The 288,358-nt window shown below is 35.2% G+C and overlaps 1 protein-coding gene, 2 long non-coding RNA genes and 1 pseudogene across 3 annotated transcripts; 2 read left to right on the top strand and 2 right to left on the bottom strand.

Annotated features, from left to right (window-relative positions):
• Positions 1–113,867: 113,867 nt before the first annotated feature.
• LOC123549855 (cleavage and polyadenylation specificity factor subunit 1-like) lies at positions 113,868–265,602 on the top strand (annotated as a pseudogene).
• LOC123549856 (uncharacterized) lies at positions 126,592–127,576 on the bottom strand. Its single transcript, XR_006686125.2, has 3 exons — positions 127,347–127,576; positions 127,042–127,123; positions 126,592–126,773 (listed from the first exon to the last, which is right to left on the bottom strand). It is a non-coding gene; the product is annotated as an uncharacterized LOC123549856 (long non-coding RNA).
• LOC123549851 (uncharacterized) lies at positions 214,279–221,624 on the bottom strand. The gene is made up of 2 exons (XM_045338291.2): positions 220,916–221,624; positions 214,279–215,915 (listed from the first exon to the last, which is right to left on the bottom strand). The coding sequence occupies exons 1-2, from the start codon at positions 221,257–221,259 to the stop codon at positions 214,493–214,495; spliced, it is 1,767 nt and encodes a 588-aa protein (XP_045194226.2). The 5' UTR covers positions 221,260–221,624; the 3' UTR covers positions 214,279–214,492.
• A 12,358-nt stretch (positions 265,603–277,960) lies between the features above and the next one.
• Positions 277,961–281,951, top strand: LOC123545341 (uncharacterized). Its single transcript, XR_006685325.2, has 3 exons — positions 277,961–280,856; positions 281,079–281,158; positions 281,427–281,951. It is a non-coding gene; the product is annotated as an uncharacterized LOC123545341 (long non-coding RNA).
• The last annotated feature ends 6,407 nt before the right edge of the window (positions 281,952–288,358 follow it).

Below are 288,358 nucleotides of genomic sequence, written 5' to 3'. Positions count from 1 at the left end.
TGATTTATCACAGATAGATAAAGGTTAAAATATGTTATATTATTTATTTTCATTATAATTTGATAAATATTAAAGAACCGACTGTTTCTGAGCGGCATAATTGGTTACAACGTTAGGACCGTTACAAAAACGAACGATAAGGCTTTTCTTTGCCCAAATTTTCTTACTGCAAACATTTGCATAAATAAGATAAACTGGTTTTATAAAGGTTATCCTTATGAAAAAACAAATAGTGTATTGCATAAAAACATTGCACGAATGAATATGCTTAAATCAACATGTCATTAAAATATTGTTGACAGAAATGAGTGAATTATATTTTAGTATGAATCTGTGACCATGCAGTAATAAAAGGGTTATGAAGCAAAAATACTTACGTTGTTAAATATACATAGAATGTCCGTTTATGTTTTTATTCCGAAACTAAATAAAAATTAAAATCAACACTATCTTTGTATCATTTGTATCCAAACAGTATATAATTCTCCAACATTAATACAAAGCACTTTATGCACACTACACATTATTAATCCTTCTATTTATTACTTTTGCTACCCAACACACTGATGACAAAGAAAACGGTGGTCAAGTTTACTTCATGGTCCAACGACAATATGTCTATCCTGTGTTTGGTTCAACTAACAAAGGGTATTAACAGATAAAAATGTATCCGCATGATAAATGACACTACAAAATGTAGTAACAGTTTGTTTGAAGTACATTTACGGCGATTATAATAATTAGTGCCAGTGCGTACCGCAATATTTTGAATGTTTCTAAATCCATCCAAACAACACCCTGTTCATCAAGAACAATTTTAATCTAATAAAACAGTTTGACTACTCAATATCTTGACGGGATTAATGAATATACTTGGTAATAGGATCTTTGATTTAAGAAACATTTTTAAACCTAGTAAACATAAGCAAATGCGTTGATTTAATTTCTCTTGTTTTCTTGAATTGGTATTTGAATTAATTGAAAATTAATCGATGTTTACTTTTTTAGAGTAATTATAGGAATCAAAAATGTACACTAACTAGAACCTTTAATTTGATTTTAGCACAAAGGAAATTAGTGGTATTAAAATATTTATCACTGGGATATTTTTCTTTTCATTTCAATTTTTAGAATAAGTTAAATGTTTCACTATCGGGCAAACAATTCTTTTTGCGGGTGATTCTTTACTTTTTAAATTATTAATTAAATGTTCAAATAAGCAAATATTTACAAAATAACATCTAACTTATTCTAAAGTTTACTAGGTTTAAAAATGTTGCTTGTTTTGCTTTGCTTTGTTTTGTTTTGCTTTTGTTTTGTCTTATTTTTTTGTTTATCAGAAGACATGTTGGTGGCATGTAATGCAATAATTACATGAAAGCTTATTTGGTTTCAATGCGTCTCACTCACAACCCCTAGCACTGGCTAAAGCGAATCTCCACTAGAATTTTTGTATTGACTACGTGAGCCCAAAACTCCAAAGATTATGGTAGCAAGTAATCGTTGATTATTCGGCCGCTTCACGTCGCAGTGACATTGTGGAGTCTAATCAAATCTATAAAATGACCCTTTTGAGGCAAATCATATAACTTTATGTGCATTACATTAAGTAAAACATTTTTTATGTACATGTCACGATATATTTGCGATTTCTATTTTGTAACACAGATTTCTGTCTACCTCTATTTTGTGTATGCCTTACTTATAAACCATGTCACTTATTTGAAACAAAAAAAAAACTTATGCATTATCGTATATTGATTTAAATGCGATAATTTGTAAGTAGAAAATTAGCAAAGTTGAGAGTAAATTGTCATAACAATTGATTGTAGTTATATGGGTAGGATAGGTGGCCTATTCCTTGACATTTATTCATAATAAAGTTGTTTTAAAATAAAATATTACATTCTCAGTGCCACCGCACTGACATATGTCATCAATTTGACAATCTTTGGTTGTACACTTGCCTGAAAGACAAATTTCACTCTTACGTAATTATTATGTTACTTCAAATAAATAAATTATTGAATAGATTATAGTTGTTTATTTTAAGTAGTAAAACAGAAACATTAGAAATTGATGGACGATTTACTTTGTTTGAATTGATTAGTTTATTATGCAGTATGTCATATTTATATTTCATATTGTGTTAAACCACGCTTCTAAGTAAAAATGATAAAACATTATACAAATTAATAGATAAAACGTTTAAGGCAGATTTAGAGTAATATTGCTCACTGATATTAATTTGTTGGTTATATACTAGTAATAAGCCTTAGTATGATTAATTGATCTTTTAGATATTAAGATTTAATTCAAACGTAATATAATTCCATAAAAATGATTAATAATTTTTTATCATACCGCAATGACACAAATTGCGCGGTTGCGTTATATAGTTGGTACTGAACTGATTAGTTTTTAACTAAACACAGTGTATTCGACTTCTTCTTTGTGTCATTCATAGGCTTTGCCATTCAAAGGGAAAAGGGTGGTTTCCTTTACTTATATAATGCTAATTATAAGAACACAGAAATGATGATAGATAAAGTCTTCCTCTGACATGCATCTTATTCACATAAGACAATGCCTACACATGTCTGTTGGGTTGAATCTATAGTGTTCAATCCTTTTACAATTGGAGGCTATGCTGTCCTGTTTGGTTGTGTCTGACAAAACAAGCGTTTTTTGTGTTTTTGTTTGTTTGTTTGTTTGTTTTTTTTTTTTTGTTTTTTTTTTTTGGGGGGGTGTTTTTTTTTTTTTTTGTTCGTAAGGATTGCTACTTATATAAATTTACAAGAACAATTTTACGTTTTACAAAACATGCTTTCTGTTGCTATTTTATTTTAGGGATTCGTATGGCGGAGATAACTTACATTTACACTGCCCTTTGTCTTTGGAACATGGAGGGGTGAGTGTGAGGTTATGGGCACCATAAATCGGTTTTAGCTCCGCGTTCTATGGCGGTGCTTCACTGTGTGTATGCTTGTGTCTTTGCGTACGTGCCTGCGAGTGTGCGTGCGTGCGTGTGTGTGGTGTCTGCCTGTGTGTGTGAGCGCGTGAAGCCTCTGCACGTCGGCGTGCTTGGTTTCGGTTTGGGAAGGTTGCGGTTTTGAAAGTAACCCTGCATCTTCTCCTCTAAATAACACAAAATATAGACCAGTACCCAAAAACCAAGTAGCCAGAAATACCAAAACTATGGGAAAGAAACAAAAATGTGTTCTCAACTCAACCCAATATGTGTTACTATAAAATACCACAACATAACTTTCAATAAAAGCCCACAATATTGGTAACTACCCAAACTACCTACAACCTACTGTTAACTACAAAAATACCCTAAACTTGTCTAAGTACAAAAATGTAAAACGAAACTATGGGTAAGTGTAACTTAACTGAACACACCACATCCAATTTCTAGTATAATTCAGCATGTGTTACCCATAAAAAACAAAATATAAGTAAGCACATCAAAGGTAAGTGACTGCATATGTCAACAAAATTAATTTTATAAATATTACCTTACAATAAATAAAATACGGTTAAGCACCCAAAATACATAATAGATGAACGTGTGCCTAGAAATACCCAAACCATGAAAAAGTTTCAAATATCCAAAATGTATTACTCAACTAACAACAGTGTAAGTTAACATAAATACAACCCAGCATCTGTTACCAAAAATACACAATATATCGGTAAGCATTCCAAACTTTTGGTACAAATATATGAAATGATTGGTAAGTGCCAAAAATAAATCGCAAAAAAAATACTTAAACTGACTAAACCCAGCATGCGTTACCCCAAAATACAACTAAGCGTATGATACCTATAGAAACCCAGAATATATGCTAGTGCATATCAATATCCAAAATATGAATGAGTGTGACTAAACCCTGAATACTATCTAGAATGTATCAAATGCGGACAAATACCTAAAATAACAAAAGACAATAGTAAAACTCAAATATATCCAAACTACGTGCCGGTACGACTAAACTCAACACAATATGCGTTACCCAAATATATAAACCAAAATGTATTGCCCAAAATACCTCAAAATGTAGAAGTACAACAAGATAACCTGAAAAGCGTAAGTTTCCAAATATACCAAATGTTTGAATAAGTGTATCATAACTAGACAGAGCATATATAACTCAAAATATATCCAAGTATGTATACAAATACATAATCAAAATATAGATATATTCCTAAAACTAACAAAAATATGAGTAAGGATGACATTACTCAGTCAGCATGTATAAACATAAATATAATACTGAGTCTATTGCGGAGCTTAAATATATACAAAATGTGATTAAATACCGAGTTGCTATAAATACACCCCAACATATCTTATCCATAAAAACCCACAATATTGGTAACTACTCAAACTACCTACAATATAAATACCCAAAATATTTAACATATAGATAGGCGTAATTTTACTCATCCTATTTGGCTCTACATAAAACGTAGTATGTATTACCTATAAACGATTCATTTGCGGTAAACTACAAAACTAACTAAGACTTGGTTAAGTACAAAAATGTAAAATAAACTATGGGTAAGTATAACTTGATTGAACACACCATATACTATACATAGTACAATCCAGCAAGCATTACCCATTAAAAATATAAGTAAGCACATCAAAGGTACCGACTGCATAAGTCAACAAAATATAAAGTTATAAATGTTACTTGAAAATAAATAAAGTACGGTGAAGCACCCAAAATACATAATAAATGAACGTTTACCTAGAAATACCCAAACCATGAAAAAAGTTTCAAATAACTAAATGTATTACTCAACTAACAACAGTGTAAGTTAACAAATTACAACCCAGCATCTGTTACCAAAAATACAAAATATATGGGTAAGCACTCCAACCTTCTGGTACAAATATATAAAATCATTGGTAAGTACCAAAAATAAATCGCAAAAAATTACTTAACTTGACTTAACCCAGCATGTGTTACCCCAAAATACAACTGGCTTATGATACCTTTAAAAACCCAGAATATATGCTAGTGCATATCAACATCCAAAATATGAAAGAATATGACTAAACCCTGAATACTATCTAGAATGTATAAAATGTGGACAAATACCTAAAATAACAAAACACAATAATAAAACTCAATTATATTCAAACTATGTGCAAATACTACTAAATTCAACACAATATGCGTAACCAAAAATATACAATCCAATATGTATTGCCCAAAACAGCTCAAAATACAGAAGTACAACAAAATACCCTTAAACGCATAACTTTCCAACGTTATCAAATGTTTGAATAAGTGTAACATAATTAGACAGAGCATATATAACTCAAAATATACCCAAGTATGTTTTACAAATACATAATCAAAATATAAATATATTCCTAAAACTACCAAAAATATGAGTAAGTATGACATTACTAAGTCAGCATGTATAAACATAAATATAATACTAAGTCTATTACGGAGCTTATCTATATTCAAAATATGGTTAAACACAGAGTTGCTATAAATACACCACAACATAACTTATCCATAAAAACCCACAATATAGGTAACTACCCAAACTACCTACAATATAAATACCCACAATATTTAACATATAGATAGGCGTTAGTTTACTCAACCCATTTCCCTCTAAATGAAACGTAATATGTGCCACATATAAATGATTAATTTGCGGTAAACTACAAAAATACCTTAGACTTGGTTAAATAACAAAATGTGGGTAAGTGTAACATAATTGAACACACCATATCCTATACATAGTACAACCCAGCAAGCATTACCAATAAGCACCCAAAATACATAATTAATGAACGTTTACCTAAAAATACCCAAACCTGATAAAAAGTTTCAAATACCCAAAATGTATTTCCTGACTAAACACAGCGTGAGTTAATATAAATACAACCCGGCATCTGTTGCCAAAAATACACAATATATTGGTAAGCACACCAAACCTTTGGTACAAATATATAAAATTATTGGTAAGTACAAAAAAATAAATGCAAAAAAATACTTAACGTGACTTAACCCGGCATGTGTTACCCAAAATGTGATACCTATGTGATACCTATAGAAACCAAGACTATATGCTAGTGCATATCAATATCCAAAATATGAATGGGTATGACTAAACCCTGAAGACTATCTAGAATGTATAAAATGCGGACAAATACCTAAAATAACAAAAGACAATAGTAAAACTCAAATATATTCAAACTATGTGCAAATACGACTAAACTCAACACAATATGCGTTACCCAAAATGTATTGCCCAACATAGCTCAAAATGCAGAAGCACAACAAAATACATCAAAAAGCGTAAGTTTCCAAATATACCAAATGTTTGAATAAGTGTAAAAATATACCCAAGCATGTATTACAAATACATAATCAAAATATAAATATGTTCCTAAAACTACCAAAAATATGAGTAACTATGACATTTCTGTCAGTATGTATAAACATAACTATAATACTAATTCTATTACGAAGTTTAAATATATACAAAATATTATTAAATACCGAGTAACTATAAATATACCACGACATAACCTACCCATAAAAGCACACAATACTGGTAAATATCCAAACTACCTACAATATAAATACCAAAAACAAATAACAAATAGGCGTGATTTTACTCAGCATATTTCCCTCTAAATGAAACAAAATATATGTTACCTATAAATGATTAATTTGCGGTAAACTACAAAAATACCCTAGACTTGGTTAAATACAAACATGTAAAAATAAATTATGGGTAAGTGTAACTTAATTGAAAACACCATATCCTATACATAGTACAACCCAGCATGCCCCGAAATGTGGCAAAGTTACAAAAACACCCGGAATAATGGGTGAGTACAGTTGAGTCAGAGTGACATAATTTAAAAGAACATTAGTTAACAATATTGGTACCAACATCTGCTAACCCAAAATACATGTAAGTGCCCCAAAACATGCGAAAGCTCAAACAAAATCTAAAATAGGTGTTAGTACTGAATATACCAAAACTATGTGAAAGTTCGGATTTGTTTGGAACGTTGCCCCCGCTGTTGGATTTATTCTTGTTTTATTCCCTGCAAGTGGAACCATACATACCAAAAACATTGGTCAGTAACCTTAATTCCAAAATTAGTGATGAATGTTACTTAAAACAGCATACATTCTCCCTCGTATGTCTGACCAGCACGTGTTTCTTGTCAATACCCAAAAGGCGGTTATGAACATAAAATCCCAAATATATGTGTTACTGTACGTGTATGTACCCAAAATGTTGGTAATTGTAATGTAACTCAACACCTCATATGTTCATAAAATATAATTCAGCATGTGAAACCAAAACACACATCAAATAAAGGTAGGTATCAGATATAAGTATGAGAATTCGTGATTTAGTATGTGTTTTTGAAAATATTACCCATTATATTTTAACTACAAATAAAAATAAAAATACCCAAATTATGTATAGGAACCCCAAAATAACCAATCTAATGGTAATAATCTCAGAATACACAAAATTAAGCCGGTGCTAGGAGGTGTGAGAGGTGTTGCACATTTCATTACCTCTCATGAACAGACTAAATCAAAACGAGTCGTTATTATTTTTCTTGGTTGCATTTTTTTGCTTCCAAAGGATCTTTTTACAGATTTTATTAACTCAAATCAGAATTGACACAAAATTTTAAACCCAAAATTTGTTTCCCACAAACAAAAGTATTTGTTGAATTAGTCTATTAGTAATTGAAAATAATTCAGGTATCCATAGATTTGTGAATGCTTGCAAGAATAAGACAAATGATATATTAAGTGGCTCTGGTTGGATAACAACCCATGGCTTGAAAATATGTACAAATTACTTTTCCAAAAGCACAGAGGCTGATTGTATCTAGGTGTCGTTTTATAGTTATATACTTATGATCGGAACTGTTAATGAGATTTTTTATGGTCAGAATAGGTAAAATCATTATTAATAAAATTCATATATATTTTAGATTGTTCTCAGCGGATGCAGACCTATAAACATTCATCTAAAACTTTATACTATAATGTTAGAAATGCTTTCGATTATGTCATGGAGAAGCTTTTTTTATGTCAATTGAGTATCAGTGTTATTTATTTTGCAGAGGTGTTTAATATTTGTTTCAAAATCATTTTAAATTGGCTTGTTAATTTTCTAATTTTTGCTCATTATGAGCTATATTTATGTTAAAAATTACATAAATCGGGCAGCTGGACAATTTTTATTTTGATAAAATGCGATTTTAATAGTTTACACATGTTTCACATATTAAAGAAATGTTTAGTTTTAATGTGTTTAATTTATTTTCTGTTTCAAGGTTTTCCTTTTTTCATTTTAATGTTTATGCGGAAAAAATAATCTGCATTTATGTAAACATGATTTTTGTATCCGTAAAAAATGTAACATTGTGTAAATTTTATTTTGATTTCTGTATAAAATCCCTGCGTTGTTAAACATTCATACTTTAACCTTTCGACCTTGATACATATTGAGATATAGAAACATAATTGACTTGTAGATGAAAAATTTAATCAGCTATATATTTCCCCTTTATGAAAGCATAAGATAAAATCACTTGAATATGGACACTAATGTACGTTTATTTTATTTTTCGTGTTTCGACTTTTTCAATTAGCTTAATGCATTCTTGTACTATATCACTTAATCAAAAAGCATCAGTAACAACCAGTTATAACGTATTTTATATACGGCGAAATAAAGTATTGACAAAGATACATTTGGAGAGTGTCTGTAGTATGTACTATGTATTTCAATATAATACATTAATGGTTTAGATCGACAGATATTTACAAAAGTAGCGATCCTTACATGTGATATGAAATGAAAGATTATACTGATAAATAAAAAATAATAAGATCACTTTTTTCGTTTAATAAAGAAAGAACGTTAGTTTCTTTCGGCCCTTTTCACGGCCGACGAAAACTGACGTTCGGAAGGCAAATAAGATTAATCTGTAGATTCTTAGGCAGCACAAGAAAAACAAATAATATTTAGATGCCCGGAAAAATGAGTTTTCTAAGCGGAATAATAACACCAAAGATACTAATGTCTACAAAACAAGAACAAAATTATAAAATTACCATAAAACCATGGAAAATACACATTTGTACAGAACAACAAACGTTATAAACAAACACGGATTATATAATTTCCAGGACACAACACAAAACAAGTATTTTTACCGTTTTTCTATTAGCTTAAATATGCTCGATTATGCATGTTTCCCTTAAATACGATACAGTTGCTATAATTTCTTATTTAGGTTGTATGTTACGTTTTGCGTTTTCCCCCTACATTGCTTATCATTACCGTCACGGAAGTACCTGATTTAGTTTATTTTATATACATTTGATAGGGTATGTCATGTCCTCGCCTGTCGGCAAGATCTTAAACAAATAGGGAGTAGCTTATTTAGTTTAATTTATATACATGTACATTTGATGGAGAATGTCACACTAGTAAACCTCTTTTCAGTACATGAAAGAGTAACCAAGAGATAACGTATTAGCTTTTAGAGTCGACTAGATGGAATTCCACATGGTAAATTGTTGCGTTATTACAATAAAGGAATAACCTTACTTTTTTAAGGAAACCTAGCTTCTTATAATCCTGCACGGACAGGAAAGCCCAAGCTCATAAAGTAAATAGATATGTGTAGGCCTGTTAGCAACTTTAGGGACCTGTATTTCAATTTTCAGTCTGTGTGCCTTTTCCCTTTTTGATTGTTTGGTCTACACTGGGTGCTTGAGAGATAAATTTGATTATTTTTGATATGGCCAAATAGATGATTTTATTAGTCTACACATAACACTTATTCCATAACATGTTTTTGCCGTTATGTATGAAAATTATTATTGATATTTCAAATAAAACATACTCACCAGTATTTTTGTCGTATTTTTCATCTCTTAATATTCCCAGTTATACTTAAATTTTAACCAATTTTAATATAGATTCTAAGACAAAGTCACTTCTTTGCGAAATCAAAACAATTAATGAAATCCGTAAAGCTATTGCTGTCAACTTGTCGAATAGTCATTGGTTACAACTGTCATCTGTATTGATTCTTAGCACGTGCGTTTGGTAGTTAAAGATTGGGCAAGGGGCTTTAATGAAATTTTATTTCCATATATAAATACGAATGAATACTATATAGCAGAAAAACATTTTAATTTGAAGCAATAATACGAAGAGGTTATCCTAGCGAAAAAGTTTCATTTTGGCGTGAATTATACACACGGCGAATAACCGATTCAAATTGTTAAGATATAGTTTGTATTATAATACGAAAGAGAGAGAGAGAGAGAGAGAGAGAGAGAGAGAGAGAGAGAGACCGTAAAGTCATGTCCAACAGCATTTGTTTAATGCAGAACAACGTAAGACATGCCATTAAGAGTCGTATGAACCAAAACAAAAGATCAACATTACTGCGGATTAATTGCAGAGAGCTTTTAAAACTTCCTTTTATAGTTTTCAACCAGTTCCATTAGACAAATCAAAGAGGAAAGCATTTCTTAAAGTAAAACTATATAAGGTAAGTATTCATTTCAAATCTTATGTCGTCATTTTTTTCTGTTTCTGTATATAGTACCAAAGCACTAAATATGTAAACAAACATTTAGTTAATAATATTGGTAAGAAGAAAACTTTTAATTTTCCTCACTTAAAGTTTCATTTATATGGGTTTTCTTGTAGTCTAGGGGGTCATTCATTATGGATCTTAATTGGACAGTCTGGTAACATTTCATGTAATTTTAAACAAAACGGTCAGTAATTCAGGACTCAGAAGTAATTATTGTTATGTTATATGGAATGTATAGCAAATTCATTTACTACTTTCCTAGCTCAACGTAAACAATAGCCTGCTACTTAGAAGACAAACAAGTATCAGCATAAAAATTCCATTTCTATTCTGAAAGGACCACCTCGAAACTTCATGATTATATTTAGTACTGCATTTTATGAGCAAAACAACGCCACATTGCTGAAAAATTATTGTCGTCTTACTGGTTGGTCTCAGATGCCTAAACATACAAAGACATTACGATATTGCATTGGATACTGTCTAGAACCGGAAATCTAAAATATTAAGTTATCTCAAGGAGGGGTTTGGGTGCGGAAAGAAGTTTTGGACCCAGAAATGTTTCTTGTTAGTGATGCTAGAACAGTACGAAATTCCCAAGCACAAACAGACATTTTGATATTACAACAGAAACCAACAAGAATCAGACACTCACAATTTGTCAGTTTTCTCTACGACCAGCTTCAGGAGTAATGGATGTTTCTGGGCAAAATGTAGAGCCAAGATTTGACTTGTATATGACACTAGGATGAACCTGATGCTGAAGAATAAATAGTCTCTTTCCGAAGTGAAAATGTGTCATCGCCTCATGCAGTGTTGCCATGGAAAGCTTTTAAAAAGCATTAATTTAATGATCAGTAAATATGCCAACGTAAAAAAAAACCTGAATGGTCAGTATGCCTGCAACAGGAATTTTGAACATCAGGAATAAACAAAGTTTAGTTTATTAGACCAGACACGATACAGACATGTTTAAAATATTTTGAGATGGCATAGCTGTGACCAGTACATTAGGAAGAAGAAAACGACTGTAAATGAAATATGGTTCAATATTTCACTGGGCATCTAATATCCAACAATGATTGTATTCCATGTGCCAAATTGGAACAAACATTAGATACTCACAAGTGGTCTTGTTGAAAATGCATAGTGTTACTCCAATATTCAAGCAAAATAATAATCTGACACTATGCATATTCTACACAGCATGCATACTCTTTGTATACTTATTTTTACTGCTATCCTAACAAGAAAAAGGAAAAGAAAAAAGAGTTGAAATAATATGATTTTCAATGAATGGACATTTTCCGTCAAATCATTATAAAAAAGAAATAATACCTTTTAAAAGATGTATTACTTGGCAGATATGCTGAACAAATATACATTTCCATGCAAAATTATCTACATTGTTCAAAAAATTAGAAGGTAAGGGTAGATATCCTGGAAGGAAAGAGCACCCAAACACAAATACATGCTATATTTACAAACAATAAACTAACAGAAAAATATCAATGACATGAAATGTCACGGGTGTTTTATAGATACAGAATGACTCTGTATCTTGATATGTATAACAGAAAAGAAAACAATTGAAAAAACGTGAAAGCAGTAAAAATTGACATATTTCTACTAATAAAGTGTGCAAAGATAAAAAAACAATACGATGAAGAAAAACGACGATGTATCACCAGGCAATAGTGGCATCAGGTATAGGAAAAACAAATTGATAAGGATCTATTACTTTGGAAATACTTATTGCACGTCACGTATGTCTAATGTCTTACAAATTTCTTTTCAAACAAACTACTTGTACTTGCTTCATTCACATCTGTGCTTATTGCATGCATCTACAAAGCAAAAATCTGACATGAATTTTCATTACCAGTGTTGGGGTCTACTGTTGTAGACACCTTTATGAAGATTAACATTTAAAATTGTAAACAGACTTAAAATGTCAAAAGTTAGCAAGATTCACATCAGAAACGTTGACTATGGTTCGGATTACAAGGATAGATTTTAATGTAATTAGATAAAAAATCTCAAAAAATTGTTAGGTTCTCGGAGTAGAGAGGTTTCGGATTACAAGGGTACTTTTGCAATGGCGAATGAATAAGAAAAAATGGGACCAAATGATTTGTTCAGTTTAGAAAGATATTCGGATAAGAGGGAATCGGATTAGGGAGGTTACACTGTATTACAATACAGTGTAAACTGTCTCTGCAACAGGTGAATCCCTTATACACTGAAATGTAACTGCGGAAAGCAGGACAGGGTACAATTACCAATCTAGTCCGTCACTACAGTATGATTTAAGAGCTAGCTTCCAGCGAGTTTATACCTGTTGCACAAGAAGAAAGCGTAGTAACGGACTGTTAACCAACTGAACATGAAACATACTAGTATACAAGTACAATAAATAATTTCTATTCTTTTACTGTATTTACGTACGGGGCGCTTATTATGAAATGCCACACGGCGGCAAATTATTAACACTGCTATTTTCTAAGATATAGATGTATAAGAATTCTGCTCAAAGCATTGACATCATCCAAGCTAAATATTCCTATAAGAACCTCACAGTTCTAGCACGGGCCACATGATGTTGCCAAAGTTTATTGCAGCTATAAGAGTACTTAACAGAGCAAAATATAAGTAATATATGTATGACTTGGTATAGAGTACATGGAAGGTCATGAAATGTGCAACACCTCTCAAGCGGAACCCCATTTTTATTGCTATTGCTTATTTTAAACAAGACGAACGTTCGAAGTAATGAAATCATAATACTACCCTGGTTTTAGTTTTATTTTAGTTATATGTAAGTACCATCTAGCTTTCCGTATTATATTAAACAAATAGTTTGATCCGCCCGCCTTAGTTATAGGGTTTAAAATAGTTTTACAACAACTTTTTTGTTCATTACAAACAGCAGTCAGTTAGCTTACTGATTCAGAATCGCCTATAAGAACTTTAGTTGAAGCACGTTATTAGGACCAAAGGAAACTGGTTCATATCCATACATGACGAATATCTCATAATTGTAAAACACGATCGCAAATTAATTGAACAAATGCTTTTATTTTATATATTAAGCTAATCAGTGTATGAAGTCCTTGCGGTCAGTCATCTAATACTTTTTTGAGCTGTATTTATCTAACTTTGTAACATTGATTCATAGAAATGACAAGTCCTTTTAAGAACCTCTAACATTTCATGAGTTCATATATTATTTTAAAGCAGTTACATAAATTCTTTAAACCATCTTTTCACATGCATTCTTTTTAAAAATTAATGTAAAAGAGAATTAGAATGACTTGTTCAAACTAAATGCTGCAGCTAATGCAGACATGAAGCAAAATTTAATTGTCCGAACAGTGAAGTAAAAGCAAATTACTGACAGCACTGATTGTCTTATTTCAACAAGACTTCACGTAACCTTTAAGTTCATTAAATTCCGAAAACCATAAGTATTTATGCCTAACTACATACGCAAAGGCAAAAGGTTTGGTGTTTCAAATATTAAGCGTGTAATATTTATTATATGCAAAAAACTTATTGGTTTCAAAGTAACAAATTCATACCATAAATAGGATTATATTATGTATTGTTTGTTTGTTTTTGGGTTTAACGCCGTTTTTCAACAGTATTTCAGTCGTATAACGGCGGGCAGTTAACCTAACCAGTATTCCTGGATTCTATTGTATTATGTAGTAACATTAATATGAACAAAAGAAAAGCAACATAAACTCAAAAAGGCGACATGTCTCTACTGAATGTATTTAAGGAGCAAAGTCAAGCATAAGATATTTGAATAGTAAATGAAAATAAAACAACAAATCATGAAATTAAATTAAGGAAAGGATGATAAACATAAAAAGAGAAACATAGCTAAATACTATTTCTACGAGTACAAAGTGATATGTTTTTCCTATGTTATGTTTATCTTTACTACTATTTATGCACGAAGAAGTAGACATTCTCTTTTTGGGGTACAGTAAGATACCTTAAAGTATCAAACATACTATCCGGTTACAGAGCGAAGGTAATAAATCAGTACATATTATGATGAAAATAAGAAATGTATTTAAGTACCTATATTCATTACACAACAATATATATTAAAGAGTTAATATTCACTCCCCGTTGAATAAATGATCATATCTAAATGATTTATTCATTTTCCTCAGAACAATACTTTCCGGATATTTCAGGGGAATTACAAAGTGGCCGAATCTGCTTATGCAATTTTAAAAGATTTATTTTAAGAAATCGTACTCGCGATCACATTTTAATTTACTACCTATGAGAATGCAATGCTTCGAAAATAAAAGGAAATGGTTAGAAACAATGAACAAGGGTCCATTTCTTCAAACGGTCCAAGATTATTTAACATAAAGTATTTGAATAATGTAATTTCTCATGCCGAGAGACACATTTTAATTGGATTGAGTGCCCATATCGACACATTTTTAGTGTATAATACGAAAGCTATCATTTGGCAACAATACATAGCAATTTTTTATTTTTTCAATTTGACTACCTTATGAACTGAGACAGAATTGCAAAGCAGTCATAGAATATTCTGGATAGGGACGAAAAAAGGTTTTGTTTTATTTTATTTTTATTTTTCTTGACATTTTTTTTCTTATGTAGAGAATCGCTTGTCTTGTATATAGTATTAAAATGTAATCATTTTACGATGGAAACATACTGGTGCTAAGTAGCATTTGTGAATGTTCAGTTCTGTGGAATGTACAAAATCTAAAATTTGTAATGTAGAAATATGTAAACAATAGGTTGGGAACATGCGTAAACATGATTATACAATTTTAGTCGCAAAACTTCATGCTCCCAAGTATGTTTACATACAAAGTTGCTGTTGTTGTTGTTGTTTCTGTTCCTGTCTGTTTGCGACGTTTTAAATGTTTATTTTCTCAATCATTTTATTTCAGATGTTTATTATTTCCACAAAAAGCTGATGGTACAATTACCAATAGCACCTTTATCAGTTACTAAGCACTCAACTGAGATAGAATATGACAAATATACTATCATTTGGTTCTGATGGCAGTCATTTTGAGTCTCTATTAGTAGAATAATGCAAAACAACAACGGAGAGCAAGTCATCAACTATCGTGTATATTAAACCCAATGAACAACATAGAAATTTAACCGAAATAAGAACTCTTTCCAGATGATGACAAGTCTCATTCGATGGAATCTCATTAATTGAACCTTAAAGAACAGGTAACTACAACAAACTTGTATACTCCATTGCAAGTTTCACTTGAGAGTCCAGTAAAATAACTAAAAATAGAGACTGAACCTTGCAGAAGGGTTCATAGTAGTTTCTTTCGGGACATATTAATCAAGAAACTGCTGTATGGCATTTTGTCACCAATAGCGAATATTTTTATCAGCACATTTCATTGATTAAATACCAAAATGAACAATTCCTTCAGCATATCTTGTTAACAGAATATCTAAACAAGCATTTAATAGGAATATTTAATATCAAAAAATAAGAAAAATATATTTCTTTAGAACCCTATATTTGATGATAAATTGCCCTTCATAATAACGTACCAGTGGAATACATATCACGAAAATTTCAAGTAATAATTTATCTAATTACGTTTCTTATAAGATACAATTTTTTTTTCTTTGCTTCTTTGTTCAAAACTATATTTACAACATTGTGCTGTGTTATATTTACATGAAATCCTTGAAAATTTGTCACTAATACTATCCGTGGAACTAATTTCTTTTCATGACAATATCTCATGTTAAAACAGTGTAAACTGTGTTAAGTTTTCTAGCATTCTTGGAAGTATGCGTCATATCATTTAAAGTAGTCTTTTGATTTTGAAAAATTTTAAATTTCGAAAAAATAAGACATATGACATAAATAACTCAATTTATTGCCGTTTCTTTTTCTATTTGATTTTGAAAATGGACATTATAAATTAAACAATGATAACAGTTATGTATGTTAAGCAAAACATATAATTAAACTATCTAAAAAATCATAGGATCATTGCTTTGTTTGTGGCTACCATCTTAAGTTACACGTTCGTTGCATGTAAGCATTTTAATAGGTAGTATTCCCCTTTAATATTTTATATTAGACGTTCTTGTTTTAGTGAAGTAATAATGAAGTCAAGGTCGTTGGACATATCCTTTAAAACGTTATATAGGTAACGGTAACGTAATATGTTTACCAAATTGTATTTTGATATACAATAATAGAAACCTCTTCTTATTCGCACCATTAGGTCTAACTTTATGTATATATATTGTGCATTGATGAACAACTTAAAATGATTATTCTAACCTATGAGTTAATCATGAATGATATTTAATTACAGGAAACTGGTGTCGTATTTTGTGATTTTGGGAATTACATTTAATACGAACAAGTTGCTGCTTCAGGGTACGAGGATTATGTGGAATTGAATCGTCATTCTTTGATTGAATTGAATTAAAAAGATAGGTAAAAGGTAACTTTTGAATTTTCAACAGGAGATCATATGCACACAATTAACTTCTGTTGTTGCACTCCAATTACAATTTGAGCTATCACTGATTTAATTGAAACAAAACAAAAATGAATTAGTTCAAATTTATTATTCTTCAGAATATTATCCTCAAAGATGAACTTGAAATGAAAAAGCTAAATTTCAGATTGACTACTTTAATGTTGTAATGCAAGAAATACGTTTGAATCTGATCTTATTAATTAATGTCGGTTGTTTATTTGTTATTATTTTGTCTATGTTACTTGTTTATACGCATTTGAACATAATCATACATTTACTAACGTTTTGCTGCTTTTTTGAACTAGTTTCTTAAAATATGGATATCGCTATCGTGTTTTGATACAATATAGACATGAAAACATTTAACTGTTACATGTGTTTCATAGTCGGACAAACTGCATCTTTAAGAAGTATGAAGGTAGTCTAGTTTTGTTATTTCATCTGTTTTTAAAAATAGGAAATGAACCTGGACAGAAAGGTTATTTCACCATTTGTTTACTTATTGTTTTTATGGGAATGGAATTGAGGTATTCAAATGCATGGCTTACTGTTTACATTATTTACTAACACCAATTCATGAATATAACATCGTCTTTATTTGTTTGCCCTTTCCAAGAAATTCCTTTGTAGGGGAGAGGGGATTAATATGGACTTATTATGGCCAGATTTTCAATTTCGTTCATTACCGAGATGATAGTAATAATGTTTTAGCCAGGTATTTCATATTTCCCGCGCAGGAAATATAAAGACAATTGCTAAGCCAATAACATTAGAATACAGAACATGATAGGATATCCCTCTAAGACTTCCAATAGCCAATAGCTTTCAGACGGGGGCGATTTAGAGCAATTGAGGTGGAGTCTAACAGATGCGAACGAAAATCAAGTAGCCGTGTTTATTTGTACATTGATGGCGACATTTCTCCATGAAAACGTATCCAAGAAGCAATGTTATATATTTTCACAGTGGCTTTAAATACGTTTGCTGGGAAAGATAAATGTATCTTTTTTATTTTGACGACAAAATATAGACGTTTGACTACAGAGCAGAAACGTTTAATGATCCTGACTATGTGAATATTTCGAAACGGAAGAAAAAAATGGAATAATGAAGTGATGCGTTATCACAGTTGGATATTATTATCAAATTTTAACGTAATTTCTTATACATGGAATTTGTGATATTTAATATCAAGTTATAAAATTTGAAATGAAACGAAGGGATAGGAGATATTTCAAAAATTGGAGTTATGGTACTAGAGCTATTTACTGCACTTACTATCAATGAGATCTATCATTGTGTAAATTTACAAATTGGTACCTTCAACACTTTTTTTTAGTGTGGCGGAAGGACAGACGGACGGAAGGACAAGTTGTTGACTATATCTCCCCCAGCCCATCGGGAAGTATTAAAACTTTCCCGTGTTTCTTAATAACAAAATATTTTTTTATTGATATTCAGCATTTGATGCATTTACATAATCATTGTAGATATAACCAAATATTTTTGAAGAGAGCATTTATATTTTTGTATATACTAAATTCAGTTAGAAGTTTGTTTGCGAAGTTCGGAATAAATACTGACTGGATTTAAATCTGACAAGGACAGGATTTCGACTACCCTTGAATATAATAATTTGACTTTACGACAGCTGACCATTTTCAAGGTATTTGATATATCAGTTTTCGAAATAAATGTTGTTACTGTTGATAGAAACTAGTTTGTTTTTCTTAGCTTAAAGGCACTGGCCTCATGATTGTGCGACAAAAGAGTACCAGAAAAATAATGTTATAGTTCTGAAGAATGCTGTGAACCTCAATTACTGGCAGCCTATATATTATGAAACACATGAGAATTAGTTGATTTTACTATATTTTCACAATGAAAATCGAAACGCGTTTATAATACTTTACAAGAGGTGAACTGCCTTAGTTATAAAGATGTGCATTTGATGCGCATTAAACACATAATCCATTGGGGCCAGCTGAATAAGTTTTATTGCCCTGGGTTCGATTCCTGACGCAAACATTTTGTTCTGAAATTTTTGAAAGAAAAGCGTATACTTTAATGTCTATGATTCGATATAACTTCAATTTTAAAGAAAGATCATTTTAGCCAAAATCCCAAGGTCAGTACCTTTAAATATTTATAGTTACAAGAAATTGCTGCCCTAACAGAGGTATTGTTGTACTTCTTAGTTTTTTGAAAATGATGAATTTGTTTGTGACCATGTGATTTTAAATCAATTGAGTCTTGTTTCTATTTTCTTTTACTTTTCATCTAAACTACGTGCCATGTCAATAGGTACTGGAAAAACATGATGGACGCGGTTTTGTCAAATAAATACAACGTATGCCCGGTCAATATTTGAAAAAAAGGTAATAGGTAAGGGTAGATTTCTCGGAAGCACAGAGCACCAAAAGCACAGCCCTAGAGCAATGCATCTGCAAATTAGGACCACAACAAAAAGAAGCTGTAACGGAAAAAAGTAAAGAAAGTGTAAAACCCTTAACTCCTGCATAATGACAAATCCAAATAAACATAAATAATAATCTAAAGGATGACGTCTGTCCGTATCAGATCCAAGAAAATACGCAGGTTTATCCAAGAGTAGTTTAAGGCTGTGCTACTGAGAACATATACCAATCTCAGTTTAAGCTTTTATAACTAATTACATCATGCTTAAAAGTAGTATCTTAAGTTTTGCAAACAAATAATATAAACAGGGAAATGTACACCTGTCATACCCCTTAACACCGACTTATGAATATAGAAATAAGATACAATGGAATAAATGGAAATCATGAGCTAGCCAAATACGATTAAAATCAAAATGTTACCGGCTCTGTTTGACTAAGTTTGTTCATGGACAGTAGTGAAAAGCTACCGTCTACGCCTTCTAGCACCGGGTTGAGTAGAAATAAATATTCAGATATGTTTTAAGTACAAAAATGAAATTTAGAGACATGTGCAGATGAATTCCTTTAACGGGGTACATAGAACCTTCAATGATAAACAGATTCCATTAATAGTGGCATATGGTCCCCAATATGCTCTAAACGAGAAAGAATGGACAAAATTAAACAACTTTGAAAATGGAAAGGGGATCGAAGCTTAAGGAATCTTTATATCCCGGAATCTTTGATATATTACAATTTAGTGTAAAATAAGTCTCTCTACCATATGAATCCCTTAACCACTGAAGTGTACCCATGGAATGACTTTACAATATGCAAATGTAAAGTTATATTAATCAAAACATATGAAACCCTGAACGAATGTACTCGATCACTTTGCAAAAGCCAAAGCACTAAGGTAAACACTATTAAAGACAAAACGAAGAAGGATAGGGTACAAATATCAAACAAGTTGGTACAAAGAGGAGGATTTAAGAGCTAGCTGCTATGGAGTGCTCCACCTCTAGCATAATCAAAATGAAAAGCGAAGTAATCAAGTGTTGAACGAATGGACATGAAACGCACTGGTATAGAAGAAGAATAAATAATTTCTATGATCTAAGAAACCCACAAAAATACAACATTTTGTATACGTAAGAGGCGCTTGATATGAATGTCACACGGCGGCAAATTAACCATGCGAGTTTCTTAATTAAATAGATTTATGATTGTCCGTTTATGGCATTGATACCATTCAAGCAATTTATGCTCCAGAAAACATATAAGTTCAAGCACATATTGATGTGATAGTTTACTGGAGTTATTACAATGTATTTTAGAAGCTGATACCCCAATATAGCAAATTACTAGTAAACATGTTTTTTCTGTTGATCATGTTAATTAGGGGTTATGAAATGTGCAACACCTCTCATGCGGAAACCATTATAATGATTGTTATTGCTAATGATTAACAAAACAAACATACAAAGTAATGAAATTTTAGTACGACTCTGTTTTCAGTTTTATTTTAGGGCTATTTATGAATTATTTAACTTGCAATAAGATTATTAAAGACGTATTTTGAAACGCCTTTCCTAGTTTTAGGGTTTAAATTTTTTTTTCTTTATTTTGTTCTTTTTTTTTCATTACAAACATCAGTCAGTTAGCTTACAGATTTAAAATCACCTGTAAGAACTTAAGTTAAAACACATTTTACATCCAAACGAAGTAAGTTCCTGTCTGCACATGGCAAACATCTCATAATTGTAAACACGACCGCAAATTATTTGAAATAATTCTTTTATATAAGGTTTGTTTATGCCAACAATTGCATAAAGTCCTTACGGTCAGTTCTTTCCTACTGTCTTTGAGTTGTATTTATCAAACTTTGTAACCTTAATTCATAAAATGCCAGGTTTGTTTTAGGACCTCTAAAACATCTCAAATTCAATAACTAATATATATTATTTTAAACCCGTTACAATATTCTTTAGAACATCTTATCGCATTTGCATTATCTTACAGACAAAAATGTAAATCGGGTTAGGATAACTTTTTCAAACTATATGCAGCTCATATAAATAATATGTTATTATCATAACTGTCGTTATTATTACTGTTATTATTCTTATTATGTACAGGGCCATTGATTATGTCACTGCATAAAAAATCAAATTATTCAGTTTTAGTTTCAATTTATGCAGATATTCGGCAAATTGTAATTGTCCATAAAATGGTAAAGTAAAGGATACTAACTGATAAGATTAACCGACTTATTTTTAACGTCATCTTTATGTTCATGTCATTAGGAAAATCATAAATATCAAAATCTAATTACTTCCGCAAAGGTAACAGGTTTGGCGTTTCAAAAAACCAAGCAGGCTGTATTTATTAGATGAAAAACAAACTTAAATGTATCATCAAGCTTACAAACTCATACCATCAATAGAGTTGTATTTTGTAGTTACATTGAGCTGAACAAGAAGAAAAATAGAATGAACTCAATTAAAGGCGATATATCTCTACTAATTGGTTTTAAAGGGAAAAGCAAAACAACGGATACGTGAACAGCAACTAAAACTAAAGCAACATAGGATGAAAAAAAATTATTGTAAGGATGATAAGCCAGAACAGAAAAATATAACTAAATTATCTTTTGAAAAATACAAATTCATATTTATTAGTTATGTTATATTTTTACCTTTACTGTCATTTCTGGACGAATAGGTAGAAAGTGTGTTTTCAGGTGCAGTAGGATACCTTAGAGTATCAAGCATACAATCCGGATACAGCGAGTTAATATATCAAGTAAGAAATGAAATTCATTAAAGAGACTATATTTATTCTATAATTAATGAATAGATAATTACAGATACTAAAGAGTTAAAATTTCACTCTCCGTTGAGTAAATGATCATAACTAAATGGAGAATTACCAAATGGTAGAATCTAATGAAGCATTTTCAACAGCTTCATAATTATAAGAAATCCTTACCCACCCCACCGACCCATAACAACCTATGAGAATACTTTGCTTCGAAAATAAACGTAAAATACGATGTATGTCTCAAATGACATAAACGTTTCTTCGAGACGTTTTTTACCTAAAATATACGAAAAATGAGCAATACATACGTCATTTTGCTGAAACTTACTCCCAAACAATCATGATAGAAAATAATGATGATGAAAAGAAATTACCAAAAATATATGTTTACTGTATTAAAATGCGTTTTGCACAAAGAATAAAATAGCAACAACACAAAAAAGAAACAAAAATGAAAAAAAATGCGACATATATTTAGCCAGTACAAAACGGACCTGTATTTATACAGGTGTAAAAAAATAAAAATACTAAAATACTGAAAAAAACTAATGAGAATTACACGGAATATTAAAAATGCAAATAAAAGTAAACGGAAGAATATTTGCGAATATTAAATAAAATTACATGAACAAAAGTAACAAATAGGTAAAAGTGGAAGGTTTAACGGACGTAAAAATAAATTCAAAAATTTCTATATTCTCGGTATTCGGCGCATATATTTTTACTTTTTCAAATGCTATGTGCAACAAGAAAAAAAATATAGCAAGCTAAAGGAAATAAAATAAAAACGTTGACAGATATTTAACCAAAACAGAATGGCTCATATTTGAAAGTTGTATAATAATCCGAAAAAAAAATACCAAAATACCGAAAGTAACTATTCAGAATATTACAGAATATTAAAGTTGCAAATATAAAAGTAAACAGAAGAAAATCTGCAAATATAACATACTATTTCACGAAAAAGAGTAATAAATAGGAAACAGCGGGAAGATCAACTGTAGAAAAAACATGTTCTATCTCTTCTGCGCACATATTTGTTACTTATCTTCAAAAAGAATATAGCTTTATTTCACATATTAGCCATATCAAAGGACACTTCATCAGATTTCTTGTTTTCGTTATAGAACTTAATTAGCATAAAGATGCTTAAGTAATTACCTAGATGTGAATTCTCAGAGTAGAACATTTTTAACAGGATAGAAAGCTAATTTCCTTGTTGGTTTAAATTCAAATTAGCAAAGAAATATGGTAGTATATTATGTCTGTGTAATAATTCATTGCTGGAACAAACAGATCGTTTGCCTACTGAAACAAATGCATGTGTCAACTTCCCCAAAAGAAAATTGCATCCCTGATGTTCAAATCTATTTTACAAAATCTGTACTGTCAAACAAGCAAGAACATACTAAAGGAAGTATGGCAGGACTTACTGCAATTTAATTGAGAAAAAAAAATTGTTAGATTGCATCACAGCAAATTATGTTTCTAGAAAGGTTTTCATGTACAAAATATATAATATAATCTTAAGCGAATCGTTGGGAATACAGATCACGATAGTATATACTTTTACACTTTGTCTAATTTCAAAAGCTAACCAAGTTTCAGGCATTGACGTTTTTGTGCTGTGTAGGTGAATTCTAACAAACGCGGAAAGACTATATTCAGTTTCAGTTTTACACTGACAAAGACAAAGTGTCTTGGAAACAACAAGTACTTTTTACAAATATGCTTTTAAAATAGAGAAAAGTGGAAATTTCACAGGTCGCTCAACACGACAAAAACGAAAATGTTGCAGGCTCGGTTTGATTGAGCCTGTTCGTGGACGGTAGTGGAAATGCATGCTACCGTCCACGCCCTCTAGCCCCGGGTTGAGCAGAACTCAATATTTATATTTATATAAAAACGCAGTTTAGAGACATCCGCAGATGTATTTAAAAAAACGTTATTGTCGAATTTATATTTCTTTAATTGTTAATGTTTATCAACGTAAAGTCACATTTGAAAAACAACAGGAGTTTTGAAAGTATTAATTGAAATATGTAATGTTGCATTTAACTGATGAATCATCACTGTTGAAATTTATCAATCAATTGTGGCATATATTCTCATTTTGTAAACAAAAACACATCGCCACAAAGATATAATTACACATTTCTAACGTAATTTTTACAATGATATTGAAAATAATGAGAATAAATAGTAATATTTACACAAAAACAAAGACAAATATCTAATAGAAAAGTTATATTTAAGGAACGCATCCATAAATTCATAAAATGTTATGTATCTTCTCTAAGGATGACACAGAGGTGAAAACTGAAAGTTCAGACGTTTTAGTAATTATGTATTTGGTTATTGTCCTTTTGTAGTCGAATATCAGTTAGAGTGTTACAATATAAAAAAACTGATTTGGAATTGTTTTACTTTCATTTCGAAAATATATCATGTTAAAATTGTGTAAACTATATCAGCTTTTAAAATTCCTGCAAGCATGCGTCGTATTTTTTATATTGGACATTTACAAATCTCAGTCTCAAATATTTCGCAATAACGGGACATGTGACATATATAACTCATTTCATTTCCGCTGATTTTATTTTTATTTTGTTACAGAGCGTTAGAATAAAAGTAATGTGGCAGTGATAGTTTTCATTAAGTAAATACTAATTTGTTAAGCATATCTATGAATAGATTATGTAAACAAGCATTTACAGAAATATGCCATTTCAAAAATTCAGTTACTATTTAAAATAAGAACAAAGTTTGATTATATTTTTAATTCCCTTTAATTCAGGATGAATGACTTTTCATAAAAGCGGATATAGATCACAAAAATTTCAAAATAATTTCCCTTGTAATAATTAATTTCTTATGAAGTCTCATCTGAGATAGTGTGTTTCAATCATAATCTGATGAAACAATTCTTTGATTCTTTGCTCCTTTGTTCAAAACTACTTCTACAACATAGTGCTGTATCCATTTTCCTGGCAACCTTGAAGGTGGGTTACTAATACAATTCATTTAAAAACAATAATTCATGCGAAAATTGTGTAAACTATGTCAGATTTTCTAATATCCCTGCATGTATGCGTCATATTAGTTGAAAACTTTATGTAATAATAAGACATATGACACACGTAAATGAAGTTATTGCTGTTTCTTTTTTAATAAGAGACAAATAACATAACGTAATTAAGAAAAGGTGATAACAGTTATGCAAGTTTGACACAACCTATAATTTACCTATTAAAAAAAATAAAATGGTCATTATTTTGTTTTTAACTTTACCACCAACATCTTTGTGTAAGTTACACATTGGTTACAAGTAAGCACTTTCAATAGCAGGTTTGATTGAGTCTGTTCATGAGAGGTAATGAAATGTGCAATAACAAAAGATAATAGGTAAGGGTAGATTTCTTGGAAGCACACAGCACTAAAACGCAGCCACAGAGCCACGCATTTGCACAGTAGACCCACAATAAAAAGAAGTTATAATGGAAAAATATTTCAGACGGGTTGCTTCAAACATCCAACAAGTACATATTAATTTATGCTAAATATAGATGGAGAGGAAGGAAATGGTAGGGGGCAAAATTGGGCCGGGGGATGGGGGGGAAGGAACCCGAAGGGGGAAGTTGAACAAGGACGTCGAATATACAAAGGGAATGCCACGTTCCTTAATAACAGTCACACTACAATGTAAACCACAATAGCGCAGACACTCGTGTACCAAATATAAACATACAATCACGACTAATTGAATAACATAGAAAAACGAACAAGCAACACATAAGATAACAGTAGGGCACAGTTATAGACTCACAAGCATACAAACGAACCCACACAAGTAGAAAAAAAAACAATCGTGTACCGTCTTAAGATTCCGACTGCCAAAACAAAGGGGAGTCACGAAAACTTACTCAAAGTAAAGGGGGAGAGGATGCAAAAAGTAGCGTAAATGCAAGGGAAAGAAAGGGGACAATAGGGGAAGTGAGGAGGAGGAAAAAACGCTTACAACAAACAAGAAAATATACGCAACAAACAATACAAGACAGACAAAACAACCAGTTGAAAATAGAGGCACCGTCTTGGAACTGTCAGTAACATATATAAAGGAAACTGGGGGTTTAAACGCGTTTAGGGCATGCCAACCTCGCACTTACCCTATCTTCAACAAGTTAGACAACACAATGTAAACAAAATCTCCGCTGAGAAAGGCTCTAACATTAGTGCAAAAATAACAGATAAATAAAGCAAAACATAAAATTAGGGTAAATCTAAGACATAATTACACCAAAGTACTCAATAACTTGTCTGAAGTCAGAGCGACAAGAGCCTAACAAAGACAAATATCAAACAGGGAATGCCACGTACCAAAAACAATAACAAGACATGTGATATACATAACTCATTTTATTTCCGGTGATTTTCTTTTTATTTTGACAACATTACCAAAATGTTCAAAATACGCAGAAATTTCCTATGTTATACTCCCATTTATGTTTACATTTGTATGTTTTAAAAACGTAGCTGTTGATGTTGTTTCTAAACCTGACTGTTCGCGGCGATTTATTTTTTCTTTTCAGGCGCTTTAAATGTTAATTGTTCTTATAGAAATGATATTGCAAAACCTTTAACATATTAAGCAATCAACTAAATGAAATGACAGGTAGGCTATAATTTGGTTCTAATGGCAGCGATTTTTGATTTCTATAGATTGAAATATTCCAAATAGATCACAAGTAGTTCAAGATAATATTCCTAGTAATACTTTGTGTTCATTTTCATGACAACCTTTTTAATATGTCGTTAATACAACCCTAAGTTTTAATTTCATTTAAAAACAAAAATTATGTTAAAACTTTGTTCAGTTTGTCAGATTTTGTAATATCCCTGCTGGTATACGTCGTTTTAAATTAGTGCTTTGAAAAGTACAATATTTAGCACAAAACTCAATTTATTTGCCGTTTCTTTTTCTTTTTCATTTTGAAAACAGACAAGTTACAGAACAAAATGATAACAGTTACGTATGTTTGGCAAAAGAACAACAACAATTCAACTGTCTAAAAAGGGAGGCGGATCATTTCTGTATCTGTAGAGGGTTTTCATGTTAGTTGCATGTAAGCACTTTTAATAGTTAGAGTTTCTCTTAATATTTTTAATTAGACTTTTCTCAGTAAAATATTTCTGATGTCGGTTTAATCGTGTTGCATGTCCTTTAAAATGTTACGTACGTAAGACTAACGTATATGTGTACCGAATTGTACTGTGACATTCCCATTACATCTGTAGTAGACTTGTAATCCGCACCATTAAGTCTAAAGCAAACCGGTAAAGATCTTCTAGGAAGTAAATTTTAGACCGGATTAAATGTACAGTGTTAAGTTGCAATTATTTAATTATCTTTATGTTAAAGACCTTTTACTTTTGTAGTATTGTGAATTACAGTTAATATGAACAGGTTGTGGTTTCAAAGTACGAGGAATGTGTGGAGTGGAGTTGACATTCTTTGACTGAACTAAGTATAAAAAGAAAGATAAGTATAAAAGTTAACTTTTGAATTATCAGCGCAACACAATGAGCACACAATTTACTTCTGTCGGTGCACTCCCAGTAAATTTGAGCATCAAATTATTATATCTAAACAATACAAATGAGAATTAATAAACATTGCTAATTTATTGTTTTGCAAAGAGATATCCTCAAACACACCCTATAAACGACTGTATACCTCCTCTTCCTGTTGCGACCGATCAAAACTATAATCTAACCGCTAAAAGTTGGAAAATCCTTTTTTAAGTGATTAAAACATTCTACTGTTAAATGTGTGTGATAGTTGAAGCAACTGCATCTGTAAGAAGTATGAAGGCAGTCTTTTCAAGTTATTCTGCTGTTTTTAATAGGAAATGAAGCTGCACAGAAGGGTCAGTTTACCACTTCTTAAAACCGGTATTATCTAGATTGAATAAAAAGCCTCCCTCCCACCATGGCTAACTGTTGACATTATTTTCAAACACCAATTGGTGAAATCTAAAATCGTCTTTTTTTGTTTGCACTCTCTGAGAATTTCTTTTTCGCAATTTAATATGGACATACTTTACCCAGGCATTCAATTTCATTCACTACCTATGTTATATAAAATAAACCTGATATTTCATATTTCCCGCGCATAAAATGTAAAGACACTTGCTAAGCCAATGACAAAGAATACAAAACATGATCGGATATCATTCTAAGACTTAGTATTATTCCAAAAGCCAATAGTGTTTCAGACGGAGGCGGGTTTTAGCAATGGAGGAGGATCTAACAGAGACGAAGAAAATATCAAGATGTCGTGTTCATTTGTACACTAACGGCAACACTTCTCCTTGAATAAATCAAATCTTTGTATTCTTTAATTCGGACGTACTGTTTTACCTGACACTTGTCGCGGGAGCCTCATATACTTTACTTATCAAATGAGCTATTTTATATATTGGTACAGTGGCTTGAAATACTTTTGTGTTGAAAGATGAATGTATATTTATTTTTTTCATTTTGATTATAGAAATTTGACAAAATAATAAAAAACAAAATGCTCCAGATTAAGTAAATGTTATAAAACCGAATACAACACTGGAATAATGTAGCTGTGCGTTATCACCGCAGGATGTTATAATTAAATTTTAAAGTAATTTCTTTAATGTTTCATATCAAACTGTAATATTTGAAATGAAACAAAAAATAAAGCGAAAGTGGTCACACACAAAAAAACTAAAAGGATTTGGAGTCTGCGTTTTCAAAAAATCTCATGTGTGTATATTTGATTTTTCAATAATCAACCTGATTGTTTTAGCAACAAAAAGACAATAAATAAATCTATCTAGCTTTCAAAATGTACTTTTTGTTGATATTTTGAAGTAATTCGTCTGCTACATCTTCCAACGACATGTTTGAATTGTTGCGGGCTGATTTGCGATGTATGGCCGTGTTTATAGTCTATAGACTATATATATTTATATAGTCATAAGAATATAATTTTGTTTTTCTATTTTCACTTTTTCTATTTCTAAAACGAGTTTAAAAAACATTGAAGACAAAAGATTTATGAGAAATTTTTAACATCTAAGTAAGGCATCCCCATATTATTTGTTTGTATCATTTCCTGGAGGATGAAGTTAAGTTTATTTAAGTGGAACAAATAACCTTAAGATATTTTAGCAGTTATTTATTCTGTAATTGTGCGTGGGTTTAAATGAAAACTTAGAGATCATATGTGGAATGTAAGCTTTTTTTTTTTCATTTTTCTTTTTTTGTTTCTTTGTCATTAATTACTTATTACCTGGTTATTTTGAGAAGGAATTTTAAGTTGTTCTTTTATTATTATTATCATTATGAATATTATCATTATTATTATTATGTTATTATTATTATTATATTGATGATTCATTGTTTACTGTAAATCCTATCCTAGTTCATGTATGTCGATAGCTATCTATATTTTATGGTTTTCTAGCGGGTTCCATCAATAGGGTGTTTTGTTTTTTAAAAAAGCTTTAGTTATTCATTTTTCTAGAATCTTCTGGTTTATTCTTGGTGATATATGGAAGTGCTTGAATCATCCATAATGCTTTGAATAGGAATCTGTTTGAAAAAAAAACGTAGAACCTAGATAAGATCTTATTCAAAAATGCTGTTATATTTCTTAAATAGAAACACTATTTTACTAGTTTTGACATTTGATGGATTTACATTGACATTAGATTTAAAAAGGTATCTTTAAAGAGAGGATTTATATTCTTTATATATACTCAGTTCAGTTAAAATTCTGTTTAAGAAATGTGGCATCAATACTGATAGAATATAAATTTAACTAAGAGATGATTTATGCTATCTTGTAGATAATTGTTTGAATTAGCGACTGGATCACATCGTCAAGGTATGAGAAATGTTACTTTCAACAAATATATTATTTCATTGTTATTGTTAACAGATGCTGGGTTGTTGTTTTTTCTGTTACCTTAAGTATGTTAAATAATAAGCAATTGTTACTCTTATATATATAACAGAGGTATTGTTGTAATTTTGTATTCTTTTAAATGATGAATTTGTATGTTACCATGTGATTTTAAATAAATTGAGTCTTGTTTTGTTTTCCTTTATTATTCATCTAAACGATGTGCCGTATCATGAGGGACTGGAAATACATGTTTAAAACAGTTTTGTCATATAGATATAACCTCATGTCCTGTCAATATTTCAAACACAGTATATATGAGATTGTAATAATATTTTCTTTTACTGTTTTTTTTTTTTTTCTTCTTCATAAAATTATAAACGTAACATTTATCTTATTATTTCAAATAAATCTTGGTAGACCGCAAATACAAAAAAAAATATACTTCATTTCAATCTGGGCATATTTTAGCCTTTAAACAGTTATATATATTCATATTTAGTCATGGTTTACAAACGTCAGGTTTGCGATCTATTATAATTTACTTGAATGAATTACAATCTTCAGATTATCATTTTGCTTTTGTTCCAGACGTCAAACATGTATACAAAATTTGTTACTGTAAAATAGGTTCAGCTAAACACCTTTGCGATAATATATTACACTCAGGTTTTCTTTAAAATATAATTTATGACATACATCAAGATCCTGATTTCTTAAACATATCATGTTGTTTTCGGTAAAAAGTGGAAAATCACAGGTCACATCACGAATTGTATTATCAAGCTTTATTAACCTTTCCAAAACATACGTAAATAAACAAATATGTACTGATCAGATCCGAGAAATAGAGAAAAGTATGTGAAACCACATAATCATTCACTTTCAGCCTTTTTACTTATAACAGCCTGCTGAAAAGTAAATGTATAAAGTGGCCGAAAAATGGATAACAATAGGTAAATTGATCTCAGCATTTTGCTTGAGACAAAAGCCTTATTCAAAGAACGCAGTCGCCCATATAGTACTCCACATAGAAATGTGGATTTGTGTAACTGTTTACAAGTACACATTGACTTTACACATATATATTTTAACACAACGAATATAATAACATAGAATGGAATAAGTGTAAAACATCAGCCACCCCAACATGACACAAATGAAAATGTTACAGGCTCTATTGCTTAGCTTTTTCATGGACAGTAGTGGAAATGCAAGCTACCGTCCGTGTCCTCCAGCCTCGGTAGATGTTTCGGAAGCACGGAGCACTAAACTGTTTCCTAGTGTGATTCAGGAGAATCATAAAATGGCAATATCCACTTAAGTATTTTCAACAAAAAATCGTCGTAAGAAATCCTACCCACAATCATACTTGAATTTAATGTATAAAATAATCCGAAGAAAAATACCAGAATAACGACAAATAACTATTGAGAATTACTCAGACTATTAAAGTTACAGATACAAAAGTAAACAAAAGAAAATCTAAAAATATTAAATGAGATTACATGAAAAAAGTAATACATAGGGAAAACGTGGAAGGTTCAATGGAAGAAAAAATAAAACATTATTCTAGTTTGATATTCAGCGAATATAATTGATTCTTTACATTAAAAAAATCGGGTAATTTCACATGTTAGCTATATCAAAGGACAATGTATCAAATTTATTGTTTTGTTCCGGAACTCAATTGGCTTGAAGTCGGTTTTAGTCTTAACCTAGACTTTAGCCAAAGATGTGAATTCTCAGGCCGAGACACACATTTTGAAGAGGATGGAAAGCTTATATTTTTCTTGGTTTAAATGGTAAATTAGCAAAATATTATGGTAGCATATTATTACAAAGGCTGTGTGTTTCTTTCATTATAATATGAAACAAAATTGCATGAACAATGAATATGAGAAATGTTGACTGTTCATCATAAGAAAAAAAATAAAAAAGATATTTAAAGCACATACATGTATTTATTACTTTTCTTCAAATGCTATTTGCATCAGGGAAACAACAGGCAATAAAAAGAAGGTACTAGAGTCTTTAAAGACCGTGATGATTTTACATACTGTATACATACGTGTATTTGCTGAAACTTACTCCCAAACATATTGAAAACTGCGTTGCTTAATAAACAGTAATAAAAAAATGACGATGCAAAACAATTTAGATTACCGAACAAATATAAGTAAATCCTTTAAATAAATGTCATTTACTTTACAGAAAAAAAAGCAAATAAAATAAAGTAAATATTCGACAGATATTTAACCATTAAAATAAATCCGAAGCAAAATACCAGAGTACCGAAAATAAGTATTGAGAATTACACCAAATATCAAAATTGCAAATATAAAAGGAAGCAGAAGAAAATTCGAAAATATGAAATTAGATTACTTGAGAAAAGTAATAAATAGGAAAAGGTATAGATTTCAACGGAAGAAATAGTAAAAATAAATAGTACTCTATTTTAATATAAGGCACAAATATAATAAAAAATATTGAGTAATTGGAAATATTAGCCATATCAAAGGACATTTTATCAAATTTCTTGTTTTTGTTCTGAAACTCTACTGACTTGAAGACGATTTTTATGTATACCTACACATTAGCCAAAGATGTGATTTCTCAGGTCAAGACACATATTTTCAACAGGATGGTAAGCTCAGTTTGTTTAAATTGTAGAATAGCAAAATATTACGGTAGCATATTATATCTGTGTGATATTTCGTTAAAATATGATATAAAATTACATGAACAAAAGAAATAAATAGGAAAATGTTTAAAATTCGCTGGAAGAAAAAAGTTATTCTATCTTGATATGCGGTGAACGTATTTGTTACTTTTCTTCTAACGCTATTTGCATGAAGAAAATAACAGCATTAAAAGACAATAAGATAAAAAAAATGACAGATATTTAACCAATACAGAACGGCCCCTGTTTGATTGTTTGTAAAATAAACAGAAAAAAAGAAATAAAGACTGAAAGTAACTATTTAAGATAGCACAGGATACTGAAGTTGCGAATAAAAACGTTTACATAATAAACAGAATAAAATAGGCTCAACGGAAGAAAAAATATAAAAAAAGCTATCTTGATATTCGGCGCCCGTATTTGTTACTTTTCTTCAACTAATTTATGCATAAATAATAAAATAGAAACAAAAAAGCCAACAGAATACAAATTTGACAGATATTTGACCAACACAAAACGGCATATACCTAAACAAGTGTAAAATAATCTAAAGATAAATACCAAAATACAAACAGTAAATATTCCGAATAACGCATAATAAAAGGTTGCAAATATAAACGTAACCAGAAGAAAAGCCGGAAATATGAAATAGAAATTGCATGAAATAAATTGGAAAAATGTTGAAATTTCTGCGGAAGAAAGAAAACCATAATTCTATTTCGGTATTCGGCGCACAGATTTGTTACTTTTCTTCAAAGAAGTTAGCGCAATGTCATATATTAGAAAATCAAAGGATATTATAAAAAAAAATGTTTTTTCTTGAACTCACCTAGCTTTAAAACGATACGCGTGTATATCTAGACTTTAACCAAAGATGTGGTTTCTCAGACCAGTGTACACTTTTTCAACAGGATTTTGTTTACTTAATTCTTTTTTTTTTTGGTTTGAATTGTAAATTACCAAAATATAATGGTAGCATATTATGTCTGTATTATATTTAGAAAGGTCATCGGAGGAAAAAACGTAAAAAATATATTTATTCCATCGCGATATTCGGCTCACATATTTGTTCTTTTCCTTCACATGTTATTTGTATAAAAATTACAATAGCAAAAAAAAGAAATAACAACTGGAAATAACAACTACACCTTATAAATCAACTTATTAGTTAAAAATTTGTAATTGTTAAAATTAATGTTTTTCGCTTTGTTAAAGTAAAGCAACATCACGATTGAATAAAGACATCTGTTTAGAAAGTATTAGTTAATATATGTCATTTTGATTTGAAAATGAATTTAAAGACCTTTGACCAAAGACAAGAAACGTAAATGGAGAATTATATTTGCAATTTGTAGCCAAACATACATCGCCAGATGGATAAAATTACACATTTCTAGCCTGAAATTTACAATAATATTGAAAACAATGAGAATAGATAGTAATATTGAAACAGAACAAAGAAGAAAAAATCTAATAGAAAACTTCATTCAAAGGACGCATTTACCAAAAAATTTAATCTTATGTATATTCCCCTGAAGAATGACACAGAAGTGATAGCTGAAAGTTCTAACATTTTAATAATTACGTATATTTTATCATGCTTTCGTATTTTAATTATCAAGTCGAGTTCATATGTGTCATTAAAAGGAAACGAAAACTAATTTGGAACGGGTTTTGCGTTTCATAATTGTCATTACATGACAAATTTGAAAATATGTTGGTACAACTCTAAGTTTTAATTTAATTTCAAGAATATGCTATGTTTAAACTGTGTAAACTATGTCAGATTTTCTAATATTCCTACAAGCATGCGTCATATTTCTAAATTTAATTTCAAACATTCTGTAATTTCAAGTCATGTGGCATACATATCTCAGTTTATTACCATTTCATTTTTTTAAGTTTTGACAACATATATTTTATGAATGTTAAAATTGAGATGTGTCACGGTGCTAATTTTCATTTAATAAATACCAGCTTGAACAACTTGTAAAACTTACATCATGTGCACTGGTGAAAACTAGCATTTAAACAGAACATTTTTCCTTGCCTCTTTGTTCTTAAATAGTTTTGCAACATTGTATTGTATACATTTTCAGGGCAAGCTTAAAAATACGTTTCAAAACTATATATCATAATAAAACTGTATGGAATGTGTCAAAGTTCTCATTGCCTGCAAGTATGAGCCATTTTCTTGCAAACTTCAAAATTACGCAATAATAAGACGTTTGACCTAAGTAAGTCAATTTATTGCTGTTTTCGTTTCTTTTTAATTTTGACAGCATACATGTTACAAAATATTGTAATTAGAATTGATAAAAGTTACATACGTTAAACAAAAAAATCATAATTTAAATATTGAATGAAAAGATAAAATGATCCTTACTTTGTATTAACTTCGAAACGTTACCATCAACATCTTTGTATATGGTACGCAACAATAGTTTTATGTAAGCACTTTCAATAGGTAGAGATTTTTTATATATATTTCATATGAAACATTCTTTTTTCAGTGAAAAATTTAATAAGTCAATAATATCGTACGCCATGTCGTAGAAATGTTACATACGTAATGGTAACGTAATATGCTTAACCAAAATACGTTGTATCTATGATTAAACTTTCATGTACTTCGCACACTGTCAAGTCTAACTTGTTTATCATTAATGTATTGTTTATAGTATGCATTGATAAAAATCTATAAATAATGATTTTATCCATGAAATGATCATAAATAATATTTAATAACAAAAAACTGGGAAAGTACTTCTACAATGTATTTTCTAGATATGTTTGAATATACCATTTTTAAGTTGTAGTAATACAATGAAAAACACTTCGCCTTAGCAACATCAATCATGGAAATTGAATTGTCATTCCTTGATTAAATTGACTGAAAAAAAAGATTAATAAAAGTAAAGGTCACATTTCACTTCTTTCGGTGCACTCACTGCAATTTTGTGTATGAAATGATTATATTTAAACAAAAAATATGTGAATTAGTAAACACTGTTAATATGTTTTGGTGTAAGGTTAGTAATTATGGTCCATAATAAAAAAAAATTCTATCCAGTCAAAACTAAATGTTTTATCAAAACATTTTTATCAGCTCTTTTCTTACGCAATGCTAGATAAAGAGTGTCTTAGAAAGAATGATGTTATAGTATTAGGTACATAGATTTTAATTCGGGATTTATATTCCTGGAACTGGTGATGTGGTGATGGTCTACATGGACTAATTCAATTTCAGCTCCCTGACAACTAAAATGTTCAAAATTCGCAGATTTTTCAACTTTATGCTCCCGATTATGTTGGGTTTTTGTGTACATATCTGTTTGCGATGTTTTAACTTTTTCTAGTTTATTTCGTGTAAAGCAATATTAGTTCTACAAAAATTGTATTACAATTATCAACAGCTTTTTTATAAGTTATTAAGCAATCAATTCAAAAAGAAAATGAAAATTACGCTATTATTTTGTTCTGATGTCAGCTACTTTGCATTTCTATGAAAAGGGACCACGGATCGAAATTCATGTTCTACCAAATGAACGACATAAGGCAATTGAACCTTGAATAAACACCACTACAAAGTTCCTCATTTTCAAAGCAAACAACATTGAAAGTTGACCATGGCTGGCATTTTGAGTTTTCATAAATCAATTATTCCAGACCCCCCCCCCCACCCAGCCCCCCGCACACACACACACACACACACACACACACACACACACACACACACACACACACCCCAAAAGATGACAAGATGTTATACCGGATTAGTTTATACTATCTTGTTTTAGCTCGATTGTGATGAAAACTTCAAACTTATTTGAACCACTCTCGAGTCCGCTTCCTGGAAAAACCAGTACTGGTGTCATATGAGAAGTCATGGTCGTGACCCCAGTGGGGCTCAAACCCACGACCCCTGGATTGAGCGGCCGACACCTTATCCACTAGACCACCGCTCCCCGGATTCTCATCCATTGAATTCTAAAGAAAAGAAAATACAAAATTATCCATTGTTAAGGGCAGGATAACTCTAGCAGAGTAACAATAAATACAGACTCGACGTTGCTGTAGGGTATATGCAAGATTTTATTGCAGGATTCTGTCATTTAGGTTATATAGATCAAGAAACTGCAGTATGATGAAAACAATATCAGTAAATTTACACGGTGCTATTTTGTCTTTTAAAATACCCACATGAACCACTTCTACGATATGTCCTTTGATTTGTTACATACATAACGGTAACGTAATTTGTTTACCAAATTGTACCATGATATATACATTACATTAATAATAAAACATTATTGAAGTTCACAACTATTAATACCATTTGGAGAAAGTCTAACTTTATGTATTCACAATGAATTAATAAATAATCTAAAATAATACTTTTAACCCACGGAATGATCATGGATACTATCTTATGACAGGAAACAGGTAAAGAACATCCAGGACGTAATTTCTAAACCTGTTACAATGCTGAGGCGCATTTATTTGATTATTTATATTGTAAAGATCTTTTCTTCGGCGACATTATGCATTGCAGTTAATATGAAAGACAATTTGACTTAAGTACATCTTCTATTATGCTACGCATAGGATCTGAGAACGACCTATTCATAGCCTTGTTCTGACGACCCTTTCGCTAGCCAATCAGAGCTTAACTTACAACATCTTGCAAATCTACCTGTAGACTTCACTTTTGATATTTACAATTCTTATGTCGTGATGTGTCAGATAGCCGGTTAGCTCAGTCGGTAGGCCACTTACTTTCTTAGCGAGGGGTACCGGGTTCGAACACTGGAATGACTGCATATTTTTCTTAGTCTTTGACATTCGAACAAGTCGTCTGATTGGTTAAAATAAAAATAGCAATACTGGAAATCCAAAATATACAGAAGACGTATGTGAATGGTTCGTTCTCAGATCTTCGTTTAGAAGATCAAGTACTTTAGTCAGATTGTATGAACGACTTCCTGCTTCAGAGTACGAACATTTTTGGAAAATGGATTTTTTCATTCTTTGAATAAGTTGAATAAACAATTGAAAAATCAAAGAATATGTCTAGGTAAACATTATCAACACTACACAATGTGCATCAAATGGTTATGTTTTAAACAACATACAAAAATGTGCATTAAAAATATTTTAATCTATTTCTATTAAAAATAACCTCCGAGACGAATATCAAATTAAACAGCTTAACATCAGATTGACAAATTCAATTTTAGAATACACAAAATGCGTTTTAGTCATAATTTAGCGATTATAAAACATGATAAGATATATAAGGTTTTTTTTTCCAAGCCAGCTAAAGTTCAAGGATAAATATCAAACAGGGATTGTCACGTTCCAAACACGCAGCCTCCTAAAAACGAAAACACCATCACACAAAAATTCACATACAATGCAAACACACGATTACAAAACGAAGAAATAAAGGAACCGCCTTGGAACGGTCAGTGGCTAAAACACCACTGGAGAGCTTAAACAGGTCTATGGTGCACACCAAACCTTTGCCTTACCCCCACCATGTTCCAAAGTCACGGGACGGTATAAATAAAAGTAATCCCGGCCAGGCGAATCTCTAACACACGCAATGGAAACAAAAGGCATGGCATTTAAAACACTGTATATTTATATAACAAGCAAATCTTAAGAACCTAAAACGTATGTAATCAGAGTACCTTTGCAGAAGACAGAGCATCAGGAGAAACACTTTTAAGGCTTGACGAAAGAGGCCAGAAACAGAAATCAAAACAGTTCAGTCCTGGTGAGATTTAAAAACTGCTTATCACAGAGTCCTCCCCTTCGTTGGTCAGACACAATCAAAGAGGGAAAAGTAGTGTCCAACTGTAAATACTGACACTAAACATGCGGTGTGTCTCAAAACAGTTGGGTCGTAACCTCTTTTAATAACAGACTAAATGGTTTGAAAATACATTTTTACCAAGTCTGTACTGATGGAATACTAAATGAAGATAGTTCTTGGAAAGAGGAATTGGGTTGTATAAGGTACTTAAATTCTGAATTAGGTAATTAAGGTTCTTGGTACGGGTGAGGTGGTGATAGTCTACATGGGCTAGATTAAATTTCATTTTGTATAATACAATAGGGAAGGTGCTTTAATAGAGCATTTAAGAGATACATAACTTCATGTTACACACATAATGTATAACATGTATTAATGATTAATGTATAATTGCAAAGCAGTCAAACAATATTCTATATATGGACGACGTTATTTAAGTTGTATTACTATTAGTTTTGATATTTCTTCTTATGTAGACAATTGCTTGTCTTAACAACAGGTCGAAAATATGTGTATACAAGATTTTAGTTTCCTGGTTACCAAAATGTTCAGTTATTCAACCTTGTTCTCGGTGCTTCCGAGGGATCTACTTTCCAGATTTTATTTACTTCACAACAGCGGGTGTTAAGTGCTGTGTGGCGGCCGTAAAATGTCGCCCCGACTTCATCTCAGTGTTGTTATATTTTCTGGTCCTTCGGGATCATTGATTTCAATTCATTTAGATTTGAAGATTGAATACTGCTTAAGCCGGTGCTAGGGGGCGTGGGCAGTGTTGCATTTTCCATTACTGCTCATGAACAGACTCAATCAAACCGAGTCTGCAATTTTCACTGTTTGCCTTGTTCTCGGTGCTTCCGAGGGATCTACTTTCCAGATTATATTTATGTTCCGAAAATATACTGTTTTAATCTTAATCACTCATAAATATTATCATATTAAAAAATTATCTAAACAGGCATTAAGGAGGACTCTGTCATTTACAAAATTCAGTTGGTTGTAAAAACTTCAGATTGGTTTATAACAATTTTTAGAACCCTTTATTTGATAATAAATGGCCTTACATCAGAGGGTACCTGTAGAATACAGATCACGAAAATTTCCAGATCAGTTTCCTTTTAATACTCTAATCCTAATGACGTGTAATCTGAGATAGATTGAGTGTTTTTATCATAATATGTGAAAGCTTATAAATTCATTTATTTCATTGCTTGTCTGTTTTGTTTTTTGTTTTTGTTTTTTGTTTTTTGTTTTGTTGTTTTTTTTTTGTTTTTTTTGTTTGTTTTTTTTTTGTTTTTTGTTTGTTTTTTTTTTTTTTTTGCTTTTTTTTTTTTGTGGGGGGTTTTTTTGGGGGTTTTTTTATTTTTTTTTTTTTTTTTTTTTTTTTTTGAATCAAGAAAATACTTTTCTAATACTCCTAGGTTTCAATTTCATTTCCATATATGATGTTAAAACTGTGTAAACTGTGTCACATTTTTTAATATCCTTGCAATTATGATTCATATACTTTCAACTAATTATTTGAAAATTCAACATTTCGCAATAATAATAAAACAAGTCAATTTATTGCCGGTTCTTTTTTCTTTTTAACTTTGACTACAGACAAGTTACAAAACGTAATTAATTAAAAAATGATCACAATAATATTTTTTTTGTTGTTTTTTAAAAAAGGAATCATATATTTACGGAAAAGGTAAAATGATCATAATTTTGGTTTTAGAGGAAATCGAAACGTTACCATCTCTGTATAAGTTGTGCGTTAGTTACAGCACCTTAAGTATGAAGAGTTTCTATTTAATACTTTTACATCAGACATTCCTTTTTCAGTATAGTATTTACTGAAGTCATTATAATTGTACGATATGTACGATATATTTGAAATGTAACATACATAATGGTAACGTAATATGTTTACGAAATTGTACCGTGACATATCCAATACATTAATGATAAAACTTTCTTGTAATTCACAATTATTATATCTAACTTATGTATTCACTGTGCAATAATAAACAACTTAAGATATTAATTTAATGATCAAGAATAATGGCTCAGGACAGAAAACATGTAAAGTAATTCCAAGATGCAATTTCTAAACCTGTTTGAATGTTAAGTTGCAATAATTTGATTTAATATCTTTGGTAGAGATCTTTTCTTCTACCACATTGTGAATTACAGTTAAAATGAACAATGACTCCTGCTTTGGAGTACGAAAAATGTTTGGAATGGAATTTTCATTCTTTGAGTAAACTGAATGAAAAACGATAAATAAAAGTATAGGTCCAGGTAAATTACTTTAAATTTTACTGTGACATATTCTGTGCATTTATTATATAACTTTCTCGTAACTGGCACGGTATTTTATCCAACTTTATATATTATATATATTTTGCATCAATCAATAACTCAATTAACAACTTGCCCCATGTGGTTCTGGGACGATCTGTGTATAAAAAATTTGGAACCACTACCTTACCCTTGAATGATCGGAATGGGCGACTAATAGGGCCTTAACTCTTGGTTTTGCAGTAACTCTGTGATTCCAGCAGGTTTGCAAATTTTGATTCCATACCTCATGTTTTTATTTCGATGTAAATGAGATGTGGAACCAAATTTTGTAGTCCTGTTTAGCGCCATATAACCGATGTCATGCCTTTTGAAATGATTATGAACAATTTTAATGACAAATAACCTGTAATGTGCAAAACGGATGTAAATTTCAGACCGGTTGAATTGTACAATACCAAGTGACAAGTATTTAATTCTTCTTATGGTGAAGGTTTCTTTCTGCAACATTGTCAATTACATTAATGTCACATATTGATTCTTAAGAGTAAGATGACTGGAATGTTTGGAATGGCTATTTATTCTTAGAAGTAAAGATAATGGGTAACATTTGTGTTATCAGCACAAAACAATGTGCATACAATACACTTCTTTCGGTGATAGGAAGTAATGTTTTAAATCAGGTATTTCATATTTCCCGCGCAGAAAATATCGAGACAATTGCTAAGCCAATGGCAGACAATACAATACACGATAGGATATTCCTCTGAGCATAAGTCTTATTCCAAAAGCCAATAGTGTTTCAGACGGCTGCGTTTTTTATTAATGGAGGTGGAGTCTGACAATCGCGAAAAAGAAATCACGATGCTGTGTTCATTTGTACACTGACGGCAACACTTCTTCATATCTACAACAAGTAAAGTTTCACCATATACTTCACTTCCAAGAAACAAAAGGCGTATTTCTCGAGTTTCCATTCTTTGAAAGATAAAAATACTTTTTATTTGATTAGAAACGTTTGACTACAGTGGATAAACATCAACGGATATAGCAAATTGATCTTGATTAAGGAAATATTATTAACAGAAGACAACACTGGAATAATGAAGTGTGTGTTGGTGATGTGTGCATGTTTGAATACGTTGCTGTAATATACGGTCTAGGGAGACTGCGTTTTCATAAACTGATGTTTGTGTATTTAATTTTTCAACAATAGATGTTATAGTTGTTGCAACAATGAATACACAAAAAAATCTATCTATCTTATAAAATGTACTTTTTGTTGAATTTTTTAAGCATTCCGTCTGCTACTTAGTCCTAATAGATGTTTGAATTGTTGTGGGCTGATTTGCAATGCATGGTTGTGTTTGGGCTTAAATTTTTGTATTACACATGTAGAATCTTCTCTGCTAGTCTTTGTGATGCATGAATCATCCACAATGTTTTAAACAGATTTGTTTGTTATGTTTGATTTCGGTTTAACACTGTTTTCAACAGTTTTTTCAACAGGTAGACAGGCAGAACCTAAATAAGACCTTATTCAAAACATTTCTTGTAAATCTTAAAAACAAAATTTTACTAGTTTGGACATTCAACATTTGATGGATTTAAATTAACAATCTTTAAAGATAGTATTTATGCGTTTACACTCCTTGCAAAAGCTAAGTTCAGTTAGAATTCTGTTTGAGAAATTAAGCATCTATACTGTTTAGATAGAACTTTGACTTGGACAGGATTTCTACTATTCTTGTACATGATAATTTGAATTTACGAGTGGTTCACGTTGTCAAGAAATTAAAACTGTTATTTTAAAAACAAATTTTGTTATTGTAAATAGATGCTGGTTTGTTTTTTTCTGTTACCTTAAGTATGTAAAGTAACAAGCAATTGTTACTCTTAGATATAACAGAGGTATTATTGTAGTTTTGTATTTTTTTGAAAATGCTGAATTTATCTGTTACCATGTGAGTTTAAATAAATTTAGTCTTGTATTTGTCTTCTTTTATTTCTTATCTTAACGATGTGTCCTGTCGTGGGGGACTCGAAATACATGTTCAAAACTGTTTTGCCAAATAAAAAAAAAGCACATATTCTGTCAAACTTTTAAACAAAATATGATACGGTTGAAATATTTATTTTTACTGTCTTACTTTTTGTAAAATTATAAACATAACATGTCTTTTATCATTTGAAATAAATCAAAGTGTTATAGCTTGGTAGACAGCAAATAAAAAAGAATTAGACTTTATTTCAATCTTAAAGTACTTTATTACATAAAAATTAACGTTTTTCAAGCTTTTACACGTATCAAGATGATCGCGATCTGGATTATTAATATAATTAACTTGAATGAAATAAAATCTTCAGATTATCATTTTACTTCTATCTTCAGTCGTCAAAGAATGCATGCAAAATGTGTTACTGTAAAAAAGTTTCAATTAAATATCATTGCGATAATATTTTACACTCACGTTTTTCTCTAAAATATAATTTATCGCATACATCAAGATCATGATTTCTTAGACATATCATGTTCTTTTCAATAAAAAGGTCGTATTACGAATTATATTACTTTCATTTCGTTTGGAACTTTGCAAGGAAAAAATGGCGAAATGCCTTATCTATATGGGGAAATCCTTTAAAGAACTTCCACGACCTAGTGATCTACTCTTTTCAGCAAATAAAGCTTCATGAAAATTATTCTTGTAATACAGGTAATAAACAGCCATACTACAAGTTTTCAGGTGAACAATTAAGACCTTTTCTGATTTTACAATGATTAATTTCTTACACTGTAGAAACAAAATGTGACTGAAATGTAACAAATTACACTGATATCTGTATATATTGCTACATTAATTCAAATAGATGTTCAGAAGTTAAACACATTGTCTTGATCTAATATATGTCACTGTCAATTTTAAACTAAATACTTGTATATCTCATATTTTTCATGCAAATCATGTATATATACATCATGGAAATACAGAAGAATACGGTTATTTTGTGCTGAGTCTTTAAGTCTAACGTTATTACCGATTCCCAAAATCATACGAAAATAAATAAACGGAGGACTTACAAATATGTCTGGATCAGATCCGAGAAAAATATCGGGTAGATCCGAGAGAAATGTTAAGGCAGTGCTAGTAAGAACATATAACCATCCTACTTTCAGCCAATATTTCTTACTGTATCATGCTTAAATTTTGAAACAAATAATATAAACAGGTAAATGGGTAACAGGCTCTGTCTTATTGAGACATCCCTCACACTTCTTAACACCAGCTTAAGTGTAAGAAAACATAGACAACATTCCAACAGGAAATTAGAAAAAGTGGAAACTCCAAAGATCGTTCAACACGACAAAAACGAAAATGTTGCAGGCTCGGTTTGATTGAGCCTGTCCATGGACGGTAATGGAAATGCATGCTACCGTCCACGCCCTCTAGCCCCGGGTTGAGCAGAAGCCACATGTAAAGAACGCAGGCGCTGATATAGCACTCCACATAGAAGTTTGGATATGTCTAATTGTTTACAATGTACACATTGACTTTGCACATGTACACATTAGTACAAACTAATATAATAATAACATAAAATGGAGTACATGTTAAACATTAGCTGCCCCAGCATGACATAAATGAAAATGTTACAGGGTTTGTTTGACTGAGCTTGTTCATTGACAGTAGTGGAAATGAAAGCTACCTTCTACGTCCTCTAGCCCCAGGTTGAGGAGAAATTAACATTCGGGTATGTTTCAAGTACAACAATAAAATTTAGTAATATTTGCAGACGTATTCCTAAGACAGAGTACATAGAACCTTCAATGATACTTAGAGTTTCTCCAAAAGTGTCGTACTGTCCCCAGTTTCCTCTAAACGAGAAACAATGGACAAACTGTTTCCTACTATGTCAAGAGAACTACAAAACCGCATAATCAGCATTTTCCTAAGATTCATTATAAGAAACCCTACCTCCGATCAAACTACCTCAGAGAATGCATTGCTTCAAAAAATAAATGTTTAGATTAATAATAATGCACTAGCGTCTTAAAAGACATGAACATTTTTCAGAAGGTCCAAGATTATTTTACATCAGGTGTTTAAATAATAAGAAGCATATACGTGTGTTTGCTAAAACTTGCTCCCAAAGATATATGCCTAGAACACAATGATAAAAATTAATGACGAAAAAACTTAGACTCCCGAACAAATATATGTATACGTTATGAATAAATAATATTGCTTACGCAATTAAATAGCAAGGAGAAGAACATGAAGTGCAAATTTGACAGATATACAAACTTTCCTTACAGCATGAAATAGCAAGGACAAGAACATGAAGTGAAAATTCGACAGATATTCAACGGCAGTGACTACAGAACGGCCCTCTATTTAAACAGGTATAAAATAATCCGAAGAAAAATACCAGAATACCGACAAATAACTATTGAGATTTACTCAGAATGTTAAAGTAGCAGCTATAAAAGAAAACAGAATAAAATCCGCAAATATAAAATGAGGTTACAAGAGAAAAGTAGTAAATAGAAGAAACGTGGAAGGTTTAATTGAAGAAAAACATGAAACTTCATTCTATTTCTATGTTCAGCGCATATGATTGTTTCTTTTCATAGAATAATCGCGTAATTTCACATGTTAGCCATACCGAGGGACATTTTATCAAAGTTCTTTTTTTTGTTTCGGAACTCAACTGGCTTAAAGACGATTTTATTCTTAACCTAGACTTCAGCAAACGATGAGAATTCTCAGGCCAAGACATACATTTTTAACAGTATGAAAAGTTTATTATTTTGTCGGATTGAATTGTAAATTAGAAAAAAATATTATGGTAGCTTATTATTAGTATGTCTGTGTGATATTTCGTGAAAATATGAAGTAAAAATTCGTGAACAAAAATAATACATAGGAGAAATTTTGAATGTTTGAATAATAAAACAAAAATATATATATATAAAAGATATTCGGCGTACATATTTATTACTTTTCTTCATATGCTATTTGCATCAAGGAAACAAAACAAGAATAAAAATAAGATAAACATCAGATAGATATTTGACCAATCCAGTACGACACCAATTTGAATGTGTGTAAGATAAACCGAAAACAAAACCAAATACCAAAAGAATCTTTAACGTATCGCTCAGAATCTTAAATTTGCAAATAAGAGGTAAACAGAAGAAAATCCGCAAATATGAAATAAAACTACATGAGCAAATGTGATCAATAGGAAAGAATTAGTATTAAACGACAGAAAAGATAAAAAAAATCTAGATATTCGGCGTACGTATTTGTTACTTTTCTCCAAATGATATTTGTAAATAACCAAAATATCATAGTAGCATATTATGTCTGTATGATATTTCATTGAAATAGAAATTACATGAACAAAAGTAATAAATAGGAAAGCGGAGGAAAAACGTATTAAAACATAATGAATCACCACATTCGGCGAACATATTTTTTGTTGTTTTTTTCAAATGCTATTTGTATCAAAATTACAATAGTCAGAAAAAAAACTATGTTAAAAGAACATAAATTTTAATTTTTAATTAGATTTCACGAACGGGTGAGGCGGTAAAGGTCTAAATCGACTAAGGAATATGCTTTAATAAGGCAATTAGTATTTAAGAAAATCTGCTTCATGTTAAAGTCATACTGTATAACCTTACAGTTTCATTAGCTAATGGATTGAGATGGAATTGCAAAATAGTCAAACAACAATCTAGATATGGACGGACGCAGGTATTCTATTTTTATTATATTTCTTTTGACGCTTATTCTAATGTAAAGTGAATTTTCAGTTTCTGTGAAATGTTCGTTGAATAAATTTATTAACGTAGAAATATGTCTGTTACGGATGTCGGAACCATGCGTATGCATGATTATTCAATCTTAGTTTCCTGACTACCAAAGTGTTTAAACTTTGCAGATTGTTCAACTTTATGCTCTCAATTATGTTGGTTTTTTTAAATTTTTTCTCGTTTATATTGTTTAAAAATTTATTAGTTCTACAAAAATTATATTATAATTATCAACGACTCTTCTATCAGTTATTAAGCAATCAATTGAAATAAAATATTAAAATTATGCTATTATTTGGTTCTGATGACAACTACTTCGCATTTCTATGAAATGAAAAAGTTGCAAAGGAACCACGGATCGAAATTCATAAGTCTAACAAATGAACAACATGGTGGAATTGAACCTTATAAATCACCTCAGATTACAGAATTCCTCACTATTCCTTTCTAAACGTATGACTTTCTCATCAATAGGTAACACTTTTATGAGCAAATTTTCACGGTGCTATTTTTCTTTAAGTAAAGATCACCAAGAACCACTTCTTATTCTTATCTTATGAAAAAGATTATCTTAAAAGGAATTAAATAGGACTATGTCATTTACAAAATTCAGTTCATTGTATGATTTCAGAACAGTTTGGTTATATTTATATAAACCCTTTATTTAATGATTAAAAGCCTTTCTTAAGAGCGTACCTGTAGCATACAGGTCACGAAAATTTTGAGATAAGTTTCCTTTTAATACTTTAATTCTAATGACGTTTTATCTGAGATATTGATATCTGCTAGTGTTTTACTCATAATATTTTGAAAGCTTATAAATATGTCCTTGTTTCTTTGTTTTTTTTTTTTTTTTTACGGGAATCTTGAAAATACGCTTCTAATACAGTCCTTAGTTTTAATTTCATTTCCATATATAATGTTAAATTTGAGAAAACTGTGTCATATTTTGGAATATCCTTGCAATAATGCTTCCTATAATTTAAATTAATTCCTATAATTTAAATTAATTATTTGAAAATTCAACATTTCGACATAATAAGACAAATGAAATTTATTAAGTCAATTTATGACCGGTTCTTTTTCATCTTAGTTTTGACGAAAGACAAGTTTAAGAATGTAATCAATTAAAAAAGTGATCACAGTTATTTATGTTTAACAAAAATAAGCATTTATCTACGGAAAAGCTAAAAGAACCATTACTTTGGTTTTACAGGACTTCGAAGCGTTACCATCTTTGTAGAAATTGCACGTTAGTTACAGCACCTTAAATATGTAGAGTTTCTATGTAATACTTTAACATGAGACATTCCATTTTCAGTATAGTTTTTACTGAAGTTAATACAATTGTACGACATGTCCTGTGATTTCTTACATACATAACGGTAACGTAATTTGTTTACGAAACTGCACCGTGAAATATCCATTACATTAATAATAAAACATAAATGAAATTCACAACTATTAATACAATCTGTAGAAAGTCTAAATTTATGTCTTCACTGTGAATTAATAAACAACTTAAAATAATAATTTTAACCCATGAAATAATCATGAATACTATCTTATGACAGGAAACTGGTCAAGAACATCGAGGATGTAATTTCTAAACCTGTTGATTATTTATTTTGTAAAGATATTTTCTTCTGAGACTTTATGCATTACAGTTAACTTCCTGCTTCAGAGTACGGAAATATTTGGAAAATGGAATTCTTAATTCTTTGAATAAATAAAACAAACAATTGAAAGATCAAAGTATATGTCTAGGTAAACATTATCAGCACTACACAATGTGTACACAATTCACATTTTTCGGTGAACTCACAGATAGTTTGTGCATCAAATAATTATGTTTTAAACAGAAAATATAAATGGGCATTAAAAATATCCCTAATCTATTTCTGTTCAAAATAATATCCTCCGAGACGAATATGAAATTAAACAGCTTAACATAAGATTGACAAATTCAATTTTAGAATACACGAAATGCGTTTTAGTCATAATTTAGCAATTATGAACCATGATAAGATATATAAGGTTCTTTTATTCCAAACCAAGATAAAAATCAGACAGGGAATGCTACGTTCCAAACACGCAGCCTCCCAAACACGAAACTCACAGCAATCAGAGATGCACACTGCCATCACACAAAAACGCTCATACAATGCAAACACACGAAAACAAAACGAAAAATAAAGGAACACAGTGAGGCACCGCCTTGGAACGGTCAGTGGCAAAAACACCACTGGGGAGCTTAAACAGGTCTATGGAGCGCACCTAACCTTATTCTTACTCTCACCATGTTCCAAAGTCACGGGACGGTGTAAATAAAAGTAATCCCCGCCAGGTGAATCTCTAACATACGCAATGGAAACAAAATGCATGGCATTTAAAACACTGTATAATTATACAACAAGCAAACCTTAAGAACCTAAAACGTGTGTACTTAGTACCTTTGCAGAAGACAGAGCATTAGGAGAAACATCCGATGAAAGAGGTCAGAAGACAGAAATCAAAACAGTTCAGTCCTGGTGGGATTTAAAAACTGCTTATCACAGAGTTCACGCCCCCACCCCCCTGTCGGTCAGACACAATCAAAGAGGGAAACGTAGTGTCCAACTGAAACGGGCTGAACTGTAAACACTAAACATGCGGTGTGTCTCAAACAGTTGGGTCTTAACCTCTTTTAATAAAAGACTTAATATTTTGCAGATACATTTTAACCAATTCTGTACTTATTGAACACTAAATAACGATTGGTCTTGGAAAGAGGAATTGGGTAGTATAAGGTACATAAGTTTTGAATTAGGTAATTTAGATTCTTGTTACGGGTGAGGTGGTGATGGTCTACATGGACTAGATTAAATTTCATTTTGTATAATACAATAAGGAAGCTGCTTTAATAGAGCATTTAAGAGAAACATGACTTCATGTTACACACAAATTGTATAACATGGATTAATGTATAGTTGCAAAGCAGTCAAACAATATTCTATATAAAGAAGAAAAACGTTTTATTAAGTTTTATTACTATTTTTTATTTATATTTCTTCTTATTTAGACAATTGCTTGTCTTATCTGCATAGTTATTATATGAATCCTTTTACGAATATAACACCATGATACTAAGCAACACTGGTGAATTTTCAGTTGTTTGTGAAATGTACCTAGTCTAAACTTAATAACGTAGAAATATGTCTGTTACGGATATTACAACAGGTCGAAAATATATGTATACAAGATAATTCAATTTAGTGTCCTGGTTACCAAAATGTTCAAGGTTCGCAGATTTTTCAACTTTATGTTCCGAAATTATATTGTTTTAATCTTAATCACTCCTAAAACTTATCATATTAAAAGATGATCTAAACAGGCATTAAGGAGGACTCTGTCATTTACAAAATTCAGTTGGTTGTAAAGATTTCAGATCGGTTTATTTAATTTTAGAACCCTTATTTGATAATAAATGGCCTTACATCAGAGCGTACCTGTACAGATCACGAAAATTTCGAGATAAGTTTCCTTTTAATACTCTAATTCTTATGACGTTTAATCTGAGATAGAGTGAGTGTTTTTACCATAATATGTTGAAAGATAATAAATATTTATTTGTTTCTTTGCTTGTCTGTTTTTTCGGGGACTCACGAAAATACGTTTCTAATACAAACCTTAGTTTTAATTTCATTTCCATATTTTATGTTAAAATTGTGTAAACTGTGTCACATTTTTTTAATATACTTGCAATTATGGTTCATATACTTTAAACTATTTGTTTGAAAATTCAACATTTGGCAAAATTAAGACAGACGAAATACACAAGTCAATTTATGCCGGTTCTTTTTTTTTTAATTTTGACGACAGACAAGTTACAGAACGTAATTAATCAAAAAAGTGATCACAGTTATATCGTTTTATTTTTTTTTTTTTTTTTTTTTTTTTTTTTTGAAAAAGAATCATATATTTTCGGAAAAGGTAAAATGGTCAATACTTTGGTTTTAGAGGAAATCGAAACGTTACCATCTCTCAAGTTGTGCGTTAGATACAGTACCTTAAGTATGTAGAGTTTCTTTTTAATACTTTTACATGAGACATTCCTTTTTCAGTATAGTATTTACTGAAGTCATTACAACTGTACGATATGTCCTTTGAAATGTAACATACATAATGGTAACGTAATATGTTTTCGAAGTTGTACCGTGATAAATCCAATACGTTAATGATAACATTCTCCAGTAATTCACAACTTGTAATATGTCTAACTTTTTATATTCATTATGCATTAATAAACAACTTAAGATATTAATTTTAACCCATGAAATGATCAAGAATAATGGCTTATGACAGAAAACTGGTGAAGAACTTCCAGGATGTAATTTCTAAACCTGTTTGAATGTTAAGTTGCAATTATTTGATTATTTCTTTGGTAGAGATCTTTTTTTCTACCACATTGTGAATTACAGTTAAAATGAATAACTTCCTGCTTCGGAGTACGTGAAATGTTTGAAATGGAAGTTTCATTCTTTGAGTAAACTGAAATAAAAACGACAAATAAAAGTATAGGTCCAGGTAGACATTATCAGCACTACACAATGTCTTTTTTTGGTTTTTCTCGTTCCTCTCATAGTACGTTTGTGAATCAAATAATTATATTATACATGTATTATTATTTAATTATATTTGAATAGATACATAATAGTTAATTAGAAAATATTTCTTATTTATTTGTATTCAAAATGATATCCTCCGAGACGAACTTAAAACGAAATAGCTTAACATCAGATTGACAAATTCAATTTAATTTTAGAATACACGAAATGCGTTTTAACCTTTTGGACCATGATAAGATATAAAAGCTTTTTTCCAAACCAGCTCAAAACTAAATATCTTGCAGATACATTTTTACAAATTCTGTGTTTTCGGAAAACTAGATAAAGATATATATATAATGGGTAACATTTGAGTTATCAGCACAAAACAATGTACATACAATACACTTCTTTCGGTGATAGGAAATAATGCTTTAAACCAGGTATTTTATATTTCCCGCGCAGAAAATATCGAGACAATTGCTAAGCCAATGGCAGAGAATACAATACATGACAGGATATCCCTCTAAGAATTAGTCTTATTTCAAAAGCCAATAGTGTTTCAGACGGTGGCGTTTTTGATTCATGGAGGTGGAGTCTGACAGACGCGAAAAAAAAATCAAGATGCCGTGCTCATTTGTACACTGACGGCAATACTTCTACATAGGTACAACAAGTAAAGTTTAATCATCTACTTTCAAGAAACACAAGGGGTAATTGTCAAATTTCCATTCTTTGAAAGATGAATGTATTCTGTATTTTGATTAGAAACGTTTGACTACAGTGGATAAACTTCAACGGATATAGCAAAATGATCTTGATAAAGAAAATATTATGAAATAGAATAATGTATTTGTGCGTTATCATAACAGGATGTTACATTTAGATTTTAAAATAATTTCTTTAATATGGAAATTGTGATGTTTCATATCAAATTATAAAATTTGAAAAATCATACAATTTGAAATGAAACAAAAATATGGTTTGTTCAAGTTAACCACTATATCTTACAGAGCAGAACAAAAGAGTAAGTATTGTGACTGTGAAAATGTGTGTGTGTGTTGGAGATGTGTGCATGTAAGAATGCATTGCTGTATTGTACGATCTAGGGAGACTGCGTTTTCATAAACTCATGTTTGTGTATTTAATTTTTCAACAATTAATCTTTTAGTTATGGCAACAATGAATACACCAAATAAATCTATCTTTTAAAATGTACTTTTTGTTGAAATTTTGAAGTATTCCGTCTGCTACTTCGTCCTACTAGATGTTTGAATTGTTGTGGGCTGATTTGCAATGCATGGTTGTGTTTGTGGTTTAATTTCTATATTACACATATAGACTCTTCTCTGTTAGTATTTGTGATACATGAATGATCCGCAATGTTTTAGACACACTTGTTTGTTTTGTTTGATTTGGGTTTAACGACGTTTTTCAACAATTTTTAACAGGTAGACAGGCAGAACCTTAATAAGATCTTATTCAAAACATTTCTTGTATTTCTTAAAAACAAAATTTTACTAGTTTGAACATTCAACATTTGATGGATTTAAATTAAATTGTAAATTTAAAACAATTATCTTTAAGATACGATTTATGCGTTTATACTCTTTGTATAAACTAAGTTCAGTTAGAATTCTGTTTGAGAAATTTGGCATCAATACTGATTGGATAGAAATTTGACTTGGACAGGATTTCTACTATTCTTGTACATAATAATTTGAATTTACGAGTGGTTCTCGTTGTCAAGATATTAAAACTGTTATTTGAACAACAAATTTTGTTATTGTAAATAGATGCTATTTTGTTTTTCTGTTACCTTAAGTATGTAAAGTAACAAGCAATTGTTACTCTTAGATATAACAGAGGTATTATTGTAATTTTGTATTTTTTGAAAATGATGAATTTGTATGTTACCATGTGAGTTTAAATAAATTGAGTCTTGTATTTGTCTTCTTTTATTTCTTATCTTAACGATGTGCCCTGTTGTGGGGGACTGGGAATACATGTTCAAAACAGTTTTGCCAAATACATAAAAACGCATATTCTGTCAAAATTATAGACAATATATGGTATGGCTGGAATATTTATTTTTACTGTCTTATTTTTTGTAAAATTATAAACATAACATGTCTTTTATTATTCTTAAAAATTCAGTTTTATAGCTTGGTAGACAGCAAATAAAAAAAACAGACTTTATTTCAATCTTGAAATACTTTATTATACAAAATTCAACGTTTTTAATAATTAGGTAATAAATTTTCATTTCATATTTAGTCATGTTTTACAAGCTTTTACTCGTATCAAGATGTTCGCGATCTGGATCATTAATATAATTAACTTGAATGAAATAAAAACTTTAGATTATCTTTTTACTTCTATCTTCAGTCGTCAAAAAAATGCATGCAAAATGTGTTACTGTAGAAAAGGTTCAATTAAATATCATTGCGATAATATATTACATTCACGTTTTTCTCTAAAATATGATTTATCGCATACATCAAGATCATGATTTCTTAAACAAAACATGTTCCTTTCAATAAAAAGGTCGTATTACGAATTATTTTACTTTCATTTCGTTTGGAAACTTTGCAAGGAAAAATGGCGAAACGCCTTATTTATATGGGGAAATCCTTTAAAGACCCACCACGAACTAGTGACCTACATTTTTCACCCACAAAAACTTCATGAAAATCATTCTTGTGATACAGGTAATAAACAGCCATACAACAGGTTTTCAAGTGGACAATAAAGACCTTTTCTGAATAAATATGTTTTAACAACTTCATCTGCAAAATGATTCAGTTAATCTTTTTTCAGTATGGTTTTAAGATTATAGATGATTAATATCTTACACTGTAGAAACAAAATGTGATTGAAATTTAACAAAATACACTGATTTCTGTATATATTACTGCATTAATTCAATACGATTTTCAGAAGTTAAACACATTGACTTGGCCTAATAAATGTCACTGTCAATTTTAAACTAAATCATGTATAATAAACATCATGGAAATACAGAAGAATACGGTTATTTTGTGGCGCGTCTTTAAGTCTAACATTATTACCGATTCCCAAAATCATACGAAAATAAATAAACGGAGGACTTACAAATATATATAACACCAGATTAAGTGTAAGAAAACATAGACAACATTTCAACAGGAAATGCCACATGTAAAGAACGCAGCCGCCGATATAGCACTCCACATAGAAGTTTGGATATGTCTAATTGTTTACATGTACACATTGACTTTGCACATGTACACATTAGTACAAACTAATATAATAATAACATAGAATGAAATACATGTTAAACATTAGCTGTCCCAGCATGATATAAATGAAAATGTTACAGGGTTTGTTTGACTGAGCTTGTTCATTGACAGTAGTGGAAATGAAAGCTACCGTCTACGTCCTCTAGCCCCAGGTTGAAGAGAAATTAACATTCGGGAATGTTTCTTCAAGTACAACAATAAAATTTAGTAAAATTTACAGACGTATTCCTAAGGCAGGGTACATGGAACCTTCAATGAGAGTTCCACCAAAAGTGTCGTATGGTCCCCAGTTTCCTCTAAACGAAAAACAATGGACAAACTGTTTCCTACTATGTCAATAGAACTACAAAACCGCATAATCAGCTTAAGCATTTTCATAAGATTCATTATAAGAAATCTTACCTCCGATCAAAATACCAAGAAGAATGCATTGCTTCAAAAATAAATGTTTAGATTAATAATAATGCACTAGCGTCTTAAAAGACATGAACATTTTTCAGAAGGTCCAAGATTATTTTACATCAGGTGTTTGAATAATGAGAAGCATATACGCGTGTTTGCTAAAACTTCCTCCCAAAGATTTGGAAAACTGTGTTGCTTAGAAAACAATGATAAAAACTGATGACGAAAAAAAACTTAGATTCCCGGATAAATATATGTATACGTTATGAATAAGTACTATTTGCTTTACAATAAAATAGCAAAGAGAAGAAGGTGAAGTGCAAATTTGACAGATATACAAACTTTCCTTACAGCATGAAATAGCAAGGAAAACAACATGAAGTGAAAATTCGACAGATATTTAACCACAGTGACTACAGAACGGCACCCTTTTTAAACAGGTATAAAATATTCCGAAGAAAAATACCAGAATACCGACAATTAACTATTGAGATTTACTCAGAATGTTCAGCAGTTATAAAAGAAAACAGAATAAAATCCGCAAATATAAAATGAGGTTACAGGGAAAAAGAAATAAATAGAAGAAACGTGGCAGGTTTAATTGATGAAAAAAAATGAAACTTTATTTTATTTTTATGTTCAGCGCATATGATTGTTTCTTTTCATAAAATAATCGCGTAATTTCACATGTTAGCCATATCGAGGGACATTTTATCAAAGTTCTTATTTTTGTTCCGGAACTCGATTGGCTTAAAGACGATTTTAGTCTTCAGACAAAGATGAGAATTCTCAGGCCAAGACATGCATTTTTAACAGTATGTAAAGCTTATTATTTTGTTGGATTGAATTGTAAATTAGAAAAATATTATGGTAGCTTATTATTAGTATGTCTGTGTGATATTTCGATAAAATATGAAATAAAAATTCATGAATAAAAATAATACTTAGGAGAAATGTTGAATATTTTAATAATATAACAAAAAAATATATAAAAAGATATTCGGCGCACATATTTATTACTTTTCTTCATATTTGCATCAAGGAAACAACACAAGAAAAAGAAAATAAGATAAACATCAGACAGATATTTATTCAATCCAGAACGGCACCAATTTGAATGTGTGTAAGATAAACCGAAAAAAAATACCAGATACCAAAAGAAACTTTAACGTATAGCAGAGAGTTCCAAAGTTGCAAATAAGGAGGTAAATAGAAGAAAATCCGCAAATATGAAATAAACTACATGAGCAAAAGTGATCCATAGCAAAGGGTAAGTAATAAACGACAGAAAAGATAAAAAATATCTATCTAGATATTCGGCGTACGTATTTGTAACTTTTCTTCAAATGATATTTGTAAATTACCAAAATATCGTAGTAGCATATTATGTCTGTATGATATTTCATTGAAATATGAAATTACATGAACAAAAATAATAAATAGGAAAATGTGGAAAGGTCAGCGGAGGAAAAAGTATTTAAACATAATGAATCGCGACATTCGGCGAACATATTTTTTGCTTTTTCAAATGCTATTTGTATCAAAAGTACAATAGCAAGATAAGAAAATTATGTTAAAAGAACATATATTTTAATTTTTAATTAGATTCCTCAAACGGGTGAGGCGGTGGAGGTCTACATGGACTAATTTGAATTTTGTTTTGCATAATACAATGAGGAATATGCTTTAATAAGGCAATTAGTATTGATGAAAATCTGCTTCCTGTTACAGTCATACTGTATAACCTTTCAGTTTTATTAGCTAATTGATTGAGATAGAATTCTAAAACTGTCAAACAACATTCAAGATATGGACGGACGCAGGTATTCTATTTTAGTATATTTCTTTTGACGCTTATTCTAATGTAAAGTGAATTTTCAGTTTCTGTGAAATGTTCGTTGAATAAATTTATTAACGTAGATATATGTCTGTTATGGATGTTACAACAGGTCGTAACAATGCGTATGCATGATTATTCAATCTTAGTTTCCTGACTACCAAAGTGTTCAAACTTTGCAGATTGTTCAACCTTATGCTCTCAATTATGTTGTTTTTGTTCTTTCTTACATGTCTGTTTGCGATGTTTTTTTTTTCTCGTTTATATTGTTTAAAAAATTTATTACTTCTACAAAAATTATACTATAATTTGCAACAACCCTTCTATCAGTTTTTAAGCAATCAAGTGAAATAAAATATTAAAATTATGCTATTATTTGTACTGATGACAACTACTTCGCATTTATATGAATTGAAAAAGTTGAAAAGGAACCACGGATCAAACTTCATAAGATATCCTGTATGTTCTACCAAATATACGACATGGTGGAGAATTGAACCTTACAAATCAAAACTACAGAATTCCTCACTATTCCTTTTGAAACGTATGACTTTCTCATCAATAGGTAACACTTTTATCAGCAAATTTTCACGGTGCTATTTTTCTTTAAATAAATACCACCAAGAACCACTTCTTATTCTTATCTTATGAAAAAGATTATCTAAAAAGGAATTAAATAGGAATATGTCCTTTACAAAATTTAGTTGACTGTATGAGTTCAGGACTGTTTGGTTATATTTCTTTTGAACCCTTTATTTAATGACAAATGGCCTTTCTTTAGAGCGTACCTGTAGAATACAGATCACGTAAATTTTGAAATAAGTTTCCTTTTAATACTTTAATTCTAATGATGGTTTATCTGAGATATTTATATCTGATAGTGTTTAAATCATAATATTTTGAAAGCTTATAAATATTTCCTTGTTTCTTTGATTTTTTTTTTACGGGAATCTTGAAAATACGCTTCTAATACAGTTCTTAGTTTTAATTTCATTTGCATATATTATTATATTATGTTAAAATTGAGTGAAGTGTGTCATATTTTCTAATATTATTGCAATAACGCTTCCTATAATTTAAATTAATTATTTGAAAATTCAACATTTCGCCATCTATCCTTTATCTATGGAAAAGCTAAAAGAACCATTACTTTGGTTTTACAGGACTTCGAAGCGTTACCATCTTTGTAGAAGTTGCACGTTAGTTACAGAACCTTAAATATGTAGAGTTTCTATGTAATACTTTTACAGGAGACATTTCATTTTCAGTATACTATTTACTGAAGTCAATACAATTGTACGACATGTCCTTTGAAATGTTACATACATAACGGTAACGTAATATGTTTACCAAATTGTACCGTGACATATCCATTACATTAATAATAAAACATTATTGAAATTCAAAACTATTAATACAATCTGTAGAAAGTCCAGCTTAATGTCTTCACTGTGCATTAATAAACAACTTAAAATATTTTTAACCCATGGAATGATCATGAATACTATCTTATGACAGGAAACTGGCCAAGAACATCAAGGAGGTAATTTCTAAACCTGTTAGAATGCTAAGTCGCACTTATTTGATTATTTATTTTGTAAAGATCTTTTCTTCTGCGACATTAAGCATTACAGTTAATATGAACGACTTCCTGCTTCAGAGTACGGAAATCTTTGTAAAATGGAATTTTTAATTCTTTGAATAAATAGAATAAACAATTGAAAGATAAAAGTATAGGTCTAGGTAAACTTTATCAGCACTACACAATGTCTACACAATTCACATTTTTCGGTGAACTCCCAATTAGTTTGTGCATCGAATGATTATGTTTTAAATACATTGCATAAATGGGCATTAAAAATATTCCTAATCTATTTCTGTTCAAAATAATATCCTCCGAGACGAATATGAAATTAAACAGCTTAAATGGAGCGCACCCAACCTTAGTCCTACCCCCACCATGTTCCAAAGTCAAGGGATTGTGTAAATAAAAGTAATCCCCGCCAGGTGAATCTCTAACACACGCCATGGAAACAAAATGCATGGCATTTAAAACACTGTATAATTATATAACAAGCAAACCTTAAGAACCTAAAAGGTATGTACTCAGTACCTTTGCAGAAGAAAGAGCATCAGGAGAAACACTCTTAAGAGCCCGACGAAAGAGGCAGAAAACAGAAATCAAAACAGTTCAGTCCTGGTGGGATTTAAAAACTGCTTATCACTGAGTCCCCCACCCCCTTCGTCGGCCAGACACAATCAAAGAGGGAAACGTAGTGTCAAACTGTAAACGGGCTGACACTAAACATGCGGGGTGTCTCAAAACAGTTGGGCCGTAAACTCTTTTGATAAAATACTTAATGTTTTGCAGATACATTTTAACCAATTCTGAATTAGGTAATTTAGATTCTTGTTACAGGTGATGTGGTGATGGTCTACATGGACTAAATTAAATTTCATTTTGTATAATACAATAGGGAAGGTGCTTTAATAGAGCATTTAAGAGAAACATGACTTCATGTTACACACATAATGTATAACATGGATTAATGTATAATTGCAAAGCAATCAAACAATATTCTATATAGAGTAGAAAGACTGTTTTTAAGTTTTATTACTATTTTTTTATATTTCTTCTTATGTAGACAATTGCTTGTCTTATCTGCATAATTGTGATATGAATCTTTTTACGAATATAACTCCATAATACTAAGCAACACTGGTGGATTTTCAGTTCTGTTAAATGTACTTAGTCTAAACTTAATAACGTAGAAATATGTCTCTTACGGATGTTTCAACAGGTCGAATTTTGTGTATACAAGATAATTCAATTTTAGTTTCCTGGTTACGGAAATGTTCAAGGTTCGCAGATTTTTCAACTTTATGTTCCGAAATTATGTTGTTTTAATCTTAATCACTCCTCAAGCTTATCATATTAAAAGATGATCTAAACAGGCATTAAAGAGGACTCTGTCATTTACAAAATTCACTTGGTTGTAAAGATTTCAGATCGGTTGATTGAATTTTTTTAGAATCCTTTTTATTTTTGGTAATAAATGGCCTAACATCAGAGCGTACCTGTAGAATACAGATCACGAAAACTTCGAGATAAGTTTCCTTTTAATACTCTAATTCTAATGACGTTTAATCTGAGATAGAGTGAGTGTTTTTATCATAATATGTTGAAAGCTAATAAATATTTTTTTTATTTTCTTTTTTTTTTTTTTTTTTTTTTTTTTGGTGGAGGAATCACGAAAATACGTTTCTTATACAAACCTTAGTTTTAAAAATCATTTCCATATTGATATATTATGTTAAAATTGTGTAAACTGTCTCACGTTTTTTAATATACTTCCAATTATGGTTCATATACTTTAAACTATTTGTTTGAAAATTCAACATTTGGCAAAATTAAGACATACGAAATACACAAGTCAATTTATGGCCGGTTCTTTTTTCTTTTTAATTTTGACGACAGACAAGTTACAGAACGTAATTAATCAAAAAAGTGATCACAGTTAGATCGGTTTTTTTTTTAAAAAAAAGAATCATATATTTTCGGAAAAGGTAAAATGGTCAATACTTTGGTCTTAGAGGAAATCGAAACGTTACCATTTTTGTATAAGTTGTGCGTTAGATACATCCCCTTATGTATGTAGAGTTTCTATTTAATACTTTTACATGAGACATTTCTTTTTCAGTAAAGTATTTACAGAAGTCATTACAATTGTACGATATGTCCTTTGAAATGTAACATACATAATGGTAACGTAATATGTTTACGAAATTGTACCGTGACATATCCAATACATTAATGATAAAACTTTCTTGTAATTCGCAACTATTATGTCTAACTTAATGTCTTCATTGTGCATTAATAAACAACTTAAGATATTAATTTTAACCCATGAAATTATCAAGAATAATGGCTTATGATAGAAATCTGGTAAAGTTATTTCTAAACCTGTTTGAATGTTAAGTTGCAATAATTTGATTATTTCTTTGGTAGAGATCTTTTCTTCTACTACATTGTGAATTACAGTTAAAATGAATAACTTCCTGTTTCGGAGTACGTTAAATATTTGGAATGGAATTTTCATTCTTTGAGTAAACTGAAAGAAAAACGATAAATAAAAGTATAGGTCCAGGTAGACATTATCAGCACTACACAATGTTTTTTTTCGTTCCTCTCATAGTACGTTTGTGCATCAAATGATTATATTTAAAAAAATATATATATAACAGTTAATTACAAAATATTTCTTATTTATTTCTGTTCAAAATGAAATCCTCCGAGACGAAATAGCTTAACATCAGATTGACAAATACAATTTGGAATGCACGAAATACGTTTTAGTCTTTTGGACCATTATAAATAAGATATAAAAGCTTTTTTTCCAAACCAGCTCAGAACTAAATATTTTGCAGATATTTTTTACTAATTCTGTACTTACCGAAAACAAGATGAAGATTGTTCTTGGAAAGAAGAATTGGGTAGTAAAAAGAATAAGCATTTTGAATTAGGTAATTTAGATTCTTGGTACGGGTGAGGTGGTAATAGTCAACACGGACTAAATTAAATTTTTATTTTGTACAATAAAATAAGGAAGGTGCTTTAATAGATACACGTCAGTTGCCTGTAAGCACTTTCAATAGCCAGAGTCTCTCTTCAATATTTCTATATAATACATTCCTTTTCCAGAGAAGTATTTACTGAAGACAATACAATCGTGCGAAATGTCCTTTGAAACGTTACATACGTAACGGTAACGTAATATGTTTATCAACTTATGCTATGATATGCCCTTTACATCTATAACATAACTTTTTGTAATTCAAACACTACTGAGTCTAACTTTATGTATATATTATGCATTTATAAACAATCCGAAATAATAATTTCAACCCACGAATTGATCATGAATTATAGGAATAGGAACTGATAAAGTACTTCAAGGATGTGCAAGTTGCTGTTCAGAGTATGAGGAATGTGTGAAATTGTCATTCTTTGTTAATTTTGAATAATAAAAAAAAGTATATATCAAGGGTCACTTTTCATTTATCAGTACAACACAATATGTACACAACTTATTTCTCGGTGCACTTCCAGTAATATTGTGTATCAAATGATTATATTTAACAAGAAAATATGATTAATGAAACATTGCTCATTCATTTTTTTTTAAAAGAAGATATCCTCAAAGATGAACTTGAAATAAATTACTTAACTTCAGACTTAACGACAAAAATTTAAAAATCAACAAAACACATTTTAATCGGCGTTTAGCAATTATGGTTAATAATACTATTGCTGTTTTTCCAATCCAGTACGGTATATGCAAGCTTTAATTACATTTTCTGTCATTTAAATTATACTGGTCAAGAAAGTGCTGTATGAGATTTTCTCATCAATGCATGAATAAAATTAAGAGCAAATTCATTAAAAAGATTCCAAAACGAAAAACTTTTCAATCTTTTTTCCGTGAACAGTTTATCTAAACATGCATCTTATAAGACTGTTCATTTTATAAATTCAGTTAGTAATAAAATTATGAGAAAAGTTTAATTTTAATACCCTTATTTGATGATAAATTGTCTTTCACGAAAGTTCCACGATAATAATACTTAGATTTAAAATACATTTCATTTGAGACAGAGTGTTTTAATCATAATCTGATGACATTTTGTTAATGTTTCTTACATACTTGTTCAAAAATATTTGAACAACATTGTGTTGTGTTATATTTACATGAAAGCCTTAACAATACGTAGCAAATACATGATTGAATTTCATTTTATGACAATATATCATGATAGAACTGTGTAAAGCATTTCTAATATCCCTGCAGGTGCGCGTTGTATTCTTTAAATACAAGTAAGTCATTTTAAATTTTGACAATGGACAAGTTACAGAACATTATTTATTAAAACAGATAACAATTTTGTCAACTTAACACAAAATGTAATATAATTACTGAAAAACATTAAGGATTATTACATTGTTTGAAAAGGACTTTAAAACTTTACCAAAATATATGTTTGTTTCAGGTTAATGTCTTTTAGTAGTAAGCGTTTTAATATATTTATATCAGCATACGTATTTTACTTTGAAGTATATACTGAAGTCAATACAATTATGTGAGATGTCCTTTAAAATGTAACATACGTAATGGTAACGTAATAAATTTTACTGTGACATATTACGTGCATTTACTACAAAATTTTCTCGTAATTGGCACGTTATTTTGTCCAGCTTTATATATTATATATATTTTGCATCAATCAACAACTTAAAATAATGATTTTATGCCTTTTGAAATAGTTATGAATAAATTTTAATGACAGAAAACCTGTAATGTACAAGAAGGAGGTAAATTTCAGACCGGTTGAAATGTACAATACCAAGTGACAATTATTTAATTCTTCTTATGGTGAAGGCTTTTTATTGCAACATTGTCAACTACATTAAATGTTACATATTGCTTCTTCAGAGTAAGAGGAGTGGAGTGTTTGGAATGGCTAAATAGTCTTAGAGTATATATATATATATATAAATCAAATAAATAAAAATGACTTCACATGCCTTTCCAACAGTATGTAATTATAAAAATACAAACTAGTTTCGCCTATGCCGAGTCTTTTCATTGTCAAGTAATGGGGCCTCCGTGGCCGAGTGGTTAAGGTCGCTAACTTCAAATAACTTGCCCCTCATCGATGTGGGTTCGAGCCTCACTCGGGGCGTTGAATTCTTCATGTGTGGTAGCCATCCAGCTGGCTTACGGAAGGTCGGTGGTTCTACCCAGGTGCCCGCTCGTGATGAAATAATGCACGGAGGGGCACATGGGGTCTTCCTCCACCATCAAAGCTGGAAAGTCGCCATATGACCTATCATGTGTCGACGTTAAATCCAACCAAAAAAAAAAAAAAAAAAAAAAAAAAGATAATGGGTAATATTTGAGTCATCAGCACAAAACAATGTGCTTACAATACACTTTTTTCCGTGCTTACCAAATAAATTAGTGCATCATGTGATCTTTTATTATATCATATGATATTTAAATGATACAAAAATGAATTTAGAAAACATTGAAAACATTACTATTTTCTTTCCTCAAAAAATGAACTTGAAATTATTTAGCTTAATTTCAGATTGACAACATTAATTTTAAAATGCATGAAATTGATTTTAGACTGGATTTAGTAATTACGGTCCATAATAAGATATAAAGTCTGTTTTGTTAATACCTAAATGACAAACTAGACTAGTCCGGTAGAACTTGAACAGAATCGTACAAGGGCGTATATAAAACATCTTTTATAGTTTCATTTATTTAATGAATATACATTGTATAACATCTTGTCTTGTCATCTTTTGGCAAGAAATATTTTATTCAAATAATGCAAAAATGGTCGTCATCGTCAAATTTCAATGTTGTTTCCTTTGAAAGGAGAAAAGAATAGCTTTGAAGTGGGGTGCATTCAAAGTTCCGTTGATTTATGTTGTTAGTTGGGTTGGACAAAAACACTATCTGAAGATTTCGTTCTTCGGTCCTTTTGCATTGTTTTCGATCTATAGAAGTCCAAATTGGCTTCTATAAGAACATTATCATAGTATATTTTTTCATTGTTTGTGAAACAACACTGTCAGCACGTTATAAACAGACAGGTGCGGACGCAACAGCAATTGTTTTCATATAAAAATGTAAATACTATAGGAGGCGTAAGGTCGACAAGGAATCGTACTTTGAATATTTTGTTAATCAGGAAACTGAAATTATTCAAACGTGTCTACAATTGTTTTCAACCTGTTATAACATCCGTAACAGATATATGTCTACGTTACCAAATTCATATAAGATAAATTACACAGAACAGAAAATTCACCGGTACTATTAAGTACCATGGTGTTACAATCCCAAAAGGTCGATATCATCATATAACATATGATGAAAGCACTTTTCTATGATAGGAGAAATATCAATTCAAACTGAAATATAATTATATTACCTTTGTCTAATCCTGTCAGACTATTTGACTGTTCTGCAACTCTGTATAATTTCATTTGCCATTAAAATTGAAATTGTACACGCTATCTCTATAATATGAAACAGTGTTTCTCAATGATAAATGCTCTTATAACACACATTATTGTATTATAAAACATTGAATTCAATCTTCATTCCTCTTTCTAAGAATAAAAAGATAATATTTTAAATTATAGGAAAACAAACCTAAGACAGAGTATGTATTTTATCTTTACATAACATTGACAACATTTAGAACTGAAATTATGGGGTAAAGGCATTCATAAGACCAACAGCGCTTATTTACAAACACTAAAGGATAAAACCTTATGTCGTTCTCTTTTTTTCCCCTTTGAGAATTTCACTCTTTCGTGTTTGCATTCAAAAGGGACTTATGGTTGCTAAATCTTTGACTATATACCAAGCTGTAAGAAAATATTTTTTCTGAAACGGTTCTTTGTGTAATAATGAAAACTCATCATTTTTATTTCTACATGATTTTACAAACGTTAGATAACACAGGAAAAACGTTCACGGATAACACTTTGTATTTCTTATTTTTATATTGACTGAAAGAATTTTTTTTAAACAAAAAAAACGATAAAATACTAGGTTATATATATATATATTATTTTTTCAATTTATTCCCCGCTTTATTATCCATAATATTATATTATATTATATTATATTATATTATATTATATTATATTATATTATATTATTATATTATATTATATTATATTATATTATATTATATTATATTATATTATATTATATTATATTATATTATATTATATTATATTATATTATATTATATTATATTAATTCGTGTCGCATGTCGCATCAATAGCAGTATGAAAATAAGACAGTTTTGTGAAAATGCCCTTCAGGTATTTTGAAAATTATTTTTTCCGTTCTATAGCTTTAATTTTGAAGTTCTCGAAATTCATAAAATTAAGCATTTAATAATTTTGTGGGTACTGTTAATTTCTTTTTTTATTTTAGGATCGGCATGGTGAATGTATCTAGAGGTACAGGAACTAAATGATGAAATTTGGTCAAATAAATGTACAACCATTCCTGTCATTATTAGAAGCACATAATTAAACTGGTATGAATTTAATGATGTTTTGCTTGTGACATAATAAACTTAATATTCATTTTATCATTTTAAATAACTCGTTGGTTTTAATAAAAGCTATGAATGTTTCTTCTTTTCCATCTTAATAAATTTTAGATTTTTAATCAAAAATGTGTATTCCGAAAATGATTAGCTGTAGGTTCGCTATCAGTATCATTAATATTATTTTACTTCAGGTGAACAAAATCATCGGAATTAATGAATTATTATTCCAGCCGTCAATAAAAAATATACGCAAAAAATATTGGCGTAAAATCTATGCAATTGAATGTTGAATTATTTTAGGCTCGGACTTTTTTTCTGAAATATAATGCTAGCATACAAATTAAGGTCATATCTTGCGAAAAAGAAATATATTGTTCTTTTCAAATAAGATTATGAATTATGAATTGTTATACCTTTATAATCCTCGAATTTTATAAGGATAAAAAATGCAGTATATTATTATTATTAATGAGCAATGTACATTTTTAAGGTTATATTTAGTTTAGGCTAAAATATGTTAACCCTACCGTAGTCACCAATCTGGTTTTGACACAAACATTTTAGCTAAAAATATTTCACGTAAATTGTTATATATTTAGGATTTGTTCTAACGTAGATAATGAGTTTCATTCTAATGCCAAAATAGGTAGCTGAAGCCGGTAACTAATGATTCTGTGACTAACATTTATCCGTTACTTTTCACAAAATAACGCTAAGGTTAAGTGACAAAAGACATATTAGGCATTGCAATTATATTCATGTCGGGTTTATTACCCAAATGTCTCCGTTAAGTTTTGCAGCTTTTTTATAAAGCAGGGTTAAATGTTTGTAATATGTGTTGTATTTTGAAACTGTAAAACGTGATTCTGTTAACCATTATAATTTTACAGATGAGTATATGTATAATTGATGGCAATTTTTGCATAGTTTCCTAACTGACGCTTAAACATAAACACGGAAGAAGTCTATTTGAACGTCATTGGACGATATCATGTCAATCAACTATTGTCTTTAGCTGGGAAGGCGGTGTTTGTAGTCATTGTTATTGTACAGCAAAAATCAGATAAGAGCTGTGCTTCCGCCACCTTCTCTTTGGCATCAGATAAACATACATAAAGGCTTCAGGCTTAACTAAATGATTTCATTTTCAAGATAACAAGACATTGTTTTCTTTACGCTACGTGATTTGTGATTCATCAAAAATGGATAAAGATAAAGTGTTATATTTATATTCATATAAATTTGAAAATAGTGGAAATGACTTTTTCAGGGCGACAGAATTTACTGCACAAGCGAACAGAAAATATTAAGGTGGGTTTCCTTCCTGTACTCTTAATTGCCCAAATTTTTTACCTTCAAACTTTTAAATAAAAAAAAACAATTAAAGAGTCCATAAAGACATTTTCCTAAATGTAAAGGATTTAGTCAATTCGTTATAAAATATTGTTGTAAAATGTTGTGTGAATTATATTTTGATATTAATCTGTGGTCGAGCAGTAATGAAGATTTCAAAAATAAATGATTGTCATCAAGTTTAACTTTGTGCACGTTTACAAAACGGAAATGAAAAATTGATATAAATTATTTAATATCTCTGTCGAGATGGGTACATAAATTGTTAAAAAGCCTTAATGTTTTACTGACGAATTGAGTGAGCATAAAAAAGAATTATAAAGCATATACTTACTGCTAATAAATATACCTAGATTTTCCTTTCTAGGTTTAATATTCCAAAATTTAATAAAAATATCATTAACACTATATTTATCCTTTTTATCCAAAATATAACATAATTTTCCAAAATTTCTATAAAACACTTTAAGCACACTACACATATTTTAACCATCCATTTAGTACTTTCGCTACCCAAAAGACTAATGACTATTTATCCGCCCGCCAGGCCAACGATAGCGTCTCTTCCATGCTTGGTTTAACTAACAAAAAGTAGAAAAAAGATGAAGGATCAAACAATATGATAAAAATGTGTTCGCATTAAAAATGGTATTATAATTAGTAGTAACAGCTTGTTTGAGGTATATTTTGAACGATGATTATTTTTAGGGACAATGCGTACCGGGTAATAAAATATGTTTCTGAATACATCTAAAAAGCACCCTGAATCTAATTAAAAGTTATAATTTAATAAACTAGTTTAAGTACAATATATATTTATATATGTAGTGGTTAATCATACTTTTTTAAACATTTTAGTCTTTGACAGCATGACTTTTGTACAAAAACGTAAGAAAGGGGTTTGCCAGGTAGCGTTAATTGAAAAACTGTCCTGTAATAGGAGTGAGGTTTTAGCCAATTAGCCAGTTTAATATTCCCGGAGGTGTTCAGTTTTCTCCTTCATATGAATGTTTGTTTCGTTGTTGTTGTTTATTTGTTTAACTTTGTTTATGTAGTTCTGATTGTTAGTCGAGCTTTTTTTTTTTTTTTTTTGATTTAACGTCGCACGGACACATGATAGGTCATATGGCGATTTTCCAGCTTTAATGGTGGAGGAAGACTCCAGGTGCCCCTCCGTGCATTATTTCATTACGAGCGGGCACCTGGGTAGAACCACCGACCTTCCGTAAGCCAGCTGGATGGCTTCCCCACATGAAAAATTCAACGCCCCGAGTGAGGCTCGAACCCACATCGATGAGGGGCAAGTGATTTGAAGTCAGCGACCTTAACCACTCGGCCATGGAGGCCCCTAGTCACCCGTCTTCGAATAGTATGTATCTGAGCCGATCTACTTTAATGTAACTTGGTAATTAAGCTCTGTTACCGTTCTGTCAAATTTAATAAGCTATCAAAATATCACAATCATTATAGTAGGTGCTATAAGATACCGGATAATGTAGATCAGTATTATTATTCATATAAACATTTAATGTCCCTTTAATTTAGAATAACTTTAAATTTGCTGCTTCCTTATCATGTCACGAAAATTTGATGTTTGTTATGACAAATATACGGAAAAGGGAAAAGAAAAAAGGGAAATAAACATTATTTAATAAACACAAGTTGCCACTGGAATTAATGCTCTTCCCGCCCGCTTACCGCAGTAGGTAGAACGTCGGTCTACGGATCGCGGGGTCGTGAGTAGAGCGTCGGTCTACGGATCGCGGGGTCGTGAGTTCGATCCTTGGGCTGGGCGTATGTTCTCCGTGACTATCTGATAAACGACATTGTGTCTGAAATCATTAGTCCTCCACCTCTGATCCATGTGGGGAAGTTGGCAGTTACTTGCGGAGAACAGGTGTGTACTGGTACAGAATCCGGGAACACTGGTTAGGTTAACTGCCCGCCGTTACATGTCTGAAATACTGTTGAAAAACGGTGTTAAACCCGAAACGGACAAAACAAACAAACGTACATGAATAATAAAGGGAGAGTAATGCTTTAGATATATGCAGATTGCTTTTGTTTGTTTATTGAAGCAGTTGATTTTTATTGACAATAGTAAAATGAACATATATATAACAAATTGTACTGTTATTTGCTATTGATATTGTGAATGTAAATTATTATTTTGTGTCAATTCTGTAACACATTTTTACCGAACCAGCTTACATAAGTTGGAAAGCTTAGTTGGATAAAATGCCTACTTTTTTGCTTTAAAAGGTACGTAGGAAATTTGACGTATGTTATACAATAATTTCTTCAGTTAGAACCTGAAAAAGTCCATATTTAATTTACATGAAGAAATGTGTTTGGGTGATGTTTTCTGTATAGTGGTAGAATGCAGAACTTTAGATATAAAAATATAAAAAGAATGACTGGTTTGCTTATAGAAATGTCATCAATACCTCTGTTGTTCAGTTGTGCCATAGTACAGCATAGACACAATTTGCTATGACTTTTATACAATTTACATTACATGTATAGATGAACGTGAGCAATTACAATCATATCAAAAAAAATCATACTGGTTTACTAATAAACCTTTATGTCCCAAAAAGACCGGTATTACAGTAGATATGTATATCCCATGCTGATATTGTATTAGAAAATCTTGTACTTTGTTAGTTATTACATTTATTAACAAGACTGTGAATGGTAAGCTTTAGTTATTTCAGCATGAAAAGTTTGTATCCAATACTTTAACTTAAATGATTACAGGAACATAGTCTTTCCTGAAAGGTGCTATGTCAATCTCATTCTACAACTATAATTTACGACATTGATTCAATAGAATTGATATAAATATTAAGGCATGTCTTTTAAATTGTTATAGACTGTTTAATTCAATATGTTATAGAAAGTCATTTATATTGTGCGCTTTATGTCACACATCGGAGTTTTCAACCGTGAAAGTATATATGAATGGAATGAACACAAGCTGTATTTACACTGAATAAATAAAGGAACAGTAATACTTTGATATATGTTTTCCAATGTGTTGAAACGTGTAACTTCTCTTATTCGAATACAGATATGTTTTATGAAGCTGATATAGATACTGATAAAATATGTTGGAGATGACATTCCATGAATGTTGACAGAATATGTTTCCCCAGCCTCTTGTGCTTTTGTTTCTTTGTGTACTTATATATGGTCTCTTTTGTAAATATATAAATATTGTGAATATGTAAAGAACACTTAAAATAACGGTTGAACTAAACAAATTAACAATGGAGAAGTTGCGATTACTGTATATGATTCAAAACAGGCTGGGTCTATTTTAAGAATATGAATGAAGTGTACGTACAGAGACGGATTGTAATTGCATATTTTATGACTTTGTACCAAGTTGCAGCTTAAACAAAGTTAAGTTATATATGTAGGCTTGTTTAAAAGGATTACCTCTTTGAATGGGTTACCTAACTGTACCTTTAATCTTCAAAGACAGTATCAGTGAGCAAATTTTAATAGTAATGTCGTATCGTTTAATCTCTGTTTGACTTTGTGTTTAATTTATAATGAAAAAAAATATATTTTAAACTAATGTCGTATCATTTAATCCCTAGAAATTTCTAACATTCGCACAGATCCACTATTTGAAGGATCGTACATTTTTATCTGTGCATTATTAGAAAGTATACGTTTACTGGCAGCGAAACTATTTCACTGTTCTTAGTCAAACTACTGAATTCCATCTTAGTTGGACAACCTGTATGCCAGCCTCCTTTCTCCTACAAGAAGCCTGCTTGGAAGACAAATTAACTAACCCCGACATAAAATCAAGGCTTACTTGGTAGCTGAGCTTTTAAGTAAAGACTGCACCATAATATTACTTGGAAATAAAGCTTTATTAAAATTTTATTTAACGTGTCAGGCATAACGGAAAATATTATTATGATGCTGATAAAATTGTATAAGGGAAAGTAAAAAGGGAAATAAACGTTTTTGAATAAACAAAAACTACTACTTGAATTAATGCTCTTGTTGTAGTTCAAATACAGCGATGACAAAGGGAGAGCAATGCTTTTGATATATGCAGACTGTTAGTGTTTATTTAATGACGCAGTTGACGTGTATTGACAAGAGTGAAATGAGCATAATATAACAAACTATTCTGTTATTTGCTACTGATATTGTGAATGTAAATAATTTTTTGCGTCAATTCTGAAACATATTTTTACCGAACCAGCTTAAATAAGCTGGAAAGCTTAGTTGGATAACATGCTCACTATTTTGCTTCAAAACTTTTGTAGCAAATATGATCATGTATGTTATACAATTGTTTCTTCTTAGCATTAGAACCTTCAAATATCCATATTTAATTTACAGGTAGAAATGTGTTTCTGTGATATTTGTCTGTATAGTGCTAGAATGTAGATCTTAAAAAAATAATAATATAAAGAGAATGATGGGTTTGCTTATTGAAATGTCATCATTACCATTGTTGTTGAATTGTGGCATACTACAGCATATAGACTTTCATACTATATGTATAACATATGTAAATGAGACGTGAGCAATTTAACCTTTATATCCCAAATAGATCCGTACTACAGTAGATATATATAACCTATGCTGATATTGTATTAGAAAATCTTGTACTTTGTTATAACAAGAATGCGAATGGTAAGATTTAGTTATTTTAGAACGAATCGTTCGTATCTAATAATTTTAATTAAATGATTGCAGGAACATAGCCTTTCCTGACAGGTGCTATGTCAATCTCATTCTACAAATGTAATTCACGACATTGATTGCAATGTCATTGTATGTGACCACATCGGCGTCTGTTGCTTAAGATTATTACCGTTTTACCTCTAAATGTAGTTCTCATGAAAATTACTGTCAGACCTATTGTAGGTCTGTTAATTAATAAATTAGTAACTAAATTAATAACAATGATAATGGGCCTGGTAAAGATGATAATAATGCTGACGATATTGCTTATACTGATATTTCTTACTATTCAGACACTTCCAAAGGTTCATTGTGGTTTTACTTTTTGTTTACAGCAGTACATACTTCATTTCAATATAGATACTGAGGAGTGTTCTTTAAAATTTGTATAGACTTTTTATTCAGATATTTATAGATAGTCATTTATGTTGCGCACTTGATGTCAGACATCAGAGTCTTCAACCGTAAAAGTATATATGAATGGAATGAACACCAGCTATATATTCTCTGTGTAAAAAAGGGAGAGTAATACTTTGATATATGTTTTTCAATGTGTTAATATGTGTTACTTCTCTTATTCGAATACAGACTGAAAATATATTGGAGGTGACATTCTATTAGTGTTAACAGAAAATGTTTCCCCGCCCTCTTGTATTGCTTTTGTTTCTTTCTGTACTAATACAGGGTCTCTTTTGTAAACATAACATGTGTTGAAATATTCGAGTACAGTTATGTTTTATGAAGCCGATATAGATACTGATAAAATGTATTGGAGATGACATTCCATGAATGTTGACAGAACATGTTTCACCAGCCTCTTGTGCTTTTGTTTCTTTGTGTACTTATATATGGTATCTTTTGTAAATATATAGATATTGTGAATATGTAAAGAGCAAATGAAATAACGATTGAACTAAAGAAACAAATGGAGAAGATGTAATAACTGTATATGATTTAAAAACAGGCTGGGTCTATTTTAAGAACATGAATGAAGTGCACGTACAGAGACGGATTGTAATTGCATATTTTATGACTTTGTACCAAATTACATCTCACACAAATCTAAGTTATGTATGTAGGCTAGTCTAAAAGGATTACCTCTTTGAATGGGTTACCTAACTGTACCTTTAATCTTCAAAGAGAGTATCAGTGAGCAAACTTTAATAGTAATGTCGTATCGTTTAATCTCTAGAAATTTTTAACATTTGCACATGTCCACTTTTTTGCAGGATCGTACATTTTATCTGTTAATCATTGGAAAGTATAAGTTTACTGGCAGCGAAACTATTTTACTATTCTTAGTCAAGCTACTGAATTCCGTCTTAGTCGGACAAACTGTTTGCCAGCTAACTTTCTCCTACAGGAAGCCTGCTCTGAAGTCAAATTATCTTACCCCTTCATAAACGTAAGTCTTTCTTGGTAGCTGAGATATCGTTACACTTTTTTGCGTAAAGATTTCATCATAGCCCCATCCGAGAAATTAAGCTTAATAAAACTTTTGTTTTACATGTCAGGCATAACGGGTATAAGGGGAAAGTAAAACGGGAAATAAACGTTATTGAATAAACAAAAACTATTACTTGAATTAATGCTCTTGTTGTAGTTAAATACAGCGATGACAAAAGGAGAGCAGTGCAGACTGTTAGTGGTTATGTATTGACGCATTGATGTGTATTGACAAGAGTTAAATGAACATATTATAGCAAAGTATTCTGTTATTTGCTATATATATTGTTAATGTAAATTATTATTTTGCGTCAATTTTGAAACAAAACGACAATAACAACTAAAATAAGTTTAAAAGCTTAGTTGGATAATATGCTTACTTTTTTACTTCAAAACGTACGTAGCAAATTTGACGTATGTTATACAATTGTTTCTTCTGAGCAATAGAACCTGCAAATGGACATTTTTAATTTACAGGTAGAAATGTGTTTCTGTGATATTTGTCTGTATAGTGCTAGAATGTAGATCTTAAAAAATAATAATATAAACAGAATGATGGGTTTGCTTATTGAAAAGTCATCATTACCACTGTTGTTGAATTGTGGCATACTACAGCATATAGACTTTCATACTATATGTATAACATGTGTAAATGAGACGTGAGCAATTTAACCTTTATATCCCAAATAGATCCGTATTACAGTAGATATATATAACTTATCCTGATATTGTATTAGAAAATCTTGTACTTTGTTATAACAAGAATGCGAATGGTAAGCTTTAGTTATTTTAGAACGAATCGTTCTTATCTAATACTTTTAATTAAATGATTGCAGGAACATAGCCTTTCCTGACAGGTGCTATGTCAATCTCATTCTACAAATGTAATTCACGACATTGATTGCAATGTCATTGTATGTGACCACATCGGCGTCTGTTGCTTAAGATTATTACCGTTTTACCTCTAAATGTAGTTCTCATGAAAATTACTGTCAGACCTATTGTAGGTCTGTTAATTAATAAATTAGTAACTACATTAATAACAATGATAATGGGCCTGGTAAAGATGATAATAATGCTGACGATATTGCTTATACTGATATTTCTTACTATTCAGACACTTCCAAAGGTTCATTGTGGTTTTACTTTTTGTTTACAGCAGTACATACTTCATTTCAATATAGATACTGAGGAGTGTTCTTTAAAATTTGTATAGACTTTTTATTCAGATATTTATAGATAGTCATTTATGTTGCGCACTTGATGTCAGACATCAGAGTCTTCAACCGTAGAAGTATATATGAATGGAATGAACACCAGCTATATATACTCTGTATAAAAAAGGGAGAGTAATACTTTGATATATGTTTTTCAATGTGTTAATATGTGTTACTTCTCTTATTCGAATACAGACTGAAAATATACTGGAGGTGACATTCCATTAGTGTTGACAGAAAATGTTTCCCCGCCCTCTTGTTTTGCTTTTGTTTCTTTGTGTACTAATACACGGTCTCTTTTGTAAACATAACATGTGTTGAAATGTGTTACTTCTCTTATTCGAGTACAGTTATGTTTTATGAAGCCGATATAGATACTGATAAAATGTATTGGAGATGACATTCCATGAATGTTGACAGAACATGTTTCACCAGCCTCTTGTGCTTTTGTTTCTTTGTGTACTTATATATGGTATCTTTTGTAAATATATAGATTGTTGTGAATATGTAAAGAGCAAATGAAATAACGATTGAACTAAAGAAACAAATGGAGAAGTTGTGATTACTATATATGATTTAAAACAGGCTGGGTCTATTTTAAGAATATGAATGACGTGCACGTACAGAGACGGATTGTAATTGCATACTTTATGACTTTGTACCAAATTACATCTTATAACAATTGTATAAGGGGGGAAAGTAAAACGAGAAATAAACGTTATTGAATAAACAAAAACTATTACTTGAATTAATGCTCTTGTTGTAGTTAAATACAGCGATGGCAAAAGGAGAGCAATGCTTTTGATAATGTGCAGACTGTTAGTGGTTGTGTACTGACGCATTTGATGTGTATTGACAAGAGTTAAATGAGCATATGATAGTAAAGTATTCTGTTACTTGCTATATATATTGTGAATGTAAATTATTATTTTGCGTCAATTCTGAAACAAAACGACAATGATAGCTAAAATAAGTTTAAAAACTTAGTAGAATAATATGCTTACTATTTTACTTCAAAACGTACGTAGCAAATTTGACCTATGTTTTACAATTGTTTCTTATTGGCAAAAGAACCTGAGCGACTTTTTCCCGTATAGTGCTAGAATGCATAACTCCGGAAAAAAATGATGTAAAGAAAATGATGGGATTGCTTATTGAAATGTGGTCATTAAATCTTTTGTTGAATTGTTCCATATTATAGCACCGATACTTTTTGCTATGACTTTCATACTATATGTATTACAGGTGAAGCTGAGACGTGAGCAATTACAATCATATAAAATGCTATTCAATCATACCGGTTTACTGATTACTCTTTTTGTCTCAAATAATGTTTTACCTCTCAGTGTAGTTCTTATTAAAGTAACTGGCAGACTTATTTTAGGTATGTCAGTTAATAAATTAGTAACAATAATGATGGACCTAGAAAAGATTATAATAATGCTGACGATATATCTAATACAGTTACTGATTGTTCTTACTTTTCAGATACTTCCAAAGATTTATTGTGGTTTTACTTTTTGTTTATAGCAGTACATACTTCATTTCAATCGAACTAATGTAGATATTGAGGCATGTCCTTTTAAATCTTTATATGTTTTATTCGATAATTTATAGAAATTCATTTATATTGTGCGCTTGGTGTCAGGCATCAGAGTCTTCAACCGTGAGAGTATATATGAATGGAAAGAACACAAGCTGTATTTACACTGAATAAATAAAGGAAGAGTAATACTTTGATGTATGTTTTCCAATGTGTTGAAATGTGTTACTTCTCTTATTCGAATACAGATATGTTTTATGAAGCCGATATAGATACTGATAAAAAGTATTGGAGATGGTATTCCATGAATGTTAACAGAACATGTTTCCCAACCCTCTTTGCTTTTGTTTCTTTGTGTACTAATATATCATGTTCTCTTTTGTAAATATATAAATATTTTGAATATGTAAAGAAAAAATAAAATAATGATTGAAATAAACAAATTAAGAAATGGAGAAGTTGTGTTTACTGAATATAATTTATAAAATGCTGGGTCTATTTTAAGAATATGAATGAAGTACACGTACAGAGACGGATTGTAATTGTATACTTTATGACTTTGTACCAAATTACATCTTATACAAATTTAAGTTATGTATGAAGACTAGTCTAAAAGGACTACCTCATTGAATGGGTTACCTAACTGAACCTTTAATCTTCAAAGACAATATCAGTGAGCAAACTGTATTAGTAACGTCGTATCGTTTATTCTCTAGAAATTTCTAACATTCGCACAGGTCCACTTTTTGCAGGATCGTATATTATCATATGTGCATTATCAGAAAGTATACGATTACTGGCAGCGAAACTAGTTTATTGGTCTTAGTCAAACTACTGAATTCCGTCTTAGTCGGACAACCTGCATGCCAGCCTACATTCTCCTACACGAAGCCTGTCGTGTAGCCAAATTATCTTACCCCTACAAAAAAGTAAGTATATCTTGGTAGCTAAGCTATCGTTACAGTAACTCTTCTTTTGCGTAAAGACTTATCACAGCCCTTCCAGCTTAATGTTACTGCGAAATAAAGATTTATTAAACGTTTGTTTTACATTTCAGTCATAACGGAAAATATAACTATGATGCTGATAAAATTTGTATAAGGGGAAAGTAAAAAGAGAAATAAACGTATTGAATGAACAAAAGCTACTACTTGAATTAATGCTCTTGTTGTAGTTCAAATACAGCGATGACAAAGGTAGAGCAATGATTTTGATATATGCAGACTGTTAGTGTTTGTTTTTTGCTGCAGTTGATGTGTATTGACAAGAGTTAAATGAACATTATTATAACAAATTATTCTGTTATTTGCTACTGATATTGTGAATGTAAATTATTATTTTGCGTCAATTCTGGAACACATTTGGTAATAACAGCTACAATAAGTTGGAAAGCTTAGTAAATTTATATGCTTTCTACTGTACTTCAAAACGGTCGTAGCAAATATGACGTATGTTTTACAATTGTTTATTCTTAGCATTAGAACCTGCAAACGTCTATATTTAATTTATAGTTTGAAATGCCTTTAGGTGACTTTTTCCTGTATAGTGCTAGAATGCAGAATTTCAGAAAAAAATAATATAAAGAAAACGATGGGATTCCTTATTGAAATGTCATCATCATTACTTTTGTTGATACAATTTGCTGTGACTTTCATACTATATGTATTATAGGTGTAGATGAGACGTGAGCAATTACAATCATATCAAATGCTATTCAGCCATACTGGTTTAATGATTACCCTTTATGTCCCAAATAAAGTTTTACCTCTCAGTGTAGTTCTCATTAAAGTAACTGTCAGACTTATTTTAGGTCTGTCAGTTAAGAAATTAGTAACAAAGGGCCTAAAAAAGATTATAATAATGCTGCCGATATATCTAATACAGTCACTGATTTTACTTACTTTTCAGACACTTCCAAAGATTCATTGTGGTTTTACTTTTTGTTTACAGCAGTACATTCTTCATTATAATAGAACTGATATAGATGTTGAGGCATGTTCTTTTAAATCTTTATAGACTGTTTTATGCAATATCTTATAGACAGTCACTTACATTGTGCGCTTTATGTCACACATCAGAGTCTTCAACCGTGAAAGTATATATATGAATCTGTATTTACACTGTATAAATAAAGGGAGAGTAATACTTTAATATATTTTTCAATGTGTTAATATGTGTTACTTCTCTTATTCGAATAGAGAGATATGCTTTATGATGCCGATATAGATACTGATAAATATATTGGAGATGACATTCTATTAATGTTGACAGAAAATATTTCCCCGCCCTTTTGTTTGCTTTTGTTTCTTTCAGTACTAATAAACGGTCCCTTTTGTAAATATATAGATATTATGAATGTGTAAAGAACAAATAAAAAAAAAACGATTAAACCAAATAAACAAATAGAGAAGTTGTGACAACTGTATATTATTTAAAACATCCTGGGTCTATTTCAAGAATTTGTATGAATTGCATGTACAGAGACGGATTGTAATTGCATATATTTTATGACTTTGTACCAAATTCTTCCTTGGTAGCTGAGATATCGTTACACTTCTTTATCACAGCCCAGTCAAAAGGGAAATAAACGTTATTGAATAAACAGAAGCTACTATTTGAATTAATGCTCTTCTTGTAGTTCAAATACAGCGATGACAAAGGGAGAGAAATACTTTTGATATGTACAGACTGTTAGTGGTTGTTTATTAGAGTATTTGATGTGTATTGACAAGAGTTAAATGATCATATTATAACAAGATATACTGTTATTTGCGGTAGATATTGAGAATGTAAATTATTATTTTGCGTCATTTCTGAAACAAAATGACAATAACAGCTTAAATAAGTTGGAAAACCGTACGAACACATCTGCGGGTGTCTCTAATCGTTTTTCGTACTTTTAACATGTGTAAATGTTGAGTTCTGCTCAACCCGGGGTTAGAGGGCGTGAACGGTAGCATGTATTTCCACTACCGGCCAAGAATAGACTCAAACCGAGTCTGCAACAGTTTCGATTTTGTTTAGTTGAGCGACCAATGGAGTTTCCATTTTTTTTATTTTTTAATCATAGCAACGTTGGATGTGCCGTGTGGCGGTCATAAAACGTCTCCCCGTACATTCAATCAGGGCTGCTATATTTCGATCTTTTCAGACCGTTCAGCACGACCTTTGTGTTTGTTATTGGTACTGTTTAGTTTCTCAGCATGAACATTTCGGACTGGGTGGTTCCAATACTCCCGCTTTCATAGCTTTGGTTGTTGTATAATCACCCCTTGGATATGGTGCCTGCTTTTTAATTTTGTCTTTTGGAATTTCCTGTGATATGCAGGCTCCATAACCTCAGATCCCCTTTCTAAATTCCAGTTTGTTTAGTTCTGTTCATTGTTTGCTCGTTTAGGGCAAACGCAATATTTTAACTGGGGACAATACACCGCTTTTCATGGAATTACACTCTAGTGTAGCATTGAAGGTTCTATGTGTACCGGCGTGGACGGTAGCATGTATTTCCACTACCGTTCATGAACAGGCTCAATCAAACCGAGCCTGCAACATCTTCGTTTTTTGTGTTGAACGACCTGTGGAGTTTCCACTTCTTCTATTTTAGTTGGATAATATGCTTACTATTTTACTTCAAAACGTACGTTGTTGAAAAACGGCGTTAAACCCAAAACAAAGAAACAAAATCAAAACGTACGTAACAAACCTAGCGTATGTTATACACTTTTTTCATCTTACTACTAATAAAATTTGTATAACAGGAAAGTAAAAAGGGAAATGAACGTTACTAAATAAGCAAAAGCTACTACTTGGATAAATGCTCTTGTTGTAGTGACAAAGGGAGAGCAATGGTTTTTTATATATGCAGACTGTTAATGGTTGTTTATTGTCGTATTTGATATGTATTAACAAGAGTTAAATGAACATATCATAACAAATTATTCTGTTATTTGCTATTAGTTTATACATAATTTATTTTATGTCGATTGTGAAGGAAGTTCTACAACTTATATTAATCACTTTCTACACCTCATTCCTGATGGAATTCATCGCCAATTCCTGATGGAATCCATCGCCATGAGGCTATGAGAGAAGAAGCCAGTTTCCCTTTTAATGCTGAGTGCCAAGCAAGAGAGCTACTGGTACCATTTTTTTCACGTCTTTGATACGACGCGGCCGGGGATCGAACCCACGACCTCCTGCACTCGAAGCGGACGGTCTACCACTAGGCTATCGAGGCGGTATTATGAGTTAATGATTATGATGTTATTTGCTATTGATACTGTGAATGTAAATTATTATGTTACGTCAATTCTGAAACACAGTTGGTTTGGTAATAACAGATAAAATATCTACTGTTGAAATGCTGAGGCGGATAAGATACAAACTATATTACTGCAAAGCATACGTAGCAAATTTGACGTATGATATACTATAGTTTCTTTATAGCATTAGTACCTGAAAATGTCCATATTTGATTCACAGGAAGAAATGTGTTTGGATAACATGTTTTCTGTATAGTGCTAGAGTGTAGAACTTAAGTAATAACATTATAAAGATAAGTGTGTATTTGCTTATTGAAACGTCATCATTGTTGTTGAATTGTGCCATATACAAGCAAAGATACAACTTGCTATGACATTCATACTATACTAATATTTATTTAATCAGACTGGTTTACTAATTAATAGGCTCTAGTGTTACTTTGTAATCAAGCTATAATACCCTTCTGTCAAATTCTAATAAGCTGTCAAAATATTGAAAAATTGACAGTAACGTCTAGAAGATATCGGAAACTGTAGACCAGTATTTTTAATCTTTATGAGTTTATAGACAGTTAATGTCCTTTTCACTTTACACCAATTGTTTACTACACGACTAATGTACTAGATATATTATTTCGCCTTATTCTACAGATTAAAACACGTAACTGCCTTACTAATGAAATAAATATAATCTAAATTCCATAAAAATGGTGCAAATCATGGATACTTTTCACTCTGATGTTTCTAGTTATAGTATATTTTTTTAATAATTTTTGCTTCACGTGCTCCTGTTGTAGTTCAAATACGGGGATGACAAATAAAATAAAGGAAGAACAATGTCTTTTTTATACATACAGATGGTTAGTGTTTTTTATTGTCGCATTTGATGTGTATTGACAAGAGTTAAATGAAACGTGTTATAACAAATTATTCTGTTATTTGCTATTGATATTGTGGATGTAAATTATTATTTTACGTCAATTCTGAATCAAAATATATCAAACACTGCAAATATACTTAGTGTTGAAAAACTTAGTTGGAAAATATACTAAATACATTACATCAAAACATACGTAGCAAATTTGACGTAAGGTACACTATAGTTTCTTTAAAGTATTAGTACCTGAAATGTCAATATATATTTCACACCATTAAATCTGTCTGGGTGACGTTTTTTTCCGGATAGTGCTTACGCAATGACAATATAGATGAGTATGTGTTTGTTTATAGAAGCGTCATCATTATTATTGTTGTTGAACTGTGAGATGTGCTAGCGTAGATACAATTTGTATGACATTCATACTACATATGTAAGAGATGAGACATGAGCAATTACAATCATATGAAAATATATTTATTTTATCTGGCGCCTCCGTGGCCTAGTGGTTAAGGACACTGACTTCAAATCACTTGCCCTTTATCGATATGGGTTCGAGCCTCACTCAGGGCGTTGAATTCTTCATGTGTGGAAACCATCCAGCTGGCTTACGGAAGGTCGGTGGTTATACCCAGGTGCCCGCTCGTGGTGAAATAATGCACGGATGGAAAACTGGGGTCCTCCTCCACTATCAAAGCTGGGAAATCTCTTACAATTGTGTTAAAGCGACGTTTAAACCAACAAAATGAATAAAATTAATTAATTCAGTCATACTAGTTTTCTGGCCCAAAGACACCTGTATGACTGTAGATAATACATTCAGAAGCGTATGTGCTTTTGATATAACTTTGTTATCAGAAGAAAGTGCATAATGGTATGCTAAGCTGTAGTACTTTTACCATAAAACGTTTGTTTCTAATATATGTATCTTAAATTTTAATAATTACATAAACAAAGTCTTCGTTGAGAGTGCTTTGTCAATCTTGTAATTCAATGGTAATCTACATCATTAATTGTGATTTCATTGTATATGATCACGCCCACGTCAATTGGCCAAGAACATTTCCGTTTTAACTCATAGTGCATTTCTCATTAAGCTGACTATCAAACTTATTTCGGGTCTGTCAACAGATAAATTGGTAACAAAGACAAATGGGCCTGATTAAAATGCTAATAATGCTGATCATGATATTGCTAATACTGATATTTCTTTCACTTTTTACTTTTTTACATCAGTAAATTCTTCATTTCAAGAGAATTGATAAAGATAATGAGGAATGTTTTGAACTTTTTACATACTTTTTTTATTCCATATTTGATAGATAGTCGTTTATATCGCGCTGTTTATGTCAGATATCACAGTCTTCAAAATCGAGAAAGTATATATGATACGTGAATAAATAAAGGGAGAGTAATACTTTATTGTATGTTCATGCTGATAATATGTATTACTTCTCTTTTGGAATACAAATACGTTTTATGAAGGCGATATAGATACTGATAAAATATATTGGAGATGACATTCCATGAATGTTAAAAGAACATGTTTCCCCTCCCTATTTGCTTCTTTTCTGTATATGTTCTCTTTTGTAAATATGTATACCTAGTGAATATGTAAAGACAAAATGAAATTACGACCGAACTAAACAAAATTAACAAGTAGAGAAGTTGTGATAGCTGTATATACTATAAAAATTGCCGGGTCTATTTTAAGAATATGGATGAAGTGCACGTACAGGGACGGGTTGTGACTGCATATTTAAGACTTAATGAAAAAAATATTTTTCCGTTACAGCTTTTATTTTGTTGTGGGCCTACTTTGCAAATGCGTGGCTCTGTGGCTGTGTTTGTGATGCTCTGTGCTTCCAAGAAATCTACCTATCATCTTTTATATGAAACAATATCTTACACAAGTCTAAGTTATGTATGAAGACTAGTCTGAAAAGATTACTTCTTTAAATGGGTAACCTTATTGAATTTTTAATCTTCAAAGACACTGTCAGTTTGCAAACTTTGATATTTTTAACGTTATATGTCTTTTTTGCAGGTAGAATGTGTTTATCTTACCACTACATAAAAGTTAAGCTGCAAAAACATCGATATATTTACAGTAACCTCTATAACCTTTATAAATTAGGGGAAACTGTAGAGAATTGTTATTGCCCTTTATGAGTTTCACGAACAGTTAATGTCCTTTTGACATTACGCCAATTGTTAACTATACGACTAACGCACTAGATACATTATTTCACCTATTTTACTGATTACGTGAGCGTTATTAAAAACAGATAATACCCCACGTAATTGGCTTACCGATGAATACAGTTCAGTCTGAATTCCGACAAAAGTAGTCAGTCATAACGGAAAATATGATATATGCTACTGGTAAAGATATGGATAAGAAGAAAGTAAAAGGGAAAACAAACGTTTTTTGAAAACAAAACAAAAGTTGCCACTTACATAAATGCTCTTGTTGTAATTCAAATAAGTGAATGACAAAAGGAGAACAACGCGTGTGATATATATAGACTGTCAGTGTTTGTTTATTGTCGCTTTTAGTTTATAATAATACATTTTGGTTGATTGTGAAGCAAGTTCTACAACTTATATTAATCACATCGACACCTCATTCCTGATGGAATCCATCGCCACGACGGTATGAGAGAGGAGAAGCTAATTTCCCTTTTTATGCTGAGCGCCAAGCAAAGAAGCTACTGGTACCATTTCCCACGTCTTTGGTATGACGCGGCCGGAGATCGAACCCATGACCTCCTGCACTCGAGGCGGACGCTTTGCCAGTAGGCTATCGAGGCGGTAGTGTTTTCAGGGTAGGAGTCATGCTCTTGACAAACATTAACAAAATGGGAGATAATTCGAAGATAGGGTCAGTTGGAGTTGTAATTCTTTAGCACTGCACTCCCTCTCATTGATCTCTATGAATATGTAAAGTATCAAGTCAATACCTTACATATTATTCGAGTTATTGGAGATTTTTTTTTCAACTTTTTAACCAAAAAAAATGCAAAACTTCACTTTTTAAGCTTTAAACATGGTCAGTGGTGATGTTAGATATCAACTTACTGATGCTCTAAAGGCATAACCCCCTTATTTGTATTCATTTTTTGACATAAAAATAATTTCCGAAAAGTCTCACTTAATAAATAAATTTCAAAAAAACAAAACATTTCCGACCTACCTACCCTAAAAAAAATTTAGCATGTTACCGGTAACAAAGAATTTTTTAGGCCTAATGGGACATGTTCTATCAAAATTTATAGACTTCTCTTGTTAGAATCGTAAAAGCGTACATGAATAGGAAAAGTATTTTTCTTCTTTTGCACAAAGCCCGCATCACCACCGACCTTCCTTAGTGTAACTTGATAATTAAGCTGTGGTATCTTATTGTCATGTCAAAATATCGAACATATATATCGTTACAGTAGCATCTATAAGTTTCGGAAACTGTAGATGAATATAATTAACGTTTTGATTTTATGAACAGTTATATTCTTTTAATTTTAAGCCAGTTGCCTACTATGCGACTTGTGCATAGATATATGTTACACCTTTTTCTCAGCGTACTTAAGCGTATCTATGAACAGATAATATCTAATATAATTGTCTAAATGATAAATACAACACAATCGGAATTCAAACAAATTTGTTGAAAAGCTGGATACGTTTCCCTTTACTATTTCTGGATGTATGTATTTGCTTTACGTGTCAGCCATAACGGAAAATATAATGTATGCAACGGTTAAGGGGAAATTAAAAAGGGAAAAAAACGTTATTGGATTATCACAAGCTGACACCTGAATTAATGCCTGTGTTGTAGTCCAAATACATACTTTTGATATATACACACTGTCAGTCTTTGTTTATTTTCGCAATTGATGTGTATTGACAAGCGGTAAATAAAATCTACTACTATAAATCAAGGTGTCATTTGCTACAGTGTATATTCTGAAACAAGACTTTGACATGCATTATCGTAATGCAGTTGGAAATGTGTCATTAAGTAAAGCAAACAGTGTTGCATTCCCAAAATTTGATTGGCAAGCACGGTAAAAAATGATAGATGATAAAATGTTTGCAAGGTACCGCAAATTTCTATTCCGTCGCAGTGCGAGTGTATTTATGTTCAGAGGACATGCGCAAACGCATTTGAATCAATATGAAAAAGAATTATAGTATTCTTTGAAATGCAGGTAGTTGAAAGAGCTCCATCGTTAAGAGAAACGGAACGGTATTCGATTCCGGTCAAGCTTGCAATTTTAACACTCCAACAGAGTATAATCGCAATGTTATTTAAAACGTACTCTATTTTAGAGTACAGTACACTGAAATGGAAGGAAACATGTTTGAACCAGCATCAACTATGTGTTGATTTTATTATTCCTTTCATATGACTGTTCAGTCTCGTTACTTTTTATGAGTGAAAACATAACACATGATTTCTTTTTGTGCTAAGGTATGCCTTGGCCGTTTTTCTTTTCAGCATGAGTTTCTATTATTAGCGTACGTCCATATACAATTTACAGTTAGAAATACCTTTGTGTCACACAGGTATTTTACATTGTTACATTATAGACAATTATACCTAAATTAGGTACTGTTGAATCGCTTAGTTGGATAAGATACTGGCTAGTTCACATCTAAATATGTGTAGAAGAGTTGGCGTGTGGTATACCATAGTAGAATTTATACATGCAAATGTCCATATTTAATATACAGATAGAAATGTGATTGGTCTACGTTTTTTTCTATATAGTGCTAGTCGATCGGTAGAACGTTAAGTAATAACATATATAGAACAGCATGGATTAGCTTACTGAAACGGCATCATTATTTTTGTTGTTGAAAAGTACCATACACTAGCATAGCTACAACTTGCCATGACATTCATGCTACATATACTTCCCGAACATCCGACCTTTTTATCTACCCCTGACCACCCCCACCCCCAATTTGTCTGTATTTTGGATATATTTATTATGTACTTGTTGTTGGATTTTTGAAGCAAACCGTCTAAAATATTTTTCCATTACAGCTTCTTTTGTTGTTGGCCTACTTTGCGATGCATTTGTGGTGCTCTGTGCTTCCGGGAAATCTACCCTAACATTTTATCTTTTTAGGGGTGTTGATGAGACGTGATCAATTACAATCATACACAAAAAATAATCATACAGAAAATCTTTATGTCTGTAGATATATATTGTTCGTGCTGATATTGAATTTGCGTATAACGTATACTTCAATTAATAGAAAATATATGTATTAGTGTAGAGTATAAAGGTGCACTTATACTTCCTTGCTTTTGAGCTAGTTTTTATAGTCACGTGGCCGCCTTAGGTGTGAGAGGTACCGGGTTTGATTTCCGGTCAGGCCTGAAGTATTGCAGACTGTGTATTGCAGACTGTTACTTTGGCGCCCAACGTAAATAACTCACCAGTAGATATGAATGGACACCTTGAAACGTCCCACAGAGATTCAAACTCCTGGAATTGAAGGACGAATTCTAAAATGGAGGGAGTGTATGTAGTAGGGTAGAGTATAAGCGTGCACCTATACTTCATTGCTATTGAGCTAGCTTTTATAGCGATGTTGTAGAGTGTCCACCTCAGGTGCGAGAGGTACCGAGTAAGATTCCCGGCCAGACCTGAAGTGTTTCCAGCTTGTTTCATATAGTGCTTTGTTGTCAGAGGAATATGAACAACGATATGCTAAGTTTAAGTTGTTTAAGCATGAAATGTTTATATCTAATATCTTAAATTTTAATAATTACAATCCATCTCATTCTGCAAAGATAACTTACCTCAGTGCCTGGACCGGGATTCGAACCCCGGACCTCTGGATTGACAGTCAAGTGTGTTACCACTAGACCACCGGCCCACCTTGTACCGGTACCACAGACATTTGCACCGTCGCAGTGTGTGTGTATTAATATTCAGAAGAAATGCGCTTTCAAATATCAATAATCAAAAAAGAGTTAAAAGATTAAGGTTTATAAAATGGTTTGCAATACAGGCCGTCGGTAAAAGAAACTGATCGGAATCTGGCTGCCAATCTGGCTTGTGTAAACTAGCATTTTGTATGACTTTTTGCTTTTGCACGTAAACAATTTTGTTGAAAATCTACTTTGCAGCATAATCTATTTTAAAGTACACGGAGATGGAAGAAAACATGTCTGCACCAGTATCAACAAAATGACCTGTGTCGAAATGTTCTTTCATATAACACTGTTCAATCCTGCTACTTATTACAAGTGAAAACTAAGACACGATTTTTATTGCGGTCTAAGATATGCCTCGACTTTTTTCAGCATGAGTTTCTATCCTTAGCTCATATACAAATTACAGTTTGAAATATCTTTGTGTCACACAGATATTTCATATTGCTACAGTTTAGACAATAACACAATTTGTATGCTAAGATAAAGTAGCTTTAGGATGAAATGTTTGTATCTAGTATCATAAATTTTAATAATTACCTGGACATAGCCTTTGCTAACATGTGCTTCATCAATCTTGCATTATTATTATTATTATTATTATTATTATTATTATTATTATCATTTGTAGCAGTAGTAATAGTAGTAGTAGTAGTATATGCTTATATTTTAACTAAAAAAATGAACAAATATAGCAGCATAATGTAGCGAAGATGACAATGATGATAGTGATGTTGTTCACAATGATGATTAGAACGAAACTGAGCTGTAAAGCCGTATACTCGTTTTATGATAATAATTAGTAACTGATGATGATGATGATGATGATGTTGATGATGGTGAAACTCGACTTTTCAATTTTAACTTTAATTGTTCATATATTTTGAGATGGACAAAAATTTTTAATCATAAAACATGTATGCAGTATATGTTATCGCGTAATTATCTTGTTTCCAGCACCTAACATGACAATAATTATATTCAACATTTATTTACGCAGCATTAAAATGTCTTTTGTGATAATGTTCCATATGACGAAATCTTTTTAATTTTCTAGTAATTATTTATAAGACATGTTGAAGTATTTCAGATATTTGTTGATGCTCAGACATTGGGGAGTAACACTACAATACGTAAAGGAATTTAAGGTAAAAGTGGGGTTAAAGGTAAAGTATAATTAATTTGCTATCATATATGCTGATCAGTAGATGCGTATTTGTTCTTTCAGACACAGGGTGTAAGGAGCCGACAAGATGACTTATAATAAAAATCGGTGGTTTTACTCAGGCACTAGCTTGTGTCTGTAAAATATATGTTTAGAATATTGAGCAGACTTAAAAGTCTAAAAAAACTTCTGTTGCAGAGTTGCAGAATAAGAACATACTTATAATAAATGCATGAAATGTTTTTTCATCGTAACGTACATTTGGTACATTATATTATGTTGAATAAAATAATTACATTGGATAACAGTCGTAAGATCGATGTAAAATTTCGGTAACATTTCATCTAATAAAGGTATAATCTAAAATGTGTCGCAAGTGATGACTGTTTTGTTGTTTTTCTTTGATATTTTAATTTTTTCTTCTTCCACATTTATAGAAAATAAGACCAAGTTTCAGCCACAAAATATACTTGCGTCATAATAGTGCAGTGTCTGGATGAAATTACATGGAAAATAAGCAATTGATTTACTTCAGGAAAACAAAGGTGAGATACTCTTTTTTTGTCATTGCAGTATCATGCAATTATTATAATGTAATCATGATAATCTAATACAGAATTGTATGTTCGTCATTTTAAGCGTCTCGAGTTTACAGAAAGCTTTTGTTCTACTTTCCTGAAACAATTAACTAGATTTACCACATATATTCTATATTTTTAAACCCTTGAACATGTTGCCAAAATCTAATTTTAGCACTCCGTTTACCGGACGAAATTCGTAAGTTTCGTCGGGACTTGTAATTAAAAGTATAGTGTATCTCATTAGATCCTAGATTCCCTGCCTAATTTGTCAACTGTGTAAAGCTGTCACTTACCTTAAACTATCAGTATCAACAAACTTCTTGAAATTAATTTTTTTCCTCATTTCTTTTTATTCTCATTTCTATCTGACTGAAACATTTACACACCTTTATCAGCTGTATTGGGTCATTCCATTGTATGATGCTTGTTTGTGAAGGACTTGATTTCTTATTTTAATAAAGGGTCTGAAGTGCCCAACGTTGGTTCTACAATAAAGCCAAACACGTTCATAAAAACTTGAAAAGGTCACTCTGATGAGCTAGTCAATTAAATTATTCAGATAATGTTGAATAGAAGGTATAAAGATTAGCTGGGCTTTCGTTACCTCTCTGCTATGGATAACTGGTCTGTCTGCTAATGAAATGGACTGTGTTAACATGAAAAGAGCACACTCTCAGTCAATACAAAAATATAATTTCTGTTAACAGGTGCTTAGCTTTTCTCAAACTAATACATGAAGTTGCCTTATTTCACCAAGTGGGTTTGTTGTCGTTAATAGCGACACCATCATTTGTGACGATGACGTTCAAATACTTATTTTCATAATAATATTTATTATGCCGATGATCTTAATGATTTTTATTTCGATGCAAATGAGATGTGGAACCAACATTTGTAGTCCTGTTTGGTGCCATATAACCTATATACTGTGTTGGTGAGCTGTAAAACCCAAATAAATAAATAAATACATAAGATGTTAATGATGCAGATGTTGGTAGGATGATTCTTTGCTGATGGTGATGATGATTACGATGAAGATAATTGTTGTTGTGATGATGTTAATGGTGTTAATGATAGTGATGATGGTGTTTATGATGGTGTTTATGATCTTGATGATAATAATAATGATGCTGCAGCGGATGAAGATGGGGACGAGGATGAGGGCAATATGACAATCATACTACTGCTACAGCTGATACTGATGCTAATCAGTACTGCCGAAGATAACAGTGCTGATTCTGTAGATAATAACAAAATGATGATAATGATACTGATGCTGCTTCAGAAGATGATTATGATGATGGTTCAGATGCTGATATGGTTTTGATGTTGTGACGTGTGTGTATGTTCGGGTTTAATGTCTTTTTCAACAATTTTTCAGTTATATAAACGACGGCGTCTACTTGTAGCAGTGAGCACAATGCCCAACTTTATAGTGCTGCCTCACTGGAATATCACGCCGTAGACACGTGGCATGATACTCCACCCAGTCACATTATACTGACACTGGGTTGACCAGTCCTAACACTACCCTCTTAATGCTGAGCGCCAAGCGAGGAAGCTACTAGTACCATTTTTTACGTCTTTGGTATGACGCGGCCGGGGATCGAACCCATGACCTATCACATCCGAAGCAGACGCTCTATTACTAGGCTAACGAGGTGGTATGATGTTGTGATGATAGTGTTGATGATGATAATTATGATATAAATGTTAATAAGGTCTTCTGTGACTAAGTGGTTAAGGTCGTTGACTCCGAGCCTCCTGCCTCTCCCAGCCGTTTGATCGATACTTGGCTTGGATTTACTCTTCTTTCATGTGAGGAAGCCATCCAGCTGACTCGCGAAAGGTCTGTGGTACTACCTATCTGCCCACCAGTCTCCGAAATAAATTTCGTTGGCATCTGAAGTCTTCTTCCATTATATACAGCTTGAAAGTCGACATATGATATGTATATGCGTCAGTGAGAAGATAACCAACACCACCTAACTAATGGTAATGAAAACAATGGTTTTTCAGTGAAAAACAATGGACCAAACTGATATAAAAGAACTAAGTATATTCTGCAATGAAAAACAATGGCGTTTAAATGGTAAAGTGTTACTTTGATCATTGATTTTATCCATTGTTTTTTCCATTTTTCGAAAAAAATGCTGTTCTAATGGGGGAAAAAGTCATTGAAATCAGTCTAGATTAATGTTTTTTAAATGATTTCTCTGAAAAAATGGTGCTTCAATGGGGTTTTAATGGAGTTTCAATGTTTTTTTACCATTACATTTCGCTAAGGGTGCCTGTTTCAAGCTCACTTTCTCACTTTGAAATCTCACTGTCAAGGTAAGATCAGATAAGATAAGTTTTATTTTAAGTCGGCAAGACATACAACAATACCACGTAAGCTCTGACTGAGCTTTTTAACCGGCTATACAACAGTTTAGATATTTAGTTTGAAGTTAGGGTCAATACTTTTGTCAAAACCTTTCTCTTGCACTGATCTGTTAATAATATCAGAAATAAGTAAACAGTATTCGAAGTAAAGAATTAGAAAAGGCTTAGACAACAACGAACAAATTGATGTTATCTTACTATACTTTTCCAAAGCCCCATTTTCGACTTCTCTAGAAACTAGACCATTATGGCATCCGCGGTAACATCCATGCCTGGATCGAAGACTTTCTGTCGTCCAGAACTCAACAAGTTGTCCTCCAGGGCACATGTACCTCTATCTCTCCTGTCACTTCTGGCGTCCCCCAGGGCAGTGTTCTTGGGCTTCTACTCTTTCTGGCCTACATAAATGGCCTATCTTCCAAGGTCAAATCCAGCACCGGTCTATTTGCCGATGATTCCATGCTGTACAAGAACATCCGGTCTCAGGATGACGGACACCAGCTTCAAGCAGATCTTGATTGTCTCAGTACTTGGGAGACAGACTGGCAGATGGTCTTCAATCCAGAAAAGTGTGAAGTCATCCATATTACAAAGAAGAGAAACCGTATCATCACAACCTATAGTTTACATGGAACAAACCTGAAAACTACACCTAGTGCAAAGTATCTTGGCTCACTCTTTCAGACGACCTCTTCTGGAAAAAACATGTCGACAATATCTCCAAGATAGCAAATTCAACCATATATTTTCTCCGTTGAAACATCCGTTCCAGACCGGTCAGTGCTAAAGCTAATGCATACAAGACCTATGTACACCCTGCTGTGGAATATGCTTCACCAGTTTGTTGTCCCTTCTCCGAAAATCACATCCATCAACTTGAAATGGTTCAGCGAAGAGCTGCTAGATTTGTGTTCAACAATTATGCTCGGACTAGCAGTGTCAACAGCATGTTATAAGACCTGAAATGAGACACACCGGCGAAACACTTCAAGAACAACCATGTTCTTCAAAATCTTACACAACTTAGTCGAATTCACAACCAACGTCTTTGCCAAATCCGAGCTCGCACATCTACCTACCAACATAGCTTCTATCCCGCTACTGTCATTCTTTGGAACTCACTGACTCAAGTTGCTGTTGACCGGACAACCCTAGAAAGCTTCAAGTCGGTCTTGGCCAGCCAGTACAACAACTAAACTCCAACTACCGTTTTACAAGTTTTTAACTCGATGTACATAGAGAACTCTTATTGCACGGGCCAAGCTAGAAACTTGACTGTACTGGTACTATAAGGATTCACCATCATACCAAACTACAGCGTTGTATATACATTGAATGTTGGCCAAGTAATGCGCATGTGGACAGGCCGTACAGCTTACAATGCCAGCATCTTAATGTACTATACATGCTGCATCTTCTCCAATGTAAATGCTCACTGACAGCAATCTGACTAAAGTACATCTCCTATACGCTACGCATAGGATCTGAAAACGACCTATTCATTGCCTCGTTCTGACGGCTCTTTCGCTAGCCAATCAGAGCCTAGCTTACAACATCTTGCAAATCTACATGTAGCATTGACTTTTGATATTTACAATTCTTATGTCGTTATGTATCAGATAGCCGGTTAGCTCAGTCGGTAGGCCACTTGCTTTGTAAGCGAGGGGTCCCGGGTTCGAGTCCTGGAATAACCGCATATTTTTCTTATCCTTTGACAATCGAACAAGTCGTCTGATTGGATAACATAAAAATAGCAATAATGGAAATCCAAAATATACAGAAGACGAATGTGAATAGGTCGTGCTCAAATCTTCGTTTAGAAGATCAAGTACTTTAGTCAGATTGCACTGACAGCTTTATGCCAGTCCAGCTGCACATAGAGACATTTTTACTCCGGGCCTAGTCAGTCCTGCCTGCAACGCATGTGTACAATGTTTTTTTACCAAATTGCGAGGATGCTCTTGTACAGTGAGGCAATTACTTGAGATGATGATGATGAAAAGCTCAAGTGTCATGTGTACAATGTATACCATCCACTGACCCAGTGCGGAACGGCACGGTTTTTTTTCCTAAGCGTGTCTCACAGAACAAAATTATAACGGACCACCTAAAGACGAAGGCGTCCGTTCATGCATTTCACCGCACTATGTGCCTAATTCTTTTTAGCTCACCAAAGCACACAAAGTGCTCAAGGTGACCTATTGTGACCGGTCATTGTCCGGCGTCAGTCGTCCGTCAACATTTGCCTTGTGAACATACTAGAGGCCACATTTGTGACCCAATCTTTATGAAACTTGGTCAGAATGTTGATGCTCTCTAGGTCAAGTTCGAAACTGGGTCATGTAGGGTCAGAAACTAGGTCAGATGAAAGGAAAGGCTTGTGAACATTCTAGAGACCACATTTATGACCTAATCTTTATGGAACTTGGTCAGAATGTTTGTCTTGGTGATCTCTAGGTCAAGTTCGAAACTGGGTCATGTGGGTTCAAAAAACTAGGTCAGTAGGTCAGATCAGAGGAAAAGCTTGTGAACACTAGAGACCACATTTGTGCCCCAATCTTTATGAAACTTGGTCAGAATGTAAGTCTTGATGATCTCTATGTCAAATTTGAATCTGGGTCATGTGGGTTCAAAAACTAGGTCAGATCAAAGGAAAAGCTTGTGAACACTCTAGAGACATTTTTGACATACATATAGGCTAATCTTTATGAAACATGGTCAGAATGTAAGTCTTGATGTTCGAAACTGGGTCATGTGGGTTCAAAAAACTAGGTCAGTAGGTGAGATCAAAGGAAAAGCTTGTGAACACTCTAGAGACCACATTTGTGTCCCAATCTTTATGAAACTTGGTCAGAATGTAAGTCTTGATGATCTCTATGTCAAATTCGAAACTGGGTCATGTAGGGTCAAAAACTAGGTCAGTAGGTCAGATCAAAGGAAAAGCTTGTGAACGCTCTAGAGACCACATTTGTGACCTAATCTCTATGAAACTTGGTCAAAATGTTTGTCTTGATGATCTCTAGGTCAAGTTCAAAACTGGGTCATGTTGGGTCAAAAACTAGGTCAGTAAATCAGATCAAAGGAATAGCTTGTGAACACTCTAGAGACCACAGTCTTTATGAAACTTGATCAGAATCTTAGTATTGATGATCTCTAGGTCAAGTTCAAAACTGGGTCATGTTGGGTCAAAAACTAGGTCAGTAAATCAAATCAAAGGAAAAGCTTGTGAACATTTTAGAGGCCACAGTTGTGACCCAATATTTATGATACTTAGTCAGAAAGTTTGGCTTGATGATTTCTAGGTCAAATTTGAATCTGGATCATGTGGGGTCAAAAACTAGGTCACCTGGTCAAATCAAAGGTAAAGCTTGCAAACTCTTTAGAGGCCACATTGGTGATTCAATCTTTATGAAACTGGGTCAAAATGTTTGTATTAATCATTTTTAGGTCAGGTTTGAATCTGGGTCATGTGGGATCAAAAACTAGGTCACTAGGCCAGATCAAACAAAACTCTATAGAGACCACAATTTAAGTTTGAAACTCATAAGAATTAGTCAGAATGTTTGTTTTGATAATCTATAGGTCAAGTTCGAATCTAGGTTGTGTGGGGTCAAAAACTAGGTCACTGGTCAAATCAAAGGAAAAGCTTGTGAACACTCTAGAGGCCACAATTGTAACCAAATCTTTATGAAATTTAGGCAGAATGTTTGTCTTGGTCAGTAGGCCAGATCAACTCTGGTGAGCGATATATAGGGCCATTATGGCCCTCTTGTTTGAAAAAAGGGCAATTTTGTACAGGGAAAGAAAGTAAGGTTTTTGTTTTTTCTTTGTTTTTATTTTAGGTCTATTTCCCATTTAATGAAAGCGTAATTATTTCTGATATGACGGTGTTCCAACTTTCTGGTATATTTTTTTTTTTTTGTAGTTTTTCAAATAATAATGAAATAAATTATTTTTGAGATATTTTTTTTCAACAGATTTCTTCTTCTTGCGATGAACTCCAAACCTCAAAATGAGTATTTTCGGAATTGTGACTGTACATGTGTTGCCAAGGGCAGCAAGTGAATTGAAAATGTCCTTTTTACCAGAATTACAAGTAGCTAAAACAATTCAGCTCAGAGATGTTTATGATTGTATGCTGTTACGGATCTCTGAGCTGAAACGAACCCTGTACTGAAACTAACAAGGAATCGTGCCAGATGTCTGTCACGCTATAATTTCATCAAATGAAATGCAATGGACTCACCTTCTACTTAAAAATATTTCTAATCCAATTTTCTTTTGATCTGGCATAAAATAATCAATGCAACTTAATTTGAACACAAGTTATACACTCAAGTTTGAAATTGGCACCCCTGTCTGCAATATTCTGTTCGCCATTGCATTTGTCACATGGTCAGGGTACTCTTCATTTTGAAAACCAAAAGGCGGCATCGTATCTTTATTTATTGACATTTTCTGAGTACTTAAACCTTCTAAGGTATGTTTTATTGATTTTATCGAAAATAGTTATGTTTATGATTAAATTAAATTTATAAATAGGTAAAATTTTGATACTGCCTTTACAGAAGAAAAAGGCCTGCCGCGTACTCTTGCTGTGTACATACAGCGTATTTGGCGCGTACATGATGTGTACTGAAATCAAGGGCTTTAAATAGTATGCAGGATATACACCGCACATACACCGATAGTACGTTTGTAGTACACTTTTGACATGCAAATGAGCTCTGCCGCGTACTACTTGCTGCGTACATGCTGTGGACTACATAGTACACAGGATGTACGCTGGAGGAATCTAGTACGTGGGAAGTACACCGGAGAAATAGTACGTAGCATGTACGCGGCACATACACTTTTCACATGCAAATGTGCCTGCGGTGTACTACCCCTGCGGCGTACATGCTGTGTACTCCTGCTGCATACATGCTGTGTACTCCTACTGCATACATGCTGTATACTCCTGTGGCGTACGTGCTATGTACTCTTGTGGCGGAACTGCTGTGAACAGGTTTTACTGTGCATGTGCGGCCTTTTCTAAATCAATCAAAATTCATAATGCTCAAAAATACCATATTTAGTTTAAAGTTAACAGTTTTAAATAATGACCTAAACTGCACCATAATTCGACTTTGGACATTAAGAGTAACAAGTGCACTTAAAGCATATGGCAAATGTGTGATAAATGCTGAGGAGCATGGGTAAGACACAGCTCACTGCTCAATTTTTCATTATAATTGCATATACAGGTGTTACTTTACATTGCATGCAAGGTGCAGCTCAGAAATCACTTAGATGTAAGCTTCACAAATGAACATTGCAAATAGTTTGGCAAATTTTCATTGTTCAGAATAATCTGAACTATTCTATGCTATTAAGATAAAAGTTACTCGGAAATCAAGTTCTTGCTTCCAAAAAAAAAAATGTACAAATCCTTCCTGCATGAAGTGTACTTCAGACTTTTACCTTAAAAAAAATTCTAAGTATAAACACCAAAAGAAAATGAACAAGTCCCTCCCGCGTATATGAAGTGTACTTCAGACTTTAACTTATAAAAAAAAAATTAAGTATAAATGCCAAAAGAAATTGTTCAAGTCCTTCCCGCATATATATGAAGTGTACTGCACAAATTTCAAAGTATCTGCGGTGTACATGAAGTGTACTATTTTCTTGTACAAGTCCCTCCTGCGTACATGCAGTGTACTCCTTAAATTTTCCGAGTCTGTGCTGCGTACTTGAAGTGTACTAGTGACCTCCTGCGTACATGCTGTGTACTCTTCGAAATAGTATGCGGCATGTACGCGGCATGCAGTGTATGTAAAATGTACTCCTCTGGCATACTACTGTGTTCGCGGCATATACACAGCAAATACGCAGCATGTACGCCACAGAGGCTTCTGTAAGGGTGATTTTCAAAAATAACCACGTGCTCCGAACTGTTGCATGACGTCATCAGTTTCTCACGAGGGACTGTGCGAGATATTGCTGTTTGATACTGGTTAGTTAACCAAATGGGGTTTCGCCATAACTTAATGGACGCGACCGTCAGAAAATAAAAACAACGTCAGTTAAGTTATGGTAGCCAGAACTAAATTAAAAGTTAAAACAGTTCAGAAGATATACTTTTGACTTTGATGAGATTCCTCAACTTCATCTGCAGGCGGAACATCGTGTTGAGTGGAAGGAGTTAAAAACTGCAATTTGCTGTACAATTTGTGGGCGTCGGTTGTTTCAAAAACGTGCTCTTACTTTAAAATCCAACTGTTCATATCCACTGTACAATGTTCCATTTTTTTTAATAGATGCTGGGTTCTTGGATGACGATCTTGAAGCTATCCAATGTTGTTGATGTAACCACTACACAGGGTTGGCAAAAACCCAGGTTTTAAGCATATTGCCCAGCCCAGTGGGTAATACTGGGAAAACCTGGGTTTTACTGGGCCATAATGGTCAATACTGGGCAATATTATATTTCAGTTCAAACTTCAATATGTATTTCAACACTTTAGTTGACTAACAACCCATATAGTGATAGTAGACACCTGCATGCCTTGTGCTATAATGTCCATAAAAATCTGTTGAATAGATATTATTATGATGATAATTGAGCAGTTATTCATTTAGCAAAATTAGGGGATTAAAGTTAGAAGTGTGAACAACTGAAATCTGGTCATTTTACTCATGAAAATCAGTTTAGATCACATGATTGTCATTTCTGTCAGTTAACCATAAAACCTAAGGACCCTGTGTGGAATTGTTTTAATGTTACTGTGGATGATTAAAAAAAAAAGATTGCAAAATGAAAAGACTGTGGCACTGTGGTTAGTGCCAAAATTGAGAGTCTGAAAGGTCATAGACTGAACTGTTACACTGTGTTTGTCAGTTGAAAGGGTGTTTTCAAATTTTGGTATTATTCAGACAAAACTCAGAAACAGACTTGGGACTTTTGTTCAGTTACAGAATGCTTTGTGATAAAGAAGATCTAGACTGGTAGACTATCATATCACGGGTACTAAACAGTGCCTGCGGTACTGACTGTGCCGACGAGGATTGAAGGCACCTCGCTTCCTGTACCGCAGGTACTTCGTCAATGTTTACAAAACGAGCGAGATCGGCGAGTGATTTTTGTCATTTTTGTCATTTTGTTACTGCATGGAGTATTTTTTCAAAAATCGGGGAATGTAGCGGGGTGTAGATGTATCTTATCTACATATCCATGCTAAAATTTGTGGCAAATGATCAATTTCCTAGAAACGTAAGGACAAATAAGTTGAGAATGAAACGTGATTTTTTCACATCAGTGACTGTTTACACTCGATTTCTTTTCGCTGACTCAAACAATGTCGTCTCTGCCGTCGTAAATTGTATTTATAAATGACATGTGATCTGCTAAAACATAAAATGTGTCCAGAAAATTCCGAATTTGAACGTTATGCCACTTTTGGAAAAGTGCCGCAGGCATTTTGACGATGCCGCAGCCCCTTCGAGGTGCCGCAGGCACTTTCAAAAAGTATCGGGACATAAATTTGGCCGAAACTAGACAAACAGACAAATGGAAGAACAGAGAAACAACATTTCCTTCAAGAAAACGAAAAGAAAAACGGGTGTGGAATAGTATGCAGTGGAATGCAAGTCAACTGGAGTCAGATACCCTCATATTGTCGCATTTCAGAAAGCGGTCCGCAGAATAAAAACCCTACTTTCGTTTTCACGTAAAGCAACTCGAAAACAAGCGAATATTAGCATGAAAAGTGTCCTATTTTATGTAAAATTAATTCCACGAGTGGAATGATGCCCATTTGGCTCCCGATTTATGCGAAAATGCGCGAAAAATAGAAAACTTAAGATCTATTTATTAGGGACTTCTTTCGACTACACCTACACCACGGAAGCACATTTTTGACCAGATTACTGCATTATAACCTCTGCCACGAGATAGGTAGGTAGCTGTCAGGATACTTCAAGAAATTATCATGATAAAGCGAAGTTTTCTAATAAGAGTCTCAATAGTCAGAAGTTTCCTGTAATATTATTGCGATGATTCACATTATAATCTCGATACCATTTGTGTAAGAGCCCATTGTGGACAGCTGACATTTACTAGCTAGACAGTTATTACGGTATAAAATCAGAAACTATATCGATGTTTGAAATTTTCTGTAGTTATTTTAATAGCCTAACGTTTCCTGGAAATATTAAGTATATCTACAAAAAAAGAAATATTTTAAAAATGTTTTCAGAAAAAATGAGAACTTAATAAGTATAGCTCATAAACGATCAAACGGGAGAATTTTAATAGTTTTTACATGTACGTAAAAACCTATTTTATTCCCTGCAAACAAAACTTTGAAAAAAAAAAAAAAAAAAAAAACAACATATCGAGCAGCATAGGGTTTTTATTCTGCGGACCGCTTTCTGAAATGCGGCAATATGAAGGTACCTGACTTCAGTTGACTTGCATTCCACTGCATACTATTCAACACCCCTTTTTCTTTTCGTTTTCTTGAAGGAAATGTTGTTTCTCTGTTCTTCCATCTGTCTAGTTTCGGCCAAATTTATGTCCCGATACTTTCTGAAAGTGCCTGCGGCACCTCGAAGGGGCTGCGGCATCGTCAAAATGCCTGCGGCACTTTTCCAAAAGTGGCATAACGTTCAAATTCGGAATTTTCTGGACACATTTTATGTTTTAGCAGATCACATGTCATTTATGAATATAATTTACGACGGCAGAGACGACATCGTTTGGGTCAGCGAAAAGAAATCGAGTGTAAACAGTCACTGATGTGAAAAAATCACGTTTCATTCTCAACTTATTTGTCCTTACGTTTCTAGGAAATTGATCATTTGCCACAAATTTTAGCATGGATATGTAGATAAGATACCTCTACACCCTGCTACATTCCCCGATTTTTGAAAAAATACTCCATGCAGTAACAAAATGACAAAAATGACAAAAATCACTCACCGATCTCGCTCGTTTTGTAAACATTGACGAAGTACCTGCGGTACAGGAAGCGAAGTGCCTTCAGTCCTCGTCGGCACAGTCAGTACCGCAGGCACTGTTTAGTACCCGTGCATATGTTAAGCAAAATCTAGTTGTGACCTAGCGAGATCTAACTGTGCTGAAAGGTGTTTACTTTCACATCAGGGATCAAATTTAGCAGTCGCTAACTCGCGAAATTTTAGTAAGAATAAAAAATGCGAGTAGAAAATCATGGCACTCAAATATTTTCGCGATCATGTTCGAAAATCGTGGAATTCGTTCAAACTGTCTTTTGCTCTTTAAAAACTCCTTTGGGGTAGTTAGTTTACCAATAATCATGTGGTCAGAGACCACCAATTCAAAAAAGTACAGGGAACTTACTGGGAATAAGGTAAGTGTATAACTGGGAATAAGGTAATGTCTGTGCATTCTGATTGGTCAGTCATGTAAACAAACACAGGAAGTGATTATTTTTTCAAAATTGATATTTTTTCACTGCATTTACAGTATTTCATTATACATTTTGACAAAATTTGCTACATTTTATGTGTATTGAAAAGAAGTTTTATCAAATGAATTTCTCCCACCATGCCAATGATGTTAACAGGGGGGTCATCTCATTCACACGAAAATTACTTAAATAAAGTATCACTATTCATATGTTTTTCGCCCGATATTTTGGTAGAACTAAGATAGTTCTTGAAAAACTTGTAATTAGATATACATGTTTCGATGTATGGAAGGTCGTACACGCCATAATGTTACAATGTAAGTCAGGGGTTTTTTTTACGACTGGGGGAAGAGGCCCCAGCCTGTCATTGGGGGAAGAAAATAGCGCGCGACAAGCAGTTTTGGGGGGTTTTTTCACTCGGGGGAATTTACAATTATGCATAATAAACACTTTAAACTATGTTTTTATTACATATTCTTGCAACTTTTAGCAACTATACACACTGTCACTTAGCAATAGATGGACTTGCACTAATGTTCACTTATCATTGTAACAAGGTGGGTGGGGAGAGTTGAAATGCTCAATTCATTGAATATTTAAAGGTCACATGCTTTTATTCACAAAAAATGCTTTAAAATAAGAGTTGCTTTTGCAAGAGTCATCATATTATTATTAAATGCATACTTTTGTTGGCTTTTTATTTCAATTGTACTAGAAAATCTTGTAAGAAAGGATAAAATAGTCCGAAAATCACGATCGCGAAAACGTGTGACAAATATGAAACAACGAAAGCAAACATTAAAAATTCTTGATAAAATACCCGTTTTAAATTTCATATTTTCACCAGAACTATTCCATACTTATAATATCTGATTACTTAAAACATTTATATTTTATTTTGCTCTAGCAAAATACCTCGGCAAAGATAATAAATTTGCGTAACGGCCGACCGGCTTATTTAATCGAATCAAGCACATAAAATAATTACTTTAAATTAACAACACATATTACACAATACAGCGTAAGCTGCTACCGCTAATTAACAAGAGGTACAAACACGATAATCTGACGCTGCATTGTTTATCAATCATCTATATTACATACTGATGATAACCACGTGTCAGTCGGCGCGTGGCGTGATTGACATCTGTCAGTAGCTAATTAACATACGACGCTCCGCCTACTGTCATACTTACGCTGGTGTCGACAAACAGTATGAAGTTCACTGGGATTTTGATTGACAAGGGGCAGAGCTTTCGAACTCGTTACGCATCAAAGAGTATTACCGCGAGACAAGCAGACGCCCACGGCATATTATGTGCGGGTCAGATACGAGTTTTTATCGATTTTCGCTGGTCAAAACCGGAACCTCGGGTCCACTGAACGCTCTTCTAACACTTTTCTACTATTTCTAAAGGTTTTCACACCCATTGAAAATTGTGAATGACCGTCTGTAATTGTGAATGGGTCCGATATTCGGTCGGGAAAATCGCTGGGAGTAATCTCCATTGCTTTGTTTACGATTTTGGAGGGGGGAATTTCGGACGTAGGGGAATTTCGACTGCGGTAGGGGAAATCCTTGGCTGTGGGGGAAATCCTCGGCTGGGGGACGAGGCCGATATATTCGGCCTCTGCTATAGAATAAAAAAAAACCCTGTAAGTCTACGGGAAAACAATTGGTGGTCTCTTAACCATGTGACTGCTTGTAGACGCTGTATACGAATGTCATTCTCTGATATCTAAGTAAGCGTCAAGTAAATATTTGTTTTCTTTTTGGTCGGTGATTCGCAAATTTCTGCGGAAATGGAGAGGAAAATAACAAGTTTCTTCTAGCAACAGGGTTAGTGACCCTATAGCCTAAAACTTAGGAGTCTAGCCAAAAGTCCAAAGAATCATTGAGTACTTTTGTTTGTATCGTACTTTCGAAACCAGAATGTCCCCGGCATGTCTGGACCATGAATCTTTATATGAAACCAAACAACAAAACAACTTAATAAATTTAGCACATAAACAGTCAGGGGTGTAACTGTTACAAGTTATCACAGTTTATAACCCATTTGAGTTATTGCTTAAACTTTCATAACTTGTTTCAGTTATCATAAAATATTACAAAGCCCTCCTCTGCCAATTCCCCATTTTGAATGACAAACGTTTTAAAGCTATAAAACTCTTAATATCCCATTATGCTTATCAGGTCATGCTCAGACTAAAAGAGAATTTGATTAACCACAGTTTGCTACTAAGTTCAGTTTACAGGTCACTTTGTGAGAACAGCAAAAAGACTTTTTTGAATAACTTACCTGAGTTAACTATATTTTATAACTAATACAGGTTATAAAATGCTTGAAAAAGTAACTGAAATAGGTTACATAACTTAAAACAGGTACACCCCTGACTGATAAACAGCTTTTTGCAGGTCTGTGATCGTAGACTAGACTATGCATCCGTTGCCTGCAGTCTACTACCGTAGGTTTTTGAAATCTGTAATGTCTGTCACCGAAGACTGACTGTAGACTTCAACAGCATTTGCCCGCAACCTGCCATAGTAGACTTTTTAATAAGGTTTGCCGCTGTAGACATTTGCATCCGTTCCCCGCAGCCTGTCATTGTAGGCTAATACAATCTAGTCTGCCATCTTAGACTTTGCATCCGTTGCCCGCAGCCTGACATCGTAGGCTATAACGACCTAGTCTGCCATTGTAGACTTTGCATCTGTTGTCCACAGCCTGCAACCGCATGCTTTTGAAGTATGACATACGCTTCCACCTTGAACTGTAGACTTCAACTTCATTTGCTGCAGCCTGCCATCTTAGGCTTTTTCAGTAAGGTCTGCTATCGTAGATATATGCATCCGTTGCCTGCAGACTGTCATCGTAGGCTATAACAACTAAGTCTGCTATCGTAGACTTTTGCATTCATTGCCTGCAGCATGTCACCGTAGGCTTTTAAAGTCTGCCATAGTCTGGTACCGTGGACCATGGACTGTAGACTTCAACATCATTTGCCCGCAACCTGCCATGCTATAAAAACCAAGTTTGTCAGTGTAGATTTTTGCATCCGTTGCCCGCAGCCTGCCATCAAAGGCTATTACTACCAAGTCTGCTATCAGAGACTTTTGCATCCGTTGTCCGCAGTCTGCCATAGTCTGCCACCGTGGAATGTAGACTTCAACATGATTTGTCTGAAGCCTGCCCTCGTATGCTTGTTCGATAAGGTCTGCCATTGTAGATCTCTGCATCCGTTTCCCGCAGCCTGCCATAGTAGGCTATAACAACCAAGTCTGCCAAAGTAGACTTTTGCATCTGTTGCCCGCAGCCTGACATCGAAGGCTATTACTACAAAGTCTGCCCACAGCCTGCTACCGTAGGCTTTTTGAAGTCTGTCATAGTCTGCCATTGTAGACTTCTACATCATTTGCCCGCAGCTTTCAATCGTGGGCTTTTTCAGTAAGGTTTGCTATCGTAGACCTATGCATCCGTTGCCCGCTGCCTGCCATTGTAGGCTATTACAACTAAGTCTGCTATCATAGACTTTTGCATCCGTTGCCCGCAGCCTGTCATCGTAGGCCTTTTGAAGTCTGCCATAGTCTGGCACCGTGGACTGTAGACTTCAACATCATTTGCCCGAAGCCTCCCATCGTAGGCTGGTTCGATAAGGTCTGCCATCCTAGACCTCTGCACCGTTGCCCGTAGCCTGCCATTCAGAGCTATAACAGCCAAGTCTGCCATCGTAGACTTTTGCACCGTTGCCTGCGGCCTGCCATCATAGGCTATTACTACCAAGTCTGACATTGTAGACTCTTGCATCCGTTGCCCCCAGCCTGCCACTGTAGGCTTTTTGAAGTTTGCCATAGTCTGCCATTGTAGACTGTAGACTTCAACATTTGCCCGCAGCCTGCCATCGTAGGCTTTCTAAGTAAGGTCTGCTATCGTAGACCTATGCATCCAGTGCCCGCAGCTTGCCATCGTAGGCTGTTACAAATTAGTCTGCCGTCGTAGACTTTTGCATCCGTTGCCCGCAGCCTGACACCGTAGGCCTTTTAAGCCTGCCATAGTCTGCCACCGTGGACTGTAGATTAAACATCATTTGCCCACAGCCTGCCATGGTAGGCTTATTCGATAAGGTCTGCCATCGTAGACCTCTGCATCCATTGCCTGCAGCCTGCCATCGTAGGCTATAACAACCAAGTCTGCCATCGTAGACTTTTACATCCGTTGCCTGCAGCCTGCCACCGTAGGGTATAACAACCAAGTCTGCCATCGTAGACTTTTGCATCCATTGCCCGCAGCCTGCCACCATAGGCTTTTTGATGTCTGCCATAGTCTGCCATCGTAGACTGTAGACTTCAACATCATTTGCCCGCAGCCTGCCATCGTAGGCTTTTTCAGTAAGGTCTGCCATCGTAGACCTATGCATCCGTTGCCCGCAGCCTGCCATCATAGGCTATAACAACCAATTCTGCCATCGTAAACTTTTGCATCCGTTGCCCGCAGCCTGCCACTAGGCTTTTGAAGTCTGGCACCGTGGACCGTGGACTTCAACATCATTTGCCCGCAACCTGCCATGCTATAAAAACCAAGTCTGTCAGTGTAGACTTTTGCATCCGTTGCCCGCAGCCTGCCATATCAAAGCCTATTACTACCAAGTCTGCTGTCAGAGATTTTTGCATCAGTTGTCCGCAGTCTGCCATAGTCTGCCACCGTGGAATGTAGACTTCAACATCATTTGTCCGAAGCCTGCCCTCGTATGCTTGTTCGATAAGGTCTGCCATTGTAGATCTCTGCATCCGTTGCCCGCAGCCTGCCATAGTAGGCTATAACTACCAAGTCTGCCAAAGTAGACTTTTGCATCCGTTGCCCGCAGCCTGCCACCGTAGGGTATAACAACCAAGTCTGCCATCATTGACTTTTGCATCCATTGCCCGCAGCCTGCCACCGTAGGCTTTCTGATGTCTGCCATAGTCTGCCATCGTAGACTGTAGACTTCAACATCATTTGCCCGCAGCCTGCCATCGTAGGCTTTTTCAGTAAGGTCTGTCATCGTAGACCTATGCATCCGTTGCCCGCAGACTGCCATCGTAGGCTATAACAACCAAGTCTGCCATCATAAACTTTTGCATCCGTTGCCTGCAGCCTGCCACTGTAAGCTTTTAAAGTCTGCCAGTCTGGCACCGTGGACCGTGGACTGTAGACTTCAACATCATTTGCCCGCAACCTGCCATGCTATAAAAACCAAGTCTGTCAGTGTAGACCTTTGCATCCGTTGCCCGCAGCCTGCCATCAAAGCCTATTACTACCAAGTCTGCTATCAGAGACTTTTGCATCCGTTGTCCGCAGTCTGCCATAGTCTGCCACCGTGGAATGTAGACCTCAACATGATTTGTCCGAAGCCTGCCCTTGTATGCTTGTTCGATAAGGTCTGCCGTTGTAGATCTCTGCATCCGTTTCCCGCAGCCTGCCATAGTAGGCTATAACTGCCAAAGTAGACTTTTGCATCTGTTGCCCGCAGCCTGACATCGAAGGGTATTACTACAAAGTCTGCCCGCAGCCTGCTATCGTAGGCTTTTTGAAGTCTGTCATAGTCTGCCATTGTAGACTTCTACATCATTTGCCCGCAGCTTTCAATCATGGGCTTTTTCAGTAAGGTTTGCTATCGTAGACCTATGCATCCGTTGCCTGCTGCCTGCCATTGTAGGCTATTACAACTAAGTCTGCTATCATAGACTTTTGCATCCGTTGCCCGCAGCCTGTCATCATAGGCCTTTTGAAGTCTGCCATAGTCTGGCACTGTGGACTGTAGACTTCAACATCATTTGCCCGAAGCCTTCCATCGTAGGCTGGTTCGATAAGGTCTGCCATCCTAGACCTCTGCATCCGTTGCCCGTAGCCTGCCATTCAGAGCTATAACAGCCAAGTCTGCCATCGTAGACTTTTGCACCGTTGCCCGCGGCCTGCCATCATAGGCTATTACTACCAAGTCTGACATTGTAGACTCTTGCATCCGTTGCCCCCAGCCTGCCACTGTAGGCTTTTTGAAGTTTGCCATAGTCTGCCATTGTAGACTGTAGACTTCAACATTTGCCCGCAGCCTGCCATCGTAGGCTTTCTAAGTAAGGTCTGCTATCGTAGACCTATGCATCCAGTGCCCGCAGCTTGCCATCGTAAGCTGTTACAAATTAGTCTGCCGTCGTAGACTTTTGCATCCGTTGCCTGCAGCCTGACACCCTAGGCCTTTTAAGCCTGCCATAGTCTGCCACAGTGGACTGTAGATTAAACATCATTTGCCCACAGCCTGCCATGGTAGGCTTATTCGATAAGGTCTGCCATCGTAGACCTCTGCATCCATTGCCTGCAGCCTGCCATTGTAGGCTATAACAACCAAGTCTGCCATCGTAGACTTTTGCATCCGTTGCCTGCAGCCTGCCACCGTAGGGTATAACAACCAAGTCTGCCATCGTAGACTTTTGCATCCATTGCCCGCAGCCTGCCACCATAGGCTTTTTGATGTCTGCCATAGTCTGCCATCGTAGACTGTAGACTTCAACATCATTTGCCCGCAGCCTGCCATCGTAGGCTTTTTCAGTAAGGTCTGCCATCGTAGACCTATGCATCTGTTGCCCACAGCCTGCCATCATAGGCTATAACAACAAAGTCTGCCATCGTAAACTTTTGCATCCGTTGCCCGCAGCCTGCCATTAGGCTTTTGAAGTCTTGCACCGTGGACTGTGGACTTCAACATCATTTGCCCGCAACCTGCAATGCTATAAAAACCAAGTCTGTCAGTGTAGACTTTTGCATCCGTTGCCCGCAGCCTGCCATCAAAGGCTATTACTACCAAGTCTGCTATCAGAGACTTTTGCATCCGTTGTCCGCAGTCTGCCATAGTCTGCCACCATGGAATGTAGACTTCAACATGATTTGTCAGAAGCCTGCCCTCGTATGCTTGTTCGATAAGGTCTGCCATTGTAGATCTCTGCATCCATTGCCCGCAGCCTGCCATAGTAGGCTATAACAACCAAGTCTGCCATCGTAGACTTTTGCATCTGTTGCCCGCAGCCTGCCACCGTAGGGTATAACAACCAAGTCTGCCATCGTAGACTTTTGCATCCATTGCCCGCAGCCTGCCACCGTAGGCTTTTTGTTGTCTGCCATAGTCTGCCATCGTAGACTGTAGACTTCAACATCATTTGCCCACAGCCTGCCATCGTAGGCTTTTTCAGTATGGTCAGCCATCGTAGACCTATGCCTCCATTGCCCGCAGCCTGCCATTGTAGGCTATAACAACCAAGTCTGCCATCGTAAACTTTTGCATCCGTTGCCCGCAGCCTGCCACTGTAGGCTTTTAAAATCTGCCATAGTCTGGCACCGTGGACCGTGGACTGTAGACTTCAACATCATTTGCCCGCAACCTGCCATGCTATAAAAACCAAGTCTGTCAGTGTAGACTTTTGCATCCATTGCCCGCAGCCTGCCATCAAAGCCTATTACTACCAAGTCTGCTATCAGAGACTTTTGCATCCGTTGTCTGCAGTCTGCCATAGTCTGCCACCGTGGAATGTAGACTTCAACATGATTTGTCCGAAGCCTGCCCTCGTATGCTTGTTCGATAAGGTCTGCCATTGTAGATCTCTGCATCCGTTGCCCGCAGCCTGCCATAGTAGGCTATAACTACCAAGTCTGCCAAAGTAGACTTTTGCATCTGTTGCCCGCAGCCTGACATCGAAGGCTATTACTACAAAGTCTGCCCGCAGCCTGCCATTGTAGGCTATTACAACTAAGTCTGCTATCATAGACTTTTGCATCCGTTGTCCGCAGCCTGTCATCATAGGCCTTTTGAAGTCTGCCATAGTCTGGCACCGTGGACTGTAGACTTCAACATCATTTGCCCGAAGCATCCCATCGTAGGCTGGTTCGCTAAGGTCTGCCATCCTAGACCTCTGCATCCGTTGCCCGTAGCCTGCCATTCAGAGCTATAACAGCCAAGTCTGCCATCTTAGACTTGTGCACCGTTGCCCGTAGCCTGCCATCGTAGGCTATTACTACCAAGTCTGACATCGTAGACTCTTGCATCTGTTGCCCCCAGCCTGCCACCGTAGGCTTTTTGAAGTTTGCCATAGTCTGCCATTGTAGACTGTAGACTTCAACATAATTTGCCCGCAGCCTGCCATCGTAGGCTTTTTCAGTAAGGTCTGCTATCGTAGACCTATGCATCCAGTGCCCGCAGCTTGCCATCGTAAGCTGTTACAAATTAGTCTGCCGTTGTAGACTTTTGCATCCGTTGCCCGCAGCCTGACACCGTAGGCTTTTTAAGCCTGCCATAGTCTGCCACCGTGGACTGTAGATTCAACATCATTTGCCTGCAGCCTGCCATGGTAGGCTTATTCGATAAGGTCTGCCATCATAGACCTCTGCATCCTTTGCCCGCAGCCTGCCATCATAGGCTATAACAACCAAGTCTGCCATCGTAGACTTTTGCATCCGTTGCCCGCAGCCTGCCACCGTAGGGTATAACAACCAAGTCTGCCATCATAGACTTTTACATCCGTTGCCCGCAGCCTGCCACCGTAGGCTTTTTGAAGTCAGCCATAGTCTGCCATCGTAGACTGTAGACTTCAACAACATTTGCCCGCAGCCTGCCATCGTAGGCTTTTTCAGTAAGGTCTGCCATAGTAGACTTCTGTATCCGTTGCACGCAGCCTGCCATCGTAGGCTATAACAACCAAGTCTGCCATCATAGACTGTTGCATCCATTGCCCGCAGCCTGCCATCGTAGGCTATAACAACCAAGTCTGCTATCGTAGACTTCTGCATCCCTTGCCCGCAGCCTGCCATCGTAGGCTATAACAACCAAGTCTGCCATCGTAGACTTTTGCATCCATTGCCCGCAGCCTGCCACCGTAGGCTTTTTGATTTCTGCCATAGTCTGCAGACTTCAACATCATTTGCCCGCAGCCTGCCATCGGCCTTAATAGGCTTTTTCAGTAAGATCTGCCATCGTAGACCTATGCATCCATTGCCCGCAGCCTGCCATCGTAGGCTATAACAACCAAGTCTGCCATCGTAGACTTTTGCATCTGTTGCCCGCAGCCTGCCACCATAGGCTTTTTGATGTCTGCTATAGTCTGCCATCGTATACTGTAGACTTCAACTTCATTTGCCCGCAGCCTGCCTCTGTAGGCTTTTTGATGTCTTCCATAGTCTGCCATCGTAGACTGTAGACTTCATCATTATTTGCTCGCATAGAAGTCTGTGTTATTAGCACTATTTATATTGTTACATCTGCTTTGTTATGTTATTCTTCTTTTGTATTGCTCAATGGGGTCTTAGCAACCTTTCTTGGGGCTGAACCTCCTTCCGCTTCCAACTGCAGTTGGATGCGACCACGGAGATTCTTTTTGGGCATTCGGCTATTCATTAATAGCCTCGTCCCCAAGAAAGATTGCAGCAGACTGGCTCGATTACACCAGACTTATACTTTCAATTACTTCAGTTTATGTTACCTGCAATGAAATTTAGCATATTGTTTTAGTCATGGTGTATCAAGTCAGTTTTGCCAAATAAATAAGTTAGAATTACTCGTGTTTTGGTTATTCCTCGCCTGTTTATGTAGTTTGAGTATAAATTGTTGTTTATGTAATAAACATGGTTTATACAAAAATGAAATAAATGGTCATCTGCTTTCACTTTCGATTCCTTAGGTCTACCTCATGTTGTCATGTATTGTGACCTGAGAGAAATAAAATGAATTGAATTGAAATTGAATTGAGTAAATATAGAACTGAGTCATGTGACATATAGCTTAATATTCATTGGAAGCGGCACGCATATCATTACACGCAGTTTAAGGATTTTGTCTGTTGCATTTCGAACTCCAGAGGTAATGTAACCTCCATCCATCCCCAACACCTTACCTCATTGAGCAATGCCATACTGGCTGTCTCGGGTTGGTCTGCACTTTCTGTGGGCATTCGGCTATTCATTAATAGCCTCGTCCCCAAGAAAGATAGCAGCAGACTGGATTGCAGCAGACTGGCTCGATTACACCAGACTTATACTTTCAGTTACTTGAAACATGACATTACATAATAATTATGAAGACAACAAAAAAACAACAACAAAAAGTTTCACAGGAATTAGCAAATTCCTATAGCTGTCCTGGGTTTTTACTGCTCTAAACAAAGAAACAGCAGAGGATGGCATGAATTGGACAAGTAAGCCAGGGTGTCCGTGACTGCTGCTTCTTTGTACTTGACTTTTTACAGACCTGTCAAAAATGTGCGTCCATGTATAATAATGCACATCAGATCTGGATTGACCACATTAGGGCTTATTTATTGTGATATCTCGTTATCAAAGCTTGTTTTATTGATTGTAGTACCTCAACATTTAGTACTGTAATTCAGGACTTTTATTCGTTGAAAACCTGAGTTATTAGATTGGGGTATGTCGTTGGTCGGGCGGGCGGATGGGCGGGCGGCGGCGTCAAACTGGTGTTTCCGGTCAATAACTTTTGTTTCGGTAAAGATATTTGAATAAAACTTGGTATGTTTGTAGCTTATATCAAGACAAAGGCTGGGATTGATTTTGGGGTTTCTGGGGTCAAGGTCAAGGTCACTGTTACTTAAAATAGAAAAAGGGTTTCCGGTCAATAACTTAACTTAGGAATGAGCTATCATGATGAAACTTGGTGTATAGAAAACTTATATAAAGTTGTAGCTTGGGATTGATTTTGGGGTTTCTGGGATCAAGGTCAAGGTCATTGTTACTAAAACTAGGGTTAGGGTTAGGTTAGGGTTAGGGTTAGGGTTGTGCTTTAAAGTGGTGCACTGTGATTCAGTATACCTTTTTATTCTTATGAAAAGTGTTGAAAACCTGGTTTCGTGGCATTGCCGCGTTCCTTGTTTCATATTTCAGGTACCCGATTCAGAACTCGTGTATTATTGACATGAGAAGTTTTGATGAGAAGATTATAAATATTCCTGACTTTCAGTTCCTGCATGGTTATTACGAGCCAATGGTATTCATACTGTATGAGCCCTATCCAACATGGCGGAGTATGTTAGAAATTAGCTTTCCATTTAACCTTGGTGCACCCACTTCGAGCGCAGGAGGTTGTGAATTTGTTCCATGACCACATAACACCAAAAACATGAAACGTGATAAACTTTCCATACAACATTTTGATTTATGCTAAATGTGTAAAAAAAAATATATATATATATATATTCACTACTGTAGAGTAGTAATTAAGTATTTTTTTCACTTTTCTTTTGAATTTGATAAAAAATGTTCAAACATATTCTCATTTTTAAAATTTCTTGTTTGATATGGTATGCTTTAGATAATGGCACTGCTAAATGGGAACTTTTGCATAACATTGAAACAGATCTAGGACTTTTTTGGGCGAATGGTTAAGGTTGCAGACTTTGAATTACCTGCTCCTCACCGATATGGATTTGATCCTCGCTATGGGGTGTAGAATTCTTTATGTGAGGAAGTCATCCAGCTTGTTCATGGAAGGTTTGTGGTTCAACCCATATGCCATCCCATGATGAGATTATGTACAAATGGGCACTTGGTGTTTGCTTCCACCATCATATGTTGGAAAAAATAGAAAAAAATCTAACAGGTTTATATATGTTGCAGGAGGGTAGCAGTGAGATCAGACACATCACTGAACATTGCTGAGAATGTCCATCCTATTATCTCGTCTCTGTCAAGTCTGCAGTTTGACTGTTTGCAGTGTCTACCTGTTCCAAAACCTATAGGTAAGTAAAAGCTGTTTTGTAATAAGTAAAAAGGGCTGGCAAGTGGTTTCAGTTGCTGACACGAAATCATATGTATCATGAGCTTGTGCCTTACTGGGTTCATTGTGTGAGGAAGTCAACCAGCTGGCATGCTGAAGGGAAGATGTGCTATACCAAGGTGCTTGTACATATATAAATGATCATGGGAGGAGCAGCTTTTTTATGGGGAAACATAAGGAGCAGTTTGGATTTAAAATCGGAGAACCAACACTGAATGAGTTACCGATAAATTGTACTTTAGGACATAAAACCTAACGGAAAAAAAACAAATAGTTTGGAGAGTCGGCTCGGTGGCCTAGTGATTTTGAATCAGCCACCTCGAACAGACATCAGAAAATTGGATTCCTGCTGACTAAACTCATGGTTCTCCTTGTATATCCACTTTGCCTGAAATTATGCCACGAGAGGCACACAGGGTATTCCTCCATTTAAAGCTGGAAAATGACGTTAAAAAACTTTTAGATAAGTTTGGTAAATATATTCATTTAAAAAAAGTTAACATTTTATGCCCCCGAAGGGAGGCATATTAGTTTTCAACTGTCCGTCCGTTCGTTCGTTCGTTAGTTCGTTCGTCACAACGTTAACTTTTTGCATGAAGGCACTTTACTCGCGAACCACTGCACCTAGGACCTTCAAACTTCACATGCTGATAGTACTTATTGAGTACATGACCCCTACTGACTTTGGGGTCACCAGGTCATAGGTCAAGGTCACCAGGTCAAAGGTCAAGGTGCTGCGGGGGGCATTTGTCACCATTAGTGACAGCTCTTGTTAGATTTGAAACACAGAGTCTTATCCTTAAGTGTTTACCCTACATCTTCAACCAATCATAATTATGCACACTATTTTAAAAAAATTTCAACACTTAGACATGAAGATCATACAAATTGTACAGTATCTTTGAACAGATTTATTGAAAGGTTGATCTGTTTATAGCTGCAAGAAGTAGTAGAAACACAATTGCTGAATACAGGCTATGAATTGGAAATCTTCATCATTAAGAAAGCAAGGCTGGTAGCTATGTTCCGTCCTGTTGGTGTCTTAAGACTTAATGAAGATTTCACTTTATAGTCTCTATCCTGTACAGCTAATATTCATAGAAATAGTAAGTTCCTGCAACTATATTTGTTTCTGTTTGTTTCAGGGGGAGTTCTAGTGTTTGCAGTTAACTTACGAAGCGGGAAGGCACTGCAAGAGGCAGTTATACTCAAAATCTGCAAATTTAGCCTTGTCTGCACTCTAAGTCAAACAGTTTTCATCCGATCTTCACCAAACTTGGTGACAATGTTTGTGGACATAATATCTCAGCCAAGTTTGATAACCAGCTAAGTTGCCGCAGGAATCTAGGATTATGGCCCTTAAATTACTCAAAAAACTTCGAAATTAGCCTTGTCCGCTCTCTAGGTCAAACAATTTTCATTTGATCTTTCACAAACTTGTGGACAATGTTTGTGGGCATAATATCTCAGCCAATTTCGATAACCAGCCAAATTACCCCAGGCACTCTTGAATTAGACCAAATTCGATGACAGGCATATTTTGTGACAGTCTGACACTTGTTATTTGGAAGCAAAAGCATTTTATCCTCATTGCAAGCTTTTTGTCCTGTTTATAATGTATGAACCTCAGTATTTTGTGGTTTTATCTGCAGGAGTACAGGAAAGTGTTCATATAACCTTGGACTGTTCACAGGCAGCTTTATATCCTATGATAAGTTCGTGTCTCTGAAAGGAGGTGAATTGTAAGTCATAGTATATATTTTCATCTGGGATTGCATTAGATAAGAAGTTTTGTTTGCTTAGAATGTTGGATGCTTAATTATATTAAGAGTATTCACAGTCAAAATTTAAAACAGTTACTATGAAATCATTTAATTTCGTGGGCATGAAATTTCATGGTTTTGGTCAAAACGGCAATTTCATGGGGATATGAATTTGTGGATTTCAAGTCTTGAACATAAAGTGAATGGGAATTTTACTTGTTCGTTGGGATTAAATTTCGTGGATTGACTCAATCACTAAATCCACAAAAGTTAGTCCCCCACAAATATTAATGATTTCACAGTACTTGCTTGGCACAAAAACTAGATCTCATGGACAAGGAATTAGAATCACTTGCTTCTAACAACCTAGAGTCTGGGTACCATTTTGGGTGTCAAATTCTTTAATGAGAAAAAAACTGGCTGGCTTGCAGATAATGACTGGTTCTACCCTGAGCTCATCTTTGCATGAAATGATGAACGAAAATCAGAGCTTTTACTGCTGGAAGTCAACATATAATTTTATCATTGTTGGAATGTCCCAAAACCAAAAAAACGCATGTTTCAAGTTTTGTAAAATTATTTAATTTAATTAGCGTCAAATTGTTTGGTTTTGTCAAAAGTGTCTGTTTCATGGCGGCATGAATTTTGGATTTCAAATTTAAAAGAGAAGAAATATAGAAAGTTGTTTAGATTTAACCCTTACCATGCTGGACATGATTGATAAACATCCGTGCAGTCTGATCATGATCTACACTTTCTGCTATTCAGCCATTATCTTTTTGGTAAGCACCCCTTTTAACAGTTAATGGTACTGTCCAAATTGGAAGATGGACAAGTTCATTATAGAAATTTAGCAGGGTATGGGTTAACTTAGTGAATTGAGGCATCCAAGAAGTCCACCAAAAATAGTCCCATAGGAATATTAATGATTTAACAGTGTATGTTTTTTTTTAGAAAGTCATGTTTTTGTTACAGATATGTGTTGACGTTAATGGTGGATGGTATAAGAAGTGTGAGGAGTTTTAACTTCGATAAATCTGCAGCCAGTGATCTAACAACCTGTGTAAGTTTCTGACAGTGTCAACTGTTCCATTGAATAAATCTATTATTACTTACTTGTAACAGTCAAAACTCGGTATCTTGAATTTCAAGGGACCATGCTTTTTATTTCGAGATAACCAAAATTCGAGTTAGAGGATGGACGTGTAAGGAGGAAATGACAAAAAAAAGTTACCTTTTTTAATGTCCTGCTATTGGGCACACTAAAAATATAATATACCTTGCAATAAATATTTTAAAACGCAACACAAAACGATTCAAAAGTTAAAGTACATTTTGTATTTTATTTCTACTTAAACATAATCATACATACACAATATATACATACATGTACGTCAAGTAACATTTCTGGTATATGCACATCATTCATCATAAAAACGTCACACATCAGTATTCAGTACATTTAATAATTATTATTACAGCACATCTGATAAATGAATATGATACACGAATGATAAAGAATAACGTTCAATATGAACGCCAAAGTGGGCAAAAACGAAAGTAGAATTCCGGAAACTGAAAGTCGACACATTTATTCATTATCAAACTTAACCAAACGTGTTTCATGTTACATGTAGAATGATGCTTTACTTAACATAAGTGTGATTGTCTAACACCTGTCAGAATTACACGTGTCTGCTTTCTTAAAGAATTGTGGAAGTCTTGTCTGCTTCATAAACTGTTTGTGTAAATGGGCATTTGTAACAAAGTTATTGACCTTAGCAATGGCAGCAGTCACACTTTCTGCATTGTCACAAGTTTCCAGGAATTGAGAGAGAACGTCACATGCATTAAATGTAGACTCCAAATTTGGTCGTTGCTGTACTGCCTCCGTGGTTTCCTCGTCATCTTAGCTCATTTCTCCGTTACGTGCAGAAATAATGTCATTTATTATTGAATTGTCACTTTCTTCTTCACATGTTGGTACCTGAATATCAAGATCTACATACTGTTCCATAGTAGCACCCCTTATCAAACGCGACAACTGGGCTTAGGATATATCATCGTCAGTGTCCTCGGAATCTGTTTCCAGTAACGGCACGGGTACGGGATCCTGTTCCTCACCAGTTTTGAAGCCTGCATGCCGATAACAGTTTGCGATAGTTGCCTGGGTCACACACCCCCCCAGCCTTGGTGTAACATGTGTAATGCATCCAAGACATTGATACACATATCAGTCCCATTATCCAAGGCACAAATCTTTCTTGTAATCACATGTTTCCTGTAATTGACATTTAAGTTCCTTATAACACCTTGATCCATAGGTTGCGTGACGCTGGTTGAATTTGGAGGAAGAAACATGTAATTATGCATACTGCCTATGTAGGCAGTTGCTTTTTGCTTTACGATTCAAAGAATAAGTAGAGCTATCCAACACTCCACGGTGCCGGCGTCACACCTTGGTTAAGTTTTTCGTACCAGTCCACATTTTGACTTTTGAGATAAAGCTTTGAAACTTTTAACATTTGTTTACCATCACCATGTCCAGTTTTAGGCAAGAGTATATAACTCCATCAAAGATTTTGGCTGAGTTACGGCTCCTTCTAACTTAGAAATCTTGGTTAAGTTTTTCTTACCAGTTCACATTTTGTGTAAAATGTTTGACATATGGCTTTGAAACTTTTATTGCTTGTTTATCATAACAGTTTCTATCTGTATGCAAGAGTACATAACTCTATTAACTATTTTGGCTGAATTATGGCCCTTTTTGGAAACAATTCTGTGCTTTGACAAAACTATTTGATATGTGGCTTTGAAAGTTGTTAATCATAATGATTTCTATCTGTACGAAAGAGTAGACATTACTCTGTTGAGGATTTTGGCTGAATTACAGCCCTTTTTGGACTTGGTTCAGTTTTCATAAAAGACCATGTTTTGTCAAAACTATTTTACATGTGGCTTTGAAACTTTTAACACTTGTTTATCGTCATGATTTCCATCTGTAGGCAAGAGTACAGAACTCTTGTTAAGTATTTTGGCTGAATTATTTGACATTGGTCAGGGTTGCCACCTATCTTGAAAAGTCAGTGGAAAATGATTTTTTTTCAAGGTCAGTGAATTGTCAGGGAAATCTGATAATGGTCAGTGAAAAATGAAATTTACAAAAGTCAGGGAAAAACGAAATTCTGGGTCGCTGTTTAAAATGTTCAGTGGCTATGGCAGTCTTCAAGCAATATTTATAAGTATTTCCAAACACACGGCTCCCACGCTTCCTGGAAAACTGGAAAAGTCATTGAATTTTTCACATCATTTTCAAGGCCTTGAACGTACTTGAATTTTAAAGAAAGAGCAAAAAAACCTGGAAAAGGTCGGGAATTTTGTTCTTTCTTTTGCTCACAATACTGCCAGTGTACATAAAATGCAGACATATTTAAATAGAGAAACACGGGCATTGCTATCCCTGTTCTTGAAAAATTCGCGTCTTCAACTCTTCACATCAGTTGAGATTTTAGTGGTGTTACACCTACTTAGTCTATACGGAGTTGTCTTTCTTTGTAAAGCATCTCGTGATTAAGATGAAAGAAAAACGTGGCATACTTTGAAAAAATGATTTCTTTCATACAACGAAGAGAGATTGGCAAAGCTAATGTAAAGTACGAGTCCTCAAAAGTCTGAAATTGACAATAAATTGGTATTGCCAGATGACTGCATTGTCCATGCTTATAATCTGACTGAAATACATCTGACAAATTGCAGAACACCCTTAAAATTGAATCACAAGGCGAGGAGATGCTTATCAGCACAAGAAGGTAATCTAAAAAGCAACCTACTGACAACTTTGAAAAGTCTTAAACGCTTGGTGAAAATTGAGTCCTGCTTTTTAGCTCACCTGAGCCAAAGGCTCATGGTGAGCTTTTGTGACCGATCAATGTCCGTCGTCAACATTTTCTAAAAAAATCTTCTTGAAAACAACTGGGCAGAATTACACCAAACTTCACAGGAATGATCCTTGGGTGGTCCCCTTTTAAAATTGTTCAAAGAATTTAATTCCATGCAGAAGATGTAGAGCCTTGATATTTGGCATGTGACATCATCCTATGGTCCTCTATCAAGATTGTTCAAATTGTGCCCCTGGGGTGAAAAGAGGCCCTGCCCCTGGGGTCACAAGTTTTACATAGACTTACATGGGAAAAAACTTAAAAAATCTTCTTGACCACTTGACCTAGGCCTTTGATATTTTGTATGTAACATTGGCATGTGGTCCTCAACCAAAATTGTTCAAATTATGCCCCTGGGGTGAAAAGAGGCCCTGCCCCGGGGGATCTCATGTTTTACATAGACTTGTATAGAAAAAAAAATTTAAAAATCTTCTTGCCTGAAACTGCAAGGCCTAGGCTTTTGATATTAAGTAAGTTGCCTTCCCTACTGTTTCTCTACCAAAATTGTTCAAATTATGTCCCTGGGGTGTAAAGAGGCCCTGCCCTGTAGGTACCAAGTTTAACATAGACTTATATAGGAAAAACATTAAAGATCTTCTTGTCTGAAAATTCAAAGCCTAAGCATTTGATATTTGGTGTGTGACATTGCCTGGTGGATCTCTAACAAGTTTGTTCAAATTATGCCCCTGGGGTGAAAAGAGGCCCTGCCCTGGGAGTCACTTGTTATAATTATGAGTTATATAGGAAAAAATACTTAAAAAATTATCAGGTCATATTTCCTAGACTGTTTAATTATAATTACCTGATGACCCAAGCGATTAGGGATCACTTGACTGTGACCTTGACCTACTGACCTACTTTCTTGTTTTTAGCTCACCTGTCACATAGTGACAAGGTGAGCTTTTGTGATCACCCTTCATCCGTCGTCCGTAGTCAGTCCGTCCGTCTCGTGCGTCCGTCCGTCAACAATTTCTTGTCTGCACGATAGTGGTTTTATTTATGATTTTATTTTAACCAAACTTGCACACAACTTGTATCACCATAAGATCTCGGTTCCTTTCTTGAACTGGCCAGATCCCGTTACAGGTTCCAGAGTTGTGGCCCCTGAAAGGGCCAGAATTAGCTATTTTGACCTTTTCTGCACAATAGCAGCTTTATTTATAATTTGATTTTTACTAAACTGGCACACAACTTGTATCACCATAAGATCTCGGTTCCTTTCTTGAACTGGTCAGATTCCATTATGGGTTCCAGAGTTATGGCCCCTGAAAGGGCCAGAATTAGCTATTTTGACCTTGTCTGCACAATAGCAGCTTCATTTATGATTTTATTTTAACCAAACTTGCACACAACTTGTATCACCATATGATCTTGGTTCCTTTCTTGAACTGGCCAGATTCCTTTATGGGTTCCAGAGTGATGGCCCCTGAAAGGGCCAGAATTAGTTATTTTGACCTTGTCTGCACATTATAGCAGCTTCATCTATGATTTGAATTTAATCAAACTTGCACAAAACTTGTGTCACCATAAGATCTCGGTTCCTTTCTTGAACCGGCCTGATCCCATAATGGATTCCAGAGTTATGGCCCCTGAAAGGGCCAAAATTAGCTATTTTGACCTTGTCTGCACAATAGCAGCTTCATTTATGATTTGATTTTAACCAAACTTGCACAAAACTTGTATCACCACAAGATCTTGGTTCCTTTCTTGAACTGGCCAGATTCCTTCATGGGTTCCAGAGTTATGGCCCCTTAAAGGTCCAAAATTGGCTATTTTGGCTTTTGCAGCCCTATAGAGACTTCATTTATGGTTTTATTTGATACAAACTTCCAAAATATCTTCAACAACAATAAATCTTGGATTCCATGACAAATCAGATCCATTCGTAGGTTCCAGAGTTATTTTATATCTGATTACCTCCCCTGATTGTAATCAAAATGGATTTATATCAGTAAGTACTTATAGGACTTATTTGAAATTTCATTATTGTCATTAGTTGGACTGAGCCAATGAGGGTAGATAACTATGGACTGATTTTATTTCAAATTACCTCCCTTTATTTCAAATTAAAATGGGTATATCTCCGTAACTAATGAAGATACTGATCTGAAATTTCATTTATGTCAACAGATTTATTTGGCAGATCCTTTTTTTGTTAACTTACAATCATTTTTATATGCCCAAGGGGACGTATTATGTTATGGTCCCGGTGTCCGTCTGTCCGTTAGCAATTTCGTGTCTGCTCTGTAACTCTTGAACCCGTTGAAGGATTTCAAAGAAACTTGACACAAATGTTCACTACACCAAGACGACATGCAGAGCGCATGTTTTGGATGTGTCATTTCAAGGTCAAGGTCACAATTAGGGGTCAAAGGTCATATGAGTGTGTTTGGTGTCCGCTCTGTTACTCTTGAACTACTTGAAGGATTTCAAAGAAACTTGGCACAATGTTCACCACACTGAGATGACGTGCAGAACGCTTTTTTCAGATGACTAGCTTCGAGGTCAAGGTCACACTTAGGAGTGAAAGGTCACATGAGTGTGTTTCGTGTCCGCTCTGTAACTCTTGAACTGCTTGAATGATTTCAATGAAACTTGGCACAAATGTTCACCACACTGAGGCGACGTGCAGAGCGCATGTTTGGGATGACTCGCTTCAAGGTCAAGGTCACACTTAGGGGTCAAAGGTCATATATGACTTTGCTTTGTGTATATTGCTCTGCTTTGCAGTGCTCTTGTTTTTAGCTCGACTATTCGAAGAATAAGTAGAGCTATCCTACTCACCACGGCGTCGGCGTCGGCGTCGGTGTCGGCGTCGGCGTCACACCTTGGTTAAGTTTTTCGTACCAGTCCACATTTTGACAAAGTCTTTTGAGATAAAGCTTTGAAACTTTCAACACTTGTTTACCATCACCATGGCCAGTTATAGGCAAGAGTACATAACTCCATCAAGGATTTTGGCTGAATTATGGCCCCTTTCGACTTAGAAATCTTGGTTAAGTTTTTCGTACCAGTTCATATTTTGACAAAGTCTTTTGAGATAAAGCTTTGAAACTTTCAACACTTGTTTACCATCACCATGTCCAGTTATAGGCAAGAGCACATAAGTCCATCAAGGATTTTGGCTGAATTATGGCCCTTTTTGACTTAGAAATCTGGGTTAATATTTCGTACCAGTTCATATTTTGATAAAGTCTTTTGAGATAAAGCTTTGAAACTTTAAACACCTGTTTACCATCACCATATCCAGTTATAGGCAAGAGTACATAACTCCATCAAGGATTTTGGCTGAATTATGGCCCCTTTTGACTTAGAAATCTTGGTTAAGTTTTCCGTACCAGTTCATATTTTTTGTAAAGTGTTTGACATATGGCTTTGAAACTTTTATCACTTGTTAAGTATAATAGTCTCTATCTGTAGGAAAGAGTACATAACTCTGTCATCTATTTTGGCTGAATTATGGCCCTTTCTGGACTTCAAAATTGGTTCTGTTTTCATACAAGTCCACGTTTTGTCAAAACTATTTGACATATGGCTTTTAAACTTTGAACACTTGTTTATCATTATGATTTCCATCTGTAGGCAAGAGTACATAACTATTTTGACTGAATTATGGCCCTTTTTGGACTTTGAAATTGGTTCATACATTGCCATTTAGTGCAAGACTTATCGAAATCAAAGAAATACAGGAACATTGTTTGTCTAATCTATTTATTTCTTTTGTCTGAATATCTGTGGAAATATTTTGACCCCATTCTTCAATCAATTCTTCGAATAGTCGAGCGCGCTGTCATCAGACAGCTCTTGTTATTTGGCAGATCCCTTTTTGTTCTCTTACAATATTTTTTTTTTTTTTAATTACTTCCCTTTTTTGTTACTATAAATAGCTTATTTTGAAACTTTTTTATTATTGGCCGTAGGGAAAAACCGAGACTACTTTTCTGTGGTACAACATGGATGGTACATCCAATTTTTAGATGTATTTTGACATAACTTTACTTGGTAAGAATTTTTTTGTGGACTTAGAATTTTTTTTTTTGTGGATTATTTTCTTTTTTGTTGTTCCTGTCCTTTGGGCTTCAACAGTCAAGTTCTTTAAATTTTGCTCCCATCCTCTGATTTAACCCTTCGGACGTATATTGCCCCGCTTGGCGGCGCTCTTGTTTTTAATTACTTCCCTTTTACGTTACTATAAATAGCTTGTTTTTAGTAACTTTTTTATTATTGGCCGTAGGGAAAATCCGAGACCACTTTTCTGTGGTACAACATGGATAGTACCTACAAGTTTAGGTGTATTTTTGACATATCTGTACCTTGTAAGAATTTTTTTTTTCTTTTTGGTTTAATTTCTTCCCTTTGTTTTTCCTGTCCTTTGGACTTAGATATTTTTTCTGAGGACCTTCTTGTCCTCAAGTGCAATGATAACAGGTGAGCGATATAGGGCCATCATGGCCCTCTTGTTTAAGATATAGCCTTGATATTTGGATGACATGTACAGTTTGCACATCAGTCTTAAAACTCTTTCAGAGACCATGAATGTTACCAACTGACCTACTTTCTAATATTTTAGCGTCAGTTTGCCATTTGAAACATGAGGCTCATATTACTCTGGTGAGCGATTCAGGGTCATCATGACCCTCTTGTTAGTATAATTAAATTTAAATGTATTATACCTCCACCGATGAAGTTCAGCGGGGGTATATTAGAGTCTGTCCATCTGTCCATTTATGTCTGTCCATGATTTTTTTTAACCTAACTCGTTAGGATTTTTTTTAAACTTTACAGACTGGTAGTATATGACATGAGGATGTTCATATTACAAGATAATCTAGCAAAGGGGAGATAACTTGGACCTAGATATTATCCATTATGTCTCTAAACAATACTACTTTAATCAAGTGACAGTGAGCGAGGCAGAAGAACCTACAATGTCTGGATCAGGTTTGGGCACTCTACCTTTGAACCACGAGGCGCTCTATTAGTCCTTGGATTTTGTGAAAATGTCCTGGAAAAGTCCTTGAATTATTTCCACGGAAAAGAGTGGGAACCCTGCAAACACAAGTGTGGTGTAAATGTGTATAAACATAATTTGAATGTGTTTGAATCAATTTTGTTTTTAAAATCTGAAATTTGTGTATTTTTAATAAAAGTTTGTTATATCTGAAACAAAGTAAATATAGAAGCGTGGATAGGACGGCTTTAGGGGAGGAGGAGGCCGAAAAATACGGTGGTATTGGTCAGTAAAAAGTATGGTTTAGTCAGGGAAAAGTCAGGGAAAAGTCAGGGAGTTTTATTTTCTCAACTAAGTGGCAGCCCTGTTGGTTCAGTTTTCATACAAGTAAACATTTTTCAACATTTTGTCAGAAGTATTTGACATGTAGCTTTGAAACTTTTAACACTTGTTAATCGTCATGATTTCCATCTGCAGGCAAGAGTACCATAACTCTGTCAACTATATTGGCTTATGGCCCTTTTTGGACATTGAAATCAGTTAAGTTTTTCATACTAGTCTGTATTTTTTGTCATACGGCTTTGAATTTTTGACAATGTTTACCATCATAGTCTACCTACCTAGACAAGGACTTTAGCTCAGTTATGGCACTTTTTATGGCCCCCTTCGAAGAAGGAGGGGTATATTGTTTTGCAGATGTCAGTCGGTCTGTCAGTCGGAATGTAGACCAATCCGTTTCCGGATGATAACTCAAGAACGCTTGGGCCTAGGATCATGAAAGTTAATAGGAAGGTTGGTCATCACCAGCAGATGACCCCTATTGATTTTGAGATCTGAATGTCAAAGGTCAAGGTCACAGCGACCCTGAACAGTTAACTGGTTTCCGGATGATAACTCAAGAACGTTTGGGCCTAGGATCATGAAAGTTAATAGGGAGATTGTTCATGACCAGGAGGTGACCCCTATTGACTTTGAGGTCAGTATGTCAAAGATCAAGGTCACAGTGACCCGGAACAGTTAAACGATTTCCAGATGATAACTAAAGATTGCTTGGGCCTAGGATCGTGAAAGTTGATAGGGAGGTTGATCATCACCAACAGATGACCCTATTGATTTTGAGATCAGTAGGTCAAAGGTCAAGGTCAAGGTGACCAGGAACAGTAAAACGGTTTCCGGGCGATAACTCAAAAAGCTTTAGCCTAGGATCAGGAAAATTAATTGGGAGATTGGTCATGACCAGCAGAAGACCCATATTTATTTGAGGTCATTAGGTCAAAGTTCAAGGTTACATTGACCAGGAACAGTTAAACAGTTTCTGAAGGATAACTTGAGAACGCTTGGGTCAAGGGTCATGAAAGATGATACAGAGGTTCATCATGACCAGCAGATGACCCTTATTGATTTTGAGGTCAGTAGGTCAAAGGTCAAGGTTACAGTGACTGGGAACATTTAAACTGTTTGCAGACAATTTCTTGAGTGCAGACAATTTCTTGAGAACGCTTGGGCCTAGGATCATGAAACTTGATAGGGAGATTGGTCATGACCAGTAGATGACCCCTATAGATTTTGAGGTCAGTAGGCCAGAGGTCAAGGTCTCATTGACCTGGAACAGTTAAACCCTTTTCGGACGATACCTTAAGAACGCTTGGGCCTAGGATCACGAAACTTAATAGGGAGGTTGATCATGACCAGCTGATAACCCCTGTTGATTTTGAGGTCAGTTGGTCAAAAGTCAAGGTCACATTGAACAAGAACAGTAGAACTTTTGTTTACAGTGAGCAAATTTCTGTTCCTTGTGCAATTACTGAATGCATCAAGGGGGGCGTTTCGTGTTCGACGAGCTCTTGTTTGACATAGAAATTAATTAAGTTTCGCATATCTTTCAATATTTTGTCTATTAACGGTTTGATATATGGCCTTGACACTTTGAACACTTGCTTACCATTATATGATCACACATTGCCATATAGTGCAAGACTTATTCAAATCCACAAGTGCAGGTACATTGTTTGTCTTATCTATTCTTTTTTATTTTGTCTGAAAATCTGTGGTAATATTTTGACCCTATACTTCTGTCATTGCTCGAATAGTTGAGCGCCCTGTCAACAGACAGCTCTTACTCTCTTTTTAACATAAAATAAAGCACTGTTGGACTTTTAAGTATTTTAATTTTCATTTGTTGTAATTTTCTTCAATAAATTTTGTCTAATTGTCAGTCACAATACATAACTGTCACTTGTAGATGTGTTTGTGTGAAGATGGGTATTTATTTCTTGGTTCACGAATTGGCAATTCTCTACTCCTGAATTACACAAAGAAGGCATCAGTATCTACTGACAAAGACAAACCTATAAGTACTGCAAGTCTTATTTCTGGTGTTCATTTTATGCATTCTGATTTTACATTGATTGAAAACAAACTGTTACAACTTAGGTAACTACACTGGATTAATTCTTCCTGGATTTCTGGGCTGTAGTCATCGACGTTTGAAGTCTGAAATTTAAAAAACTCTAAATCTTTATTTTCTATTGAACTTTTTATCTTACATCAAGAAATGAATATTTTATTTAATTCTGTGTTCTTGCAGTGGAAAAATAGCAGACCTTTACTGTTTGTTTCAGTGGGCATTTGATTAAAAATATGTCTTATTACTAGTTTTACTCAGCATGGTAGCATAAATCTTGATCATTTGATTTCATAATGATAGCCATTCCTGTGTCCGAATAAAGCAAATAAAGGAAAGTTTTTTATTTCAACTACAGTCGAATACCGTTACCTCGATATTCAAGGACTGTAAAAATTGCATCGACATATCCGAAGTTCGACGTAACGATATCGACTATCTGGAACTACTTTGTACTTGTGTTGGACATCTATGTTGTCATTATACCCAATGCTTTTTTCAGAAGGTTTGAAAGGGGAAAGAAGTAATATAAAACGTAAATACGATTTTAATTTTATTGACAAATAAATCATTGTAACTATGGCTATACGGTAGTTCGAGTTCAACTACTTAATAAAAGAATGACCAATGTTGATTGTGTGGTTCGAAATGTCCTTTTTATTATTTATCAATTGTATCACATTTTGTATCACATCTTTATATTGTCTTAGACACTAAACAGTCTGTTATATAGTAAATGACATTTCTTAGTCAAAACGGTGACCGAAACACGGTGACCTGAAATACACAATTAGTAATAGTAAATAGGATGTAACAATAGAAGCTTATACCTGAAAACATACATGTATCTAAAGTTCTTATGTAATGTTATACATGCACATTTTACAGTTAGTAAAAATACATAAATATGTGGGTTCAGTGGTCTGTAAATACTTAAATGAAATCCTGTATCATATGTAAAACACATGAAATACTCGTCTCACACACGGCATATAAAAATATCTACTCAATAAAGCACTACATAAAACAGTTTACACAAACTCACCAAATTATGGACTTGATCACACTAGCTACCTTACACAACACATCTTCGCCTGTCTCCGGTGAGTGCTTTTTAATGTATTAAACTGCAAATTTAAAAGAACAACATGTGCAAAGGTTTTCATAGTTGTGATATGGTTAAAAAATAAGTTACGAAGTTAGAATTTCTACTGCCATTTTGAACGACATGTACATTACTCATGTATACGGAAATTATGCCAAATATAAATCTTTTACTTAGATAATAAACAACTCTTCATTTAGAATGAAGTGATCCGCAAACAGAAACATTTGAAATAAATACAATACCTATTCAATAATTCCATTATTTAAGTTCCTTTTTAAAGAACTCTACAGAATAACCAACATGTCTGCTCTGTCAAACTGAAAACGGCGCTCTGCCCCGAGACAGCTGATCACGAGAACCAATAAAAATAGAGTTCAAATAAGGTCAACAATGTCAAAGGTAAAAACTGGAATGGAGGTCTCACATAACAACAACTGAGAGGTCTCACACAATTGATGGTATCAGAACCCTAAATTATTACCCTGTCACATCATCTTTATTAAATACATACATACAACTTTTTAATTTTTAGCTCACCTGTCACAAAGTGACAAGGTGAACTTTTGTGATCGCACGGCGTCCGTCGTCCGTCCGTGCGTGCGTCCGTAAACTTTTGCTTGTGACCACTCTAGAGGTCACATTTTTCTTGGGATCTTTATGAAAGTTGGTCAGAATGTTTATCTTGATGATATCTAGGTCAAGTTCGAAACTGGGTCACGTGCCTTCAAAAACTAGGTCAGTAGGTCTAAAAATAGAAAAACCTTGTGACCTCTCTAGAGGCCATATATTTCGTAAGATCTTCATGAAAATTGGTCAGAATGTTCAGCTTGATGATATCTAGGTCAAGTTTGAAACTGGGTCACGTGCCATCAAAAACTAGGTCAGTAGGTCTAAAAATAGAAAAACCTTGTGACCTCTCTAAAGGCCATATTTTTCATGGGATCTGTATGAAAGTTGGTCTGAATGTTCATCTTGATGATATCTAGGTCAAGTTTGGAACTGGGTCACGTGCGGTCAAAAACTAGGTCAGTAGGTCTAAAAATAGAAAAACCTTGTGACCTCTCTAGAGGCCGTATATTTCATGAGAATGTGCATCTTGATGATATCTAGGTCAAGTTCGAAAGTGGGTCACATGCCGTCAAAAACTAGGTCAGTAGGTCAAATAATAGAAAAACCTTGTGACCTCTCTAGAGGCCATATTTTTCATGGGATCTGTATGAAAGTTAGTCTGAATGTTCATCTTGATGATTTCTAGGTCAAGTTCGAAAGTGGGTCATGTGTGGTCAAAAACTAGGTCAGTAGGTCAAATAATAGAAAAACCTTCTGACCTCTCTAAAGGCCATATTTTTCATGGGATCTGTATGAAAATTGGTCTGAATGTTCATCTTGATGATATCTAGGTCAAGTTCGAAACAGGGTTATGTGCGGTCAAAAACTAGGTCAGTAGGTCTAAAAATAGAAAAACCTTGTGACCTCTCTAGAGGCCATACTTATGAATGGATCTCCATAAAAATTGGTCAGAATGTTCACCTTGATGATATCTAGGTCAAGTTTGAAACTGGGTCACATGCCTTAAAAAAACTAGGTCAATAGGTCAAATAATAAAAAAACCTTGTGACCTCACTAGAGGCCATACTTTTCATGGGATCTGTATGAAAGTTGGTCTGAATGTTCATCTTGATGATATCTAGGTCAAGTTTGAAACTGGGTCAAAAACTAGGTCAGTAGGTCTAAAGTTATTAAAATCTTTTGACCTCTCTAGAGGCCTAATTTTTTTAATGGATCTTCATGAAAATTGATCTAAATGTTCACCTTGATGATATCTAGGTCAGTTTTGAAACTGGGTCACGTGCGGTCAAAAACTAGGCCAGTAGGTATAAAAATAGAAAAACCTTCTGACCTCTCTATATTTTTCATGAGATCTTCATGAAAATTAGTGAGAATGTTCACCTTGATGATATCTAGGTAAAGTTCAAAACAGGGTCACGTACCTTTGAAAACTAGGTCAATAGGTCAGATAATAGAAAAACCTTGTGACCTCTCTAGAGACCATATTTTTCAATGGATCTTCATGAAAATTGGTCAGAATTTTTATCTTGATAATATCTAGGTCAAGTTCAAAACTGGGTCACATGAGCTCAAAAACTAGGTCACTATGTCAAATAATTGAAAAAACGACGTCATACTCAAAACTGGGTCATGTGGGAAGAGGTGAGTGATTCAGGACCATCATGGTCCTCTTGTTTAAAATATACATTTAAAGGAGTTCATCACAATATTTTGTGCGCAGCTCAATCGCGCAGCAAGCGATATCCACTGTAAAGTTCAGAATTTGCCGACGAAAGTGCATAATTGTCGGATATGCAGCGCACTCGCGCAAAATATATCGTATGTACTGACAATAAAGGTCGTGCATCCATATTTTACCTTTAAAAGGTGATGGTGTTTTACTGGAGGAGTAGTTGTAGGAAGTGCTCGAATCGAATACATTGTGGACAGCCAATTTAAAAGTAAACTATTTCCTCCAGTAATGATGCAGCCGACTCCAAGTCAAATAAAATTCAAGAAAATCTTAACGTAGATGTATCTCCTTCAAGTTCAAATGTGACTTCCTAAAAATGTTGTTATACTTTTTGTGCCCCATCCCGCATTTCACGTAGTAAGACCAGAGTTATGGCCCCTGATAGTCAAATTGTACATAAAGGGTCTAAACATTTGTGTCGCATGTATATATGCGCCAAGAGTCATGAAACCATACAAGAATTAAATTCAGCATGCGAAGTTGTGCACCAGTGCTTTTATTTGAGGTTTCACTCAACAAAAACAGATTTATGTCCCTTGACGTGGTCAAATAATACGTAAATGGGATGTGAAAGCTTGTGTAGCACGTATCTCAAAAAGTATTTGACCTAGAGGCTTGCAACCTTAATGGAGCATTATTCCGCATGTGAGTAAGAATTTTGCTTAAGGAACTGTTAATAACATTGTGCAATTTGTTTAGTAAGAAAAAAAAATGTTCATAATATTTAGGTGGGTGGGGTAATGAAAAAATACTTTTGTGGGTGGAGTGAATATTTTTTAATTTTTCTTGAAAACAAGCACGGGTTGATATTATTTTTTTGGTTTAGATTTTTTTGTCTTAGTTCTAGCTTACATAATATAAAATTTGGAAAAATTCTGTCCGCTAGATTTTTCATATCATTAAGAAATACTTCGTGTTTTTCTTACTTTCAGATACTTTCGACATCTGTCAAGAGTAATTTTTCTGAGTTAATATATCTATATGTTGACATTGTATGCATAGTTATAGGGGTGTTATTAATTTGGATGCATAAACAGTAACATCAAAGTGAAACTTCGAATAAATAATTGTTTGCAGTAGTTTTATTATGACATGTATGTACTGTTTCTTAAGACAAAAATACCGATTTGGTGTTCTTAATAAACTTTGAATATTGAAAAAAGAAGCATGGGTACCTATTATTTTTATTTTTTATTTTAACTTGTCATACATCAATCTATAAATATGCAAAGTTACAAAAAATTCTGTCCGCTAGAAATAATTGTGAAAAACATCTTTAAACATGAGCATTTTTATTCCTTCCCGAAACAAGTCTGAATGCAGCGGTTATGTTCCTAGTTGAGTAGTCATTTTGATTGTGCTTCGATAACGAAAATTTGGAAGTTATATACGCATTTTGTTACTGAATCCTAAATGGCAGATTTTTACTCCGTCAAACAGAAAATATTTCATCCAAATTAGTTGTTATATTGGAAAACAGCTTTCCAGCTCGCACGCTGTTTTATAAGACTAATTATTGGGAATTAAATGCAAACTTCCTGACATTTAAATTAGATTAAACATTAAATAAAAAACAAAACAAACACACAAACTAACCAGAATATGATTAATCCACCACCGGACAACAATAGGTTGATTTTCACACCTTACAAATAACATGGATATTTTTTGACAAGCTGTGATATCGAAGAAACAAGGTGTAAAACAGTACAGGTAAGTTGACGGGACTGAAAAATCTCATTGAGCTAAACAAAATATCGAGCTAATCATATCGAGGTAATGATAAATAATTACATTAAGATAAATAGGGAAAAATCGGGACCGACTCAAACACATCGTGCTAACCGGAATATCGAGCTAACCGATACCGAGGTAACGAGATTCAACTGTATTTTGTTTTACAGAGTGAGCTGCCGGCAAAGAAAAAGTAAACAGACGGCCCAACTGATAATGGGTAAACTACTTTAACATGCATTTCAGAATTTATAATAGGGAAAGGCAACATTATCTTATTGTTATTCTTGGATTTGTCTTAAATTTCAAGACTATACCATTGATATTAAACATCATTCTAAAGAGCTTTGATGGTAATAAAAACTTTAAAACTTATCCCAATATCTTGATAAGTTTTGAATTTATTGTAAACAAATTTTGAAGGGGTATTTTGTATTGTATACTTCTGGCCTTTTAAATCTAGTTTTTTTAAGCTCGACTTTTCGAAGAAAAAGTAGAACTATTGTACTCACCCCGGCGTTGGGGTCAGCATCGCCGTTGGTTAAAGTTTTTGATAAAGTCTTTAAAGATTTAATTACCACAAAATTTATAGAGAATTTAGTGGCAAGATAGATAGTTTGCTTCAGATATCAATCAAAAAAGCACATTTTACTTATATGAAAGATATAAAAATGGGGATGGGGTAAAGACTGAAGTTTGAATTTCCTGCAAATTGAATATTATTATATTTCAGCATCTGATGTGACATTAGTAGAGAATCTGGATGAACTGGATGTGTATGGAGCTAGCAAGAACCCTTCCAGTACCACAATCACGTCTTACATGTTTGAGGTAAGGTATAATTTGTAGTGTATACTGTCTTTGAAAAGTAAAGTATAATTATAATGTTGATATATATATAAGAATTGCATGGTCTGTAGCTGGGCAATTTAGGTGAGCATAAAAAATAGACTGAAGGAAAAAATTCAGCTTGTGGACCTTAACTTTTACCCTGCTAAATTTCTTAAGTGGGCTAGTCCATCATTCAGTTTTAGCAGTACCACTTTTTAGTCAAAGGGGAGTTCACTGCTGACAATAGCAAACAGTAAGCCTGCACAAAGGAAGATTAAATGTTGCCATAATTATGACTGTGTGATGTTTAGTGGTTCTATCCAGGTGCCAGCCCATGATGAAATAATGCATAGAGGAGTACCTGGGTCTTCTTTCACTATTAGAGCTGAAAGATCCTCATATGACCTCAGTTGTATTCATGTGAAGTTAAACCTAACGAAAAAGTAAGCTCAAAAAACAAATTGAGTGTTAGTGAAGACAAGAAATGTAATAAATGCACTTGTTTGTTCAGGGTAAATCTTTCTGTTTTATCTCTCTTTTTGTTTAAATTGCTGTAAAAAAGCTTTCTTTATGATATTTATTACCATTTAACTAGGTATTTGATAACATTTGGTATATTGCCCCCTGTGGAAACATTGTGATACAGGGGAACCAGCATTTCTGTCAGAGGAGTTCAGTAACACAGTGGATCCTGACCTGGAACTTATCACTACGTCAGGGTATGGTTAAAATGGAGCACTGTCAGTACTACAGGTATGGAAAGTTTTAAAATGAATGCAGATGATTAACTGCCTCAGTAGTCTTAGTGGTAGAGCATCCGCTTCAGGTACCAGAGGTTGCAGGTTTGCTTCCTGACCATGTCATAACAAAGAAATAAAAAATGGTACTTAAAAATAGCTTCCTTGCATGGGACTCAGCATTAAGGGGATAATTCTAGGACTAGTCAGCCTGGTGTTAGTATATTGTGAATGGTTGGGGTATCATATCAGGTGACTGTGATGTGATATTCCAGTGAGACTGCACTTTAAAGTTCCGCATTATGCACACTTCTACCAGTAGATACTATCTTTATATGACTGAAAAATTGTAAAAAAAAAGGTGTTAAACCCGTATTTGTAGACCCGGAAGCATACACAAATACAGATGAAATTTTAAAGCAGTGTGTTTCAGATTTACCAGTTTCTTTTTAACCTGAGAAAAAGTGAATTTACCATGCCCCTGAGCTACGCCTAAGGAAACTCCAATTGAACTTTAGTTTTTATCCAGCTGTAAAGACAAAGTAAGATAAAGTAGTCATTGATCCATGTGGGATATGCAACTCAGAATACTTTGTCCTGTACGTGTGAAATATGTTTTAATATGATATTATATTGATGGTATGAAAGATGTGATTCAGTGAGAAATACATGAAATACAAATATAATTTCGCTGTGTGTCTTAATTGTAGGAAAATTGTATTTTAGTATAAGTAGCTTTGTTTGTAACATGCAAAGCTCTACTGGGTATAACTTTGTTAGAACTCCAGTTTGATGATAAATATCTAAATAAAGTTTGTTTGAACATTTAGAGAAGTATTAGGCCCCAGGTTTAGGACAAGGATTGAGCTGCCAAGCTGTGTGAACATGTGGACAGTACCAGGACCAAAGATGAGCAGTGAGAATGGTGAAACAGACAAACAAGAGTTACAGGATGGTCATGCTTTCCTGATTCTCAGCAGACCTGACTCTAGTATGGTATGTTAGGATTGTCTTTCAGTGATGTTGTTGTTGTTTCAAAAAAAATGAATTCTATAAATTCTTTTGGTCAATAGTTCACTGAATTCACATTTCCTGAGCAGATTTAACATTCATTGTACACATTCTGTTACATAGGTAATTTGGACCATTCAGCCTTAATAGTTGTCATTGGTTTCCATACCAAATCAGTTGTCTGCATTACCGTTATGGAAAGTCTGCTGGCTTGGAATCATTTGCCTTTTCTGAACGTGTTGAACAAGCATCTACAGGTATGAAATTTGCTTTGAGTTATCATGTCATCTGTGAAATATTCATAGTTCTACTCAAAACTGCCAGTTCCTAAAATTATGCAAGGAAGAGCATGTTGGGTTTTCTAATTCTATGTAGCAAAATATTTGCTCTGTGATCATATCATATAAACTCCACAGCAACTGTTACAACAGAAATTGGCCTCCATTGCCTATCACTTACTGTCAGATTCTGCTTCAGTATATTCTTCTGCTATTACTGTTATGTTTTTCGTATTAGCCAGGAAATACAAATATCATATACAGAGAAACAAATTATGGATAACAATTGTGGGTTTACTGTCTTAAAGGCAAAACCAGCAACAACAGACCTAATTAAAATGAGAATAAAAAAATGAAATGAACATCTACCTGTTACAGATTCTGCAGACTGGTCAGGAGATACAGGAGTTAGATCACAGTGGGTTCAGTAAACAGCCACTGTATATGCCGGTAATGTGGGGGAAGGATGGTATATACTACAGGTGTCTTCTGGTGGTGTCAGATTGCTAGTTGGAGGTAACTTTCTCTTATATTCAAGAGACTTTTTGTTCCTTTTTTTTAATGGTTTGTACAATTTCAAAGAAGCCCAATACATATGGAATGTAAGATTACTATGTGTTATAACTGTCTGGTATGCCATCTTCACATTGACTTTAATTTTAATTCATTTCACATATTGGACAACTTTCTAAAAGAAAGTGTGCTAGAGGAAAGTGTTAAAATATTTCTTTAACACTATTGACTACTTTTAATGTTCCTACATATCCTCGGGAACTATTTTTACAAAGGAACTACTTTTCCTGGATCTCTTTGATTTTGCCATTCCTTTACAAGCAAATTAAATTCCCATTTATATATGAAATAGTTGTTTTTATTTCTGAAAACTCAAATGCTGTCAAAGTTAACCCTTATCACACTGGACACAACTGACTCTGCCTTTGCGACCAGTGTAGATCATGACCAGCCTGCACATTCATGCAGGCTGATCATGATCTGCACTTTTCGCCATTCAGTCAGTATGTTTTTGGTATGCACCCCTTTTAACAGTAAATGGTACTGTCCAAATTGAAAAATAGAAGAGTTCATTATAGAAATTTAGCAGGGTAAGGGTTTAATGATATCACATTACATTTTCAACTTGTCTGTTTTTCAGTACAACAGCTCCAGCACATACCGATAGAGATGGGAACCCCGATTGTACAGTGTACTGTAGCTGATCCCTATATATTGATAATGAGTAATGAGGGAACCATCATGATGTTAACATTGAAACAAGAAGTGACTGGTACCCGGCTTGTTCTCACTAAACCTCTCATATCTAATGTAAGTAGTACATTGTACTGTTGCTGGTCCTTATTATGTCTCCCACCACACAGTGGTGTGGGAGACATATTGATTTACTCCAGACTGTGTGTGTCTGTGTGTGTGTGTGTGTCTGTCACAAAGCTTGTCCGCACTCTAAGTCAAACTTTTCTCATCTTCACCAAACTTAAACAAAATGTGTTTGACCATAAGACCTCGGCCAAGTTTGATAACTAGCCAAATCGGTCCAGGCATATTGGAGTTACGATCATTGAATTACCAAAAATCGGCCTTTTTACTCTTGTCCACACTCTTAAGTCAAACATTTCTCATTCGATCTTCACCAAACTTGAAAATGTGTTTGACCATGAGACCTCAGCCAAATGCGATAACTAGCCAAATCAGTCCAGGCATTTTGGAGTTACAACCCTTGAATTACTGAAAAATGGGCCTTTTTACTCTTGTCTGCACTCGTTAAGTCGAACATTTCTCATCCGATCTTCACCAAACATGAACAAAATGTGTTTGACCATGAGGCCTTGGCTGAGTTCGATAACTAGCCAAATCGGTTCAGGCATTTGGAGTTCTGGCCCTTGAATTACTGAAAAATCAGCTTTTTGCGCTTGTCCGCACTCTTAAGTCGAACATTTCTTATCCGATCTTCACCAAATTTGAACAAAATGTGTTTGACCATAAGACCTCGGACAAGTTCGATAATGAGCTAAATTATTGAGGCATTTTGGAGTTCTGGCCCTTGAATTGTAGTGAGTAAACAGTATATAAAGATTGACTTGCTATTTAGATGATTAGGCAGTTGTGGGAGACATTTGCTTTTCTCAAAAGCAGCTCTAGTGTACTGATTGATAGCAATGATATTAACATTTGAACAAGATATGATTTCTGCCTGGGCAAGAAAAGGCTCATGCCTGGCTTGTTCTCACTGAAAGCTGACTTAAGATGAAAGTAACAAAGTTTACTGTATACTGTCTGTATACTTGAGTAAAGAAGCTACTGTGGTCAAGTGGTTTAGGTTGCTGGCTTATAGTTATGTCTCCCACCACACAATCATGTGGGAGACATTTTGATTTACTACTTCTGTGTGTTTGTCTGTCACAAATCTTGTCTGCACTCCGGGTCAAACATTTCTCATCCGATCTTCACCGAACTTGAATAAAACATGTTTGCCAGTAATTCCTTGACCATGTTTGATAACTAGCATAATCAGCCCGAGCACTTCGGAATAAAGGCCCCTGAAACTTTTTTATCAAAGCACTGAAAGTCTGATAAGGCAGTTGAGGTCTTGGAGATGTTTCGGCAGTTGTGGAAGACATGGGCTTTTCTCAAAAGCAGCTCTGGTTTCGGGTTTGATTCCAGGCTTGAAATATAAAATTCTTCCATGCAAGGAAGTTTTCCAGCTGACTCGCAACATATACTGAACAGGTTTCAAAGATACTGTCTAAAAGGCTTTATGGGTGTCTCTACCAAGTTGAAAGTCATCATAGAACATGATTTCTGTCAATGTTCCCCAAAACCAAACTAAGACAAGTTCACAAAAAAGTCTTCCTTATTTTGTATCCTTTATGTCTGAATTTCTGTTAATATTTTATCCTGATGGGTAAATAATTGAAACCAGTTGATTAAATTTAGTTAAACTTGACTCCTTGGTTGACGTTTTGTTCCTCACTTTTAATATTTCCCAGTAAAAATAACAGCTATATATGTTAACTTCAGAAACCAAGAGTAACAACTTTTTATTCCCCCGCCACGAGTTGTGAGGGGTTATAGGAATTGCCTCTGTCTGTCCTTCCATCCATCCTTCCGTCTGTCCGTAACACTTTCGTGTTCACTCCTCATCTCCTAAAACCCTTGAAGGATTTTCATGAAACTTAAGTCAAATGATCACCTCATCAAGACAATGTGCAGAACTCATGAGTCAGCCATGTCGGCTCAAGGTCAGTGTCACAACTCAAGGTCAAAGGTTTGAGCCTTCCATTCCTTGTCCTCTCAATATCTCCATAACGGCTTCAAGGAATTTTATAAAACTTGTCCAAATGATCACCTCATCAAGACAATATGCAGAACTCATGAGTCAGCCATGCCCGACCAAGGTCAAGGTCACAACTCTGGGTCAAAATTTGAGCCTTCCATTTTGTGTCAGCTCTGTATCTCCTAATCACCTTGAAGGATTCCTATGAAACTTGGGTCTTGTGATCACCTCATCAAGACGTTGTGCAGAACTCATGAGTCAGTCATGCAGGTCTCATGGTCAAGGTCACAACTTAGGGTCTAAGGTTTGAGCCATCCATTTTGTGTCCACTCTGTATCTCTTAAACCTCTTGAAAGATTTTCATCAAACTTGAGTCAAATGATCACTTCATCAAGACCTCATGAGTCAGCCATATCAACTCAAGGTCAAGGTCACAACTCAAGGTCAGAGGTTTGAGCTGTGTATCTCCTAAACCCCTTGAAGGATTTTCATGAAGGTTGGGTCAAATAATCACCTTATCAAGACAAAGTGCATATTTCATGAGTCAGCCATGTCAGTTTAAGGTCAAGGTCACAGCTCAAGGTCAAAGGTTTACTCTTTTACTATCCATAACAGTGGCGGGGGATTAAGACGTCTTTCAGACTGCCTTGTTCTACTTGTAATGATGAGAGTGAAATGTGCTCTATATCTGCTGAACCACTCGTCCATCGCTGCTCTAGGTTCAAAACCTTCCATTAAGTGTAGAGTTTTTTCATGTGAGAAACCATTTAGCTAGCCTATGGAAAGTCATAAGTTCTGTGCAGGTGCCTGTCCATGCCAAAAATAATGCATAGAGTGGCACCAGGGTCTTCTTCCATACGAAGCTAGAAAGTCTGCTGATGTGATAACAAATTACAAGTACTTTAATTTTGTTTCAGAAACCAAGAGTAACCACCCTTTGTACTTATAAGATGAGAGTGGAATGTTCACGACATCGTCTGTGGAGGTTGAGGAGGAAACAACATTAACAGAACAGAAAATAAACATGAATACATCCCTGGAGAAAGTCTTCAGTATGGAGAACAGGTAAAATGCTTTTAATTTCCACAAAAATGAACAGCCTGTCTGGTTAACATGCAGAAAAATTTGTTTTATATGCCTATTTTGGAAAAATGGGACATGTTTTTTACTCCTTGCAGGAAAACAGTTGGGATGATGAATAAAGTCAGTGTCCACTCAGTAACTGAAATATTTTTTTTAAATAAAGGAAACTTACAATATTTGTATCTTCACAAAATCTATGTCAGGTTTGATAACCAGTTTGTTGGGATTAATAACTCATATGTTAAGGCACTTCTATTAGTCAAACAAGCCAATATTAAGTGTCCACTTGATAATTGACCAAGTGCACGCATGTCAATCAAACCAATAAATTTATAAGCAATCAACCAATCAATGTGCTTGAATCGACACACACCTCTGGGCGGTGTTAATGTAAAAATTACCCTCTGACATTGCGATTTCAACATTCATAAAAACAGCTGATTTAAATTGCTTTTGAAAATGATTATAATTATATACTTGTGAAACTTACTAGAAATGGTAAACAAGAGGGTCGTGATGACCCTGGATCGCTCACCTGAGTAATATGAGCTACATGTTTCAAATGTCAAACTGATGATAAAATATTAAGGAAGTCAGTAGGTCACATTCACGGCCAATGAAATTCAGTTTTATGATTTGTGTGCAAAACTGTGTATGTCTTCAAAATTTCAAGACTGTATCTTAAAAAACAAGAAAGTAGGTCAGTAGGTCAAGGTCACAGTCAAGTGACATCATATTACTTGGGGTCATCAGGTAATTACAATTAAACAGTCTTGGAAATAGGATCAGATGATTTTTAGCTCGACTATTCGAAGAATAAGTAGAGCTATCCTACTCACCACGGCGTCGGCGTCGGCGTCACACCTTGGTTAAGTGTTTTGTACCAGTCCACATTTTGACAAAGTCTTTTGAGATAAAGCTTTGAAACTTTCAACACTTGTTAACCACCACCATGGCCCATTATAGGCAAGAGCACATAACTCCATCAAGGATTTTGGCTGAATTATGGCCCCTTTTGACTTAGAAATCATGATTAAGTTTTTCATACAAGTTCATATTTTGACAAAGTCTTTTAAGATAAAGATTTGAAACTTTCAACACTTGTTTACCATCACCATGACCAGTTATAGGCAAGAGTACATAACTCCATCAAGAATTTTGGCTGAATTATGGCCCCTTTCGACTTAGAAATCTTGGTTAAGTTTTTCGTACCAGTTTGTATTTTGACAAAGTCTTTTGAGATAAAGCTTTGAAACTTTCAACACTTGTTTACCATCACCAAATCAAGTTATAGGCAAGAGTACATAACTCCATGATGGATTTTGGCTGAATTATGGCCCTTTTTTACTTGGAAATCTTGGTTAAGTTTTCCGTACCAGTTCATATTTTTTGTAAAGTGTTTGACATATGGCTTTGAAACTTTTATCACTTGTTTAGTATAATAGTCTCTATCTGTGGGAAAAAGTACATAACTCTGTCATCTATTTTGGCTGAATTATGGCCCATTTTGGACTTTGAAATTGGTTCTGTTTTCATACAAGTCCACGTTTTGTCAAAACTATTTGACATGTGGCTTTTAAACTTTGAACACTTGTTTATCATTATGATTTCCATCTGTAGGCAAGAGTACATAACTATTTTGACTGATTATGGCCCTTTTTGGACTTTGAAATTGGTTCATACATTGCCATTTAGTGCAAGACCTATGGAAATCAAAGAAATACAGGAACATTGTTTGTCTAATCTATTTATTTTTTTTGTCTGAATATCTGTGGAAATATTTTGACCCCATTCTTCAATCAGTTCTTCGAATAGTCGAGCGCGCTGTCATCAGACAGCTCTTGTTTAAGTATTTTTCCTATATAACTCACATAATAACTAAGTGACCCCAGGGCGGGGGCCCCTTATAACCCCAGGGGCATAATTTGAACAATTTTGGTAGAGGACTACTAGACAATGCATCGTACCAAATATCAAAAGGCTAGGTTGTATAGTTTCAGACAAGAAGATTTTTAAAGCTTTTTCCTATATAAGTCTGAAACTTGGGACCCCCAAGGCCAGGGCCTCTTTTCACCCAAGGGGTACAATTTGAACAATTTTGGTTGAGGACCATAAGACAATGTTACAAACCAAATATCAAAGGTTTTAAGTGTTGTGGTTTCAGACAAGAAGATTTTTAAACTTTTTTTCATATATAAGTCTATGTAAAACTTGGGACGCCCGGGGCGGGGCCATATTTGACCCTAGGGGGATAATTTGAACAATCTTGGTAGAGGACCACTAGATGATGCTACATACCAAATACCAAAGCGCTAGACCATGTTGTTTTGTACAAGAAGATTTTCAAAGTTTTCCCTATATAAGTCTATATAAACCATGTGACCCACGGGGTGGGGCCATATTTGACCTTAGAGGGATAATTTTAACAGTTTTTGTAGAGGACCACTAGATGATGCTACACACCAGATATCAAAGCCCTGTGGTTTTGGACAAGAAGATTTTTAAAGTTTTTCCTTTTAGTTGCCATGGCAACCAGAGTTCTGCATGGAATTTAATTCTTTGAACAATTTTGAAAGGGGGCAGCCCAAGGATCATTCCTGTGAAGTTTGGATGAAACTGGCCTAGCGGTTTATGAGGAGATGTCATTTAAAGTAAAAGTTTATGGATGCCGGACGCCGGACGAAAAGCAATCACAAAAGCTCACCTTGTCACTCTGTGACAGGTGAGCTAAAAAGGTGTCAGTGGGGACTTTGCAAGTCCGACAGTTGCTTCCAAAACTCTAAGAGGGCGGTGTAAAGTTTATCTCTTTTTCAAATCCTAAAAACATCTGGAGAAGTGTCTTTACTGGATTGATTTGATTTAATCATATTTCATTACTCTTTGATATGAAATTATTGCAATAACAATTTCACCATATAAGATACAATGGTAAAAGGGTCTGACAGCAAGTTCTGGCATAACATCCTATAGTATCGATCAATAATAAACTACAAGTGACGGCTATCCAAGCATTTACAAAAACCACACTTGTCATGATGAAAGAAAAAGTTTGATGTGATGGCATGGGTCTGTCTGTTTGTCTGCGACTGTCATGAGATGATAAATGTATATATATAATGGTTGGCAAATCTAGTCAAATATAAGTAAGATGTATGTTCAATGTTATTTGATCTGTTTTAATACCATGTATTATTGTTCCATCTCAAGATTGTTCCATCTCTTGAGATGGAACACTTAGAATGGGTAAGTCACACTTGACTGAGTATTGACCTTGAAAGCTGTTGTCATTACAAGCTGGCCAATCATACTCCGTGACGGCCCAAATCACTAGTAAATTAGGATCCCATCACCAGCTATAGAAGGGATGAACATTTTTCAAAAAGTAACTGATTAAAACCAAACACTTGCGTATAATATCCATTTTACATGTTAGAAAAAAAACCACCAAGTTCCGTAAAATATCCACTATTCACTTTTAATTGTCCACTATATCATCTCTATAAACTTCTCAAAAAATCTACACGCGTGTACAATTTTCCAATAACATGTGGACATTACGAGTTTAAATCGGGTCAACGTGTACAGCCAGTGTTTCTTAATTGCCGTATTTACTCAACTAAAAGTGGTAACGGATTTACTTTGTTGTTGGATTTAACAACTTATTTTAGCATAATTACTGTGGAAATAGCGGACTTGACATTTTTTCAGGCAGTAGAAAACAACATAGAAATTTTTTTTTTTAAATTTAGTGGGTTTTTTTTTTATATTTTGGTGCAGATATAAATGCCCCCTTGGTGCAAATGTAATGTCCCAAGGGCGCTTAAACGGGGGTTATGGAATGCCAATAAGGTAGAATGGTTTTGTCATTGCGTCCAATTCTAGTGTTCCACACACTGATGACCAATATTTAAAGAAGAAATTGTAACCAAAATTTACAAGATGATCATTATATATTTATACAGATGTGCCCTAGAAGGAACTTTTGCTTTAACTTGTTTGAACCTTTCTGTTTGTTTTGTAAACTTTTGCACTTTGTTGAATATCAGTGAAGTTTCCTCTACAGTCAAATCTTCTTTACCAAATAATAATGTGTACATTTGGGATAATAGGGGCGTGTGGCTATAAACAGCTGATGTCTTTGATCATGGAAACTATTGCATTTAAAACAAGAAATGCGCAGCATCTTCAGTGCCATAGCCACATTCGCTCTGAGATGAATCTCTTAAATGATTTTTTTTAAAAGATAACCAATCAAACTACTACACATGTTTTTAAGTCTGGATTAAGGCTTGGTGGATTTCCTCATGAAAATTGAATGGAAATAAGCTACGGAAACTACCACATTTTTGTGCCCTCCATAAGTAGTGGGGGTGCATATAGATTTGGTCTTGTCCGTGCGTCTGTCCGAAGTTCGTGAAGCGCCTAGCTCAAAAAGTATTTGATATAGATTCATGAAACCTTGCATGAGTCTTTATCATGATATGAACTTGCGCACCTCCTATTTTTCTTCTGGCTCCTCGCCCTATTTTTAGCTCGACTTTACAAAGTATAAGGAGAGCTATCCTACTCAACCCGGCGTCGGCGTCTTTCCGTGTCCCCACCTTGGTTAAAGTTTTTTTTACACTTTCTGTTTTTAGCTCACATGTCCCAAAGTGACAATATGAGCTTTTGTGATCGCGCAGCGTCCGTGCGTCCGTAAACTTTTGCTTGTGACCACTCTAGAGGTCACATTTTTCATGGGATCTTTATGAAAGTTGGTAAGAATGTTCATCTTGATGATATCTAGGTCAAGTTCGAAACTGGGTCACGTGCGGTCAAAAACTAGGTCAGTATGTCTAAAAATAGAAAAACCTTGTGACCTCTCTAGAGGCCATACTTTTCAATGGATCTTCATGAAAGTTAGTCAGAATGTTTACCTTGATGATATCTAGATCAAGTACGAAACTGGATCATGTGCAGTCAAAAACTAGGTCATTAGATCAAATAATAAAAAAACCTTGTGACCTCTTTAGAGGCCATATTTTTCATGGGATCTGTATAAAAATTTGTCTGAATGTTCATCGTGATGATATGTAGGTCAAGTTCGAAACTGGATCAACTGTGGTCAAAAACTAGGTCAGTAGGTCTAAAAACAGAAAAACCTGGTGACCTCTCTAAAGGCCATTTTTTTCAATGGATCTTCATGTAAATTGGTCTGAATGTTCACCTTGATGATATCTAGGTAAAGTTTGAAACTGGGTCATGTGCCATCAATAACTAGGTCAGTAGGTCAAATAATAAAATCAAACCTTGTGACCTCTCTAGAGGCCATATTTTTCATGGGATCTGTATGAAAGTTGGTCTGAATGTTCATCTTGATGATATCTAGGTCAGGTTTGAAACTGGATCAACTGCGATCAAAAACTAGGTCAGTAGGTCGAAAAATAGAAAGACATTTTGACCTCTCTAGAGGCCATATTTTTCAATGGATCTTCATGAAAATTGGTCTGAATGTTCACCTTGATGATGTCTAGATAAAATTCGAAACTGGGTCATGTGTGGTCAAAAACCAGGTCAGTAGGTATAAAAATAGAAAAAACCTTGTGACCTCTCTGGAGGCCATATTTTTCATGAGATCTTCATAAAAATTGGTGAGAATGTTCACCTTGATGATATCTAGATCAGGTTCAGAACTGGGTCACATGCCTTCAAAAACTAGGTCATTAGGTCAGATAGTAGAAAAACCTTGTGACCTCTCTAGAGGCCGTATTTTTCAATGGATCTTCATGAAAATTGGTCAGAATTTTTATCTTGATAATATCTAGGCCAAGTTTAAAACTATGTCACATGAGCTCAAAAACTAGGTCACTATGTAAGAAAATAGAAAAAACGACATCATACTCAGTTCAAAACTGGGTCATGTGGGGACAGGTGAGCGATTCAGGACCACCATGGTCCTCTTGTTTCAACTTATCTCTGTAATTACTTGATGGATTTGATTCAAACTTGAAATAGTTGTTTAACATCATCACCCACATCATCTGGCATAAGGGCCATAACTCTGGCACCAATATTTCATGATTTATCCCCCCTTTTCACTTAGATTTTCATGTTAAAGTTTTGATGCACTTTCACTCAGTCTCTGTTATTAATGAATGGATTTGATTGAAACTTAAAATAGTTGTTCAACATCATCACCCACAGCATATGACACAAGGTGCATGACTCTGGCAACCAGTTTTTCATGAATTATTCCCCCTTTTTACTTTGAATTTCAGGTTAAAGTTTTGATGCACTTTCACTATATCTCTGTTATTACTGAATGGATTTGATTCAGACTTGAAATATTTCTTCAACACCATCACCCACATGACACAAGGTGCATAACTCTGGCACCAATTTTTCATGAATTATTCCCCCTTTTTATTTAGAATTTCAGGTTAAAGTTTTTGATGCACTTTCACTCTATCTGTTATTATGGATCTGATTCAAACTTAAAATAATTGTTTAGCATCATCACACACATCATATGACACAAGGTGCATAACCCTGGCACAAAATTTTCATGAATTATTTCCCCTTTTTACTTAAATTTTAGGTTGAAGTTTTGATGCACTTTCTCTATATCTCTAATATTACCAAATGGATTTGCTTCAAACTTAAAACAGCTGTTCAACATCATCACCCACACCATATGACACAAGCTGCATAACTCTGGCACCAATTTTTCATGAATTATTCCCCCTTTTACTAAGAATTTCAGGTTAAAGTTTTTATGCACTTTCACTTTGTCTACAGTCTAACCTGTACTAACGGTCACCTCTGTTCAGCGGTCATTTTATGATGCCCCTGATGGGCATTTTTAATATCTTTATTTAGTGCTCACCTCCCATATGTGGTCAGCGGCCACCAGCCACCGTAATTGCCTCCTGACTGCCATATTTCTTCAAAAACCAATTTTTAGGAACCAGATTTTTTAGAAACACGTGTTTGCTAAGTTTTGCGTGACTTCACCACAATTTTTGACCAATGGAAAGTTTGTTGATGCCACAAAAACATGCCCACTTTGCGGTCGATGAAGAAGTTCATTACTAATTACAAAATGACATAAGCTTCTCAATTCAAACTTATAACAAAAGGTTTGATCGTCTTTTTGTTACGATCAAATGGCCAGTAATTATCGGCAATTAGCGTGTTACCTCGTGTCAGTTTTGTTGTTCACAGTTTGATCTCGGTTAAAGATAATACTCGATCTTTAATTAGTATCAAAGTACTTGTGATTTTTTTATATTTCTTTCATCAGAATACTATTAAACTCGATCTTTTACGGAACGTAATGGCAGTCTTAGATTTTAGTGTAGACAGTAAGCACGGAGGTAGTTTCCCTTTACCAAAATGGCGAAAATGACAATTTTTGTTGTTTAAGTGGCAGGGGCCAGTTACGTATTTGGCCCGGGTACGTTTTTTAAATAAAAAAGATGTACTTTAAAGGCATTTATATTCAACTGGTTATTTATGATGTTTATAGAACTAAGGATTCCTGCATACGAGTTCTTATTATGTAAAATAAATATGTGCTTGAATCGATTTTCCTAGCTCCGTGTAGACAGCCGGGTCTAAAATTTTACCTGATCGAGGTAACGGAAGTCAGACGAAATGGAAACGGTCATCCATCCATCCAGATTCAGCTCAGATTTGCAGAAAAAGTAAACGGTTTCTTCCCACCATTATTTTCGTCAGGTCACATGCTTTAAAATATACATATGTTTTAGTGCATTCATTTGCATTTGCATTTTGGGCCATTTTTGCCTTGAAATTTATTGTCCTGAAACCAGAGTTTTACTCATTTTTATCATAGAAACAACAGAATCGGCAGGCTGAAAATGTCACATAATGAAGTGCTAAGTATATGCAATATATCCACTCCACACTTCCCTGGAATTTCTCAAAATTGGATTTTTTGTGTTGTTTTTTTTGCACTGGTATCAGCACAGATTTGTGGAATTTTCAAATCTACTTAATATTTTTGACACAGACTCAGGCTATTGTGCAATATCTTCATCCACCATTGAAGTTAATAAACACTTCAGTGACAGCTCAAGTTTCCTCAGATGTGCCAAGTTTCACTATCCAGCACTGAAATAGTCGAGCGCGCTGTCTCCTGTGACAGCTCTTGTTAGAGTTATGGCCCCTGAAATAGTCAAAAATGCACATTTTCACCTTGTGACATGCCTAGCTCAAAAAGTATTTGATATAAATTCATGAAACCTTGCATGAGTCCTTATGATGATATGAACTTGGGCACCTCCTATTTTTCATTTTGGTCTGCCCCCTATTTTTAGAGTTATGGCCCCTGAAATAGTCAAAAATGGCCATTTTCACCTTGTGACATCCCTAGCTCAAAATGTATTTGATATAAATTGATGAAACCTTGCATGAGTCTTTATCATGATATGAGCTTACGCACCTCCTATTTTTAGCTTTTCTGATCACGCGGTGTCCGTCGTCCATGCTTCCGTAAACTTTTCCTTGTGACATCTCTAGAGGTCACATTTTTCATGGGATCTTTATGAAAATAGGTCAGAATGTTCATCTTGGTAAATTCTAGGTTAAGTTCGAAACTGGGTCAAGTGCCATCAAAAACTAGGTCAGTAGGTCTAAAAATAGAAAAAACTTGTGACCTCTCTAGAGGCCATAATTTTCAATGGATCTTCATGAAAATTGGTCAGAATGTTTAACTTGATGATATCTAGGTCAAGTTCGAAACTGGGTCACGTGCGGTCAAAAACTAGGTCAGTAGGTCTAAAAATAGAAAAACCTTGTGACCTCTCTAGAGGCCATATATTTCATAAAATCTTCATGAAAATTGGTCAGAATGTTCACCTTGATGATATCTAGGTCAAGTTCGAAACTGGGTCATGTGCCTTCAAAAACTAGGTCAGTAGGTCTAAAAATAGAAAAACCTTGTGACCTCTCTAGAGGCCATATATTTCACAAGATCTTCATGTAAATTGGTGAGAATGTTCACCTTGATGATATCTAGGTCAAGTTCGAAACTAGGTCATGTACGGTCAAAAACTAGGTCAGTAAATCTAAAATTAGAAAAACCTTGTGACCTCTCTAGAGGCCATATATTTCATAGAATCTTCATGAAAATTGGTCAGAATGTTCACCTTGATGATATCTAGGTCAAGTTCGAAACTGGGTCATGTACGGTCAAAAACTAGGTCAGTAGATCTAAAAATAGAAAAACCTTGTGACCTCTCTAGAGGCCATATATTTCATAAAATCTTCATGAAAATTGGTCAGAATGTTCACCTTGATGATATCTAGGTCAGGTTCGAAACTGGGTCATGTGCCTTCAAAAACTAGGTCAGTAGGTCTAAAAATAGAAAAACCTTGTGACCTCTCTAGAGGCCATATATTTCACAAGATCTTCATGAAAATTGGTCAGAGTGTTTACCTTGATGATATCTAGGTCAAGTTTGAAACTGGTTTACGTGCGGTCAAAAACTAGGTCAGTAGGTCTAAAAATAGAAAAGCCTTGTGACCTTTCTAGAGGCAATATATTTCACAAGATCTTCATGAAAGTTAGTCAGAACGTTCACCTTGATGATATCTAGGTCAATTACGAAACTGGGTCACATGCCATCAAAAACTAGGTCAGTAGGTCAAATTATAGAAAAACCTTGTGTCCTCTCTAGAGGCAATATTTTCCATGGGATCTGTATGAAAGTTGGTCTGAATGTTCATCTTGATGATATATAGGTCAGATTTGAAACTAGGTCACGTGCGGTCAAAAACTAGGTCAGTAGGTCTAAAAATAGAAAAACCTTGTGACCTCTCTAGAGGCCATATGTTTCATGAAATCTTCATGAAAATTGATCTGAATGTTCACCTTGATGATATCTAAGTCAAGTTTGAAAGTGGGACACGTGCCATCAAAAAACTAGGTCAGTAGGTCTAAAAATAGAAAAACCTTGTCACCTCTCTAGAGGCCATATTGTCCATGGGATCTGTATGAAAGGTGGTCTGAATGTTCATCTTGATGATATCTAGGTCAAGTTCGAAACTGGGTCAGGTGCCATCAAAAACTAGGTCAGTAGGTCAAATAATTGAAAAATCTTGTGACCTCTCTAAAGGCCATATTTTTCAATGGATCTTCATGAAAGTTGGTCTGAATGTTCATCTTGATGATATCTAGGTCAAGTTTGAAACTGGGTCAACTGTGGTCAAAAACTAGGTCAGTAGGTCCAAAAAATAGAAAAACTTTGTGGCCTCTTTAGAGGCCATATATTTCATGAGATCTTCATGAAAATTGGTCAGAATGTTCACCTTGATGATACCTAGGTCAAGTTTGAAAGTGGGACACTTGCCTTCAAAAACTAGGTCAGTAGGTCAAATAATAGAAAAATCTTGTGACCTCTCTAGAGGCCATATTTTTCAAGGAATCTGTATGAAATACGGTCTGAATGTTTATCTTCATGATATCTAGGTCAAGTTCGAAAGTGGGTCACGTGCCTTCTAAAACTAGGTCAGTAGGTCAAATAATAGATAAACCTTGTGACCTCTCTAGAGGCCATACCCTTGAATGGATATAGGCCATATTTTTCAATGGATCTTCATGAAAGTTGGTCTGAATGTTCATCTTGATGATATCTAGGTCAAGTTTGAAACTGGGTGAACTGCAATCAAAAACTAGGTCAGTAGGTCTTGAAATAGAAAAACCTTTTGACCTCTCTAGAGGCCATACCCTTGAATGGATCTTCATGAAAATTGGTCAGAATGTTTACCTTGATGATATCTAGGTCAAGTTTGAAACTGGGTCACGTGCCTTAAAAAACTAGGTCAATAGGTCAAATAATAGAAAAACCTTGTGACCTCTCTAGAGACCATATTTTTCAATGGATCTTCATGAAAATTGGTCAGAATTTTTATCTTGATAATATCTAGGTCAAGTTCAAAACTGGGTTACATGAGCTCAAAAACTAGGTCACTATGTCAAATAATAAAAATATAAATTGATTAAACCTTGTACGAGTCTTTAACATGATATCAACTTGTGCACCTCATATTTTTTTGTGTGGCTGTGCCCCCTATCTTCAAAGTTTTGACCCCTGAAATAGTCAGGGCATTCTTTGCTTTCAAAGGATCTTTTTACAGATTTAATTACCACAAAATTTATAGAGAATTTAGTGGCAAGATAGATAGTTTGCTTCAGATATCAAAAAGGCACATTGAACTTATATGAAAGATATAAAAATGGGATGGGGTAAAGATTGAAAGTTTAGTTTGAATTTCCTGCAAATTAAATATTTTTATATTTCAGCATCTGATGTGACATTAGTAGAGAATCTGGATTAGCTGGATGTGTATGGAGCTAGCAAGAACCCTTCCAGTACCACAATCACATCTTACGTGTTTGAGGTAAGGTATAATTTGTAGTGTATACTGTCTTTGAAAAATAAAGTATAATTATAATGTTGATCTATAAATAAGAATTGCATGGTCTGTAGCTGGGCAATTTAGGTGAGCATGAAAAAAAAGACTGAAGGGAAAAATTCAGCTTGTGGACCTTAACTTTTACCCGGCTAAATTTCTTAAGTGGACTGGTCCATCAGTCCATCATTCAGTTTGAGCAGTACCACTTTTTAGCTCAACTGAGCCAAAGGCTCAGGGTGAGCTATTGTGATCACTCAACGTTTGGCATCCATCCGTAAACTTTTACTTTAAATGACATCTCATAAACCGCTTGGCCAATTTCATCCAAACTTCACAGGAATGTTCCTTGGATGAAGCTCTACAAAGTTGTTCACAGAATTGAATTCCATGCAGAACTGTGGTTGCCATGGCAACCGAAAGGAAAAACTTTAAAAATCTTCTTCTCAAAAACCAGAAGCCCTAGAGCTTAGATATTTGGTTCCTAATGGACCTGTACCAGATTTGTTCAAATCATGACCCCGGGGTCAAAATTGACCCCGCCCAAGGGGTCGTATGATTTTACATAGGAAAATCTTAAAAAATCTTCTTCTCAAAAAGCAGAAGCCCTAGAGCTTAGATATTTGACATGTAGCATTGCCTAGTGGACCTCTACTAAAGTTGTTCAAATCATGACCCCGCCCCAGGGGTCACTTGATTTTACATAGATTTCTATAGGAAAATTTTCAATTTTTAGCTCACCTGTCACGAAGTGACAAGATGAGCTTTTGTGATCGCGCGTCGTCCGTCCATGCGTCCGTAAACTTTTCCTTGTGACATCTCTAGAGGTCACAGTTTTCATGGGATCTTTATGAAAATTAGTCAGAATGTTCATCTAGGTAAATTCTAGGTCAAGTTCGAATCTGGGTCACGTGCCATCAAAAACTAGGTCAGTAGGTCTAAAAATAGAAAAACCTTGTGACCTCTCTAGAGGCCATATTTTTCATGAAATTTTCATGAATATTGGTCAGAATGTTCACCTTGATGATATCTAGGTCAAGTTTGAAACTGGGTCACGTGCGGTCAAAAACTAGGTCAGTAGGTCTAAAAATAGAAAAACCTTGTGACCTCTGTGGAGGCCATATTTCTCAATGGATCTTCATGACAATTGGTCAGAATGTTTACCTTGATGATATCTAGGTCATATTCGAAACTGAGTCACGTGGGGTCAAAAACTAGGTCAGTAGATCTAAAAATAGAAAAACCTTGTGACCTCTCTAGAGGCCATATTTCTCAATGGATCTTCATGAAAATTGGTCAGAATGTTCATCTTGATGATATCTAGGTCAAGTTCGAAACTGGGTCACGTGGGTTCTAAAACTAGGTCAGTAGTTCTTAAAATAGAAAAACCTTGTGACCTCTCTAGAGGCCATATTTTTCATGAGATCTTCATGACAGTTGGTCAGAATGTTCACCTTGATGATATCTAGGTCAAGTTCGAAACTGGGTCACGTGGGGTCAAAAACTAGGTCAGTAGATCTAAAAATAGAAAAACATTTTGACCTCTCTAGAGGCCATATTTCTCAATGGATCTTCATGAATATTGGTGAGAATGTCCAGCTTGATGATATCTAGGTCAAGTTTGTAACTGGGTCATGTGCGGTCAAAAACTAGGTCAGTAGGTCGAAAAATAGAAAAACCTTGTGACCTCTCTAGAGGCCATATTTTTCACGAGATCTTCATGAAAATTGGTGAGAATGTTCATCTTGATGATATCTAGGTCAAGTTTAAAAGTGGGTCACTTGCCTTCAAAAAGTAGGTCATTAGGTCAAATAATAGAAAAAGCTTGTGACCACTCTAGAGGTCATATTTTTCAATGGATCTTCATGAAAATTGGTCAGAATTTTTTATCTTGATGATATCAAGGTCACATGTGCTCAAAAACTAGGTCACTATGTCAAATAATAGAAATAACGACATCATACTCAGTTCAACACTGGGTCATGTAGGGATAGGTGAGCGATTCAGGACCATCATGGTCCTCTTGTTTTTTAAAATAAACCAGAGGGCCTAGAGCTTAGATATTTGACTTGTAGCCTTGCCTAGTGGACCTCTACAAAATTTGTTCAAATCATGACCGCCAGGATCAAAATTGACACCGCCCCAGGGGTCACTTGATTTTACATAGGAAAATCTTCAAAAATTTTCTAAAAATAAACCAGAAGGCCTAGATCTGAGATATTTGACATGTAGCGTTGCCTAGTAGACTTCTACAAAAAAATTTCAAATCATGACCCCCGGGGTAAAATTGACCCCGCCCTGTGGGGTTACTTGATTGTACATAGAAAAATCTTCAGAATTTTCTAAAAATAAACCAGAAGGCCTAGAGCTTAGATATTTGACATGTAGCATTGCCTAGTGGACCTCTACAAAATTTGTTCAAATCTTGACCCCCCCAGGTTCAAATTGACCCAGCTCCAGGGGTTACTTGATTGTACATAGGGAAATCTTCATAAATTTGCTAGAAATAAACCAGAAGCCTAGATGTTAGATATTTGATATGTAACATTTCCTAGTAGACTTCTACAAACTTCCTTCAAATCATGATCCCCGGGGTAAAATTGACCCCGCCGCAGCGGTAACTTAATTGTACATCGGAAAATCTTCAAAAAAATTCTAAAAATAAACCAGAAGGCCTAGAGCTTAGATAGTTGACATGACACCTAGAGGACCTCTACAAAATTTGTTCAAATCATGACCCCCAGCATCAAATTGGCCCCGCCCCAAGGGGTTACTTGATTGTACATAGGAAAATCTTCCAAAAAATGTCAGGAAATAAACTAGAAGGCCTAGAGCTTAGATATTTGGTTTGTAGCATTACCTAGTGGATCTCTACCAAGTTTGTTCAAATCATGACCCCAGGGTCAAGCTTAAATGCAAATCTTCATAGCAACCATTTAACCAGGTGAGCGATATAGAGCCATCATGGCACTCTTGTTATTTAAAGGTGAGTTCACTGCTGACAATAGCAAACAGTAAGCCTGCACAAAGGAAGATTAAATGTTGCCATATGTTCTATAATTATGACAGTGTGATGTTGATGGTTCTACCCAGGTGCCTGCCCATGATGAAATAATGCATAGAGGGGCACCTGGGTCTTTTTTCACCATTGCAGCTGGAAGGTCCTCATATGACCTCGGTTGTATTCATGTGAGGTTAAAACTAACAAAAAAAGTTTGGCTCAAAAAAACAAAATGAGTGTTAATGAGAGCGAGAAATGTAATAACTAATCTTTCTGTTTTATCTCTCTTTGTCTTTACATTACTGTAAAAAAACTTTCCTTATATTATTTATTACCATTTAACTAGGTATGTGATAACATTTGGAATATTGCCCCCTGTGGAAACATTGTGATGGGGGAACCAGCATTTCTGTCAGAGGAGTTCAGTAACACAGTGGATCCTGACCTGGAACTTATCACTACGTCAGGGTATGGTAAAAATGGAGCACTGTCAGTACTACAGGTATGGAAAGTTACAAAATGAATGCAGATGATTAACTGCCTCAGTAGTCTTAGTGGTAGAGCATCCGCTTCAGGTACCAGAGGTTGCAGGTTTGCTTCCTGCATGGCCATGTCATAACAAAGAAATGAAAAATGGTACTTAAAAATAGCTTCCTTGCATGGGACTCAGCATTAAGGGGATAATTCTAGGACTAGTCAGCCTGGTGTTAGTATAATGTGAATGGTTGGGGTATCATATCAGGTGACTGTGATGTGATATTCCAGTGAGACTGCACTTTAAAGTTCCGCATTATGCACACTTCTACCAGTAGATACTATCTTTATATGACTGAAAAATTGTAAAAAAAAGGTGTTAAACCCGTATTTGTAGACCCGGAAGCATACACAAATACAGATGAAATTTTAAAGCAGTGTGTTTCAGATTTACCAGTTTCTTTTTAACCTGAGAAAAAGTGAATTTACCATGCCCCTGAGCTACGCCTAAGGAAAATCCAATTGAACTTTAGTTTTTATCCAGCTGTAAAGACAAAGTAAGATAAAGTAGTCATTGATCCATGTGGGATATGCAACTCAGAATACTTTGTCCTGTAGGTGTGAAATATGTTTTAATATGATATTATGTTGATGGTATGAAAGATGTGATTCAGTGAGAAATACATGAAATACAAATATAATTTCGCTGTGTGTCTTAATTGTAGGAAAATTGTATTTTAGTATAAGTAGCTTTGTTTGTAACATGCAAAGCTCTACTGGGTATAACTTTGTTAGAACTCCAGTTTGATGATAAATATCTAAATAAAGTTTGTTTGAACATTTAGAGAAGTATTAGGCCCCAGGTTTAGGACAAGGATTGAGCTGCCGAGCTGTGTGAACATGTGGACAGTACCAGGACCAAAGATGAGCAGTGAGAATGGTGAAGCAGACAAACAAGAGTTACAGGATGGTCATGCTTTCCTGATTCTCAGCAGACCTGACTCTAGTATGGTATGTTAGGATTGTCTTTCAGTGATGTTGTTGTTGTTACAAAAAAAATGAATTATATAAATTCTTTTGGTCAATAGTTCACTGAATTCACATTTCCTGAGCAGATTTAACATTCATTGTACACATTCTGTTACATAGGTAATTTGGAGCATTCAGCCTTAATAGTTGTCATTGGTTTCCATACCAAATCAGTTGTCTGCATTACCGTTATGGAAAGTCTGCTGGCTTGGAATCATTTGCCTTTTCTGAACGTGTTGAACAAGCGTCTACAGGTATGAAATTTGCTTTGAGTTATCATGTCATCTGTGAAATATTCATAGTTCTACTCAAAACTGCCAGTTCCTTAAATTATGCAAGGAAGAGCATGTTGGGTTTTCTAATTCTATGTAGCAAAATATTTGCTCTGTGATCATATCATATAAACTCCAAAGCAACTGTTACAACAGAAATTGGCCTCCATTGCCTATCACTTACTGTCAGATTCTGCTTCAGTATATTCTTCTGCTATTACTGTTATGTTTTTCGTATCAGCCAGGAAATACAAATATCATATACAGAGAAACAAATTATGAATAACAATTGTGGGTTTACTGTCTTAAAGGCAAAACCAGCAACAACAGACCTACTTAAAATGAGAATAAAAAAAATGAAATGAACATCTACCTGTTACAGATTCTGCAGACTGGTCAGGAGATACAGGAGTTAGATCACAGTGGGTTCAGTACACAGCCACTGTATACGCCGGTAATGTGGGGGAAGGATGGTATATACTACAGGTGTCTTCTGGTGGTGTCAGATTGCTAGTTGGAGGTAACTTTCTCTTATATTCAAGAGACTTTTTGTTCCTTTTTTTCAATGTGCATATTTCATGACTTTAATTTTAATTCATTTCACATATTGGACAACTTTCTCAAAGAAAGTGTGCTAGAGGAAAGTGTTAAAATATTTCTTTAACACTATTGACTACTTTTAATGTTCCTACATATCCTCGGGAACTATTTTTACAAAGGAACTACTTTTCCTGGATCCCTTTGATTTTGCCATTCCTTTACAAGCAAATTAAATTCCCATTTATATATGAAATAGTTGTTTTTATTTCTGAAAACTCAAATGCTGTCAAAGTTAATCCTTATCATGCTGGACACAACTGACTCTGCCTTTGCGACCTGTGTAGATCATGACCAGCCTGCACATCCATGCAGGCTGATCATGATCTGCACTTTTCGCCATTCAGTCAGTATGTTTTTGGTATGCACCACTTTTAACAGTAAATGGTACTGTCCAAATTGAAAAATAGAAGAGTTCATTATAGAAATTTAGCAGGGTAAGGGTTTAATGATATCACTTTACATTTTCAACTTGTCTGTTTTTCAGTACAACAGCTCCAGCACATACCGATAGAGATGGGAACCCCGATTGTACAGTGTACTGTAGCTGATCCCTATATATTGATAATGAGTAATGAGGGAACCATCATGATGTTAACATTGAAACAAGAAGTGACTGGTACCCGGCTTGTTCTCAGTAAACCTCTCATATCTAATGTAAGTAGTACATTGTACTGTTGCTGGTCCTTATTATGTCTCCCACCACACATTGGTGTGGGAGACATATTGATTTACTCCAGACTGTGTGTGTGTGTGTCTGTCTGTCACAAAGCTTGTCCGCACTCTAAGTCAAACATTTCTCATCCAATCTTCACCAAACTTAAACAAAATGTGTTTGACCATAAGACCTCGGCCAAGTTTGATAACTAGCCAAATCGGTCCAGGCATATTGGAGTTACGATCATTGAATTACCAAACATCGGCCTTTTTACTCTTGTCCACACTCTTAAGTCAAACATTTCTCATTCGATCTTCACCAAACTTGAAAATGTGTTTGACCATGAGACCTCAGCCAAATGCGATAACTAACCAAATCAGTCCAGGCATTTTGGAGTTACGGCCCTTGAATTACTGAAAAATCGGCCTTTTTACTCTTGTCTGCACTCGTTAAGTCGAACATTTCTCATCCGATCTTCACCAAACATGAACAAAATGTGTTTGACCATGAGGTCTTGGCTGAGTTTGATAACTAGCCAAATCGGTTCAGGCATTTGGAGTTCTGGCCCTTGAATTACTGAAAAATCAGCTTTTTGCACTTGTCCGCACTCTTAAGTCGAACATTTCTTATCCAATCTTCACCAAATTTGAACAAAATGTGTTTGACCATAAGACCTCGGACAAGTTCGATAATGAGCTAAATTGTTGAGGCATTTTGGAGTTCTGGCCCTTGAATTGTAGTGAGTTAACAGTATATAAAGATTGACTTGCTATTTAAATGATTAGGCAGTTGTGGGAGACATTTGCTTTTCTCAAAAGCAGCTCTAGTGTACTGATTGATAGCAATGATATTAACATCTGAACAAGAAATGATTTCTGCCTGGGCAAGAAAAGGCTCATGCCTGGCTTGTTCTCACTGAAAGCTGACTTAAGATGAAAGTAACAAAGTGTACTGTATACTGTCTGTATACTTGAGTAAAGAAGCTACAGTGGTCAAGTGGTTTAGGTTGCTGGCTTATAGTTATGTCTCCCACCACACAATCATGTGAGAGACATTTTGATTTACTCCTTCTGTGTGTTTGTCTGTCACAAATCTTGTCTGCACTCCGGGTCAAACATTTCTCATCCGACCTTCACCGAACTTGAATAAAACATGTTTGCCAGTAATTCCTTGACCATGTTTGATAACTAGCATAATCAGAATAAAGGCCCCTGAAACTTTTTAGCTCGACTATTCGAAGAATAAGTAGAGCTATCCTACTCACCACGGCGTCGGCGTTGGCGTCACACCCTGGTTAAGTTTTTCGTACCAGTCCACATTTTGACAAAGTCTTTTGAGATAAAGCTTTGAAACTTTCAACACTTGTTTACCATCACCATGTCCAATTATAGGCAAGAGTATATAACTCTGTCAAGCATTTTGACTGAATTATGGCCCCTTTTGACTTAGAAATCTTGGTTAAGTTTTTCGTACCAGTTCATATTTTGGCAAAGTCTTTTGAGATAAAGCTTTGAAACTTTCAACACTTGTTTACCATCATCATGTCCAGTTGAAGGCAAGAGTACATAACTCCATCAAGCATTTTGGTTGAATTATTGCCCCTTTTTTACTTAGAAATCTTGGTTAAGTTTTTCGTACCAGTCTACATTTTGACAAAGTCTTTTGAGATAAAGCTTTGAAACTTTCAACACTTGTTTACCATCACCATATCCAGTTGTAGGCAAGAGTACATAACTCCATCAAGCATTTTGGCTGAATTATGGCCCCTTCTGACTTAGAAGTCTTGGTTAAGTTTTTCGTACCAGTTTATATTTTGTGTAAAGTGTTTGACATATGGCTTTGAAACTTTTATATCTTGTTCAGTATTATAGTCTCTATCAATAGGCAAGAGTACATAACTCTGTCATCTTTTTTGGCTGAATTATGGCCCTTTTTGAACTTGGAAATTGGTTCTGTTTTCATATATGTCCATGTTTTGTCAAGACTATTTGACATATGGCTTTTAAACTTTAAACACTTGTTTATCATTATCATTTCCATCTGCAGGCAAGAGTACATAATTCTTGACAACTATTTTGGCTGAATTATGGCCCTTTTTGGACTTTGACATTTTTGTCAAAATATTTGAACTGTGGCTTTGAAACTGTTAACACTAGTATATCAACATGATTTCCATCTGTAGGCAAGTGTACATAACTCTGTCAACTATTTTGACTGAATTATGACCCTTTTTGGACTTGGAAATTAGTTAAACTTTTCATACAAGTCTGTGTTTGCCTAACATATAACTTAATAACATATTTGCCATCATGGTCACACATTGCCACTTAGTGCAAGACTAATCGAAATCCACAAATACAGGAAAAATTTTTGTTTAATCCATTTTTTTCTTTTGTCTGAAAATCTATGGAAATATTTTGACCCCATTCTTCAATCAATTCTTCCAATAGTCGAGCGCGCTGTCATCCGACAGCTCTTGTTTATCAAAGCACTGAAAGTCTGATCAGGCAGTTGAGGTCTTGGAGATGTTTCGGCAGTTGTGGAAGACATGGGCTTTTCTCAAAAGCAGCTCTGGTTTCGGGTTTGATTCCAGGCTTGAAATGTAAAATTCTTCCTTGCAAGGAAGTTTTCCAGCTGGCTCGCAACATATACTGAACAGGTTTCAAAGATATTGTCTAAAAGGCTTTATGGGTGTCTCTACCAAGTTGAAAAGTCATCATAGAACATGATTTCTGTCAATGTTCCCCAAAACCAAACAAAGACAAGTTCACAAAAAAGTCTTCCTTATTTTGTATCCTTTATGTCTGAATTTCTATTAATATTTTATCATGATGGTTTTTGGTAAATAATTGAAACCAGTTGATTAAATTTAGTTAAACTTGACTCCTTGGTTGACGTTTTGTTCCTCACTTTTAATATTTCCCAGTAAAAATAACATCTATATATGTTAACTTCAGAAACCAAGAGTAACAACTTTTTATTCCCCCGCCACGAGTTGTGAGGGGTTATAGGAATTGCCTCTGTCTGTCCTTCCATCCATCTTTCCGTCTGTCCATAACACTTTCGTGTCCACTCCTCATCTCCTAAAACCCTTGAAGGATTTTCATGAAACTTGGGTCAAATGATCACCTCATCAAGACAATGTGCAGAACTCATGAGTCAGCCATGTCGGCTCAAGGTCAGTGTCACAACTCAAGGTCAAAGGTTTGAGCCTTCCATTCCGTGTCCTCTCAATATCTCCATAACGGCTTAAAGGAATTTTATAAAACTTGTCCAAATGATCACCTCATCAAGACAATATGCAGAACTCATGAGTCAGCCATGCCCGACCAAGGTCAAGGTCACAACTCTGGGTCAAAATTTGAGCCTTCCATTTTGTGTCAGCTCTATATCTCCTAATCAACTTGAAGGATTCCTATGAAACTTGGGTCATGTGATCACCTCATCAAGACGTTGTGCAGAACTCATGAGTCAGTCATGCAGGCTCATGGTCAAGGTCACAACTTAGGGTCTAAGGTTTGAGCCATCCATTTTGTGTCCACTCTGTATCTCTTAAACCCCTTGAAAGATTTTCATCAAACTTGGGTCAAATGATCATTTCATCAAGACCTCATGAGTCAGCCATGTCAACTCAAGGTCAAGGTCACAACTCAAGGTCAGAGGTTTGAGCTCTGTATCTCCTAAACCCCTTGAAGGATTTTCATGAAACTTGGGTCAAATAATCACCTTATCAAGACAATGTGCATATTTCATGAGTCAGCCATGTCAGTTTAAGGTCAAGGTCACAGCTGAAGGTCAAAGGTTTACTCTTTTACTATCCATAACAGTGGCGGGGGATTAAGCTGTCTTTCAGACTGCCTTGTTCTGCTTATAATGATGAGAGTGAAATGTCTATATCTGCTGAACCAATTGTCCATCGCTGCTCTAGGTTCAAAACCTTCCATTAAGTGTAGAGTTTTTTCATGTGAGAAGCCATTTAGCTAGCCTATGGAAAGTCATAAGTTCTGTGCAGGTGCCTGTCCATGCCAAAAATAATGCATAGAGTGGCACCAGGGTCTTCTTCCATACGAAGCTAGAAAGTCTGCTGATGTGATATCAAATTACAAGTACTTTAATTTTGTTTCAGAAACCAAGAGTAACCACCCTTTGTACTTATACTCCACACAGGTGATGGAGATTCTAAAGGTCATTCTGATGTAGACAAAGGTCAAGAAACTTAAACTGTGCACTTGAAAGATGTGAGGCACCTAGCAAATTCTCTAAAAAGGCAAATTAACCGGGCACCATTTAGTGACAAAATGTTCCGTGGTAAACAGAAGTCTAATCTAAAAACAGATTTGCTCTATCTATTAAATCTAGGTGTGTTTCAGAGCTATCAAGTGCACATAAGAAGTACAAAAGCAATTTGAAAGTAATAAAACACAAAATGCCTAATATAATTTCAGAAATAGTACCGTAGATACCCATGTATAATGCGCAACCGTGTATAATGCACACCCCCCGATTCTGGCCCAAAATCCTGGGTAAAAAACATTTTTGGTCAATTTTGAGGTGGATGGAAAACGAAAGTAGAGTTTACGTTGACACCGGTAATAAATCTTATTTCTGCGGCGGAGAGCAGCATCGGTCTCGCGGTACTATTGATTTTTGTTTTCTCGAAAATAAAACCAGTAAAATATTGTTTTATTTGTTGTTTTACCTTTTTAATTAACTATTTTGAATAAATAAACAGCAGCTGATTCAATATTTCCGAATGGTATCTTTCAAAATGACATGAGCTTCTCAATTCAAACCAATAACAAAAGGTGTGATAGTCTTTTTGTGACGATCAAATTGCCAGTAATTACCGGCAATTAACGTGTCACCTCGTGTCAATTATGTTGTTCACAGTTTGATCTCGGTTAAAGATAATTCTCAATCTTTAATTAGTATCATAATTTTTGTGATTTATTAACATTTCTTTCATCAAAATACTTTTAAATTTATATGAAATTAATTTTGTTTGAAAGAAAAATAAACCATTTGATCTTTTACGGAACGTAACGGCAATCTTAGATTTTAGCGGTGACAGTAAGCGCGGGGAGTAGTTTCCCTTTACCAAAATGGCGAACATCGGTAACAAACTTATTTTGAAGTTGGAAAATTGTCTATACCTGTGTATTATGCGCACCCACGATTCGGGGATGGTTCCTGGGGTCAAAAAACTGCGCATTATACATGGGTATCTACGGTACTATGTTTCAAAGGTTACTGTGGTACCTCATGTTCTAAATACAGCTTGGTTTGTTCTGGCAACTACAGAAAAGCAAAAAACTATATGCCAGACAATGTCAGGCTTAAAATGACTGATGATGATGAGACTTTACTCAGGAAATGTATTGAAATTCTCCTTGGTCCAGAAAGCATAGAAAAAACTAAATTTTTAACATCTACACAGAAATGTGAAGCAGTGAACAGATCCTATAATGCATGCTTGCCCAAAAATGTTACATTTCTCCGCAACTGCCATGGCCATATCCATGGCCAGATTCTAAGACTAAATCATGGGCTTGCTGACACTGTTATCCTTAAAGCTAGGGTAAATGGTGTAAAACTGTCACATGGCTCTTCTGTTATCAGACACCTTCTAAGAACAGAGTACTACGACAAGTTGCGTAAAACTACTAGGTACATATCGCGAGCAAGACGCAGTCGTTTTGCATCATGCCAGTATAGGTACAAATTACATACAGATTTACACTATTCAAAGGGTCTCACTGACCCAAAGCCTGACTTTTCTAGCACCCCACACCTAAAAGATCATGCTTATGCATAGAATGTGATGTTAGGATGAAATAAAGATGGTTATAAGTAAAATTATTGTGCTGCCTTGTGGCCAGCTGAGCCGGCACTGCACACATATAACAAGTTATATTAACCGCACAGATGTAAATAAGCCTTGTATAAGTTGTATATATAATAGTGCTATATTTATCAAAAATATACAAAAATAGAAAACTACTGTATACCATAGAATACAGTCCTTGAAAGAAAACTCCCTAAACTTATGGCCTGAGCATTGGTCCCCACATTTCTGCCTTTCATTATTTATGAACTGGGGTTCAATGCTCAAATGTTCCTGGTTCACACACAGAGAAAAGTGGCATATCGAGGGTTGCCCGCAAAACTGCGGTAACTCACTTTTTTTTGGAAAATCACTTTTTTGAATTTTTTTAAGTATTTTCATATTATACACCTGCAGAAAATATTATAGGGTTATATTCCCAAAACTTTTGTTGTATAATTAAAATGCAACATAGTTGTAACTCAAAATGACATAATGTAATTTCCGCAAGACTGTTGTAAGTTGACTTACTGCAGTCTTGCGGGAAACTGATGGTCATTTGTCAGTAAGAAAGAAATGACTTACTGCTATATTGCACTGATAAGAATTTTGAACTGTTTTAGTTATACACCTATATTGCTTCTTATAGTAATGCCTTAAACAGAACTTACATGCAAGGATGTGGTAAGAGAGTCGAAATGAATTTTTAACTCAATGCACTATGTATCTCCTATAGAAATGCTTCGGAAAGCTTTTTCATACAAATTCAATAGTTTGTAGCGGTCAAAGTACCTTTTTTACACATACACAATAATTAATCAATAGCTTACAATGGCTTTTAGCAAAAAGAAAAACTGATCAGCAATATGTACCATCATCGTATGAGTATAGGTTGCACCTTTTTACTGAGATTCTGGTCAGGAAGGACCAATGTGCCCTGGACACATGGGTACAGGACAAGCCGCATTTTTCCCTGACTAAAAAAATTAAGAAAATCTATCTTTGTTTACACCACATACGTTTACATTGCAGACAATTCATGGGGAGTAACTACCTAGGACTCGGGCATAAAAGCGTGTATCATGACCTAGTGTCTTTAATGAATTTTTTCTAAAATGTAAAATTAAGAGCTCCCTTATAAGCTTTAAAGAAATGCAGTTTTTCATTAATATATTTAGTAGATAATCAGGAGATGTTTTAGAAGGTGATGAGATTGAAAAGGTGTTGCGCTCAGAAAAGTTTGAGATAGTTTGGATAAAACTTTAAATACCTCCTGATTTTAGTAAGTCTTTTTCACAACTTTGTCAAAATTACGGGTGGTGCAACAATGGCCGACTGATGCCGGAAAAAATGCATTTTCTTACAAATTTACATGGTTTTGAGATTCCCTTTTTGCAACCAATACATGGTTATAAGCATTTTTCAGAAATCTGTATATCGTCACCTTAGCACAAAAAATGAACAAGTCCTTCTTTAAGTCAATGTAGTTATCCATTTTTTGCACTGAGGTGACGATATATTTTACACTGTGTGTTATACAAAACTGTGACCTACACTCATACGTCATCATGACGGTATGTTTTGCTTCCGTATGGGCAAGACTTTCTGAAATTCGTACAAGCAGTCTATTGCAATGATAGTCTATCAAATTTGACCATCTGCTGGAAACTAAAGTCAGTATCATTTGATTTGTAACATGTGGTTGGGTCATGAAATAACACTTTCCACTCATGGAAGTGATATTACATTTATATAATACAAAATTTGATTCATATATAGCTTAATTGATAGAGAGGTAACTCGGAGTAGGGACAGAACAACAAGATTTTTTGTTTGAATCATAAAATTTAATGTGATGTATCTGTTTTTCCTATTTTTTCTCTGTAAACATGCTACAGTTCATAATTTTCATTTATATGTTACTTATTTCATATCATTCAGATGTGAAACATTTTTTTTTATGCTTCAGTATTTCATATTTTATAATCTGCCTAGGACAGAAGCTGTGAAGAACTAATATTATGTTAACTTTATATCAATGAAATATATAACCCATATAAATGAAAGTGTCTACATGCAGCAGTGAGAACAGTGTCAGAGTAACTTTATAGTGCTGCTTCACTGGAATGTGACCCTGTAGATGCATCCAAAAATTTAACCAGGATAAGTTTGGGCATAATTAGGCCAAAATGCATGTCAGAGTTATGGGACTTCATGCTATCACCTACATTTATAACACCAAAGACACCTGGTAAGTTCCAATTTAATATCAACATTTGTTTTTGAGATAGTAATTTCCATGTAAAACTTTAACCAGGATTTTCTAGGTCATAAAAGGGGGCATAATTTGGCCAAATTACATGTCAGATTTATTGGACTTGACCCAGTGAGGTTGATAGTTGACCTAGAAAAAGAAAAAAATAAGTTTCAAAGCTATATGCCTATAAATGATAGCCATATGTACTTGCATGCAAAACTTTAAGCAAGGTGAGACGCTGACGCAGATGCCAGGGTGAGCAGAGCTGAGTTATGAACCTGCACACTGCATGTCATATCATCAGAGTGAACAAGTGTTTGAAGTTTCAATCCATTCCTATCAGTGGGTACTGAGATACCACGTTTTGCTTACATATTAAAACTCAACCAATAATTTTTAGTCAAAAAAAGGGCATTTAGAGTTTGTAAAAAGAACTATCGGACGACAGCAATGCTGGACTATTCAACAGCCCTGTCAACTGAATGAATATAAAAGTCGAAAAAGGGGCATGATTCTGTAAAATTGCAAAACACGGTTATGGAACCTGTGCAAGTATATCAGCTCATGACAACGAACAATTAATCAATCCATTCCCATTAGTGTGTTCTGAGATATCAGCTTACATACAAAAACTTAACCAAAAGCTGCTAAGTCGAAAAAGCGGCATAGTTTTGTAAAACTATAAATAGAGTTATGGAACCTGTGCACTGCATGTCATAACATCACAGTGAACAAATATGACAAGTTTCAGTCCATTCCCATTCGTGGGCACTGAGTTACGATCTTACGTATAAAACCTTTACCAAAAATTTCCAAGTCGGAAAACTAGCATAATTTTGTAAAAAGCAAAATAGAGTAATGGAACCTATGCAGTGTAAGTCAACTTATCACAGTAAATAACTGTGTGCAGTTTCAATCCATTCCCACCAGTGGTTACTGAGATACCAACTTCCATACAAAAACTTAACCAAACCTGGACACCAATGCATGGGTGAGTCCAATAGCTTCTTTCAATAGCCAAGCTAAAAAGCAAAACAGAGTTATGGAACCTGTGCAGTGCAAGTCAGTTCTTCACAGTGAATAATTGTATGAAGTATCAATCCATTCCCAGTTGTAACTTACATAACAGTTTTACATACAAAAACTTAACAAAAATGGGATGCTGACACCAACAAATGGATGAATACAATAGTTCTGCCTTTTCTTGGAATAGTTGATCTAACAAGAACTGTCCGTAAGACAACACCCTCAACTTTTCTCAGTGTTTGACTCTGAATTAGAGCATTGCCAGTAAAAGGGACATAAATCTGTCAATTCTAATCACAGTTATGTTGATTGATTCTTATGTTGTAGCCTGTGATGTAAATAACTATTTTAAGTTTCAAGTCAATATAGCTTTGATAGTAACAAATATGCTAGATGTTAAGTTATGTGGATTTTTTCTTCTGGTGTAGACTTTGTAAGTGTATAATAACTATTTCCAGTTTCAAGACCAAATCATTGATATTTGACTTTATCAAAAACGTTAACCAAAAAATTTTAAGTTAAAAAGGGGCATAAATCTATCAAAATTCAGATCAGAGTTATGGGGAATGTAAACTTTGATTGTAAATAACCATTTTAAGTTTCAAGTCAATAGCTCAGATAGTAACAGAGAATTTGACTTAAGCAAAAAATTTAACCAACATTTACGCTGACTCCGATGCCGTGGCAAGTGCAATAGCTCTGTATTTTCTTCAAAAGGTCGAGTTAAAAAGTGTATAATATTACTGTCAAACTCTATATTTGATTTGCATGCATGTGTACACAGTGATGCCAGGCTCTCATAATTTGAGTAATTCTAAGCAGTCATCCTTCAGAACTACAATTACTTCCAAGGAATTTGTCGAGGCCTGTTATAGAAATACCAATGTTACATTCATATTTTGTTATACTACTCTCATTACAAAAGTCATGGATATTTATTCCAGTCCACTCATTTAGTTCAGGAGATAGACTACAGGACTATGGCTTAAAAGTTCAGTACTTTTGACATCTATGTCACATAATGCTGTGACAAAATAATTGTGGTGTACAAACACCCACAGTTTCAATCTTCTTTAAATAGGAAAATAAAACAGATTGTGCAAAAAAGTTTATTTACAGTTCGCATTCTAATGAAGTTGTTGCTAGAAGTATAGGGGTGTGATTTTATGGAAAAGTAAAGAACTATACCAGAATTAGCATTTAACTACTGGTTGAGTGCAAATGTAACAATGCAGACAGTTCATATTCACCAAGCCGTTTCAAGATTTTTCAGTTTATATAAAAAAGAAAGCAAAAGAAAAGTTAGAAATGCATAATTTTAAGTTTCATTTCAAATGCAAAAGGTAGTAACTGATACCAATGTAAATAATTTGTAGTCTAGAATACTGCAAAAGAGTTGTAACTTTAGATACAACTTTTTTGCAGTAAACCTCAACAATGCAAGAGAAATAGATTAGCTCGCAAAAGAGTTGTAAGTCAAGTTACAACACTTTTGCGGTAATGACTTGACTGCTAAAAGTTAGAAAAGTCATGCAATATAGTTGTAAGTAACTGTAAGTCAAATATCTCAGATAAGTATAACTTTAGACATAAAAGAAGAATTTATTTTCGTAAGTCATTGAAATTTTTCCAACATATCTTCAAGTTTTGTCAAATAAGCTGTTTCTTGTAAAATAAGGAAGTTTTTAGCTTTTCCTGAAAAGTTTTCAAAAATGCAGTTACCGCAGTTTTGCGGGCAACCCTCGATATATGCGACACGTGTAGGCCTTCGGGTATTTTTAAAATATTTCTAGTGGCCTGACACATAAGTCTGTGCACATAATATTGTTTTCTGACAGTTTCTCCAGGCAGTTTTGTGGTTATTTTTCCATAGCTAGGATTTTTATTTACTGTCGTACAACCAAGCCATTTCCGACACCCTTTTCCCCCCACCGGTATAGAATTATCATTTATTTTTTCTAAATTCTTTCAAAAATCAATTGTCTGGGTTGATGTGCCATGTTTACAAAAAAATTTTTATTTACAGACGACAGAAAATTTTAGTAATTCTACCGGGTGACAATTCTTATAGGTTATAACACACTAAATAGCCACCACTATATATTCTATATAAAATGACAAGTTTTCACAATGCTGCAATACACACCTAGACCCATTTTAAACTTCTTTAACTTACATTTTCTTGTAGAGCAACATTAATACTGTAAAAATATCCAAAGAAAAGTAGGGGTCATGTTTGATGCAAGAAAAATATTTCTGGTCAAACGGACACACCATAATTTTTACACTGAAATGACAATCACAATTTAGGGTAGGGGTGTATGAATAAATTTCACATGTAAAATCAGTTTGGAGTCTTTTTTCAACATGCAAATGCTACCAGTATGTCAAGTATAGGCATGCAATATGATTTCAACCAGTATATAGCAATGATTTCAAGGAAAAATCCTTCTTACAGCAAAAAGAACTGAGAACTATTTGAATCCGCCATTATGCGACTACCATTTTTTCATAGGTGCTCAGGCTATTTAGTGTCTGTATGCCTATAAAACAAGAAAGTAGGTCAGTAGGTCAAGGTCACAGTCAAGTGACATCATATTACTTGGGGTCATCAGGTAATTATAATTAAACAGTCTTGGAAATAGGATCAGATGATTTTTTAAAGTATTTTTCCTATATAACTCACATAATAACTAAGTGACCCCAGGGCGGGGCCCCTCTTAACCCCAGGGGCATAATTTGAACAATTTTGGTAGAGGACTACTAGACAATGCATCATACCAAATATCAAAAGGCTAGGTTGTATGGTTTCAGACAAGAAGATTTTTAAAGCTTTTTCCTATATAAGTCTATATGAAACTTGGGACCCCCAAGGACAGGGCCTCTTTTCACCCAAGGGGTACAATTTGAACAGTCTTGGTTGAGGACCATAAGACAATGCTACAAACCAAATATCAAAGGTCTACGTGTTGTGGTTTCAGACAAGAAGATTTTTAAACTTTTTTTTCCTATATGTCTATGTAAACCAGGTGACCCCTGGGGCAGGGCCATATTTGACCCTAGGGGGATAATTTGAACAGTCTTGGTAGAGGACCACTAGATGTTGCTACATACCAGATATCAAAGTCCTAGGCCGTGTGGTTTTGTACAAGAAGATTTTCAGAGTTTTCCCTATATAAGTCTATATAAACCATGTGACCCCCAGGGCGGGGCCCCTCTTAACCCCAGGGGCATAATTTGAACAATTTTGGTAGAGGACCACTAGATGATGCTACACACCAGATATCAAAGCCCTAGGCCCTGTGGTTTTGGACAAGAAGATTTTTAAAGTTTTTCCTTTCAGTTGCCATGGCATTCAGAGTTCTGCATGGAATTTAATTCTTTGAACAATTTTGAAAGGGGGCCACCCAAGCATCATTCCTGTGAAGTTTGGATGAAACTGGCCTAGCGGTTTATGAGGAGATGTCGTTTAAAGTAAAAGTTTACGGATGACAGACGCCGAACGAAAAGCAATCACAAAAGCTCACCTTGTCACTCCGTGACAGGTGAGCTAAAAAGGTGTCAGTGGGGACTTTGCAAGTCCAACAGTTACTTCCAAGAGGGCGGTGTAAAGTTTATCTCTTTTTCAAATCCTAAAAACATCTGGAGAAGTGTCTTTACTGGATTGATTTGATTTAATCATATTTCATTACTCTTTGATATGAAATTATTGCAATAACAATTTCACCATATAAGATACAATGGTAAAAGGGTCTGACAGCAAGTTCTGGCATAACATCCTATAGTATCGATCGATAATAAACTACAAGTGAGGGCTATCCAAGCATTTACAAAAAGCACACTTGTCATGATGAAAGAAAAAGTTTGATGTGATGGCATGGGTCTGTCTGTTTGTCTGCGACTGTCATGAGATGATAAATGTATATATATATATAATGGTTAGCAAATTTAGTCAAATATAAATAAGATGTGTGTTCAATGTTATTTGATCTGTTTTAATACCATGTATTATTTGAACCTTTCTGTTTGTTTTGTAAACTTTTGCACTTTGTTGAATATCAGTGAAGTTTCCTCTACAGTCAAATCTTCTTTACCAAATAATAATGTGTACATTTGGGATAATAGGGGCGTGTGGCTATAAACAGCTGATGTCTTTGATCATGGAAACTATTGCATTTAAAACAAGAAATGCGCAGCATCTTCAGTACCATAGCCACATTCGCTCTGAGATGAATCTCTTAAATGATTTTTTTAAAAGATGACCAATCAAACTACTACACCTGTTTTTAAGTCTGGATTAAGGCTTGGTGGATTTCCTCATGCAAATTGAATGGAAATAAACTACGGAAACTACCACATTTTCAGAGGTCCAAAACTAGGTCAGTATGTCTAAAAATAGAAAAACATTGTGACCTCTCTAGAGGCCATACTTTTCAATGGATCTTCATGAAAGTTAGTCAGAATGTTTACCTTGATGATATCTAGCTCAAGTACGAAACTGGATTACGTGCGGTCAAAAACTAGGTCAGTAGATTAAATAATAAAAAAAACTTTTTCATGGGATCTGTATAAAAGTTGGTCTGATTGTTCATCTTGATGATATCTAGGTCAAGTTCGAAACTAGGTCAACTGCGGTCAAAAACTAGGTCAGTAGGTCTAAAAACAGAAAAACCTTGTGCCCTCTGTAGAGGCCATTTTTTTCGATGGATCTTCATGGAAATTAGTCAGAATGTTTACCTTGATAATATCTAGGTCAAGTTTGAAACTGGGTCATGTGCCCTTAATAACTAGGTCAGTAGGTCAAATAATAAAGAAACCTTGTGACCTCTCTAGAGGCCATATTTTTCATGGGATCTGTATGAAAGTTGGTCTGAATGTTCATCTTGATGATATCTAGGTCAAGTTTGAAACTGGGTCAACTGCGGTCAAAAACTAGGTCAGTAGGTCTAAAAATAGAAAAACCTTTTGACCTCTCTAGAGGCCAATTTTTCAATGGATCTTCATGAAAATTGGTCTGAATGTTCACCTTGATGATGTCTAGGTAAAGTTCGAAACTGGGTCACGTGCGGTCAAAAACTAGGTCAGTAGGTATAAAAATAGAAAAAACCTTGTGACCTCTCTACAGGCCATATTTTTCATGAGATCTTCATAAATATTGGTGAGAATGTTCACCTTGATGATATCTAGGTCAGGTTCAGAACTGGGTCACATGCCTTCAAAAACTAGGTCATTAGGTCAAATAATAGAAAAACCTTGTGACCTCTCTAGAGGCCATATTTTTCAATGGATCTTCATGAAAATTGGTCAGAATTTTTATCTTGATGATATCTAGGTCAAGTTTAAAACTATGTCACATGAGCTCAAAAACTAGGTCACTATGTAAAATAATAGAAAAAACGACGTCATACTCAGTTCAAAACTGGGTCATGTGGGGACAGGTGAGCGATTCAATACCATCATGGTCCTCTTGTTTCAACTTATCTCTGTAATTACTTGATGGATTTGATTCAAACTTGAAATAATTGTTTAACATCATCACCCACATTATCTGGCATAAGGGCCATACCTCTGGCAACAATATTTCATGATTTATCCCCCCTTTTCACTTAGATTTTCAGGTTAAAGTTTTGATGCACTTTCACTCAGTCTCTGTTATTAATGAATGGATTTGATTGAAACTTAAAATAGTTGTTCAACATCATCACCCACATCATATGACACAAGGTGCATAACTCTGGCAACCAATTTTTCATGAATTATTCCCCCTTTTTACTTTGAATTTCAGGTTAAAGTTTTGATGCACTTTCACTATATCTCTGTTATTACTGAATGGGTTTGATTCAAACTTGAAATAGTTGTTCAACACCATCACCCACATCATATGACACAAGGTGCATAACTCTGGCACCAATTTTTCATGAATTTTTCCCGCTTTTACTAAGGATTTCAGGTTAAAGTTTTTATGCACTTTCACTCTATCTGTTATTATTGAATGGATCTGATTCAAACTTAAAATAATTGTTTAGCATCATCAAACACATCATATGACACAAGGTGCATAACTCTGGCACAAAATTTTCATAAATTATTTCCCCTTATTACTTAAATTTTAGGTTGAAGTTTTGATGCACTTTCTCTACATCTCTGTTATTACTGAATGGATTTGATTCAAACTTAAAATAGCTGTTCAACATCATCACCCACACCATATGACACAAGCTGCATAACTCTGGCACCAATTTTTCATGAATTATTCCCCCTTTTACTAAGGATTTCAGGTTAAAGTTTTTATGCACTTTCACTCTGTCTGCAGTCTAACCTGTACTAACGGTCACCTCCGTTCAGCGGTCATTTTATGATGCCCCTGATGGATTTTCCTCTTTTTCATCACTTTATTCAGTGGTCACCTCCCATCCACGGTCAGCGGCCACCGGAATTGCCTCCTGACTGCCGTATTTGACCCCTTTCAGCGGTCATATTTCTTCAAAAACCAATTTTTAGGCGAGATCTTTTAGAAACATGTGTTTGCTAAGTTTCGCGTGACTTCACCACAATTTTTGACCAATGGAAAGTTTGTTGATGCCACAAAAACATGCCCACTTCGCGGTCAATGAAGAAGTTAATTACTAGTTACAAAATGACATGAGCTTCTCAATTCAAACTTATAACAAAAGGTTTGATCATCTTTTTATTACGATCAAATGGCCAGTAATTATCGGCAATTAGCGTGTTACCTCGTGTCAATTTTGTTGTTCACAGTTTGATCTCGGTTAAAGATAATACTCAATCTTTAATTAGTATCAAAATACTTGTGATTTTTTTATATTTCTTTCATCAAAATACTATTAAACTCGATCTTTTACGGAACGTAATGGCAGTCTTAGATTTTTGCGTAGACAGTAAGCACTGAGAGTGGTTTACATTTATCAAAATGGCAAAAATGACAATTTTTGTTGTTTAAGTGGCAGGGGCCAGTTACGTATTTGGCCCAGGTACGTTTTTTAAATAAAACAGATGTACTTTAAAGGCATTTATATTCAACTGGTTATTTATGATGTTTATAGAACTAAGGAATCCTGCGTACGAATAATTATTCTGTAAAATAAATATGTGCTTGAATCGATTTTCCTAGCTCCATGTAGACAGCCGTGTCTAAAATCTTACCTGAGGTAACGAAAGTCAGACGACATGGGAACGGTCATCCATCCATCCAGATTCAGCTCAGATTTGCGGAAAAAGTAAACGGTTTCTTCCCACCATTATTTTTGTCAGGTCACATGCTTTAAAATATACATATGTTTTAGGGCATTCATTTGCAGATAATATGGTACAGGTCGTGCAAGGTGTGCATTTTGGGCCATTTTTGCCTCGAAATTTAGTGTCCTGAAACCAGAGTTTTACTCATTTTTATGCCCCCGAAGGGAGGCATATAGTTTTTGAACCGTCTGTCAGTCTGTCGGTCTGTCAGTCTGTCCTCAATTTTCGTGTCCGGTCCATATCTTTGTCATCGATAGATGGATTTTCAAATAACCTGGCATAAATGTGTACCACAGTAAGACGACGTGTCGCACGCAAGACCCAGGTCTGTAGCTCAAAGGTCAAGGTCACACTTAGACGTTAAAGGTCATTTTTCATGATAGTGCATTCGTGTCCGGTCCATATCTTTGTCATCCATGGATGGATTTTCAAATAACTTGGCATGAATGTGTACCACAGTAAGACGACATGTGGCGCGCAATACCCAGGTCCATAGCTCAAAGGTCAAGGTCACACTTAGACGTTAAAGGTCATTTTTCATGATAGTGCATTCATGTCCGGTCCATGTCTTTGTCATCCATGGATGGATTTTCAAATAACTTGGCATGAATGTGTACCACAGTAAGACGACGTGTCACGCGCAAGACCCAGGTCCGTAGCTCAAAGTTCAAGGTCACACTTAGACGTTCAAGGTCACACTTAGACGTTAAGGGTCATATTTCATGATAGTGCATTGATGGGCGTGTCCGGTCCATATCTTTGTCATTCATGCATGGATTTTAAAATTATTGGGCATGAATGTGTACCACAGTAAGACGACGTGTCGCGCGCAAGACTCAGGTCCGTAGGTCAAAGGTCCTAAACTCTAACATCGGCCATAACTGTTCATTCAAAGTGCCATCGGGGGCATGTGTCATCCTATGGAGACAGCTCTTGTTATCGTAGAAACAACAGAATCGGCAGGCTGAAAATATCACTTAATGAAGTATATGCAATATATCTGCTCCATACTTCCCTGGAATTTCTCAAAATTGGATTTTTTGTGTGTTTTTTTTGCACTGGTATCAGCACAGATTTGTGGAATTTTCAAATCTACTTAATATTTTTGACACAGACTCGGGCTATTGTGCAATATCTTCATCCACCATTGAAGTTAATAAACACTTCAGTTGACAGCTCCAGTTTCCTCAGATGTGCCAAGTTTCACTATCCAGCATTGAAATAGTCGAGCGCGCTGTCTCCTGTGACAGCTCTTGTTAGAGTTATGGCCCCTGAAATAGTCAAAAATGCACATTTTCACCTTGTGACATGCCTAGCTCAAAAAGTATTTGATATAGATTCATAAAACCTTGCATGAGTCTTTATCATGATATGAACTTGCGCACCTCCTATTTTTCATTTTGGTCTGCCCCCTATTTTCTGAGTTATGGCCCCTGAAATAGTCAAAAATGCACATTTTCACCTTGTGACATGCCTAGCTCAAAATGTATTTGATATAGATTTATGAAACCTTGCATGAGTCTTAATCATGATATGAACTTGTGCACCTCCTATTTTTCCTCTGGGTCCACCCCCTATCTCTAGAGTTATGGCCCCTGAAATAGTAAAAATTGCACATTTTCGCCTTGTGACACGCCTAGCTCAAAAAGTATTTGATATAAATTGATGAGACCTTGCATGAGTCTTTATCATGATATGAACTTACGCACCTCCTATTTTTCATTTTGGTCTGCCCCTATTTTTAGAGATTCGCACCTCCTATTTTTCATCTGGCTCTGCCCCCCAATTAAAGAGTTATGGCCCCTTAAATAGTCAAAAATGCACATTTTCACTTTGTGACACACCTAGCTCAAAATGTATTTGATATAGATTCATGAAACCTTGCATGAGTGTTAATCATGATATGAACTTGCGCACCTCCTATTTTTCATTTTGGTCTGCCTGCTATTTTTAGAGTTATGGCCCCTGAAATAGGCAAAAATGCCCATTTTCACCTTGTGACGCGCCTAGCTCAAAAAGTATTTCGTATAAATTGATTAAACCTTGTATGAGTCTTTATCATGATATCAACTTGTGCACCTCCTATTTTTTTGTGTGGCTGTGCCCCCTAAGTTATGACCCCTGAAATAGTCAAAAATGCACATCTTCACCTTGTGACATGCCTAGCTCAAAAAGTGACAAGGTGAGCTTTTGTGATCACCCTTCATCCGTTGTCCGTTCACAATTTGCTTGTAAACATGAGCAGATATATTGAATATACTGATTTTTTATCGAAAATAACATAACCGCCCTCATTCCTTTTCAGCCTTGTATTTTGTCTAAAACATTATTATATTATCCATAGTTTTATGTTATCTTTTAGTCAAGACATTCAACTTAAATAAAAATACATGTTTTACTCTCTCATATACAGTTTGACATTGAAATAATATTTTGAATTTTAAGCTTTTCTTACAGTGTCACACTTTTTTGTTGCACTCCTGACATTTTTGGCATGTTTTTCGGACATAACTTTTTTTTCTGTGAAGCAATCTTGACCAAACTTTACATACAGCTCTATGACACCAGTTGGCAATTTTAGACAAACAAATCAGCGTCTAATAATGCATAATATTATAGTAGATTAAGAAAAACTAAAACTAGCCTTTTTTTTTTATAACAGCCCAAGTACACTTCTGTGCCTGAAGTGTACTTGGATAGAACTGAAAGGTAACCCAGATCTTTCTCCCAGCATTAAAGTGAATGTGTTGATTTTAAGGTTATGAACCCGTAATATACTCAACAGTTTCTGTGTGATTATTTAATCTCTAAAAGTCTACTTAAGTATTCTTTAGCTGTTATTGTAGCAGCTTTCCATTCTAATCAGCAAATTCCAGTGTAGCATATGGAGAAATCAAATGGAAATAATTGCTGATTACAATTTTGGGTCAGCTACCTTAAAAGCAAAAACAGCAACAACAGACATGCTTAATGTGAGAAGTGAGAAAAAAAATAAAAGTAACACCTATTTGTTACAGATTCTGCAGACTGGTCAGTAGATACAGGAGTTAGATCACAGTGGCTTCAGTACACAGACAGCCACTATATACACCAGAAATGTCAGTGATGGGTGGTATATATTACAGGTGTCTTCTGGTGGTGTCAGATTATTAGATGGAGGTAAGATGAGCTTTGGAACTTTCTCTTGTATTCAAGAGATTTTTATGCCCCTGAAGGGAGGCATAATTAGTTTTCAACTGACCGTCCATTAGTTAGTTCGTTCGTTCGTTCGTTCGTTCGTCACAACGTTAACTTTTTGCATGAAGGCACTTTACTCACGAACCACTTCACCCAGGACCTTCAAACTTCACATGCTGATAGTACTTATTGAGTACACCACACCTACTGACTTTGGGGTCACCAGGTCAAGGTCACAGGGGCCAACGTTAACTTTTTGCATGAAGGCACTTTACTCGCGAACCACTGCACCCAGGACCTTCAAACTTCACATGCTGATAGTACTTATTGAGTACACCACCCCTACTGACTTTGGGGTCACCAGGTCAAAGGTCAAGGTCACAGGGGCCAACGTTAACTTTTTGCATGAAGGCACTTTACTCACGAACCACTGCACCCAGGACCTTCGAACTTTACTTGCTGATAGTACTTTATGAGTACACCAACCCTACTGACTTTGGGGTCACCAGTTCAAAGGTCAAGGCCACAGGGGTCAATGTTAACTTTTTGCATGAAGGCACTTTACTCGCGAACCACTTCACCCAGGACCTTCAAACTTCACATGTTGATAGTACTTATTGAGTACACCACCCCTACTGACTTTGGGGTCACCAGGTCAAAGGTCAAGGTGCTGCGGGGGCATTTGTCACCATTAGTGACAGCTCTTGTTTGTTACTATTTTCTAATGGTTTGTGAAATTTCAAAGAAGCCCAATACAATATTGAATGCAAGGTTACTATGAGTTATAACTGTCTGGTATGCCAACTTCATATTGACTTTAGTTATGTCTCCCACCACACAATGGGGTGGGAGACATATTGATTTACTCCAGTCTGTGTGTCTGTCTGTCACAAAGCTTGTCCGCACTCTAAGTCGAACATTTCTCATCTGATTTTCACCAAACTTAAACAAAATGTGTTTGACCATAAGACCTCGGCGAAGTTCGATAACTAGCCAAATTGGTCCAGGCGTATTGGAGTTATGGCCCTTGAATTACCAAAAATAGCCTTTTTACCCTTGTCCGCACTCTTAAGTCGAACATTTCTCATCCGATCTTCACCAAACTTGAACAAAATGTGTTTGACCATGAGACCTCGGCCAAGTTTGATAACTAGCCAAATCTGTCCAGGCATTTTGGAGTTACGGCCCTTGAATTACCAAAAAATCCACCTTTTTACTCTTGTCCACTCTTAAGACGAACATTTCTCATCAGATCTTCACCAAACTTGAACAAAATGTGTTTGGCCATAAGACCTTAGCCAAGTTCGATAAATAGCCAAATTCACCCAGGCACTTTTGATTTATGGTCCTTGAATTACTGATTGGATCCACTTGTCCAGCCATCTAATTGGATCCACTTGTCTAAACCATCTAGAGAAACTAGACATTTTTCATAGGGGCAGTTGTGGGTGGCATGCGCTTTTCTCAAAAGCATCTCTAGTTTTAATTCATTTCACATATTGGATAAATTTCTAAAAGAAAGTGTGGTAGAGGAAAGTGTTAAAATATTCCTTCAACACTGTTGACTACCTTTGATGTTCCTACATATCCTCGGGAACTATTTTTACAAAGGGACTACTTTTCCTGGATCCCTTTGATTTTGCCATTACTTTACAAGCAAATTAAATTCCAATTTATAAATGAAATAGTTGTTTCTATTTCTTCAAAGCCATATGCTGTCAAAGTTAATCCTTATCACGCTGGACACAACTGACTGCCTTTCCGACCAGTGTAGATCATGACCAGCATGCACATCCAGGCAGGCTGATCATGATCTGCACTTTTTGCCATTCAGTCAGTATGTTTTTGGTATGCACCCCTTTTTAGCTCACCTGAGCCAAAGGCTCATGGTGAGCTTTTGTGACCGCTCAATGTCCATCACCCTTCGTGTGTCCGTCAACATTTTCTAAAAAAATCTTCTTCTTGAAAACCACTTGGCAGAATTACACCAAACTTCACAGGAATGAACCTTGAGTGGTTCCCTTTCAAAATTATTCAAAGAATTTATTCCATGCAGAACTCTGGTTGCCATGGCAACAAAAAGGAAAAACTTTAAAAGTCTTCTTGTCCAAAACTGCAAGGCCTAGAGGCTTGATATATAGCATGTGACATCATCTTATGGTCCTCTATCAAGATTGTTCAAATTGTGAACCTGGGGTGAAAAGAGGCCCCGTCCCAGGGGTCACAAGTTGTACATAGACTTTTTTAGTAAAAAACTTTAAAAATCTTCTTGTCTAAAACCACTAGGCCTAGGCCTTTGATATTTTGTATGTAGCATTGCTTTGTGGTCCTCTACCAAAATTGTTCAAATTATAACCCTGGGATGAAAAGAGGCCCTGCCCGAGGGGTCTCAGGTTTTACATAGACTTATATATGAAAAAAACTTTAAAAATCTTCTCGCCAGAAACTGCAAGGCCTAGGAATTTGATATTAAGTATGTTGCCTTTCCTAGTGTTTCTCTGCAAAAATTGTTTGAATTATGTCCCTAGGGTGAAAAGAGGCCCTGCCCTTGGGGTACCAAGTTTTACATAGACTTATATAGGAAAAAAAATAAAGATCTTCTTGTCTGAAAGTTCAAGGCCTAGTCCTTAAAATATATTTGGTATGTAGCATTGCCTGGTGGATCTCAAACAAGTTTGTTCAAATTATGCCCCTTGGGTGAAAAGAGGCCCCGCCCTGGGGACCACTTGTTATAATCATTGGTTATATAGGAAAAAATACTTCAAAAATCATCAGATCATATTTCCTAGACTGCTCAATTATAATTACCTGATGATCCCAAGTGATTAGGGATCACTTGACTGTGAACTTGACCTACTGACCTACTTTCTTGTTTTTTAAGGTACAGCCTTGAAATTTAGATGACATGTACAGTTTTGCTCTCCTATCTTAAAACTGGCTTTTAGTTACATGAATGTGACCTACTGACCTACATTCTTAATATTTCAGCATCAGTTTGCCATTTGAAACATGTGGCTCATATTACTCAGGTGAGCGATCCAGGGTCATCATGACCCTCTTGTAACAGTTAATTGTACTGTCCAAATTGAAAAATGGAAGAGTTCATTTTAGAAATTTAGCAGGGTAAGGGTTAAATGATATCACATTGCATTTTCAACTTGTCTGTTTTCCAGTACAACAGCTCCAGCACATACCTATAGAGATGGGTACCCCGATTGTACAGTGTGCTTTAGCTGATCCCTATATATTGATAATGAGTGATGAGGGAACCATCATGATGTTAACAATGAAACAAGAAGTTACTGGTGCCCGGCTTGTTCTCACTAAACCTCTCATATCAAATGTAAGTAATACATTGTACTGTTGCTGGTGCTTATATACTGATTAATAGTGATTAGGGAACCAGCATGATGTTAACATGGAAGCAAGAAATGATTTGTGCAGTCTTCATCGTAACTGGGTTGCCCGAAGTCCGGGACAAGTAGATCCTGTTTCGGGCAAGCCAATGTTTTCAGGTGGTTGCCTGAACGGACAAGTGCTTTTTTCCGAAATTTAATCCCTTAATTTTCACAATAATTACAAAAAGAACTTCATGAATCTGAAATGAACATCCTAATACTAGCTTTCGTATATTTATGCATGAATTGATGACTTCACATTTGCAATATATAAAGTAACTTTACAAAATTCAGAAATGACATCCCTAAAAATTACCTGGATTGACAGGAATTTACCCGCGAATCGTAAAGATATCAAAACGTCATGCCAGTAATTTTCCATTCCACGAGCACGTGCGACTTATAGTATCGCTGTTACTTTTGTTTATCGACACATACACAAAAAACGTGTGTAGTGCATTCATTTTTAGCTCACCTGTCACATAGTGACAAGGTGAGCTTTTGTGATCACCCTTCGTCCGTCGTCAGTCCGTGTGTCAACAATTTCTTGTCTGCACGATAGTGGTTTCATTTATGATTTTATTAGTCCCCTACTGGTTGAAAACCAGTTTCGGGGACTATAGGAATGCACTTTTCCGTCATTCCGTCCGTCCGTCCGTCCGTCCGCAATTTCGTGTCCGGTCCATAACTCTGTCATCCATGAAGGGATTTTAATATTACTTGGCACAAATGTTCCCCATGATGAGACGACGTGTCATGCGCAACACCCGGACCCCTAGCTCAAAGGTCAAGGTCACAATTGGAGGTCAAAGGTCAACAGGACTTTTTTCCTGTCCGGTCCACAACTCTCCCATCCTTGAAGGGATTTTAGTTTTACTTGGCACAAATGTTCCCCATGATGAGATGATGTGTCGTGCGCAAATCCCGGACCCCTAGCTCAAAGGTCAAGGTCACAATTGGAGGTCAAAGGTCAACAGGGCTTTTTTCCTGTCCGGTCCATAACTCTCCCATCCATGAAGAGATTTTAATATTACTTGGCACAAATGTTCCCCATGAGGAGACGACATGTTGTGCGCAAAACCTGGACCCCTAGCTTAAAGGTCAAGGTCACAATTGGAGGTCAAAGGTCAACAAGGCTTTTTTCCTGTCCGGTCCATAACTCTCCCATCTATGAAGGGATTTTAATATTACATGGCAGAAATGTACCTCATAATAAGACGATGTGTCATGCACAACTTTCAGACCCCTAGCTCAAAGGTCAAGGTCACACTAAGCAGTCAAATGTTAACATAGCATGAACAGGGTCTGTTTCGTGTCCGGTCCATAACTCAGACATTCATTAAGGGATTTTAATATCACTTAGCACAAGTGTTCCCCATGATGAGATGACGTGTCATGTGCAAATCCCGGACCCCTAGCTCAAAGGTCAAGGTCACAATTGGAGGTCAAAGGTCAAGAGGGCTTTTTTCCTGTCCGGTCCATAACTCTCCCATCCATGAAGAGATTTTAATATTACTTGGCACAAATGTTCCCCATGAGGAGACGACGTGTCGTGCGCAAAACCTGGACCCCTAGCTTAAAGGTCAAGGTCACAATTGGAGGTCAAAGGTCAACAAGGCTTTTTTCCTGTCCGGTCCATAACTCTCCCATCTATGAAGGGATTTTAATATTACATGGCAGAAATGTACCTCATAATAAGACGATGTGTCATGCACAACTTTCAGACCCCTAGCTCAAAGGTCAAGGTCACACTAAGCAGTCAAATGTTAACATAGCATGAACAGGGTCTGTTTCCTGTCCCGTCCATAACTGTGCCATCCATGAAGGGATTTTAATATTACTTGGCACAAATGTTTCCCATGATGAGACGACGTGTCGTGCACAACACCCAGTACCCTAGCTTAAAGGTCAAGGTCACACTTTGAGATCAAAGGTCAAGAGGATTTTTTTCCTGTCCGGTCTATAACTTTGTCATGCAAAGCAGGATTTAGATATCAGTTGGCACAAATATTCCCCTGGATGAGACAACATGTCATGCGCAAGAACCATGTCCCTAGGTCTAAGGTCAAGGTCATATTTAGAGGTCAAAGGTCAAATTCAAGAATGACTTTGTATGGAACATTTCTTCTTCATGCATGGAGGGATTTTGATGTAACTTGGAACAAATGTTCACCACCATGAGGCACCCTTGTTTTTAGAATAACGTCCCTTTGTTGTTACTATAAATAGATTTTATTGTAACTTTTTTATTACTGGCGGTAGAGAAAAATCGAGACCACTTTTCTGTGGTACAGCATGCATGTTACATCCAATTTTTAGGTGTATTTTGACCTATCTCTACCTGGTAAAGAGTTTCTTGTGGACTTATATTATATAGATTTTTTTTTTTTTTTTTTTTTTTTAAAGATTAATTTCCCTTTGTTGTTACTATAAATAACTTACATGATAACATTTTTATAATCAGCCAAAAAAATTCAATATGAAAACAACTGCGGGTTTTTATATATGCACATTTTAATCCAAGTGTGTTGTTATAACATATTGTATATGTAGTACAATATTGTTTATACATCATTGACAGATATCAGTTCATTATGTTATACTGCAGTAGAGAAAATTAGGTGCCTTCCAGTAGGGGACTTTGTATTGCATGGCAATACTTCATTCACTTGTTTTAACCAAACTTGCACACAACCTGTATCACCATAAGATCACGGTTCCTTTCTTGAACTGGCCAGATCCCATTATGGGTTCCAGAGTTATGGCCCCTGAAACGGCCAAAATTAGCTATTTTGACCTTGTCTGCACAACAGCAGCTTTATTTATGATTTGATTTTTACCAAACTGGCACACAACTTGTATCACCATAAGAACTTGGTTCCTTTCTTGAACTGGCCAGATTCCATTCTGGGTTCCAGAGTTATGGCCCCTGAAAGGGCCAGAATTAGCTATTTTGACCTTGTCTGCACAATAGCAGCTTCATTCATGATTTGAATTTAATCAAACTTGCACAAAACTTGTGTCACTATAAGATCTCAGTTCCTTTCTTGAACCGGCCAGATTCCATAATGAGTTCCAGAGTTATGGCCCCTGAAAGGGCCAAAATTAGCTATTTTGACCTTGTCTGCACAATAGCAGCTTCATTCATGATTTGATTTTAACCAAACTTGCACACAACTTGTATCATCACAAGATCTTGCTTCCTTTCTTGAACTGGCCAGATTCCTTCATGGGTTCCAGAGTTATGGCCCCTTAAAGGTCCAAAATTGGCTATTTTGGCTTTTGCAGCCATATAGAGACTTCATTTATGGTTTTATTTGATACAAACTTCCAAAATATCTTCAACAACAATAAATCTTGGATTCCATGACAAATCAGATTCAATCGTAGGTTCCAGAGTTATTTTATATCTGATTACCTCCCCTGATTGTAATCAAAATGGATTTATATCAGTAAGTACTGATAGGACTTATTTGAAATTTCATTATTGTTATTCGTTGGACTGAGACAATCAGGGTAGATAACTATGGACTGATTTTATGTCAAATTACCTCCCTTTATTTCAAATTAAAATGGGTATATCTCCATAACTAATGAAGATACTGATCTGAAATTTCATTTATGTCAACAGATTTATTTGGCAGATCCTTCTTTTGTTCACTTACAATATTTTTTTCGGCGAACGCCGTCTAAATTCGTTTTCGTTTCCTATGCCACGTGACTTCAGTTTGCAAATCAAACTACTTGATAACGCATTATAGATAATTTATAAAAATGGAAGATTTATGTAACACTCTGCCTGATTGGACGAGAGTGTCAATTTCTTTCACTCTGTTGATTGTGCTACGCTGAGTGAAATGTAGACAAAGCGTTTATCCTAAACGACGCTGTTCACAGTTTTAAAGCTAACTTTGGCTCAGTATATTTAGCAAGAATATTGATATATCTCAATATGATAAGTAAGTTTAATAAATATGATAAAAACCTGTTCAAATACCAACATGTCAAATTAAAGAAAGAGCTGAATACGGTCTGCGTATCACATGAATAAGGGTGTGATAAGAGTCTTTTATGTAGAGAAGTGCTTTTTAAAAGATTTTCCTTGTTACAATTGTCGTCTGTATATGAAAAGGTTTCTTGCTTTTGTGACTTATTCAGATTGCATATTAAAATGAGTACTTGTTTGCTTTGTATATTTGTTATAAATTATTTAACTGATTTATTATATATGAATATTTTTTTTAGTATGGTATGCAAATATTGAACTCAGTTGAAATCTGTTTTATTATATATATGCTATATAATGACTGAATCTCATTACGCTGAAATGAAGGTACGCTGCATACAGTTTATCTATGTGATGTGACTACGGTCAAACTTTCCTTATGAAACAAAAATATTGAAATAATTACAATTGTATGTTTTGCTTGACCTTCACTTTTTTATAGGTGCGACGTCATTGTCCAAAGATTCATGAATAGCGAATATGCATTTGTTAAAGCGGGATCAGTTGGCCTATTTTAGAAATAAATAAAAATAATAAATAAAAAAAATCCTTTAATTGATTTTTTTCTCATGTATTCTAATCAAACTTGATTTGTAGCATCTTTATTAGGCCCGCAGCCAACTTTGTTCAGCTGGGACATTTGACCCCTTTTAGGGGCTGCTAGAGCTAAAACTAGAAATGCCTTTATACAGCGTCTCATGAACAGCTTGGTGGATCTTTGTCATACTTGGTCTGGAGCATCATTATAAGGTCCTCTTTTTTCCGCTCACCGTCCGGCGTCCGTCCGTCCGTCCGTCCGTCCGTCCACACTTTCCTTTAAACAACATCTCCTCCTAAACCAACAGGCCAATTTTGATGAAACTTCACAGGGCTGTTCCTTGGATGGTCTTCTCTAAATGTTGTTCAAAGAATTGAATTCCATGCAGAACTCTGGTTGCCATGGCAACCGAAAGGAAAAACTTTAAAAATCTTCTTCTGAAAAACCAGAAGCCCTAGAGCTTAGATATTTGGTGTGAAGCATTGCCTAGTGGGCCTCTACCAAGTTTGTTCAAATCATGACCCCGGGGTCAAAATTGACCCCGCCCCAGGGGTCACTTGATTTTACATAGAAAAATCTTAAAAAATCTTCTTCTCGAAAACCAGAAGCCCTAGACCTTAGATATTTGACATGTAGCATTGCCTAATGGACCTCTACTAATGTTGTTCAAATCATGACCCCGGGATCAAAATTGACCCCGCCCCAGGGGTCATTTGATTTTACATAGGAAAATCTTCAAAAAATTTCTAAAAATAAAGCAGAAGGCCTAGGTCTTAGATATTTCAAATGTAGCATTGCCTAGTGGACCTCTACAAAATTTGTTCAAATCAGACCCCTGGGGTCAAAATTGACCCCGCCCCAGGGGTCACTTGATTTTACATAGGAAAACTTTAAAAAATCTTCTTCTCAAAAAGCAGAAGACCTATAGCCTAGATATTTGACATGTAGCATTGCCTAGTGGACCTCTACTAAAGTTGTTCAAATCATGACCCCCGGGGTCAAAATTGACCCCGCACTAGGGGTCGCTTTATTTTACATATCAAAATCTTCAAAAATTTTCTTAAAATAAACCAGAAGGCCTAGAGCTTAGATATTTCACATGTAGCATTGCCTAGTGGACCTCTACAACATTTATTCAAATCATGACCCCAGGGTCAAAATTGACCCCGCCCCAGGGGTCACTTGATTTTACATAGGAAAATCTTCAAAAAGTTTCTAAAAATAAACCAGAAGGCCTAGATCTTAGATATTTGACATGTAGCATTGCCTAGTAGACCTCTACAAAATTTCTTCAAATCATGACCCCCGGGGTCAAATTGGCCCCGCCCCATGGGGTTACTTGATTGTACATAGAAAAATCTTCCAATATTTTCTAAAAATAAACCAGAAGGCCTAGAGCTTAGATATTTGACATGTAGCATTGCCTAGTGGACCTCTATAAAATTTATTCAAACTTGACCCCCAGGGTCAAATTGACCCAGCCCCAGGGGTTACTTTATTGTACATAGGGAAATCTTCATAAATTTGCTTAAAATAAACCAGAAGGCCTAGATCTTAGATATTCGATATGTAACATTGCCTAGTCGACTTCTACAAACTTTTTTCAAATCATGACCCCCGGGGTAAAATTGGCCCCGCCCTAGGGGTTACTTGATTGTACATTGGAAAATTTTCTAAAAATCATCAGTTTGACATTTGAAACATATTACTCTGGTGAGCGATCCAGGGTCATCATGACCCTCTTGTTAGGTGTATTTTGACATATCTATACCTTGCAAGATTTTTTTCTTTCTTTTTGGTTAAATTTATTCCATGTTGTTCCTGTCCTTTGGACTTAGATATTTTTTCTGAGAGCCTTCTTGTCCTCAAGTGCAATGATAACAGGTGAGCGATATAGGGCCATCATGGCCCTCTTGTTTAATTAAATTGCTTCAAATTTTCAACACGGCTTGAGAAGTAATACAGTTTGAATTCTGTAATGATTTTAATAAGATATTGACAGAAATGTAGGCAAAACTCTATAAAAACGATCAAAGTTTCATACAATTATTTGTAAAATTTTGAACAGCGCGATCTTAATTATTTATTTATTTCTAAAAGTAAATAAATAATACATACTATTAGGGTCATAAAATTCAGACTTTTGACAAGAAAATACCAAAAACAGAATTGAAAGTCTTAAATAATGAAAAAGCGGCAGCAATTTAAATACATCGAGTAAAACAGTGATTTCTGCAAGTGTGGCAAAATAGGTTACGGGATCTTGTGAACGTAAATAAATAATTGTTTTAAAATAAAGCAGTATGATGTGATGTGGTTTTTAATAAGTAAATGAATCTTTGTACATGCCTTTTTGACTCGACACTATGTCAGATATATTCTTTTCAAACTATAATGTAAATTCCTTGAGGGCAAATAGGTCACAGAGGTAGGATATCTACTATTATCGTTTGACACATTTACCTGTCAGTTTATACGGATATTGCAAATTCGCTTTTAAAAAAACTAAAGAAGATACTTTTTTACTGATTTCTTCTCAGCAATTTAAAGAACCGAGGACGTACAATCAGACAGTGATGTGCCACATGGCGCGAAAACATGACGTAATGCCATGACAATCTCGGGCAACAATACCACTTTGATCTCCACTTCAGATGCCATGATACCGACACACTTCTTTAACTCTTTGAGGGGGTTTTAATTGATGATGAAAACAAGGCAAATTACTTGTTTATCAACAGAATAATTACCGATAATTGTTAATGTTTTTAGCTCACCTGTCACAAAGTGACAAGGTGAGCTTTTGTGATCGCGCGGTGTCCGTTGTCCGTCCGTCCGTCCGTGCGTGCGTCCGTCCGTAAACTTCTGCTTGTGACCACTCTAGAGGTCACATTTTTCATGGGATCTTAATGAAAGTTGGTCAGAATTTTCATCTTGATGATATCTAGGTCAAGTTCGAAACTGGGTCACGTACCATCAAAAACTAGGTCAGTAGGTCTAAAAAAAGAAAAACCTTGTGACCTCTCTAGAGGCCATACATTTCACAAGATCTTCATGAAAATTGGTCAGAATGTTCACCTTGATGATATCTAGGTCAAGTTCGAAACTGGGTCACGTGCCGTCAAAAACTAGGTCAGTAGGTCTAAAAATAGAAAAACCTTGTGACCTCTCTAAAGGCCATATTTTTCAATGGATCTGTATGAAAGTTGGTCTGAATGTTCATCTTGATGATATCTAGGTCAAGTTCAAAACTGGGTCACGTGCCATCAAAAACTAGGTCAGTTGGTCTAAAAATAGAAAAACCTTGTGACCTCTCTAGAGGCCATATATTTCATGGGATCTTTATGAAAATTGGTGAGAATGTTCACCTTGATGATATCTAGGTCAAGTTTGAAAGTGGTTCACGTGCCATCAAAAACTAGGTCGGTAGGTCAAATAATAGAAAAACCTTGTGACCTCTCTAGAGGCCATAATTTTCATGGGATCTGTATGAAAGTTGGTCTGAATGTTCATCTTGATGATATATAGGTCAAGTTCTAAAGTGGGTCACGTGCCATCAAAAACTAGGTCAGTAGGTCAAATAATAGAAAAACCTTGTGACCTTTCTAAAGGCCATATTTTTCATGGGATCTGTATGAAAATTGGCCTGAATGTTCATCTTGATGATGTCTAGGTCAAGTTTGAAACAGGATCATGTGCGGTCAAAAACTAGGTCAGTAGGTCTAAAAATAGAAAAACCTTGTGACCTCTCTAGAGGCCATACTTGTGAATGGATCTCCATAAAAATTGGTCAGAATGTTCACCTTGATGATTTCTAGGTCAAGTTTGAAACTGGGTCACGTGCCATCAAAAACTAGGTCAGTAGGTCAAATAATAGAAAAACCTTGTGACCTCTCTAAAGGCCATATTTTTCACAGGATCTGTATGAAAGTTGGTGTGAATGTTCATCTTGATGATATCTAGGTCAAGTTCGAAACTGGGTCACGTGCGGTCAAAAACTAGGTCAGTAGGTCTAAAAATAGAAAACCTTGTTACCTCTCTAGAGGCCATATATTTTATGAGATCTTCATGAAAATTGGTCAGAATGTTCATCTTGATGATATCTAGGTCAAGTTTGAAACTGGGTCACGTGCCGTCAAAAACTAGGTCAGTAGGTCAAATAATAGAAAAACCTTGTGACCTCTCTAGAGGCCATAATTTTCATGGGATCTGTATGAAAGTTGGTGTGAATGTTCATCTTGATGATATCTAGGTCAAGTTTGAAAGTGGGTCACGTGCCATCAAAAACTAGGTCAGTAGGTCAAATAATAGAAAAACCTTGTGACCTCTCTAAAAGGCCATATTTTTCATGGGATCTGTATGAAAATTGGTCTGAATGTTCATCTTGATGATATCTAGGTCAGGTTTGAAACAGGGTCATGTGCGGTCAAAAACTAGGTCAGTAGGTCTAAAAATAGAAAAACCTTGTGACCTCTCTAGAGGCCATTCTTGTGAATAGATCTGCATAAAAGTTGGTCAGAATGTTCACCTTAATGATATCTAGGTCAAGTTTGAAACTGGGTCACGTGCCTTAAAAAACTAGGTCAGTAGGTCAAATAATAAATTAACATTGTGACCTCTCTAGAGGCCATGCTTTTCATGGGATCTGTATGAAAGTTGGTCTGAATGTTCATCTTGATGATGTCTAGGTCAAGTTTGAAACTGGGTCAACTGCGGTCAAAAACTAGGTCAGTAGGTCTAAAATTATTAAAATCTTTTGACCTCTCTAGAGGCCATATTTTTCAATGGATCTTCATGAAAATTGATCTGAATTTTCACCTTGATGATGTCTAGGTAAAGTTCAAAACAGGGTCACGTACCTTCGAAAACTAGGTCAATAGGTCAAATAATAGAAAAACCTTGTGACCTCTCTAGAGACCATATTTTTCAAGGGATCTTCATGAAAATTGGTCAGAATTTTTATCTTGATAATATCTAGGTCAAGTTCAAAACTGGGTCACATGAGCTCAAAAACTAACTCACTATGTCAAATAATAGAAAAAAACGACGTCATACTCAAAACTGGATCATGTGGGAAGAGGTGAGCGATTCAGGACCATCATGGTCCTCTTGTTTTTTTTTTCGAGGCTGTATTTTTCAGTTGATCTTCATGAAATTTTGTCAGAATGATTACCTTGATAAAATCTAGGCCAAGTTCGAAAATGGGTCACCCGGGGTCAAAAACTAGGTCACTAGGTCAAATCAAGGAAAACCCTTGTGTATGCAATAGAGGCTGTATTTTTCATTTTATCTTCATGAATTTTGGCCAGAATGATTACCTTGATGAAGTCTAGGCTGAGTTTGAAAATGGGTTATCTGGGTTTAAAAAATAGGTCACTAGGTCAAATCAAAGAAAAACCTTGTGTATGCGATAGAGGCTTTAATTTTTAACTGATCTTCATGAAATTTTGTCAGAATGGTCACCTTGATAAAATCTAGGCCAAGTTCGAAAATGGGTCATCTGGGTTAAAAAACTAGGTCACTAGGTCAAATCAAATAAAAACCTTGTGTATGCAATAGGGGCTGCATTTTACACCGGATCTTTATGAAATTTAATCAGAATGTTTGTCTGTATAAAATCTAGGTGGAGTTTGAATATGGGTCATCTAGGGTCAAAAACTAGATCACCCGGTCAAATTAAAGAAAAACCTTACGTACACAATAGGGGCTGCATTTTACACTGGATATTCATAAAATTTAGTCAGAATGATTGCCTTGACGAAATCTAGGTCAAGTTTGAATATGGGTCATCTATTATAGGTCTAAAACTAGGTCATTAGGTCAAATCAAAGAAAAACCTTGTGTATGCAATAGAGACTGTATTTTTCAATTGATCTTCATGAAATGTGGTCAGAATGCTAGCCTTGATGAAATTAAGGTCAAGTTTGAATATAGGTCATCTGGGGTCAAAAACTAGGTCACTAGGATATATCAAAGAAAAACGTTTTGTATGCGATAGAGGCTGTATTTTTCAATCGAGGTTGATGAAATTTAGTCAGAATGATTGCCTTGATCAAGTCTAGGTCAAATTCAAATGTAGGTCATCTTTGCTCAAAAACTAGGTCATTAGGTCAAATTGAAGAAAATGCTTGTTTACACTTAAGAGACCACATTTTTTATGCAATCTTAATGAAAATTGGTCAGAATATTTGTTTCCATGAAATCACTATGTCAAACATGTTTACACTGTTGTGGTTTGTTTCTCAGGTGAGCGACCTAGGGCCATCTTGGCCCTCTTGTTTTGGCCATGCCACCAGAAACACAACAATTTTTGAGTCGGCTAAACGATGAAATCGTTTTGACGAGTCCTTGCTATCCAACGATTCTCTAAGTCTAAATGGACCAAATAACACAGTGAAGGGATGTAGTTCCATTAGATTTCTCAATCTTCAAACAGTTCACTGCATGAATGAAGTTAAGTTGTGTGAATTCCCTTTGCTATGACCAATATACGATGTAATCTGTCATATTTATGACTTGTAATTGTGCAATACTCGAATGTAACTCATTAAGTATAAATGTGCATTTTATGAATTGCGCAGGCTTACAAAGCTTGCGTAACATCCAGCGAAAGACAAAAAATAGTTCCACAAGGCTCCAGATAAGATGCGTATTAGCGTAAATTACGTATAGAAATAATGCAAATACGCATGTCTAATAATTTCTAAGCGTACAAAAACGTATATAAAATTACAGAAATGCACACAATGCTTTTTTAAAAACAAAATCTGAATCGTCTGGATGCGTTACCGGATGCGTTAGGTAACATAGCCGATCCCGATCAGCCTTAATTCTCCCACATTGAACGTATACACGCATCGTATGATTTCTATAAACTTTGCGTGGGTTTTTACACACACACATGAATTTTGCAGTCAGTAAACGGATAAATTATCGGAAGAAAAAGCTCTTACTGGTTTGTTTAGTTACTACAGATATTAAAAATGATTTTAATTCTTATTTTTCGAGGAATAAACAAATCGGCGAAACATTAAATTGTATTTTCTTGTAGTTTTTGAAATCGAAAGTAGATCGTCTATGTTTGGCTGCTTTCACGAAACGAAACAACTTTTTTATGAAAAGATTTAAATAAGAGGTAATTTAACCGTAAACTTCAATGTCAGATACTGCCAATTGCTGCTAAATGTCTTCGTATCATCACAATTTGTAAAATATATTGTTGAAAATGGAGAAAAGTGTAATCGTATCCGGATATAATATTTTGGGTAAATATCGAGCTGTGTTTAGTTATGAAATTTTAACATTCATGTAACATACATGATAGATATTATTGTAACAGAAATGATTCTAGAATTTATTTTTATTACACCTACATATAATCTATGTCAGACTGGTATTCTAGTCCTGAGGCATGATCTGAAAGTAAAAAGATGAAGTGAAGTCATACTTTGGATATTGTAATACTAGAAAGAATCTAGATCATAACCTTTCTGGAATTTTGACTGGTTTGGATAATTTGCTTACGATTCTGGTTCACAAAAAAATGAAACCGTCACCCATTCTGCTTTTCATAATGACACATGGCTTGATTTTTGCAGTCAGTAAGCGGATAAATTATCCCGAGAAAGAGCTCTTACTGATTTGTTTAATTACTACTGATTTTAAAAATGATTTTATTTCTTATTTTTCGAGAAATAAACAAATTGGCGAAACATTAAATTTTATTTTCTTGTAGTTTTTGAAATCTAAAGTAGATCGTCTATGTTAGAGTGCTTTGACGAAACGAAACAATTTTTTTTATGAAATGTTTTAAATAATTTCACCGTAACTTCAATGTCAGATACTGCCAATTGCTGATAAACTGTCTTCATATCATCACAATTTGTAAAACATATTGTTGAAACTGGAGATTTTGGCGGTATAAAAGAAAGTGTAATCATATCCGGATATAATATTTTGGGTAAATATCGAGCTGTGTTATGAAATTTAAACATTAAAGTAACAGACGTGATAGATATTATTGTAACAGAAATGATTCTAGAATTTATTTTTATAATACATACATAGAATCAATATCAGACTTATATTCTAGTGCTGAGGCATGACCTGAAAGTAAAAATATGAAGTGACAGTCATTCATACTTTGAATATTGTAATACTAAAAAGAATCTAGAGGTAATATTTAGAAATTGAAACATAAAATTTTCAGTTAGAAATCGCACCAAAGGCTGTATCAAGGGTCTACATTTTCAAAATTTCCTTGTAGTGATACCCCAAACCCTAATTGCAGGAGGGGTATCCTAAAACACCCTCCCCCATATTGCCACTTTACAGTTTGATACATTTGCCCTTTTACCACCTGCCACAATGCCCATTTCAAAATCTGACTGCAGTTCAAAGCGGGAAGGAACACCCCTCCCCAAACCCACCCTGCTACCGACCACGTAAAAATGGCTCAAACATTTTTTCAGCCCAGTCTGGGCCTGTCTGTCTACATGAATCAAAACGGATAATTGAAAGTACATAGACTTGGGGACTACTGACATGGTTTTGAAGGGGTTAACAGGTCTGAAATAGAATAAATGATGGTTTTAACTAAAAAAGAACTGCATTTATTAATATTGCCCTTACAGAAGCAAGCCTCTGTGGCGTACATGCTGTGTATTTGCTGTGTATATGCCGCGAACACAGTAGTACGCCAGAGGAGTACATTTTACATACACCGCATGCCGCGTACTACTTCGATGAGTACACAGCATGTACGCAGGAGGTCACTAGTACACTTCAAGTACGCAGCACAGACTCTGAAAATTTAAGGAGTACACTGCATGTACGCAGGAGGGACTTGTACAAGAAAATAGTACACTGCATGTACACCGCAGATACTTTGAAATTTGTGCAGTACACTTCATATACGCGGGAAAGACTTGTACAATTTCTTTTGGCATTTATACTTAGTTTTTTTATTAAGTTAAAGTCTGAAGTAAACTTCATATACGCGGGAGGGACTTGTTCATTTTCTTTTGGTGTTTATACCTTGAATTTTTTTAGGTAAAAGTCTGAAGTACACTTCATGCAGGAAGGATTTGTACATTTTTTTTTTTTTTTGGAAGCAAGAACTTGATTTCCGAGTAACTTTTATCTTAATAGCAGAGAATAGTTCAGATTACCAGTATTCTGAACAATGAAAATTTGCCAAACTATTTGCAATGTTCATTTGTGAAGCTTACATCTTAGTGATTTCTGAGCTGCACCTTGCATGCAGTGTAAAAATATATTCTTTTTCATTTTGAATTAATCCTGGAGCTTTCTAACTTGGATAATTGAAAAGCCTTATTTGAATTTCGTTGCATTACATTTTGTAATACATGAAATAATTACCAAGATAATGCCTCAACAGCGCCCGAATGAGAAGAATTAATAGCTCTTACTGTTATTTGAATATACTCTTAAGCAAAACACCATTCTATTATGTTTTATAATGGTTTTAATGCTCATTATGTTAACTCATTAAGGCCTCACCAAATTAAAAAGTTGTTCATCTGATTTGCCGCTCGTATATTTTCAGAACGTTTTTGGTTAATTGCGCTCGCCCCATTGGAAAAAATCAATCCAAAATTTTTTGGTGCGCTACTTTTTACGGACGTAAAAGTGTGTAAATACTTATACAATTCCAGTCCTATAGATTGTTCTCAGATGGATTTTAATCAAAATAAATACATACTACGCACACATCGTCTATAATAAATCATAACACTTATATTTAGTTGCATTAAAGTTGTTTCCCCTTGATGGAGTTACGCCATTTTCTTCAAATGTTTACCAAATTACATGCTACAAAAATTGATTTTTTTTCATTGAAAAGTGGATGAAGAAAAGCATACTAATTTATTTGATAACATCAATCTACATTATTTTGGTAAGGGTAAATACTTATTGATGCATATCACTTATCTTTTTTCTGTTTTTTTTCTGTCCAAATGATCAGCATTTGCATACGAAAGTTGGTGGGGTAAGGAATTTACATTATCACAGCAGTTTCGCCACAAGAGTACACAGCATGTATGCAGCAGGAGTACACAGCATGTACGCCGCAGGACTCTGGCCAGGAGTACACAGCATGTACGCCACAGGGGTAGTACACCGCAGGCTCATTTGCATGTGAAAAGTGTATGTGCCGCGTACATGCTGCGTACTATTTCCCGCATACTAAATTCCTCCAGCGTACATCCTGTGTACTATGTAGTCCACAGCATGTACGCAGCAAGTAGTATGCGGCAGAGCTCATTTGCATGTCAAAAGTGTACTACAAACATACTATTGGTGTATGTGCGGTGTATATCCTGCGTACTATTTAAAGCCCTTGATTTCAGTACACATCATGTACGCATCATATACGCTGTATGTACACAGCAAGAGTACGCAGCAGGCCTTTTTCTTCTGTAAGGGTGGTTATCTTTTCCGAAATTGGTAGCTAGTCCGAGTAACTTCTCTTAGTTTCGAATGCGCAATTTTCCTGTCAGTGTAAACATTCATGACACTATATATTGACACTCAGCAACATTTACATATCTTTAAACGCAAAAGTAAGTATACTTTAAATTCACATCCCTTATAATATGACCCAGTAGGCATTTGACGTCGGTAAGACGTTGTATAGACGTCAGACCCCGACGTCGGATTAACGTTGGATTTTGGTTGGATTTGCAAACCGTTTAGATGTCGGATCCCGACGTTGGCTAGACGTCGCAATCTGACCATTTTCCAACCAAAATCTAACCACTTTCCAACCAAAATCTGACCAAATTTTCAACAGAATTTGCAATCAAACAAGTAATGAACACATGTATATTTTATCATCTTTATTTCACATGATAGCGACATAAGTCTAATATCATAAATCCAGAAAAGGTAATCCAGTAATTGAAACTTTCAAGTTTAGTCATGTCTGCATGATTCTTCAACTCCGCTAAAATTCCCATCTGAAATGTATAAAATTTGACAAGTTTCATCATTTCATAAAATTTGAAAACTTATACAAGTATGCTAGAGCTATTACTAAAGAACATAATTGCTACGTGCAAAACAAACATGTTATATTTTAAATTCTAAAATAATTCTCTATAACCTCATAAAATGTAATGAAGTTTTATGTTAAACGCAATTGATTTTTAAAGTAATAAACATAATGCATCAATCTTTGAAAGAATACGTAACATTAAAAAGAATAACTATTAAACTAAGTACAACTTTCAAAAATCTGCTACTCACGTTGCGGATCCCTTTGTGTAAAGTATTTATAAACTTGCTATCTTATCCCACAAATATCAAATTACCGGAAGACTTGTGTAAACCGATGCAGGCTTATCTCGCGAAGGCATGGCTATTAAACAACATGTGTAGAAGAAGATAAGATCCTTAGGTGAATTTAGAATAATTTATACATGTGTATAGAATGCAGTTTTTTCCTGAACAGTTTTAAATTGGTAAAAAAAAATCCGTTTCCGAAAATAGACAATCTCATGCGACATAACATAATTAATGATAATGTTTGATGTGCTAATGAACTATTATTTATAAGCGTATGTTCAGGCATAACTATCTTTAAACTATTATAGCAAAATTACACCAGTTAATTTCATAAATGAAAACATTTAAACAACAGACTTTCTATCCAACCTAATTCCAACGTCTAAGTCTGACGTCTATTAGACGTCGTGGTTATGACGTTGGTTAGACGTTGGATTCAGGTCGCCGACGTCGCGACCAAAATCCAACGTCTAACCAACGTCGGTACGACGTCAGGTGTTTACTGGGGATTGAACAATACCTAGCATGTGACACGGTTATTGCCAGGCCCCTTATCTGTAAAATATCTGAACAGTTCTTTCGTCCATCCGTTACAAATTGTATGTGGCAAACCGCGCTATAAAATTTCAATATATAAATTTTCATATTCAAATTTTATCATGTGCGAATATATACCGGCCGATAATTGCCTGTTTTGGTAATGCCGGAGGCAAATGTTTACTAGAAAAATATTTATAGTCATGGGCAGTATCTTAGTGTCACCTGTCAAATTGTAGTTTGTACTTTCAACATTTTTAGCTCGACTATTCGAAGAATAGTCTAGCTATTCTACTCACCCTGGCGTCGGCGTCACACCTTGGTTAAGTTTTTGCATGCAAGTACATACAGCTATCATTTAAAGGCATATAGCTTTGAAACTTATTTATTCTTTTTCTAGGTCAATTACCAACCTCACTGGGTCAAGTTCCATAACTCTAACATGTATTTTGAGCAAATTATGCCCCCTTTTGGACTTAGAAAATTCTGGTTAATGTTTTACATGCAAGTTACTATCTCCAAAACTAATGTAGATATTGAATTGAAACTTCACATGTGTCTTCGGGGTTATAAAACTAGTTCATAGCAGCAAGTCCCATAACTCTGACCTTCATTTTGGCCAAATTATGCCCCCTTTTGGACTTAGAAAATTTTGGTTAAAGTTTTGCGTGCAAGTACATACAGCTATTACCAAAAGGCATATAGATTTGAAACTTATTTTTTCTTTTTCTAGATCAATTACCTACATCACTAGGTCAAGTCCAATAACTCTGACATGTATTTTGGCCAAATTATGCCCCCTTTTGGACTTAGAAAATTCTGGTTAAAGTTTTGCGTGCAAGTACATACAGCTATTACTAAAAGGCATATGGATTTAAAACTTATTTTTTCTTTTTCTAGATCAATTTCCTACCTCACTGGGTCAAGTCCCATAACTCTGACATGTATTTTGGGCAAATTATGCCCCCTTTTGGACTTAGAAAATTCTGGTTAAAGTTTTACATGCAAGTTACTATCTCCAAAACTAATGCAGATATTGAATTGAAACTTCACATGTGTCTTCGGGGTTATAAAACTAGTTGACAGAATCAAGTCCCATAACTCTGACATGTATTTTGGGCAAATTATGCCCCCTTTTGGACTTAGAAAATTCTGGTTAAAGTTTTACATGCAAGTTACTATCTCCAAAACTAATGCAGATATGGAATTGAAACTTAACATGTTTCTTCAGGGTTTTAAAACTAGTTGATAGCATTAAGTCCCATAACTCTGATATGCATTTTGGTCAAATTATGTCCCCTTTCAAACTTAAAACTCTTTTGATATTTAACATTTTGGGTAATAATTTCCTGCTTCTGTGACAATATTTCGAATAGTCGAGCTTGGCTGTCTTACGGACAGCTCTTGTTATTTTTGCGAACCACTCTTCAATTTTAGAGAAATATATTGGGTTTAAATACTTGTATAATGTCAATCAAAGTTTTACTAGGCATCGATTGAATGTCCATTTCATCTATTGTAACAAAATCTCTGTTCAGTTGGGGAAAAAAACTAAAACCAAACTGAAACTGGTAGACTATACTACCAGTACATCAATCATTAGCCGACTCTCGGGCCCTTCAGGCCTTTGATTTATTTTTGTTGTTGGGGTGGCTAACCAGGTTGATCCATTATTGCAGTTAAATTTGAACAACTACACTATATTTTAAAGGCCCTGGCAAAAAAAGTAAGTTTTAGAAGGGTAGTGCAAATTTGAACCCCATACCTGGCATATAACTAGATACTGGTATAGGTCTTACTTTTTTTCTACAGTTTTCACCCATAATTTCTGTCTGCTAGTTACTTGAATATTGCAACATGGTTATCCACTTACGTTGGCTTAGCCTGACCATGGATAGTGTGGGTAATTTAGTTGACTACCATTTAAATAACTGAATGTTGAATTAAGCATAAACTAAAATACATTATATTTTTAAACAAAATGATTTCGGGCAAGTAAAAATGTTTTCGGGCAAGTGGTTTTCTTTAACTTACTTGCCCGAAAGGACAAGTGCTGAAAAAAAATTAAGGCGAAGACTGTTTGTGCCTGGACAGGAAATAGCTGATGCCTGGCTTAGCATATGTCTGTATACTTTAGTAAAGAAGCTACCATGGCCAAGTGGTTTAGGTTGCTGGCTTATAGTTTTGGGTTTGATTCCAGGCTTGAAATGTAAATTCTTTCATGCAAGGAAGTTTTCCAGCTGGCTTGCAACAGGTAATTTATACTGAACAGGTTTCAACCCAGGAGTTGTGGGTTCGAGCCCCACTGGGGTCACGACCATGACCTCATATGACACCAGTACTGGTTTTTCCAGGAAGCAGACTCGACAGTGGTTCAAATAAGCTTTAAGCTTTCTTGACACTCAAGCTAATTAAATAGATTCGTATAAACTAAATGTGCTTGTGATAATGTCTAAAGGGCTTTATGAGTGTCCCTACGATGTTGAAAAGTCATCGTAGTCCATGATTTCTGTCAGTGTGCCCCAAAACTAAAGAAAGACAAGTAAACTTGCTGCTTTTCTTATCATCTTACCACTATAATTTTGTTTAAAATAAAGGTTTTGTTCAGAAGAAAAAATCATGTATGTTTACTTCAGAAACCAAGAGTAACCACTTTTCCTGCATATAAAGATGAGATTGAAATGAGCTCATATCTGCTGTTGAGGTTGTAATGTAATTTTGAGAGCCACCATGGCCAGATAATGTTGCCTCGGACTGAACCACCTGTCCATCACTGATGTAGGCCCAAAGCTTTGATGAGCCCGCCCGCTTAGCTCAGTAGGTAGAGCGTTGGTCTACGGATTGCGGGGTCATGAGTTCCATCCTTAGGGTGGGGCGTATGTTCTCCGTGACTATTTGATAAACAAAATTGTGTCTGAAGTCATTAGTCCTTCACCTCTGATTCATGTGGGGAGGTTGGCATTACTTGCGGAGAATAGGTTTGAACTGGTACAGAATCCAGGAACACTGGTTAGGTTAACTGCCCGCCGTTACATGACTGAAATACTGTTGAAAAACGGTGTTAAACCCAAAACAAACAAGCTTTACTTGGGGTATAGAATTTTTCATGCAAGGAAGCCATTCAGCTAGCCTATGGAAAGACATTGGTTCTGTGCAGGTGCCTGCCCACGCCTAAAATATTTCATGGAGGGGCACCTGGGTCTTCCTCTGCAATGCAAATCTGGAAAGTCTGCTGTGATATTTAGTAAAAAAACAAGTACTGTAATTATGTTTCAGAAACCATGAGTAACCACCATTTGTGCTTATAAAGATGAGAGCGGAATGTTCACAACATCGTCTGTTGAGGTTGATGAGGAAACAACAACAACAGAACAGAAAATAAACATGAATACATCACTGGTGAAAGTCTTCAGTATGGAGAATAGGTAAACTTTTTTTTCCTTTTCAAAAATTCTGGAAGTCCTGCCTGGTTGAACAGAAGAAAATGGTTGTAGTATGAATGCAGAACCATTAGTTTCTTAGGGTCAGTCTCTTTAAATTAGATGTCAAACACAGCAGTTTCAAAATCTTGAATGACATATCTAGTTAACTATGAAAGTTTTAGATAGGATAAGTTAATAAGCCCTGTAAAACATGCAGAGGGCAGACACATCTTCAGTAAGTACAGCACAAGACTGAATTGAAAGGCCCAGTATTTGATCCCTGGTCAAAGTGTATGTTGGTTACAGTTCGGTAAAAAAACAGTACATGCATGTCTTAAGTTAGATGTCCTCCACTTTCCATTTGGCGATATTGTCTGAGAAGTAGTCATTACTAGAACAGGTCACAGGAACACTGGTTAAGTACATGCATGTCTCCAGTCAGATGCCAGCCACTTCTCATATGACAAAATTGTCTATTAATTGTTGTGGAGCAGTCCTTACAAGAACAGGTTACAGAAACACTGGTTGTGTAAATTACTGCTGTTACATAACTGAAATACTGTTGGAAAAAAAGCCTTTATTAAAAAACAACAATGAACAAATTGCTGAAATACAGATAACTTGTGTTAACAATGATCAAATGTAACTGAATAACTATTCAAAAGCAGTATAACAACAAAAGCTTGAGTAAGATTTTAAAGACTTTATTTGCCCTAAAACTTACAATTGGTACATATTTATTGCTAGAGAAACGCTGTAACTGCACAAAGATTATAGATTTGTTTTATTTGTTTCAAAATTTAGAAAGTTGTGGTACTGTTAGATACAATGTAGTTCTTTAAGTTTAAAAAATCAGAGTAATGGCGTGCATCATTTTTCTAGACAGCATATAGTAAAACATAGAACCAGCACACAGTAAAAGTCTATAATCAACATACAGAAATTTAAATCATATAACTAATGATACTGCATATGTAAATTATTACAACCAGCAACATAGCAGTCTTTCTAAAGATTAAAAAATAAATCCATATACATCTGAAATAATTTCAGTTCTAATATGATTACTTAAGAAATAATAAGTTCCCAAACGTGGTTTATCATAGAATAACCCGACGGCCTTCGTGATATATTGTTTCACATAAGAACAAAAAACTCGGGTTATTCTAGGATAAATCACACTTTGGAACTTATTATTTCTATTCTAACATGACATACTGATACCAACAGTGTTTGAAAAAATGGTAACTACTTTTTACGACCGTGCTATGCACCTGGATCGGATGACGTCATTGCACGCGAGTGGTTTATTATAGAATATCCCAAGATAGATTTAGCTCTATGTATGCATTGAGAAAAAGTGATTTCAAATTTGATAAAATATTCTATTTAGAAAAACACATTGAAAATGCAATGTCACATTGCAAAACTGTCCTAATGAATTAACATGCACCCTAGTGGAATTATTCCACAAGGCATATTACCATTTCCAGTCGAGGTGTGGATATATACAAAAGGGCATGATGACCTACAATTTGATGCCAACATACACAGATAAACTGCAATCATAATTTCTCTAAATTTTATAATAAAAGATATATTAGAATGGATATAATTTAAATATAGAAAAACTGTGTTTGAACACTATTTATTCACTTGTGAAATTATTATGCTCAATTAGTAATTTCATAAATTGGCTTGAAATGAGTTTTCTCTAATCATGTGTAAATAACTCAGAAAGAGGCTCATGTACTAAGACATAATTTTTTTTATATATAATTCGAGGTTATTTTTACAAGAATTTTTTTAGGGGGGAAAATGATATTTCAACTGATTTTCCCATACTGTAGTCATACAATTAATGCAATATGTAGTCTTTATTTCCCTATATTACCCAAGATTGTAATATTTACAGTGAATTCAAACAATATGGACATAAAAATAAAAAATAAAAAAATGGAACCTCTTTAAACCAAACCCCTCTAATCCGAAAACCTCTAAAATGAACAAATTATCTGGTCCCATATTTAGCTCGACTATTCGAAGAATAAGTAGAGCTATCCTACTCATCACGGCATCGGCATCACACCTTAGTTAAGTTTTTTGTACCAGTCCACATTATGACAAAGTTTTTTGATTGCTTTGTTGGGTTTACCGACACAATTCAGGTCATATGGCGACTTCCCAGCTTTGATGGTGGAGGAAGACCCCAGGTGCCCTTCCATGCATTATTTCATCACGAGCGGGCACCTGGGTGGAACCACCGACCTTCTGTAAGCCAGCTGGATAGCTTCCTCACATGAAGAATTCAACGCCCCGAGTGAGGCTCGAACCCACATCGATGAGGGGCAAGTGATTTGAAATCAGCGACCTTAACCACTCGTCCACCGAGGCCCCTGCACAAAGTCTTTTGAGATAAAGCTTAAAAGTTTGAAACTTTCAACATATGTTTACCATCACCATGTCCAGTTGTAGGCAACAGTACATAACTCCATCAAGGATTTTGGCTGAATTATGGCCCCTTTTGACTTAGAAATCTTGGTTAAGTTTTTCGTACCTGTTCATATTTTGACAAAGTCTTCTGAGATAAAGCTGTGAAATTTTCAGCAGTTGTTTACCATCACCATGTCCAGTTATAGGCAACAGTACATACCTCCATCAAGGATTTTGGCTGAATTATGGCCCCTTTTGACTTAGAAATCTTGGTTAAGCTTTTTTTACAAGTTCATATTTTTAATCCCCCGCCATGGCGGAGGGATTATAGGAATGGTCTGCGTCCGTCCTTCCGTCCGTAACAAAATCGTGTCCGGTCCATATCTCCTAAATCCCTTGAAGGATTTTCATGAAACTTGGGTCAAATGATCACCTCATCAAGATGATGTGCAGAACCCATGAGTCAGCCTTGTCGGTTCAAGGTCAAGGTCACAACTCAAGGTCAAAGGTTTGAGCCTGCCATTTTGTGTCCGCTCTATATCTCCTAAACCCCTTGAAGGAATTTTATAAAACTTGGGTCAAATGATCACCTCATCAAGACGATGTACAGAACCCATGAGTCAGCCATGCCGGCTCAAGGTCAAGGTCACAACTCAAGGTCAAAGGTTTGAGCCTTCCATTTTTAGCTCACCTGTCACATAGTGACAAGGTGAGCTTTTGTGATCACCCGTCGTCCGTCCGTGCGTGCGTGTGTCCGTCCGTCCGTCAACAATTTCTTGTCTGCACGATAGTGGTTTCATTTATGATTTTATTTTAACCAAACTTGCACACAACTTGTATCACCATAAGATCTCGGTTCCTTTCTTGAACTGGCCAGATCCCATTATGGGTTCCAGAGTTATGGCCCCTGAAAGGGCCAAAATCAGCTATTTTGACCTTGTCTGCACAATAGCAGCTTTATTTATGATTTGATTTTTACCAAACTGGCACACAACTTGTATCACCATAAGATCTTGGTTCCTTTCTTGAATTGGCCAGATTCCATTATGGGTTCCAGAGTTATGGCCCCTGAAAGGGCCAGAATTAGCTATTTTGACCTTGTCTGCACAATAGCAGCTTCATTTATGATTTTATTTTAACCAAACTTGCACACAACTTGTATCGCTATAAGATCTTGGTTCCTTTCTTGAACTGGCTAGATTCCATTATGGGTTCCAGAGTTATGGCCCCTGAAAGGGCCAGAATTAGCTATTTTGACCTTTTCTGCACAATAGCAGCTTCATTTATGATTTAAATTTAATCAAACTTGCACAAAACTTGTGTTGCCATAAGATCTCAGTTCCTTTGTTGAACCGGCCAGATCCCCTATTGGGTTCCAGAGTTATGGCCCCTGAAAGGACCAAAATTAGCTATTTTGACCTTGTCTGCACAATAGCAACTTCATTTATGATTTGATTTTAACCAAACTTGCACACAACTTGTATCACCACAAGATCTTGGTTCCTTTCTTGAACTGGCCAGATTCCATCATGGGTTCCAGAGTTATGGCCCCTTAAAGGTCCAAAATTGGCTATTTTGGCTTTTGCAGCCATATAGAGACTTCATGTATGGTTTTTTTTGATACAGACTTCCAAAATATCTTCAACAACAATAAATAATGACAAATCAGATCCAGTCGTAGTTTCCAGAGTTATTTTATATCTGATTACCTCCCCTGATTGTAGTCAAAATGGATTTATATCAGTAAGTACTTATAGGACTTATTTGAAATTTCATTATTGTCATTAGTTGGACTGAGCCAATCAGGGAAGATAACTATGGACTGATTTTATGTCAAATTACCTCCCTTTATTTCAAATTAAAATGGGTATATTTCTGTAACTAATGAAGATACTAATCTGAAATTTTATTTATGTCAACAGATTTATTTGGCAGATTCTTCTTTTGTTCACTTACAATAATTTTCTTTTTGATTACTTCCCTTTTACGTTACTATAAATAGCTTATTTTTAGTAACTTTTTTATTATTGGCTGTAGGGAAAACCCGAGACCACTTTTCTGTGGTACAACATGGATGGTACCTCCAATTTTTAGGTGTATTTTGACATATCTGTACCTTGTAAGAATTTTGTTTTTCTGTTTGGTTAAATTTCTTACTTTGTTGTTCCTGTCCTTTGGACTTAGATATTTTTTCTGAGGACCTTCTTGTCCTCAAGTGCAATGATAACAGGTGAGCGATATAGGGCCATCATGGCCCTCTTGTGTGTCCGCTCTATAGCTCTTAAACCCCTTGAAGGAATTTTATAAAACTTGGGTCAAATAATCACCTCATCAAGACAATGTGCAGAATCCATGAGTCAGTCATGCCGGCTCAAGGTCAAGGTCACAACTTAGGGTCAAAGGTTTGAGCCTTCCATTTTGTGTCCGATCTATATCTCCTAAACCCCTTGAAGGATTTTCATCAAACTTGGGTCAAACGATCACCTCATCAAGGCGATGTGCAGAACTTATGAGTCAGCCATGTCGGCTCAAGGTCAAGGTCACAACTGAAGGTCAAAGGTTTAAGCCTTCCATTTCGTGTCCGCTCTATATCTCCTAAACCCCTTGAAGGAATTTTATAAAACTTGGGTCAAATGATTACCTCATCAGAACGATGTGCAGAAATTATGAGTCAACCATGCCAGCTCAAGGTCAAGGTCACAACTAAGGGTCGAAGGTTTGAGCCTTCCATTTGGTGTCCACTCTATATCTCCTTAACCCCTTGAAGGATTTTCATCAAACTTGGGTCAAATGATCACCTCATCAAGAACTCATGAGTCAACCATGTCAACTCAAGGTCAAGTCAAAACTGAAGGTCAAAGGTTTCAGCTCTGTATCTCCTTAACCCCTTGAAGGATTTTCATGAAACTTTGGTCAAATGATCACCTCATCAAGACGTTGTGCAGAATTCATGAGTCAGCCATGTCAGTTCAAGGTCAAGGTCACAGCTAAAATCAAAGGTTTACCCTTTCACTATCCATAGCAGTGGCGGGGGATTTAGCTGTCTTTCAGACTGCCTTGTGTGTAAAGTGTCTGACATATAGCTTTGAAACTTTTATAAATTGTTTAGTATAATAGTCTCTATCTGTAGGCAAGAGTACATAACTCTGTCATCTATTTGGTTGAATAATGACCCTTGGACTTGAAAATTGGTTCTGTTTTTGTACAAGTCCATGTTTTGTCAAAACTATTTGACATGTGGCTTTTAAACTTTAAACACTTGTTTATCATCATGATTTCCATCTGTAGGCAAGAGTACATAACTCAGACAGCTGTTTTTGCTGAATTATGGTCCTTTTTGGACTTTGAAGTATTGGTTCAGTTTTAAGCTCACCTGAGCACAAAGTGTTCAAGGTGAGATTTTGTAATCGCCCTGTGTCCATCGTCGTCCATCCGTGGTCAACAATTTGACTGTTAACACTCTAGAGGTCACAATTTTGGCCTAATCTTAATGAAACTTAGTCAGAATGTTACCCTCAATAAAATCTTGGACGAGTTTGGTATTGGGCAATCTGGGTTCAAAAATTAGGTCACCAGGTCAAATCAAAGGAAAAGCTTGTTAACACTCTAGGGGTCACAATTTTGGCCCAATCTTAATGAAACTTGGTCAGAATGTTACCCTCAATAATATCTTGGAAGAGTTTGATATTGGGTAATCTGGGGTCAAAAACTAGGTCACAAGGTCAAATCAAAGAAAAAGCTTGTAAACACTCTAGAGGTCACAATTTTGGCCCAATTTTAATGAAACTTGGCCAGAATGTTATCCTCAATAATATCTTGGACGAGTTTGATATTGGGTCATCTGGGGTCAAAAACTAGGTCACAAGGTCAAATCGAAGGAAAAGCTTGTTAACACTGTAGGGGACACATTTATGACTGTATCTTCATGAAACTCGGACAGAATGTTAATCTTGATGCTCTTAAGGTCCATTCTGAATATGGGTCATGTAGGGTCAAAAACTAGGTCATCAGTTCAAATCAAAGGAAATGCTTGTTAACTCTCTAGAGGCCACATTTATGACTATATCTTTATGAACTTAGTCAGAATGTTAATCTTGATGATCTTTAGGTCAAGTTCGAATCTTGGTCATGTTGGGTCAAAAACTAGGTCACCGAGTCAAATAAAAGGAAAAGCTAGTTAACACTTAAGAGACCACATTTATGACCATATCTTAAGGAAACTTGGTCAGAATGTAGTCTTGATTATCTTTAGGTCAGTAGGTCAGGTGAGCGATACAGGGCCTTCATGGCCCTCTTGTTTGTACAAGTCAGCATTTTGTCAAAACTATTTGAACTGTGGCTTTTAAACTTTATACACTTGTTTATGAACATGATTTCCATCTGTATGCAGGAGTACATAACTCTGTCAACTATTTTGTCTCGATTATTGTCTTTTTGGACTTGAAAATTAGTTAAATTTTCCATATTTTGCCTAACCAGTTTGTCATTATATAGGCAAGACTTCATAACTAGGCCAAGGACTTTAAGTCAGTATAGTCCTTTTTTGACATAGAAATAAGTAAAGTTTCTCATACCATTCCATATTTTCTTTAAACTGTTTGATATGTGACTTTGAAACATTGAACATTTAGAGCAAAACTTATCGAAATCCACAAATACAGGAACATTGTTTGTCTAGTCCATTTTTTTTTCTTTTAAATCTGTGGTAATATTTTGACTCCATTCTTCAGTCATTTCTTCGAATAGTCGAGCACCCTGTCATCCGACAGCTCTTATTTCTTATTCAATCTTTCTTGTAATCCGAAACCTCGCTACTCAGAAAAACGAACAATTTTTTGAGATTTTTATATCTAATTACATATAAATCTGTCTTTCTAATCTGCACCTTTGTCAATGTCTCTGATGTATTAAAACTTTCTCACTTTTGACATTTTTTAGTCTGTTTAAAATTTTAACTATTACTCCTTAGACATGTAAAGGTGTCAACAGCAATAGGCTCTAAACACTGGTAATCAAAAGTCATGTCAGATATTTGCTATGTAGATGTATGCAATAAGCACAGGTGTTAAAGAAGCAAGTACATGTACAAGTATTTTGTTTGAACAGAAATTTATAAGAATAGACATAGACCTATATGCGATAAGTACTGCCAATGTAATAGATCCTTATAAATTTGTTATTTCTATACATTTCTCACATTTTTTTGTGCAACTTGTTCATCTAAAGCAACAAATTAATTCACTATGGTATATATATTTTTTTTTTGACGCACCAACACATGATAGGTCATATGGTGACTTTCCAGCTTTAATGGTGGAGGAAGACCCCAGGTGCCCCTCCGTGCATTATTTCATCACAAGCGGGCACCTGGGTAGAACCATCGACCTTCCGTAAGCCAGCTGAATGGCTTCCTCACATGAAAATTTATCGCCTCAAGTGAGGCTCAAACCCTCATCACTGTGGTATTTAGTCAAATCTTTACAATAACTGTACAAGCAAAATATTCTCCTTTTAGCTACCTTCTGGGAATTTAGGAGTGGTAAAAAAATGTTTACAATTTTAATATTACATGGAAGCAATCTACATGTAACTTATAATTTTATCTTTTTTAATAAGTCTTTTTTTGAATCTGCACATCATGTTTAAAGGCGTGGTCACACTACACGTAGTTAATCGTAGTAAGGAATGATCGTAGTTGATTGTAATTGATCGTACTAAGCGTAGTTACACGTAGATAATCGTAGTCAAACGTAGTAATGATCGTAGTTCGAACTTATGATTTGTCCGTAGTAAGCAAATAATTTTTCGACATGTTCAAAATCTGACTACGATTAACTACTGTGACCGTAGTTTGAACGTTGTTGATCTTAGTTAAACGTACTTGATCGTACTTAACAGTAGTGTGCATCGTTTTTGAGCGTAGTACAAGTACAAACATGATATGAAACGAGAGCCGATTACACAAAAACTTTACTGTTATATAAATTAATTTCAATTCTAGTATGATAATATCCTAATTATAAATACTTAAAAAATTAAATAGACTTTTTTTCGGTATTCATGCGAAATGAACAACAGATTTGGATCGGCATGTACATGAATCGCGCTAGCAATCAACTGTTCATTTACCATGAAGACCGGGAAAAATCCATTTTATATATTGCATTTAAATTATATTTTCTTTGCATTAGTTAGCAAATCTGTGGTATAAATTGCGCATTTTTATGCATTTTACTTTTAAATTCAGTTTTTCGGCCATTCTGTTTTATAACATCGTTTTTTCCTAGGCGCATACTGAAGCTTAAATGATGCTGTCTCGTCAACTTCCTAGAGCAAAATGACTGTAGCTTTCCCGTCCTGCGCAGGCACAACCACAACGCTTTTCCGTAGCTCAACGTAGTTGATCGTAATTTGTCGTAGTTGTTCGTACTTCGATCGTAGTATATACGTAGTGTAACGTAGTAACTCGTGGTAAGACGTAGTGATACCCTAGTTCACCCTACCCGATTTACTCGTAGTTGAACGTAGTTGTTCGTACTTACACGTACTTCAACGTACTTAGACTTTCCATATTTCATCTTTTAAACTTAGTTCGAGCGTACTTCAACCTAGTTGACCGTATAATTACTACGACAAACTACGTTTAAAATGAACTACGACCAACTACGTGCGTGAACGTAAATGTGACCATTGCTTAACAAAGAGCATAATTTCTCGTTCTAAAATAGAAACCTTTTTTATCCCAAAACCCCTCTAAGTATGGAGTTTAAATTTATATTGATTACTGTAATGCAAAATAATTATTTACATACAAAGTGCATTGAAATGATGCTCACTTAAGCTTGAGCACCAGGGTTGACTAAAGTAATTCATGGGGTCCTTGGCCAGTTTTCCTATATTTTTCTGGTATCTAAGCATTTTTATAACAGAAAACAATATATCTATTTGAAACATGCTCAAAGAAATCAAAAGAAAATGATTTTGTAAAGAAAAGAATACTTGTTCAGCAAACCCAAGGACTATTTTTGCATATTTTTGTCAATTTTAAGTTAGTACTTCTGCTATTTTATCGGGTTTCACATAATAGAATTTGATCAAACTCTGCACATACCTTTGGTTATGTCTACCTAATCTAAAACAAAAAGAAAATTGATAGGTCACCATAAAATTATTAGATTTCACTTAAATCAAATTACGAGGTGGGGAGTAGCGGGCATTTATATAAAGCAGGTTGGTACGAAATACTCTTTCAGTGTTTGAGCAAATGACTTAGAGATATATCAAATTATCAAAAGGCAGATTTCTTAATAAGCGGATTTTAAGGTGTTTCTGAAGCATTTTGATGTCATAAAATGATGAAAGTTTCCGCCTTTCTCCGAACAAAACCTATAGTCTACGAATACGGATGTATGGTATGGGTACGGTACGGGATTAGAAACAGCTGTGACTCAATGCAGAGTTAGAGCGCCGGTATAAATTACAGACTCCAGTATATGTCGGATTGAAGCAATTTGAACTAAAAGTACTTTAAATGTATATATTTTGTGACCATGGTGATACTTACCCTAACCTTTATAGTCAGTATATTATACATATTATACATTAAATGCATGCAAACATACAATAATTTGCGAATTTTTGCCATACGCGACATTACATAATCACTTCCGGGCATGCGCAGAAGACCGCTCCAACTCTGCAGTGAGCTACATCGATTAGAAACACAACCAAATTGGCACGGTGTTGGGGTAAATATCGACCCGTCCGGAAAAACTATAGCAAGCGCCTTTAATCATGATGTGAATTTGCACACCTCTGCCCCATATTTTCAAAGTTATGGCCCCTGAAATAGTAAAAAATGCTTATTTTCACCTAATTCTGTGCACCTATTATAGTCTCTCAGCTATTGGACTCACCTATGCGTTGGCATCCGCATCCCGATTTGGTTTAGGTTTTGTATGTAAGCTGGTATCTCAGTAACCACTTGTTGGAATGGATTGAAACTTCACACACTTACTCACTGTGATAAACTGACTTACATTGAACAGGTTCTATAACTCTATTTTGCTTTTTTACAAAATTATGCCCCTTTTTTGACTTAGCAGTTTTTAGCTCGACTATACGAAGTATAAGGAGAGCTATCCTACTCGCCCCGGCGTCGGCGTCTTTCCGCGTCCCCACCTTGGTTAAAGTTTTGGTGCACTTTCTCTTTTTTCAACTTATATCTGTAATTACTTGATGGATTTGATTCAAACTTGAAATACTTATTCCTCATAATCATCTACATCATCTGACATAAGGGTCATAACTCTGGCACCAATATTTCATGAATTATCCCCCTCTTTTCACTTAGATTTTCAGGTTAAAGTTTTGATGCACTTTCACTCTATCTCTGTTATTACTGAATGGATTTGATTCAAACTTAAAATAGTTGTTCAACATCATCACCCACATCATATGACACAAGGTGCATAACTCTGGCACCATTTTTCATGAATTATTCCCATTTTTTACTTAGAATTTCAGGTTAAAGTTTTGGTGCACTTTCACTCTATCTCTGTTATTACTGAATGGATCTGATTCAAACTTAAACAATTGTTCAGCATCATTACCCTTATCATATGACATAAGGTGCATAACTCTGGGACCAATTTTTCATGAATTATTTCCCCTTTTTACTTAGAATTTTAGGTTAAAGTTTTGATGCACTTTCACTCTGTCTCTGTTATTACTGAATGGATTTGATTCAAACTTAAAATAGTTGTTCAACATCATCACCCACACCATATGACGCAAGGTGCATAACTCTGGCACCAATTTTTCATGAATTATTTCCCCTTTTTACTTAGAATTTTAGGTTAAAGTTTTGATGCACTTTCACTCTGTCTCTGTTATTACTGAATAGATTTGATTCAAACTTAAAATAGTTGTTCAACATCATCACCCACACCATATGACGGAAGGTGCATAACTCTGGCACCAATTTTTCATTAATTATTCCCCCTTTTTACTTAGAATTTTAGGTTAAAGTTTTGATGCACTTTCACTCTGTCTCTGTTATTACTTAATGGATTTGATTCAAACTTAAAATAGTTGTTCAACATTATCACCCACACTATATGACACAAGCTGCATAACTCTGGCACCAATATTTAATGAATTATGCCCCTTTTTGCTTAGGATATCCTTACATAGTGTTTTGATACATTTTATCTTTACCTCTCTTATTGCTTTAAGTTGATATTTTTGACATAGACTCAGGCTATTGTGCAATATCTTCATCCACAATTGGAGTCATTAAACACTCCAGTGACAGCTCTAGTTTCCTCACATGTATGTGCCCAATTTCACTATCCAGCATCGAAATAGTCGAGCGCGCTGTCTCCTGTGACAGCTCTTGTTTGTTAAGTTTTTGTATGTAAGCTGGTATCTTAGTACTTACTAATGGGAATGGATTCAAACTTCACATACTTGTTCACTGTCATGAGCTGATGCATTTAAGCAAGTCCCATAACTCTACTTTGTTGTATTTTGCTTTTGTGATTGCCCAGTGTCCGTCATCCGTCTGTCGTCGTTGTCGTCAACAATTTGACTGTTAACACTCTAGAGGTCACAATTTTGGCCCAGTCTTAATCAAACTTGGTCAGAATGTTACCCTCAATAAAATCTTGGACAAGATTGATATTGGGTCATCTGGGGTCAAAAACTAGGTCACCAGGTCAAATCAAAGGAAAAGCTTGTTAACACCCTAGAGGTCACAATTTTGGCCCAATCTTCATGAAACTTAGTCAGAATGTTACCCTCAATAAACTCCTGGATGAATTTGATATTGGGTCATCTGGGGTCAAAAACTAGGTCACCAGGTCAAATCAAAGGAACAGCTTGTTATCACTGTAGAGGCCACATTTATGACTGTATCTTCATGAAATTTGGTCAGAATGTTAATCTTGATTATTTCAAGGTTCAGTTTGAATATGGATCATGTAGGCTCAAAAACTAGGTCACCAGGTCAAATCAAAGGAAAAGCTAGTTAACACTCTTGAGGCCACATTTATGACCATATCTTATTAAAACTTGGTCAGAATGTTAAGCTTGATGATTTCTAGGTCAAGTTTAAATCTGGGTCTGATGGGTTCAAAAACTAGGTCACTTGGTCAAATCAAAGGAAAAGCTTGTTAACACTCTAGATGCCATATTTATGACTGTATCTTCATGAAACTTGGTCAGAATGTTAATCTTGATGATCTTTAGGTCAAGTTCGAATCTGAAACAAAGTGCTCAGGGTGAGCTTTTGTGATCGCCCTGTGTCCGTTGTCCGTCCGTCATCGTCGTCGTCAACAATTTCACTGTTAACACTCTAGAGGTCACAATTTGGCCCAATCTTATTGAAACTTGGTCAGAATGTTACCCTCAATAAAATCTTAGACGCGTTCGATATTGGATCATCTGGGGTCAAAAACTAGGTCACCGGGTCAAATCAAAGGAAAAGCTTGTTAACACTCTAGAGGTCACAATTTTGGCCTAATATTAATGAAACTTGGTCAGAATGTTACCTTAAATAAAATCTGGGATGAGTTCAATATTGGGTCATCTGGGGTCAAAAACTAGGTCACCAGGTCAAATCAAAGGAAAAGCTTGTTAACACTGTAGAGGCCACATTTATGGCTTTATCTTCATGAAACTTGGTCAGAATGTTAATCTTGATGATCTCAAGATCCAGTTTGAATCTAGGTCATGTAGGGTCAAAAAAACTAGGTCACCAGGTCAAATCAAAGAAAAAGCTATTTAACACTCCTAGAGGCCACATTTATGACCATATCTTAATGAAATTTGGTCAGAATGTTAATCTTGATGATTCCTAGGTCAGGTGAGTGATACAGGGCCTTCATGGTCTGCTTGTTTCCAAAATTATGCCTCTTTTTTGACTTTGGTTATGGTTAAGTTTTTGAATGTAATCTGATATCTCAGTATCCACTAAGTGGAATGGATTGAAACTTCACACACTCGTTCAGTCATGATCTTACAAGCACTGTGAAGGTCCCATAACTCTACTTTGCATTTTTACAAAATTATGTCCCTTTTTCGACTTAGCAGTTTTTGGTTAAGTTTTTGTATGTAAGCTGGTATCTCAGTATCCACTAATGGGAAAGTGTTGAAACTTCACACACTTGTTCACTGTCATGATATGACGTGCAATGCAGAGGTTTAATAACTCTACTTTGCATTTTACAATATTATGTCCCTTTTTCAGCTTTTGTTTTCATTCAATTGACTAGGCTGTTGAATAGTCGAGCGTTGCTGTCCTCCGACAGCTCTTGTTTGCATAGAACTTCCTTATTTCTTGACAGACATTAATGAAATAAAAAAGTGCTAAAGATAGAAAAATGGGTGCTTTCCTTGCCATGCCTACCAGAAATTCTTGATACTTGTCTCAAACACTTTGCCCAAATATTTTTTCTGTGACCAAAAGTGTTTGTAGACAGTATTAAATAAGATTGGAAGACATTTTGTGCCAAGGAGAGTAACTTGTTTTTCTGTCTTCTTATTAAAATCCATCAATTAACTAGGAAATTATAAATAGAAAAGCAATTTTCCCCGTTAATGATATCAAAAAGTCACATGGGTTGGTCACACTGCTTAAGCAGCCAGTCAGCTCACTTCCAAACTTCATATTTTTGTTCTAAATTCAGCTTTCTATAAAAAACCATATGTCTTGCTTTTTGAACTGGCCTTAGTATTCAGATAGAATATGGGATCATTCATTTCAATCTTCGAGAAATGATACAGTATCATAGCAATTATTACATTTAAGAAATAAGAGTGTTTAAACACTATTTATGCACGACAGATGATTATACGTTGGGCATAATAATTTCAGCCCATTGCAAGTGAAATTATTTGTATGATGTATTACCGCCTGAGTGTATAAATAGTGTTAAAACCCTCTTTTGCTTAAATTATTTCGATTCTAATATGCCCTTAACCTAAAACAGTAGATGAAATATAGTAGCGCTATTTCTTGGTCGCAACAAAAACATTGATGTCACCACACATTAAAGTGACATCATTCTAGCGTAGGAGTGTTTTACCAGAAAAAGTCATATTAGAATAGGTTTTGATTACCAGCAGACCGAGATCTTAAATGAAATGGAAAAAAATAATAATTTTTAGCTCACCTGAGCACAAAGAGCTCAAAGGTGAGCTTTTGTGATTGCCCTGTGTCCGTTGTCCATCCGTCGTTGTCAACAATTTGACTGTTAACACTCTAGAGGTCACAATTTTGGTCCAATCTTAATGAAACTTGGTCAGAATGTTACTCTCAATAAAATCTTGGACGAGTTCAATATTGGGTCAACTGGGGTCAAAAACTAGGTCACCAGGTCAAATCAAAAGAAAAGCTTGTTAACACTCTAGAGGTCACAATTTTGGCCCAATCTGAATGAAATTTGGTCAGAATGTTACACTCAATAAAATCTTGGACGAGTTTGATATTGGGTCATCCTGGTTCAAAAACTAGATCACTGGGTCAAATCTAAGGAAAAGCTTGTTAACACTCTAGAGGTCTCAATTTTGACCCAATCTTAATGAAACTTTGTCAGCATATTACCCTCAGTAAGATCTTGGACTAATTGGATATTGGGTTATCTGGGGTCAAAAACTAGGTCACCAGGTCAAATCAAAGGTAAAGCTTGTTAACAATCTAGAGGTCAAATTTATGACTATATCTTCATGAAACCTAGTCAGAATGTTAACCTTGATGATCTCAAGGTCCAATTTGGATCTGGGTCATGTAGGATCAGAAACTAGGTCACCAGGTTAAATCAAAGGAAAAGCTTGTTAACACTAGAGACCACATTTTTGACTGTGTCTTCATGAAACCTACTCAGAATGTTGATCTTGATGATCTTTAGGTCAAGTTCGAATCTGGGTCATGTGGGGTAAAAAACTAGGTCACTAGGTCAAATCAAAGGAAAAGCTTGTTAACACTAGAGGCCACATTTTTGACTGTGTCTTCATGAAACCTACTCAGAATGTTGATCTTGATGATCTTTAGGTCAAGTTCGAATCTGGGTCATGTGGGGTCAAAAACTAGGTCACAGTGTCAAATCAAAGGAAAAGAACCATGTCTTAATGAAACTTGGTCAGAATGTTAATCTTAACGATCTTGGGTCAGATGAGCGATATTAGGGCCTTCATGGCCCTCTTGTTTCAATAATATAGGAAGGAAGTTTGTTATGATACTGTGATGATACATGAAGTTAAATACATAACAAGCAGAATATATGTTGTAATCTCTATAAAGTACACTCTGAAAAGTTTATACCTTCTTTTAAAGAACAATATTTTCCGAGGAAATTAACTTCTGTAAGAAATTTAAATAAACCCTGTACAAGAAGCAAAATCCAGATTCATGGTAAATCAGCCTTTCAAGAGACATCAAAGATTGTTCTGACATTCCAAAAATGTTTCATTATGTCTTGCCGTGTTGTCACTCCAGTAGTTTAAGGATCTTTATAGGCACTTTGTATTCTTTGATTTCATCGGACTCTCCAGCAACTAGCAGTGTAGACCTCTGCTTGTTGAAAACTGCTGTCAGTATTGTTGAAGAAGTTTCCATTTGAAGAGATTTTATTTTTGTTCCATCCATCGAATTTAGAGACATGCCCTTAGACCGATATCCAGAAACAGAAAGCATGACATTTTTTGACAAAAGACATAAACAATTTTGTCTTGAATACCAGTTCATTTGATAACTGAATCTTGACAGATATTGACCCTCAGCTAGTTCCAGCTGAGCCCCAGCTGTCTTTCTTAAGATCAATACCTTTAGGTCTTTATCCAAAACCAGAATTCTTTCTGTTTCTAAGAATATTTGTTGTGGTTCAATACAAATTGTTTGTCCTTCAATGTCTTTTTTGAATGTTGTCAATTGTTTGCCATTCTTACTGTAGACAGAAATAGTGCAATATCTTTTTTCAGGTTTTTTATCTTCTATGACATGTGTACAGCAAACATAGAATTTCTCCTCTCTGGAATCATAATTGATTGCAGTGCAGTGTCCTGGAGCAGTGGAAAATGAAGTACCTAATGACAAACTTTCATCAATTTCTACAAGCTGTATCAAATTCTTTTCTGGTAGTGTAACCGCCGCTTCTTTTGGTCCAGTAACACAAATAGACCTCGGGTTGCCATCCAGCTTTATAAAATCTGTTGATTCCAAGTTGTCAGTTAGCTTCTTAATGTTAGCATTACTACTGTCAATAATTACATAGGTCCCATCAGCTAGCTGGCAGATTCCATTTATTGTACATGTGCTGATGTCCATTTTGTGTCTAATGTTAACTTCCCTTTTGCATGTTAGACGGCAGACTGTGTCTTTTTTCTCTTCTTCAATAACATTCCCAAAAGCTGTGTTTTTGTGTATCATTTTATTGTTGAATTCATAACAAAGTTCTGTCTGCAGCCATTTGTCTGAAAGATCGTTCACAACCTTTTTCATCTCAGCTAATGTCTTCTGACAGTTCTTTATACCTACAAAAGCCTCAACTTTGTTTATGTTTGTTTTGTTTAGTTTATTCAAACATTCTTTCAGACCTGACATAACCGTGTCTAACTCTTTGACATCAGACTTTACTGCATTTACATGTTTTGCATGAGCATCTCTGATATTTTCTCTAGATGTTTCAGCAATCTCTCTAGTTCTTTTTATTATATTCTCTTCAAATTTATCAATATCTGACAGGATCTGAGTCTTTTCTTCATCAAGACTTGTTAAGTTTTTATTTCGATCCACTTTTTCCTGATTAACATACGCAAGAAATTGTTCTAAAGATAGTTTAGTGTCACTGATTTCCTTGCTTTTCTTTATCCCTTTTGCTACCTGCAGTATCTTTTCTGTTTGTTTACAGGACCTGTAAAAGTATGTTCAAGAGCATTCATAAATGACTTCATGCCACAGTTCTCCTAAGGGATGTAGGGAGTATTGGCTGAGTGGTTGAGGTGGCTGGCTTCAAATCACTTGCCCCTTACCAGTGTGGGTTTGAGCCTCAGTTGGGACATAGAAAATTATCATGAGGAAGTCATCCAACTGGCTTACAGAAAGTAAGCCAGATGGTCGGTGGTCCTACACAGGTGTCTGCACATAATGAAATAATGCATGGAGGAGCGAGCGGGGGTGATCCTCCATCGTGAAAAACTAGAAAGTCAACATATGACCAATAACTGTGTCGATGTTATATTAAACCCAACAAGAACAAAAATATGGATTGGAAAACAGCTGATGTCTGGCATTCAGGTGCTGGTAAAATCAAACAGATAGAATTCAAATGTAGGGCTGTGCATGTCAGTGTGGTCAGAGCCATTGTGTCCATGTGACTGAAAAATTTCACTGGTCTTGAGTTTGTTGCCTGATTAAAATGAAAAAGTGATTCAGTGCTTTATAAACATCTGAGATGATTTGAAAGGATGAACAAAATCAAGATCTGACATTGAGTTAGAATTATTATGTCCTCCCCCACCCCCCTACCCTCTCTGGGAGAGACTTATGTTTTAAGCTCACCTGAGCAATACTTGGGTGAGTTATTTGTGATCGCTCAATGTCTGGCGTCCGGCATCTGTCTGGCGTCTATCAACATTTAGCTTGTGTATGTGATAGAGGCTGTATTTATGCCTCCAAAGGGAGGCATATAGTTTTTGAACGGTCTGTCAGTCTGTCCGCAATTTTAGTGTCCGGTCCATATCTTTGTCATCCATGGATGGATTTTCAAATAACTGGGCATGAATGTGTACCACAGTAAGACGACGTGTCGCGCGCAAGACCCAGGTCCGTAGCTCAAAGGTCAAGGTCACACTTAGACGTTAAAGGTCATTTTTCATGATAGTGCATTCGTGTCCGGTCCATATCTTTGTCATCCATAGATGGACTTTCAAATAACTTGGCATGAATGTGTACCACAGTAAGATGACGTGTCGCGCGCAAGACCCAGATCCGTAGCTCAAAAGTCAAGGTCACACTTAGACGTTAAAGGTCATATTTCATGATAGTGCAATGATGGGCATGTCCAGTCCATATCTTTGTCATTCATGCATGGATTTTAAAATAACTACGCATGAATGTGTGGCACAGTAAGACGACGTGTCACGCGCAAGACCCAGGTCCGTAGGTCAAAGGTCCTAAACTCTAACATTGGCCATAACTATTCATTCAAAGTGCCATCGGGGGCATGTGTCATCCTATGGAGACAGCTCTTGTTTTCAATTGATCTTCATGAAATTTGGTCAGATTATGATTGCCGTGATGAATTCTAGGTCGAGTTTGAATATTGGTCAACTGTTTTTTGTTTTGGGTGTACGTTTTTCAACAGTATTTCAATCATGTAACGTCGAGCAGTTAACCTAACCAGTGTTCCTGGATTCTGTACCAGTACAAACCTGTTCTCCGCAAGTAACTGCCAACTTCCCCACATGAATCAGAGATGGAGGACTAATGATTTCAGACACAATGTCGTTTATCAAATCACGGAGAACATACGCCCCGCCCAAGGATCAAACTCTCGACCCCGCAATCCATAGACCAACACTCTAACATACGCCCCGCCCAAGGATCAAACTCGCGACCCCGCAATCCATAGACCAACACTCTACCTACTGAGCTAAGTGGGCGGGCTATATTGTCATCTAGGATCAAAAACTAGGTCACTAGATTAAATCAAAGAAAAGCCTAGACTGTACTTTTCAATTGATCTTCATGAAATTTGGTTAGAATGATTGCATTGATATTTGAATATTTGTCATCTGGCGTCAATAACTAGGTCACTAGGTCATATCAAAGAAAATACTTACTTAAACTCAAGAGACCACATTTTTGGACCAATCCTAATGAAAATTGGCCAGAATATTTGTTTCCATAAAATCACTAAATCAAACATGTTTACACTGTTATGGCATGTTTCTCAGGTGGGCCACCTAGGGCCATCTTGGCCCTCTTGTTTGCTCTTTCCTTCTGTCCGTCCATCTGTCACACTTCAATTACGATCAATAATTGGAGAACGATTTGACCTAGGACCTTCAAACTTCATAGAGTGGTAGGGCTTAATGGAGTAGACAACCCCTATTGTTTTGGGTCAATCCATCAAAAGTCAAGGTCAGAGTGGCCTGAACATGGAATACAATTTCCGGTCAATAACTCAAGAACCATTTTACCCAGAATGTTGAAACTTCATAGGATAATTGGACATGCAGAGTAGATGGCCCCTAAAGATATTTGACCCCGCCCCATGGGGTTACTTGATTGTACATAGAAAAATCTTTAAAATTTTCTAAAAATAAACCAGAAGGCCTAGAGCTTAGATATTTGACCTGTAGCATTGCCTATTGGACCTCTACAAAATTGGTTCAAATCATGACCCTGGGGTCAAAATTGACCCCGCCCCAGGGGTTACTTGATTTTACATAGGAAATTCTTCAAAAAATTTCTAAAAATAAACCAGACGGCCTAGATCTTAGATATTTGACATGTAACATTGCCTAGTAGACTTCTGCAACATTTGTTCAAATCATGACCCCCGGGGTCAAATTGACTCCGCCCAATAAGGGTTACTTGATTATACATAGAAAAATCTTCCAAATTTTCAAAAAATAAACCAGAAGGCCTAGAGCTTAGATATGTCAAATGTAGCATTGCCTAGTGGACCTCTACAAAATTTGTTCAAATCTTGAACCCCCCATGGTCAAATTGACCCAGGCCCAGGGGTTACTTGATTGTACATAGGGAAATCTTCATAAATTTGCTAAAAATAAACCAGAAGGCCTAGATCTTAGATATTTGATATGTAACATTGCCTAGTAGACTTCTACAAACTTTGTTCAAATCATGACCCCTGGGGTAAAATTGGCCCCGCCTCAGGGGTTACTTGATTGTACATTGGAAAATCTTCCAAAAAATTTCTAAAAATCATCAGTTTGACATTTGAAACATGTAGCTCATATTACTCTGGTGAGCGATCCAGGGTCATCATGACCCTCTTATGTTACTATAAATAGCTTATTTAGTAATTGCTTTATTATTGGCAGTAGGGAAAAACCGAGACCACTTTTCTGTAGTACAACATGGATGGTATCTCCAATTTGTAGGTGTTTTTGACATATCAGGAAAATTTAAACTATATTTTCTCATTATTCTTCTGATTGATCTTGATTATGATTTTTTGACCTTCTTGTCCTTAAGTGCAATGATAACAGGTGAGCAATATAAGGCCCTTATGGCCCTCTTGTTAACATTTCTAGGGGGATGGCAGCAAACATTCTTCTTTACCTACCCTTCCCCACCCCCATCTCACCAAAAACAGGTTGAACAGCTTAGATCTGCAGTGAGGTCATTGTAAACCTTCTGTCTCTTCCTGTGTCCAGACTGATGACATTTGAGTGTTCAAAACTTAGACCAAACTGCAACAAAGGCCATCATTTCATACACTAAGGGTCTGACAGCATCTGCATGAAGTGAGAACAACTGTCCTGTAAAAGGTTTTAGGGAATGAGGGTTCGGAGTGTCCAGATCATCCGTTGCATTCTTGGTCTATATCCACAGTAGTGTCATTCAGTTTCACAAAAATTTTGGTTAATTATAAAATGAAAGATCTGGTTTAATGTCTGCTGTGAAAATTTGTGTACACTGACTTTACAAAAAAAAAAAAAAAAATTCCTACCTACCTACCCACTCCTAAAAATCTGTGTCGGAGCACTGCAAACAATTTTTTAATCATGGCCTTATTTTGGGGTGATTGGACTTGCAGACTAGATGACCCCTACTATTTTGGGGTCACTCCATTAAAGGAAAACATTTTCTGGAGAACCACTTGACCCAACATGAAACTTCTTTGGATGATTGGACATGCTGAGTAGATGATCCTTATTGCAGCCAACCATTGTTTCTCTTGAACTTTTGCTCCTGTCCCCTATTGACTTCTTCCCTATTACTACTATGCATTGAGGGAGACATGCGCTTTTCTACAAAAGCATCTTCTAGTTATAATTATAACTGTTACAGGTTTCGCCTAATTTGTTACTTTTCAGTGTCAAATATAGTTATGTAAACCTGTGTTAAAAATACCGCCAGTTATGTGGGTTCTGCTGTAAACAGGCAACAAATACAAGACTCAAAACAAATCATGCAAAGAGAAGAAAGTGTTCTGAGGATACAAATCATGACCCTTTTGGGTCAGTGCAATATGGAAAATGTAGTCATTATTTTACTAGCTTGACATTTTGAAGAACAAGGGGTTCTATTGTACTGGCCTCTGTGTAGGCATTGTGGTTGCTATCATCATTGAGTTTTAGTTAAAGTTTTATAGCAAGCATTTCAGTTTACTCTATCTTCTTAATAACTTTACATGTTATCATCCAGCCTTTCTTAAGGTTTGGTCTTGGTAGGAGTCAGATGCCTTTTGGTGAAGGCTCAAGCACTCATAAGTACACTGAGGACAGATATTATGATAGTACTGATAAAAGTTTTAAATATGTTCTCATTTTCATTGTATTTTCTTTTAAAACTTCTACATCTACTATCATTTCATCCTCTCATGGGAACAGGTCATAGTACCAAGGACAAAGTTTGGTTTATAGAGACCCCAAAGGTCAAGGTCACTAGGGATGATTGGCCATTCAACCCCAGAAACATTTTAAAAATAATTCTTCTTATTATCAGTTTCTATACAATGAGACTTTGTATTGTTCTCTACTATGCACCAGACATTAGATCCCAACCCTTTCAACCCAAAAGTAAGATATATATCTTACACTCTTGCACTTTCTTAATGATCTCATATTGTCCTTAGTATCCCTCATTCACCCCCCTTCTATCCTTGAATACAAGTGACCTTCCCAACTAGAATAGAATAATAAAAGTGAGATTTACCTGTGTTTTATGGTCACACAAATGCTACAACACACCTCATCATGGTCCTTGCAATAAGTGTCAATGTATTGTCCATAGTGGCTGCCACATTCAATTTCAGTGTTTGCTTTAGATTGATCAGTCTCTTCCAGATGGTCAGCAATTTCTGATTTGTCCACTGTATGATGTTTACGTAGTGAGGCAAACTTGTTGTGATCTTGTAGACATTGCTCACAGAGATGTGATTTACATTCCACACAATATCTAATGGCCTCTGTTACTCTCTCTGCCTCTGAACATGGCAAGCAGGTGGTATAATCCCCTGTCTTCCTGTCCAACTGTAATGGGTCTCCCTTTGCTGCCATTTCATGTCGTTTTTATTCTCTGTAAAAATTTGCACACTTGTTTACCTCTATTTTGCAAAATGAAAACCAGATCTGCATTAATATTCTGTTTTTTGAAAAGTCAACCATCCTAGTTTTTCTTTTTATATGATCTGCATTTACAAAAAAAAATCTATGTTCTGTTTTTGAAAAGTCAACTGACTTTCTTTCGTTTTCTTTTATATGATCTGCATTTATATTCTTTTTTTTTTAAAAAGTCAACTGACCTAGTTTTTCTTTTTATTTGATTTTTATTTATATTCTGTTTTTGAAAAGACCTTAGTTTTTCTTGTTATTGAAGATAGAGTGAAATCTCGATAAATCGATTTCGTTGACAATCAGTAGCCTATATGATCCCACACTCTGGCAGTTGTCAACAAAATTAAACTATTGAGTTTCAAATTTCATCTTTACTTGAGATTAATAAACTTGGTTTATGCATTGTATGAATCATTTTCAAATTGTCAAAAGTTTTACCATAGAACATTAAAGGTGCACTGAGTGTTTAGGTTGTGATAAATGTATAGGTTTTTTTTTACTCTGTTATCAAAAATATTCACAAAGGGATTAAATTTTGACAATTTTCTGGGATTTTTTTTCATTAATATGAGAAAATAAGTCCTCACAAAAATTACACTAAAGGTGAAGCTATTAACCTTTAAAATTTTGTTTGTGTTTGTTTTGGGTTTAACGCCATTTTCAACAGTATTTCAGTCATGTAACAGCGGGCAGTTAATCTAACCTGTTCTTCGTAAGTAACTGCCAACTTCCCCACATGACTCAGAGGTGGAGGACTAATAATTTTAAACACAATGTCGTTTTTCAAGTAGTCACGGAGAAAACACGCCACACCTGAGGATCGAACTCACGACCATGTGATCCAAAGACCAACGCTCTACCTACTGAGGTAAGCGGACGGGCTATTTTAAACATGAATCTTGCAAAATATTTGATACCATTATACTAGTAGTGGAAACACAATCATTTTGTTTTTGTTGACAGTAAATAATCAGTACCATAACAAATGTCAACAAGGTTAATCTCATGTATAAATTTGTAAAAATTTTGTTGCAGATTTTTCTGCTTCTTATATTATCAAACTTTTAACAAGGGAAGCATGACATAAAATATTGTGTAAAATCTTTGAATGTTAAATGCCATATGATTCAGAAGTAATTCAGACTCTCTACTCCCTCCAAACTAGTGTTTTTGTGCTGTATAGAAACATTCTATCAAAGGAAATGTGTGTTTTGTAAATAAGATCGCTTTTATAAAGTAAATATTTTTACAAAAAAAAATGGTTAAACATAGTAGAATCTGGAGTGCAATGTCAGAAGACTGTTTGATATCATTCCAAAATATTTTTTCTAAAGAGATAATATCGTCAACTGGTCAGTTAATTCACAAAGGGCTAGGCTAAGATAGCCGAACAGGTCTGTATCTACAACTTCTCTCTGTACATTCTGAGGGTTTATCTAACTCTGTCTCTCTGGTCAGATCGCTCTATGTCTGTACTAGTAGAGGATGAAATTTGCCCCCAGCATAGCATGTAAAGTTCCTTTGAACGTGTTTATCATGAAAATGCCGCTATATAAATCTGGTATATATATATAATAATAATAACTTACCTGGAATTGTAAAAAAGTGTATGGCACACAAAAGCGTCATTAGCTGAATTGGTACTCATACTGTAATCATGAGTCTGTATAGAATATATCTTACGTGGCATCATTGGCTGTTTTCTGTTCAATATTGTTCTTGCCTTAAAGTAGCTAGCATAATATACATACCTTTTCAGTATACAGTTGATATTGTCTTGCAGATCACCTGTGAACAAAGACCACCTGATCCAGATGACCACCTATTTCATTTCTCTAGTGTAGTTTAAAGGCTCATAATGTCTTTGTTTAAAATGTGACTGACACGCTTTCCATTTTGAGCATGACATGTTAAATATCCTATTTTAGATAATTGTTTTCTGCTATATTTGTCAAAGGGTTGAATTAAATGATGAACATAGTAGAAATTTTTATTGAGTCTATTGTTTTTTATCTGTCGTTTATATGACTGAAATATTGTTGAAAAAGAAGTTTAACCCGAACACACACATTGTTTTTTACTATTTCCCTTTCTGGCTCTAACTGTATAAGGTCACATGCATTATTAAAAGTACCATTTTCTAACCATATAATTATGCAAAACGTACAATAAAGTCTGGGAAGTAGATCCCTCGGAAGCACTGAAAACAAGGCAAACAGTGAAAATTGCAGACTCGGTTTGATTGAGTCTGTTCATGAGCACTAATCGAAAATGCAAACTGCCCATGCCCCATAGCACCGGCTTAAGCAGTATTCAATTTTCAAATCTAAATGAGTTGAAATCAATGATCCCGAAGGACCAGAAAATATAACACTGAGATAAAGTCGGGGCGAATAACCCATGAAAAGCTTCACAGATTTAAATAAATTTTGGTTCACATGTATATCATTAACTTTGCCTACAAACCACCATTTTTAGCTCACCTGTCACATGGTGACAAGGTGAGCTTTTGTGATCGCGCAGCGTCCGTCGTCAGTCGTTTGTGCATGCGTAAACTTTTGCTTGTGACCACTCTAGAGGTTACATTTTTCATGGGATCTTTATGAAAGTTGGTCAGAATGTTCACCTTGATGATATCTAGATCAAGTTTGAAACTGGGTTACGTGTAGTCAAAAACTAGGTCAGTAGGTCTAAAAATTGAAAAACCTTGTGACCTCTCTAGAGGCCATATTTTTCAATGGATCTTCATGAAAGTTGGTGAGAATGTTCAACTTGATGATATCTTAGATCAAGTTTGAAACTGGGTCACGTCCGGTCCAAAACTAGGTCAGTAGGTCAAATAATAGAAAAACCTTGTGACCTCTCTAGAGGTCATATTTTTCATGGGATCTGCATGAATATTGGTCAGAATGTTTATCTTGATAATATCTAGGTCAAATTCGAAACTGGGTCAACAGCGGTCAAAAACAAGGTCAGTAGGTCAAATAATAGAAAATCCTTGTGACCCCTCTAGAGGTCATATTTTTCATGGGATCTGCATGAAAAATGGTCAGAATGTTCATCTTGATGATATCTAGGTCAAGCTTGAAACTGGGTCACGTCCAGTCCAAAACTAGGTCAGTAGGTCAAATAATAGAAAATCCTTGTGACCTCTGTAGAGGCCGTATTTTTCATGGGATCTGCATGAAAGTTGATCAGAATGTTCATCTTGATGATATCTAGGTCAAGTTCAAAAGTAGGTCAACTGCGGTCAAAAACTAGGTCAGTAGGTCAAATAATAGAAAATCCTTGTGACCTCTCTAGAGGTCATATTTTTCATAGGATCTGCATGAAAATTGGTCAGAATGTTCATCTTGATGATATCTAAGTCAAGCTTGAAACTGGGTTACGTCCTGTCCAAAACTAGGTCAGTAGGTCAAATAATAGAAAAACCTTGTGACCTCTCTAGAGGTCATATTTTTCATGGAATCTGCATGAAAATTGGTCAGAATGTTCATCTTGATAATATCTAGGTCAAGTTTGAAACTGGGTCACATGCAACATAAACTAGGTCAGTAGGTCAAATAATAAAAAACCTTGTGACCACTCTAGAGGCCAGACTTTTCATGGGACAAGGTGAGCTTTTGTGATCGCGCAGCGTCCGTTGTCCGTCGTTGTGCGTGCGTAAACTTTTGCTTGTGACCACTCTAGAGGTTACATTTTTCATGGGATCTTTATGAAAGTTGGTCTGAATGTTCATCTTGATGATATCTAGGTCAAGTTTGAAACCGGGTCAACTGCGGTCAAAAACTAGGTCAGTAGGTCTAAACATAGAAAAACCTTTTGACCTCTCTAGAGGCCATATTTTTCGACGGATCTTCATGAAATTGGTGAGAATGTTCACCTTGATGATATCTAGGTCAAGTTCGAAACTGGGTCACATGCGGTCAAAAACTAGGTCAGTAGGTCTAAAAATAGAAAAACCTTGTGACCTCTCTGGAGGCCATATTTTTCATGAGGTCTTCATGAAAATTGGTGAGAATGTTCACCTTGATGATATCTAGGTCAAGTACAAAACTGGGTCACATGCCTTTTAAAACTAGGTCATTATGTAAAATAATAGCAAAACCTTGTGACCTCTCTAGAGGCCATATTTTTCAATGGATCTTAATAAAAATTGGTCAGAATTTTTATCTTGATGATATCTAGGTCAAGTTCAGAACTAGGTCACATGAGCTCAAAAACTAGGTCACTATGTCAAATAATAGAAAAAACGACGTCATACTCAGTTCATGTGGGGACAGGTGAGCGATTCAGGACCATCATGGTCCTCTTGTTTGATATAGTGATGGTCCCTTTCCAACTTAAAATTTTCCAAACTCATAGTTTCCATACAATGACTCTTTAAAGGCTTGACAGATTTAAGTATTTTTTGTTACACAGGTGTTACATCATAAAATAGGTCAAGTTTGACTTTGGCTACAAACCACCTTCATTATGGTTGCCATATTTCTGTGACCAGGCCTTATTTGGGGGGTATTATTCGTCACTCCTATGGCAGTTCTAGTTTATACTATTGAAATTTTGTAGAGCCCTTGTTGCTGCAGAGTGCACATTTGTGCAAAGTTCCATTATAATCTGTTTCATTTAAAACAATGTCCAAGCAAAAAGAAAGTTTAGCCTTTGATGAATACAGGCCTAGTTTAATGTGCTATTGACTTTGTCAGTGAAGATGCAATAATTCAATTATTACTACCGTAGCGAGTCCTTGATGGGTAATGTTTACAGGGGGTCTCAGATGTGTTGGAGGTTGTGATGGCCAGTTCTCTCCTTGTTCAGTTTCCTTTTAAAGTTTAGACTCTTAAATTTAGAATAATTACCACACAGTTTAATTTCTATCATTCGTGTATATCTATATAATTACAGCACTGTTGATGATGAGGATGAGCTGTTGTACGGGGATGATGATACCTCAGCTATAGACACCTCAGCTAATATCAGTATGAAAGAGGAGACAAACCTTGGTAGGTTCATCATTGAAAAAGATCGAAGTATGTTTGTTCTTGATACATACGATGGTTGCTGATAATTTGGCCAGTGTCATTGTAAAAGAATAGACAAAACCTAGGTAAGTTTGTCCTGAAAACAAGTCGAAGTACCTGAAATACCCGGTATATTTATTCATGATACATACAGGTAATTGATAGTTTGGCGAGTGTTAGTGTAAAAGAATAAACAAAACTTGTGTAAGTTCGTACTTAAATTAGATGAAATGAAAATGTTTATTCTTGGTACATACAAAGGCTATTGATAGCTTGGCCAATGTCAGTATGAAGAGAGGCACTTTGGTAGCATAGTGGTAGAGGACCCACTTTGAATGGGGGAGGTTGTATGCTCACTCCCTGGCAGTGTCATACGAAAGACATGATGAAGACTGGTTGCTTTGTGCTCAGCATTAAGAGGATAGTTCTAGGACTTGGCAGCCCAATGTTAGTATAATGTGACTGGGTGGGAATCGTGTGGGCCATGTGTCTATGGAGTGATATTCCAGTGAGACAGCACTACAGTGTTGGGCATTGTGCTCAGTGCTGCAAGTAGACATCATCATTTATATGCTATTGATGGTCTTGCCAATATCGAATAAGATAGAAGAGACAGCACCTAGGAAAAACAGGTAAAAGTACTTTCACTCTTGATATATACACAGGCTGTTGATAGTTTGGTTGAAGACAGAATGATGCAAATCCTAGGTAAGTTTATTTGAATAGAAGTTACCTGACATACATTATTGATATAGATGTATGTAATGAGAAATTTTGCCAATGTCCATTTGAAGGAGTTAGTGTCATTTAGAACCCAGCACATAGGTAAGTCTGTTTAAGATTGTGGATACTACCAGTACACACCCAGTAAGAACAAGTGGTCCTAGAACTGTGCCTCTGCTTTTGGATGGAATGGAACCAGGTGGATTGTTCCAGTTATCATGTGTTCTTCAATTTTGAGTTACACAATGTATGCCTTCTTTGAATTGCTAGCAGCATGCTGTTTATGATAGTCTTAGTTAATGTTAAATTGAAACAAAAGTAGAAAGAAAACTTGAATCTGGAATCATTCTTGTTATGCACAGGTTAGAACATGACTGCTTATGGACTTAACCTTTAGCATGCTAGATAAATTGTCGTCTGCTGGAAATGTCGTCTGCTAAAATTGTAAAGTTCATTCAATTTGCTCCAAAATTGGAAGAAATATTGTCAGAGTAGCAAACAGCCTGGAACCAGATCAGACGCCGATTAAATTGGCGTCTGATCAGCATCTGATCAGGTTCCAAGCTGTTTGCAAAGGCTGTTAAATTCGCCTGCAGCAGGCTAAGGGTTAATTGACATTTGCCTCCACCACTTACTAAGTCCCAATAGCAATCATTTCTGGAAACTGATGTAAGTGCACTCAGTGTTGGCAAATTGAATGCAAATTATAGTTTTAAGTTGAATGCATCACAGTGTGCTTAAAATTGGTTACTGTAACAGATTTTCTTGCACACTGGACTGGCGTTCCCAGTGATTTTACCCATGCTGGCATTACCCATCTGGCACCCCCATGCCAGATGACTCTCGCGTTGTTAAGGACAACTAGTGATTCATGCATTGAATTATTTATGTAACATATTAAGAAAAAAAAAATCAGGTACCTTGATAGTTTCTCTCCATTTCTTATTGCATATTTCTCAATTCAAAATACGTTATTTTAAGAACATACTGTTAAGCTACAAACAATAAGAGGAACTTTGTTATTGTGCATCACTGAAATATCATGGCATCACTTCTGCTTACGAACATTAATTTACCACTCTTTGTGTACATACTCTCTACTACAAGAAAGAGTGCATTTCTATTTGCTTTATTTCTTTTATTTTTTTATGCCCCCAAAGGGAGGCATATAGTTTTTGAACTGTCTGTCAGTCTGTCGGTCCGTCCGCAATTTTCGTGTCTGGTCCATATCTTTGTCATCGATGGTTGGATTTTCAAATAACTTGGCATGAATGTGTACCACAGTAAGACGATGTGCAGTGCGCAAGACCCAGGTCCGTAGCTCAAAGGTCAAGGTCACACTTAGACGTTAAAGGATAGTGCATTGATGGGCGTGTCCGGTCCATATCTTTGTCATCGATGGATGGATTTTCAAATAACTTGGCATGAATGTGTACCACAGTAAGACGACGTGCAGTGCGCAAGACCCAGGTCTGTAGCTCAAAGGTCAAGGTCACACTTAGACGTTAAAAGATAGTGCATTGATGGGCGTGTCCGGTCCATATCTTTGTCATCGATGGATGGATTTTCAAATAACTTGGCATAAATGTGTACCACAGTAAGACGACGTGCAGTGCGCAAGACCCAGGTCCGTAGCTCAAAGGTCAAGGTCACACTTAGACGTTAAAGGATAGTGCATTGATGGGCGTGTCCGGTCCATATCTTTGTCATCGATGGATGGATTTTCAAATAACTTGGCATAAATGTGTACCACAGTAAGATGACGTGTCACGCGCAAGACCCAGGTCCGTAGCTCAAAGGTCAAGGTCACACTTAGAAGTTAAAGATCATTTTTCATGATAGTGCATTGATGGGCATGTCCGGTCTATATCTTTGTCATTCATGCATGGATTTTAAAATAACTATGCATGAATGTGTGACACAGTAAGACGATGTGTCGCACGCAAGACCCAGCTCCGTAGGTCAAAGGTCCTAAACTCTTAACATCGGCCATAACTATTCATTCAAAGTGCCATCGGGGGCATGTGTCATCCTATGGAGACAGCTCTTGTTTTGTAAAATACGGTATGCAGGAAAACATCTGTCAGAATAAAAAGCTTATATGTATACGATATGCAAGAAAAAGTATCAGTCATGTATTAATGAATCGGATAGAAATATCCTTGTTACCGCCCGATCCGCAGGTACCCTCAGGATGGATATTTCTGTCCGATTCATAAACACATGACAGGTATTATTAATGTCATTTATTCATCTTGTTTTGTAAGAAGATGCAGAAAAAGGAATGGAGGATATCATATTGGGTGGCTGTTGCAAGAGAAAATGGATCTTTGGAGGTATGTAATTTTGAGGATAACTGTAGAATATATTTCTTACTGAAGCATGTATTTTTGCCCCCCCCCCCCCCCCCCCCCCCCCCACCCTTCCCCATGAGTGGTGGGGGCATATAGATTTGCTCTTGTTTGTCCGTCCGTGCATCTGTCCGAAGTTCTTGACACGCCTAGCTCAAAAAGTATTTGATATAAATTAATGAAACCTTGCATGAGTCTTTATCATGATATGAACTTGCGCACCTATTTTTCGTCTGGCTTCGCCCCCTAATTTTAGAGTAATGGTCCCTGAAATAGTCAAAAATGCACATTTTCACCTTGTGACACGCCTAGCTCAAAAAGTATTTGATATAGATTCATGAAACCTTGTATGAGTCTTAATCATGATATGAACTTCCGCACCTCCTATTTTTCATTTGGGTCCGCCCTCCTATTTCTAGAGTTATGGCCCCTGAAATAGTCAAAAATGCACATTTTCACCTTGTGACACGCCTAGCTCAAAAAGTATTTGATATAAATTGATGAAACCTTGCATGAGTCTTTATAATGGTATGAACTTGCGCACCTTCTATTTTTCATCTGGCTCCGCCCCCTATTTTTAGAGTTATGGCCCCTGAAATAGTCAAAAATGCACATTTTCACCTTGTGACACGCCTAACTCAAAAAGTATTTTATATTGATTCATGAAACCTTGCATGAGTCTTAATCATGATATGAACTTGCGCACCTATTTTTCATCTGGGTCCGCCCCCTATTTCTAGAGTTATGGCCCCTGAAATAGTCAAAAATGAACATTTTCACCTTGCGACACGCCTAGCTCAGAAAGTATTTGATATAAATTTATGAAACCTTGCATGAATCTTTATCATGATATGAACTTGTGCACCTTCTATTTTTCATCTGGGTCCGCCCCCTATTTCCAGAGTTATGGCCCCTGAAATAGTAAAAAAAATGCACATTTTCACCTAATTATGTGCCTCACTCAAAAAGTATTTAATGTAAATTCATGAAACCTTGCTTGAGTCTTTATCATAATGTGACCTTGCACACTTGGCATTCTTCGTCAGAATTTTAGCGTTTATTACAGAGTTATGGCCCTTGAAATAGCCAAAATAGTGGATTTTTTGTTTGTGATGCTCATAGCTTAAAAAGTATATGGTATAGAATAATGAACCCATTTCATAATGTTTTTTTTTTTTAGGCTATACCCCATTAAGACTGCAATCATTTGAATGATTTCCCCTTATTGTGACAAATGTACCAGTGGGGTGGGGAGTGGGGGGCACACCCTGTGTCCTACAGACACATTCTAGTTAACAAAAGAATACATTAACATGTCTGACTGGGGAATACATAATTATCTGACTGAAGAAAACAGTTCAGACTGAAGAAATACAGTTTAGATTAGCAAATGCATATCTGATTGTAGAAGGACACATTTCTTATTTTACAAGTTAGAATACATTTCTGACTGCAGAAAACATTTCAAATTAAAGTATGAATTTCTAACTGCAGAATACATGGGATTCTGTTAAATATGAGAAGTCTGAAAATCTTTTTTCCAAAAGCCTGAAATGTCTTTTTCCAGTAGAGTCATATTTCTGATAGAGTCATATAAAATAAAAACTGGCTGCCAAAAGACTGAAATCAAGACCAGTCCTGAAAAATCCCAGACTGCGGAATATATTTCAGAATGTAAAATGCATTGCTAACTTAAAATAGCATCTCTAATTTAAGAAATGATTTATAGCAAAAGAATGCTTTAACACTATTTATGCACGATGTGTGATTACACGTCGGGCGTAATAATTTCACAAGGGCGCAGCCCGAGTGAAATTATTTGAACGACATATTTCCACCGGAGTGTATAAATAGTGTTAAAGCACGCTTGTGCTGTAAATTATTTTGATTCTTATATGCCCTTAATTTCGAACACAGATCAAATATAGAAGCGCTCTTTCTTGGTTGCAACAAAAACTTTGACCGTCACCGCACGTTAACGTGACTTCATTCTAGCGTAAGAGTGTTTTAACAGAGACAAGCATATTAGAATGAAGAATACATGTCTGACAGAAGGATAAATTTCTGATGTAGTAAGAATCCAGGAACACTGGTTAGGTTAACTGTCCGCCGTTACATGACTGAAATGCTGTTGAAAAACGGAGTTAAACCCAAAACAAACAAACAAACAAACTTTTCATATTGGAAGAATATATTTCTGATAGAAGAAAGTTTAACACTATTGTATATTCTGACAAATGTTTAAGTGTAACTGTATTTTATTGTTTTCAGATCTTGAGTTTACCAGACTTTAAGATAGTATACTATGTGAAAACATTCCCCATTGGTCAGAAAGTGTTGGTGGATACAGGGAGTCAGAAAGAATTAGGGGCCGGCAAATCAGGGTACAAGAAGATACTTATTTTTAGATTATTACTTATTTAACACATTTTCGATTGAGTACAGTTTTAAAGTTAAAGCTTTGAAATTTTGCCTTGGAAAATCGTAGCAGTTGTAAGGAGATTTATTTGGATAAATCTTCCACCAATTTGCTGAATAAAGTCAAGTTCATAAAGACAGTAATGTTATACTATATTTATTTTGCAACAAATAAGACTTCTTAAATTTATCATACTGGGCACGACTGATTCTGCCTTTGCGGCCAGTGTATATCATGATCACCCTGCACATCTTTGCAGTCTGATCATGATATCCACTATTCGCTTTTCAGTCAGTATATTTTTGGTAAGCACCTCTTTTAACAGTTAATGGTACTGTCCAAATTGAATTTTGTATGGTAAGAGATAAGAGCAAAATATTTCACAAAAATTGCTTTTAGATACAAAAGTAATCAGTTCACATTTTACCGATTTGTAAATTCCTTTGGCCATTGCTAGCTTCAGTTAAACATGATTGCTTGCATATTACAATAAAAGCATTAACCCTCATCTTACAGTTTGACTTCTATGTAATATAAATCACAGGTGCATATCAGACATTCATGTACAAAACAGGTAATGAAGTTTTGACATGGACAAAAAAATAGCCAAAAACAAAGAATTGAAATCAAAGGCTTCAGCAGTATTTACCTTAATCTGTTCCATTTTGGCACGAAAAAGAGAATTTAATTAAAGTCCTTCCACAATAAATGAATGGCTTAGATCCAACAGTTGCGAGAAATTCCAGAGAAATTCCTGTTTAAAACAGGATAAGAGCACTAATTTCTAACCACAACATCAAAACACAAACTTTGACAAAGTCAAGGTCGATTGAGTCAGACTTCAAAAACTGTCTTTGTACCATTCCTTACTGAGGTGGAATAGAATTGAATTTATCACTTGCCCCTCATTGATGTTGGTTCGAGCCTCACTCAGGGCATTGAATTCTTCATGTGAGGAAGCCATCCAGCTGGCTTAATTAAGGTCAGTGGTTCTACCCAGGTGCCCACTTGTGATAAAATAATTCATGGAGGGGTGCCTGGGGTCTTCCTCCACTGTTAAAGCTGGAAAATTGCCATATGACCTATTATTGGGCGGGTAATGGGGACATGATGAATTGTTTGTACACATCTGAAATCTTGATCCAATTTACAATGCTGCCAGCTGTACATTTACTTAAAAGGTGGTCCATCAGCAACTGCAATGTAAAGTCAGTTTACATGGCAGCCTGATTTTAGCAAAATAAAAGGTATAAATAGAGGATAAAGAAGATATAAGTGACCTGATAGTTATCTTTTTTTTGTTGTTTTTTTTTTTTCGTTTTTTAGCTCACCTGTCACATAGTGACAAGGTGAGCTTTTGTGATCACCCTTCGTCCGTCGTCAGTCCGTTCGTGCGTCAACAATTTCTTGTCTGCACGATAGTGGTTTCATTTATGATTTTATTTTAACCAAACTTGCACACCACACAACTTGTATCACCATAAGATCTCAGTTCCTTTCTTGAACTGGCCAGATCCCATTACAGGTTCCAGAGTTATGGCCCTTGAAAGGGCCAAAATTAGCTATTTTGACCTTGTCTGCACAATAGCAGCTTTATTTATAATTTGATTTTTACCAAACTGGCACACAACTTGTATCACCATAAGATCTCGGTTCCTTTCTTGAACTGGTCAGATTCCATTATGGGTTCCAGAGTTATGGCCCCTGAAATTGCCAGAATTAGCTATTTTGACCTTGTCTGCACAATAGCAGCTTCATTATGTCTCCCCCAGGAGACATATTGTTTTTGCCCTGTCCATCCGTCCGTCCTTCCGTACGTCACACTTCATTTCCGAGCAATAACTGGAGAACCATTTGACCTAGAACCTTCAAACTTCATAGGGTTGTAGGGCTGCTGAAGTAGACGACCCCTATTGTTTTTGGGGTCACTCCGTCAAAGGTCAAGGTCACAGGGGCCTGAACATTGAAAACCATTTCTGATCAATAACTAGAGAACCACTTGACCCAGAATGTTGAAACTTCATAGGATGATTGGTCATGAAGAGTACATGACCCCTATTGATTTTGGGGTCAATCCTTCAAAGGTCAAGGTCACAGGGGCCTGAACAGTGAAAACCATTTCCGATCAGTAACTAGAGAACCACTTGACCCAGAATGTTGAAACTTCATAGGATGATTGGTCATGAAGAGTAGATGACCCCTATTGATTTTGGGGTCACTCCGTCAAAGGTCAAGGTCACAGGGGCCTGAACATTGAAAACCATTTCCGATCATTAACTTGAGAACCACTTGACCCAGAATGTTGAAACTTCATAGGATGATTGGTCATGAAGAGTAGATGACCCCTATTGATTGTGGGGTCAATCCGTCAAAGGTCAAGGTCACAGGGGCCTGAACATCGAAAACCATTTCCGATCAATAACTAGAGAACCACTTGACCCAGAATGTTGAAACTTCATAGGATGATTGGTCATGAAGAGTAGATGACCCCTATTGATTTTGGGGTCACTCCGTCAAAGGTCAAGGTCACAGGGGCCTGAACATTGAAAACCATTTCCGATCAATAACTTGAGAACCACTTGACCCAGAATGTTGAAACTTCATAGGATGATTGGTCATGAAGAGTAGATGACCCCTATTGATTTTGGGGTCACTCCGTCAAAGGTCAAGGTCACAGGGGCCTGAACATTGAAAACCATTTCCGATCAATAACTAGAGAACCACTTGACCCAGAATGTTGAAACTTCATAGGATGATTGGTCATAAAGAGTAGATGACCCCTTTTGATTTTGGGGTCACTCTGTCAAAGGTCAAGGTCACAGGGGCCTAAACATGGAAAACCATTTCAGATCAATAACTTGAGAACCACTTGACCCAGAATGTTGAAACTTCATAGGATGATTGTACATGCAAAGCAGATGACCCCTATCGATTTTGGGGTCACTCCATTAAAGGTAAAGGTCACAGGGGCCTGAACATTGAAAACCATTTCCGGTCAGTAACTTGAGAACCACTTGACCCAGAATGATGAAACTTCATAGGATGATTGGTCATGCAGAGTAGATGACCCCTAATGATTTTGGGGTCACTCTGTGAAAGGTCAAGGTCACAAGGGCCTGAACATTGAAAACCATTTTCAGTAAGTAACTTGAGAACCACTTGACCCAGAATGATGAAACTTCATAGGATGATTGGTCATGCAGAGTTGATGACCCCTAACGATTTTAGGGTCACTCTGTTAAAGGTCAAGGCCACAGGGGCCTGAACATGGAAAACCATTTCCAATCAATAACTTGAGAACCTCTCGACCCAGAATGTTGAAACTTCATAGGATGATTGGTAATGCAGAGTAAATGACCCCTATTGATTTTGGGGTCAGTCTATTAATGGTCAAGGTCACAGTGACCTGTTCATGTAAAATCATTTTTTGGAAATAACTTGAGAACCACTTGACCTGCAATGTTGAAACTTGATAGGATGATTGGACATGCAGAGTAGATGGTCCCTATTTATTTTGAGGTCACTTGATCAAAGGTCAAGGTCACAGGAGCCTGAACAGTGACTTGAGAACCACTAGGCCAAGAGTTTTGAAATTTAGCAGGATGACTGGACATGCCAAGTAGATGATCCCTATTGCAGCTAACCATCAGTGTCCTTTGATTTCGCTTCGCCCCTATTGTTTTCTTGTATGGGATTTTGCTTTGGGGGGAGACACGCTTTTTTCAAAAGCATTTTCTAGTTTTGATTTTTTTTTAAAACCAAATTTGACACAACTTGTACCCCATATGATTTGGTTCCTTTTTGAACAGGCCAACCCCTTTATGGGTTCCGAGTGAGGGCCCCCCTGAAAGGGGGCCAGAATTAGCTTTTTTGACCTTTTTGCCAATAGCAGCTTCTTTTATGATTTGTTTTAAATCAAACTTTGTTAAAAGGGGGGTCAACTTAGATCTGGGTTCTTCTTAAACCCGGCAACCCCTTAATGGATTAAGAGTTATGGCCCCTGAAGAGGCCAAAATTGTGTTTGACTTTGTCTGAAAAAACCACTTATTTATGATTGATTTTAAACCAAACTTGACAAAATTTGTATCACCACAAGTCTTGGTTCCTTTCTTAAAACTGGCCCAGTTCCCTTCATGGTTCCAGATTTTTGGGCCCCCTTAAAGGTCCAAAATTTGGCTTTTTTGGGGTTTGCAGATATAGAGACTTCATTTAGGTTTTATTGATACAAACTTACAAAATTTCAACAACAAAAAATCTTGGGTTCCATGCAGATCAACCCATTCGTAGTTTTCCAGAGTTATTTTATATTGTTTACCTCCCCTGACGTAACAAAATGGTTTATATCGTAAGTCCTTGATTTTGAAATTTCAATTTCTTTAGTTGGACTGACCCAAAATGGGGTAGATAACTAGGACTGTTTTATGTCAAATTTTCCCCCCCTTTATTTCAAATTAAAAGGGTATTCCCCGTAACTAATTATTTTGTCAATAGATTTATTTGGCAGTCCCTTTTTTTAAAATTACAATCTTTTTTTTTTAATTATTTCCCCATTTACGTTTTTAAAATAGCTTGTTTTTAGTAAATTTTTTTTTATTGGCCGTAGGGAAAAAAACCGGGGACCCCTTTTTTGTGGTAAACATGGATGGGTTTCCTCCAATTTTTAGGTTTTTTGAATATCTGTACCCTTTTAAGAATTTTTTTTTTTTTTTTTGGGTTTTAAATTTTTCCCCCTTTTTTTTCCCCGTCCTTTGTATTTTTTCTGAGGGCCTTCTTGTCCCAAGTGCAAAGATAACGGTGAGCGATATAGGGCCATCATGGCCTCTTGTTTTTTTCAGGTCAGGTTTAAGCCAAGATAAGAATGTTACTGATACAATGTCTATACATGAGGTTTTGCTGGTTGGATTAGGGCAGCAGAAATCTCGGCCTTACCTTCTTGTCAGTTGAAAGTTATGTAAAGATAATCTTTAGCGATTTGAGTTTCATATAATTATAAATGAATATTTGCTACATAATGCATTAGTGACACATGTATGACAGGGCTGCTATTATTAATTTTGATACTGATGTATTGACAATATGGACAAGTCAATGATATATTGGTTATCAATACAAAAAATACAAAGCTACTAACTGTAATACCGCCTCGGTAGCCTAGTGGTAGAGCATCCGCTTCGAGTGCGGGAGATCGTGGGTTCGGTCCCCGGCCACGTCATACCAAAGACATAAAAAAATGGTACTAGCAGCTTCCTCGCTTGGCGCTCAGCATTAAGGGGGTAGTGCTAGGACTGGTCAGCCCGGTATCAGTATAATGTGACTGGGTGGGGTATCATGCCACTTATCTACGGCGTGATACTCCAGTGAGGCAGCACTATAAAGTTGGGTATTGTGCTCACTGCTACAAGTAGACATCGTCGTTTATATGACTGAAAAATTGTTGAGAAAGACGTTAAACCCGAACACACACACACACTAACTGTAACAATAGAAAATAGAGCACATGTAATTTAAAGATGGTTCCCTTTGATATTCAAAGAAAATTGATATACCGGGAAACTACAGATTTACTTTTATCATTACTGTGCTTGGTTTTGGTACAGATCTAACAAATGCCAGCCAAAATAATAGTAATGCCATGAAAGCCTTTTAATTTACTTTTAGTTTGAACAAAGATTTCTATCTGATATATATTCAGATCAGATGGGTGAAGGTAAACATTAATGTATATTCAGTTGTTGTACACACAAATACAAAAAAAAAAGAAAGTTAAACCTCTATGATGGAATAAGATTTTGAGTAACCTAATTATTTCATTTGATTCAGGCAAGAGTAGAGGATGGCTTGTTAATCTACGAAGCATTCCTGTATTACCAGTCAAAGGAGGAGAATCACATTAAAATACGCTTTAAGAAGGACCAACATAATCTCATACTGAAGGAATGTAAAGTGATGTTTCGGAAGAGAGGAGAGAAGATTTTAGATGAATTTGATGAGCTAAAGAATGACTGGGGAAGTTGGTTTAGATACTTCGATGATATTACGGGATATAGTGGTGTAAGTATTGATTGATATCTGGGGACCTGCTTAGTCAAGTAGATAAGGTCACTATCTTTGAATCACCAGACTGGTGTTTGTGACACCAATGTAGAATTCTTGTGTGTGAAGAAAGGCATTTGCGGCTAAGTGGCTAAAGTCAGTGACTCAAATCACTCATTCACTGACTCTTCACTTCTCTCGGCTCGTTGTTTGGGATGTACAGTATATCAGAATATGGAAGTTAATTTCAAAATGTTGATGGTTCTACCAGGGTGCCTCTCTGTTATGTTGCCATACGACCTAAACTCTGACAGTGTAGCTTAATTAACACTTAATTAGACTAACAAAAAGTTATCTTGCTGATTCTAATGCTGCATAGGCAAAGTACCAGCTGTCATTTCTGGTTGACTATAACAACCAAAATTGAAAAAGATTAGTTTTAACTCATCCAGAAACTGTAAGGACTTCATATAATAAGGGGTTGTAGTAGCAGTTTTTGACATTTATAATGGTTATTTTTACAAGTCACTGCTAGGTAAAATTTGTGATATCTATTTACAGGTATTTATATGTGGTCCCTTATAATCTCCACTGGTTGTTTATAACACAGAGGGGAACTCTCAGAATACATCCAATGGGGACTGATGGAGCCATCACGTGCTTCGCTCAATTCCATGACGTGAATTGTCCTAAAGGATTCCTCTACTTTAATAAACAGGTACTGGAATATTTATTTTTATTATACCATGGTTTATACAATGGTTTTAATTAAATTTTTGTTATGCATGTGATATTATATTAATCAGAGCAAAAGAAATATAGGTAAATCTTCTGACAGAACAAATGAACAAAAGTTATTTCTTGTTGGGAGAAAAAAGGGCTCATTTGTGCATGTGATCTGAATTGGTAGGGATAATGTAACACTCAGGGAGACTACTTTCTATTATTTTGCATCTAAGCTGTCATGTCCATAAAATGAAATAAGAAGAGTTCCTATTTATTTATTTTTATGTAATCAGGTAATGTATGAGTTCATATACCAGCTAAAATAGCTGTTCCAATACCAATGAAATTAAGTGGACTCACAACAGAAACTCTCCCAAGGATACAGGAGAAAATAATGATTCCTTCAAATTCATATATTAAATTTAGTTGACATGAAATTATTTTTACAGTGAAAACTACACTGAAGATAGTAAAAGATAATGATGTCTGCAAAATCTTTTAACTTAGTGTACATGAACTTTTGTGGTTTTGACCAAAACAGCTGCTTGGTAGGGACATGGATTTTATGATTTCAAGTTTTGAAGATGATGAATGAAATTTAAGAAATTTGGGATTTAATTTACTGGATTGATGCCACCTAAAAATCCATGAAAATTAACATTACACAAACTTTAATGATTTTATAGCAAAGAAAAGTCCTGAACTTACAGAAAATAGAATCATTCATTTTCCATGATTTAAGAAATGAATACATCTAAGTTTGTTCTTTACCATTGAATAGTGTCATATCTTGATAACAACAAGAATTTTGATTTATACATGTTTTCATTTTGTTGCAGGGCAAGCTACGAATCTAGGTATTGCCCACCCACTTAACCTACAATGCTTCCTGGCCGATACGGAAAGTACCTCTTAGATGTACTCAACATTTCATCATCCAGCACACAGGCAGTAAGGTAAATTTAGTTTTATACATTTGTATCAGTATTAGTCATAGGGCTGGGACGATTTCAAAATTTTGAAACCGATTAATAATTTGTATGAAATCGAATCGAACCAGTTAATCGGCCACCATATTTAAATGCTGTTTTCTTTCCTGGCAACCGTATCAAGATACTTCCAGCAGTTGACTTCATCAGGAACTTACGGACTTTATTGTTTGCAACAGTGTGGTAATTAATAAGTCATATCTAGGTGTATTTTATTTTAGATATATCACGACAGGCAAATCAGTGACTGATAACATAAAAATAAATAAATAGGAACTTTCCTTACTTCATTTTATGGACATGACAGCTTAGACGTAAATGTTCAAGTTGATGTGTTTTAGCACAATTCATGATGCTTACTGTTTGAGAGCGATTAGCGGTTTTGCAAAATTGAAACCGGTTTTAAGTCGTATTCATAGATCACTTGTCATTCACTATTTTAAAATTAGATGTTATTAGACCTTTGTGGTCAAATGATTTACTGGTAACTAAAAATTGAAGACTAAACCACATGCCTCTCACTCAGCAGGTTGAAAACCCTCTTGGAATGTAGAATTATTTCATATGGGGAAGCTATCCAATTGGCATGCAGAAGGTTGTTTTAAGCTCACCTGTCACAAAGTGACAAGGTGAGCTTTTGTGATTGTGCGGCGTCCCTTGTCCGTGCATGCTTCCGTGCATAAACTTTTGCTTGTGACCACTCTAGAGGTCACATTTTTCATGGGATCTTTATGAAAGTTGGTCAGAATGTTCATCATGATGATATCTAGGTCAGGTTCAGAACTGGGTCACGTGCTGTCCAAGACTAGGTCAGTAGGTCTAAAAATAGAAAACCCTTGTGACCTCTCTAGAGGCAATATTTTTCAATGGAACTTCATGAAAATTGGTCAGAATGTTCACCTTGATGATATCTAGGTAAAGTTTGAAACTGGGTTACGTGCGGTCAAAAACTAGGTCAGTAGGTTTAAAAATAGAGAAACCTTGCGACCTCTCTAGAGGCCATACTTTTCAATTGATCTTCATGAAAATTGATCAGAATGTTCACCTTGATGATATCTAGTTCAAATTTGAAACTGGGTAACATGCCATTAAAAATAGGTCATTAGGTCAAATCATAGAAAAACTTTGTGACCTCTCTAGAGGCGATATTTATCATGGGATCTATATGAAAGGTCTGAATATTCATCTTGATGATATCTAGGTCAAGTTTGAAACTGAGTCAGCTGCGGTCAAAAACTAAGTCAGTAGGTCTAAGAATATAAAAACCATGTGACCATCATGGTTAGGATCATGAAAGTTGATAGGGAGGTTGATCATGACCAGCAGATGACCCCTATTGATTTTGAGGTCAGTATGTTAAAGGTCAAGGTCACAGTGACCCTGAACGGTTAAATGGTTTCCAGATGATAACTCAAGATTGCTTAGGCCTAGGGTTATGAAAGTTGATAAGGAGGTTGGTCATGACCAGCAGATGACCCCTATTGATTTTGAGGTCAGTATGTCAAAGGTCAAGGTCACAGTGACCAGGAACAGTAAAATGGTGTCCGGGCAATAACTCAAGAATGCTTGGGCCTAGTGTCAGGAAAATTGATAGTGAGGTTGGTCATGACCAGTAGATGACCCCTATTGATTTTAAGGTCATTAGGTCAAAGGTCAAGGTCACATTGGCCAGGAACAATTAAACTGTTTTTGATATTCTTGTCCAAAACCACAGGGCCTAGGGCTTTGATATTTGGTATGTAGCAAAATCTAGTGGTCTTCTACCAAGATTGTTTAATCCCCCGCCGTGGTGGAGGGATTATAGGAATGGTCTGCGTCCGTACTTCCGTCTGTCCTTCCGTCCGTAACAAAATCCTGTCCGGTCCATATCTCCTAAACCCCTTGAAGGATTTTCATGAAACTTGGGTCAAATGATCACCTCATCAAGATGATGTGCAGAACCCATGAGTCAGCCTTGTCGGTTCAAGGTCAAGGTCACAACTCAAGGTCAAAGGTTTGAGCCTGCCATTTTGTGTCCGCTCTATATCTCCTAAACCCCTTTAAGGAATTTTATAACACATGGGTCAAATGAACACCTCATCAAGACGATGTGCAGAACCCATGAGTCAGACATGCCGGCTCAAGGTCAAGGTCACAACTCAAGGTCAAAGGTTTGAGCCTTCCATTTTGTGTCTGCTCTATATCTCTTAAACCCCTTGAAGGAATTTTATAAAACTTGGGTCAAATGATCACCTCATCAAGACGATGTGCAGAACCCATGAGTCAGTCATGCCGGCTCAAGGTCAAGGTCACAACTTAGGGTCAAAGGTTTGAGCCTTTCATTTTGTGTCCGCTCTATATCTCCTAAACCCCTTGAAGGATTTTCATCAAACTTGGGTCAAACGATCACCTCATCAAGGCGATGTGCAGAACTTATGAGTCAGCCATGTCGGCTCAAGGTCAAGGTCACAACTGAAGGTCAAAGGTTTGAGCCTTCCATTTCGTGTCCGCTCTATATCTCCTAAACCCCTTGAAGGAATTTTATAAAACTTGGGTCAAATGATTACCTCATCAGAACGATGTGCAGAAATTATGAGTCAACCATGCCAGCTCAAGGTCAAGGTCACAACTAAGGGTCAAAGGTTTGAGCCTTCCAATTGGTGTCCACTCTGTATCTCCTTAACCCCTTGAAGGATTTTCATCAAACTTGGGTCAAATGATTACCTCATCAAGAACTTATGAGTCAGCCATGTCAACTCAAGGTCAAGGTCACAACTGAAGGTCAAAGGTTTCAGCTCTGTATCTCCTAAACCCCTTGAAGGATTTTCATGAAACTTTGGTCAAATGATCACCTCATCAAGACGTTGTGCAGAATTCAGAGTCAGCCATGTCAGTTTAAGGTCAAGATCACAGCTAAAATCAAAGGTTTACCCTTTCACTATCCATAGCAGTGGCGGGGGATTTAGCTGTCTTTCAGACTGCCTTGTTCAGATTATTTCCCTGGGGTCAAATATGGCCCCACTTGAGGGTCACATGGTTTATATTGACTTATATAGGAAAAAAAACTTTGAAAAACATCTTGTCCAAAACCACAGGGCCTAGGGCTTTGATATTTTGTATATGACATCATCTAGTGGTCCTCTACTAAGATTGTTCAAATTATTTCCCTAGGATCAAATATGGTCCCGCCCTTTTGGTCACATGGTTTACATAGACTTATATAGAGAAAAACTTTGAAAATCTTCTTGTCCAAACCACAAAGACTAGGGCTTTGATATTTGTAATGTAGCATCATCTAGTGGTTCTCTACCAAGTTTGTTCAAATTATCCCTCTAGGGTCAAATATGGCCCAGCCTTGGGGGTCACATGGTTCATAAAGACTTATATAGGGATAAACTTAGAATCTTCATGTCCATAACCTACATCCTTCCGTCCGTCCGTCGGTACGTCACACTTCATTTCCGAGCAATAACTGGAGAACCATTTGACCTAGAACCTTCAAACTTCTTAGGGTTGTAGGGCTGCTGGAGTAGACGACCCCTATTGATTTTGGGGTCACTCCGTCAAAGGTCAAGGTCACAGGGGCCTGAACATTGAAAACCATTTCCAGTCAATAACTAGAGAACCACCTGACCCAGAATGTTGAAACTTGATAGGATGATTGGTCATAAAGAGTAGATGACCCCTATTGATTATGGGATCACTCCGTCAAAGGTCAAGGTCACAGGGGCCTGAACATTGAAAACCATTTCTGATCAATAACTAGAGAACCACTTGACCCAGAATGTTCAAACTTCATAGGATGATTGTACATGCAAAGTAGATGACCCCTATCGATTTTGGGGTCACTCCATTAAAGGTCAAGGTCACAGGGGCCTGAACATTGAAAACCATTTCCGGTCAGCAACTTGAGAACCACTTGACCCAGAATGTTGAAACTTAGTAGGATGATTGGTCATGAAGAGTAGATGACCCCTATTGATTTTGAGGTCACTCCGTCAAAGGTCAAGGTCACAGGGGCCTGAACATTGAAAACCATTTCCAGTCAATAACTAGAGAACCACCTGACCCAGAATGTTAAAACTTAAAAGGAGGATTGGTAATAAAGAGTAGATGACCCTTATTGATTATGGGATCACTCCGTAAAAGGTCAAGGTCACAGGGGCCTGAACATTGAAAACCATTTCTGATCAATAACTAGAGAACCACTTGACCCAGAATGTTGAAACTTCATAGGATGATTGTACATGCAAAGTAAATAACCCCTATCGATTTTGGGGTCACTCCATTAAAGGTTAAGGTCACAGGGGCCTCAACATTGAAAACCATTTCCGGTCAGTAACTTGAGAACCACTTGACCCAGAATGTTGAAACTTAATAGGATGATTGATCATAAAGAGTAGATGACCCCTAACGATTTTGGGGTCACTCTGTGAAAGGTCAAGGTCACAGGGGCCCGAACATTGAAAACCATTTCCGGTCAGTAACTTGAGAACCACTTGACCCAGAATGATGAAACTTCGTAGGATGATTGGTCATGCAGAGTAGATGAACCCTAACGATTTTAGGATCACTCTGTTAAAGGTCAAGGCCACAGGGGCCTGAACATGGAAAACCATTTCCAATCAATAACTTGAGAACCTCTCGACCCAGAATGTTGAAACTTCATAGGATGATTGTTCATGCAGTGTAAATGACCCTTTTTGTTTTTGGGGTCACTCCGTTAAAGGTCAAGGTCACAGGGGCCTGAACATTGATAACCAGTTCCGATCAATAACTTGAGGACCACTTGACCCAGAATGTTGAAACTTCATAGGATAATTGAACATGCAGAGTAGATGACCCCTATTGATTTTTGGGTCAGTCTATTAAAGGTCAAGGTCACAGTGACCTGTTCATGTAAAATCATTTTTTGGAAATAACTTGAGAACCACTTGACCTACAATGTTGAAACTTAATAGGATGATTGGACATGCAGAGTAGATGGCCCCTATTTATTTTGAGGTCACTTGATCAAAGGTCAAGGTCACAGGAGCCTGAACAGTGACTTGACAACCACTAGGCCACAAGTGTTGAAATTTAGCGGGATAACTGGACATGCCAAGTAGATGATCCCTATTGCAGCCAACCATCAGTGTCTCTTTGACTTTCGCTCCTGACCCCTATTGACTTCTTGCCTATAGGACTTTGCATTGGGGGAGACATGCGCTTTTTTACAAAAGCATTTTCTAGTTGACCTTGATCTTGACCTAGTGACCTACTTTCACATTTCTCAAGCTACAGGCTTCAAATTTGGACAACATGCATAGTTTTGTGTTCCGAAAAAAAATTTGACCATGATTTTGACCTAGCAACCTACTTTCACATTTCTCAAGCTACAGCTTTCAAATTTGAAACACATGCATAGTTTTGTGTACCGAAATGAATTTTGATTTTGAGAGTGACCTACTTTCACATTTCTCAAGCTACAGGCTTCAAATTTGGACTGCATGCATATTTTTGTGTTTTGAATTGAAATTCGACATTGATTTGTACCTACTACCTACTTTAACATATCTGAAGCTACAGTCTCCAGATTTGAAGCACATGCATAGTTCTATCTACCGAAATGAACTTTGACCTTGAAATTGATCTAGTGACCTACTTTCATATTTCTCAAGCCACAGCTTTCAAATTTGGACCACATGCACAGTGTTTTGTACCGATGTGAAATTTGACCTTAATTTTGACCTTGAGCTTGTCTTGAAATTTAGAACATTCAAAAATGGCTCAACGGTGGCCGCCTGAAAATCACTCTGTGATCTCTTATTAGGTTAATAGGTTAAAAGTCAAGGTCAGATTGAACCAGAATGGTAGAACTTTTGTTTATAGTGAGCATATAATTTCAGTTCTTTGTGCAATTACTGAATGCATCAATTTCGTGTTCGGTGAGCTCTTGTTACAAGTATGTCTCCCTTTGGTAAGATATTAGATTCTGATATCAGGTTTGGTTTATTGGAGCCCCATGTCTTCTAGGCTGATTTGAACATGCTCACATATTGCAAAAATATGTTTCTAGTCCTGTTGAAATATTCAGCTTCTGATTGATCTTTTCTGATGGCACTCATAGAATTCAGCAGTGGTCAGTTGAAACAGATCCGAGTTTTATACCTTCTTCAGTCTGGTTTTCAGTAATAAATTTTGTAGAAATAATCTATATTTATAGACCTACATAGTTGTGATGCATACACCAGATGTTGGTAACAAACTGCCCAAAGTTACATCAGAGGAAAGAGAGTTTGACGTTTTCGAGAGAAAGGTAAACTGATTGTGATGTATTTCATTACCATTATTCAACAATATATTTAAAATTAAACTTCCTAGGTATAGATTTTCTATCATATGGTAAAAAAGGCTCAAATTTGTTTCTTTTTGAGACATTTAGGGATATACTCATTTAGAATTAATTCAGATTCTAATGTTGTATTAAAGTCTCAGTTTTTGGACTAAGTCAGAGGAATATGGCAGTTCTTATCATTTACCATGGTCAGAAATTACAGTGTATATGGTACAGGTTTAATAAAGGTTATATTTTGAAGAAAATTTAATGCTTAGGTCTGCATAGAAGTGTATGGAATTTCTGTAACAGTTTGAAGTTCATGCTTGGGCCACTGTTAACTCTAGGTACATCTTTACGAAACTGCAGTTTCTGAGTGATTGAATATTTTATTACGCTGTTTTTGGCATTTATTTACCTGTAATGAATCTCAAGTGACATCGTGCCAGCAAACAAAACTGCATACAGAAAATATGTAATGAAACGGAAATTCAGTCGTCATTTTAATGGGTCTACCAATCTTAACCTCGGGATCCATATTAATGTAATTAATGTGACTTGTACTTCAAAATTCAAACAAACTTTTCTCCTCATCCCCCACTCCCTGTCACTGTAAGCAGTTGTAATGACACTGATATTGTAATGTACATTCTGCAGCTGCAAATCTCACAGACTGTATCAAAATTCTGTCAGTATAGATATGCAATACATAATGTCATGACAATTTGAACATTGCTGGTTTTGAGTCAAAGAGTAAGTATTTTATTTCAAATTTACACATGTAGATTTTATATTATTGGTATATCTACATTAACTTTATTGCTGTAGATTTCACTTTACAGCTGTAAAATGACTGTTAAACATTGATTTTATGGTTGTAGATTTCACTTTACAGTTGTAAATGACTGTAAAACAGTTTGAATTATGCAAGTCAGATACAGCTATAAAGAAAAATTGCTACAGCTGTAAAAATGCCTAGTTACAGCTGTAGAACTATTGAAAATGGGGTGGGGGACATTATTTTAGGGTACGGTAGCAGAGGTTAAAAGTTTTAGGTTTGACCCAGTCTTTATGAAACTTGGTCAGAATCTTTGTATTGATGATCTCTTAGAATAGGTCAAGTTTGAAACTGGGTCATATGGGGTCAAAAACTAGGTCAGTAGGTCAGATCAATGTAAAATCTTGTTAACACTCTAGAGTCCACAATTTAAGTTTGAAACTCATGAGAATTGGTCAGAATGATTGTCTTGATGACCTCTAGGTCAAATTCGAATCTGGGTCATGTGGGGTCAAAAACTAGGTCATCTGGTCAGCTTGCTAACATTTTAGAGGCGACAGTTTTGACTCAGTCTTTATGAAATTCAATCAGAATGTTTTGTCTTGATGATCTGTAGGTCAGATTTGAAACTGGGTCATGTGGGGTCAAAAGGTAGGTCAATAGGCCAGATCAAAGGAAACTCTTGTTAACACTCTAGAGTCCACAGTTTAAGTTTGAAACTCATGAAAAATGGTCAGAATGTTTGTCTTGATGACCTCTAGGTCAAGTTAGAGTCTGGGTCATGTGGGGTCAAAAACTAGGTCACCTGATCAAATCAAAGGAAAAGTTGAGGCCACATTTGTGACCCTATCTTCATGAAACTTGGTCAGAATCTTTATCTTGATGATCTGTAGGCCAAGTTCAAAACTGGGTCATGTGGGTAAAAAACTAGGTCACCCGCTCAAATCAAAGGAAAAGTTTGTTAAGACTCTTGAGGCCACATTTCTGACTCTACCTTCATGAAACTTGGTCAGAATGTTATATTGATGATTCCAAGGCCAAGTTTGAATCTGGGTGATGTGGATTCATAAACTAGGTCACTTGCTCAAATCAAAGGAAAAGCTTGTTAACACTCTAGATGCCACATTTATGATCCTATCTTCATGAAACTTGGTCAGAATGTTTATTGCCATGTTGGAATCTGGGTCATGTGGGGTCAAAAACTAGGTCACCCGGTCAAATCAAAGGAAAAGCCTGTTAACACTCTAGAGGCTGTAGGCCATATTACTCAGGTGAGCAATCCAGGCTTATGACCCTCTTGTTTGTTACAGATGAGAGATTTGTATACACAACAGCACAGAAATTTTCCTGCCAACTGTATAGTCCTACTTCGTGGGAAGTGGTGCCTAATGCACAGTAAGTAGTTATGTTTTGGTTCTTTATGTACTGGGGAGATTTACTGAGTCAGTATTGTGGACTTCTCTGAAATTAAATTGGTAGATTCCAACTGAAAGATCAGTACTGATGCATACTGTTGAGGTGAGCTGTTGTGATCACCATGTGTGTCTTGAGTCAACAATTTGCTTGTTACTGTTAACACTAGAGATCACAATTTAAGCACAATCTTAATGAAACTTAGTCAGAATATTACCTTCAGTAAAGTCTTGGATGAGTTCGTTACTGGGTCATCTAGGACAAAAAAACTAGGTCACTATGCCAATTAATAAGAAAACCATTTTAACACTCAAGAGCCCATAATTTTCTGTCTCTATGAAATCTCGGTCAAGCTTAAAACTGAATTACCCCAGTTCAAAACTAGGTTGCTACGTCAAATCATAGAAAAACCTTGTTAACACTCTAGAGACCAAATTTTGTGTTTGGTCTTCTTTGTCAGAATGTTTGTCTCTTTAAAGTCTAGATTAAATCTATAACTGGGTTACAAGAGATCAGAAACTAGGTCATTAGGTCAGATCATGGAAAGACCTTGTTTACACTCTAGTGGTTGCATTATTTACTAGATCATCATAAATCTTTTTCAGAATGTTGTCTCTGTAAAACCTAGGTCAAAACCAAAACCTTGGGTAACAAGGCCACTGGGTCAAATCATGGAAAGACCTTATTTACACCCTAGAGGACACATTTATTACTTGATTTTCATAAAACTGTCAGAATATTTGTCTGTTTGAAATCTTAGCCAGGCTTAAAACTTGAGTTACCTGAGGTCTAAAACTGGGTCACTAGGTTGAATTATAGAAAAACCTTGTTAACACACTTTTACTACTTGATGTCAGAATGTTTATTGATATGAAATGTAGGTCAAGATCAAAACTGGATTATCTAGGTTAAAATCTAGGTCAAATAATAGAATAATGAAAATAATAACAATCTTCATGAGACTTGGTCTTAATGTTTGTCTTTTAAAAATCTGGAATAAATTCCTAATTGGGTAACATGGCAAAAAGGTAGATCATTGGGTCAGATCATAGAAAAACAGTTTAGTGATCATCCTAAATCTGTCAGAACATTTGTCTGTATGAAATCTAGGTAAAGTTCAAAAGTGGGATACTGGAAATAAAAAAACTGGTCATATCATTGATAAACAAAGATGATCTACCTGATTTACCTAAAACATGGTCAAAGTGGCTGTCTCTTTGAAATCTAGGCCAAGCGCAGTAATATCTGGGATAAAAACTAGGTCAGTTTAGTGATACAGAAGGCCCGCTTGTTTTAAACCATGCATGCACTTCATATTGGTGTTTGAAATCAACCATTGTGCCATGCATTTGAACCAAATGTAATTTAGTGTTGTAGTAAATGGCTAACATTTCAGTTTTGTTTAGGGTGTTGGGTAGACTGAGCTAAATGCGAAATGAGAAGAGACTTTTGTTGATACATTTTATTCATACATGTATATATATTCCGGTGGTAAACACAACAGAGTAATAGTAAACAAATATAGCACATATTTGATATCCTGCACTAATCATTTAACAATTATAACAGAAGCAGTTTCATGCTACAAGCATACGGATAATAAAAGTCACTCATGTCTAGAAAGTTCACACATAACACTGGTCCACTCTCCAACTGCCTTATCCATATTTGGTCTTCCAGTATGTGGTGATGATGTCATCACTGGTGTCGTCTGCTGAGTGGCGTCTGCTTCCAGAGTAGACTTGATTGATCTAGCAGTGTTCTGTACCTGAAATGAGACAAATGGATAAATAATGACATGCACTCATAATTATAATTCCCAGTTTGTTTCTACAAATAGAAAAATGAAGTATGATAAAGCTGGGGAAACTATTTACACATAACAATGTAAAATGTATTATATTTTCTTCTACATATTATGTGTCGAATCTTCACTTGCAATTATTATTTGCTTTTTTACAACATGATTTGACATGTTCAATACTCATTCCATATGGTACTATGCCACAAACTATGTTGTTTGTATCAGTGTATATTCGTTTGGAAGGATTTTCAAAATACAGTTTCCATTTTATTATGTAATAATAAATGTGTTCATTTCTTTATTGGTAGTAAGTTGGATATCTGCATATTTGTGAAATGACAAAAGTAGTGAACTTACTTGAGCCCATTTAGTGTTGGAATACTGTTGGTACATGTGGCGTACACCTTCAGTTACTGATACACGTAGCAGCAGATGTAAGTGGTGTGACTGGTTCTCTTCTATAGCTGACAACAGAGACTGTCCTCCCAGGAACTCCAACTGACCATCTGAAAGAATAGAAACAAATTTATTATTTAAAACAAATATGACAAGATGAATATTCAAATATATTAACGCTTTGAAAATTGCCTTGATAAAGTATATTTGGTATGCTTGTATGCTTTTTAATGTACAAGTTTCTTGAAATGCATGCAAGTAAGGTTGGTAAATTTCATCACATACAAACCAAACAGTGACTGTAACATAAAATATGTCAAGTTTTTACAAATGGATCTGAAAACTGCAGACTTAAAGTCATTCATGTCCTGAAATGCTGATTTATTTTCACTTATCCTACTGTGCATTCAAAATATAACCACATTAAGTACAGAACATTAAATGAAACTTACCTAAGAGTGAAATGGTTGAACCACTGTTGTCAAGGGCAACCAGCTGTTGTCGTAGAGATGGGGCTGCTGAGATGACATCCATACTAAGTTCTTTTATTATTTTATTATTAAATGTATAGGAGATAATATGAAAGCTTGGTATACTTTTGCCACAGCTTGTAGTGACAATGTGATATCTTGGGAAAGGTAACTCTGCATATTTATAGGGGATTTCTTCCTATTAATTGTTTTACAGTAAATATCAGTTTGTTCTTTAATTACCACTTAATTGTTTTAATAATTTGAACATATCTTATATTTAATGATCAGTTATTCTTTGATATTATATGATCAAAGAAACATCAAAGGTGATGAGTTCTTTAATTATAAGATACATTATTAAATAGCAAACAAATTAAGAACTAATTGAGGGATTATAAAGGAATTACTGACCAATTTTAATTTGGTTTTAAATTAATAAACAATTAATTACACCATTAGTTTGATTGAATGATTTGACTACAGCTTTATTGATCATCAAACATTAGGGCAAAAACAATATATCAATCATATAATCAAATTAAAAGATGGGACAGATTATAGACTATGACTGCAAGCTTTCATTAGGTTTCATTTATACACAAATTTATAAAACCCAGTTATTACATGAAATTTAGTAGATATATAAAATTAAAAAATCGTGATAAAACTTTTAGACATGAAAAAAAAAGTAGATTATGATATATTTTAAAACAAGAAATATCTTTAAAAATGATGGTCGGCGAATTGTAATAAGGAAAGAAGTTTATGAATTTTTCATCTAACATTCATCTTTCAGGTAACATTTTTCAAATTGCAAAACTAAACACCGCACTTTAACAATTTAAATGGTTCTCTTTTAATTTTTCGCAAAGGTTTCGTAGGGTTGCAATTTTGTTTCGTTTATCCTGAGACGAATAATTACAGCAGTAGTTTGATGAAGATTCATGAAGCGGTTCATGAGAAGAGGTCATTAAACGTGTTTATATTTTTAGCTAAATTGGTCCCTATCCCCATTTGTAACAAAATAGCAGGAGACCTTACGATATTGTTACACATCGAGTCTGATAAAATTCCATTACATTTTAGTGGTTAATGCAAAGAAAAGCATATCTACTTTTAGCTATAGTGGTCCCTAATAGGGCCCAAGTTCCTATATAAATAAATTTGGAAGAGGACCTTATAATGATGCTCCAGACCAAGTATGACAAAGATCCACCAAGCTGTTCATGAGACACTGTATAAAGGCATTTCTAGTTTTAGCTCTAGCAGCCCCTAAAAGGGGTTAAATGTCACAGCTGAACAAAGTTGGCTGCGGGCCTAATAAAGATGCTACAAATCAAGTTTGATTAGAAAAAATGAGAAAAAATCAAAGGATTTTTTTATTTATTATTTTTATTTATTTCTAAAATAGGCCAACTGATCCCGCTTTAACAAATGCATATTCGCTATTCTTTAATCTTTGGACAATGACGTCACACCTATAAAAAAGTGAAGGTCAAGCAAAACATACAGTTGCAATTATTTCAATATTTCTGTTTCATAAGCAAAGTTTGACCATATCACATAGATAAACTTGTATGCAGCGTACCTTCATTTCAGAGTATTGAGATTCAGTCATTATATAGCATATATATAATAAAACAGATTTCAACTGAGTTCAATATTTGCATACCATATTAAAGAAAAATATTCATATATAATAAATCAGTTAAATAATTCATAACAAATGTATCAAAGCAAACAAGTACTCATTTTAATATGCAATCTGAATAAGTCACAAAAGCAAGAAACCTTTTCATATACAGACGACAATTGTAACAAGGAAAATCTTTTAAAAAGCACTTCTCTACATAAAAGACTCTTATCACACCCCTATTCATGTGATACGCAGATCGTATTCAGCTCTTTCTTTAATTTGATATATGTTGGTATTTGAACAGGTTTTTATCATATTTATTAAACTTACTTATCATTTTGAGATATATCAATATTCTTGCTAAAGATACTGAGCTAAAGTTAGCTTTAAAACTGTGAACAGCATCGTTTAGGATAAACGCTTTGTCTACATTTCACTCAGCGTAGCACAATCAACAGAGTGAAAGAAATTGACACTCTCGTCCAATCAGGCAGAGTGTTGCATAAATCTTCCATTTTGATAAATTATCTATAATGCGTTATCAAGTAGTTTGATTTGCAAACTAAAGTCACGTGGCATAGGTAACGAAAACGAATTTAGACGGCGTCGCCAAAATATATTGAATATCAGTTGAAGCCATTACATTGTAAACAAGAAATATCTTTAAAAAAGATGGTCGGCGTGATGTAACTGAAGCACAAGTTATATATGGGCAGAAACCTGTATTTTAAATTTTTTGGCAATGTTGAAAGGGGCCTCTGTGAAGTTTTGTATAAATGAGGACAGTAGTTCTGAAGAAGACTATGTTTAGAAATTGTGGAGGGACACACGATGGACACCAAACAATCACAAAAGCTCACTTTGAGCCTTTGGTGCATAAAAGATGGTAACAGTAAGCAAACAATATTGAAATACGTTCTATACTTTATTTCTGGAATTGTTGGAAGCAACATAAACCCTTACCCTACTTCAGCTTATTATCAAAATTGTCTATCATTCAGAATATGTACAGTGCTGTTTTCACCGGAAAGATTAATTTAAAATTTAGAGTCTAAAATTTAACAGTATCGGACATGTTGTTGCAGGTTAGTAATTATTTGCACTGGTTAGAAATTGATGCTGTAATGCAGGGTAAGAGTTAATGACTGTATAAAACAAATAACCTTTTTGTAAAAACAAAACTTAAGGAAAGGAAATTTAACAAAACAGAAATAACTTAACAAGAATACTTAACAAAACAGAAATATGTCCGGATGAGCAGATGAATATTTGGTTACGCACACCTGTTCAAGTGGTACACATACAACCCGAAGGTACTGTACTTATAGAGGTTATAGATGACGAACGCGTTGTCATTTCACTCAATGTCACACATGACTCAGAGTGAAGCATTTTCAGCCTTTCCTCCAATCAGCGCCACTCTTACTAAATCTCTCATTATGGCTGAAAATACCGAGAATACCTTACCAAGTAATCCAATTGGTACATTATTCAGGCGGCATAAGGTCATACGAGGTCATAAAATCGTGCTTAATACGGCACACCGAAAAAAATGAATAGTGATATTTATTTTCTACAGATAATATAAAATACTGGCAAGGAGGTGTCAAACATGGACTCTAAAGTTGCCGCCTGTCCAGTATAATAATTTTGGTGATTCTTCCGTACTGAAATAACTGGATAGTGTTTGATATTGTCGCTTTATAATGTTTCAATAAAAGATTTTCAAGAATACCTACATTGTACTTTCGACAAGAATCCGATCTAAATACTGGTATTACTGTATATAGACCTTTCACTTAATAAAAGTTTACATATTATGTAGGAAATTATTGTTCATGAGATTGTTATCAATTTCAGCATGTACATGTAATATCATTGCATTTTTTGTAAATGCTCACGTGAATTACAGCATGAGTACATGTGCACAGACGACAGTGACAATGGTCATGCTAAATCACAAATATTATTGGTTTAGGTTTACTGAATAATGATGAGTGAATACCGAAATATTTGTATACAAGTTGCAAGAGTGAAATAATTGCCATATATGGATGAAGTATTTTAAAATCTTTGAATGTATGCAACTTTAGAATGTCTATGTATGCTCTAGATGTATGCCTAGAATGATGTTTCTATAAATATTTCTGCTAGTTCCAAAAATATGACACTCAATAGAAACCCATTTTACTTGTACTATTTTCAAAATTAGACAGACTTGTTGAGGAATATTTGCCAATTAACTGAGTGTTATATATACCAAAAGGCAGTGACTAGGTAGCTTACTCCGGCTACCTTGACATTTGGTTGAGGTAGCCAGCTCTATATATATACATATCCGATATATGGACATGTAAGTCAAGGTAGCTGGCTTCAGTAAACTTCATTACCAAGGATCTTTATATTGATTAAATAACTTACATTTCTTGTGTTTAACCTGTTTATTTCGCTGTATTTATGCACTATTTCATATCAGCCGACATTTTGTTATGTTAAAACATACTTGATACATATTTGAGATACCGTGATTCATTCTTAAAACAAAACAGTTAAAAAAAAAACAAAAGGGCAAAACAAAGAGCATCAAAGTACATTAAATAATGCGGCTCTACTAAACATACCGGCATTTGATCCGTTTGTGCACCTTTTTAAAGAGATCATCACTCTCACTTCTATGTGTGTTTTTAATTAATAAATTGCTACATAATTTCTCCGCCAATTTGTTTATTAGTCAATAACCTTGATTGGTTCTAATTGTTTGTTTAACATATGAGCTCTTTATTCTAAGGCAGCATATACTAAAAATGAAAGATAATTACATATCAAAAGACTAATTCTAAAGGATAGCCAACAGTTGACATCATCTATCAAAAATGTTTTCAGTAGATAACAAGCTACAAAAATTCATTAAAAACATTATAGTAAGAATTTAAAAACAGGCCGATGATGATAATGACACTCTGATCATTTTTTGATAACATAACAAAATATCGGCCGATATGATGTAAGTGCGTAAATACAGCGAAATAAACATGTAAATCACAAATAGTAAATAATAAATCACAAGAAATGTAATTTATTTAACTAATATGATATTCCTCTATAATACAGTTTATTAAAGTCAGCCTTTCAACTTACATCTTCGTATATATAATGTATATGTACATGTATATAGAGCCGGCCACCTAGAATTTTAGTCTAGGTAGCCAAAACTGCTTCCTAGCCTCTGCCTTACCAAAATTAAGTCTTTTATTTTAAATTAAAAAAAAAATTCTCATTAAGCAAATTGTGCTTGAAAATGGTCTGCATCCTAACATTCCAATAAAAAGCATTAGAGACACTATAATTTCTACCTTTATTTGAGCCCCGCCATGAGAAAACCAACATAACGCATTTGCGACCAGAATGGATTCAGACCAGCCTGCGCATCTGCTCAGTCTGGTCAAGATCCAGGCTGTTCACTTTCAAAGCCTCTTGCAATTAGAGAAACTATTAGCGAACAGCATGGATCCTGACCAGACTGCGCGGATGCGCAGGCTGGTCCGGATCCATGTTGGTCTCAAAGCCACTACGTTGGTTTTCTCATGGTGCGGCTCATTTGTCACAGAAAAAAGATGGAGGAAATGGAACATGTCACTGCTTTGAAATATGTACCGTTGAAATCAGAGGAGACTGTGTCTGGGGTGAAGGGATACATTGCCATAGGAACCAACTTCGATATTCTTGCTGGAGGAAGAGTGAGAACATTTTGGCTTTTGCTTTCATTTTTATAGGCCTTTATCAGAAAGAACGGGGCGTATTATGAACACCCATTGTGGGTAGTCAGGTGGGTGGTTGGCGTCCAAAAGCATGTCTGATCTTCACCAAACTTGCTGACAATGTTTGTGAGCATAATATCGCAGCCAAGTTCGATAACCCCCCAAATCTCCACTGGCACGCTTGAATTATGGCCCTTGAATTACTCAAAATCTGTGAAATTAGCCTTGTCCATTTAAATTACACAAGAGCCCTGTTAGACATGGCTTATCCCCCTGCCGGGCATATTATAATTGAAGGCTAAAGTTCCTGGCAAGTTAGTGTCTGAAAGTATTAATTTTGGGGAAAGCTTTGAAGAACCGTTTAGTTGTGGTCCGCATCAGGGGTTTGAAAGATGTGGAAGAAAGAATAAGTCAGTGGTGAGGTGGTTTACTGCTAAATTTTATTAATTTTCATGAACAGTATAGCTATGATGTTTTTCTATATGGCTACTGTAAAAAGAAGGAATGGAAAGCTAACAGGGAACAAGAGTCCCAGAAGGTCACAATATAACACAAATTTCTTTACTCTAGCAGCTGTACTTGCAAATGGAATTTTAATTTTGTGGTTGTTTAGTAATTATTGTAAGTCTTTTGTTTTTCTAAGTCCACAAAAAAACTCCTTACCAGGTAGAGATACCTTAAAATACACCTAAAATTGGAAAGTAACATCTATGTTGTACCACAGAAAAGTGGTCTTGTTTTTTCCCTACGGTCAATTATAAAAATATTACAATATAAGTTATTTATAGTAACAACTAAGGGAAGTTAATCTTTAAAAAAAAAAAAAAAAAAAAAAAATTGTAAGTCCACGCAAAAATCTTTACCAGGTAGAGATTGGTCAAAATACACCTCAAAATTGGATGTAGCATGCATGTTGTACTACAGAAAAGTGATCTCAATATTTCCCTACAACTAGTAATGAAAAAGTTACAATAAAAGTTATTTAAAGTAACAACAAAAGGAAGTAATTCTAAAGAAGGGAATTGCACTTGACACTTCGTCTCATGATGGTGTATAATTGTGCCAAGTTACATCAAAATCCCTCCATGCATGAAGAAGAAATGCTTCGGACAAAGTCATTCTTGTATCTGACCTTTGGCCTCCAAGTGTGACCTTGACCTTAGACCTAGGGACCTGGATCTTGTGCATGACACTCCGTCTCGCGGTGGTGAACATTTGTGCCAAGTTATATCAAAATCCCTCTATGCATGAAGAAGAAATGCTCTGGACAAGGTTTTCATTCTTGTATCCTTTGACCTCTAAGTGTGACCTTGACCTTAGACCTAGGGACCTGGTTCTTGCGCATGACACTCCACCTCGTGGTGGTGAACATTTGTGCCAAGATACGTCAAAATCCCTCCATACATGAAGAGGATATGCTCCAGACAAAAAATTTTAAGAAAATATGATAAAGGGGAATAACTCAAAAAATAGGCAAGGTAGAGTTATTGTTCTTGCACACTGCACTTCTTCCCAATGTGTTCTGTCAGTGTATGAAGTTTGAAGAAAATCCCTCCAGTACTTTTGGAGTTATGCTCCGGACAAAATTTTTTAAGAAAATAAGATAAAGGGAAATAACTCAAAAAATAGGCAAGATAGAGTTATTGTTCTTGCACACTGCACTCCCTCCCAATTTGTTATATCAGTGTATGAAGTCTGAAGAAAATCCCTCCAGTACTTTTGGAGTTATGCTCAGGACAAAATGTTTTAAGAAAATAAGATAAAGGGGAATAACTCAAAAAATAGGAAAGGTAAAGTTATTGTTCTTGCACACTGCACTTCCTCCCAATGTGTTCTATCAGTGTATGAAGTTTGAAGAAAATCCCTCCAGTACTTTTGATGTTATGCTCCGGACAAAGATCATTGTGGACGGACGGACGCACGGACGGAGAGCATTTCTAATATCCCCTTCGCCTTTGGCGGGGGGATAAATAAGATTCGATTGCCAGTTTCATCCCACATGGAACCTCTTAAATGCCTTGATTCCTTCTTACCCTTTTTTGGGTTAACGAGGTATACAGCATCAACCTTATTACCTTTGTAGTATGTAACTGAATATTTAGAAAGGGGTATTTTGTGACAGTCTGGCACTCTTGTTACTGGCATAAGAAATAGAGATCAATATAATTGCACCTTTACTAATCCTACCAGGTGTTCTGTATTACAAAAGTGCTTCTATTGTGACATTTTGATACAAGTAAAACTGTATTATCTGCACTATAAAATACTTACTGGTATTTCATTTTATTATCGGCTTGTTAAAAGTTAATTTTTTACCATAAGTAAGTTGAGAAAATCATAGGAAGCAGGTTGTGAGGGGTAAATCAAACACATAAGAATAAATCCTAAATGTTTGTTTTTTTTGTGCAAAAAAGTATGATATTGTGTCTTAAACCATTATCATTTTCCACTCAATTGTATAATTGCAAGGGAAGTAAACTAATAGATACCTCTGCTTATAAGTACTAGCCCAAGAGAAGAGTTGTCATTCTTTGCGGATCACAACTTTAATTTAAATATCAAAACTTCTGTTCTTCATATTAACAAAACTATAATAAATTTCACATTAATTTTTGTGAAATCATTTTTGGTTATTTCAAGGACTTGGAAATCAATTTCTAGACTTTATTCATTGTATTTCTATCATTGAATATTTTAGGGTCTATATCTACTTGTTATGTTTTCATTACATTGATTTCACTTTCAGTGTCTATATTTGGCATTTTAGTTAAGTATTGTCAGAGTTTTGACCATGGTCAATTTTAACATCAGGATTGCTTTGAATTTCACCAATTAAAAATGGGACATTTGATTTTTGACAGATTTTTTTTAAAATCTTTAAGATATTTCTATCCAATAAAACATTTAATGCTGTCTGATATATAGTTAATATACAAGTATACTATACATTGGGAATGGTGCATAATGGATTTAGAGAATATACCTCTTTTTTTTTTTTCAGATAATAATTTTTAATGTGATAGAAGTTGTTCCCGAAGCAGGCCAGCCTTTAACTAAACATAAAATTAAGGTATGTAAATATTGAAAAATTATTTTTGACTAAAATTAATTTGTTTTATTTTCGAGAAACAATGGCGTCATTCTTGTTACTAGGCAATTTCTACTTGTTCCACTTTTCGACTTGTTTCAGTTGTATTATTGACCCGTTAAATGGGGTACCAGTTATGCGACATGACACCGTATAGCCGTATAAAAGCTTGTTTAAACTTGACAGCCAACACAGACTTTCCCCCCTCCCCACCACCCCCCGCCACACCCCTTGGTTATTATTGCATTATTTCATTATCCGAAATCAAAACCAAGAGAAAATATGCAATATTCTCAATTTTAATTCAATATACTATATATTTCAATAAATATATAGTTAAAATAAAGTATTCAAAAAGCATGTGTAGCTTATTCTTATATAATGGGATATTGCGGCCACTCAAGCTTTAACCAGGTAACCAGCCAAACAATCAATCCAGGCAGGTAACCAGCCAACTTGTAGGGAATAAATCAGCCGACCAAAAAAAGACCAGGCTTGTTCTGTAAATTCTAACCGGTGACCAGCTAAATTTAATTATTTACAGAAAAACAACTTGTAACGTGGCACAACTTCCATCAATGCTACGGTTCACTACGACGGACAAAATGACAGACGAGTGGTATCCTCCATTACTCTACGGGTAACCTTAGTAATAATGAAAAATATCAAACGTGTCACTAAACCAGACACAGCACTGTAGTGACCATAGTAACAATGAGAATCTAGCCGGGTAACCAGCTAGAGTCGCAACGCAACGCAAAGTACTGAAGTGATTAGCACCAGCCAGGCTATGTATCAATTGAGCAAGGCTATATAGAGCTAGACACAGCTCTAACACAACGCTATAAAGATATTACCATAGTACTTGGGCAATACCTTTTGTACACCACTACTCAGTGCCACACAAGTTTACTATAAAACTGACCAAACCAAAAGTGAATTGCAATGTTCTGACCCTAGTCCTACGATTCATGCTGGTAACTCGCGAGAGCCGGAAACCAGGTCCAGAGTTAAATACAGTTTGAACAAAGTACATACTTGTCAGTTAATGAAACTGAAACTAATATAAAATTGCTAAAGTATGCTACGCCCAGTCAACTTCTGGTCGGCAGAATTTTTCCCAGTAAGTATAAAATGTGAGTGACATAATTAAAATAGTTTATAATTATAGTGTGTCCATAACATCCATTAAGGTAATATTTCCTTCTTGACAACGTTTATACACAAAAAGAAATCGTCTTTCAGCTAACATATACACATAAATGGAATAGTTCATTTGCTTGTATCAAACAACATACTTAAAGTAGTGAATAACACACGAGCCTTACCACTTGGTAATTATCACTTGATACACTAACATGCACACATAAGAAAGTTTATGATCTCACAACTAAGCCGTCACTGTGTCCGTAATGTTCATCAAAAAGTTTTGGTGACATCAATAGAGCTTCTATCATACATAACATCTGCTCCCATTGAACGTGCGTGATAGTCTGTATCCAAGTTTTGCTCGTCTGCTCGGAGGCAAATTGTCTGTAACACAAATACTTCGAAGAGCAATTAGTTTGTCCAAAATCAATTAAATGTAAACATACCATATAACTGTATATTAAAATAAATGAATTTATGTAATAGTATTACAACTAGTCAAAAGTACATGCTTACTACGTTCTGACTTGGGGTGTGGCGGGTGGGAAAATCTAACAAGCGTTGTTTCGTAACTTGTGTAAGTTTACTGACTGAGAATATTGCACGAGTTTCTGTGTTATATATGTTGATATTTTGCGTTTGGTTCCCGAACAAATCTGGTTTATAAATATGTTACGCTTGTAATAAACCTGGAACCAAAACCGGTTTTGTTTCACAAAGCTTACAGAAAACATGCATGATCATACATGTACAGGTATAGATACAAGTTGACAAACTGACGTAAGTATAGATACACAATGACAAACTGACGATTTCGTAAAAAATAAAAGCAATTATTTCAAAGATAAAATAATTGATATTATTGCTGTTTCTGCTATTTTAGATCATATATTGTTTAAAAGCAGTCTTTAGTCATACAACATTATCATGTAGTCTTTGATATGAACATTTTTACTGTTTTTCTTTAGTTCTATTGTTGTAGGACTTTTGTAAATATTGTTATGGAAAGGGCCCTGTATGAACAGAGAATACCTGAAGTACGAATCTGTTAACGACATGAACATTGTGAATCGTTGATCAATCAAGAAACATCCTCATATCCTAAGCACCGTACTTCAAATCAAGTTCATGGCTAGGTGGCTCAGGTTGAATAGGTTTTGCCCTAGTGTTAGGCGAAATCTAGTTGGTATTGCTGTATTGCTATTTGTATTGCGATCTCAACCCTTTGCATACGACTGTGTGCTTACCTTCATGCAGTGGTCCGCATGATAGTTGCCAGCCGTTTACATCTACCTACCGGAGGTCAGTCCCTGTCATGTGACACCCCTGGCTCCATCGTTGCAATGCACAGCCATCCGGTTTTGGTGTACTTCAGTTCTACCATATCGTTCAGTGGTGTCAGTGTCAGTTCAAAGCATTTCTTATATTGCACTGTTAATTATACCCTTATAGTTTTGTTGTATTGCTTTGACGCGCCTGGTCTCCTTTTGGTTGAACAATTTTACCTTTCTTTTTTTTGAGTGGCCAACAAAACCCAGTCTTAGATACTGCTGTATTTATATGTTGTTTAAAATACATCTCAATGAGTCATTTGATCTATATTGTTACATACACATATTATTTAATGTGTTGAATAAAATTTAATGCGGAGCATATAGCACAGTGTTTCTTTGTTGTTTTGAGTATTAAAAATAATTACATCATTATTTTACTTCATCAGCAAAGTACTTGGATATAATATAATCAGTAATTACTGATTTTCCATAAAGACTGATTACATCATTAAGGTTTATGGGATGTGAAGTGGATTTGCTCTTGTCAAGTCTATAACATCATTAAGGTGTATGGGATGGGCAGTGGATTTGCTCTTGTCAAGTCTATAACATCATTAAGGTGTATGGGATGTGAAGTGGATTTGCTCTTGTCAAGTCTATAACATCATTAAGGTGTATGGGATGTGCAGTGGATTTGCTCTTGTCAAGTCTATAACATCATTAAGGTGTATGGGATGTGAAGTGGATTAAGGTGTATGGGATGTGAAGTGGATTTGCTCTTGTCAAGTCTATAACATCATTAAGGTGTATGGGATGTGAAGTGGATTTGCTCTTGTCAAGTCTATAACATCATTAAGGTGTATGGGATGTGCAGTGGGTTTGCTCTTGTCAAGTCTATAACATCATTAAGGTGTATGGGATGTGCAGTGGATTTGCTCTTGTCAAGTCTATAACATCATTAAGGTGTATGGGATGTGAAGTGGATTTGCTCTTGTCAAGTCTATAACATCATTAAGGTGTATGGGATGTGAAGTGGATTTGCTCTTGTCAAGTCTATAACATCATTAAGGTGTATGGGATGTGCAGTGGATTTGCTCTTGTCAAGTCTATAACATCACTAAGGTTTATGGGATGTGAAGTGGATTTGCTCTTGTCAAGTCTATAACATCATTAAGGTGTATGGGATGTGAAGTGGATTTGCTCTTGTCAAGTCTATAACATCATTAAGGTTTATGGGATGTGAAATGGATTTGCTCTTGTCAAGTCTATAACATCATTAAGGTGTATGGGATGTGCAGTGGATTTGCTCTTGTCAGGTCTATAACATCATTAAGGTTTATGGGATGTGCAGTGGATTTGCTCTTGTCAGGTCTATAACATCATTAAGGTTTATGGGATGTGAAGTGGATTTGCTCTTGTCAGGTCTATAACATCATTAAGGTTTATGGGATGTGAAGTGGATTTGCTCTTGTCAAGTTTATAACATCATTAAGTTTTATGGGATGTGAAGTGGATTTGCTCTTGTCAGGTCTATATTATATGTTTGTCAAAAAATGTTGTTTGTGAAACTAGTTATACATTGCTAGGAGGTTTATTATCATACTTAAATGATCAGTAAATCTTGTTTAGTGAATGTACATAAACAAAGGAAAAATTTAAGGGTTTTTAGCTCCACTAATTGGAGAGGCTTGGCCCATTATACACAAGGTCAAGGTCACCAAGGTGTTATACTTTGAATTATTTTCATGTCAATTTTTCGAAAACCGTTTATAGACATTTCTTTGGTACTTAAGAAATATTGACTTGAAATAAAAAATATTTATTTATAATCATCATATGCATGTTACAATCCCCATAACTCTTATTGTAGTTTGACAGAATTATGTCCCTTTCATACTTAAAGGTTTTTGACAATCTTTGCTTTCTCGATATAGCTTTAGTACAGTATAAGATAATGACTTGAAACTTAAAATGTGTCTTTATCATCATCATCTGCATGGGTGGTAATAATCCCTATAACTCTGATTTGTATTTTTGACCAAATTATGCCCCTTTCATACTTAACTTTTTTTGCAAAATTTTGTTTTCTGGACATAACTTTGGTACTATATAAGATTATGACTTGAAACTCAAAGTATATCTTTACCATCACCTTGACCTTTTGCACCTCTGAATAGTAGAGTCGTTTTATATCTTTGTGTATCTTCCTTTTAAAGTAGAGGTCTCTTATTGAGACATAGATTCATTTTACTGTCAAATCGCAAAACAGTGGAGTGCGTTATCTTACGGACAGCTCTTGTTTATTCTCGGAAGTGGTATTTTGTTGTAATAAATTAAATTCAGAGTAGATCTACAATGTATTTGCAGTACAGTCAAATACCATTACCTCGATATTCAAGGGACTGCAAAAATTGTATCGACATATCCGAAGTTCAACGTAATGATATCGTCTATCTGGGACTACATTTTGTATATGTGTGGGACGTCTATATTGTCATTACATCCCATGCTTCTTTTAGAAAGAGAAAATGTAAATACGATCTATATTTTATTGAAAAACAATAGAACATCTTAATTCGATAGTATTACAATTTTTTTTTATTTCATTTTTTGATTTATATTTAAACATTATAGCATTCTTATTGATATATATTTTTTAGATATGATCAATAGTACATAAATTCTTTATATACATCATTAGGATTTGCCAGTTAAATATGCATATTGTTACTAGTGAGTCATAACTGTTAAGACTTTTAGCCGTCAAACAGTAAAAAGATATTCCGTCCAAATTAGTTGTTACTTGACCGCTGTTTTAGACTTATTATTAAGAATTAAATGCAAACATGCAAACTAACCTAATAATTATTAATACATCGCTAGACAACATTAGGTTGCAATTTCACACCTGACAAATAACATGGATATTTTTACACGAGCTGTGATATCGACGAAACCAGGTGTAAAAACAGTACAGATAAGTTGAAGGGACTGAAAAATCTCATTGAGCTAAAGAAAATATCGAGCTTAAAATATCGAGGTTACGATAAATAATACCATTAAAATATATATAGAAAATAAGGGACCGACTAAAACACATTGTGCTAACTAGAGTATCGAGGTAACGGTATTCAACTGTATTATATTATGTTGCAGCACCCCACTCCTTCATGACATATTTCTAGTTTCAACAAATGATTAGTTTTCCTAGATTTGATTGATTGTCTCCCATTGTTAGGAGTGTTTGAAGCATATTAGTGAATGCTCACTTTTTTAAGCATCAGTAAAGAGTTGTCTCTCTTGTCCTGACCATTATTGAAGGGTTGTCTCCCATTTAAGGTTGTTTATGATAAAGAACAGAAAGGTCCAGTAACATCATTATCTCACTGTAACGGCTTCCTTGTCTCAGCTGTAGGACAAAAGGTACTAGAAAAAAACAGTTCTTTGTGAATGCTTTGTTTTTGTTATGCCTTTCTTTAACCTTTAGCATGCTAAATTTCTAAAATGGACTGGTCTGTCATTCAATTTGGGCGGTACCATTTATTATTCGAAGGGTGTTCACTGAAGATTTACTGACTGATTAGCAAACAGTAAACTGAAAGACCATGATTGACTGCATGGCATGGATGTGCAGGCTGATCATGGTCTGCAGTGGACGCAATGGCAAAGTCACTTGCTGCCAGCAGGCTAAAGGTTAAAGAAAATGGGTTTCTTTTTGTACCCATATACCCATATAGGTAGGTAGATCTATTAAGCAGTGAACAGTACTTAACTAGTGAGAGCCAGACTTCATAGGGTGATTAAAAAGCATCTAACTTTGTAGGGCGATAACTTTGAAGGGTAATTACCTAGAGCATTCCTATAACAAAATCGCAAATAACTGGAAAGGAAATTATAGCCCAGTCAGATGAGAAAGTTTTTTGACTGTTTTACTGATTATTTTGTCAACATAGTTAATCCTCAGATTGAGATTTTTTTTCCTTTCCAGATATTTTTGTGGACATTGAAAGATGATGATCTCGGGTGGACGGATAGCTCAGTGGTTTGCACACTGGCCTTCCAATCCTGAGGTCGGGGGTTCAATCCCCCGCAGCTTCTCGGGAATTTTCATAAACGTTTTTCAGTGTTTCCCACCCAACTAGAGGTGTACTGGTCAGGAACCCAGGCAATCCTTGCATGTATCAGTGCTATACACTGGGCACGTTAAAGAACCAGGCTATCTATTCGAAACGAGCTAGGCTAAGTTAGCCGGACAAACCTGTATTTGATTTCTGATCCCTCTGTGGTGGGGGCTTTGTCTCACTCTGTCCCTCTGGTCAGATCGCTCTGTGTCTGTACTAGTAGAGGATGAATTATGCACCCTGTGTGGCTGCATTTGAACTATGTAAAGCGCCTTTGAAAGTGAAATTGAACATGAAAAGGGCGCTATATAAATCTGGTATAATAATAATAATAATCTCATTGGTGTTGCATTCATTGACACACAATATCTATATACATTCTATGGTCACTTTAAAGAAGTTGATATTTGCTGCTGATGTACAGAAGAGTGTGACATTATATAGATATCAGGAACAGGAGCGGGTGCTATCACAAGTGTGCAGGGTAATATTTTTGTTTAATACCTGTCATACAATCTATTGTCACTTTAAAGAATGTGATATTTGCTGCTGATGTCCAGAAGAGTGTGACATTATATAGATATCGGGAACAGGAGCGGGTGCTATCACAAGTGTGCAGGGTAATATTTTTGTTTAATATCTGTCATACATTCTATGGTCTCTTTAAAGAATGTGATATTTGCTGCTGATGTACAAAAGAGTGTGACTTTATATAGATATCAGGAACAGTAAAGGGTGCTATCACAAGTGTGTAGGGTAATATATTTGTTTAATACCTGTCATACATTCTATTGTCACTTTAAAGAAGTTGATATTTGCTGCTGATGTACAGAAGAGTGTGACATTATATAGATATCAGGAACAGGAGAGGGTGCTATCACAAGTGTGCAGGGTAATATTTTTGTTTAAAACCTGTCATATATTCTATGGTCACTTTAAGAATGTGATATTTGCTGCTGATGTACAAAAGAGTGTGACTTTATATAGATATCAGGAACAGTAAAGGGTGCTATCACAAGTCTGTAGGTTAATATTTTTTGTTTAATACCTGTCATACATTCTATGGTCACTTCGTTTAATACCTGTCATCTATGGTCTCTTTAAAGAATGTGATATTTTCTGCTGATGTCCAGAAGAGTGTGACATTCTATGGTCACATTGGTTTTACCAAAAATAACATTGCTCGCCAAGTAGCAAAAGGGTCAAAAATATGAATTGAGAGGTAGAGCTCAATTCTGGGTAAAGATGGTAATGTGATGGAAGACTGTCTATATATCTTATATTCTAACACGACCAGCAAATAACCTACATACATGTAGAGCAAAATCTCGGGTTATTCTGCAATAAACCACTCGCGTGCAATGACGTCATCTGATCCAGGTGCGTAGCGCAGTCGTAAAAAGTAGTTACCATTTTTAGCTCACCTGAGCAATGCTCAGGTGAGTTTTTGTGATTGCTCGATGTCCGGCGTCTGTCTGTCTGTCGTCCGTCAACATTTGGCTTGTGTATTCGGTAGAGGCTGTATCTTTCAACTGATCTTCATGAAAATTTGTCAGAATGATTACCTTGATAAACTCTAGGCAGAAATCAAGTAGACAACGACGTTTATATGACTGAAAAATTGATGAAAAAGGTGTTAAACCCGAACACACACACACACACACACGCACACACAAATGCTGTATATCAAAAAACACAACTTAAATGCTGAATATACACAATACCTTTTAAGATAGTTAGTTGCTTTCAAATATGTTAATTTTTAGCTCCACTATTCGGAGAATAGGGGTGCTATTCTGCTGGCTCTGGCGATGGTATGTCACTTTCTTGGTTAAAGTTTTTGGGCAACCTTTGTTTTTCTGTCATATCTTTATTACTATTGCTTATATCTTACTGTAACTTCACATAAGCATTGTCCAGCATACAAACAAAGTATGTGCAGGGGCTGGGCCCATTATACCCAAGGTCAAAGTCACCAAGGTGTTATACTTAGGTTATTTTTAAGGTTAAACTTTCAGCAACCTTTGTTTTTCTGTTATATCTTTATTACTATTGCTTATATCTTACTGTTACTTCACATCCACATTGTCCAGCATACACACAAAGTATGTGCAGGGGCTGGGCTCATACACAAGTTCAAGGTCACCAAGGTGTTATAATTAGGTTATTTTTAAGGTTAAAGTTTTTCGGCAACCTTTGTTTTTCTGTCATATCTCTGTTACTATTGCTTACTTCTTACTGTAACTTCACATAAACATTGTCCCGCATACAAACAAAGTCTGTGCAGGGACTGGGCCCTTAATACCCAAGGTCAAGGTCACCAAGTTGTTATACTTTGAATTATTTTCATGTTAAATTTTTTTCGAAAGATTTGTTTATAGACATATCTTTGGTACTTTAAAAGATAACGACTTGAAATTAAAAATATTTCTTTATAATCATTGCCTTTATAATCATGGTTACAGTCCCCGTAACTCTAATTGTATTTTTGACAGAATTATGCCCCTTTCATTTTTTGGCAATCTTCACTTTCTTTCTTTGTTTGTTTTCGGTTTAACACCGTTTTGCAACAGTATTTCAGTCATGTAACGGCAGGCAGTTAACCTAACCAGTGTTCCTGGATTTTGTACCAGTACAAACCTGTTCTCTGCAAGTAACTGCTGGATATAACTTTAGTACAATATAAACTAATGACTCGAAACTTAATATGTATCTTTATTGTCATCATCTGCATGTGTGGTAACAATCCCCATAACTCTGATTTGTATTTTGACTTAATTATGCCCTCTTCATACTTATTCTCTATTAATATTGATACATAAATTCATTTTACTGTCAAATCACCGAATAGTTGAGCACGCTGTCTTACGAACAGCTCTTGTTAATAACTTGTTTTACTTTTCAGAGCTGTCCAAAACAACTCACTAGATCTCTCAAATGCCCACAAAAATATTTTAGATGGGGAACTACTTTGGAAATTTTTACATTTAAGTGTACTTGAGAAATCAGAAATGGCAAAAAGAATTGGAACTAGTGTAGATCAGGTAGGTTCTTTAAAACTATGGATTTGCTACTATGCTCCAAATGCATATACATTGTATCAGTAAAGATAAATTAGTTTTAAGTGTATAAGCAGATTTTTTTATGTCCCCAGTGTCAGTTTTCCAGAGTTGTGGCCCTTTTGCAAACTTTGAATTATCACAACTGTATATTGTTTATTCAGCTCTTACAGGTTTCATCCAAATGAAATGGAACTTGGTTTACGTTATCAGCATCAAAAAGACATGCCCATTTTGACTGAAGTTTCAAGGTCTTATATAAGTAAGTTATGCCCAGTTTTTGGACTTTATAACATTATTTTGTCAAGGATTTCAGGGGATGTGTCATACAATGTTGATGTATTCTTGTTTGTAGATTTATGATATCTACCTAGGAAAACCAGTGATATAGCTGAAACAGCACAGTAACTGTGTGATAAATATCAGAAAAACCATGAACTAATTTGATAAATATCAGAAAAATCATGAACTAATTTGACTTGAATTCTTGTTGGCTTCCAAGAATTGGGTCATGTAGCTCCAGAGATGGTAAACTTAGCATTTCTCTGTTAATAGTAACACTGTCTTTCTGTGTTTCAGTTAGTAGAAGATTTGATGGAAGTTGATAGATGGACAGCTCATTTCTGAACACTAATACATCTAGGAAGATATTAGACATATGTGGTCACCATAAAGAGGAAAACTTGATATGGTGGATAGCCGTGGTACATTGGCTCATTTCATTGCTTATCAAAGTGTTCAGTATGAATGTTATACACAGACTGGGACTTTTCAGGATTTGTCCTGAATCATTTTACTTCTAATTGACACATTTACATTTGTATGTAAAATTAACGCTGTTGAAAGGGCATTTGTTCTTGGTTTGGCATCTTTGTGTTCAAGCTTCATAGTTTTAGATGACTCACAGGGCTAAAACACTAAGGAATAATATGAGTTTCTAGGATAGTATCATGATTGTAAGAGAGGAGATTTTGATTGATGATGTTTTTGCAACTTAAAGCCTAATCTTTTACTACCCTGGTAGTAAGTTTTAAAAGAGGAGCCTATCAAATAATTATGCTACTCTAGGTTGTCTGTCAGCTAAAAATAGCTCATTTCAATGTGTAGAGTAACGCAACAACAATTCTTTCAAAGTTTCAATATCAATTTATTTTCATAGGTGATCATAAGTGTAAGTTCATTGTAACATCAATTTAACCATGTATAAAACTGACAGAGTACTTTTATTATGAGTTAACCTTAGCCTATATCTAGCTATTTCTCCGTCCCTAACCTTACTCTAACGGATTTTAATCTCAATATATACGTTTATAAAGAGGAGAAATGCTAGACAAGCCTGTGCAATATTAACCTTAATATCTCGTAAACTTCCGAGGTAGTCTAGTATATTTTAGGTCCTTTTCCGTAAATAAATCGAATAACAAACAGATAAGACCCTGTGGCATTTGATTCAATGACATGTTTGACAAGTACACTCGGTCCTTTTAAGAATTTTAACTTAATAATTCTACTTGAAAATATTGAAAGAAATTAAATTATTTTATATCCCGAAAACCTATTTTTATAACTAGAATTTAAATCTAATAAACTAAAGAAGTTAAACTATTTATGTCCCGAAAACCTATATTATAATTATAGAAAAACCCTATTACGCTATAACTCATTCACAAGCAAATGTAAACAATGATGAATAGTTACAAATCAGTATTATCCATATTTGTACATCCGAATTAGAATCAGTCTTATGAAAAATTAAAGTTGAGACTAGCATTCCTGATATTTAAACTGAACAATCAAACATTCATTTAGCTTTTCTGTCATTGCTGACAAGCACATTAAAAGTGATAATCTAGCAATCAGTGCAGAAATAAACTATTCAAGTCTGGGATTTAGAACAATACACACAAATTAGCAAGTGTTGCTGTGACAAGGTCTTACAAAAGATAAACTGTTTGAAATAATTATGTTCTCAATCAATATCTCTTCCCCTCACTGGGGGAGACATATTGTTTTGCCTTGTCCATCCATCCATCTGTCCGTCCTTCTGTCTGACTGTTACACTTCATTTCTGATCAATAATTGGAGAACCATTTGACGTAGAACCTTCAAACTTCATAGGATGGTAGGGGTAATGAAGTAGACAACCCCTATTATTTTTGGGGTCACTCCATCAAAGGTTAAGGTCACAGGGGCCTGAGCACGGAAAACCATTTCTGATCAATAACTTGAGAACCACTTGACCCAGAATGTTGGAACTTCATAGGCTGATTCATCATGCAAAATAGATGACTTCTATTTTGGGGGGAGGGGGTTACTAGGTCAAGGTCATAGGGGACTGAACATGGAAATCAATTTCCAATCAATATCTTGAGAAGCACTTGACCCAGAATGTTGGAACTTCATAGAATGATTGGCTATGCAGAGTAGTTGACCCCTATTGATTTTGGAGTCACTGTGGTGCAGGCCAAGGTCACCGGGGCCTGAACATTGAAAACAATTTCCGATCAATAACTTGAGAACCACTTGACCCAGAATATTGAAACTTCAGTAGATGATTGAACATGAAGAATAGATGCCCCCAGGCCCCTATTGATTCTGGGTCACTCTATGAAAGATCAAGGTCACGGGGGCCTGAACATGGAAAACCATTTCTGGTCACTCACTTGAGAACCACTTGACCCAGAATATTGAAACTTCATAGGATGATTGGACATGTACAGTAACTGACTTATAAAACTTATAAAATATTGTGGGGTCACTCTATGAAAGGACAAGGTCACAGGGACCTGAAAATGGAAATCCAATTCCAATCAGTAACTTGAGAACCACTTGACCCAGAATAAAGCTTCTTAGGTTGATAGGACTTACAGAGAAGATGACCAGTATTTTGGGGGGTCACCCTATTAAAGATCAAGGTCACAGGGAGCTGAACATATAAAACACTTTTTCAACAACTTGATAACCGCTTGACCCGGAATTTTGAAACTTAATAGGATGATTGGACATGCAGAGTAGATGGCCCCTGCTGATGTTGGTGGTCGCTCTATCAAAAGTCAAGGTCACAGGGGCCTTGACATGGAAAGTCGTCTCCACTTCATAACTTGAAAACCACTTGGCCAAGTATGTTGAAATTAGTGTGATTGTTGGACATGCCATGTAGATGGTCCCTATTGCAGCCAAGAATTGGTGTCTCTTTGACTTTTGCTCCTGTCCCCTATTGACTTCTTCCCTACAGACTCTGCAGTGGGGAAGATATGCACTTTTCTAAAAATGCATCTTCTAGTTTATCACTATGTCTGTAGTTTAATTCTTGATTTAAAGCTTTTTTAAATAACATAAAAATATAACTGCAGAAATGATTATGATGTTCTATTCAGTTTAAGAACTAAAAATTACTTTCCTGACAAAGTTTTACAATGCACTCGAGGTGTTAAATCCATGACACATTAAGCCTTCCGCTTATGAGGTTTATTAATAGAATTAATCAGGTGGGAATTGTTTACAATCTCTATTTCTCTAGGGTTCATGACCTCATAGCCTCATTAGCTCCTCCTGGCAAATTAAAATTTTTGGCAGTTACTTTAAATATTTTTTTAGCTCACCTGTCACATAGTGACAGGGTGAGCTTTTGTGATCGCCCGTCGTCCATCCACAATTTCTTGTCTGCACGATAGTGGTTTCATTTATGATTTTATTTTAACCAAACTTGCACTCAACTTGTATCACCATAAGATCTTGGTTCCTTTCTTGAACTGGCCAGACTCCATTATGGGTTCAAGGGTTATGGCCCCTGAAAGGGCCAGAATTAGCTATTTTGACATTGTCTGCACAATAGCAGCTTTATGTATGATTTGATTTTTACCATACTTGCACACAACTTGTATCACCATAAGATCTTGGTTCCTTTCTTGAACTGGCCAGATCCCATTATGGGTTCTAGAGTTATGGCCCCTGGAAGGGCCAAAGTTAGCTATTTTGACCTTGTCTGCACAATAGCAGCTTTATTTATGATTTGATTTTTACCAAACTTGCACACAATTTGTGTCACCATAAGATCTTGATTCCTTTCTTGAACCAGCCAGATCCTGTAATGGGTTTCTGAGTTATGGTCCCTGAAAGGGCCAAAATTAGCTATTTTGACCTTGCCTGCGCAATAGCAGCTTCATTTATGATTGTATTTTAACCAAACTTGCACACAACTTGTATCACCACAAGATATTCGTTCCTTTGTTGAACTGGCTAGATTCCTTTATGGGTTCCAGAGTTATGGCCCCTGATAGGGTCAGAATTAGCTATTTTGACCTTGTCTGCACAATAGCAGCTTCATTTATGATTGGATTTTAACCAAACTTGCACACAACTTGTATCACCACAAGATATTGGTTCCTTGGTTGAACTGGCTAAATTCCTTTATGGGTTCCAGAGTTATGGCCCCTGATAGGGCCAGAATTAGCTATTTTGACCTTGTCTGCACAATAGCAGCTTCATTTATGATTTGAATTTAATCAAACTTGCACAAAACTTGTGTCACCATAAGATCTTGATTCCTTTCTTGAACTGGCCAGTTCCCATAATGGGTTCCAGAGTTTTGGTCCCTGAAAGGACCAAAATTAGCTATTTTGACCTTGTCTGCACAATAGCAGCTTCATTTATGACTTGATTTTAACCAAACTTGCACATAACTTTTATCACCATAAGATCTCGATTCCTTTTTATACGCCCTAAGGGATTATTATTATTATTTACCAGATTTTTATAGCGCTCTTTTCGTCTATAAAATAAACGTTCAAAAGCGCTGTACAAACTACATATCACAGAATGATATGGACATACAATACAACACAAAAAATATATCAACAATAAAAGGTATTTAGCCTGAATCAGGTTTTACTCTACATTTTAATTGTACTAGATATTTTAAAGAACGATTAACAATAGGAAATAATTTTCATTGCAAAGCTTGTTTTCCAGTGCAAAGTGAGTTTCAATAGACCTGGAAGAAAAAGTGTGTTTTCAATGATCGTTTGAAAGCATCCAAGCTTTTAGCGTCTCTAATGGTAGCCGGAAGAGCATTCCATAACTTCGGTGCAGCTGATGAAAAACTACGATCACCCTAACTCACAGTTTTGCTTTTTGGAACAACTAGTTGTTTTGAGTTGTTCTTGGATCTCAAATTTCTTGCTGGCTGATAGAGTTCCAGCAAGTCTTTAACATAGATTGGTGATTGGTCATGCAATGCTTTGTATGTGTGAACTAGAATCTTAAAGTCCACTCTATGACTAACTGGTATCCAATGCAGTTCTTTTAATACCGGCGTAATGTGATCATAACGCGATATTCTTGTTATAGTTCGAGCTGCAGTGTTCTGAAGACTTCGAAGTCTATTCAGCAAGACCTTCGGAACACCATACAAGAGCGCATTGCAATAATCAAGGCGTGAAGTGACGAGTGAATTTACTAGAGATTTTGTAGCATCTATATTTAGATATTTCCTGATGTGGCCTATTTGACGTAGCTGTCCGTACCCTGATCTACAAACTGAGTTTATATGTTTTTCCGTGCTCATTTTGGAGTCTAGAAAAGCACCAAGATTCCTTACACATTTAGATGGTTTAATGTTCTCTTCTCCAATTTTCACAGTAACCGATTTAATATGTTTTTCGTTTCTTTGAGAGGTAAATACAATGACTTCAGTTTTATCGACATTGATTTTCAACATGTTGCTGTTCATCCAAGATACGATTTCTACAAGACAGTTTTCAACACAGCGTAAAGCATCCTTTAGAGAGACCGAATATGTTGGTTTGAAAGATAAATAAAGCTGCCCATCGTCGGCGTAAAAATGATGATTTAGTCCATGTTTCTTGCATATTGTACCCACTGGTTTAGTGTACATTGTGAAAAATTTTGGTCCAAGAACGGACCCCTGTGGGACACTGTATGTCATTTGCACTGGTTTTGACAATTCACTATCTATGGTCACTGTTTGGTAGCGGTCGCTCAGATATGAAGTTATCCATTCAAGTGGTTTCCCTGTGATACCAAAGTGGTCATGGAGGCGGTGCAATAGTGTCTTGTGGTCGATGGTATCGAAAGCAGCCGCAAGGTCAAGCATCACTAACATTGTTACATCATTTTGGTCAAGGGAGTTGAGAATGTCATTTTGAACCTTCAGTAATGCAGTCTCAGTGGAGTGAAATTTTCTGTATGCAGACTGGTGTTCTTCGTGGAGACTGTTCAAAGACAAGTGGCTTTCCAAACGAGCATCGACTACCTTTTCAAGTATTTTAGACACGTACGGTAAATTAGATAAGGTCTGTAGTTCTTCAGAACATTTGCATCTAGATCTGACTTTTTGATGAGTGGTCTGATCAACGAACTTTTGAAGTATTTCGGTACATATGCTTTCTCCAAAGAATAATTGATTATTTTAGTAAGAAATGGTAGCAGTTCTTCTAAGCATTCTTTCAAAAGCCATGTTGGAAGTGGATCTAGCTCACATGATTTACTTGCAGATTTTGAAATAACTATTTTCACTTCATCCTGTGAGGCTAGAGTGAATTCAACAAGTTTATCTATTTGCGTGTTCGAAATTTCCTCGGTGGTAACACCGGTTTGTAATTCTGTTGCTGACCTAATTTTATTTCTTATTCCATCAATTTTATTGATGAAGAAATTGCTGAAAGTTTTCACTAGTTCTTTGGAAGAAGAAGATGTTGGCAGCACGGCTTCCTCGACTCTACCAAGAAGATTCTTTGTCACTTTGAATAAAGTTTTCTGATCTCGTCCGCAGGACTCTTATCTTTTCAGAGTAGAAATTTACACGTGTTTGTTTCAGTAATTTATTCACAGAAGCACAGTGATTTCTGTATATCCCACGATATGTATTATGTTATCACCTCGGTGCCCGTCTGTTGGTTAGCAATTTCCCTTCCGCTCTGTAACTCTTGAACCCCTTAGAGGATTTCAAAGAAACCTGACACAAATTTTCACCTCATCAAAATGATGTGCAGAGCGCATGTTTCGGATGGCTCACTTCAAGGTCAAGGTCACACTTAGGGGTCGAAGTTCAAATGACTTTGTTTTGTGTGTATATTGCTCTGCATTTGCGTTGCATTGCAGTGCTCTTGTTTTTATTTGGCAGATCCTTCTTTTGTTAACTTACAATAATTTTTTTTTAATTACTTCCCTTTTATGTTACTATAAATAGCTTATTTAGTAACTTTTTTATTATTGGCCGTAGGGAAAAACCAAAGAACTAAAAATACACAGAATGGCAACTGGGGATAAAAACATAATATGTGCACACTGATTCAAGCACAGAAACTGCCAGTCAAGACATCTGGGGTCATCATTTGGTTGCCAGTGTACAGGCCAGTATCCAGGGCCGGGCCAATAAGGCTTGTGCCCCACCCCACTGTTGGCTGATAAGTGACCTATACTCATCAAAGATGCACGTTACTATTTTGGCAAAGGAATAATTTTTTCTCAAAATTTAGACCAAGAAATGCACAAGAGGCCACCGTTTCATACCTGTATTTCAAATTTTCCCAGGGGGAGAGCCTCTTGACCACCCCCCATCAAGAGGGAAGTAACCCTTCCATTACCTTAAAATTTAGACCTAAAAACACACCATTTTATGCTTGTATTTTAAAACTTTTAAGGGGGAGAGCCCCCCGACCCCCCTAAAATGAGGGGACTACAGCCAGTAATTGCACCAGAGATCACCATTTCTTTCCTGTATTTTAAAAAGATGTTCCAAGGGGAGACCCCCCTGGCCCCCTAACATGGGCAAAGGCACCCCCTTCAATACCGACCTTGCTCTCAGCGCGCGCTATGCGCCTCTGTGGTGACATCTTCATTATAGACTGGTGCCACCCAGTCAAAAATTTCTGGATCCCGGCCTGGTGTAGGTGTAGTATTAACAGCTATTAAGGTAAGCATTGCAAATTTTATGTTAATGGCCTCCTACTTTTTTGTCTGCAAACTTCCTGTTTTTTGCTACTTTTTTGTGTAGGGACCTCCTACTTTTCTCCTTCTTTTTTGCAAGGGCATGCTGGAGGGCCTAATTTTTTATACGCCCGTTTAAAAAACGGGAAGTATTATGGGAACGCCCCTGGCAGGCGGGCGGGCGGTGTCCACAGATTTTGTCCGGAGCATATCTTCTACATGCATGGAGGGATTTTGATGAAACTTGGTACAGTTGTTCACCATTATAAGACAAAGTGTCACGCGCAAGAACCAGGTCCCTAGGTCTAAGGTCAAGGTCACACTTAGAGGTCAAATGTGAAATTCAAGAATGATTTTGTCCGGAGCGTATCTTCTTCATGCATGGAGGGAGTTTGATGAAAGTTGGCATAATTGTTCATCATCATGAGACAGAGTGTCATGTGCAAGAACCAGGTCTAAGGTCACACTTAGAGGTCAAAGGATAGAAGAATGAAAACTTTGTCCGGAGCATTTCTTCTTCATGCATGGAGGGATTTTGATATAACTTGGCACAAATGTTCACCACCACGAGGCGGAGTGTCATGCCCAAGAACCAGGTCCCTAGGTCTAAGGTCAAGGTCACAGAGGTCAAAGGATACAAGAATGAAAACTTTGTCCGGAGCATTTCTTCTTCATGCATAGAGGGATTTTGATATAACTTGGCACGAATGTTCACCACCACAAGATGGAATGTCATGCGCAAGAACCAGGTCTAAGGTCAAGGTCACACTTAGAGGCCAATGGTCAGATACAAGAATGTCCGAAACATTTCTTCTTCATGCATGGAGGGATTTTGATGTAACTTGGCACAATTATACATCATCATGAGACGAAGTGTCATGCGCAGTTCCCTTCTTTAGAATTACTTCCCTTTGTTGTTACTATAAATAGCTTATATTGTAACTTTTTCATTACTAGTCGTAGGGAAAAATCGAGACCACTTTTCTGTAGTACAACATGCATGTTGAGGTGTATTTTGACCAATCTCTACCTGGTAAGGATTTTTGTGTAGACTTACAGTTTTTTTTTTGGGATTTGTTTTTGGATTTTTTTAAAAGATTAACTTCCCTTAGTTGTTACTATAAATAACTTATATTGTAACTTTTTTATAAGTGACCGCTTTTCTGTGGTACAACATAGATGTTACTTTCCAATTTTAGGTGTATTTTAAGGTATCTCTACCTGGTAAGGAGTTTTTTGTGGACTTAGAAAAACAAAAGAATTACAGTGATTACTAAACAACCACAAAATTAAAATTCCATCTGCAAATACAGGTGCTAGAGTAAAGAAATTTGCTGTGACGGGCGTATATTGTGACATTCTGGCACTCCTATCTATTCTGTAGTTTATTGAATTTTTTTAAATGTGAAGCATGCATAATTCATATAAAAACCTGCCTTCTGGCTTTTATATGGCAGTTGTGGGGGAACCAGTTAATATAACATAGCCAAGCTAGTGTAGAAAAAAGAAATGAAAGAGCATGGTTTTGAAGCAGCTACAGTTAAGATGTATATAAGATTGTACAGAAGATATAGGTTACAAACACGATCCCATCTATTCTATAGATTTTTTTTTCCATCTGGTGTTGAAAATGTATAATCTGGAAAAGTGCATATTTGCAATTTTATTATACGCCCGTCCATCTGTCTGTCAGTCTTTTAGTTATTTCGTGTCCGCTCAGTAATTCTTGAAAACCTGGAAGCATTTGTAAGAAACCTTACACAAATGTTTACCACATTGGGATGACGTGCAGAGTGCATGTTTTCGATGGCTCACTTCAAGTTTGTGGTCACACTTAGGGGTCAAAGGTCAAATGTTTCGTGTCCGCTCTGTAACTTGGACTGCTTGAAGGATTTTAGAGAAACTTGGCACAAAGTTTACCACATCAAGACAAAATGCAGAACACGTTTCGGATGGTTTGCTTCAAGGTCATCGTCACAAGGGTCAAAGGTCATACCTTTGTGCGTATATTGCACTGCATTGCAGTGCTCTTGTTTAGGTTCCTGTTATATATTAACACACAATACAAATGGAAAATCTCATTTGCCATTTGCTATAATGGAGTTGCAGACAATTCCTAGCTACCATTGTTATACAGTAAGGCAATTAAAAACAATTTACCTAAGGATGTTGTATATAAAGCTATTTTTAGCTCGACTATATGAAGTATGGAGAGCTATGCTACTTGACCCGCCGTCGGCATCGGCATCCTTCCGCGTCCGCACTTCGGTTCAAGTTTTGATGCACTTTCTCTTTATCTTTGTTATTTCTTGATGGATTTACTTCAAACTTGAAATAGTTGTTCCTCATCATCACCCACATCATATGGCACAAGGGTCATAACTCTAGCACCAATATTTCATGAATTATCCCCCCTTTTTACCTAGAATTTCAGGTTAAAGTTTTGGCGCACTTCCAATTTATCTCAGTTACTAAATTGATTTGATTCAGACTTAAAATACATGTAGTTGATCAACATCATCACTTACATCATATGACACAAGGACCGTTACTCTTGCACAAGTATTTCATAAATTATCCCCCCTTTTTACTTAGAATTTCAGGTTAAAGTTTTGGTGCACTTTCACTCTATCTCAGTTATTATTAAATGGATTTGATTCAAACTTAAAATAGTTGTTCAACATCTTCACTCACATCATATGACACAAGGGCCATAGCTCTTGCACCATTATTTCTTGAATTATCCCCCTTTTTACTTATGATTTCAGGTTAAAGTTTTGGTGCACTTTCACTCTAACTCAGTTGTTACTAAATGGATTTGATTCAAACTTAAAATAGTTGTTCCACCTTATCACCAACATCATATGACCACGGTCCATAACTCTGGCACCAATTTTTCATGAATTATGCCCCCTTTTAATTAATTGAATTAAAGGTTAATTTTGATGCATTTTCACTATATCTCGGGTTATTACTAAATGGATTTGATTCAACATGACACAAGGTGCATCACTCTTGCACCAATTTTTCATGAATTATGCCCCCTTTTTGCTAAGAATTATACTGAATATTTAATGTTTTGATACACTTGATCCTTATCTCTTTTGTTACTTTTTATTACTATTTCATCCACGTTGGAGACATTGAACACTCCAGCGACAGCTACAGCTTCGACAGATGTGCCCAGTTTCACTATCCAGCATCGAAATAGTCAAGCGCACTGTCTCCTGTGACAGCTCTTGTTAGACATTGTATAAAACAAGATAGTTAAGAAAAGTCATGTATGCCTTTGTGATGTTGAAATAAATACAAGCAACACTATGAACAGGGCAGTTTGGTTTTAGTGTTGACTGCATTTTATAGAATCATTTAATGTTCTATCCAGACAATATGCTGAGCCAGCTCAAATTTGATCTCTGGAAAGACTCGTGTTTACTTTTACAATTCAAAAGAGGGCGATATATGGGAAGTCGTTTGTTCCCAACTTGTCATTCATGTGGGCAAGTTGTCAGTTAATTAAATAGAACAAGTAGGTGTTAGAAATAGTTTGAAAGAAAACTGGTGAAATTTATTGATTGACTGAGAAACACTTGACCAGCAGGTCAAATAAGCCTTTTAATCATACCAGACAGCAATAAGCGGGTAACTGACAAAACATGGCTTTATCATTCATTACTTAATAAACTTACATTTTATTGAATTTTAGACAATATTTACCCTCACCCGTCCCCAGAGAAAATCCATTCCCTGTTTGATTAGACCAAGGGTGACAAAATCCCATTTTGATTTAGTAAAATGAAAAGATGGTATATACTTACCCCATTTAGCTTTAGTTAATGTGACAGGGTGATAATTTAGGGTTCTGATACCATCAATTGTGTGAGACCTCTCAGTTGTTGTTATGTGAGACCTCCATTCCAGTTTTTACGTTTGACATTGTTGACCTTATTTGAACTCTATTTTATTGGTTCTCGTGATCAGCTGTCTCGGGGCAGAGCGCCGTTTTCAATTTGATAGAGCAGACATGTTGGTTATTCTGCAGAGTTCTTTAAAAAGGAACTTAAATAATGGAATTATTTAATAGGTATTGTGTTTATTTCAAATGTTTCTGTTTGCGGATCATTTCATTCTAAACGAAGAGTTGTTTATTATCTAAGTAAAAGAATTATATTTGGCATAATTTCCGTATACATGAGTAATGTACATGTCGTTCAAAATGGAAGTAGAAATTCTAACCTCGTAACTTATTTTTAACCATATCACAACTATGAAAACCTTTGCACATGTTGTTCTTTTAAATTTGCAGTTTAATACAGTAAAGCACTCACGGGAGACAGGCGAAGATGTGTTGTATAAGGTAGCTAGTGTGATCAAGTCCATAATTTGGTGAGTTTGTGTAAACTATTTTGTGTAGTGCTTTATTGAGTAGATATTTTTATATGCAGTGTGTGAGACGAGTATTTCATGTGTATTACATATGATACAGGATTTCATTTAAGTATTTATAGACCACTGAACCGGCAGATTTATGTATATTTACTAAGTGTAAAATGTGCATGTATAACACTACATAAGAACTTTAGATACATGTATGTTTTCAGGTATAAGCTTCTATTGTTGCATCCTATTTACTATTGCTAATTGTGTATTTCAGGTCACCGTGTTTCGGTCACCGTTTGATTAGGAAAATGTTAATTAGATAAATACCAGACTGTTTAGTGTCAAAGACGATATAAGGATGTGATACAATTGATAAATAATATAAAGGACATTTCGAACCACGCAAACAACATTGGTTATTCTTTATTAAGTAGTTAGAACTCAAACTACCATATATAAAATAAGCCATAGTTACATTAACTTCTTACATTTAATTAAGTTGAGAGAAAAATCTTTTTAAACTTTGTAGTCTTAAAATCAAGAATTGTTTTGAAGGCATAGTAGAGTTTTTGTCCATCTTTTTTTGTATTGAGCAAGGGGTGTTTGTGAGGAGGTTGGGGGATTCTTCGTTTACAGAGTACATGTACATTAAGATTAACTCTTAGTAAGTATTATGACATTTATTCATTCATTGGTCTAATTACTATACATATATGTATGTATGTATGATGTATTTCATTTAAGTCTTTGTCAAGGATAAATGTCTGTATTTTTGTACAGAATAAAAGCTATAACTACTCGTGGTTATTAGTATTTGTAAATTATTTAGCACTATTTACAGAATATACAACTTTTTTCGGGAGATCCACTTTATAGAATAGTATTTATTTATCACGGCTTTTGAAATGTACCTATCCCCGGCCGCGTCATACCAAAGACGTATGAAAATGGTACTAGCAGCTTCCTCGCTTGGCGCTCAGCGTTAAGAGGGTAGTGCTAGCAGTGTGCCCATACCACGTGACTTTGACGTCATTTTATGGCTAATATGGCAAGCTGAATTCCGTCGCTTCGACTCTTCAAAGTAGCGTAAGTTCTTTATTTCTTGATCAAATATGACCAAATAAAGCGCAGGCTAAGGCAAAAAGTGAGTACTACACCCACAAGTAATCAGTTTGGTAAATAGATGAACAGTTTCGGCGTGAAAAAGGGAAAACTGTTTTGATTAGAGAAAATTAGCATGCTAAGACGGCAAGCAAGTGCCCTTTCTGACAGAAAAACGGATGATTATGGACACCAAAGGTGTTGTATGTATTACCGATTCACAGGGATTTAATGCCTTCTCTGTAGGAGACCTTAGTTGACAAAAATATAGCAGAATTGTTGAACACTGTAGAAAATACAAAATACGCTAATACGGCAAGCCCGCTAATACAGCAAGTAATTTTCATGAAAATATCGTCTATGAAGTCGCACTTCTTTCCAAACAGTAATCGGATGTATACTAAGAGTAGATCACTCTACTTCTTGTCAAAACTTTATAAAAACGTCAAAGAAACGTTATGCAAGTCTAGTCACAAAGTAAAGTGTTCTTGTGAGGTTTCTGCTGATTTTGCAGACAGACCCTTAGGATTTTGAACACTTGACAATCGCCCAACCCCAACCCAATTAATACGCACCTTTACAACCTTTTTCATTATCGCTGTATATCCCAAGCAGATATTTATCATTAACAGAGGTGAACGTATCAAAGCTAGTTGTCAGAACTAATCTCTCACTGCTTTAAATACATACAAGACAGAAACCTTGAAAATCATTTCGTGTTTTATTCTTTTTGCAACTTTCCCAAAGATTTCTTGTTTTCTTCAAAGCAGTAAAAATCTATATTATTTTTCACAATGAAAATCATGATAGTACTGGATTTTCACTGCTGTTAACAGAATACGCGAGAATTTTTGCGTCAAACATTTCTCTCAACTGCGGCTTGCCCACTTTGTACGTAAATACCCTAGGCGAGGTGAACGCTGACTCGCGCGTTCACTGCGAGACGAAAGCTTGAAGCCACATTTTACTTTTTATGTTATGATGTAGAATATATATTCTAAAATAATGAAATACTTGAAAATCAAACTGCCAAAAAAACAAACAAGAGGGCCATGACGACCCTGTACCGCTCACCTGAGTACCATTGCTCAAAATGATATGATTGTTTCAAACCAATCTCATCAGAAGCTGCTAAGGTGTATTCATTTAGATAGAAAATAAAGGGAGGTAATTTGTCATAAATTCAGTCAATATGTATCTTCACTGATTGTCCAAGTCCATCTGTTGACATAAATGAAATTTCAGATCAGTATCTTCATTAGTTATGGAGAAATACCCATTTTAATTTGAAATAAAGGGAGGTAATTTGACATAAAATCAGCCCATAGTTATCTACCCTGATTGTCTCAGTCCAACTAATGACAATAATGAAATTTCAAAGAAGTCCTATAAGGACTTGCTGATATAAATCCGTTTTGATTACAATCAGGGAAGGTAATCAGATATAAAATAACTTTGGAACCTACGATTGGATCTGACAGATTTATCATGGAATCCAAGATTTATTGTTGTTAAAGATATTTTGGAAGTTTGTATCAAATCAAACCATAAATGAACTCTCCATATGGCTGCAAAAGCCAAAATAGCACATTTTGGACATTTAAGGGGCCATAACTCTGGAACCCATGATGGAATCTGGCCAGTTCAACAAAGGAACCAATATCTTGTGGTGATACAAGTTGTGTGCAAGTTTGATCAAAATCATATCATAAATGAAGCTGCTATTGTGCAGACAAGGTCAAAATAGCTAATTTTGGCCCTTTCAGGGGCCATAACTCTGGAACCCATTATGGGATCTGACCAGTGTAAAAAAGGAACCGAGATCTTATGGTGACACAAGTTTTTTGCAAGTCTGATTAAATTCAAATCATAAATGAAGCTGTTTTTGTGCAGACAAGGTCAAAATAGCTAATTCTGGCCCTTTCAGGGGCCATCACACTGGAACCCATACCGGAATCGGAATCTGGCCAGTTCCAGAAAGGAACCAATATCTTATGGCGATACAAATTGTGTGCAAGTTTGGTAAAAATTAAATTATAAATAAAGCTGCTATTGTGCAGACAAGGTCAAAATAGCTAATTTTGGCCCTTTCAGGGGCCATAACCCTGGAACCTATAATGGGGTCTGGCCAGTTCAAATCATAAATGAAACCACTATCGTGCAGACAAGAAATTGTTGACGGACGCACGCACGCACAGACGACGACGAAGGGTGATCACAAAAGCTCACCTTGTCACTATTTGACAGGTGAGCTAAAATAATAATGATAATAAAGAAAAAAAGAACGACTCCGTTTTAGGCTATTGTTTGTTAATCGAAATATCTAGGGTAAATGTGCACCCCTTAAAAAACTAAACAAAATAAATAAATAAACTAAAAAAAAAACAACACTTAACTGTAGGACCACTCCATAGAGAAATAAATAGACGGTAGACTTTACTTATGTTTAATGTGTTTTAGTATGATGGCTTCACCAGAGGAAAAAGAAGCGTATATGCAGTATATGCATATACTGTATATATTTTATTTTTATTACATACGCTGTGCGGAGGACATCTTGGAATCGCCAGATTGAAATGAAAAAGCTGTGAAGAGTTACAAAATAATCATAAAATGCCCTGCACTAACAGTCACAAGATAGTTGATCCCTAAGCGTGACCTTGACCTAGAACCAATAGTACTAGAACAATGCAGCGACCATCCTGTACCAAGTGTATCTCAGTTATTCATGTGGTTCATTAGGATGTCAAATAACTTTTGAAACTGTGATTCTGAAACGTCTTGCCGAGTTCAAAAGTTTTAAAGCTTTCGCTATCAATGTGAAAACAAAATACTCGACGGTACAGACTTTTTCCTCAGATGTGAACAGGTTTTAAGCTGAAGCGACCGTTAAAATATAAATTTCATGTGTTATGCTTCCGGGTCATGACGAAGAAGTAAACATTTAGCTCACGATTATTTATGTAAAAGTTCATAACTGGATAATCTTCGGTCAAAAGTAGGTCATTTATTTAATAGGTCAAATAATAAATATGTATTGTTAACAATGTAGAGGCCCCCGATTTTTCCCCCGCTTTTTTCGAAGAAAAAAGGGGGATATAGAAATAGGCTGCATTCTTTCGTCCAATTATCCTTCCTTCCGGCCGTCACACTTAGTGTCCGGTCCATAACTCTGCCATCCATGAAGGGATTTTGAAATAACTTGGCATTAATGTTCACCGTAATGAGACGACGTGTCTTGCGCAAAGCCCAGGTCCCTAATTTAGAATTACTTTCCTCTGTTGTTACTATAAAAAGCTTATATTGTAACTTTTTTTTATAACTGACCGTAGGGAAAAATCAAGACCACTTTTCTGTGGTACAACATAGATGTTACTTTAAAATTTTAGATGTATTTTGTAAGTTGTCTCTTCCTGGTAATGTGTTTTTGTAGACTTAGCAAAACAAAATTTACTTCCCTTTGTTGCTGCTATAAATAGCTTAATTATTCTTGAAACTTTAACCTGGTTGTTAGAATTGGATGCTTACTGTCTACCAAACTTATACAGGATATGTTTTACCATGGAGTCGTAATATACAGTGTAACTTCCGAAAACCGAACGACCTCCGGACCAGCCTAAAAATTCGGTTTTTGGAAGTTTCCGGAATTCAGAAGTTTAAAAGTTTGTAGGCAATGTGGACTTGGTGCACAAGAGTTATGTTTTCTTACACATAGGGTGAAGGAGATTATTATCCTTTTCAATTTTACAATTTCATTAGAAGTAAATAATTAATCAATTAATTAATCAATTACAAACATTAAGGATAATAAATACATAACAGATATAAAAAGAAACAACATATCTTATATAATAGCATTTACGCAAATATTTTCCACTTACATTTTACTATCTTTGGAGTTCGGAGTTCGTCAACATTTCATTAATGTTGACACTGCATAGTTTAATAGATGTAACTAAATGAACTAAAACACCTATTTTTCTTTCGTTCAAACATTAAAAAGGTTTTTTCACACTAAGATATGTAATTTATCACGTTTTCATAAACTGAATACAGATCCTTACTTTTGCATCAAATGATCATTGTGATTATCTAGCGTGTCAAAATAAACGTGGGCCGCTGATAGATAAACAAAAGAACATGTTGACAGTGTTTTTGATTAACAGGTGACACTTTTAAACCAGCAAAAAGTTTACTGTTCGGTTTTCGGAAGTCAGTTTTAGTGTTGAAATATAAACCGTCCTTCAAAAATCGTCCGGTTTTCAGAATTCAGAAGTTCCGGTTTTCAGAAGTTAAAAATATATAGAAATAAGAGCAGAAAAAATCGGGACCTTGAGTTTCGTGCGGTTTTCAAAGGTTTCCGGTTTTCATGCAGAAGGTCCGGTTTTCGGAAGTTACACTGTATTACCTCCATGGTTTTACTGTAACATCTACATGACGGCCATATATTGTGACATCCTGGCACTCTTGTTATTTTTTGCTCATGCCAAGATGGTGTACATGCAGTATGCTTTGTGAAAAACGTCCTTAAGAGACGGGTGGCATTGGTAGCTTTGTTGCAAATTACTCTCGTTATTTAGGTTTATCATATTTATGAAATCTAGGTCAGGATCAAAATCTGGTGTATCGAGGTCTTAAAGTTAGGCTATTAATCTTAAAGAAAACTAGGTGAAGTTTGAAACTGGCTTTACCAGAGGTAAATATTGGGTATAGAAATATTTTACTTGTTCCTGATAACAATGTGCTAGAATGTGTGACTATATAGATATTTTTGTCAGATTTCAATCTTGGATACCAAAGGTCAAATCTTAGGCCACCGGGTCAATTTATTAAAAAGTCTTGTTTACATACTCGATGTCACATTTTACATTTGATCTTTCTGAAATGCTTTCAATATGTACGTCTTTGTAAAATCAGAATGAAGTTCAAAATTTGATTAACCAGGGTCAAAATTTAGATCACAAGGTCAAATAGTTAATGTTTTGCCCGACTTAAATAAAGAATTGTCAGAATGTTTCTTGTAATGTAGTGTAGGTTAGATCTGATTTTAAGGTTAGAACTAGGTCAAGTGCGCAAGACAAGGTAATCATGGACCTCTTGTTTGGTATTACATTTTTTGGAAAACAAATTTGCTTATGAGAAATTAACATTTGAACATATTTGAAGAAAATGCAAACTTTCAATAAATACTTGCATAGGACCTCCTATTTCATAAATTCTTTACCAAGGAAGTGTAACATAGAACTTTCTATGAGCAACCGGAAGCATTTATAGTGAAGTATTAATAAGAGAAGTCAGGAAAAATCAAAATTCATAAAGTTAATACGAGGCAAGAAGAAGAACTTTATAAGTGACCTATGTAATACTACCAGTAATATGAGACAGTTAAGAGAACATTCAGTTTTAAATATTTGTTTAAATACTAGTATCCAATATGAAGTCAAGTCAGAGTTTTTAAGGTGGTCAGTCTGATGGATTTGTATAATCTTCGTTTACATTTATAGGAAACGTATCCAGAGGTCCAGTGTTCAAACCCGTGACTGGTTGTACATTTTGTTTCCTAGCGAGTGTTCATTAACGTTTTGAAGCCCAGTTTGAAGGCTCAACCATTTCTGTGGAGATAATATCTTATAAAATGGATTAATCTGTTTCTTTCATGATTTCAAAAGTAATACGGTTCTACAACTTAGTTAGGTCCATGTTTCGGAAAAAAAAAGTTTGAACATCACCAAATCAAAGAAAGAAAGCACTGTTTTACATGAAAATTAAACAGCATATACAACATGTATATTATTCTTCAAAACCATCTCATATACTGATTCTTCAAAACCATCTCATATACTGAGTATATATATTGAATTGCGGAAAGGGACTGCATGAAAGGGCCACACTTACTGACAGTTCAGCGCCTTTAAATACAACATTTTTTAAAAAGATGTTACATGTCTTCGTTTTGATGCACTTGCAATAATGTACCAGTGTTTAAAATTAACATAACTAAGTTTATTGTTTACATTTATTTCTTTACAAATGGCACTCTTTTTTCAAAGGGGAGACAACTCCTTGAGAATATCTTAAGTAGATCTAATATCCAATTCTATGGGA

Source organism: Mercenaria mercenaria, chromosome 6, assembly GCF_021730395.1.
Source record: "Mercenaria mercenaria strain notata chromosome 6, MADL_Memer_1, whole genome shotgun sequence".
NCBI lineage: Eukaryota > Metazoa > Mollusca > Bivalvia > Venerida > Veneridae > Mercenaria > Mercenaria mercenaria.
This window is presented reverse-complemented; position numbering and strand designations above follow the sequence as displayed.

Bases quoted from the DNA above. Each gene is read 5' to 3' on its own strand.
- LOC123549851 (XM_045338291.2), bottom strand. From the start codon at position 221,259: ATGGCAGCAAAGGGAGACCCATTACAGTTGGACAGGAAGACAGGGGAT. The intron at 215,916-220,915 runs GTAAATCTCACT...ATACTTTTACAG, and splicing joins TGTGTGACCATAAAACACAG to GTCCTGTAAACAAACAGAAA.